The sequence below is a fragment of the Haematobia irritans genome, chromosome 1 (assembly GCF_050003625.1).
Source record: "Haematobia irritans isolate KBUSLIRL chromosome 1, ASM5000362v1, whole genome shotgun sequence".
Taxonomy (NCBI): domain Eukaryota; kingdom Metazoa; phylum Arthropoda; class Insecta; order Diptera; family Muscidae; genus Haematobia; species Haematobia irritans.
Window position 1 is genome coordinate 173302331 of NC_134397.1, and position 288358 is coordinate 173590688.

The following is a 288358-nucleotide window of genomic DNA, read 5'->3' on the forward strand; positions in this document are numbered from 1 at the left end:
GCGCCATTCGTAGCTGTACTCTATACGTATATAATTTAATGTAACTTTATATAGTAAATACAAGCACATAGGTTACAATTAATGTTATTGTAAGCAAGCCATGTTTGCTTATAACCAAACCACTTCTATACAGGAAGGAAAATGCAGTTGAGTTGCATGATATTTGTCGTGTTGACGTTGCTGCATGAGGAAAATATCAACGAATCTATATTAATATCGCATATGAAAATGGTGTCTGATACAGCAAGAAACCAGATTGAGGTTGAATACATTCTCATGTTATTTTTGTTTATTTGGTATCCTCCATTCGTTGTTCTCTGTTATTAAGGATCATTATTTTTTATAGCCCATAATTGGCCCAATATATTTCTTTGGCATTGTCGTTTTTAAACTTTGCGTTGCACAAAGAGGTTTGTTGGAAAGATGAAAATCATGATATTTTTTAAAAGCTTTTTCTGTGTTTCTGGTTATAGAGGTTTCTGTTTTTTAAGTTTTCTGAAACTATATGAATGCAAGTGGATGTGCATCGATATTAATTGACCTTAGGTCAGGTAAGGTTAGGTTAGTCTGTTTTTTTGGGAGTGAAATATATTGACGAAATTGTTAACCAAATTGTGAAATATATTGACCAAACTGTTAACCCTTTGACTACTCCAGAGGTCATTTAAAATCGATCGCATAACTTCCCAATGTTAATTTAAGAAGAGACTTGAACTACGCTGTATATATGTTGCATATGGGTGCCATGTACTAAGATTCATTCTTATAGATTTTTGCAATCAACAAAAAAAATGCTTGATTTTAAAACCGTTTTCTACTGTACGTCTTTTGTTGTAATAGACACCCAGCAAAAAATGGAAGTTCTTACAAATTCATAGCTTTTGATGTACTTCAAAAAATGCTCTTCTCTAGGGGGACTTAATTTTCATATAACAAGAAGTGCTTTTGGCTATATGTAAAAATCCGTTTGCAGTTCACAATAAATTAAAATTTTCAACGACAAATAAAACCATGCAAATTTAAAAAAAAAATATTTTAAAGGGTGATACGGTCAAAATTTGGTCAATATAAACTTGACGTATATCTTTCAATTTTGCATTTAAAAAACCTCAACACCCCTTATTTTGAAGGTGTGTGTGTGTAGAATGTTGCTCCTATTTGGATTTTGGAATTCACTCTTCAGTTGTCAAAATGCCGTCCAAGCAAGAAGAGCAGCGTATCAAAAATTTGCTCGCGCATCGCGAAAATCCGAGCTACTCGCACGCAAAGCTCGCAAAATCGCTAAAAGTTGCCAAACCAACCGTTACAAATGTAATTAAAGTGTTTGGGGAACCTTTGTCGACAGCCAGGAAGTCTGGATCGGGGGGAAATCGAAAACCGGAAGCCGCTGAGACGACAAAGAGAGTTGCCGGTAGTTTCAAGCGAAACCCTAACCTCTCTCTCCGAGATGCCGCAAATAAGCTGGGTGTATCGTCTACAACCGTGCATCGAGCCAAAAAACGAGCCGGACTATCGACTTACAATAAGGTAGTGACTCCAAATCGCGATGATAAACAAAATACGACGGCCAAAGCGCGATCCCGGAGGCTGTACACGACGATGCTGACGAACTTTGACTGCGTGGTAATGGACGACGAAACCTACGTCAAAGCCGACTACAAGCAGCTTCCGGAACAGGAGTTTTATACGGCAAAAGGAAGGAGAAAGGTAGCAGATATTTTCAAGCACATAAAAATGTCAAAGTTCGCAAAGAAATATCTGGTTTGGCAAGCCATCTGTACCTGTGGCTTGAAAAGCAGCATTTTCATAGCTTCCGGGAATGTCATCCAAGATATTTACGTGAAAGAGTGTTTGAATAAACGTCTGCTGCCTTTCCTGAAGAAACACGGTTGTTCCGTACTGTTTTGGCCGGATTTGGCATCTTGCCATTACGGTAAAAAGGCCATGGAGTGGTACGCCGCCAACAACCTACAGGTGGTTCCCAAGGACAAGAACCCTCCCAACACACCAGAGCTCCGCCCAATTGAGAAATACTGGGCTATTGTCAAGCGGAACCTAAAGAAGACCAAAAAAACTGCTAAGGACGAGCAGCAGTTCAAGGCAAACTGGCTTTCTGCGGCGAAGAAGGTGGACAAGGTGGCTGTACAAAACTGATGGCAGCGTGAGGCCCGGCAATTCGGATTTGGAAAAACGAAAGCCTAACTGAATATTTTTCCTGAATTTTATACTAATTGAACTTGAAAAAGAAATTTAATTTGATTTTTAAATAAACGATTTCACCGATTTGCACGCGTTTTCCCTTGACCAAATTTTGAACGTATCACCCTTTACGACAAGTTCCACTTCAGCCGTGAAATGAAACTTGTCGTAAAATATGTACTAGTAGATTTCGAAACGTTTTTACGTACACACAAAAAAAAAATTTCTGATTCAATCACGAAATTAATTGATCCAATTAATTTTTTAATTGAAATGTCTTCAATCACGAAAATGATAGTATCAATCACAGTTTTAATTAGTCATAGAAAAAATTCTTGATTAAAATATTAATTGATTTCATTAGCAAATTTCAATTATTTTTTTAATTGATTCAATTAAAAATTTAATTGATGTTGATTGCAAAACTCAATTAATTTTTTAATTAAGAAATGTAACTATTTTCAATTATTTTCTGAATTGGTTTTTATTTTGATTAACAATTGATTGTTTGAAATACATTTTTAATTAAAAATTAAAAAATATTCATCACTTTCTTTAACTGACTTAGTCTTCCGAATTTGACTAAAAAGTTAATAGTATCAATTAATGTTTTAATTAACAATTTTTAAATTTTCAATCATCGACTTAATTGACTTAATATTTCTATCTTGATTAAAAAGTTAATTGTATCAATTAATTTATTAATTGAAAATTTTTTCAACTTCAATTAACTTTTTAATTGGAAATATTTTGGTGCTATTTTTTTCTGTGTAGGAACGAAGAAGTAAAAACAATTTTTTATTTTTAAGTTTTTTCGTATGTTATTTAAATGAAATACAAAATACTAAAATAACATCTCATCTGAAAAATGAATGCGAAATCAATGCACAGAAAGGTTAAAAAGGTGTCTTCGGTCCTAGACCGCCCTAAAATAAAGAAATTCTAACTATAATTAAAAGACGGTTTCATAATCTATGGTTTAAATTGTTTCCATTAAAATTAGGACACTTATCTTTGAAATGTACAGCCCTCGAAAACGACGCCAAACTCTAGGTTATGTTAAAGTTGCAGCTCACTTAGACTCACTAAGACTATTCAGTCAATGGACCACATTAACTAAAAGTACCTATTATAAAGGACACTTCTAGTTTTAACCGCTGAATCTTCTCGATTATTTTCTTCTGTTGAACCAACCAGATTCTTCCAAAAACATTAGCAGACTGCTTACACTGAAAAAAAGCATGCCCGGTTCTAAAGATTTTGTCTTTATTTTAAAAATTTTGGTATTGATTCCGAGTCAGAGGAACGGACACAATTCTCTTTTAAATGTGGGCTTTGTGTACTTGCTTCTAGGAAGCAAGTTATAATCTTTCGCTTTTTCAGCTTTTTTCCTTCATATGCTAGCAAAGTCCTTTAAAAGCGAGTTAACGACAACTTTATTTTCCAAATTAAGACTCGACTTCCAGTAGAAATTATGCTATGTTTCAAGTAAAAAACGCCTTTAAAATAAAGTTTTGAAAAACATGTCCTACATTTTAACGATTTTTTGCTTTATAGTCAAGATGCAAAAAGTCAACAAATTTAAAGACAATTTCATTAAATTTAAAGAATTTTTCTGAATTATTAAATTCAAGTTGACCTTAACCCAACCATTTTTTCTTTCATGTTATATATACCCATTTTTAAGCGAAATCACTTAATTATAAGGACAATAAGACTTCATTGAAAAGTTTATCGACTTTTGGATAAGGAAAAAAACTTTATATTAGAGAAATGCGTCTTCTATGCTAAGCAAAATTTGCATACGTATTTTAAAGGCATGAAATCTTTGACCTTACGACAATATTTTTTCCAGTGTAAGTTAACGTTTTTCAGGTCCGCCAATAATCTAAAGCTATATGGCCCTAAAATTCGCTTATGCCTTACACAAAATGCAGGACACTCTTACAAGAGGCATTTAATTGATTCCTTTTCCTGCGCATTATGACAACTCAAGCAGTAGTCATTATACTTCACACCAATAGCTTTTGCAAAATCGCCTATAAGGCAGCTACACGTTATAGCAGATATCAGAAAAGATATTTGACGTCGTGAAAACTCTAGCATATCTACGAGTAGTGTGCGGTTTAAGTTTAAATGTGGCCATATTGGCTTGATGTCGTTACAACCTTGCAATTCTCCCACCGAACATTTGCCACCATAACAACCTTCTCACGCAGTAAGAGCTTACAGGTAGCCAGAGGCGCATACCAACAGATTCTAGTTCCCCGGGAATATGTATGGTAGTTCCTAGCCTTGCTAACTCATCCGCTTCGCAGATCCCCGATATGTTCTTATGGCCAGGCAACCATATTAGGTGAATATTGTACTGCATCTCGTTGAGAGATTTGCGGCAGTCGATGGCCCTTTTCGAGTTAAGGAACACAGAATCCAAGGATTTTATTGTAGGTTGACTGTCTGAGTATGCCAACATTTGTTGGAACATTACTTCTCAGCCAATTCGCCACCTCTGTTATTGCTAATATTTCAGCCTGAAAAACACTACAGGGATTAGGTAATCTTTTCGCTATTTTCCAGGTCTTTACACTAAAAAAAATATTGTCGTGAGGTCAAAGATTTCATGTCTTTAAAATACGAATGCAAATTTTGCTTAGCATAGAAGACACATATCTCTAATAGAAAGTTTTTTTCCTTGTCCAAAAGTCGACAAACTTTTCAATGAAGTCGTATTGTCCTTATAATTGAGTGATTTCACTTAAAAATGGATATCATAACATGAAAGAAAAAATGTTTGGGCTAAGGTTAATTTGACTTTAATAATTCAGAAAAATTCTTTAAATTTAATGAAATTGTCATTAAATTTGTTGCCTTTTTGCATCTTGACTACAAAGCAAAAAATCGTTCTTATATAGGACATATTTTTCAACACTTTATTTTAAAGACGTTTTTACTTGAAACATAGCATAATTTTTATTGGAAGTCGAGTCTTAATTTGGGAAATAAAGCTGTCGTTAACTAGCTTTTAAAAGACTTTGATAGCATATGAAGAAAAAAGGCTAAAAAAGCGAAAAATTAAAAATTTCTTCCTAGAAGCAAGTACGCAAAACCTAAATTTAAAAGAGAATTGTGTCTTAAAAGTATCCTTACTTGAATTCTCCGCTTCTTTGGCTCGGAATCAATACCAAAATTTTTTAAGTAAAGACAAAATCTTTGAAATGCTTTTTTTCAGTGTAGAATATACTCCGAAACCTACTTGTCCATCCAATTTGGAGCCATCAGTGTAGAAATCTATATGATGTTTATTCCCCGGGGTCTGTGCGCACCATGCCTCACTGTTGGGAATTAGAGTTTCGAACTTTTTATTGAAAAGTGGTTTCGCAGGAGTGTAATCCACTACGTTTGGCACATTCTTATTTTAAGGACCGAACTGTGACCGTACAATTTTCCTGACCACTGCGATAGCTCGCGCAATCGCACAGCCGTTGTTGCAGCTGACTGTTTGACCAAAATGTCTGACGGCAATAGATGCAGCATGACATTAAGGGAATCTGCTCCTGCCTTACTGCCTGAGATACAAAAGCACGCCATACGCTGAGCTTTATCTAAACTTGTCGGCTGCTGAAGTTTTTGTGCACGAGTACAAAGCTACTGTTGTTTTTTCGCCCTTTCTTCAATAACTAACTTACCATTTAGTTTTGATTTATTTCTCGATTTTCTTATTTTAAAGTAGATTTTCATATTGGACGACACTAAAATGCATTTTTATAAACTTCTTTAACATACAACGAAAAATATGCAGTCTTGAGACCACTTTCTTTACTGTATTTTTATACCCTGCACCACACTGTGGAACAGGGTATTATAAGTTAGTGCATATGTTGCAACACCCAGAAGGAGACGAGATAGACACATGGTGTCTTTGGCACAAAAGCTCGGGGTGGGCTCCTGAGTCGATATAGCCATGTCCGTCTGTCCGTGAACACATTTTTGTAATCAAAGTCTAGGTCGCAGTTTTAGTCCAATCGACTTCAAATTTGGCACAAGTATGTGTTTTGGCTCAGAATAGAACCCTATTGATTTTGGAAATCGGTTCAGATTTAGATATAGCTCCCATATATATATTTCGCCCGATATGGACTTATATGGCCCCAGAAGCCAGAGTTTTACCCTAATTTGTTTAAAATTTTGCACAAGAAGAACAATTAGTACTATAGTCAAGTGTGCCAAATTTTATTGAAATCGGTTCAGATTTAGATATAGCTCCCATATATATATTTCACCCGATATGGACTAATACGGTCCCAGAAGCCAGAGTTTTACCCCAATTTGGTTGAAATTTTGCACTAGGAGTACAATTAGTAGTGTAGTCAACTGTGCCAAATTTTATTGAAATCGGTTCAGATTTAGATATAGCTCCCATATATATCGTTCGCCCGATTTACATTCATATGACCACAGTGACCACTCTTTTACTCCGATTTCATTGAAAGTTTGCACAGGGAGTAGAATTAGCATTGTTGCTATGCGTGCCAAATTTGGTTGAAATCGGTTTAGATTTAGATATATCTCCCATATATAGCTTTCGCCCGATTTACACTCATACGACCACAGAGGCCAATTTTTTGCTCCAATTTAGTTGAAATTTTGCACAGGGAGTAGAATTAGCATTGTAGCTATGCGTGCCAAATTTGGTTAAAATCGGTTCAGGTTTAGATATTTGGTACACTTGACTATAGTACTAACTGTTCTTCTTGTGCAAAATTTTAAGCAAATTAGGGTAAAACTCTGGCTTCTGAGGCCATATAAGTCCATATCGGGCGAAAAATATATATGGGAGCTATATCTAAATCTGAATCGATTTCTTCCAAAATCAATAGGGATCTATTCTGAGCCAAAACACACACTTGTGCCAAATTTGAAGTCGATTCACACAAAAAAAAATTCTGATTCAATCACGAAATTAATTGATCCAATTAATTTTTAATTGAAATGTCTTCAATCACAGAAATGATAGTATCAATTAAAAAATTAATTGAAATTCAATTAAAAAGTTAATTGATCCAATTAAAAAATTAATTGATACTATTATTTTTGTGATTGATTTTTGTTTCAATTAAAAAATTAGTTGAATCAATTAAATTTTTAATTGAATATTTTTTTAAAACTCAATTAAAATTTTAATTGGAAAAATTTTCGTGAAATTTTTTTGTGTGTTGGACTAAAACTGCGACCTAGACTTTGATTACGTGTGTTCACGGACAGACGGACATCGCTATATCGACTCAAGAGCCCACCCTGAGCATTTTTGCCAAAGACACCATGTGTCTGTCTCGTCTCCTTCTGGGTGTTGCAAACATATGCACTAACTTACAATACCCTGTTCCACAGTGTGGCGCAGGGTATAAAAATACGAAGATCCAAATGAAATATTATTCAATTTTCCTGCTATAAACTTTTTCAAGAATTCAATGTTCATTGTTGTTGTTGTTTTATCGAAAATTATTTTTTCTTTCATTTAAAATGCGCTATTCAACAAAAATATCGTAAGTAATTAATTAATTTCATTAGGAAATTTTAATTAATTTTTTTAGCCCTTTCCTGTACTAGTGGGTCAAAATTACCCAAACCAACTTTATATGAGTATATTTTTTTGTATGATCATTAACATATTTCGACTCGAAACATCGTAACTTTTATTTTTTTATAAGAGTTTTATTCTAAATAACTAATTGAGTTTAAAGCTCTGTTTGGCTGAGCCCTACAAAAAGAGTTCCGATTTGACCCACTAATACAATATGCGGTATTGTCTTTATGTATAGTATAAGGGTTAATTGATTCAATTAAATTTTTAATTGATATTGATTGCAAACTTAAATTAATTCTTTAATTAAAAACAAAACTACTTTTAATATCTATGCTATATTTCAATCACTTTCTATATCTATTTGTATTTGTATTTGTATTTTTATTGTTATTACATCTCGCACAACAAGAACATAGAATTCTTATAATTACAGTACGAGGATATCTATTTGTAATCCTTTTTAGTTTGATTCAAAAATTGATTGTTAAAAAAAAATTATATTAAAAAAATATATCCATATTTTTTAAATTTTTTACTCGATTAATTTTTTTATTGAAAATTTAAAAAAATTCAATCGTTGTCTTAATTGACTTACGGCCATTTTCATGTTGCTCCGTTAGACTTTAACTCCCAGTTAACAGAAAATAACATGAAAATATCTTCTCTCCGGTTAACTTTAACTGAAAAATTTTTAGCAGTTAAGTTCCTAACTGGCATTTTGACTATATTAGCAAGATGGCAGATTTGTCCATAGTACGGTTTAAAAGTTCGTTAGCTAACGTAGCTCTATCGGAGCTTCATGAAAATGGGGGTTAATCTTTCTAGTTTGATTAAAATGTTAATTGTACCAATTATTTTTTTAATTGAAAAGGTTTTCACCTTCAATCAACTTTTTTTATTGATATTATTTCTGTGTGGGGAAATTTTCTTAATTGGAGAAAAACAAACAATTAAATTGTATACAATAACAATAAGTAAATTGTAGCAATAGTTCAACTATGGTCTTTTTTGTGTACGCGATATATAAGAAAACAAGATCCTGGCTTCACTATGAACCAATGTTTGAAATATCTTTGAATTAACCTCTATATCTAATGTAAATGCTCACATCCAAACACTGAAAGTTCGTCCTTTTCATCCAATAAAACATACAAATTATTGTCATTGTATACACATTGACCTCCAACCCCATTTAATATCTTTGCAATTGTGTCACTTTCACATGAAGATTTTGAATAATGATCTTCTCGTCCTTCCATTGAAATTTCAAAATACCTCCAAGGACAGATAATATATCACAGCATAATTTATTCAATTACTACATCCAGTGAGTCCTTTAACACTGAAATACCCCTTCAGGTTCGAAATCCTTAAGGAAATGTAGCATAAAATAGTTGGTGGTATGCCGTAAGTATGTTTATGGCGTTTATTTTAGTTACATTTTGGTCACTTGTTAATGTCCCTTTGTGGTTTGTGGGGTCAAGTTTGAGAAATGCCCAACAAAAAAAATATTCACCACATTCAAGAACACAAAAAGGCACATTTGAACCAAGAATGAATTCACCAAAGACTTCTGCTTTTGTATCCTTTTCACATTTCACAAAAGAAACTTACACCGAAAACTGTCAACCACACCAAATATAAAATGGAATAGGATTGTTGCAATTTTGTCCTTAAATAGTCGAGGCAATGAAAAAGGGGGAAAGATGTTAAGTAGAATAAAGTGTCCCGTATCGAAATATACTTGGTAAATAGTTTTAATACACTTTGATGTACTCTACATTGTAACAAACTTAACTTTGTAGCAGGAACTAAAATTGGGCTGACACCCAGAAAAAAGTGGTTTGCTTCTTTAAATAAAGTTTCTTTACATTGGCTTGTGTGTGCGCCACAAATATGGTTTATAAATATAATTGCTGGCTATAGCTATATTTGTGTGATGATAATAAGAAATACAAGAACCAGTTGTAACACTCCAAAATGGTGGCCTTAAAGCCAACTGATTTTTTAGATCATGAAGATTTGTTGATTTTAATGATGCCCAATGTGAGCAAATGTTCTTTATTTGCATAATTTTTTGCATACACAGAAAAAAATATTACCAAAATATTTCCAATTAAAAAGTTAATTGAAGTTGAATGTTTTTTCAATTAATAAATTAATTGATACAATTAACTTTTTAATCAAGATAAAAACATTAAGTTAATTAAGTCAATGATTGAAAATTTTAAAATTTTTAATTAAAAATTTAATTGATACAATTAACTTTTTAATCAAATTCGGAAGACTAAGTCAGTTAAAAAAAGTGATGAACATTTCTTAATCCAAATAAAAACTCTAAGCCAATTCAGAAAGTAATTGAAAATAGTTACCTTTTTAAATAAAAAATTAATTGGGGTTTGCATTCAAAATCAATTAAATTTTTAATTGAATCAATTAAAAAATTAATTGAAAATTGCTAATGACATCAATTAATTTTTTAATCAAGAATTTTTTCTTTGCCCAATTAAAACTGTGATTGATACTATCATTTTCGTGATTGAAGATATTTCAATTAAAAAATTAATTGGATCAATTAATTTCGTGATTGAATCAGAAAAAATTTTTTTTGTGTGTACTTTAATGACGTGGTCTAAAAATAAGAAAAATGTTGTATACACACAAGTACACAATTTTACTAAAAAATAAAATAGTTAATATTTTCCTAAAATGGGAAAAGTTCGCTTAAATTAAATTAATAAGTATCTCAAATGAGCAAATTTTACTGAAATTGAAACCTGTTCTGAACAATTTTAATTCAACCTTTTTCTTTCAACAAATGAAATTATCTTGAACAACAGTAAACAAAATATTATTTTTACAAATTTTCTTCAATTTGACAAAACGTATTAACTTATTTGTACCATGTCGCAATTATAAAATTTTTTATTTAAAATGTTCTTAAATAAACCTTCATGGTGGGCACACTTTTTTTTGGGTGTAGAAATAAACTTTTGCATGAATTTTCAATAGAAATAACATTATGTGAAAATATATACACAATTTTGAGAAAATTTTTTATAGAAATAAAAATTTGGGAAAGTTTCATAGAGGAAAAACATTTTGAAAAAATTTTCTATAGAAATAAATTTTGACAACATTTTCTAGACCAAAATTAAAAAAAAATGTTGTCTACGAGTAAAATGTTCTATACGAATTAAATTTATGAGAAAATTTTCTATAGAAATAAAGTTTTGAGAAAATTTTCTATAGAAATAAAATTTTGACAAAATTTTATAGAAAAAAAATTTGAGAAAATTTTCTATAGAAATAAAATTTTTAGTAAATTTTCCATAGAAATAAAATTTTGACAGAATTTTCTATAGAAATAAAATTTTGACAAAATTTTATAGGAAAAAAAAATTTGAGAAAATTTTCTATAGAAATAAAATTTGTAGTAAATTTTCCATAGAAATAAAATTTTGACAAAATTTTCGTGGAAATAAAATTTTGACAGAATTTTCTATAGAAATAAAATTTTGTCAAAATTTTCTATAGAAATAGTTTTGATAAAATTTTCTATAGAAATAAAATTTTCTTAAAATTTTCTATAGAAATAAAATTTTGAGAAATTTTTCTATAGAAATAAAATTTAGAGAAAGTTTTGTGTAGAAATAAAATTTTGACCAAATTTTCTATAGAAATAAGGTTTTGATAAAATTTTCTATAGAAATAAAATTTTGACAACATTTTCTATAGAAATAAAATTTTAAGAAAATTTTCTATAGAAATAAAATTTTTACAAAATTTTCTATATATATACAATTTTGAGAAAATTTTCTGTAGAAATAAAATTTTGAGAAAATTTTCTGTAGAAATAAAATTTTGAGAAAATTGTCTATAGAAATAAAATTTTGACAAAATTTTCTATAGAAATAAAATTTTGACAACATTTTCTAGACCAACAAAATTTTTGAAAAAATGGTTTACACGAGTAACATTTTGGGAAAATATAGAAATAAAATTTTAAGAAAATTTTTTGTAGAAATAAAATTTTGAGAAAATTTCTATAGAAATAAAAGTTGAGAAAATTTTCTATAGAAAGAAAGTTTTGACAAAATTTTCTATAGAAATAAAATTTTCTATAGAAACAAAATTTTAAGAAAATTTTCTATAGAAATAAAATTTTAAGAAAATTTTCTATAGAAATAAAATTTTGAGAAAATTTTCTATTTCTATAGAAATAAAATTTTGAGAAAATTTTTATAATTCAATATCTTTAAAATATTTAATTTTTGGGATAATCCACCGCTGAAAAACTTTTTGGTGTTCGGTCGAAGCAGGAATCCAACCCACTACCTTGTGTATGCAAGGCGGGCATGCTAACCATTGCACCACCACGGTGGCTCCCAGAATGAAAAATGATTTCACAAAAATAAGTAAATATTCTTCGACAAATCAAAGAAAACTTTTTAGACATAATTTTTTTTTGGGAGTTCAAAATTGCAAAAAAATCGACACATTTACAACTCAAGAAGAAAAAAAAACATTTTTTATACAAAGATTTAATCAAAAACTTCTAAATAAGATTTTTTGAGCTAGAAGTTTCTTCAAATTTTAGTAGAGAATTGTTAGCACGAGTGGCAACTTTTTTGGCACGAGTGGCAAGATATCTAGTTTGGCGTCGTAAACTATATATGTTCTAAATTTTCGAAGAATGCAATGTCAGCTTGTATGGCGTCAACAATTAAGAAAACTTGTACTATTTGCGTCCAACCAAACAAATTTGGATGAAATACAAATAGCAGATGCGCCATATGTATACCCATTGGCTGCTTGTGGAACATGATTCACAAAATAGAAATAAATATTATAATAAATATCCATTAAATTGTGTAACGAGGATGCACAATTTAATGGATATTTTCAATAGAGCCATTTTTTGCGCACAACTTGAAGCAAACCAAAGTGAAACTCTGGCCTCTGGCGCCAATTAAGTGCATATCGAGTGAAAAATATATTTGGGAGCTATATCTAAATCTGAACCAATTTCCACTAAATTTCACATGTGTAGGTTAGGTTAGGTTAGGTTATGTGGCAGCCCGATGTATCAGGCTCACTTAGACTATTCAGTCCATTGTGATACCACAGTGGTGAACTTCTCTCTTATCACTGAGTGCTGCCCGATTCCATGTTAAGCTCAATGACAAGGGACCTCCTTTTTATAGCCGAGTCCGAACGGCGTTCCACATTCCAGTGAAACCACTTAGAGAAGCTTCGAAACCCTCAGAAATGCCACCAGCATTACTGAGGTGGGATAATCCACCACTGAAAAACTTTTTGGTGTTCGGTCGTAGCAGGAATCGAACCCACGACCTTGTGTATGCAAGGCGGACATGCTACCCATTGCACCACGGTGGCTCCCTTCACATGTGTAGGTTAGGTTAGGTTAGGGGGCAGCCCGATGTATCAGGCTCACTTAGACTATTCAGTCCATTGTGATACCACATTGGTGAACATCTCTCTGAATGTAAATTCTGCTGCATGTGCAAAAGTTTGGAGTAAAATTGTGGCCTCTGTGGTAACATCTGTTTAAATCGGGCGAAGGATATATATGGGAGCTGTATCTAAATTTGAACCGATTTTAGCTAAAATTAGTACACTTTACTCTTTGTGCAAAATTTGAAGCAACCCAGGGTGAAATTAAATTAAATATTAGTGTACACACCAAAAAAATATCTGATTCAATCACGAAATTAATTGATCCTATTTTTTATTTAATTGAAATACCTTCAATCACGAAAATGATAGTATCAACCAGTATCAGTTTTAATTGGATCAAGAAATTATTTGATTTCATTATAAAATTTCAATTAATTTTTAAATTGAATCAACAATTTTTAAATTGAATTAACAATTTAATTAATGTCGATTTTTATTTTGATTAAAAATTTATTGTGTCACTTAATTTTTTAATTAAAAATTTAAAAAAAAATCAATAATTTATTGTTTTGATTAACAACCTAATTGATGTCGATTTTTATTTTTATTAAAAATTTATTGTGTCACTAAATTTTTTAATTAAAAATTAAAAAAAAAAATCAATAATTTATTGTTTTGATCTCAGCTTAAAACCATTGCGTTGACTAAACTAGAAGAGTAGCATAACCAACAGAGGAAAATAATGTTTGTCAAATTTATTTGGGTAAAGCCCTATGGACTGCAAGATGGTTGGTTGGACGCACGTTTCGGAATTACCATTGCAAATGGGCCATATCGGTCCATAATTATATATAGACCCCATATTAACCGATCCCCAGATTTGGATTGCGGATCCTCTAAGAGAAGCATATTTCATCCGATCGGGCTGAAATTTGGTACATGGTGTTAGTATATGGTATCTAACAACCATGCAAAAATTGGTCCATATCGGTCCATAATTATATATAGCCCCCTTATAAACCGATCCCCAGATTTGGCTTGCGGATCCTCGTAAGAGAAGCAAATTTCATCCGATCCGGCTGAAATTTGTAGGTGGTGTTAGTATAGGGTCTCTAACAATCAAGCAAAAATTGGTCCATATCGGTCTATAATTATATATAGCCTCATATAAACCGATCCCAGATTTGGTTTGCGGAGCCTCAAAGAGAAGCAAATTTCATCTGATCCGGGTGAAATTTGGTAGGTGGTGTTAGTATAGGGTCTCTAACAATCAAGCAAAAATTGGTCCATATCGGTTTATAATTATACATAGCCCCATATAAACCGATCCCAGATTTGACCTCCGAAGCCTCTTGGAGGAGCAAATTTCATCCGATCCGGTTGAAATTTGGTACGTAATATATGTATATAGCTTCTAATAATCATACACAAATTAGTTCATATCGGTCCATATTTATATATATCCCCATATAAAGCGGTCCCCAGATTTAACCTCCGGAGCCTTTTGGGGAAGCAAAATTCATCCGATCCGGTTCAAATTTGGAACTTTAGTATATGGCCGCTAACAACCATACCAAATTGGTCCATATCGGTCTATAGTTATATAGACGATCCCCAATTACACAAAAATTGGTCCATATCGGTTCATAATCATGGTTGCCACTCGAGCCAAAAATAATGTACCAAAATTTTATTTCTATAGAAAATTTTGCCACAATTTTATTTCTATAGAAAATGTTGTCAACATTTTATTTCTATAGAAGTTTTTGTTAAAATTTTATTTCTATAGAAAATTTTGTTAAAATTTCATTTCTATAGAAAATTTTCTCAAAATTTTATTTCTATAGAAAATTTTGTCAAAATTTTATTTCTATAAAAAATGTTGTTAAAATTTTATTTCTATAGAAAATTTTGTCAAAATTTTATTTCTATAGACAATTTTGTCAAACTGAATTATATACGTATTTAATCGGTCTTTTTAATTTAATATATACCACTTATGGACTTACTTACAATTTAGAAGACGATGTTAGGAGGTTTTAAGATACCATGCCATCGGCAAGCGTTACTGCAATTCAAGTAATTCGATTGTGGATGGCAGTGTTTAGAAGAAGTTTCTACGCAATCCATGGTGGAGGCTACATAAGCTTCGGCTTGGCCGAACTTTCGGCCGTATGTACTTGTTTTTGAATTAAAAATTTAAATTTTTTTAATTATTGTCTTAATTGTCTTAATGTTACTATTTTAATTAATTAATTAATTATAATAGTAGCAATTATTTTTTTTTAATTGCAAAAGTTTTCAGCTTCAATTAACATTTTAATTGAAAATATTTGGGTGATATTTTTTTCTGTGTAACGGGAACAACCTGAAAATGTATGCCGCGAAAAGAAAATTAGCTGAGGACTGAATTATTTTTGTTTTGCGTGTATGATTTTAATGAATATTATAGTTGCTTGTTGGGCAATTTCAATTACAAATGCCCACTGTAGCATACCCTTGAGTCAACTTGACAATTTCAAAAATTTTGTAAATGAAGTAAAGGAGCATACAACAGACGAAGCAAAGAAAAACATCCTAAAAAACAAATGTAACGAAAACATATGAAGAAGTTATTTGATTTATGGATATTTAACCACACACAAAACGATGACCAACCGACTTTTAAATGTCCTCGCCACTGATGTCCTTGCGGTTGTTGTTCTTGTTTCATTTGTGGACATCCAAAAGTGTGTGTGAGTATGGTGAACTGTGTGTTTAGCACTTCGATTATTGCCATTCTTAAAATATCAACTGCTAGGTTTTGTTGACACTCAAAGAGGTTGACTGGCTATGCTATAAGGATTTTTTTCCCTAACCTCAAAGGCATTTCTATAAAGGAATGTGTGACCAATATCCCTTATGGGGAAGAAATACTTGTCCCCAGGGTAATAACACATTGTACAGGGCCAGCAATCATTTCCACCCATTCATACTTCCTAACAGCATAGCATCAATTTGGAATGGGATACTTAGAAGTTGGGCTTAGTGGATTCTTTACATAGTCTAATGAGTATAGCGGAAGGAAGTTGTTTGAAATCATTACTAATACAACGAGTGCTCGATCCAAAATAGCGAAAGGGGTTGTCGCTTTGTCAAAGGACATTTATGCTTGTCTGAATGTATGTGTATGGGATAATATGTCATGCTTGCCATGGGGAGTTGATAGGCGGTTGATTCTTTGTACCATTCATATGTTTACTTAGTACCATCATTGACATTTGGGAACATGTGTTCTCTAGTGAATGAAGCTAACACAAATCTTTACACCCACTTACACAAGGATAAACACACAATCGCTGTAAATCCTGACCCATTTCTATTCGCACTCATCCTACGAATGTATATGTCGTCCTGGTTGTTGTTTGTTGGTTTTGCATGTGGAATGGGAGGAACTATTTGGAACATCCGTTGGATAATGAATATAGATGTGATTTTTGTTTGAAGGGTGTGGTTAATCGTTTACCAATCAGTTTCTCTTTTTTTTGTTGACCTAATCAAATAACAGAATCATTTTTTATTTGTTAACCTCATAGTAAATAAATATTTTATGGGTTTATGTTTGTTTGGATTATGCGAGAAAAAAGTTGAAAATATCTATGAGTTATGGAAATTTTATGTGGGATATTAACTCCTTCAAGCCTCATAAAATAGTAGTCGGTTTCCCCGACTACTGTCAGCTTACGTAACAGGTTGGCTGATAAGTCCCCGGTCTGACACATAGATGGCATCGCTAGTATTAAATGCATACTATTTTTATATAGTGCCAACCTTCAAATGATTCGTGTCAAAATTTGACGTCTGTAAGTCAATTAGTTTGTGAGATAGAGCTCTTTTGTGAAGCAACTTTTGTTATTGTGAAAAAAAAATGGAAAAAAAAGGAATTTCGTGTTTGATAAAATACTGTTTTCTGAAGGGAAAAAATACGGTGGAAGCAAAAACTTGGCTTCATAATGAGTTTCTGGACTCTGCCCCAGGGAAATCAACAATAACTGATTGGTATGCAAAATTCAAGCGTGGTGAAATGAGCACGGAGGACGGTGAACGCAGTGGACGCCCGAAAGAGGTGGTTACCGACGAAAACATCAAAAAAAAATCTACAAAATGATTTTGAATGACCGTAAAATGAAGTTGATCGAGATAGCAGAGGCCTTAAAAATATCAAAGGAACGTGTTGGTCATATCATTCATCAATATTTGGATATGCGGAAGCTCTGTGCAAAATGGGTGCCGCGAGAGCTCACATTTGCCCAAAAACAACAACAGCTCTTAAATCGTAATACACCCGAGTTTTTCCGTCGATATGTGACAATGGATGAAACATGGCTCCATCACTACACTACTGACTCCAATCGCCAGTCAGCTGAGTGGACAGCGACCGGTGAACCGTCTCCGAAGCGTGGAAAGACTCAAAAGTCCGCTGGCAAAGTAATGTCCTCTGTTTTTTGGGATGCGCATGGAATACTTTTTATCGATTAACTTGAGAAGGGAAAAACCATCAACAGTGACTATTATATGGCGTTATTCGAGCGTTTGAAGGTCGAAATCACGGCAAAACGGCCCCATATGAAGAAGAAAAAAGTGTTGCTCCACCAAGCCAAGGCACCGTGCCACAAGTCATTGAGAACTATGGCAAAAATTCATGAATTGGGCTTCGAATTGCTTCCCCACCCATCGTATTCTCCAGATCTGACCACTTTTTCTTGTTCTCAGACCTCAAAAGGATGCTCGCAGGGAAAAAAAATTGGCTGCAATGAAGAGGTGATCGCCGAAACTGAGGCCTATTTTGAGGCAAAACCGAAGGAGTACTACCAAAATGGTATCAAAAAATTGGAAGGTCGCTATAATCGTTGTATCGCTCTTGAAGGGAACTATGTTGAATAGTAAAAACGAATTTTGACAAAAAAATTTGTTTTTCTTTGTTAGACCGGGGACTTATCAGCCAACCTGTTATATCTCGATAGGGAACATTTGTTGTGAACGAGCCCTTCATGTTTTTGTTTTTTTTTTTTTGCTATGACATCTGTGAAAAATATTTAGTATTCATCAAGTAATTGAACAAACATCATCATATTTTTTTAAATGTCGAATTTTGTACCAGAATGTAATGATTTGCGGAAAGCATTAATTTTTGATTTTTCATTTGAAGAGAAGTGCTGCAGAGTCGCATCGAATGCTTGTCGAGGCATATGGTGATCATGCTCTATTAGAAGTAACATGCAAAAGATGTCTTTAACGGTTAGGAAATAATGATTTGACGTAAGCTTGAAGATGGCGAAGTGCAAACGATATTGGATGGAGATGACACTTATCAAAAGCAAATGACAGCAATGTTAACAGGTTGGCTGATATGTCCCCGGTCTAACAAAGAAAAACACATTTTTTTTGTCAAAATTCGTTTTTATTATTCAACATAGTTCCCTTCAAGAGCGATACAGCGATTACAACGACCTTCCAATTTTTTGATACCATTTTGATAGTACTCCTTCGGTTTTGCTTCAAAATAGGCCTCAGTTTCGGCGATCACTTCTTCATTGCAGCCAAATTTTTTCTTTGCGAGCATTCTTTTGAGGTCTGAGAACAAGAAAAAGTCGCTGGGGCCAGATCTGGAGAATACGGTGGGTGGGGAAGCAATTCGAAGGCCAATTGATGAATTTTTGCCATCGTTCTCAATGACTTGTGGCACGGTGCGTTGTCTTGCTGGAACAACACTTTTTTCTTCTTCATATGGGGCCGTTTTGCCGCGATTTCGACCTTCAAACGCTCCAATAACACCATATAATAGTCACTGTTGATGGGTTTTCCCTTCTCAAGATAATCGATAAAAATTATTCCATGCGCATCCCCAAAAACAGAGGCCATTACTTTGCCAGCGGACTTTTGAGTCTTTCCACGCTTCGGAGACGGTTCACCGGTCGCTGTCCACTAAAGGTCTGCACAAGCATATTTGAATTTTCAAATTTCAAAATGTTCTGCAACATGAATAGAACTTTCAAAACATAGCTATAAGCAAAACATTCAAACATCAAATAAAACAAATATCAGAACATAACCTACCCATATTTGGTTGCAAACGAACGATGTTTTGAAGGTTCTATTCGAAACCAAGCATCAAAGTTGCAAGCATTGTAGAACCTGTATGCATGTTCTGAAGTATTTGCAACATTTTGTTATGCTTGAAACATCTTCTAAAAGAGCTGAAAGCAAAAAATTAAATGCTGGGACAGTTGGTGCGTGCGTGTTGGTGAAGATTTAGCATTTTTGGTTTACATTATTTTTTTGGAATTAAGAAAACATCTTTACTTTGTAGTATACGCTATAATTTGAATTTTTAAACTGGCATTTATTTGTACGTGAAAAGCTTTATTAATCTACCGCGAAAATGAAATGAAAGATCTAAATCCTAATTTTAATTTTATTGATCCCAGATTTAAGGCCATATAGGTTTTTTTAAAGAAGTCGCATCTTTGGCTTGGAATCAATACCAAAATCCTTAAGGGAAGGTCAAAATCTTTGGATCCAAGTAAACTTTTTTTGAATGTAAAATCCATGTGATTATTTTATTTATTTATTTAGGATTATTTTCATTTTTAATCCTAAAAGTTCGACTCTAGAAATAAACAAAATTAAATCACACCAATGTGCTGTGCAGCTTGAGGTTCTGTAGAACATGCATAACCCACGCAAAACATTTATAACCCAAGTAGCAACATGTTCTATGCAACATGTATTTGATATTTGTTATGCTTGCTTTGGTTTCGATTGCCTTTTGTTGTGCTTGTGTTTTCAAGCCATGCTGCCGTCGAACGATGTATTTGTTCGGTTTGTTTTGCGAAGCGCTGATGTTTTGAATGTTCTATAAAAATTCAAGCCATTTGAAATCGCTTTCAAGCATACTTGTGCAGACCTTTACTGTCCACTCAGCCGACTGTCGATTGGACTCAGGAGTGTAGTGATGGAGCCATGTTTCATCCATTGTCACATATCGACGGAAAAACTCGGGTGTATTACGAGTTAACAGCTGCAAACACCGCTCAGAATCATCAACACGTTGTTGGTTTTGCTCACATGTGAGCTCGCGCGGCACCCATTTTGCACAGAGCTTCCGCATATCCAAATATTGATGAATGATATGGCCAACACGTTCCTTTGATATCTTTAAGGCCATCGGTAACCACCTCTTTTGGGCGTCCACTGCGTTCACCGTCCTCCGTGCTCATTTCACCACGCTAGAATTTTGCGTTGGTGAAATGAGCCAATCAATTATTGTTGATTTCCCTGGGGCAGAGTCCGGAAACTCATTATCAAGCCAAGTTTTTGCTTCCACCGTATTTTTTCCCTTCAGAAAACAGTATTTTATCAAAACACGAAATTCCTTTTTTTCCATTTTTTCACAATAACAAAAGTTGCTTCACAAAAGACGCTCTATCTCACAAACTAATTGGCTTACAGACGTCAAATTTTGATACGAATCATTTGAAGGTTGGTACTATATAAAAGTAATATGCATTTAATACTAGCAACGCCATCTATGTGTCAGACCGGGGACTTATCAGCCAACCTGTTAAATGTTGCATAACAAACAATTTGTGACCGTTTAAAACCTTTGGGAAAGATCCGAAAGTGTGGAAAATGGGTGTCACATGAAAAAACCATCATTTCACACTGTTATACCTGGCATATGAACTGGTTAATTGATGAGTTGAAAGAAACGGGTCAGTGGATTAGTTTGTAGGTATCTATTTAGGTGGTCAATTTACCCCTCCTATGACAGGGGGTAATTTCACCGGTTGTTTTACCAATAAAAGGTATGATCCTCACCGGTTCGTCGAACTTAAGGATACCTCAAAAAATCGGTTCAAATGATACGCTTCCCGAAGCTAGTTTAAAGTTTCTACACGCAGAGAAGAAACATGATTGTCACAATCATATTCGAAGAACAAAATAATATGATAGGAACTTTTTTTGCGGCGACCACGTAACGTTTTCACCTGAAACCATGTTGGCTAAGTGAATATGGTTCTAAGAAAAATAAAATTGTCCTCATCTAAAATGTTATTATATTGATAAAAAATAATTTTGTTTCCATTAAAAGACAATGGTCACAATCTAATTTGTTATGATATTCGTCAAAAATGTTTTTCTTCCAGTTAAAAGAACATCACAGCCTAAAATGTTTTGTTCTTTATGAAAAAACTTTTTTCGTCGTCGAAAAAGGGACGCCACTTGAGAAAACAAAACACAAAATTAACTTTATTTATTTGTTTCTATTTATTTATAAACTAATTCATTGTTTATTTGTATTTATAATGACGTGCAAGCAAACATCACATACACACTCAATTTTTTCCACATTTACTTCGTGTCCATCAAATGTACAAACGCAGACATCATGTAACTGCAAATAAAAACAAGTAAGGAAAGTCTAAAGTCGGGCGGGACCGACTATATTATACCCTGCACCACTTTGTAGATCTAAATTTTCGATACCATATCACATCCGTTGGGTGCTATATATAAAGGTTTGTCCCAAATACATACATTTAAATATCACTCGATCTGGACAGAATTTGATAGACTTCTACAAAATCTATAGCTTCAAAATTTAAGTCGGCTAATGCACTAGGTTGGAAAACAATGTTAGTAAAAAAAAAAATGGGAAACATTTAAATCTGAAGCAATTTTAAGGAAACTTCGCAAAAGTTTATTTATGATTTATCACTCGATATATATGTATTAGAAGTTTAGGAAAACTAGAGCCATTTTTACAACTTTTCGACTAAGGAGTGGCGATTTTACAAGGAAAATGTTGGTATTTTGGCCATTTTTGTCGAAATCAGAAAAACATATATATGGGAGCTATATCTAAATCTGCACCGATTTCAACCAAATTTGGCACGCATAGCAACAATGCTAATTCTACTCCCTGTGCAAAATGTTAACTAAATCGGAGTTAAAAATTGGCCTCTGTGGTCATACGAGTGTAAATCGGGCGAAAGCTATATATGGGATATATATCTAAATCTGAACCGATTTCAATCAAATTTTGGACACTTAACTGCACTACTAATTGTACTCCTAGTGCAAAATTTCAAACAAATTGGGCCAAAACTCTGGCTTCTAGGACCATATTAGTCCATATCGGGCGAAAGATATATATGGGAGCTATATCTAAATCTGAGCAAATCGGTATAAAACTCTGGCTGCTGGGTCCATATTAGTGCATATCGGGCGAAAGATATATATGGGAGCTATATCTAAATCTGAACCGATTTCAATAGGGTTCTATTCTGACCCAAATTAGGAACATGTGCCAAATTTGAAGGCGATTGGACTTAAATTGCGACCTAGACTTTGATCACAAAAATGTGTTCACAGACAGACGGACATGGTTATATCGACTCAGGGACCCACCCTGAGCATTATTGCCAAAGACACCATGTGTCTATCTCGTCTACTTCTGGGTGTTACAAACATCTGCACTAACTTATAATACCCTGTTCCACAGTGTGGCGCAGGGTATAAAAATTAATTGATACTATTAATTTTTGTTTCAATTAAAAAATTTGTTGAATCAATTAAATTTTTAATTGAATATCTTTTAACACTCAATTAAGACTTTAATTGGAAAAATGTTCATGAAAATTGTGGGAATTTTCAATTATCAGGTAATATTCAGTAACGCTGTCCTTTTGTGAAAAAAATTGTTTATGGTTTGTTTTTTGTTTTGGGGAGTATATAGCGACTCTTATTGGGGAGTCTTTGGAGACTTTTATTGGAGAATCCGTAGAAAGTCTTAGGAGACTCTTAGTGGGGTGTCCTTACAGACACTTCTTGGGGAGTCTTTAGAGTCTTTGGAGACTCTTATTGAGACACTTCTAAAGGAGTCTATATAGACACTTATTGGGGAATCTTTGGAGACTCTTATTGGAGAGGCATTAGAGACACTTCTTGGGGAGTCTTTAGAGAGTCTTTGGAGACTCTTATTGAGACACTTCTAAAGGAGTCTATATAGACACTTATTGGGGAATCTTTGGAGACTCTTATTGGAGAGGCATTAGAGACACTTCTTGGGGAGTCTTTGGAGACTCTTAGTGGGGGTCTTTAGAGACACTTCTCAAGGAGTCTTTAGAGACTCTTATTGGGGGGTCTTTAGAGACTCTTATTGGGGAGTCTTTAGAGATACTTTTATGGAGTCTTTAGAGACACTTTTTATGGAGTCTTTAGAGACTCTTATTGGGGAGTCTTTATAGACTCTTATTGGGGAGTCTTTATAGACTCATATTGGGGAGTCTTTATAGACTCTTATTGGGGAGTCGTTGAAGACTCTTATTTGAGAGTCTTTAGAAGCACTTCATGAGGATTCTTTGGAGACTCTTATTGGGGAGTCTTTAGAGACTCTTATTGGGGAGTCTTTGGAGGCACTTCTTAAGGAGTCTTTGGAGACTCTTATTGGGGAGTCTTTGGAGGCACTTCTTAAGGAGTCTTTGGAGACTCTTATTGGGGAGTCTTTGGAGACACTTCTTGGGGAGCCTTTAGAGACTCTTGTTGGGGAGCCTTTAGAGACTCTTACTGGGGAGTATTTAGCGACTCTTATTGGAGAGTCTTAGGAGACTCTTATTGGGGAGTCTTACAAGACTCTTATTGGGTAGTCCTTACAGACACTTCTTGGGGAGTCTTTAGAGAGTCTTTGGAGACTCTTATTGGGGAGACACTTCTAAAGGAGTCTATATAGACACTTATTGGGGAATCTTTGGAGACTCTTATTGGAGAGGCATTAGAGACACTTCTTGGGGAGTCTTTAGAGACTCTTATTGTTATTGGGGAGTCTTTGGAGACTCTTACTGGGGAGTATTTAGCGACTCTTATTGGAGAGTCTTATAGGGGAGTCTTTGGAGACTCTTATTGGGGAGTCTTTAGAGACTGTAGAAAGTCTTTGGAGACTCTTATTCCCCAATAAGACTTCTTAGTCTTTGGATAATCTTATTGGGGAGTATAAGGAGTCTTTAGAGACTCTTATTGGGGGGTCTTTAGAGACTCTTATTGGGGAGTCTTTAGAGATACTTTTATGGAGTCTTTAGAGACACTTTTTATGGAGTCTTTAGAGACTCTTATTGGGGAGTCTTTATAGACTCTTATTGGGGAGTCTTTATAGACTCTTATTTGAGAGTCTTTAGAAGCACTTCATGAGGATTCTTTGGAGACTCTTATTGGGGAGTCTTTAGAGACTCTTATTGGGGAGTCTTTGGAGGCACTTCTTAAGGAGTCTTTGGAGACTCTTATTGGGGAGTCTTTGGAGACACTTCTTGGGGAGCCTTTAGAGACTCTTGTTGGGGAGCCTTTAGAGACTCTTACTGGGGAGTATTTAGCGACTCTTATTGGAGAGTCTTAGGAGACTCTTATTGGGGAGTCTTACAAGACTCTTATTGGGGAGTCTTTGGAGACTCTTAGTGGGGAGTCCTTACAGACACTTCTTGGGGAGTCTTTAGAGAGTCTTTGGAGACTCTTATTGGGGAGACACTTCTAAAGGAGTCTATATAGACACTTATTGGGGAATCTTTGGAGACTCTTATTGGAGAGGCATTAGAGACACTTCTTGGGGAGTCTTTAGAGACTCTTATTGGGGGGGCTTTAGAGACTCTTATTGGGGAGTCTTTAGAGATACTTTTTATGGAGTCTTTAGAGACTCTTTTTGGGGAGTCTTTATAGACTCTTATTGGGGAGTCGTTGAAGACTCTTATTTGAGAGAGCACTTCGTGAGGAGTCTTTGGAGACTCTTCGGGGGGTCTTTAGAGACTCTTATTGGGGAGTCTGAAAAGGCACTTCTTAAGGAGTCTTTGGAGACTCTTATTGGGGAGTCTTTGGAGACACTTCTTGGGGAGTCTTTGGAGACTCTTAGGGGGGTCTTTAGAGACTCTTATTGGGGAGTCTTTAGAGGCACTTCTTAAGGAGTCTTTGGAGACTCTTATTGGGGAGTCTTTGGAGACTCTTACTGGGGAGTATTTAGCGACTCTTATTGGAGAGTCTTATAGGGGAGTCTTTGGAGACTCTTATTGGGGAGTCTTTAGAGACTGTAGAAAGTCTTTGGAGACTCTTATTCCCCAATAAGACTTCTTAGTCTTTGGATAATCTTATTGGGGAGTCTTTAGTCTTATATATATATATATATATATATATATATATATATATATATATATATGTGTGACCTATATCTAAATCTGAACCGATTTCAATAAAATTTTGCACTTTACTATACTACTAATTGTACTCCTAGTGCAAAATTTGAACCAAATTCGGCCAAAAATCTGGCTTCTGGGGCCATATAAGTCCATATCGGGCGAAAGATATATATGGGAGCTATATCTAATTCTAAACCGATTTCTATCAAATTTTGCACACTTGACTATACGACTAAGTGTTATGTTTGTACAAAATTTCAAGCAAATCGGTATAAAACTCTGGCTGCTGGGTCCATATTAGTGCATATCGGGCGAAAGATATATGGGAGCTATATCTAAATCTGAACCGATTTCTTCCAAAATCAATAGGGTTCTATTCTGACCCAAATTAGGAATATGTGCCAAATTTTAAGGCGATTGGACTTAAATTGCGACCTAGACTTTGATCACAAAAATGTGTTCACAGACAGACGGACGGACGGACGGACAGACGGACAGACGGACATGGTTATATCGACTCAGGAACCCACCCTGAGCATTCTTGCCAAAGACACCTAACTTATAACCTATGCACTAACTTATAATACCCTGTTCCACAGTGTGGCGCAGGGTATAATAAATTATACCACATAGCAAAATGCAGAACAAAAAACAGGTACATTTTTTTAAATACACTTCCCGTTTTTGTATTCACATAAAACCACGTGCCACTTCTGAATAAATAAATAATAATAATATAAATAATAAATTAACACAAATCACAGTAATTCCGTATTCTCCTTCCATTCCAAGTAACAATCAACACACGACTGACGCGCAAAATGAGAATCGTGTGTACCTGCTCAATGTTTTTATAAAATTCTTTTAGCTGCAAAAAAGTTAAAAAATTAAAGGGTCACGAAAAAATGTATGTGGTCTTTATGATCATGTAATGGATCTAGACATGTCTATACGTAACCTATAAATATACTTTTTTTCCCGCAAAAAAGTCGAAAAATTTAATGGTCAGGTACATGATTTTCCCGACCATGTAATGGTCTCAAATTCTATCATTTAAATAATAGAACATGTTTGCGACATTTGGGAACCATTTAAATGCTTATTGCCAGCATACATTTTTCTCTGCTCGAAAATGATTTTTACAAAGACAAAATACATGATTTTCGCGACAATTACATGCTCCAGATAAGCATTAAATGGATGCGGCAACTATGTCCAAACATAAGGAGACTACAAAAGATTCTGAATTTATCATGATTTGTTTGAAGAATGAAGAGTTAACGAAAACAAGTATATACGGCCGTATGTTCGGCCAGGCCGAAGCTTATGTACCATTGCGTAGAAACTTCTTCTAAACACTGCCATCCACAATCGAATTACTTAAGCTGCGGTAACGCTTGCCAATGGCAAGGTATCTTAAACCTCCTAACACCGTCTTCTAAATTGTACGTACCATACCATACGTGGTATATATTAAATAAAAAAAGATCTATTAAATACGTATATAATTCAGTTTGGCAACATTTTCTATAGAAATAAAATTTTGACAAAATTTTCTATAGACATAAAGTTTTGACAAAATTTTCTATAGAAATGAAATTTTAACAAAATTTTCTATAGAAATAAAATTTTAACAAAATTTTCTTCTATACAAATAAAATTCTATACAAATAAAATTTTGACAAAATTTTCTATACAAATAAAATTTTAACAAAATTTTCTATAGAAATGAAATTTTAACAAAATTTTCTATAGAACTTCTATATACTAACACCACGTTCCAAATTTGAACCGGATCGGATGAATTTTGCTCCTTCAAGAGGCTCCGGAGTTCAAATCTGGTGATCAGTTTATATTGGGGCTATATATAATTATGGACCGATGTGGACCAATTTCCGCAAAGTTGTTATAGACCATATAATAGGTTTTTCCCTGGGAGCATCCTTTTGAGGTCTGAGAACAGGAAAAAATCAATGGGGGCCAGATCTGGAGAATACGGTGGGTGGGGAAGCAATTCGAAGCCCAATTCATGAATTTTTGCCATCGTTCTCAATGACTTGTGGCACGGTGGGTTGTCTTGGTGGAACAACACTGTTTTCTTCTTCATATGGGGCCGTTTTGCCGCAATTTCGACCTTCAAACGTTCCAATACCGCCATATAATAGTCACTGTTGATGGCTTTTCCCTTCTCAAGATAATCGATAAAAATTATTCCATGCGCATCCCAAAAAACAGAGGCCATTACTTTGCCAGCGGACTTTTGAGTCTTTCCACGCTTCGGAGACGGTTCACCGGTCGCTGTCCACTCAGCCGACTGTCGATTGGACTCAGGAGTGTAGTGATGGAGCCATGTTTCATCCATTGTCACATATCGACGGAAAAACTCGGGTGTATTACGAGTTAACAGCTGCAAACACCGCTCAGAATCATCAACACGTTGTTGTTTTTGGTCAAATGTGAGCTCGCGCGGCACCCATTTTGTACAGAGCTTCCGCATATCCAAATATTGATGAATGATATGACCAACACGTTCCTTTGATATCTTTAAGGCTATCTCGATCAACTACATTTTACGGTCATTCAAAATCATTTTGTGGATTTTTTTGATGTTTTCGTCGGTAACCACGGGCGTCCACTGCGTTCACCGTCCTCCGTGCTCATTTCACCACGCTTGAATTTTGCATACCAACCAATTATTGTTGATTTCCCTGGGGCAGAGTGCGGAAACTAATTATCAAGCCAAGTTTTTGCTTCCACCGTATTTTTTCCCTTCAGAAAACAGTATTTTATCAAAATACGAAATTCCTTTTTTTCCATTTTTTCACAATAACAAAAGTTGCTTCACAAAAGATGCTCTATCTCACAAACTAAATGACAGACGTCAAATTTTGACACGAATCATTTGAAGGTTGGTACTATATAAAAATAATATTTAATACTAGCGACGCCATCTATGTGTCAGACCGGGAACTTATCAGCCAACCTGTTACTTATACCAAATTTCAACCGGATCGGATGAAATTTGCTTCTCTTAGAGGCTCCGCAAGCCAAATCGGGGGACCCGTTTATATGGGCGCTATATATAATTATTGACCGATGTGGACCAATTTTTGCATAGTTGTTAGCGACCATATACTTACACCATGTTCCAAATTTCAGCCGGATCGGATGAAATTTGCTTCTCTTAGAGGCTCCGCAAGCCAAATCTGGGGATCGGTTTATATGGGGGCTATATATAATTATAGACCGATGTGGACCAATTTTTGCATGGTCGTTTGAGACCTTATACTAACACCATGTACCAAATTTCAGAGGGATCGGATGAAATTTGCTTCTCTTAGAGGATCTGCAAGCTAAATTTGGGGGTCCGTTTGTATGGGGGCTATACGTAAAAGTGACCGATATGGCCCATTTGCAATACCATCCGACCTACATTAATAACAACTACTTGTGCCAAGTTTCAAGTCGATAGCTTGTTTCGTTCGGAAGTTAGCGTGATTTCAATAGACGGACGGACGGACATGCTCAGATCGACTCAGAATTTCACCACGACCCAGAATATATATACTTTATGGGGTCTTAGAGCAATATTTCGATGTGTTACAAACGGAATGACAAAGATAATATACCCTCATCCTTTGGTGGAGGGTATAAAAATGTTCTTTAAAATTAAATACATTTTATGTATACCCACTCCAGGTTCTCATCGAACATCAATGATCCAATATAGCGCTTAGAAATACCTATAGAAAATGTTACTAAACAATCATGTGGCTAACGCTACGAGTGATTTAACTACGTCCATACAAAAATCCCTCTTGAAATGTAATCATTTCGTAAAACTTCATCGAAAGAATGAAATTAAAAACAAATTGTGGTTGACAAAAATGTTCATTGGACAATTTTTTATTAATAATTTTCTAGTCATTATAATAAATTCCAACTGTGTTTGTTCAGTTCCATTGCTATCTTCTCGAGACTTCAATGTAATAACATTCATTCCCTTTAAGCTAGCCAATATATCCACCCACCCCCATTGAGGGAATGTACAATACAAAACCACCAAATGCTAAAGATATTTGCCATTTGGCCATTGCTTAAGACAATTTAAATGACTTTGGTTGTTAATTAAATTAAATATTCACGGTACTTCATTGGAGGACACAAAATACCAAGCAAGAACTAACTACAGGAACTGGATATCAGCTAAATCTTTTTCGTATACTATGTACTTTTAATTGTCTATCTTTTCGTTTGAGAATGTCTGCAGCAACGATGATGACAGAAAGAACAAAAAGTAGCCGCAAAATAATTCAATGTATACAACGAACCACAAGATTGTCATAGCACCATTGCTGGTTAAGTCAGACTCTAAAGGTATAATATCTTCGGGGAAGAAAATGTTGTCGCATCAACAAAAGAGACTTACTTATTAAAAAAACAACACAAACGTTTCATTGTGCGGAAAAAGTTTCAACTATGAAAAATTAAGATCTCAATAATAGTAAATATACACGGAAAGAAAATTGTTTCCTCTCAAACGAAATTTTAGCCAAACAAATATAGTTTACAATTTGCTTTTCGGTGTAAATCTGACCCGATCTGGACAAAATTTGAGTCGGCTAATGCCCTGGGGTGGAACACAACGTTAGTAAAAAACAAGTATATACAGAACTAAGTTCGGCCGGGCCGAATCTTAAATACCCACCACCATGAACCAAATATTAGGGTTTCCTTTGAAATTTCAGGAGGGCTTGAGGACTTGAGGACACTTCCCGAAGATAAATTTAAAGATTTTACCTATGAGGACTATATCAGATTCTGGATTTATAAGAACCATTTTTGCTTCGAGTTTTAGAGGAATCATTAACATCTCTTGTAAGTGTGCAAGAAAATTATAAAATAACGTCTCGATTTGAAATCTTAAATCTGTAGAAGTAAAATCTGGAAATTTTACATTGAGTTTCAAGCAATTTTCATGATCAGTGCGCCTTCTATACCCTCAAGAAGTGAAGTCGGTCTATATGGAGGCATTATCAAATGGACCGATTTTTTTTTTTGAGCCTAAAATACCAGAATATTTACAATTTCAGGTAAATCAGATAAAAAGTACGGTTTCTAGAAACCCAAGGAGTTAAATCGGGAGATCGTTCTTATGGGGGCTATACTCAGCGTTTTCGGCACACCTCTTTATGACCCGAAAATACCTCTAGATTTCCAATTTCAGGCAAATAGGATAAAAACTTCGGATTCTAGAAGCCCAAGAAGTAAAATCGTGAAATCGGTCTATATGGGGGCTATACCAAAATATGGACCTATACTCACCATTTTCGGCACACCTCTTTATGGTCCTAAAATACCTCTAGATTTCCAATTTCAGACAAATTGGATAAAAACTACGGTTTCTATAAGCCCAAGACCCCAAATCGGGAGGTCGTTTTATATGGGGACCATACCAAAACATGGACCGATACTCACAATTTTTGGCACACGTATTTGTGGTCCTAGAATACCTCTAGATTTCCAATTTCAGACAAATTGGATAAAAACTACGGTTTCTATAAGCCCAAGAAGTAAAATCGGGAGATCGGTCTATATGGGGGCTATACCAAAATATGGAGCGATACTCACAATTTTTGGCACACGTATTTGTGGTCCTAGAATACCTTTAGATTTCCAATTTCAGACAAATTGGATAAAAACTACGGTTTCTATAAGCCCAAGAAGTAAAATCGGGAGATCGGTCTATATGGGGGCTATACCAAAATATGGAGCGATACTCACAATTTTTGGCACACGTATTTGTGGTCCTACAATACCTCTAGATTTCCAATTTCAGGTAAATTGAATAAAAACTACGATTTCTATAAGTCCAAGACCCCAAATCGGGAGGTCGGTTTATATAGGGACTATATCAAAACCTGGACCGATATAGCCCAACTTGACCTGCCTTCAGACAAAAGACGAGTTTGTGCAAAATTTCAGCACGATTGCTTCATTATTGAAGACTGTAGCCTGATTACAACAGACAGACAGACAAACAGACGGACATCGTTATATCGTCTTAGAATTTCTTCCTGATCAAGAATATATACTTTATATAGTCGGAAATCGATATTTCGATGTGTTTCAAACGGAATGACAAACTTATGATACCCCCGTCACCATTCTATGGTGGTGGGTATAAATATGGGAAACATTTAAATCTGATGCAATTTTTAGGCAACTTCGCAAAAGTGTATTTACGATTTATCGGTCGATAGATATTTATTAGAAGTATAGGAAAATTGGAGTCATTTTTACAAGTTTTCGACTTAGCAGTGGCAATCTTATAGGGAAAATATGGATATTTTGGCAATTTTTGCCCAAAATTTGACATGCATAGTCACTATGTTAATTCTACTCCCGGTGTAATTCGGGCGAGAGATATATATGCGAGCTATATCTTAATATGAACCGATTTCAATCAAATTTGGCACACTTGATTATAGTACTAATTTCGAAATTTTCAAGCAAATTAGGGTAAAACTCTGGCTTCTGGGGTCATATAAGTGCATATCGGGCGCAAGATATATATGGGAGCTATATCTAAATCTGAACCGATTTCTTCCAAAAGCAATAGGGTTCTATTCTGACCCAAAACAGAAACTTGTGCCAAATTTGAAGCCGATCGGTCTAAAACTGCGACCTGGACTTTGATCACAAAAATGTGCTCACAGACAGACGGACATGGCTATATCGACTCAGGGACGCGCCGTGAGCCATATTGCCAAAGACACCATGTGTCTATCTCGTCTTCTTCTGGGTGTTGCAAACATATGTACTAACTTATAATACCCTGTTCCACAGTGTGGCGTAGGGCGTAATGATTGAACATTTTCGCGGTTTTTATTAAATAATTAAATGTTCCAATTTACAATTAAATTAAAACAATTAATCGATATCGATTGCAAACCTTAATTAATTCTTTAACTGATTTAATTACAAAATTTTAAGGAAATAATTAATTGAATCTAACAAAATTAATTGATTTTTGGAATCAACATCAATTAAACTTTTATTTGAATCAATCAAAAACTTAATTGAAATTTTCAAATGAAATCAATTAATTCCCAGCAAAAAACAAATGGAAGTTATTCCATAAACATTTCTTTTAAAGCCTATCCCAGAATCCCTCATCGATTTTTTTCAAGTCCTTTTGGACAAGTCCACAAACATTTCTTCTAAAGCGCATCTTGGGATCCCCAATGATTTTTTCCACTCCCGATCAGTCCTTTTGGACAAGTATTAGAAAATACGCAATCAGGCTATTCTAAGTGCAAATTTTGAACAATTAAATTTTACAAAAAAAAAATAGAAATTTAATAAAAAAATAGAAAATTAATAAAAAAAAAAAAATAATAAACAAAAAAAATAAATTTCATCCCCGCTGGGATTTGAACCTGTGCCGTTTGACTTTTTCGCTTCCATGGAAGTTCTTTTAAAGTTTTATAAATTACGAGAATTTTAAATTTTTTTGTTGATTTTTAATAGAAAACAAGTATATACGGCCAATCGAAATACTTGGGTTGTGGTATCTTAAAACTTCTTAACATCGTTTTCTAAATTGTGAGTTAGTCCATACGTGATATATATTAGACAAAAAAAAAAATTATGTATAGTTAAGTCTACAAATAATTACGAATCGATATGGACTTTTTGCACGGTACATAGAGAGCAAGAATTGAAATATGGGGGCTATATACAATTATGAACTTGATATGGACCAATTTTTGTGTGATTGGAAATCGATTTATCTGAGGGATATATATAACTATAGACCGATATGGACCTAGTGGTTGTTAACAGCCATATACTAGCAAATGTACCAAATTTCAACTCACTCGGATGAAATTTGCTCCTCTAAGAGGCTCCAAAACGAAATCTCGGGATCGGTTTATATGGGGCTATATATGATTATGGACTGATATGGACCACTTTTGGCATGGTTGTTAAATATCATATACGATCACCCCGTACCAAATTTCAAGCAGATCGGATACATTTTCCTTCTCCAAAAGGCACCGCAGGTCAAATCTGGGGATCGGTTTATATGGGAGCTATATATAATTAAGGGCTGATAGAAAGCAATTCCTGCATGGTTGTTGGATACCATATACTAACATCACGTACCAAATTTCAACCGAATGCGAAGAATTTTGCTCTTCCAAGGGGCTCTGGAGGTCAAAACTGGGGATCGGTTTATATGGGGCCTATATATAATTATGGACCGATTTCGACCAATTTTTGCATGGGAGTTTGAGGCCATATATTAACACCACGTACCAAATTTCAACTGAATCAGATGAATTTTTGTCTTCCAAGAGGCTCCGGAGGTCAAATCTGGTGATCGGTTTATATGGGGGCTATATATAATTATGAGCCGATGTGGACCAATTTTTGCATGGTTGTTAGAGACCATATACTAACATCACGTACCAAATTTCAGCCATATCGGATGAAATTTGCTTCTCTTAGAGGCCTCGCAAGCCAAATCGGGGGATCGGTTTATATGGGGGCTATATATAATTATGGACCGATGTGGGCCAATTTTTGCATGGTTGTTCGAGACCATATACTAACACCATGTACCAAATTTCAGCCGGATCGGATGAAATTTGCTTCTCTTAGAGGCCTGCAAGCCAAATCGGGGGATCGGTTTATATGGGGGCTATATATAATTATGGACCGATGTGGACCAATTTTTGCATGGTTGTTAGAGACCATATACTGACACCATGTACCAAATTTCAGCCGGATCGGATGAAATTTGCTTCTCTTAGGGGCCTCGCAAGCCAAATCGGGGGATCGGTTTATATGGGGGTTATATATAATTATGGACCGATGTGGACCAATTTTTGCATGGTTGTTATAGACCATATACTAACACCATGTACCAAATTTCAGCCGGATCGGATGAAATTTGCTTCTCTTAGGGGCCTCGGAAGCCAAATCGGGGGATCGGTTTATATGGGGGCTATATATAATTATGAACCGATGTGGACCAATTTTTGCATGGTTGTTAGAGACCATATACTAACACCATGTACCAAATTTCAGCCGGATCGGATGAAATTTGCTTCTCTTAGAGGCCTCGCAAGCCAAATTTTGGGGTCCGTTTATATGGGGGCTATACGTAAAAGTGGACCGATATGGCCCATTTGCAATACCATCCGACCTACATTAATAACAACTACTTGTGCCAAGTTTCAAGTCGATAGCTTGTTTCGTTCGGAAGTTAGCGTGATTTCAACAGACGGACGGACGGACGGACGGACATGCTCAGATCGACTCAGAATTTCACCACGACCCAGAATATATATACTTTATGGGGTCTTAGAGCAATATTTCGATGTGTTACAAACGGAATGACAAAGTTAATATACCCCCCATCCTATGGTGGTGGGTACAAAAATAGAAAATTAATAAAAAAGTAAAAAAAATAATAATAAACAAAAAAATAAATTTCATCCCCGCTGGGATTTGAACCTGTGCCGTTTGACTTTTTCGCTTCCATGGAAATTCTTTTAAGGTTTTGCAAATTACGAGAATTTTGAATTTTTTTGTTGATTTTTAATAGAAAACAAGTATATACGACCGTACGTTCGGCCAGGCCGAATCTTATGTACCCTCCACCATGGATTGCGTAGAAACTTCTACGAAATACTTGGGTTGTGGTATCTTAAACTTCTTAACATCGTTTTCTAAATTGTGAGTTAGTCCATACGTGGTATATATTAGACAAGAAAAAATTATGTATAGTTAAGTCTACAAATAATTACGAATCGATATGGACTTTTTGCACGGTACGTAGAGAGCAAGAATTGAAATATGGGGGCTATATACAATTATGAACTTGATATGGACCAATTTTTGTGTGATTGGAAATCGATTTATCTGAGGGATATATATAACTATAGACCGATATGGACCTAGTTAGGCATTGTTGTTAACGGCCATATACTTGCAAATGTACCAAATTTCAACTCACTCGGATGAAATTTGCTCCTCTAAGAGGCTCCAAAACGAAATCTCGGGATCGGTTTATATGGAGCTATATATGATTATGGACTGATATGGACCACTTTTGGCATGGTTGTTAAATATCATATACGATCACCCCGTACCAAATTTCAAGCAGATCGGATAAATTTTCCGTCTCCAAAAGGCACCGCAGGTCAAATCTGGGGATCGGTTTATATGGGAGCTATATATAATTATGGGCTGATAGGAACCAATTCCTGCATGGTTGTTGGATACCATATACTAACATCACGTACCAAATTTCAACCGAATGCGAAGAATTTTGCTCTTCCAAGGGGCTCTGGAGGTCAAATCTGGAGATCGGTTTATATGGGGCCTATATATAATTAAGGACCGATTTCGACCAATTTTTGCATGGGAGTTTGAGGCCATATATTAACACCACGTACCAAATTTCAACTGAATCAGATGAATTTTTGTCTTCCAAGAGGCTCCGGAGGTTAAATCTGGTGATCGGTTTATATGGGGGCTACATATATAATTATGGACCGATGTAGAACAATTTTTGCATGGTTGTTAGAGACCATATACTAACACCATGTACCAAATTTCAGCCGGATCGGATGAAATTTGCTTCTCTTAGAGGCCTCGCAAGCCATATCGGGGGATCGGTTTATATGGGGTCTATATCAGGGCTGTGGAGTCGAGCCAATTTTGCTCGACTCCGACTCCGACTCCGACTCCAGCATTTTTCATCAGCTCGACTCCGACTCCGACTCCGGAGTCGACTCCGGGTAATATAACTAAATCTCATTTTAGTACCACTAATTTGTAGTTCTATTGAGGGGATATATATGGGGTATATATATGGATCGATATAAAGTATCGTATTTATTTATGTGTGCAAGAAAGGTCTTAATTTCGCATTTATACCAATTAAACTCTTTATTTCAAATTTAGGGCAATGTTTAATAAATAAAATAATGATATAAATACCCATCATAATATGAGAAGATACCGACAGTATATGTATTTGTGGACGAAAATTATTATAAAGGGTTATATTCCCATATGCATGAATTTGAATCTGAATCGATTTAGACAAAATTGTATATACTTCTAGAAAATCTCTGTACCTAAAATTTAAATCTAACGTTATGAGACGTAACACAATTATAGCGAAAAATAAAAATGCAAAGAAAGTCTAAAGTCGGGCGGGCCGATTGTAACATACTCTGCACAACTTTGTATTTAGATCAACATTTTGATAAAATCTGAAATCAGACTTCTACAAAATCTCGTGCAATATTTGGGAAACATTCATAATTTTTTATATAGCAAAATTTGAGTCACTTTTACCATTTAGAAAATTTAGACTACATTTTCTATAAAAATAAAATGTTGACTAAATTTCCTATCGACATAAAATGTTGTATAAATTTTGTATAAAAAAAATCTATAGTAACAAAATTTTGGCACAATTTTCTATGGAAAAAAATTTGAAAAAATTATTAATAGAAATTTTGGAAAATTTTTTGTGTAAATAAAATTTTGCACAATTTTCTATAGAAGCAAAATTTTGGCTAAATTTTCTATAGAAATAAATTTTTGACAAAATTTTCTACATAAAAATATTTTTATACCCACCACCATAGAATGGTGGCAGGGGTATAATAAGTTTGTCATGTCGAAGATGAGCTAGATCGGTCCAGGTTTTGATATAGCTCCCATATCAACCGATCGCCCGATTTGGGGTCTTGGGCTTATAAAAACCGTAGTTTTTATCCAATTTGCCAGAAATTGGAAACCTAGAGGTATTCTAGGGCTATAAGGAGGAGTGCTGAAAATGGTGATTATCGGACCATGTTTTAATATAGCTCCCATATAGACAGAACTCCCGATTTTATTTCTTGAGCTTCTAGAATCCGTAGTTTTTACCCAATTTGTCTGAAGTTGGAAATCTAGAGGTATTATAGGACCATTACAAGGCGTGCCGCAGATGGTCACTATCGGACGAAGTTTTGATATAGCCCCCTTTTAGACCGATGTTACGAGTTTACTTCTTGGACTTCTACAATCCGTAGTTTTTATCCAATTTGCCTGAAATTTGAAATCTGGAGGTATTCTAGGACCATTAAGAGGTGTGCCGAATATATTGTGTATCCAGTTTTTGATATAGTCCCCTTATAAACCGGCCCTCCGTTTTGGGGTCTATATTCTAGAACTACAATAGATGTGCTGAATACTGTACGTATCCTTCCATGTTTTTGGCGTAGCCCCATTAGTCCGATTGACCAAAATAGACCCAAAAAATTATTGAAGTTGGTCCGATGGTCAGACCAAATGGAATTTTTCTGCAGAAATAACATTTGGACAAAATTTTCATAGAAATAAAATTTTAACAAAATTTTCATAGAAATAAAATTTTAACAAAATTTTGTATAGAAATAAGCTTCTTAAAAAATTTTGGGATACAATATTACGCAAAAATTTTGTACAAATTTCTGCTAAATATGTAATAGAAATAAACTTTTGGCTAAATTTTTTACAGAAATTAAATTTTGGCTAAATTTTCAATAGAATTAAACTTTGGCTACATTTTCTATAGAAATTAAATTTTGGCTAAAATGAAATCTATTGAAATAAAATTTGGACCAAATTTTCTATAGAAATAAAACATGGACAAAATTTTCGATAGAAATAGAATGAGGTCAACATTTTATATAGAAATAAAATTTTGAAAAAATTTTCTTTCGAAGAAAAATTTTAGAAAAAATGTAACTTTTAAATTATTTTAATTTAAATTAGAAAGCTGGTCACCTGGTACGAATTTTGGAAAAATTTGGTCCAAAATAAAAATTCGTTGTTGCAACGCTGGTAAGGCCTCCATATAGACCGATTTCAGATATTGAGGGTACATACCATAAATGTAAATTTGCCAGATATTACTTCTCGTAATCATAAAACAGTTGGTGTACTATAGATTTTAGATTTCAAATCAAGGTATTTTTTCTTAATTTTCTTGCACATTTACAGGATATGTTTATGATTCCTTTAAAACTCAAACAAAAATAGTTCTTATAAATCCGGAATCTGATAGGTAAAATCTTTGCATTTATTTTCGGGATGCGAACTGGTTAAACTGATCTGTCATCAAACCCCCATGAAATTTTCTAAGGAAATTAGTATATTTGATTCATGGTGGTGGGTATTTATGATTTGGCCCGAACGAACATACTGCTGTATATACTTGTTTTATTTTTTATTTTCTATAGAAATAAATGTTGACTTAATTTTCGATAGTAATAATATTTCGAATAATTTTTTTTATAGAAATTAAATTTTGACAAAACATTCCATATAAATACAATAGTGACAAAATTTTCTATAAAAAACAGCTTTGACAATTTTTTCTGTCATATGTGTGTAGGTATATAGCCTTAAAATAAAATTAAAAACAATAAATTCGAATTATTGTTCGAATTATTTCAAATAAATTGATATGGGGATTAAAATGGATCGATCCAGCCCATTTGCTAGTCTAACATTCTAGGAAACATAAAATGATAGCCGTAATTGGAAGTTGATTTTTATTTCCAATCGTGGTGTACATTGATCGAATGCATAACGCATTGGAAACCAATTTGCGTAAAAACTTGTTTAGTTACAAAAACGTGAAGTGTTTTAAAAAATTTGGTTTAGCCGGAGTCGGAGTCGAGCAAAATTTTTACGACTCCGACTCCGACTCCGACTCCAGCCAAATCTTCAGACTCCGACTCCAAGACTCCGACTCCGACTCCGACTCCACAGCCCTGGTCTATATATAATTATGGACCGATGTGGACCAATTTTTGCATGGTTGTTAGAGACCATATACTAACACCATGTACCATGATCAGCCGGATCGGATGAAATTTGCTTCTCTTAGACACCTCGCAAGCCAAATTTGCTTTAGAAGTTGTCTGTTGATCCGATCCGGGTGAAATTTGGTACGTAGTATTAGTATAGTGTACCTAACAACTATACAGAAATTGGACCATATTGGTCCATAACTATATATAGCCCCCATATAAACCGGTCCCCAGGTTTGACCTCCGTAGCCTCTTGGAGGAGCAAAATTCATATGATCCGGTTGAAATTTGGTACGTGATGTTAGTATATGGGCTCTACAGAATCATGCTAAAATTGTTCCATATCGATCCATAATTATATATAGCCCCCATATAAACCGATCCCCAGATTTGACCTCCAAGCCTCTTGGAGGAGCAAAATTCATCCGAGGTGTTAGTATATGGTACGAGGTGTTAGTATATGGTTTCTAACAACCATGCAAAAATTGTTCCATATCGGTCCATAATTACATATAGCCCCATAAAAAATCGATCCCCAGATTTGACCTCCGGAACCTCTTGGAGGAGCAAAATTCATACGATTCGGTTGAAATTTGGTACATTGCGCTAGTATATGACCGCTAACAGCCATGCAAAAATTGGTCCATATCGGTCTATAGTTATATATAGCCGATCGCCAATCACACAAAAATTGGTACATATCGCCAAAAATGATCTACCAAAATTGTATTTCTATAGAAAATTTTGTCAAAATTTTATTACTATCGAAAATTTTGTCAAAACTTTATTTCTATAGAAAATTTAGTCAAAATTGTATTTCTATAGAAAATTTAGTTTAAATTTTATTGCCATAAAAAAATTTTGTCAAAATTTTATTTCTATAGAAAATTGTGTCAAAATTTTATTTCTATAGAAAATTTCGTAAAAATTTTATTTCTATAGAAATTTTTGTCAGAATTTTATTTCTATAGAAGATTTTGTGAAAATTCTATTTCTATAGAAAATTTTGTCAAAATTTTATTTCTATAGAAGATTTTGTGAAAATTCTATTCTAATTCTAATTTTGTCAAAATTTTATTTCTATTTAATATATACACCGCATGGACTAACTTACAATTTAGAAGACGGTGTTAAGAAGTTTTAAGATACCTTGCCATCGGCAAGTGTTACCGCAACCCAGGTAATTCGATTGTGGATGACAGTCTTTAGTAGAAGTTTCTGCGCAATCCATGGTGGAGGATACATAAGATTCGGCCTGGCCGAACATACGGCCGTATATACTTGTTTTCAATAACTTAAAACCATTAATTCCCTTAATATTCTTGTCAAATAAGCTTGTATTATAATTGTAATGATATGTAAAGTAATTAATTTGCACAAGGAACCAGCCTTTATTACATATCAGCCTAACATAAAAATAATTAGGATTTTTTTTTTAATTTGAAGTATCGGTTATAATATGGAATTTTTAACTGATATTCATTGTACATTAATACCTTTGCTCATATATCATAAAAAGAGAACGAAAATTCGATAAATGAGATTGTATCCTCATTTTAAGCGGTATCTTTGGCTCGGAATCAATACAAAAATCCTTAATTAATGAATTTGAATTCAAGTAAACCTTATTTTTAGTGAAGATACCAACAAAACATATATTAAGTTATCAGAACTACACGCTCACAAAAAATCGCTTCTGTAACATATACTCCCAAACATATTTTGCTTCAAGCATATACATTTTTGGGTATTGCCCAAACATTTATATGTTTGATCTCTTCCAACATATAATATGTTTGAAAGCATATTGGTCTAAACAATATATGTTTGGGTAGTCTAAGTTCCAAACATTTTGTATTTTTGCATCCAAATTCAATAATGTTGTCTTCCAAAAAACAATATATATGTTTGGATGCATTTTGCACCCAAAATTATTATATGCTTAAAAAAAATTCTCAAAATTTTATTTATTTATTTATATATTTACAATCATAATGAATTATGAAAATAAACAGGTAATATAGGTGCTAACAACATAGGTTTTCGACCTGAATGCTCAAAATTTTGTTTCTGCCCAATTGTATATTCTCCCACATCTTTCTCACTTACACGAGCTTTTTTAGTTCTTAGCACCTTTTTCTGTAATACAAACATTGTAGAAGAAATTATTCAATTGTATGATTTTTTTATTTTAATTTTACCTTTTGCCGGACGGGGATTCGAACAGCGGACCACACAGTTTGTAAGGATCAAAGAAGTAGCTGATCAATTGCCCAAGGAAAAATAAAATGTTAATTTTGTAATAACAAGCAACAACCACCAACTTAATTCAATATCGCTCCCTGTTAAATAGCGCTCCAAGCTACTAAACACATATATGTTTATAGGCTATTTCTAAATTAATATATGTTTGCATCCAAGCATACTATATTTACAAACATTTTATGTCCCAAACATAATATGTTCTAACATATTAACATATATGTCCCAAACATGTTATGCTATTTTATGAACATTATATGCTTGCACTCAAAAATATTGTGTTTAAAAATTTGTGTTCCAAACATATAATGTTTATAGCCAAACATATGAGAAACAGTCTTTTTCATCCGTGTAGCAATTTGTCTAATCGTTCACTACACGGATGAAAAAGACTGTTTTTCATATGTTTGGCTATAAACATTATATGTTTGGAACACAAATTTTTAAACACAATATTTTTGAGTGCAAGCATATAATGTTCATAAACTAGCATAACATGTTTGGGACATATATGTTAATATGTTAGAACATATTATATTTGGGACATAAAATGTTTGTAAATATAATATGCTTGGATGCAAACATATATTAATTTAGAAATAGCCTATAAACTTATATGTGTTTAGTAGCTTGGAGCGCTATTTAACAGGGAGCGATATTGAATTAAGTTGGTGGTTGTTGCTTGTTATTACAAAATTAACATTTTATTTTTCCTTGGGCAATTGATCAGCTACTTCTTTGATCCTTACAAACTGTGTGGTCCGCTGTTCGAATCCCCGTCCGGCAAAAGGTAAAATTAAAATAAAAAAATCATAAAATTGAATAATTTCTTCTACAATGTTTGTATTACAGAAAAAGGTGCTAAGAACTAAAAAATCTCGTGGAAGTGAGAAAGATGTCGGGGAATATACAATTGGGCAGAAACAAAATTTTGAGCATTCAGGTCGAAAACCTATGTTGTTAGCACCTATATTACCTGTTTATTTTCATAATTCATTATGATTGTAAATATATAAATAAATAAATAAAATTTTGAGCACAATATTGTTTGGGAGAATTTTTTTTAAGCATATAATATTTTTGGGTGAAAATGCTTCCAAACATATTATATGTTCACATAATAACATATTGTTTTTTGGAAGACAACATTATTGAAATTGGATGCAAAAATACAAAATGTTTGGAACTTAGACTACCCAAACATATATTGTTTAGACCAATATGCTTTCAAACATATTATATATTGGAAGAGATCAAACATACAAATGTTTGGGCAATACCCAAAAATATATATGCTTGAAGCAAAATATGTTTGGGAGTATATGTTACAGAAGCGATTTTTTGTGAGCGTGTAAATACGCTTAGTTGAGAATTCCACAAATTAATGCCATCCTGCATATGTTTAAGCGTTAAAAAAACAGGAACATATTCCCTTAAACATACACATATACTTGCTAATCTTCCACAATGATTACACTCCTTTATAGTCATGGCAATATCCATTCCTTCAAGTTTCTAATTAGATTGAATCTATAATTTTTATGGCACTGGCTAATCTCCGTTTTGTATATTTTCAACTGGAGCATTGGCTACGTCCAACACAATTCTTTCTGATTCTGCTTGTGGTTACTCTTGCTGACTTCCTTGTGGGATCCATGTCGTCTTAGCAAATTTTCAATTACTTTTAGCAGTTGTACGGTGAAAATTACCAATGAAGAGGGAAGAAATGGGAGGATGGTAAAAATCTCACATAAGCATAGCAGGTGAATGAGATGGAGTTGATTGCATTGCGTTTATTGTGAAGTAAGTTAGAAATAGTGTTGAAATTTGAATATTAATGGATATTTAGTTATGTTAGAAGGGATGGAAAAGTCCTTGAAGATTTCGTTCAAGACAAGAGGAAAGATATAGTTTTAGAATATCGAATTTAAACCTAATATAACTTTAAATTTCAAGACAGTTGATGAAATGAACGAGGACACATAGTAAAAATTTATTTCAGTAACAATAAAATATGCTGAAAGTCATCATTGTGCACGAATAGGAGAGGTGGCTCAGGAGAAGAGTGACATTCCAGCACAAAACTTGCTGAATTGGCAGCAGCTTTGTGAGGGAAATCAAAGTCAATCAGCTCTTACCTCTACGAGGAATTCACTGATGAATTTAGAAGAAAATGTCCCACTTAAATGAGCTTCTTCTTTGTATGAAATTAAGAGCATTCAGAAGCAGTACATTTACATGAAGAAATCATTGCAACTTTAGTGCGCTTAAGAATGCACATAATAAAGTACTACCAGATAGTGGTAATATACTTTCTTTAAAAATTATTCAATGAACACACATTTTTAAGAGGCTTCCTTTTTTTATAATTATACTAGCTGGGCCCGGTCCGCGTTGCTGGACGAAAGAGTTATTGTTACCTTGAATTAAATTAATTAATAATTAACCATAACAAAACAAAAGAAGACAAAATTAATTGAATCGTCCGCAAAACACGTCTTCATCCTTCAAACACAATACATCAACCAATTTATTTGTAATAATATGTCTTCGCAAACAATCGTTCGTTCGTAAGTCCTGATAAAAAAAAACACAAAAGGCTCTTCCTTACAGAAGTGCTACTTGGTAAGCGAAGGAGGAAGCACCCGCTTACCCTAGTGCAACGAAATTGTGCTAATTTCAGCACTTCCATATTTTAACAAATTTTTTTCGGACGTTCAATAAAAAAATTTTTAAGAGCGTCTCCCGCTATAAACGAAGAACTTGCTTACACCTTTAGAAGAAGTAGCGCTGAATTCTGCACTTACAACTTTGCCTACAGTATGAACACTATAATTTAGGTGCTTCCAATTTTATAAAAATTTTTTGTTGGGATAGAGGGTCTGGAATTTTGGACTTATCGACGAAAGATTGTCCTATTTTTGAAATTGTACCAAAAATGAAAGTAAAATTCCCGCCATTGTTTTTGTAGAATTTACAAAATTAAAAATTTCAAAACAAAAAAAAAGGCGTCAAGGTAGTGGCGTACGCGAATGATATCGTAATATTGGTATCGGAAAAATTCTGGATACTATCTCAGATGTTTTGAGTGAGGCTTTACAGTATCTTGGGAATCACCGTGGTGCAATGGTTAGCATGCCCGCCTTGCATACACAAGGTCGTGGGTTCGATTCCTGCTACGACCGAACACCAAAAAGTTTTTCAGCGGTGGATAATCCCACCTCAGTAATGCTGGTGACATTTCTGAGGGTTTCAAAGCTTCTCTAAGTGGTTTCACTGGAATGTGGAACGTCGTTCGGACTCGGCTATAAAAAGGAGGTCCCTTGTCATTGAGCTTAACATGGAATCGGGCAGCACTCAGTGATAAGAGAGAAGTTCACCACTGTGGTATCACAATGGACTGAATAGTCTAAGTGAGCCTGATACATAGGGCTGCCTCATAACCTAACCTAACCTACAGTATCTTTCAGACTGCACCACAGGATGGCGATTCGATGTGAAGCATAGAAACACACAGCTGGTACTCTTCACTAGAAGAGGAAAGATCATTGAATACAAAGCTCCAGAATTTTAAGGCATGGAATTGAATCTCTCGAAATCAGCAAGATACTTGGATACGATCTCAGTTGTTTTGAGTGAGGCTTTACAGTATCTTTCAGACTGGACCAGAGGATGGCGATTCGATGTGAAGCATGGAAACACACAGCTGGTACTCTTCACTAGAAGAGGAAAGATCACTGAATACAAAGCTCCTGAATTTTAAGGGACGGAATTGAATCTCTCGAAATCAGCAAGATACTTGGGAGTTTTCTTGGACACTAATCTGAACTGAATGGAAAATAGCCCAGACCACATAAAGAAGGCATATGTGGCATTGTACTATTGACATAAATTTGTTGGGAAACGATGGGCAATGCGACCTTCCCTTTTTAATTGGCTTTATACTTAAATAGGATAAATAGTAGCAATTCCCTTAACTTGCATGTCCAATAAGCTCGAATAAATATTGAAATAATATGTAGTTTAAATGATTTGAACTTGAAACCAGCCTGCATTTATATCAAAGGCCTGCACAAGCCTATTCGAAGTAATCGATGTTCTAGTGAAGGCAATACACTCCACGAATACTTCGAATACTTCGATTAATGAATAAAACAAAACCACTGTAAAGCGATTACAGTGTCAAGCATTGCAGAGCCATAACATTCAAAAGGAATCGTTTTACAGTTCTTTTCAATATTTTGGTTTTGAAGTAATCGTCACGATACGAGTAAATCAAAACATTTTTAGTGAAGATAGAATACTTTGCATTAGCAACGACGAAACTTCGTATGAGACACGAAGTAACTATCAAACAAAAGCCAAACACAATCGTCGATCAGTTGATTGGCAGAAGTCAATGAATGCAGGCTGTGAGCGGGTCTGTGCTTTTTATTGTATTTGCCAACAATAAACAAAATAGGAATGGTGTGTATGTGTGTGTAGCATACTATTATAGTTGAGAAAACGAAATAACTTCATCTACACAGAAATGGAAATTATAAAACGAATGCATTTGGAATTCCGATTACATTCGAATACTTCAAAACATTGTTGGGTGCTTGCTTTACTGGGTTCTATTTGTTTTGGTTCACAATGTGCAAGGTTTCTATTTCACTCGTTTGAGAAATGGACACTGAAGTTACTACTCGAATTGTGTGGCGTGTGCTTGAAGTATTCGCTTGTGTATTCGTTGCAGAGGTTTGATTTATATCAGGCTAACATAAAAAAGAACGCCACTTATTTATGTAATAAGAGCTTTATGAGGACCACAACCACTACCGTTCTAGAGGTACTGATGGGAGTCTGCTCAATCGATTTGCACAGTGTAAAAAATCTTTCTTTCCGTTATAAACTAAAAGACGATCATTTCCGCTCACGGAAATGATATACAGGAAAACACTTTTGGCAGGAATACAGACCTTCTTGCCGAGCGTTATAGAGAGACGGAGTATATGGTGACTGAGCATGTTTATCACGAAAAGTTGAAATATTTTATACCAAGTATGCACTGAAAAAAAAGCATGCCCCGTTCCAAAGATTTTGTCTTTACTTTAATAATTTTGGTATTGATTCCGAGCCAAAGAAGCGGAGAATACATGTAAGGATAGTTTTAAGACACAATTCTCTTTTAAATGTGGGTTTTGTGTACTTGCTTCTAGGAAGCAAATTTTAACCTTTCCTTTTGTCAGCTTTTTATACCCTCCACCATAGGATGGGGGGGTATATTAACTTTGTCATTCCGTTTGTAACACATCGAAATATTGATCTAAGACCCCATAAAGTATATATATTTTGGGTCGTGGTGAAATTCTGAGTCGATCTGAGCATGTCCGTCCGCCCGTCCGTCCGTCTGTTGAAGTCACGCTAACTTCCGAACGTAATAAGCTATCGACTTGAAACTTGGCACAAGTAGTTGTTATTGATGTAGGTCGGATGGTATTGCAAATGGACCATATCGGTCCACTTTTACGTATAGCCCCTATATAAACGGACCCCCAAATTTGGCTTGCGAGGCCTCTAAGAGAAGCAAATTTCATCCGATCCGGCTGAAATTTGGTACGTGGTGTTTGTATATGGTCTCTAACAACCATGCAATCTAACAACAATCATCCGATCCGGCTGAAATTTGGTACATGATGTTAGTATATGGTCTCTAATGACCATGCAAAAATTGGTCCATATCGGTCCATAATTATATATAGCCCCCATATAAACCGATCACCAGATTTGACCTCCGGAGCAAAGATTCATCTGTTTCAGTTGAAATTTGGTACGTGGTACACCCATGCAAAAATTGGTCGATATCGTTCCATAATTATATATAGGCCCCATATAAACCGATCCCCAGATTTGACCTCCGGAGCACCTTGGAAGAGCAAAATTCTTCCCATTCGGTTGAAATTTGGTACGTGATGTTAGTATATGGTATCCAACAACCATGCAGGAATTGGTTCCTATCAGTCCATAATTATATATATAGCTCCCATATAAAATGATCGCCAGGTTTGACCTCCGGTGCCTTTTGGAGAAGCAAAATTCATCCGATCTGGTTGAAATTTGGTACGTTGTAGTAGTATATGATATTTAACAACCATGCCAAAAGTGGTCCATATCAGTCCATAACCATTTATAGCCCCCATATACACCGATCCCGAGATTTGGTTTTGGAGCCTCTTGGAGGAGCAAATTTCATCCGAGTGAGTTGAAATTTGTGGATGACAGTCTTTCGTAGAAGTTTCTACGCAATCCATGGTGGAGGGTACATAACATTCGGCTTGGCCCAACTTACGGTCGTGTATACTTGTTTTTCTTCATATCAAAGTCCTTTAAAAACGAGTTAACGGCAACTTTATTTTCCAAATTCAGACTCGACTTTCAGTAGAAATTATGCTATGTTTCAAGTAGAAAGCGTTCGTGTTTTAAGGACATAAAATCTTTGACCTCACGGCAATATTTTTTTCAGTGTGGAAGAGTGGGAGGAAAAAGGTATTCAAATGGATCTGAATTACACAAATGGACTTGCTTGCGGCATTTATTGCAGCGAACTAGGAATACAAGAGTCGTGCACGTTAGATATTTCAGGCAAAAAATTCTGCTAAGTCTCTGTTGATGAGACAGACCATTCGATATCAGCTTCTGTCGCGATCGTAGAAAGCTTAGGGTTCTCACTGAACAATATAATGTAACTATGTGCTGGGTACCTGGGACCTGTGGAATAATGGGCAATGAAGTAGCAGATGTGGTACCTATGGAGGGCGCTCGTAGGACGAATAATATCCTTGCATGCGATTCGCCTCCTCTGTCTTTATATCTTTACATGGTTCATGTCAAAAAGAATAGTAAGAATTGCGCATCAGCATTATCCTTAAGAAGAAGAATATACTGAGCTACTTTTCCTTTCAGGCTCACCGATCTGCGGGAGAGTAGCTTAAGAGACATACTCGCCTTCAACAGTGCCTCTGACCACCTCAGAAAAGAAATAGAGAAAATTGTCTCGAGGAATCACAATGGACCCTATAGTAGTCTAGGTGGACATCAATTCGATTCAAGAATTGTTGTCAACTTCTACTACCTAACCTAAAGGGTGATACGGTCAAAATTTGGTCAAGGGAAAACGCGTGTAAATCGGTGAAATCGTTTATTTAAAAAATCAAATGAAATTTCTTTTTCAAGTTCAATTAGTATAAAATTCAGGAAAAATATTCAGTTAGACTTTCGCTTTTCCAAATCCGAATTGCCGGGCCTCACGCTTGACACCTGCCATCAGATTTTGTACAGCCACCTTGTCCACCTTCTTCGCCGCAGAAAACCAGTTTGCCTTGAACTGCTGCTCGTCCATAGCAGTTTTTTTTGTCTTTTTTAGGTTCCGCTTGACAATAGCCCAGTATTTCTCAATTGGGCGGAGCTCTGCCGTGTTGGGAGGGTTCTTGTCCTTGGGAACCACCTGCACGTTGTTGGCGGCGTACCACTCCATGGCCTTTTTACCGTAATGGCAAGATGCCAAATCCGGCCAAAACAGTACGGAACAACCGTGTTTCTTCAGGAAAGGCAGCAGACGTTTATTCAAACACTCTTTCACGTAAATTTCTTGGTTGACAGTCCCGGAAGCTATGAAAATGCTGCTTTTCAAGCCACAGGTACAGATGGCTTGCCAATCCAGATATTTCTTTGCGAACTTTGACAGTTTTATGTGCTTGAAAATATCTGCTACCTTTCCCCTTCCTTTTGCCGTATAAAACTCCTGTCCCGGAAGCTGCTTGTAGTCGGCTTTGACGTAGGTTTCGTCGTCCATTACCACGCAGTCAAACTTCGTCAGCATCGTCGTGTACAGCCTCCGGGATCGCGCTTTGGCCGTCGTATTTTGTTTATCATCGTGATTTGGAGTCACTACCTTCTTGTAAGTCGATAGTCCGGCTCGTTTTTTGGCTCGATGCACGGTTGTAGACGATATATCCAGCTTATTTGCGGCATCTCGGAGAGAGAGGTTAGGGTTTCGCTTGAAACTACCGGCAACTCTCTTTGTCGTCTCAGCGGCTTCCGGTTTTCGATTTGCCCCCGATCCAGACTTCCTGGCTGTCGACAAACGTTCCCCAAACACTTTAATTACATTTGTAACGGATGATTTGGCAACTTTTAGCGATTTTGCCAGCTTTGCGTGCGAGTAGCTCGGATTTTCGGGATGCACGAGCACAATTTTGATACGCTGCTCTTCTTGCTTGGACGGCATTTTGACAACTGAAGAGTGAATTCCAAAATCAAAATAGGAGCAACATTCTACACAAACACACATTCAAAAAGAGGGGTGTTCAGGTTTTTTAAATGCAAAATTGAAAGAAATACGTCAAGTTTATATTGACCAAATTTTGACCGTATCACCCTTTAACCTAATGGAACGAGAAACAAACGATTTATTCACAATTAAATAAAATGAACTGCCACTGAAATAAATCTGTCAGCTCGCAGACTAACGGTTTAGAAATGATAACAACTTGAAATTGGTTGCAACACATATCAGCCAACCTGTAGTAGAAGCAAGCAAATATCTCCGTACAACACAAAAAAATATATCCAGCAAATATCTCTAGTAACAACAAAAACATGCTAGTAATAATAATCATAAATACAATAATTCAATTCAGTAATGAAACAAATGAAACAACTGTTTTAACTCTTTTGTGTTTTTTTCCTGCTCTTAAGGCATTTCAATTGTGTAAAAACCACCCTCATCTTTAGTAGAGACAAAACAAAAAAAAGAGTCAACATAAACATACCCCAACCAACATACTACAACATATCCACTACAAACTACAATGACGGATGTCTGCACATTCACACAAACTTGTATATGGTAGATGAAATAACAAGGACACTTCTATGGCGGTAATCAATCTTCTTCTATTCGTTATAAAATGACAGCTCAGTGGTGTAGAGTCAAATTGCGAACCCTCACTTCGCATACAGTGCACCTTCTCAATTGTATAGACGTGACAGGCGTTGTGCTATACATACACTCATACAGGCATACATATGAAATATCACTCGGGAGTAAAATAGGGGTTTAGAAATCAGTTAGAAAAGGCCTTTGGATCACGAATGCCACTCGAGCCAAAAACAATCTACCAAAATCTGAAGAAAATGTTACCAAAAAACTACCATATAAAAAAAACTTTTTTTTTGCAGAGTTTGATCAAACTGTTGTGGTTATTATGGAAAAACTGTTTCTTCAAAAAAAGTATTTTATTATTTTATTCCAATAATAGCGACAATTTATTTGAGTTTGTAAATATTGAGAAAAATATCCCCTTGAGAAAAAGGGTTGATAGTATGGCCTAAAACACTAATTAACATTTTTAAAGTTAACAAAAAGTTGAATATTTTACAAAATTTATATTTATAGAAAATTTATATATTTATGGAAAATTTAGTCAACATTTTTTTATATAGAAAGATTTGCTAAAATTTTATTTCTATAGAAAATTTTCTCAAATTTTTATTTCTGTAGAAAATTTTCTCAAAATTGTATTTTTATAGAAAATTTTTTCAAAACTTTATTTCTGTAGAAAATATTCTCAAAATATTATTTCTGTAGAAATTTTTCTCAAAAGTTTATTTTTATAGAAAATTTTGTCAAAATTTTATTTCTATAGAAAATTCAGTCAAAATTTTATTTCTATGGAAAATGTTGACAAAATTTTATTTCTATATAAAATTTTGTCAAAATTTTAATTCAATAGAAAATTTTGTCAAAATTTTATTTCTATAGAAATATTTCTCAAAATATTATTTTTATAGAAAATTTTGTCAAAATTTTATTTCTATAGAAAGTTTTGTCAAAATTTTATTTCTATGGAAAATTTTGTCAAAATTTTACTTCTGTAGAAAATGTTGTCAAAATTTTATTTCTATAGAAAAGTTTGTCAAAATTTTATTTCTATAGAAAAATTTGTCAAAATTTTAATTCTATAGAAAATTTTGTCAAAATATTATTTCTATGGAAAATTTTGTCAAAATTTTACTTCTATAGAAAATTTTGTCAAAATTTTATTTCTATAGAAAATTTTGTCAAAATTTTATCTCTATAGAAAAGATTGTCAAAATTTTGTTTTTATAGAAAATTTTGTCAAAATTTTATTTCTATAGAAAATTTTGTAAAAATTTTATTTCTATAGATAATTTTGTCAAAATTTTATTTCTATGGAAAATGTTGACAAAATTTTATTCCTATAGAAAATTTTGTGAAAATTTTATTTCTATAGAAAAGTTTGTCAAAATTTTAATTCAATAAAAAAATTTTGTCAACATCTTATTTCTATAGCAAAATTTCTCAAAATATTATTTCTATAGAAAATTTTGTAAAAATTTTATTTCTATAGAAAATTTTCTCAAAATTTTATTTCCATAGAAAATTTCTTAAAATTTTATTTCTATAGAAAATTTTGTCAAAATTTTAATTCTATAGAAAATTTTGTTAAAATTTTATTTCTATAGAAAATTTTGGCAAAATTTTACTTCTATGGAAAATTTTGTCAAAATTTTATTTCTATATAAAATTTTGTCAAAATTGTATTGCTATAGAAATTTTTCGTCAAAACTTTATTTCTATAGAAAATTTTGTCAAAATTTTATTTATATATAAAATTTTGTCAAAAGTTTATTTCTATAGAAAATTTTGTCAAAATTTTATTTCTATAGAAAATTTTGTCAAAATTTTATTTCTATAGAAAATTTTGTCAAAATTTTATTTCTATACAAAATTTTGTCAAAATTTTATTTCTATAGAAAATTTTGTCAAAATTTTATTTATATATAAAATTTTGTCAAAATTTTATTTCTATAGAAAATTTTGTCAAAATTTTATTTCTATAGAAATTTTTGTCAAAATTTTATTTTTATGGAAAATTTTGTCAAATTTTATTTCTATAGAAAATTGTGTGAAAATTTTATTTCTATAGAAAATTTTGTCAAAATTTTATTTCTATCGAAAATTTTGTCAAATTTTTATTTCTATCGAAAATTTTGTCAAAATTTTATTTCTAGCGTGTGTGGCTCACAAAGTCCATGGGATTGTGCTTAAACAGTGTCAAAAACTCAAAATTTTTAATATGATATGAGCCACGAGATTTGATGAAATGCCTACTATTTCTGCTATCTCACATTCGTGGATTTTTGTTCTTTATAGAAATTTTTTTTTTGTTGACGGAAACCATCAAATGAAGTATATACATAAAAATGCGCTAAAAACAAGAAGCATATCACCGATATTGGTATTAGTTTCCTTTGATGAGAAAATCTATTATTGGTTACTGGCAAAGAGGGCCCTATTTTATGTTTTCCTGCATAATGTTTCTACCACTGGACCACCTTTTGTCAGCTTACAATTTGTGATAAAGCTCATCTCGTATGGGGTAGACAGATATCAGAGGGTTCTCTTTTGCGTTTGGGGTTGCTCTATATCGGTATGCTTTTTCTTATATTTTCGTTTTACATAAGTGAAAGGTTAATCTTGTGAGTGTGCATTATGACATATATTCTATAGGAACGCCATGGTAAGACCATATGTTAGGTTAAAAGTGCAGTCTGTTTTATGGGACAAAGATTTTTGATCATTTTTTTCGTTTTGGGCTTGGGAGAGAGCCATAGACAACACCAAATTCCATTCTATTGAATTAGACAATATGTCCCCTAACATAGGATTGTGATGGGTGTGTAATAAGTTTGTCATTCAATTTGTAAACCATCACAATATCGATTTCCGACTATTTAAAATTATATGCCTTGGGCTCAAAAGTATAAGAGACTGAAATCCGAAGATTTTGGTGGCCATTGTGCGTTAGAAATGCGGCGTGGAACCTCCTCCGTCATTCGTTGTTGACTCGTGTTTAATGCGATGGTACTGAGTCCTATTGCAATGTCCATGGTCCACGGCCGAAAAATTTATCTAACCAAAGCTTCCATACTAAAAATTGGACTGCGGTATTCGGGTAATTTCAGGTGTTACCGTGTTTTTGTCCACTTTTTGAACGCGATGTAACAATGTCAGCTCACATGGTTCAAAATCACTTTTTTTGGAAATAAGTCTGCAATTTTTGAACGGATAAAAATATCAACTTAATTTTTTCTTTGTGTGAAAGCTGAAGTGTTTTCCTATAAGTTTGTGGGTCCATGGGCTGACCTGTAGGCGTTTAATGTTGATCACCTCGGGGATATGCAATTTTGTTTTAGGTGTCAAATCCGCAATTATGAACCGATTTCGATGATTTTTTTTTATTTTTTATTTCGATTTCGCACACGTGCGTGTGCGACTATATTTTATAATTTTCGAGATATGGGCCCCACAACTTATTTTTGTTTTTTTTTTTTTTTGCAAAATTTTAACAAAGTGGGGCCGGTATTTTGAACCTACAAGTTTTTGGCCCGATCCTTGTTTTCTTTTTGAACCGCAATCCCTACAAAATTCTACGAATTTAGAAAGAAAAAATTGTATACCTGAATTCTCAGGCCAAAAATTTTAAAATTTGATAATAGATGTATTCTCATCAGGGATAGAAAATGCAGTACTATAGTACGAACACTTTCTAGACAAGAAGTTATGGATCGCGTACTAAAATAATGCGAGCCATTACAGTCACGGTCGAAACTTGAGACAAAAATAATCTAACAACATTTGGAGAAAATTTTACCAAAAACTACCAAAAAATATTATTTTACAAAAATTTATTTCTTCAGAAAGGTTTGTCAAAATTTTATTTCTATAGAAAATTTTGTGAAAACTTTATTTCTATAGAAAATTTGGTCCAATTTTTTTTTCTATTGAAAATTTTGTCAAAATTTTATTTCTATAGAAAATGTTGTCAAAATTTTATTTCTATAAAAAACTTTGTCAAAAATTTATTTCTGATGAAATTTTAATCAAAATTATATTTCTGATGAAAATTTTGTCAAAAATTTCTATAGAAAATTTTGTCAAAATTTTATTTCTATAGAACATTTTGTCAAATTTTATTTCTATAGAAAATTTTGTCAAAATTTTATTTCTGATGAAAATTTAATCAAAATTTTATTTCTGATGAAAATTTTGACAAAAATTTCTATAGAAAATTTTGTCAAAATTATATTTCTATAGAAAATTTTGTCAAAATTTTATATCTATAGAAAATTTTATTTCTATAGAAAATTTTGTCAAAATTTAATTTATGTAGAAAATGTTGTCAAAATTTTATTTCTATAGAAAATTTTGTCAAAATTTTATTTCTATAGAACATTTTGTCAAAATTTTATTTCATTTCATTTCATTTGTTTTTATTTATTTAATCGAGCCCAGTAGCGCCATATATGATTAATATAGTAATACTACAACGCAATGAGCAGATAGAAAATTATAATAAAATAATATTTAATAATTCCATTTAAATATATATATAAATTTATGTTCTGATTATATATATAAATGGTATTTAATAATTATTTATATTAAATATATATAAATTTGTGTTACTGGGAATATATACTTGCCATGAATCCATCATAAATTGTTTATTCAAAGTGATCTAAATATAGATATTTTAATTTATGTTTGGAATGAGAAAAATTTCGCAACGTAAGTGGGAGACTATTCCAATATCTAGACACCCGTACCGAAAAAGACTTTTCAAAAACAGCTGATGATATTCTTAGTATAATAATAATAGGATTCCGAGTTGATCGTGAGAAACAAAACGACTGTGCAATTTCGAAGGGCTTTTGAGCGGTAACTATATCATGCAACATTAACAAATCTTTTATAACCAAAAAGCTTTCAAACCCGCAGTGAAGAAATTCTTTAGCACGATCTGACACATGGTCATGTGGCTTGATCCCAAAAATATATCTCAATATTCGATTGAATATAACACGCAGCTTTTTTATGTTTTGCAGGGTAGTGCCAGAATATACCTCCAAACAATAAAGAATATGTGTCATTAGAAGGGAATGTCCTAGATTTATCTTAACAGAAACAGGAAGATAACAATCTAAATTGTATAAGCAGCGTAATATGGAGCATACTTTAGAAGATATCTCAGAAATATGATATTCGAATTTTAATTGTTTATCAATTGTAACACCCAAGCATTTTAAAGCGTCAACAAACTCAACTGCAATCCCATCGAAGCGAATATCAAATTCAAAATGATCATTCCGCGAGCAAAAGTTTATCGCTTTAGTTTTATTCGTGTTGAACTTAAGATAGTTAGCCCTAGCCCAATTCGAAGCTCTAGATAAAACATAATTCATAGTGGCCTGATGAGAATCACTGAATTGCCTGTCACACGAGAAAACCAAATTGATGTCATCAGCAAAAAGATATACTGAACAGTTCGAAGTATCTATGAATTCAACAAAATGGTTTACATAAATCAGGAACAATAAGGGCCCAAGGACGGATCCTTGTGGTACCCCACTCGTGCACTTCTCAACCAAGGACTCTCTTTCGCCAACGCAAACAAATTGTTCACGGTTAATCAAATATGAATATATTAACCTACAAGAAGTGGAAGCAAAATTGAACGTATTTGATAGTTTCTATAGAAAATTTTGTCAAAATTATATTTCTATAGAAAATGTTGTCAAAATTATATTTCTATAAAAAATTTTGTCAAAATTATATTTCTATAGAAAATTTTGTCAAAATTTTATTTACGATGAAAATTTTGTCAAAATTATATTTCCCTTCGTTTTGTTTTGTTATTGTTGGTTTTGTTCTTTAAGCATTGTTGTTGTTTTTTTTTTCAGCTTAAAACCATACATTGACTAAACTACAAGTGTAGCTTAACCAACAGAGGAAAAGAATGTTTGTCAAATTTATTTGGGCAAAGCCCTATATTCCTCTATTGGTTAAGCTACACTTGTAGTTTAGTCAATGTATGGTTTTAAGCTGAAATAAAAAAACAACAACAAAATTATATTTCTATAGAAAATTTTGTCAAAATTATATTTCTATAGAAAATTTTGTAAAAATGTTATTCCTATAGATCATTTTGTGAAAATTTTATTTCTATAGAAAATTTTGTCAAAATGTTATTTCTGTTGAAATTTTTGTCAAAATTTTTTTTCTATAGAAAATTTTGTCAAAATTAATTTGTATAGAAATTTTATCAAAATTTTATTTCTATATATATTTTGTCAAAATTTTATTTTTATTTATCTACAGAAAATTTATAAAGTACCATGACTTCTACCAATCTACAAACTGTAGAATTCTACCAACTGTGGTTACAATACTACAGTAGACTTTATAAGCGGATATACAACTAAAAAAAAATATATATATTTAAAATTGAGGAGTTGACAAACCAAATTTTATTTTTTTTTTTAATTCAGTCTAAAGGAGCTCTTGCTTGACAATAATCTTCCAATGGATTTTTTGTTGAAATTTAGTAAAAAGTAATTTTTCGCTCAAAAATACCTTTTTTGTACTGTCTTAAAAATTGTATTTTCCATCCCTGATTCTCATAAAAACGAATCGAACTTTCAAAACTAGAGAAACCCCAATTCATTCGAATTCGAGTGACTGTCTTTCTTTCGAGTGGGTTTTCGTTCGATATACAGGAACAGGACATAAATAAAAACTTGGCACACTTAACGATACTATAAAATATACTCTTTGTGCAAAATTTGAAGCAAATCAGAGCAAAAATCTGACTTCTAAGCCATATAAGTGCATATCGGGCGTAAGATATATGTATGTTATATAAGAAACAAGCACCACATGTTGGGCTAGAAAACAACATTTTTTTAACAAAAATATTTCATGTTCACCGTCCAAAAATAGCATTTTTTTTCAGTTCAGTTTGAGACGCCGTAGTGCTTCGAAGATTGTTTATTTCTAGAAAAGGTTGACGAAATAAAAAAAATTTATAAATTAACTGGAATCGTTCGTGCTCATGTTTATAAGTAATATAAAATGTTATAAAATTATGCTATTTACTTGTTAGGCTTTAATGAGGTTTTTAATAAAAGTTTTCATACATTTTGACCAATTATGCAGACATTAAGAATTAGGGACAAAAATCCAAAAGAAAGAGAAGAGATACAATTAATGCATGAAATTTTTAGTATGGTATATATTATGTAAACGTACATATTTTTCATTGTCGGAAAATATGTATACTTCATTTATAACATTAAATAGTTTAGTAATATTATGTATACATATTTTTCAATGAAAACCAGTATTTTTAAATTTATGTTTTTTTCATACAATTTATTAATTCCGTGTTTGGAAATTTTTGTGAACACTATTCATAAAAGAAATATATTATTATTTTTTTTTTTTTCGTTAAATTCTTATAAAAAAATTAGAGGCACTTGTTGCAACGCTTTTCGTAAATGTATGTTTATTTTCTTTTAAATAAAATACTCGCATTGGGGAGAAAATTATTTTATTCTTTTTAACATCCATACAGTGTATCATCACAAAGCATGCAAAGTAGTATTTGACATCTGCTTAATATAAAGCACATATTGTGAACGAGATTATTGTAATTTTCGAACAACTTGCAACACAAATGTATCAATCTCAGTTTGTTAGCCAAGTGTTTGAATGAACCATAACATACACAACAATGTTAAACAGGCTGCTTGGTAAACCACTAGTCGATCGAACATATTTTAGCCACAATCATATTTGGCACACGTATTTAAGAGCCAAGTCGAAATTAAGCTTGAATTTCTTGTGTTGACAAAAATAATTTCAATCACTGTTCTTGTACCGTCAGTTGCATGAGACACATATGGAGCGAACCTTTTTGCGTCCATAACCATAACTTTTGATATAGAGTAATCAAACATAAGGTCTTAATATTGAGTAAGGCTTGAGTGTCACTGAAGATTGTAGCAATGACAAGAATAATTTTAACCGTGTTTGTTATAACCAGTTGTGTGAGGAAATAAATATTGTAATGTGTAGGACCCATAGGCGTAGGAAGGCCTCTGGGGAGGGGGCTTAGACCCCCCAGAAAAATTTTAGCCCCCCCCCCCCCCCCAGAATTTGAAAACCTATTTACGATTTTACATTTTTATAAAAATTAAACAAGTATATACTCGTACAACGCACAAAGTTCCACTAAAGACTTTCATGCACAATCGAATTACTTGGGTTGTGGTAAAAGCCTGATATTTATGCAATAAAGCTGTGGTTGAACTTATGATTTAGTTGAATAAAAAATAGTAATTGATATTAAACTATTCTTTCATAAAATAATATCTTAATAATGCTGCAAAAAAGTGTCCCCAAAAAAGAAGGGAAAATGTTCTTTTTGGGTCTGGAAGTGGTACAAAATTGGCGGAGAAATGATGAATGTAATATGAACTTGTCATAGAACGAACCGTTGCAATGAATTTGCATCACTTCTTAAGGTGTGATCCGAATTCAGTGTTTTGAATGTGAATTAAAAATTTTGTGATATTTTCCCAAATAAATAATTTTTATACTTTTTTATGATTTTTAATGCATTCTAACGCTTGTTTGAAACGTTTTTTTTTTCAAATATTATCGATTTTTCTATAATGGATTTAGCATTTTTGTGGCAAAATTTGAATAATTTGTACCATTTTATTTATTCTTACTCTTTTTTTTTAACGATTTGAAAAAAGAAAACAAAAAATTACGCATTAAAATATAAAAAAATGAAGTAAAAAAACTTCCTGTGTAGTTAAAATAGTTAACTTCTTTGTGAAGACATTTTTGGAAGTGCTTTTAAAGTTGTGCCTTTAGAACAACTCCCGATTTTTTGCTGGGAAAAGATTTTTTGCTGCAACTAACTGGAGCAATTTGCACCAATTTCCCATAGGGTACTTTTAGTTGCTTTATTATAAATTGATTGTCGAGTTATTTTGATGTCTATTTCTTTATTCAATTTTATGAAATAAAACATTAGTCGAACTTATAAGTTCAGTCTATAAAGTTTTAGCTAGGGGGGCTATAGCCCCCCCTAGGAAAATTGTCTAGCTACGCTAATGGTAGGACCATGTTCATAAGTATGGCACGTGGTAATCGTCAACCATGTTCCAATACATGAAAGGACATGGGTAGAAACAATCAACACTGAAGAGAAATTTTTTAACCGCATTGACTTTGGTTGTGGCTTTTGACTTTCATTAAAGGGCATTTCGTAAAAATCTAGACAGTTTTATTTGCAGATGGATGAGATAACGCCATGGATGTATATGTCTTTAACAATTTTAAAAATATTTAACTGTAAATAATGACAATAAGCATAATGACTAAATTTCATTTCATGTGAAATTTCTTGAAATAATTGCGTTAAGAAATCGCTTACTAACATCAAGGATAACATCATGAGATAACAAATAGCTATCTAAATAAGATAACTTTAATGGAAGCAAATACTTTGGACCTGAGTGATAGAATTTTCCGCGAATAAATTTGACAATAATTTCTTGTTAGAATTCTAACAAAAATGGTAATTTTTTTATTGTTTGTTAGATTGGTAGAATTGTTGATGTTTTAGTAGATTTTGCAAAAAAGTACCTCATAAATTTTGTACAGAAATGAAATTTTGATAAAATTTTCTATAGAAATAAAATTATTACAAAATATATGTTGACAAAATTTGAAATATATATCTATATCTATATATATATATATATATATATATATATATATATATATATATATATATATATATATATATATATATATATATATATATATATATATATATATATATATATATATATATATATATATATATATATATATATATATATATATATATATATATATATATATATATATATATATATATATATATATATATATATATATATATATATATATATATATATATATATATATATATATATATATATATATATAAAAAATTTTTTTTTCTATAGAAATAAAATTTTGACAAAATTTTCTAAAGAGATAAAATTTTGACAAAATTTTCAATAGAAATAAAATTTTGAAAAAGTTTCTAAAGAAATAAAATTTTCTATAGAAATAAAATGTTGACAAAATTTTCTATAGAAATAAAATTTTGATAAAATTTTCTATAGAAATAAAATTTTGACAAAATTTTCTATAGAAATAAAATTTTGACAAAATTTTCAATAGAAATAAAATAAGATAAGATAAGTCATTCTGGAGGATCAGTAGAAGTTTGCGTGGTAAAGGAAATATCACGATTCCCACTCTACTTCAAAACAACATTAAAATAATTTCTGATCGGGAGAAGGCTCAAGTGCTGGCGGATACATTTATAAGTGCAAATAATATTACTGCAGGTTATAGGCATTCTATTGAGGCTGAAGTGGAATCGTGTGTTAAAAGTCTATTTGAGGATGAAGTCAATCCTGATACTATTGATCGTATCACTTTTAATGAAATTGTGAGCATAATTTCTGGCCTTAAAGCGTCTAAATCTCCTGGATTTGATGGCATATCAAATGTATTGATAAAGCAGTTGCCTGAAAAAGCACTAAAACTTTTGGTATTGCTTTTCAACAGTTGTCTTTCGCTAAATTATTTTCCTGAGTGTTTTAAAAAAGCTAAGGTTATTGCCATTCATAAGCCAAATAAATCTAAAACTAACCCGAGAAATTATAGGCCCATCAGCTTACTGAGTAATCTTTCCAAAGTATACGAAAAAACTATCCATTCACGGCTTTTCAGTTTTGCGGAGGACAATTCGATATTATGTAATGAGCAGTTTGGGTTCAGAAGCGGTCATAGTTGTGTGCATCAAATCACTAGAATTGGAAATATTATTGGTAACAACAGACGCAATAAACAATCTACAGGACTTGTCCTCCTTGCTATAGAAAAAGCTTTTGACACTGTATGGCATAAGGGTCTTATTTATAAATTAATTCGAGGAAACGTGCCAAATTATCTCAGCAGAACTATCTCTGATTTTCTTGATGGGAGATCTTTTATCGTCGCTGTCAACAACATCAACTCGGACAGAAAAGTTCTTTCTACTGGTTTGCCACAAGGTTCCGTTCTCTCGCCTTTGCTTTACTCAATATACACATCGGATTTTTATCCTCCATCGTACATGCAAGTTGCTTATTATGCAGATGATACTGCGCTTATTACTACTAGTAAGGTAACTAAAGCGCTTTTGAAGAAAATGGAAAAAGGACTGGCGTCTTGCAAAAGGTATTTTTCGAAATGGAAGATTAAAATAAATCCCAGTAAAACGCAGGCGATTATTTTTCCTTATAATAAATCCCCTAAAAGGAAGCCGAATCGAAGGCTTAAGTTTGGAGATGAAACGATTGCGGTTGCTGATAGTGTCAAGTATCTGGGGGTCACGTTAGATAAAAAATTAACTTATGGGAAACACTTAGAAGAGATCCGTAACAAATCGTTAAAATCGTTAAGGGCGTTGTGGCCGCTTTTGTGTAGAAAGTCTCTGCTGAATCATAAAAATAAGAATCTTCTGTTCAAAGGTATCATAAGACCTATTTTAACATATGCATGTCCAATTTGGTACAAAGCTGCAAAGACACATTTGGAGAAGTTACAGATTGTACAAAATAAATGTTTAAAAATTATCAATGGAAAGAATTGGAGATACTCTACTTCATTACTTCATAATGAAACTGGATATGAGAAAATTTGTGATTTCATCAAAAGGCTAAATTTAAATTATTTTTCCAAAATTGAAACTTCCCCTTATTGTTTGATAAGGTCTTGTGTAGAGCAAGTATATTAAAATATTTCTTTTTTTACTATTAAATCATCAAATTGAAAATATATGTTTGTTTTAGGTTATTGAATTAGATAATCTTCTGCATGCATGTTAATTTTCAACAATATTTGACTTTTGTTAATTCATATAAAGGTCTTTAGCCTGTTATTGCCTTTAATAATATGTATCTTAAATGACATAGCTTATATTGCCAGCCAGAGTCTCATTTGTTGTAATATCTACTGTGATAAAATCTCATTAAATGAATTGTATTAAAAAATAAAATTAATAAGGAAGAATTTGAAAAATGAATGAATGAAATGAAAATGACAAAATTTTGATAAAATTTTTTTAGAAATAAAATTTCGATAAAATTTTGTATAGAAATAAAATTGTGACAAAATTTTCTGTAGAAATAAAATTTTTACAAAATTTTCTATAGATATAAAATTTTGACAACATTTTCTATAGAAATAAAATTTTGACAACATTTTCTATAGAAATAAAATTTTGACAAAATTTTCTATAGAAATAAAATTTTGACAAAATTTTCAATAGAAATAAAATTTTTACAAAATTTTCTATAAATATAAAATGTTGACAAAATTTTGTATAGAAATAAAATTTTGACAAAATTTTGTATAGAAATAAAATTTTGACAAAATTTTCTGTAGAAATAAAATTTTTACAAAATTTTCTATAGATATAAAATTTTGACAAAATTTTCTATAGAAATAAAATTTTTATTGTTGTTTTTGATCTCAGCTTAAAGCCATGCATTGACTAAACTACAAGTGTAGCTTAACCAACAGAGGAAAAGTATGCTTGTCAAATTTATTTGGGCAAAGCCCTATAGACTGCAAGATGGTTGGATGTACAGCTGTTTCGGAATTACCACATTCCTCATCAGCATCCTCTACTTGCAGCAAAACTATCAACCAATTATCAGAATAAATTCGGGTAATTCACTCAACCCAAAGTGTTGGTTAAGCTACACTTGTAGTTTAGTCAATGCATGGCTTTAAGCTGAGATCAAAAACAACAATAACGATTGAAGAGAAGCCACCAATAACAAACAAAACGATTGAAGATAGAGGAAGCACGCTCAAAAACAAACCCAGCCAAATACATTCAAATCGATGATTTGAGTTTGGCAAAGGAAAAGAGATATGCTGGCAAATTTGTTTAGGCAGTAGCCGACTATCAAACCCTTTTTCGGGAGGTTCAAGTGTAGTTCACTTTGGGTTGAGTGAATTACCCGAATTTATTCTGATAATTGGTTGATAATTTTGCTCAAGTAGAGGATGCTGATGAGGAATGTGGTAATTCCGAAACAGCTGTACATCCAAACATCTTGCAGTCTATAGGGCTTTGCCCAAATAAATTTGACAAGCATACTTTTCCTCTGTTGGTTAAGCTACACTTGTAGTTTAGTCAATGTATGGCTTTAAGCTGAGATCAAAAACAACAATAACGATTGAAGAGAAGCCACCAATAACAAACAAAACGAATGAAGATAGAGGAAGCACGCTCAAAAACAAACCCAGCCAAATACATTCAAATCGATGATTTGAGTTTGGCAAAGGAAAAGAGATATGCTGGCAAATTTGTTTAGGCAGTAGCCGACTATCAAACCCTTTTTCGGGAGGTTCAAGTGTAGTTCACTTTGGGTTGAGTGAATTACCCGAATTTATTCTGATAATTGGTTGATAGTTTTGCTGCAAGTAGAGGATGCTGATGAAAAAATGTGGTAATTCCGAAACAGCTGTACATCCAACCATCCATCCAAAATTATTACAAAATTTTCTATAGAAATAAAATTTTGACAAAATTTTCTATAGAAATAAAATTTTGACAAAATTTTCTATAGAAATAAAATTTTGACAAAATTTTCTATAGAAATAAAATTTTGACAAAATTTTCTATAGAAATAAAATTTTGACAAAATTTTCTATAGAAATAAAATTTTGACAAAATTTTCTATAGAAATAAAATTTTGACAAAATTTTCTATAGAAATAAAATTTTGACAAAATTTTCTATAGAAATAAAATTTTGACAAAATTTTCTATAGAAATAAAATTTTGACAAAATTTTCTATAGAAATAAAATTTTGACAAAATTTTCTATAGAAATAAAATTTTGACAAAATTTTCTGTAGAAATAAAATTTTGACAAAATTTTCTATAGAAATAAAATTTTGACAAAATTTTCTATAGAAATAAAATTTTCACAAAATGTTCTATAGGAATAAAATTTTTACAAAAATTTCTATAGGAATATTTTTACAAAAATTTCTATAGAAATGAAATTTTGACAAAATTTTCGATAGAAATAAAATTTTGACAAAATTTTCTATAGAAATAAAATGTTGATAAAATTTTGTATAGAAATAAAAACGAAAATGCGCAATTTCAATCTTAGCCTACATGCAGAAAAAAAACACTTTTCAAACTTTCAGAGTAAGAAAGATTTTCCCAAGCAGTACCTCATCATTCAATATAATGGAATCAGTTTTCAATTGTTTTTTAAGGTTGTTTATTCTTTGGGACCCTTCTTATTTGATCATAAAAAATCAATCACAATAATTCAATGCCTTGTTCGCCTTTAACAAATTTAACATTCAATACTTGTCTTTGTTTCACAGCTTTTCTATAAAAAGTTTTCTTTTGCACTTGCACAATATCCTGTGATATTATGTCGAAAATCATATGCCATTTCAAATAATATATTGACAGCAACTGTTACCAAATGCTTGCCGCTCATGTGGCTAATAGCGAATAGTGAATGAATGATGTATTCCGGAAAATTAATGCATTCATATATCCTTGCAAAAGTTATATTCATAAGGACATCGATAGTGTGTGATGTATTTGCCAAAGTGTGTGAATTTTATGCATAACAGGAATACGTAGATGTTATTGGATTTATGGTCACACATGTACACTTATATGGTGATAGTTTTTTTTTTATTTTAGTTCTTTCGAAGATTAATCGATATCAATAAAATATTGTTATGTCATTTCTTCATAAAATATTGAAAATCTTTTTCGCAAAATTTCATATCAGAAGCTAAAAAGAAAACGAAATACGAAAACTTTGTTTCATCCATTGCATAGTAAATGGAAGGAGCGACCTTATTTTTTATGCGTTAATCTGGAATATCATTATGACGGAGTGTACTGAGAAATGTTTCTTTATAGTAACTGTTGACATAAAAAATATTCTAATATTGAAACAAATAATATATTGAACACAAACCTATTTAAACAGAGAACACAAAAGATTTCACAAACGAACATTCGCTTCATAAATGGTAAATTAATGAAATTATAGGTTAAACTACCTCCACCGTTACGTCGCTAAGGTGGCTGATACCCTACTAACAGGATTCTAGAGGGCTTCCAAAGTTGACCATTACTTATCAATACCTTAGTTTCAGTTATATTTTATCGAGTGTTCCAACTACATGTTCAGGTATTCTTCTTTGACTTTCTTTTTGATCTCTAGGGCCAGTTCCTCTTCTGAGAGTTATGCTTATGTTTAAATGTTTAAAGAGATCTTCTAAGTTACATGAACCTGCGAGATGGTAGTAGCTCATGTAGCGGCGTTTGGGGTAATCTATGAGATCGTTCTAATTGGTTTTCTTTCCCCGGATGCCGTATAATTTGTCGGTTGAAATACTTGGTTGAAACATTCGCAATACTCACCACCATGTTGCGAAAAGTGAGTGATATCATACCTTTAACCCTTTGACAACGAAGTATTAACCACTCGATAAAAGTAAGTTTTTTTTGCAGATTCATATTCAAAATGCACCTATTTACTAAGTAAAGTGTCGCCAAAATATGCCAACACACTATCCACTGGGCTACGTAGCTGTTATTGTCATGGACAGACAATTATAGCTATAGCCAGCAACGCAAACAGTCAAACAGTTATATTTATATTGCATAGTTTTGGGCACCCACGACCCGATGCAAAGAAACATTATTTAACAGAAACATGCATTTAGTTGCGGTAATAATAGTAATGAGTATCCATATATTCCCCACATTGAATTGGTCAACCATTTTTCTTACCGGAGACAATGAATGGGACACATATGTCTCATTAGTGTCGCTGAGAAAAAGGATAGAAGAGGAGTTGATACACATTATATTAAAAATCAGCCACCTCAGACAACCAATACATGAAATACAAAAAGAATACTTAAAGTCATATATATTTTGCGTTTGCGTGCTTGAATGATAGACTGTGTTTTTGAATGTTTGTTTAGAAACGTGTTTGCTAGTAAGAGTTAACCCTTTATTCGAAGTGTACTGCAATAATATAAAGTAAAAATTAAAATGACAAAGTTATCGCAAGATGTGGAGGACAATATAGTTTCCTTAACTAATAATGGATCTTCATCGCGGAAAATAGCCGAGGAAATAAATATAAGTCAGTCTGTGGTCATTCGCGTCCAAAAAAGACGAAATACTACTTCCAAAGAGCAAACCAGAGGCCGCCGATAACTGTTGACCGAAGCGGACGCTCGCCTTATGATCATAAGCGTAGGAAGGCCTCTGGAGAGGGGGCTTAGACCCCCCCAGAAAAATTTTAGCCCCCCCAGAATTTGAAAACCTATTTACGACTTTGCATTGTGGTAGCAGTTGCCGATTTTATTTCTTAACATTGTCTTCTAAATTGAAAGTTGGTTTCTTTACTATAAGGTGAATTTTGTGATATTTTCCCGAATAAAAGTTTTTATGATTTTTAATGCATTATAAAGCTTGTTTATCGAATATTTTCAAAAAGTATTAAAATATTAAAATTTTCTAGAATGGATTAGTACCATTTTATAAACTTTTACTCTTTTTTAATCCATTACAAAAAAATTACCCATTAAAAACACAACACGTCGCAGAGTTCCTCGATCTGACCATAAGCTGAATACCAAAGCGTATAACATAAAAATGGATTGAATCACAATAAACTGTTACAACAACAACCCATTAAAAACAAAAAAAAAACAATACCCATTAAAGAAAAAATGAGTTATAAAAAATTGAATCAAAACAACTTCCTGCGTATTTAAAATAATTAACTTCTTTGTGAAGACATTTTTGGAAGTGCTTTTACAGTTGTGCCTTTAGAAACACAACACAAAAATTTTTTTGCTGGGAAAAAGTGTGGAAGTACTTTTAGTTACTTTTTTATAAATTAATTGTCGAGTTATATTGAAGTCTGATTTTTTATTAATTTTTATAAAATAAAACATGGATCGAACTGAAGTTCAGTCTATTAATTTTTTTCTAGGGGGGCTATAGCCCCCCCTAGGAAAATTGTCTAGCTACGCTAATGCTTATGATGGCAGAAATAAGACAGGAAAAGTCCGTAACGCCGAAAAATACTACTGTTGCCAAAAATAAGCAAGTTAGTGAATGGACAGCAAGACGAGCGCTCCACAACATTGATTATGTTTCAGCTGTAAAAAAAATAAACCTGCATTGTCCGAAAAGAATCAAAAGGCGCGAATGAAGTTTGCAAGAGAGCATAAAAATTGGACGACAGATGACTGGAAACGTGTTATCTGGTCAGATGAATCAAAATTTAACCGTTTCCAATCTGACGGTAAACAATATTGCTGGCGTCGTCCTGGTGATACCATTCAACGCCACCATATTAAACAAACTGTGAAGCATAGGGGTGGAAGCATCATGGTTTGGGGCTGCTTCACTCGGTGACACATTGGGCCATTGCAGAAAACTAATGGTATAATGAAGAAGGAAGACTACCTCGCCATATTGAAGACTCATCTTCCCGAGTTTGTTGACAAGAGTGCCTATCCTGAAGATGAAGTCGTATTTCAACACGATGGCGATCCGATGCATAGCGCAGAAATAGTGAAAAAATGGCTTAGTGAGCAAATATTTCAAATTGGCCAGCGCAAAGCCCCGACCTCAACCAGATTGAGAATTTATGGTCAATCGTGGGAAGACGGCTGGGATTGTACAAATCAGCTCCATCAAAATTAGAAGAACTGTGGGACGAGTACAGCTTGTATGGCAGAATATAACAGGTTGGCTGATAAGTCCCCGGTCTGACACATGGCGTCGCTAGTATTAAATGCATATTATTTTTATATAGTAAGTCAATTAGTTTGAGAGATAGAGCGTCTTTTGTGAAGCAACTTTTGTTATTATGAAAAAAATGGAAAAAAGGAATTTCGTGTTTTCATAACATACTGTTTTCTGAAGGGAAAAAATACGGTGGAAGCAAAAACTTGGCTTGATAATGAGTTTCCGGACTCTGTCCCAGGGAAATCAACAATAATGGATTGGTATGCAAAATTCAAGCGGGGTGAAATGAGCACATTGGACGCCCGAAAGAGGTGGTTACCGACGAAAACATAAAAAAAATGATTTTGAATGACCGTAAAATGAAGTTGATCGAGATAGCAGAAGCCTTAAAGATATCAAAGGAACGTGTTGGTCATATCATTCATCAATATTTGGATATGCGGAAGCTTTGTGCAAAATGGGTGCCGCGCGAGCTCACATTTGACCAAAAACAACAACGTGTTGATGATTCTGAGCGGTGTTTGCAGCTGTTAACTCGTAATACACCCAAGTTTTTCCGTCGATATGTGACAATGGATGAAACATGGCTCCATCACTACACTTCTGAGTCCAATCGACAGTCGGCTGAGTGGACAGCGACCGGTGAACCGTCTCCGAAGCGTGGAAAGACTCAAAAGTCCGCTGGCAAAGTAATGGCCTCTGTTTTTGGGATGCGCATGGAATAATTTTTATCGATTATCTTGAGAAGGGAAAAAACCATCAACAGTGACTATTATATAGCGTTATTGGAGCGTTTGAAGGTCGAAATCGCGGCAAAACGGCCCCATATGAAGAAGAAAAAAGTGTTGTTCCACCAAGACAACGCACCGTGCCACAAGTCATTGAGAACGATGGCCAAAATGCATGAATTGGGCTTCGAATTGCTTCCCCACCCACCGTATTCTCCAGATCTGGCCTCCAGCGACTTTTTCTTGTTCTCAGACCTCGCGTCCAAAAAAGACGAAATACTATTCCCAAAGAGCAAACCAGAGGTCGCCGAAAACTGTTGACCGAAGCGGACGCCTTATGATGGCAGAAATAAGACAGAACAAGTCCGTAACGCCGAAAAATACTACTGTTGCCAAAAATAAGCAAGTTAGTGAATGGACAGTAAGACGAGCGCTCCACAACATTGATTATGTTTCAGCTGTAAAAAAATAAAATTGTATTGTCCGAAAAGAATCAAAAAGCGCGAATGAAGTTTGCAAGAAAGCATAAAAATTGGACGACAGATGACTGGAAACGTGTTATCTGGTCAGATGAATCAAAATTTAACCGTTTCCAATTTGACGGTAAACAATATTGCTGGCGTCGTCCTGGTGATACCATTCAACGATACCATGGGGTGGCAGCATCATTGTTTGGGGCTGCTTCAGTTGGTGACACATTGGGCCATTGCAGAAAATTGATGGTATAATGAAGAAGGAAGACTAACCTCGCCATATTGCAGACTCATCTTCCCGAATTTGTTGACAGGATGGTGATACGAAGCATAGCGCAAAAATAGTGAAAAAATGGCTTAGTGAGCAAAAATTTCAAATTGGCCAGCGCAAAGCCCCGACCTCAACCAGATTGAGAATTTATGGTCAATCGTGGGAAGACGGCTAGGATTGTACAAATCAGCTCCATCAAAATTAGAAGACCTGTGGGAACGAGTACAGCTTGAAAGGCAGACTATAACAGATGAAATTATACAGGAATTGGTTGAAATTATGCCAAAACGTATAAATATGTTATTAAAAACTAAAGGGATATGGACCAAGTACTAGAAAATGTTCCAACTGACACCGGTAGAGAAAAGTGCTAAATTGAGTACATGCGAGTTTTTTTGTTATGTTTATTTATCTCTCTTAATTCTTTACTTTTTGTTTTGAGTTTTTTGTTGTTTTATTTAGAATTGAAGAAGGAATAAAGGAAAACTAAAATTATTTTGAGTTTCTTCTTGCCGTTTTTTTATTCGTTTAGAATTAAAAAAAAAAAATAATAATGTACTCTTTTCTGCACGCCACTGTATATTTAATGTGTTTAAATTATTGTAGATTTTCTGCAGCAGAAAATCAGTTTATCACGAGCTCTATGCGTGATTGGCATGTCTCAACATCGACGGAAAGGTCGAATATCCATGGAAAGAAGCATATGCTGAGTATTTAGTGGATTCAGTTGGGTGTAGTGTACTATGAGCTGTTGCAACCGAGTGAAACAAATACAGGAGCTTTGGATCGAATTCAAATGATGCGTTTAAGCCCAGCATTGCGTTATATATATGACCACAATATTTGGATAGGCACGACAAGGTTATTTTGCAGCAGAGCCTATTTAATTATTTTTTGATTTGTCATAAAAACTTGTCAAAAATTTTATTGGGGATTTTTGTGGGGAATTTTAATTTAACTTGGGGATTTTTTGGGGACGAAAGCGCACCAGTTTGGGGACAAGGGCCAAAAAATACTGGCAACACTGGCTATATTCTGCGTCGATAGAAGAATCTAATTTTGAAAATTGGTTGATAAATGTTACAGCGGAAATACAAAATGGGACATATATATGCCATTCGTCGTCACAGGGTAAAATGTTTTGCGTACTGTCCTGGCTCCACAAGATTGGAATATTTATGTGATGCACGCGTGCCAATTTCGTGTCACTAGCTAATGAGGTTTCAAAAGTTCTTCTCAGCAACAAAAACTTGAGCGATGATTGGTGTACTCTTCGATGCCCGTCAAATTATCCATTAAACTACCACCTCCTTCGGACTACACACCGCCACCTGGACCACGAAACTGCTCAATACTTAAGCCAAGGCTACATTGCCTGAGGTGTTGTAACTACATATATTATTCAGAAATTTATAGTGGACCACAACTTGCTGTAGAGGCTCACATTATCGTTCGTATGCTCGGATATTTTGGCAGGGAAAAACATGTCGTCGGAGATCACAATGTTCGAAAATTCACTACGTTCTGGCAAGAGCAGCAAGTGCTTTGCTCCTTCAAGCAGCGATGCCAGAGACATTTTTCGGTTTACCCTACAAGGACAAAAAAAGTTCCTTACTTTCCCCCACGTTCCCAAAAAATTTTCCCTACAATACTTTTCGTTCTATAAAATAAAATTTTGACAAAATTTTCTATAGACAAAAATTTTTTGAGAAAATTTTCTATAAAACTAATATTTTGACAAAATTTTCAATAGAAATAAAATTTTGACAAAATTTTCTATAGAAATAAAATTTTGACAAAATTTTCTATAGAAATAAAATTTTGACAAAATTTTCTCTAGAAATAAAATTTTGACAAAATTTTCTCTAGAAATAAAATTTTGACAAAATTTTTTATAGAAATAAAATTTTGACAAAATTTTCTAAAGAAATAAAATGTTTACTAAATTTTCTATGGAAATAAAATTTTGATAAAATTTACTAAAGAAATAAAATTTTGAGAAAATTTTCTATAGAAATAAAATTTTGACAAAATTTTCTATAGAAATAAAATTTTGACAAAATTGTCTATAGAAATACAATTTTGACAAAATTTTCTATAGAAATAAAATTTTTAGAAAATTTTCTATTGAAATACAATTTTGACAAAAATTTCTAAAGAAATAAAATGTTGACAAAATTTTCTATAGAAATAAAATTTTGACAAAATTTTCTATAGAAATAAAATTTTGACAAAATTTTCTATAGAAATAAAATTTTGACAAAATCATCTATAGAAATAAAATTTTGACAAAATTTTCTATAGAAATAATATTTTGACAAAATTTTCTATAGAAATAAAATTTTGACAAAATTTTCTATAGAAATAAAATTTTGACAAAATTTTCTATAGAAATAAAATTTTGACAAAATTTTCTATAGAAATAAAATTTTGACAAAATTTTCTATAGAAATAAAATTTTGACAAAATTGCCTATAGAAATAAAATGTTGACAAAATTTTCTATAGAAATACAATTTTGACAAAATTTTCTGTGGAAATAAAATGTTGCCAAAATTTTCAATAGAAATAAAATTTTGACAAAATTTTCTATAGAAATAAAATGTTGACAAAATTTTGTATAGAAATAAAATGTTGACAAAATTTTGTATAGAAATAAAATTTTGACAAAATTGTCTATAGAAATAAAATTTTGACAAAATTTTCTAAAGAAATAAAATGTTTACTAAATTTTCTATGGAAATAAAATTTTGATAAAATTTACTAAAGAAATAAAATTTTGAGAAAATTTTCTATAGAAATAAAATTTTGACAAAATTTTCTATAGAAATAAAATTTTGACAAAATTGTCTATAGAAATAAAATTTTGACAAAATTTTCTATAGAAATAAAATTTTTAGAAAATTTTCTATTGAAATACAATTTTGACAAAAATTTCTAAAGAAATAAAATGTTGACAAAATTTTCTATAGAAATAAAATTTTGACAAAATTTTCTATAGAAATAAAATTTTGACAAAATCATCTATAGAAATAAAATTTTGACAAAATTTTCTATAGAAATAATATTTTGACAAAATTTTCTATAGAAATAAAATTTTGACAAAATTTTCTATAGAAATAAAATTTTGACAAAATTTTCTATAGAAATAAAATTTTGACAAAATTTTCTATAGAAATAAAATTTTGACAAAATTTTCTATAGAAATAAAATTTTGACAAAATTTTCTATAGAAATAAAATTTTGACAAAATTGTCTATAGAAATAAAATGTTGACAAAATTTTCTATAGAAATACAATTTTGACAAAATTTTCTGTGGAAATAAAATTTTGACAAAATTTTCTATAGAAATAAAATTTTGACAAAATTTTCTATAGAAATAAAATTTTGACAAATTTTCTCTAGAAATAAAATTTTAACAAAATTTTCTATAGAAATAAAATTTTGACAAAATTTTTTATAGAAATAAAATTTTGACAAAATTTTCTAAAGAAATAAAATGTTTACGAAATTTTCTATGGAAATAAAATTTTGATAAAATTTACTAAAGAAATAAAATTTTGACAAAATTTTCTATAGAAATAAAATTTTGTCTATAGAAATAAAATTTTGACAAAATTGTCTATAGAAATAAAATTTTGACATAATTTTCTATAGAAATAAAATTTTGAGAAAATTTTCTATTGAAATACAATTTTGACAAAAATTTCTAAAGAAATAAAATTTTGACAAAATTTTCTATAGAAATAAAATTTTGACAAAATTTTCTATAGAAATAAAATTTTGACAAAATTTTCTATAGAAATAAAATTTTGACAAAATCATCTATAGAAATAAAATTTTGACAAAATTTTCTATAGAAATAATATTTTGACAAAATTTTCTATAGAAATAAAATTTTGACAAAATTTTCTATAGAAATAAAATTTTGACAAAATTTTCTATAGAAATAAAATTTTGACAAAATTTTCTATAGAAATAAAAATTTGACAAAATTTTCTATAGAAATAAAATTTTGACAAAATTTTCTATAGAAATAAAATTTTGACAAAATTGTCTATAGAAATAAAATGTTGACAAAATTTTCTATAGAAATACAATTTTGACAAAATTTTCTGTGGAAATAAAATGTTGCCAAAATTTTCAATAGAAATAAAATTTTGACAAAATTTTCTATAGAAATAAAATGTTGACAAAATTTTGTATAGAAATAAAATTTTGACAACGGTTTGGTAACGTTTTGGAACCAAAAAGTTTACTTTAATTTTTTACCGCTAGACAATAAAGTACAAAAATATGAGCGTACTTTTTCAACATTGGAATTGATTGCCTCTACAATCCGTATCATGTAGCTGTCAGTGTGTGTCAGCTACCCTGTAGATAGAGTTTACAGCCTGTTTCTGTATGTCGAACGAACACTATCGATCGACTTATATGGAGACAAGCAACTGAATTTAAAATCAAAAATCAGCTGTTTCTTAGCATTTCAGTCTATCGATAGAACTCGTTCGACATACAGAAAGAGACTGTTGACCGCGATCAATAAAAAAATGATCAATATTCCGATACACTCCAAAAGGAATAAAACACTGCCATCCTATAATGCAAGTTATAAAAATTTAAATAAAACACATGATTTTCTTTGTTAAACACTGGGGTAGCTCGGAGAATTTTTAAATATATATATTTAATTTCTTTTTTTTTTTTTTTGGTTTTAAAAACATATTACTTGTTCATTACTCTGTATTGTATATATATAAAAAAGAACTACAATAATTTATGCTTACATTTTGTGTAAAAAAAGACTTTGTTAAACTATTATTGAATTTCAGACCAAATTTGTTTTGCGTATGCTCATTAATGTTTGTTTGGAAGTTAAATACTTTTTTAATTAATTTTCAATAAACAATATGTATGTGTTATTTCTTTGTTTTGATTAACAATTTCTAAAGATTTTCAATAATTTTTCTTCAAACTAAAAGGACAAACATAAGTTTTGTAATAACGGGACATACATATTTTATAGGTAAAAAAAAAGCATACAAAAAAACAATATATGAATTAAAGAGTAGGGGACACATTTTTGGTGATATAGCGAATAGACTTTTTAACATTTTATAAAAATCAAAATATGAATTTTTTTAAATGAACTAAAATATACACACAGAAAAATATTTCACTTATGAATCCAATTAATTTTTAATTTAAATTGATTTAATTACGAAAACCTATGCCGACTCCAATAAAAAATTAATTAATGCAATTAAAAATTATTTCGATTCAAATAATTTAAGCTTTCCGAAAAATTATTGAGTGCTCAAATTAGTAATGCGAGATTGACAAGCAGATCGCGCAGTTGGGAACAGACAATACTGGAATTATACGCAGAGAAGGAATATAATCATTTTAAACATGCTATTCTTGGATTGGTAACATGGAATATTTTTGACGCAAAAATATTGTTTTCGCGCCAAACATAATCCGAAATCAAATATATAATTTCTGAGAAAATAACATGGTTGCGACAAACATGTTACATGCCCCTCATTAAAAAAAAATATTTTGCTCTTAAAAAATGTTTGTGATGATTATATTGGTGGATATTTATGTCATAACCTTATAGATTTCATTTTTTGGTTCTAAATTTGTCATGTTTCAAAACAGAATTTGTGGGAAGCTTTCGAACAGCTGCTCCAAAGGCAACAAAAGTGGTGGAACGATCACTGGAGCTTTACATCGAATTCAATTGATGCGTTTGAATCGGGTATTGTGTGATTACTGCTCGACCAAAGCGAGTTTTTTGGTTGAAGTCTAAGCCGATGTACGGCAAAAACAAAAATCGGCCGAAGCCGAATATATTCCTAAAATTTCTAATTAAAGAGGATTGGGGAGTTTTACTTCAATATTTGTATAATTTATTGAACAAAGGCAAAAAACCTACAATAAAAGGTATTCAGTCCATGTCCATGTTTCTTTTGGAAAATGAAAGAGGATTTTTGGTACATTTTCTTTATGCAACCTTGATCTAAAATATGCCGGAAAAAAGGTGTCCTTCTGCACTGAAGAATTGTTCGCTAGCCCCGCTTGTCGGCGGAGTACTTAAATATTTTATTGCCGCTGCTCTTAAATGTTGAAAAGGGGAACTATTCCAACATTCAAATATCTTACCACAACGTAGCATAATAGGCTCCGTAATATATGAATCTATTTAATTTTCCCATATGGAGGACTTTGAAAATTTTGTTTTTTTTTCGTATTTGGTTTTTTTATTTGGGTGTTTTGACTGGAACAGTGGGTATGAAATAAATTATTGAAAAAACTTCGGCTTCTTCGGTTTATCGATTTTTGGCCGAATGCCGAAGACGATTCTTCGGTCGAGCTCTATGCCTGATAATAGCCATGATTTTGAAGCACGATAATGCATGGCCTCGGGTTGCAAAACCCGTGAAGACTTATTGATTAACACTCAAATTGGAAGTCCTACCTCACCCGCGGTATAGCCCAGAAATTGCTCCTCCTTATTACCATTTGTTCCGATCAATGACGCATCCTGTTACAAAGGCAACAAAGGAAAGGTTTTTGCTAGAATTGGTGATGTGTAAGTGGATGTACTACGACAACCCCAAGCAGTGTTGCCAGTATTGGGGATTTGTTCCCAAATTGGGAAAATTTGTTCGTGTAGTATTTAGAAGTAAATTTTTATTTCATGGTGACAAAACTGCAATTTGAAATTTGAAATGATCTTGTTGCAGCTCGCAAGCTGGTATAACAAAAATTGTATATTCTTTTAAATTTTCAAACTTTTTAAATTATTTTCTACAGAAGATCCCATTTTTTGTTTTAGAAAAACTGATCAAAAATTTATTGGGGATTTTTATGAGGAATTTTAATTTATATTTGGGATTTTTGGGGACGAAAGCCAGAAAAATTGTGGCAACACTGATCCCAAGCGAAAAAAAACAAAAAAACATATACAAACCCCGTGCATCGGCGGAAACACCGAATATCCATGGAAAGAAGGTTATGTTGTATATTTAGTGGGACCAGTAGAAGCTTTGGATCCAACTAAATTAATGCGTTTGAGCCCAGCATTGCGTGATAAATGGCCACAATGGTTAGGTTAGGTTAGGTGGCAGCCCGATGTATCAAGCTCACTTAGACTATTCAGTCAATTGTGATATCACATTGGTGAACTTCTCTCTTATCACTGAGTGCTGCCCGATTCCATGTTAAGTTCAATGACAAGAGACCTCCTTTTTATAGCCAATATTTGAATATGCATGACAAAGGATAATTTGAAGCACTATAATGCTTGACCGCATGTTCCAAACCCCTTAAAAATTTATTTGGAGACACTAAAGAAAGAGAATTCCTACCCAACCGGGATACAGTCCAAATATTGATCCTTCTGATTCTCACTTGTTTCGATCAATGACGCCAGACCCGGTTCATCTGGCATCTTCGTTCTTATGAGGAAGCCAAAACTTGGGCCGATTTCCGGATTGAGTTTTTCGACGAGTCGATGAAAACATCGCGCTATCCGTATGTTGCCTGAAAGATGGGACAAAATATTGGCTACCGATGGACAATAATTCGATTGAGTAGTCTTTTACAATTTTATTCGGAATAAATTCTCAAACATTGGGAAAAATCCCGATGGACGATAATAGGATTGATCAGTCTGTTACATTTTTTTTCCGGAATAAATTCTCAAATATTTGAAAAAATCCCGTATTTTTAATTTGCGCTCCCAAAATTTAAATCAATTAGATGTTAAATAATTTTTTTTTTAAATAAAAATTTTTCAAATTTTTGGTGATATATTTTCTGTGCACGTACTCGAATTCATTTAAATCCATATATTACACACTTCTTTAGTCCAACATTTGGGGAAAAACTTTTCACTTTAAGCACACAGTAATATTAGCACAACATGTATAGGTAAATTGGTATGTTAGCAAGTTAAAAAAAGAAAAAAAAAAACAAAAACAAACAAAAAAATGTAATTTAATTTCTATTTAATATATGTATTTGAAAAAAATATATATTAGTTTGATCAAAATAAAGTAAAACCATGACACGTTTGGTTGATTGTTCGAATATAGGCTTTGATTTTTTTTCTTCAAACAACAAAAACACCTCTACAAATAATATGCACTGTTTTTTGGCAATTATTACAAAACTTTTGTGAATATATGTATGTATTATACTAAAATAATCTTTGTGATTAAACTAAACAAAAATAAAGTAGGAAAAAACAATATTGAAAACAATATTGTTGTGCTAAGTATATAAAAAAATGGAAATAATTTGCAGATAGAATAGGATGTAATGTTATAAGCGGAAATGTAGAAAAAACGAAGGAATTTATAAATGAACTTTAAGAGATTCCATACGAGCAGTAATACGGCGACGTAATTCAGCATATCTGAAAAAAATGATAAGAACAGAAATATAAAACATCAATATTATAAAAATGTTATAAATAGTTTATACCTAAATTTTAATTTATTCCAACACCAATTGATTCTTGATGGATCTTGAGCCTTACGAAAATGTCTTAAATAGTAAATAGCCTTCTTTGCAATTTTGTTTTGATAACCGAATATTCCACCAATGGACAAATTTTAGCTTCAAACTTTGTAGTTATGCTTTGAGATTGAGTCCCTTAAGAATTTCTTTGGTCCTGTTTTGAATTTTGTTTTGATTTTCGTATATGGACTATTTTAGCTTCAAATGTTTTCTCATATATCGTCATATCTTATTTTTTATATATTCTTTATTTCCGCGAGGTTTCAAATGACCAGCTGTAGTATTTGAAGTTTGGCCCTCTAGTATTTGAAATTTACTTAAACTTTCTTATAAATAAAAATTTTGTTTCGCTGGTTGACAAATTCACTATATATTCTTGATTTCCATGCAGTTTCAAATATCCATCTGTATTTTCATATCCCTCTTCATATTATATCCCTTTGAGATTTACTTGCATATTCTTATAAAATTCGCTATACTTTTGAAAAACTTTCTGATATATTCCGATGCAATATCTAAATTTCCATGGGAGTCACAATCAGTTGCCACAATTAGTAGAACTCTGCCAAAATGGTAGATTTTTTCTGTTTGGTAGATGGTAGAATTCTTGATGCTTTTGTAGATTTTGCAGAATATTCATCTCCAACTAAGAGATACTTCACAAAAAAAAATTTTGACAAAATGTTCTATAGAAATAAAAATTTGCCAAATTTTTTATAGAAATAAAATTTTGCAAAAAATTTCTATAGAAATAAAATTTTGCAACAAATTTCTATAGAAATAAAATTTTGCAAGCATTTTCTATAGAAATAAAATTGTGCAAAAATTCTCTATAGAAATAAAATTTTACAAAAATTTTCTATAGAATTAAAATTTTGCAGAAATTTTCTATAGAAATAAAATTTTGCAAAAATTTTCTATAGAAATAAAATTTTGCAACAATTTTTTATAGAAATAAAATTTTCGCAAAATTTTCTATAGAAATAAAATTTTCGCAAAATTTTCTATAGAAATAAAATTTTGACAAAATTTTCTATAGAAATAAAATTTTGCAAAAATTTTCTATAGAAATAAAATTTTGACAAAAATTTCTATAGAAATAAAATTTTGCAAAAATGTTCTATAGAAATAAAATTTTGCAAAAATTTTCTATACAAATAAAATTTTGACAAAATTTTCTATACAAATAAAATTTTGCTAAAATTTTCTATTGAAATAAAATTTTGCAAAAATTTTCTATAGAAATAAAATTTTGCAAAAATGTTCTATAGAAATAAAATTTTGCAAAAATTTTTTATAGAAATAAAATTTTGCTAAAATTTTCTATTGAAATAAAATTTTGCAAAAATTTTCTATTGAAATAAAATTTTATTCTGATTATTAACAAATCAGAATAATGACAAAATTTTCTATAGAAATAAAATTTTGCAAAAAATTTCTATAGAAATAAAATTTTGACAAAAATTTCTATAGAAAAAAAATTTTGCAAAAATGTTCTATAGAAATAAAATTTTGCAAAAATTTTCTATACAAATAAAATTTTGACAAAATTTCCAAAAAAAACAAAGTTTTCTATATAGACAAAATTTTCCATAGAAATAAAATTTTGACAAAATTTTCCATAGAAATAAAATTTTGACAAAATTTTCTATAGAAATAAAATTTTGACAAAATTTTCCATAGATATAAAATTTTGACAAAATTTTCTATAGAAATAAAATTTTGCAAAAATTTTCTAGAGAAATAAAATTTTGCAAAAATTTTCTGTAGAAATATAATTTTGACAAAATTTTCTATAGAAATAAAATTTTGCAAAAATGTTCTATAGAAATAAAATTTTGCAAAAATTCTCTATAGAAATAAAATTTTGACAAAATTTTCTATAAAAATAAAATTTTGACAAATGTTCTAAAGAAATAAAATTTTGCAAAAATTTTTTATAGAAATAAAATTTTGCTAAAATTTTCTATAGAAATAAAATTTTGCAAAAATTTTCTATAGAAATAAAATTTTGACAAAATTTTCCATAGAAATAAAATTTTGCAAAAATTTTCTATAGAAATAAAATTTTGCAAAAATTTTCTATACAAAAAAAAAATTTGACAAAACTTTCTATAGAAATAAAATTTTGACAAAATTTTATATAGAAATAAAATTTTGAGAAAATTTGGTATAGAAATAAAATTTTGGAAAATGAGATTTTTTTGTTTGTGTAATTTTTTAGTAAAATTTTCTCCAAATTTTGGTAGATTTTTTTTTTTGCCTCGAGTGACAACCGTGGTGACAATGCAATAACATTTCATAAAGCCTTCAAGTGAACTGAACTTCAGAGAAAAACTTTCCTTCATAAAATTGCTCATGAGATCTTATATTGAAGATGAACATCAGTCAATTAATATAGTCTTACAATTTTATAGATGATTCTTGGTTAAACGATATCTGGATTTGGCTTATTCTCTCTTCATGATGGAACAAACAAATGTATTATCTTGATATCTTAAATTTCTTGATTGTGTATTAAACAGACGTACGATGTGACTCAAATTCTATATTTACATTGACTGATAATCCTTGGATTCATGTGGACTTGATAGATGGTTCCTGGTTAAATAGTATCTTGATTTATGTTCTTGATTCAGCTAATAAGAAATTTATTATTTGGCTTCAATTCGATAGTCTTACTGCAATATGTCATGAAACCTCCACTTAAGCTGTTTTTCAGAGTAGACTTTTTCATGATGGACATACAATTTGATAAATTATTCCGTATTAAATGATTTCTTGATTGAATTTCTATATCCAGTACACAATAATTTTAATTTTTTTACTGAACTCCGACATTTACATTGGTTTATAATGCTTAAATTAGGTCTTGAATGTGAAGGATTCATGTGGACTTGATAAGTGATTCTTGATTAAAGTAAAAGCGGATTTGTCTCACTGCAATATGATTTGAATTAAACGATACGTGGATTTGTCTTCTTGATCCTGTAAACAATAAATCTACGAATTCTCAGATATACGACATTTTATCGGTTTATTATACGAGACCACAACCATTTGGATTGAATTTTGTAGGCAAAATTGCTTTTACTATTTTCCTCCAACATTTTTTTCACAGATCTAATTTACTTAGTTTTCCGCTTTAAACAACACATTAAACTTTGATAAAATAGGAAGACCACAAATTTGTTTTATGATAAACTCTTCATAATTTTAAAATTTTAAATAGTGTGTCATGACATTAAATTTCAACTTTTTAATCCAATAATAAATAAATAATACTAAGTAGGAATGCTACGCAGCAAAAACTCGAATTACCCCGTAATCTTGTAGGTAATCCTAATCAATAAGAAATAACCACTTATAAATAGGAATCGCTCCAGATTAAATTTACATACGAATGTCCTAGAAGGAAAATACTTCTCCCCAGGCATACCTCCGGCCATGAAATAGGAAGTGAAATCGTATACCAAAGTTTGTAAAATAACCCCTTATTGTGTCAATAATAATGACTTTTCTCAACGATTACAATAAATCAAAATATGGCTAGTAATGCTCTAAGATAAACACTATTTGAGTAGGAACCACGGTTGTCACAGTTGGTAGAATTCTAACATTTTTTTACTATTGGGTAGATTGGTAGAATTCCTGATGATTTTGTAAATTTTGCAAAATAAAAAAAAGGTTAACACACTGCACTGAATATCACTGGATTTCTGGCCAAACAAGATAAAAAACATATCCCTCCTTTGTGAAGGACCTTTTACAAATTGTTTATATTATTTTTCCAAAGAAATAAAATGTTGACAAAATTTTCTATAGAAGTAAAATTTGGACAAAAATTTCTATAGGAATAAAATTTGGACAAAAATTTCTATAGGAATAAAATTTGGACAAAATTTCCAATAAAAATAAAATTTTGCAAAAATTTTCTATAGAAATAAAATTTTAAAAATGCATTGATCAGCTATGACGCGCGCATTCGAGACTTGAATGAAAATGCCTCCGTCTTCGTCGAGGTTGATGAATACACTCAATTTATTTTAAATTTTTCATTCTTACATGCTATCTTACAAAATATTTCTTAACCTATCGTCACAACAACTTATCCCCTAACTCATATACAAATGGAAACCCATTATAGATAACATTGATCTCTTCTCAAGTGACTTTGTCTTTGTGGGTGTCATAAAATTCATATGTTTATCTCTACTCTGAAAATCCCATGCATTAAACTCAAAATAAGTAACACACTAATAACAGAGTATACCACACAAACAGAAACATCTAAATACAATTGATAGGTTATCAACAATGTTCATTTAATATCCACGATTCTACCCAGCTATGGACATATCTGATTTTCCTTCGAGAGCAACATGTGTTTACTTACGATAAATGATGTTTGAGAAATTCAAACATTCTGCGCGGCCCCACAGTGGAATGTACATCGTCCTCTAAGAACCGTTTAGGGTAAGTGGTGTGAAAGATGTGTCATCTATAAAAGGATCGTATTCTTCTTTGAGTTCAGTGTTGCTGAATCACTTCTTCCTTATATTCAGGACTCGTGTCCTTGCCCGTTGATTTGAGCCTTCCCATTTAATATGGTTCTTGAATATACGTCTTACAAAGTGCTGGTCATTCGTTTTAGTTGATGAGTAGTTCTCCACACAAACGTTGTCCCTTACCACGTTTTCGTTTTCTGTAATACCTTCAAATTTTTTATCTCTTTTTATCGTAGTGGTGGCTACAAATTTTTCATCACTCCTATCGTTTGCTGAAATGGATCCAGATAATATCCATCCTAGCTTTGTTTCCTGCGCCAGCAGTTTATCTGTTTTGAGAATACCTTGTTGAACAATTTCATGATAGACGTCACTCCCAATCAACACATCTATTCTGTCTGATGACGCAAAGTCTGGATCTGCAAGAGTAATGTTATCCCAATTATCAATATCGTACTCACACGTGGGATCTTGTTGTAGGGAAGCCAGTTTCGGAAACACCATTGCTTCTATGTTCAAAACATAGTCACTCATGAACCGTGGTTTGACATCAATATTGACTTTAGATTTCGCTTTGCCGACTATTACACCCCCAAGTCCCTGTAGAGTTACATCGGTTTTTAGTTTTGGGAGTTGCAGAATGTTTACGGCTTCCTCACTGATTAATGAGGTTTGCGCGCAGGGATCGATCAACGCTCTCAAAGTTATGAATCTGTTCTGATTCGATTTTACACGGATCTGTGCGGTTGCTATTAAAACGTGATGTGCTTCATTCAATGTTGTCAAAGTCGTTTCGCTGCTATCTTCAAAAGCCTCGGATTTATTAATATGTAGACTTGTGTGGTGTAGCCCTTTGCATGTATAGCAACTTATTTTGCTCCTACATCTTCTTGTGGCTTTGTGAACCAAGCAATTACGGCATATCTCGTTCTTATTTACCCATTCTATTCTCTCCTGAACCCTTAAAGTGGCATATTCTCTGCATTGGAACGTTTTATGTCCTGCCTTCCTACAATAACCGCACTTCAATTTGTTATCGTACTCAGTAGCTGTCGCTGGTTTAAACCTGAATTGCTTCAGTGGTTTTCTTCTCTCATCTGTTGTCCATACTGATTTTAATATTTGGTATCGTTGCTGCAGGAATTTTAGAATGTCACCGATGTCCTGAATTTCCGTAGATTTTTGTATTGTCTGCTCGTATTGCAGACGTGTTTCCACATCCAATTTTCGTAATATAATATGCGCAAGAATCGGATACGCATCTTCTAATTTCAAATTCATCGCTTTGATGCCTTCAATGCACTCAATCGATACATCCAGTAGTTGCGTAATACTGGCAGTTGATGACGAACTTATGTTCGGTTGATCGATAAGCTTGTCCAAATAATGGTTGAAAAGGTTCCTTTTGTTGTCGTACCTTTGTTGCAAAGTTTCTAACGCTGTTTTGTATCCGGTACTAGACAACGGCATGTTTCGGATCAGTTGCCATGCGTCTCCTTTCAATGCAGTTTTTAACCGAAACATCTTCTCCTGATCAGATGAATTCTCATCTTCGTGTATCAGAGTCCGAAATAGCCCATAGAATGTATTCCAGTCTTCCAGGCGTCCACTAAACTCCGGAATTCTTATTTTTTCCAACTTGATGGTCTTCTTGTCCGTTGATTCTAAAGCCATGGATGTTTCCATTATTTTCTCCTGTTCCTCATTCAAATCAGAGACTGCTTGCTCCCATTGGTCTTCCGTAAAATCGTTGACCTCTCCTTCTTTCACCATTTCCGTATAAATGTCACGGAGCCTCCTCATCTGATCTTCCAACCTCTCGTACTTTTTTTGTAAGTAGTATTTATCTCTTACGTTCTGTCCCTGTTTCATCATAGAATTCAATGCGGCCAGATTTACATTAAACGCATTTTCGAGCGACCTCATTTTCCTGCTTGCCATGTCTTTTAATACTTTATTCAACATAATTAAATTCGATGCTCATTCCTCGCGGTATGCCTCTACTCTTAAATCTGTTTTCGCAAGTACTTCTTGTCGTCGTGTTTTTTTTTTCGCTCGTCTTTTCGATCTATTTCTTCTGGTTTGCTCTTCTCGTCCTATGCTTTATTCGCTTAGTTTCATTCTCAATTTCGTTGAAAATTTGTTCCTTTTATCCCACGTAGTTTGGGTTTTCGCTTCGTCGTAATCTCGTTCTCATCCGTTGTTTTCTTCGGCTTGTTAGATCATCTCCTTTTCGTTACTCTCGTCTTCGTCTTTTTCCTCGTTCGTTCTTCCAACGTTTTCTTCGTAGCAGGATTTCTTTGTCTACTTAATTCTACTCTTTGATGTAGAACACCTTTCGCTGGTTCATTCTTTCTTAAGAAAGGTTCGAAGGACCAAAAATGAATGAAAATGCCTCCGTCTTCGTCGAGGTTGATGAATACACTCAATTTATTTTAAATTTTTCATTCTTACATGCTATCTTACAAAATATTTCTTAACCTATCGTCACAACAACTTATCCCCTAACTCATATACAAATGGAAACCCATTATAGATAACATTGATCTCTTCTCAAGTGACTTTGTCTTTGTGGGTGTCATAAAATTCATATGTTTATCTCTACTCTGAAAATCCCATGCATTAAACTCAAAATAAGTAACACACTAATAACAGAGTATACCACACAAACAGAAACATCTAAATACAATTGATAGGTTATCAACAATGTTCATTTAATATCCACGATTCTACCCAGCTATGGACATATCTGATTTTCCTTCGAGAGCAACATGTGTTTACTTACGATAAATGATGTTTGAGAAATTCAAACAAGACTGTTGTTGTACGAAGTACATTATTGTACTCTAGTACATGTAATGATATTATGGCTCATATACATGAGCCTATCATTACTCATTTTTTTATGATGTTATGGAAGAGCAAAAATGTGGTCCAAAATGGTTGGGAATACAGCTGTTTCGGATTTCCACATCCTCATCAGTTCCCTTTATTGGACGATCTACTCATTTCAATTATTAGACAATATTGGTAAAGCTTTCTTATATTGCAAAGAATGAGCTTCTACAAATCCAAAATGTCAAAAAAGGAAAAATAGTAGAAACAACATTTTTGCTCTTCCATAACATCATAAAAAAATGAGTAATGATAGGCTCATATATATGAGCCATAATATCATTACATGTACTAGACTACTATAATGTACTTCGTACAACAACAGTCTCGAATGTGCGCATCATAGCTGATCAATGCATTTTGAAACAAACAGACTGCTTAAAAACAAAACAAAAACAAGTAAGGAAAGTCTAAAGTCGGGCGGGGCCGACTATATTATACCCTGCACCACTTTGTAGATCTAAATTTTCGATACCATATCACATCCGTCAAATGTGTTGGGTGCTATATATAAAGGTTTGTCCCAAATACATACGTTTAAATATCACTCGATTTGGACAGAATGTGATAGACTTTTACAAAATCTATAGACTCAAAATTTAAGTTGGCTAATGCACTAGGGTGGAACACAATTTTAGGACAAAAAAAATATGGGAAACATTTAAATCTGAAGCAATTTTAAGGAAACTTCGCAAAAGTTTATTTATGATTTATCGCTCGATATATATGTATTAGAAGTTTAGGAAAATTAGAGTCATTTTTACAACTTTTCTACTAAGCAGTGGCGATTTACCAAGGAAAATGTTGGTATTTTGGCCATTTTTGTCGAAATCAGAAAAACATATATATGGGAGCTATATCTAAATCTGAACCGATTCCAATTAAATTTGCACACATGACTATACTACCAATTGTACTCCTTGTACAAAATTTCAACCAAATTGGGCCGAAACTATATGGAAGCTATATCTAAATCTGAACCGATTTCAATCAAATTTGGCACACATGACTATACTACCAATTGTACTCCTTGTACAAAATTTCAAGCTAATCTGGATAAAACTCTGGCTTCTGGGTCCATATAAGTGCATATCGGGCGAAACATATATATGGGAGCTATATCTAAATCTGAATCGATTTGGCACGCATAACTACAATGCTAAATCTACTCCCTGTGCAAAATTTCAACCAAATTGGGCCAATACTCTGGCTTTTAGGACCATATTAGTCCATATCGGGCGAAGGATATATATATATGGGAGCTATATCTAAATCTGAACCGATTTCAATTAAATTTTGCACACTTGACTATACTACTAATTGTACTCCTAGTGCAAGATTTCAACCAAATTCGGCAAAAAATCTGGCTTCTGGGGCCATATAAGTCCATATCGGGCGAAAGGTATATTCGATTTCAATCAAATTTTGCACACTTGACTATACGACTAAGTGTTGTTTGTACAAAGTTTCAACCAAATCGGTATAAAACTCTGGTTGCTGGGTCCATATTAGTGCATATCGGGCCAAAGATATATATGGGAGCTATATCTATATCTGAACCGATTTCTTCCTAAATCAATAGGGTTCTATTCTGACCCAAATTAGGAACATGTGCCAAATTTGAGGGCGATTGGGCTTAAATTGCGACCTAGACTTTGATCAGAAAAATGTGTTCACAGACAGACGGACAGACGGACATGTTTATATCGACTCAGGGACCCACCCTGAGCATTATTGCCAAAGACACCATGTGTCTATCTCGTCTCCTTCTGGGTGTTACAAACATATGTACTAACTTATAATACTCTGTTCCACAGTGTGGCGCAGGGTATAACAATGAAATAAAATTTTCTATAGAAATAAAATTATGCAAAAATTTGCTATAGAAATAAACTATAGAAAAAAAAATTTCCATAGAAATGAAATTCTACAAATAGTTTCTATAGAAATAAAATTTAGACAAAATTTGCTATAGAAATAAAATTTTGACAAAATTTTCTATAGAAATAAAATGTTAAAAAAATTTTTCTAGAGAAATAAAATTTTGCAAAATTTTTCTATAGAAATAAAATTTTGCAAACCAAGACTTTTTGGTTTGGTAGTTTTTTGATTCAAAATTTTGTAGATTATTTTTGGCTCGAGTGGTAACTGTGGTAAGAACGCATATTTTAGAAATAAAAATAATAAGATTAAACGTAAATTAATTTCACGCTTAAAATAGAAATAAATGTGGGTTGTTTAAGAGAGTTCGTGAAAAACGTTAGAAGTAGTAAAGCATTTATTTAATATATAATATGGTAAGGTCATTTATTTAAAACACAATTATTATGAAATATTTGTGAAGAATACTCCTAAAAGAAAAAATCTTCAGAACTACTGTTACATTACATATTCCTTTTTAGCAAATGTAAATTGTAATTGTGATGTGGTTAAATCTACTTGTTGTTTGGATAAACTGTCAATAAATTATTTTGTATATGGGGATAAATATTCAGCAGTTATGTTCCTGAGATGGAAGAAGTTTTAGTTTGTTAACCAACCTTGCTCTAATAAAGCTTAAAAAAAATGGGTAAAAACCCCAATTCTCCATGACTTTGTATTTTTGCTTTAAAAAATCCTTGTCTTTTTCCTACAATTCTATATTTAAACATATATATTTTTTCATACTGTCAAACATCTTTAATATATAATCTTAACAACCATGTAGCTCAGGGATATAAAAGTAAAAAACCTCTTCTCGACTAATGGACGTTTTCAATCTTTAAATTCCACCAGTCAAATTTTGATATTTTTTTAATTCGAATTTGAATTGATGGGGAACGTGATGGTACTCTTTTTGTACTAACAAGGTAGTATAAAACATAGTACTTACTTTTCTTTAACTTTGGTAACTTCTCTATCCAATTCTTGATCGTAACGTTCTAGAATTGCACGACATTCTGGTAATGATAAATTCAAAAACTGGGCAACTTCATTACTGTAATAAAACAATCCGAAGCAAGATATTAGGATTCACATAATCCATAAAAAATAGTCATAGTTACTACCTTATTTCATCGGTTTTCTTGGCATCAACTAAAAATAGCTTTGCTACATCCTCATGTGGTCCTAACATGATACGTGTAATCAATGGATATTCGTTTTCTTTGAGACGTTTTTGTTCACCATTATCACGTATTATAAACAATGAAAAATTCTCTGCGGCACTATCAACTTTATATTTTTCCAATAGTAAATTTATAACTTCTTGGGTGGTTACCAATGATGTCACCCAAACAGACATTTGTGATCCATAAGGTGGGGTAAAGAATGATGTTTCCCGATTATAAAAGTGTCCATTGATAGAACAACGACGTTTAAGTTTTGTGCGGGATCTATAAAATTGAATCATGCATGTGAGGGAGTTCAGCTATACAACTATAATTTTCCTTACCTTCTATTGCCACTACGTCTTTTGATGGCCGCAGCTCCAGTACGAGGTGGTCTCCTTAGAACAACACCATCTTCTGTGATATGTAAAGGCTGTTCTTCATCATCATCTTGACATCGACTTTTGTTATTTGTGTAAGTCTCCCCTAGATTGGCGGTGAACATTTCATCTGACTGGGTCAATTCATCGCCACCCGCTGCCCCACTTTGACTTTGTGATGTGGTTAATTGTAAATGACTTGAATCACAGTCACTTGCCCCCTCTTTTTTGGGATAGCAATTCATATTGATTTGTATGAAATGTGGTGGTATATCACTTTTGCGCACAGTGGCAGAAATATGATCACCAGGTCCAGCACCAGCATCAATTTTTTTCTGAGGTTTCAATGTGGAATCATCAGCATCATCATCACTGGAAGAGTAGACCACACATGAAGGTCCAGATCTGGAGCGATTAATTCCCTTCTCAAAACGACCATTAGTTATTAGTTGCGCCTGCGCAGAACCACTTTTTTGCAAAATATATGGAGAACGTTTTTGGGGCGACCCACCTCCAGCACTAGCCCTGGCCAGAGTGTCATTAATATATGTGGCATCTATAGAGCGTAGGGCATGTTCACAATTAAAACTTTTACTCATTGGATTATCGCTTGAGGTATTGTAAAGCTTTAGGGAATCATGTATGCGGGAGGGATCAATGGGTTGATTACGTTTCAGCGTATCATCATTGTGTTCTTGAAATGAATTGGCACCATTAACATAGTCCTGGTGGACACTGCGTTTAAATTCCTCAAAATCCATGGGTTTTAAGGTGGCATCATCCGATGTCTCGTAATTATCCACAGTTGTTGTAGATGTACTGGCATTATTGGTGGTTGTTACATCGGACGTGGTGGTAGTCATCATAGAGGCAGTGGCCGTTAGAAAATTATCTGATGATGTTGTGTTATGCGATGTGGTGGCGGATGAGGGTGAGGAAGCCGATGAAGTTGACGAGGACGGGGTAGAATTCTTGGACGATGACATGTCTTCCACATTAGTGGTATCCGTACTTATTTGATGAGAAACCGTCTTTGAGCTATCCGATGTAGGAGTCGATGAAGATGAGTTCTGTGGTGATGTTGATGGTAAACGCACTGGCATTGTTTCATAGATTTTATCTTTTTCACTGACACGCCTTTCCACCTGCAACAGATCATCTATTTCGTCCCATTCTAATTTGACCAATTTATCCAATTTCGAAGGCAACGTTGAGCTAACGCCATTTGTTCCTGTAGTTGTATTGGTAGTCGTCGCCGATGTTAGAGAAGAACACTGATCATCGCATAGTGTAGCCGTTGTGGATGATGTATCCTCTTCAGCAGCATCCATGCCATTTCTTAAAGTTTGTGTACCTGTTGTATTGGCGGAAGCGTCCTCGGGAGTTGTTGGTAAATCGGGAAACTCATTTAAACTACACGAATCGAATGACATACTTTCGGTAAGTGATGTATCTGTGGATATGGCATCCACTTGGTCACTGGTTGTTGTTCCTAATGATTCACTTCCTTCATTGTTTTCTTTATCGGAAGAATCCTATAAAAGGTTAAGATTTTAATTTAAGCCTCAAGAGAAATTTATACATTTTGCTACATTTACTCACATGATCTGCCTTAGACATTCGGCATGAATTTCTTTTACGTACAACAAATGTACGCTGATCATCATCTTCCTTTAAATGAATTACACCTTGTACTCCCCAATAGACACGTAAAGCACCTTCCAATATCAAACGATTATTGACTTCTCTGCTACGCACTTCCATGCTTTTATTGTCATAAAATTGATTATACACCTAAAGAAATTAAGTATGAGAACTATGAAAGCTATGCTTTCCAATGGAGCTACGTAATAAATCTAACGAACATTTTGAAAAATTTGGTAAAAGTAAATTTAACTACACCTAAAAATTGGCTATAAAATAACAAAAAATGTATGTTAAACAATAGATCAAAAAGCTAAAAATATTGGCCATGTGAACATGGACTCACATCTTCCGTTCATATCTAACTCGTTTTATAAGCTTTTCTATTAGATCTCAAAACTACGACATTCTTTCGTCTTTTAGGACTGGAGAAAAGGGAATATTTTGGGAAAAGGCCTATAAATAGATTTTTAAAATAAGAATGACAATTCAGCTATCGACTTTAAGTTTTTAAAAGATACGTGCTTATTAGTCTGTATGCTGGTCAAGTCGAAAGTCTACAATATCAGTCAACGTTTTAATATAGCTCCGTAGAATTCGATATTCTGATTTGATTTCATAATTTTAGGTGATAAAAAACAGAATTTTTGTTTTAAAATTCGGTTTGATTAATGGCGTTTTCTTTTCTTGTAAAAAATGCACACTTTTTTTGCATTTTGCCCGGAAAAAACAGGCAAAAGTGCGAAAAGGCTTCGAATTCTGTTGTGAAAATAGCACCACGCATAGAGGCAAATTACGGGCATTTTCAGCACTGCCAACAAACGAGAGTGCTGCGATTGCCCTGTTTCCTTCTTTGAATTCTTTTCTGCCCGCTGAAATGATAGAATTTTTTTAGGTTTCTTGTAACATTTTAAAAATGCGCATTCTGTACAGACAAAATGAAGGCAAAGCACTTTTTTCAGAAAAGAAAACACCATAAATTCAGAATTAAACAAGTATATATGGCCGTATGTTCGGCCAGGACGAATCTTATGTACCCTCCACCATGGATTGCATAAAAAATTGTACTAAAGACTGTCATCCACAATCGAATTACTTGGGTTGCGGTAGCACTTGCAAGGTATCTTAAAACTTCTTAACACCGTCAATTGTAAGTTAGTCCATTCGGGGTATATATAAAACAAAAAAGGCCGATTAAATACATAAATAATTCAGTTTGACAAAATTTTCTATAGAAATAAAATTTTGACAAAATTTTCTATAGAAATAAAATTTTGACAAAATTTTCTATAGAAATAAAATTTTGACAAAATTTTCTATAGACATAAAATTTTGCCAAATTTTCTATAGAAATAAAATTTTGACAACATTTTCTATAGAAATAAAACTTTGACAAATTTTCTATCGAAATAAAATTTTGACAAAATTTTCCATAGAAATAAAATTTTGACAAAATTTTCTATAGAAATAAAATTTTGACAAAATTTTCTATAGAAATAAAATTTTGACAAAATTTTCTATAGAAATAAAATTTTGACAAAATTTTCTATAGAAATAAAATTTTGACAAAATTTTCTATAGAAATAAAATTTTGACAAAATTTTCTATAGAAATAAAATTTTGACAAAATTTTCTATAGAAATAAAATTTTGACAACATTTTCTATAGAAATAAAACTTTGACAAAATTTTCTATCGAAATAAAATTTTGACAAAATTTTCTATCGAAATAAAATTTTGACAAAATTTTCTATAGAAATAAAATTTTGACAAAATTTTCTATAGAAATAAAATTTTGACAAAATTTTCTATAGAAATAAAATTTTGACAAAATTTTCTATAGAAATAAAATTTTGACAAAATTTTCTATAGAAATAAAATTTTGACAAAATTTTCTATAGAAATAAAATTTTGACAAAATTTTCTATAGAAATAAAATTTTGACAAAATTTTCTATAAAAATAAAATTTTGACAAAATTTTCTATAAAAATAAAATTTTCTATAGAAATAAAATTTTGACAAATTTTTCTATAGAAATAAAATTTTGACAAAATTTTCTATAGAAATAAAATTTTGACAAAATTTTCTATAGAAATGAAATTTTGACAAAATTTTCTATAGAAATGAAATTTTGACAAAATTTTCTATAGAAATACAATTTTGACAAAATTTTCTATAGAAATAAAATTTTGACAAAATTTTCTATAGAAATAAAATTTTGACAAAATTTTCTATAGAAATAACATTTTGACAAAATTTTCTATAGAAATAAAATTTTGACAAAATTTTCTATAGAAATAAAATTTTGACAAAATTTTCTATAGAAATAAAATTTTCACAAAATTTTCTATAGAAATAAAACTTTCACAAAATTATCTATAGAAATAAAATTTTCACAAAATGTTCTATAGAAATAAAATTTTCACAAAATTTTCTATAGAAATAAAATTTTGACAAAATTTTCTATAGAAATAAAATTTTGACAAAATTTTCTATAGAAATAAAATTTTGACAAAATTTTCTATAGAAATAAAATTTTGACAAAATTTTCTATAGAAATAAAATTTTGACAAAATTTTCTATAGAAATAAAATTTTGACAAAATTTTCTATAGAAATAAAATTTTGACAAAATTTTCTATAGAAATAAAATTTTGACAAAATTTTCTATAGAAATAAAATTTTGACAAAATTTTCTATAGAAATAAAATTTTGACAAAATTTTCTATAGAAATAAAATTTTGACAAAATTTTCTTTAGAAATAAAATTTTGACAAAATTTTCTATAGAAATAAAATTTTGACAAAATTTTCTATAGAAATAAAATTTTGACAAAATTTTCTATAGAAATAAAATTTTGACAAAATTTTCTATAGAAATAAAATTTTGACAAAATTTTCTATAGAAATAAAATTTTCACAAAATTTTCTATAGAAATAAAATTTTGACAAAATTTTCTATAGAAATAAAATTTTCACAAAATTTTCTATAGAAATAAAATTTTCACAAAATTTTCTATAGAAATAAAATTTTGACAAAATTTTCTATAGAAATAAAATTTTGACAAAATTTTCTATAGAAATAAAATTTTGACAAAATTTTCTATGGAAATGAAATTTTGACAAAATTTTCTATAGAAATAATATTTTGACAAAATTTTCTATAGAAATAAAATTTTGACAAAATTTTCTATAGAAATAAAATTTTGACAAAATTTTCTATAGAAATAAAATTTTGACAAAATTTTCTATAGAAATAAAATTTTGACAAAATTGTCTATAGAAATAAAATTTTGACAAAATTTTCTTAGAAATAAAATTTTGACAAAATTTTCTATAGAAATAAAATTCTTACAAAATTTTCTATAGAAATAAAATTTTGACAAAATTTTCTATAGAAATAAAATTTTGACAAAATTTTCTATAGATATAAAATTTTGACAAAATTTTCTATAGAAATAAAACTTTGACAAAATGTTCTATATGAATAAAATTTTGACAAAATGTTCTATATGAATAAAATTTTGACAAAATTTTCTATATGAATAAAATTTTGACAAAATTTTCTATAGAAATAAAATTTTGACAAAATTTTCTATAGAAATGAAATTTTGACAAAATTTTCTATAAAAATAAAATTTTCTATAGAAATAAAATTTTGACAAAATTTTCTATAGAGATAAAATTGTGACAAAATTTTCTATAGAAATAAAATTTTGACAAAATTTTCTATAGAAATAAAATTTTGACAAAATTTTCTATAGAAATAAAATTTTTTTATGTTTTGTTATTGTTGGTTTTGTTTAATCATTGTTATTGTTTTTTTTATTTCAGCTTAAAACTATGACTAAACTACAAGTGTAGCTTAACCAACAGACCTTTTTTCGGAAGGTTCAAGTGTGGTTCATTGTTGGGTTTAATGAACTGCCTGAATTTATTCTGATAATTGGTTGATAGTTTTGCTGCAAGTAGAGAATGCTGATGAGGAATGTGGTAATTCCGAAACGTGCGTCCACCCAACCATCTTGCAGTCTATAGGACTTTGCCCAAATAAATTTGACAAACATTATTTTCCTCTGTTGATTAAGCTACACTTGTAGTTTAGTCAATGCATGGTTTTAAGCTGGAATCAAAAAAACAACAACAATGATTAAAGAACAAAACCAACAATAACAAAACAAAACGAATGAAAGAAGATGAAGCACGCTCAAAATAAACCCAGCCAACTGCACTCAAATCGATGATTTGACGGTGGCAAAGGAAAAGAGTTATGTTTGTACGAATTTATTTCGGCATAAGCCGGCTATCATGTAAAACCTATCATGTAAAACCTTTTTTCTGAATTTATTCTGATAATTGGTTGATAGTTTTGCTGCAAGTAGAGGATGCTGATGAGGAATGTGGTAATTCCGAAACATGCGTCCTTGGTTGGATGGACGCACGTTTGGGCTTTGCCCAAATAAATTTGACAAACATTCTTTTCCTCTGTTGGTTAAGGTACACTTGAAATAAAATTTTGACAAAATTTTCTATAGAAATAAAATTTTGACAAAATTTTCTATAGAAATAAAATTTTGACAAAATTTTCTGTATGAATAAAATTTTGACAAAATTTTCTGTATGAATAAAATTTTGACAAAATTTTCTATAGAAATAAAATTTTGACAAAATTTTGTATAGGAATAAAATATTGACAAAATTTTCTATAGAAATAAAATTTTGGCAAATTTGTCTATAGTAATAAAATCTATCACATTTTTTCAGAGTTTAGAAGGAATTCGAAAACGACAGCAAACTCTATTTCCCCTCTTTTCTTTGATATATTTCTTGACGTTATTTTAAGGTAAAGGCTTTAATATAAATAAGATATAAATATTTCACACATTGTTGAGCGCTATAATGCATTTTTATTAACTTATTTAATAATAAACGAAAAATACGAAATTTTGAAACTATTTTGCTACTGTACTCGTATGTCTCTATTAAATGGACATCCATCCAAGAACTATAGCCGATATTTTTTGAGATTTTTTTATACTTTTTTTCTCACACTTCGATAGATATAACAGGCGAAATAGTGTTTATTTTCATAAGGCAATTTGATTACAGTTATCAGAACACGCTCTTGATTGAGATAGGTTCTCAAAATTACCATTTTTTTCTACATAAATAGTAGTACAAAAAAGAAAAATTAAAGTTTTTAAAATTAGGTTTATTTCTGTAGTGAAAGGGCTAATTTGACACATTTGGTAGCACTTATGTGTGTAAATAATTCATTGTGTTATAAAAACCTTTAAATTGCGTTCCAAAAGATATTCCATTGTAGTAAGTATATTCCACATATATAATGTACACTGATTAAGGAAACCCGATTATAATTATTTCAAAATCATTAGATCGAAGTTCTATGCATATATGAATACAAAAACATCCGATTTTATTTTTTTTTATACAATACTGATATATGTACTTCCGATACTATATTACGAGCTTTATTATTAGATGCATGCTATTAGGAACCACAACGGCATGCTATTAGAAACCACAACGGATATTTTCAAAGACGTTGATAAATGGAGAATTATTTTGTGAATGTGGTAAAATTTATTCGATGCGGTCAACAAAGACGAATTCGTATATCGGTGAAATTTTCGATATTAGTAAACAAATTATAAACTCGAGCATGAATGCAAAAAAATCGGTAAGGCAAACCGTGGAAATCGGTTCGTGCGTTCCGGAGATGCATCCGAGATGGCGCTGTATATAAAAAAAAGATTTTCACGCTGTCCCGTTGAATCTTTTCTTGAATTTAAATAAGCATTACGGAGCTCGAGACCTTTCCAACGAATGCAAAACCATGGAAATAGGTTCGTGCGTTCTGGAGTTATTGCATCAGGAAGGAAAACCCCACTTATTTTTATATAGTAGATGTCCGTCTTACACACAAAGGTCCTGGGATCAATCCCAGTTTATACCGAACACCAAAACGATTTTAAGCTTTGGTTTATCCCCTCTCAGATGACATTTCTGAACGTTTCAAACCTCAAAATGGTTTCACCGTAATGTGAAACACCGTTCGGACTCGGCTATAAAACGGAAGACTCTTTTCATTGAGCTAAACATGTAATATGGCAATCTCTGTGAGAAGTTCAACCTAACCGAACCTAAAGTATATGTCATAGTTTTAAGCACAATTTTATTTACACTATCACAGACCAAAAATAACCCATGAAAATTTTTTAATTCGCATACTCCAAAAGTCACTTGCAACTGGGCAAGAACTACGTCGATATTAATGCATTTTTTTATTCAAAGGTACATCGCATATTTTCCGTCTTACGTAGTGATAGCATACAATTAGAGCTCGACCGAAGCGGGTTTTTGGCCGAAGCCGATGTTCGGCGAAAAAAGCTATAATCGGCCGAAACCGATTAATTTCCTCAAATTTGTAATTAAAGAAATTTGGTGTGTTTTAGTTCAATATTAGAATATTTTTAAACAAAGGCATAAAAACAACAATGTCTTCAGGGTTGGCCTGTCACAAACTGTGACTTTTGCGACATACATTTGCGATGGTATCCCGCTTGTTCGGCAAATAGCTATTGTCGCTTTTATCCTGCTTATATAAGCACTCCACACGTGCAGGCGGTTATCTTGGTATAGAATAATGAATTCAAAAAGTACTAAAGACTCCATTTCTAAATGCATATAATGCACCATTTCATTTCACCCAATTCAGCACCATAAAGTAATCTATTAAATGTCCAATAGACTATATTGGGCATTACCAGTTGTGTATGAAATCGATAGGAAAGACGTTGTCTCTCTCGCACAAAAAAAAGTTGAGAGAGAAATTGAAAAAATAAATCAAGTGATAATTTGATTTTGGTATCTAGAAGTAATGTACAAAATAGTGTCCCTAGCAAAATTAAGCAAAACAAAACCACACAATTATGTTCTTAATTTGGTTTCAGTGCTTACGCGTAATGTATAAAGAGATATGATATAATCTTAAGATGTTTTTAAAGAACACAAATAAACAAAGTCCCGCTAGACGTTATAACATTTGTTCAGTTGTTCTCTTGGTTTCAAATCGGTTGGTCGCATACGGATTCATTCACGTGATTCAAAACAAATGTAATTTAAAAATGTAAGTAAACAAATTAGTTATAATTTTATTACAGATCAATTATATTTATTTCATATATACTTTTTAATTTCAGAATCGGTGTCTTAACTTCCTAGCAGCAATGGACCTCCAGAACCACAAATACGCTTGGAAATGCACCGACAAAGGAAGAGTAAATGCGTCTTACAACGAATATTAATATTATCTCTGTTTGTTTATATAATCATGACTTAATTATTTTATTTACAATTAAATAGTTTAGAACTTATGTAGACAGAGTCAAAATATAAATTAGCCTTAATTAAAATCAATAAAAATCGTTCCAGATTATCGATTTGAAGTGCTTATTTACCTAGAATATTTGCACCACCCTTTTCTGTGGGTAGCGCTTTGCGGAGAAATTATGTGCTAATTTCCAGCTACCAAATGGGCGGTTACCGATAATGCAGAGAATAGTCTATTGGTTATTTTGAGCGACATGTCCTCGTTAAATTCTCCGCTCAAATACAAGGGCGGTAGTCAGGATTATAAGTAGGGGTGTTTACGAATAGGTAGCTATATAAGTAGGCTTTCACTACTTACCCGAACAAGCGGGATAATACGTATGTCGCAAAAGTCGTAAACCTACTGTAGAAAACCAAATTTTGAATAGAAGAAATCCTGAACATTTTTTAATTTAGTTTGACAGCATTCGCTGTGAGTTTCTGCAGAAATTTGTGAAAGTTTTCCCATGGTCAAGCCTATTTTCTTAGGTGGTATCGAAATTCCCATTGGTGAGTGTGCAAAATACCTTGGGGTTATATTAGACAGGAGACTGAACTTGAAAGCTAAGAAAGGACGAGAAAATCCACGGTTACCCTGTACTCGTGCAAAAGGCAATAGGGAAAATGTGGGGACTAAAACCGAAAATTGTGAATATTCCTAAGAATTGAAACTTCTTGGCACATACCATCGTCTTGAATATCATCGCATTCGCTGCCTAGCTGACGCGACTAAAGTATTTTCAGTTTGCGACTTTTTTTACTTTTTCTACATTTACGACGCGTATGTGACGTTTACGACGTTTACAACTTTACGACAGTCGCAAACCTAAAAAAGTTTGATACAGACCATCTCTGAATGTCTTATAATATTCTTTTAGAACTAAGTATTCTAAATTCAGTAGTTTGATATCATAATGACAAAAAAGGAGTTTTTCTAAAATTATTTGCATTTTATTTGTACTGGGTGTTTTGACAAATTCAACACTGGGACAATTCAATATGAAATAAATTATTGAAAAGGCTTCGGCTTCGGTTAATCGGCCTCTGGACGCCGAAGGCCGATTCGTGGCCGATTATCGATTTTTGGCCAAATACCGAAGCCGATGCTTCGGTCAAGCTCTGGCATACACCCCATAATCCTGACCATGGATGGTGTAGGCTGAGAGTTGAAACCAGATACAGGGAACTAAACTCGTCAATCGATCGTAAAGATAAATATGTTAACTATGTAGAAGGCCTAATAATTATTCCGATCATATATATGCCAATAACAATATACGAACAATCCTTTCTGGTTCGAGTTTTTCGTTTACGAAACCGACTGCCTTCTAATTTTAAATTTTTCTCGATTTCTTGTAATACATATCGAAGAAAAACATACTGATTATTTAAATAATACGAGTACTGTAAATTCAAACATTGCTCTCTGGTACTTATGGGACTTATTTTTCGAATTAATTATGAAAGAGTAATATCACAATGGACTGAATAGTCTAAGTGAGCCTGAAATTTAATCGGGCTGCCACTTTAACCTATGAGAGAGTCATGTGACTATTGAGCCATAAAATCTTGTTAAAATAATTTTTTGAAAATTTCTAGGCATTTAAAATTAGGTTTTAAAATATCTACACATAGTTTAAGGCCTTTGGTGGCACCCTTTGTCATTAATAGGCTTAATAACATGAAATAATGAAAAAAAAATAAGGTAGTGCAAGGACACCCTGAAAAACGGACCAACCTAAAAAGTGGACACACATTAAAGTTAACAACTCATAAGTGGACACATCTCAAATTTGGGAAAAAATTTAGCCGGCAGTGGTTGTCTACTTCTGGGAGACTTTACTTTATATACCGCGACTATGTGGGAATATAATAAAATCCTACTTTTGTAGTAGTGCCAGAAACGTTCCATTAGATTCCGGTGAATTAAATTGTTTACAGTCCCTTTAACGATTTTGCTCATTATTATACTCAAACTTCCTTAATTATTAATTATCGTAGATACCATCATTGTCGTAATGAGTTTAACTTTCTTAATAAGTTTTTGTATAAACAGTATATATGTTATATTGAAAGTAAAATTAAACCCAATTCTAATATATTTTGGAAATTCATACAGTCAAAGAGGAAATCATTGGATATACCATCTGTTATGTGTTATGGGAATGAGGCGTCTGATAATCCGGATGATATTGTAGAATTTTTTGCTTCGTATTTTAGGTCAAATTTTGAATTGGGTGAGACTTCAACAGGTTGTAACTTTCATTCAGAAGGGGATCACACAGCTCAGTTGACACTCTCAGATGATGATATACGTCATGGAATTGAGAATATGGTATCTTCGGAATCGATTGACGCAGATGGCATTTCAGCTTGTTTATTGAAGAATTGTGCAATGTCTATTATTACTCCTATTGATTTTCAATAAATCTTTAAATGATGGAGTATTTGTAGACCGTTGGAAATTTATGTTTATTGACCCTATTTAAAAGAAGGGTCGGAAGGAGTGTGTAGAATCTTATCGATCGATTTCGAAGTTGACTGTGATTTCGAAGGTTTTTGAGAGAATAGTCTGTGAGAAATTATCCTTTGCAATTAAATCTCTTATGATTCCAGAACAGCATGGGTTTCATAAAGGTAGGTCAACAGTTTCTAATTTAGTGGAATTTACGGATTATTGTTTACATTCTTTTGCATCAGGCTATCAAGTTGAAACCGTGTATTTGGACTTTCCACGTGCGTTTGATAAAATTTCGCATGCTATACTTTTAAAAAAGATGAAGTTATTAGGTTTTCATTCGAATTTTTATTCCTGGATTAGGTCTTATTTAACAGATAGAAAGTGTATTGTAAAATTAGGCTTTGCTAGATCACTGCCATGTATTCAATCTTCTGGGGTCCCTCAGGGGAGTATATTGGGTCCGTTATTCTTTAATATCTTCATAAATGATATTAAAAGTTGTTTCGTAAATGCACGGTTCCTACTCTACGCTGATGATTTGAAAATTTTTACGAGATTGAAACATGTAACGCATTGCTATGGATTTCAAGATGACTTAACTAGGTTAGGTTTCTGGTGTGAATTGAATGCGTTACAGCTTAATATTAATAAATGTGCACATTTGTCATACTATCGTAGGCATAATCCATTGCAAGTTAGTTTTACTTTAAGTAATGAACCTTTAACAAAGTGGACGAGATAATGGATTTGGGAGTTCTGTTTGATTTTAAACTTAATTTTACTCCACATTTGGATAACTTAATTCCTAAGGTATATTCCATTCTAGCATTTATAAAAAGAAATTGTGGCGAATTCAGTGATCCCTACACTTTAAAACTTATATAATTCTTATGTTAGGTCCAAGTTGGAATATTGATCCATTGTTTTGGAGTCCGTACACTACAACTAATGTGAATCGAAAGAATACAGAGAAGATTCATGAAATTTGCACTTAGTTCACTGAATTTTACACAGCCATTACCTAGTTACGAATCAAGGTGTTTGTTAATTGTTTTAGATACTTTGGAATGGAGACGTAAGGCTCAAGCTATGGTGTTTATTTTTGATGTAGTGAATGGTATTGTTGATTGTCCAGACATACTATTTCAATTACAGTTTATTGTTCTTAGCCGAAATTTGAGAGGTGCTAATGTATTTAATGTTGAACGTTTCAGGCAAAATTATATAATTAATAGCCCGCTTATAGCATCGCTAATAAATTTCAATTTTTTGAATCGGGTCAGTATGGTAGAATTTGCTGTTTCAAAACAACATATTAAAGAATTTTTGAAGTTGTTTATGAAATAATTAGAAATTTGTCGTACTAGCACAAATCAACCATATTCTTAAATATTACTATATCTACAGTTATTATAGTATACAATGGAATGGTTATATTTTTTGTAGTCTGTAAGGAACATTGTTCTATAGACTTAAATAAATAAATAAATAATATTCTGTAATAGTAATAAAACATGATCTTTTATATTTCCTTATATACCTTAACTTTTGATTCCAAATGATCTCTGGGCAATGAAGGACCATTTTGTTGTCCCGGTCTTTGCAATGATTTATTGCCAAAGCTTTTGTGAGATTCCACACGAGTACCATGACCAAAAAGTTGTGGCCCAAAAAGAGCTCCATAGCATGGCACATGACAGTAAGGCACACCTTTATGCTGGTAAAATAAAAATAGAGAGAAAACAACAACGTCTGGTCATTTCATTGTCTGTCACACAACCAAATATCCATTCAAACTGAATCATGCAACTGTACACACCCACCTCGGCATGTTGTCCCGGATTTAATCGCTTGCCGCACTCTTCACATCGCAAACATTCAGGATGCCAATCATATCCAAGTGATTGCTTACGTTCCGCTACAATGGAAAGGGGAACATGGAGGCAGAGTTGAATTGAATTCATCATAACTAATATCTCAAATTGAGGTTAACTTACCAAAATATACGGGTTTGCCGCATTTGTGACACTTCCACATAATGGTGTGGCCGTTGATGCCGCCGCTGGTATGTGCAAATTATAGAAATGCTCCACTTTTAAATTCGTGTTTTACGCAAAACCAATATACAAAAAACCATGCAAAATGTAATTTTTTTTCTCCTCTTCTTCTTGAAATGAGAAGGAAAAGGTAATTGAACTTAAATGGCCTAAAAACGTAGTAAGCAAACGAGGAAACAAAGAACTATGTGATGTTTTATGGCAATTCACTGAGTGGTTAATTGAGCAATTTAAACAAATCGATCTGCAGGAAATCCTTAGGTTTTCTTATAATTTCCATTATTTTCAATATTTCTTTCACATAAAATTCCACCAGAAACCTTCTAGAGTTTTCGTGCCAACACTTGTCTGGGTTGTACGTGTTTTGTTTATTAAAAATAAAAGTATCCAGCCTATTAAAAATTTATAATTTATGCATCTTTAACATTGAGAATACTTTTTTGTGTGTCGAGTAGCACGGTAGTAACACATACGCCTCCTTCTTTCAAATTATTAATATTGCTGCTTGTTGTTGACCAGTCTGTGTGTTCTGCTACGCGCTCTCTGCCCGCCGTTGACTTGCAGCCTTGTGTCTATCTGTCTATTCAACTACACCAACACTTGCACCTGTTTCTTCTTATATCTTTTGTTTATTTAACAATTTGTTTATATTAAATGCTTTCATAATTACGTATAAATTGAGGGGAAAATTTTGCTAATTTTACAACTAGTAGAGATTATGTTATCAGTTTTATTTTGCGCTTCCACTTTTTTAGTTCTGGTCTAAGCCAAACTTTCGTGACTTGTATGGAGATGACAGCAGAAAAATTGCAATTACATATTGCATCTTCATGTGTGTGAGTGTGTATGTAATAGAACTACATTTATTTTTATGTTTTGTTTTTGTAGTAGGGGGATGACAATTTGCACAAATACGAGTTAGTACAAATCGTAATGTGCCGCGATTCAATCAGCTGGTAATAGTTAGTCCATTTTGTTGTAAAGCGCAGCTATGATTTTCGGCATGCCAAAGGTTTTTCAAATAATAAAATTATAAATAATCCCTCCGCTATAGGATGGGGGTCTACATAATCGGACACTGTAACACAGGGGAAATTTTTATTTCGATTCATCTCCGACAAAAAGGGCAATATGACCATGGACCAATGAATTTACCATTGATGATCTGCCGGACCTCTCGGAAACATGGTCATGTGTTCACCGAAGCGGCGATTGGTGTAATCTCTAAAGTAGCTTTCTTTAGATTAATATATGTCTGGTGTACAAGGGTTATGAAATCGCCCAATAAACACAAACGTTTGAAAAATGCAAAATTTCAACAATTTTTCAAACATTTTTTCAAAGGATTAGGGTAATATTCAAGTTGAGAAATTGTTGAGAAAATCGCGTTCTCAACAAAAAACAGACATTACCCTCAACAGTGAAATTCAACACATTAGCAATAATATCTCAAGTGTTATCCTCAAATTGAAATGCATCGCTACTCAATAATTTGTCAATCAATTTTCGATGCGAGTCAAATTCAAAATTAACATCGTTGCAAATACTTTTAAACCTAAATTTGTATGAATGATATCCCCACTTCAAATTGAAAGTCAATGCCAAAATTCTATGAATTTTGTATAATTTATTCATTTTCATCAAAATAAAATATATAATAATACACTACACTACATAATACACTACAATACCAATTGATTATTAAACATATCAACAAATAAGAAAAAAAAATACAAACAATAAAACTTTAAATATCTTAAACATTATAAGTAAACACTTTTGCATTGATAATTCGATTTCCTTCCTTTTGGTGTCATAAAACAGCATTAAAATTTATTAACATGCGGCCAATTTGAAATTAGGAACGCACTGGACCGCGTGTTAGAATTAATTTCCAGCAGAAGGAATTCGTAAAATATCCATTTTAAACTGATAATAGCATATGAATTAAACTGACGATGTGATGCACATTTTCATCCAGAAGTTGTTGATTTCAACAATTTGTTGTTTTTACCAATTTTAATTGGTTGCACTTGTAATGTTTCTGGAAACGTTTTCTTGTCGATAAGCCACTCATTTTTCATTGGTCAGCTTCTTGCAAGAATGTAGCATCCACAGATTTTAGTTTTCTGCAAAGAGATTTAAATTTAGTGACTTCTCTAAAGTGTTGATTTAATTTTTCATATTGACGTACCAATTATTATAAACTATTTGAAGCAGTTCCAGTTAACTGTCCACCATTTTTTCATCGGTCAGCTTTTTAATGTTTTCAAGAACGTAGAATCCATAATTTTAGTTTTCTGCAAAGAGATATGCATTTAGTGACTTCCTTAAAGTTTTATTTTATTTTTTATTATCACTTACCTATTTTTATAAACTATTTGGTTATTTGTCTAAAATTTTCCATTTTTTTATATTTCTTGCAATTGACCACGAACTTCGTTGCACAAATAAGTATTGAAAACCACATGGTTTTTTCGTGCATTTTAGGGTAGTGTTTTGTCAAACTTTTCTCATATTATCTTCAACACCTTTTCAAAGATTTCGTCAACATTTTGGCAAATTGGAAGTAATTCACAAACAATTTGAAGATGTATTGAAGATAAGTCAAGTTGAATTTATGTTGAAAATTATATTTATCATTAAACTGAAAAGTTGTTGCATTTGAAAAACGCTCATCCTGTGTTTATTGGGCGGTACTCATCGAAATTACGGGTTGTCAAATTAATTCATTTAGTAGATTATGATCTGATCCAGAATACATTTATAAAATATATCAGTAAAATAAATTAAAATTTCTCTTGCATTCAAAATAGGGGGCGCTAATATCAATTTAACTTTAATATATTTTATGAAGATTAATTGATTTTAACTAAATTTGGTCCAATGTGAGCCATTGTTCCTCATTTCAATAATTTTCTAATAACTTTAATGACGTGAACTAAAAATAACAAAAAAAAAAGTTGTAGTATGTTGGACTAAATTTGCATTGGTTGTCGCAATCTCATATTAATTGTTTGGTTTGTTGGTGCAACCACACTCGATGTTACTTATTATTACTGTAACCAATTGTTAGATATACTTACCAGTTTCCAATATTAACCCTTTCACTACCGATGTCCACTTAGAAGGACATTCGAAAACGACACCAAACTCTATTTCCCCACTTTGTTTTGATTTATTTCTCGATGTTATTTTAAAGTAGATTTTAATCTAAATAAGCTATAAATATTTTCCATATTGGTAAGCACTTAAATGCATTTTTATAAACTTCTTTAACAATAAACAAAAAATACGAAATTTATAGTCCATTTTTCTACTGTATGTCTCTAGTAAATGGACATTCATGCAAAAACTATAGTTGATATTTTTTCGGGCTCTTTTTTTCTATTTTTTCTCACACTTTCAAAGATAATTTAGACCAAACAGCGCTTATTTTCGTCAGGCCATTTAGTCACAATTCAAGAATGAAGTTTTCAGAACAATCTCATATAGCTCTTGAAGTAATTGAGGTAGGTCATCAAAATGACAATTTTTCTTCTACACAAGTAAACCAAGAAGAAAAATTAAAGTGCTAAAAGCATTAGGTTTATTTCGGTAGTGAAAGGGTTAAATGAAAAGCACAGATTATATTGAGATTTTATTTATTTATTACAAGATTTACAATCATAATAAATTATGAAAATAAATATAAAAAATGATTAGGTGCTAACAACAAAGGTTTTTGGCCTATATGTGAGATCAATTTACAGATGGATGAAATAATGCTCGTCTATTTTTATAGGGGTATTTTTGTACACCAATGGCAGATGGTTATTATGTAGTCAAATTACAAAACCTAATTCAACATTCCAGAGATTTCCTCCCTAAGCCTCTAGATATAAATACAGATCGACTTAGAACCGCCATGGACTCGTTCTAGAATTTTATGTGCTTAATACAATAAAAAAGCCCGCTTGCGATAAAAAGTATTTGTGTTTGATTGTGTATGAAGCCTGCAAATTTTATGGAAATTTTTATAAAATTGTGTTTTTACTAAATCGGCACGATACTTACCTTAAGCCAAATTTTAGTCTAGACTTGTTAATGCGAGTAATTTTATTCAATATATTGCGGACTATTACCCTGCCAGCATTTCAAAGTTCCATTTCAACCTCATCGTTACCACAGACTCGTAAATGTCACTTCAACCATCATGAAACGGTACATCAAAAAGTACATGCAAGTAATTTGCCATCCCTACTGTTAAAAAAACCATTTTTTTTGTGAAACGCCAAGCGCAACCAGCTTGTTATATTTTAATTAAATAAAAACGGAAATAAAGTTCTGAAAACATAGATTATACGCTTAAAATTGTGAAAGGTATATTGGTGAACAATTTGGTGATTTTCCAAATGGAATAAAGTGATTGTTTTTCAGATATTTTACAGACACGCTGCCTCCATCGAATAAAAACACTGGTTGATAGACGCAGCAACATGTAACTCGCTACTTGTAACTCAACATCATCATTAATGCCAAAAATTATGTTAAATGTAATGTGATAGTGGTATAAATGTTATATTTTTAAGAATTTGTAAATGTTTAATCAAATTAATAAATATCTAAACAAACGTGTTTTACTCGACCACAATGATTCTTTTACAACTATCTTAAAATGCACTTTTTCTGATTGTTTGGAGGGTCCCTTATTGGCGTCGTTCTAAATTGATCTATAAAGGCACCTAATAATTGCACTCATGCGAAACATTTTTGTAGTAACTTGGCGTGGTACAACTTCTCAATAGTGACGGCGCTTTTCCGACGAGTTTTTGATATCGTATATGATTGTTTTCGACGTAGTGGGGATTCTCAAAAGAGTCCCCAAATTCAAAAAATGTTGGCAGGGTAATAAGTAAATGTAGTGACGCTGTTCCCCGTTTTGCAAATTTTGTAGCATCATACCATCTAAATGGTCAATATTGACACTACTATTAATTTGTTGCAACAACTACGTGCGTCCCATGATTGAACTAAAATTCGTTTAGTATACTCAACTTTTGGTTATACTAACCATTTGTTGATTCCCATGCTGTAGGCCTCGATATGCTGGTGTTTAGCTCCACAATTTTATGAAACATAAAACTAAATTGATCGGTATTGGTTATTGTAACCAATTGAATGGTTGTGGGAATTCCTATTTGATCTTGTGAACTTTTTTACAGCTGTGTTAAACCCTGCCAGCATTTCAAAGTTCCATTTCATCTTCATCGCTACCACAGACTCGTAAATGTCACTACAACCATCCTACTGTGATGGGGGGCAGCATATCATAAAGTACAAAATGTACTTCATACATGTATTTTGCCATCACTACTTTTACAAAAGCCATTTTATTTTTTGTGAAACGCCAAGCGCAACCAGCTTGTTATATTTTATTTAAATAAAAACGAAAATAAAGTTCTATGAACAATCATGTAATAGTACTCACCTTAACGCGTAGTTTCCCTGCCAGCATTTCAAAGTTCCATTTCAACCTCATCGTTACCACAGACTCGTAAATGTCACTTCAACCATCATGAAAAGGTACATCAAAAAGTACATGCAAGTAATTTGCCATCCCTACTGTTAAAAAAGCCATTTTTTTTTTGTGAAACGCCAAGCGCAACCAGCTTGTTATATTTTAATTAAATAAAAACGAAAATAAAGTTCTGAAAACATAGATTATACGCTTAAAATTGTGAAAGGTATATTGGTGAACAATTTTTGATTTTCCAAATGGAATAAAGTGATTGTTTTTCAAATATTTTACAGACACGCTGCCTCCATCGAATAAAAACACTGGCTGATAGACGCTGCAACATGTAACTCGCTACTTGTAACTCAACATCATCATTAATGCCAAATTATGTTAAATGTAATGTGATAGTGGTATAAATGTTATATTTTTAAGAATTTGTAAATGTTTAATCAAATTAATAAATATCTAAACAAACGTGTTTTACTCGACCACAATGATTCTTTTACAACTATCTTAAAATGCACTTTTTCTGATTGTTTGGAGGGTCCCTTATTGGCGTCGTTCTAAATTGATCTATAAAGGCACCTAATAATTGCACTCATGCGAAACATGCGTGGTACAACTTCTCAATAGTGACGGCGCTTTTCCGACGAGTTTTTGATGTCGTATATGATTGTTTTCGACGTAGTGGGGATTCTCAAAAGAGTCCCAAATTCAAAAAATGTTGGCAGGGTTAGTACTTAAAATGGATATTAATAAAAGTATATAAAAAACGATGAAGTGATGACAGATTGAAACCAATATAACAAATAGGGATTCAAAGGCAGATGTAAAAGACACTACACTGTCATTATCTCCTTATTGTAATGATCGATTGCAACCAACCATTTCTCTGGATGTAGTAAACAGTTTCGGTTTCGAACAGGTCTTTTGTCGCTCACTTCTTATTGCACGACTTGTTCCTCAGTTTGGTACGTCACGATACGTTACGAGATGTTCCGACATCTTTCAAAAACAATAGTGGCCAGAGATGAGAAATTTTTCGGGATTATCAAGTTAGTAATCGGATATCACTGTAATCGTTATCGTAATCGAATTTTATAGTTTTTACTTTTGCAAAAATCAATCTGAAGAAATCGTCGTGTAACTTTCAGACGAAGCAAATAGTACGGAAGAAATGTGAGAAAAATACAACGTTTAAAACATAATATTTTTTTTATGAAATTAAATAGATTATGTGAGATTAAAAACTCCCATCAATTCGGAATCGAAAGTTTGCACCGCGAAAGTACAAAGAGGAGTTGAAATAAAATACGTGTCCCCTCACTATCAACGATTGCCAGTGTGGAAGTTTTATTTGAAGTGATTCAGTGAATTGCAGTCGATTGGAAAACACGTAGATAATAGTGGGAAAAAAGGATTAAAAAAATAGAATCTAACATCTTTATAATAGCCTTCTTGAGCCAACGAAAGGGCGTGTTCGAGCGAATGTGTTCTTAGTGCTTAAAATTATTAATATTGTACATATAAAAGTGGCTAAATATGAGATCTACAATAGAGTTTGAGGAATGTCTCAAGGATTCCCCGAAGTTTAGGTAAGTTTTCGTCCAGAGATACATCAAAAACAACTTAAACGTTTCCAGATAAGGAAACGAATATTAACAAAAAAATACTACAAAAAGCCCAAGCGCACAATTATGACATTGCGGTCACTTTGGATAAGAAAAAAATATCTTCTATACAAACTGATGGAACGTCATGACAATCCATCAGATGAACTTAAAGCAACGCCCCTATAAAAATGTGGTCAGATTAAAAGTGCAGAGTACGACAAAAACAATGGTAGACAAGGTAAAAGCATTTCATCAGCTGATTGTTCAAACCTGTTGAAGATGAAGAGTCATAACTATTGTTTGTATGTTGTTCACAAAATTCCTCAACTTGGTTATAGTTAAGACTTGTGCTTGCTATTTCGTTGAAATGTGGTATACACTTGCCAAGTTACAGCCATATTCGAATACGGGATCTATGATTGGCGTTAAAGCTTATAAATTATACATACATATTAGAAATATAAACGGATTTCATTTCATAATTAATCTTTTACATACAGAATGGCTGACATGTTTTGGAACAAAGTAAAACGCTAGATTTATGCACCCACCATCATAGAATGGTGATGGGGGTATAATAAGTTTGTCATTCCGCTTGTAACACATCGAAATATCGATTTCCGACTATATAAAGTATATATATTCTTGATCAGGGAGAAATTCTAAGACGATATAACCCTGTCTGTCTGTCTGCCTGTAACGCTACAATCTTCAATAATGAAGCAATCGTTCTGAAAATTTGCACAAACTCGTCTTTTGTCTTGCAGGCAGTTCAGTTCGAAGATGGGAATACGTTCCAAGTTTTTTATTGTCTTGCTAAAAATTAAAATTTCAAACTTTGTATAGTATTTTTAATGATTCAAAATTTACAAAGCATGTACACTACATGCGATAAAGAATAATATTGGGAGAGCGTAAACATTTCTTTAAACTTTGATTATTCATCGCAATCGTCGCCAACTTACTGTATCGTTAAATTGATAATTAACAATAACACATATTCCATTAAACAATGAATGTTTTGTGGAACTAATGATGTATATTCAAGATAATATGTAACATCTATACTATGTATACCATAGTAGACTAAGTCGACAATAATAGTTTTCAGTAAGGTTGTTGTGGTATGCGATGAAAAAAGTTGAATTTTCATTTCCCTGCTAGCATTTCAAATACAAATAATAATTAAATTTTATTACAAGAAAATCACTTATATATATATATTTTTTTGTAAATGTTCTCTTAAATACAAAACGACAGGGAAATTAATGTCGTATTACAAAAAAACTTTGTCCATTTTGTTTTTAATCTAATTTTATTAAAAATGAAATGTTTTTTTTTTAATTTAATATTTTTGTTATTAAATATTAAGTATATTAATTAAAATAATTATAAAATACATATTAATAATATTAAGTATTTATACTAATAAAAACCAAGTATTATTATTTAAAGGGAAAGGGTTCAGAAAACCGATTCAAAAATGCACTTAGAAGAGTCATTTGCGATTAGAAATATGACTATTAAATGACTCATAAATAGAGTAATATGTGACTCACTAAAGACTCGTAAGGGATTATAATTATAATTGAAAAACGACTCGAAAAAGAATCGCAGATGAGGTGTATTAAGACTAAAACTGATCAAAAAACGATTCAAATAAGCCTTTAATCCTACTAGAAAATGATTCGAAAAAGTCTCTAAAATAATATAGAAGAAGACTCATAAATCATTTATAAAGAAGAGTCGCGGGTAGTCACGTTTTTCTCCCGACAAAAGAGTATTTTTATATTCATAAAATGAGCTCATATTCTGCCGTGTTAATCGCCAAGAAGACTCGAAAAAGACTCGAAAAATGCTAGCTTGGTTTCTACACATCTTTGTTTAATAATTTTATTAAAAATATGTAAAACTAATACGGCAACGTGAAAGAGTAATACGACTGTCGCAATTCTGTTTTGTGTCAAATATGTGACAGGAAAATCGTTGCGGCGAGGAGTAAATCCTCTCCTCTCACCACTAAATAGGTACGTTTGGCATTATTTCTCCTCGAGATTTTCGTAAAAATGTTTCCATGTTGCTATCATCAACAAGTGTTTAATAAACGGGCTTAAATCTACTTTAGTACAAGTGGTCCGATTCGTCCAATTTTTGGCCAGCGTGTAGTCTACACGATTCTAAACACAACAAACTTTGGACCCTGTCTATAGGAGAAAATCTCAAACCCCGGCCGAAGGCCGGCTACCTATCCTCTTTGGGTTCGCGTTAGCCCGCTTTGGACCCTGTCCATAGGAGAAAGTCTCAAATCCCGGCCGAAGTCCGGCCACCTATACCCAATTTTTAATGGTCGGTATCTCGAAAACTATGCTCTTCCGACAAAATTTTTACTTAATATTTTCTGCTTAAAAAGTAGTATTTTTATCAAATACGCAAAAAAACGGAATTTTATTCATTTCATGAAAAATTTCTGTCAGAATTAAGAAAAATTGAAGGAAAATACCCATTTTCAGATGCCGATATCTCGCCAAATTTTTACTTTACATTTTCGATTTGAAATCCCTTCTCCTACACTCAAAAAAAATTGTTTATTTTTAACAACTTGTGCTAAAGTATATTTGTTCCAATAAGCGTCACAACAACGGTATTAGACATCCAAATCACAATCATGTGGATTTACAACAATCACCAAACAAAAAATCAGTGTTAATCATCATTATATAGAGCCCGAGATCAAGCATTACGAAAGACAGCTTGTAGATCAGGCAGCATTCCAAAGAGGCCCAAGCAGGAACAGGTGAACAACCACAAAATTAATTATGTTCTCTTTATGTATATTTCTAAATAGATTTTCTGAAATGTTTTCGGATTTTACGTCGATTTGAAACCTAACTTTCATCCATTACAATAGGTAACGGATACAAGGATTCAGAAAAAACACATCTTTTTATGCTTATATGCGTTTTCACGCACATAAAAAATGCTTCATTACAAAATTGATTTCATTAGCAAATTTCAATTAATTTTTTAATTGTTTCAGTTGATTGCAAAACTGAATTATTTTTTTAAATTAAAAACGTATCTATTTTCAATTACTTTCTTAGCTGAATTATTATTTTTAGTTTGATTACCCTGCGCCACAATGGGGAAGAGGATATTATAAGTTAGTGCATATGTTTGCAACACCTAGAAGGAGACGAGAATGACATGTGGTGTCTTTGGCAATATTGTTCATGACCGGTCCCTGAGTCGATCTAGCCATGTCCGTCTTTCCGTACGTCCGTCTGTCTGTGAACACATTTTTGAAATCAAATTCTAATTCGCAATTTTACTTCAATTGACTTCAAATTTGGTACAAGTATGGTCAGAATAGAACCCTATTGATTGTGGCAGAAATCGTTTCAGATTTAGATCCATATAAATTTTTGCCCCAAAAGCAAATCAAGACAAAACAAGTGTTAAATAAACGGGCTTAAATCTACTTTAGTACAAGTGGTCCGATTCGTCCAATTTTTGGCCAGCGTGTAGTCTACACGATTCTAAACACAACAAACTTTGGACCCTGTCTATAGGAGAAAATCTCAAACCCCGGCCGAAGGCCGGCTACCTATCCTCTTTGGGTTCGCGTTAGCCCGCTTTGGACCCTGTCCATAGGAGAAAGTCTCAAATCCCGGCCGAAGTCCGGCCACCTATACCTTGACCTTCGGGATATGCATGCCAAATATTGGTTGAAATCGGTTTATATTTAGATATAGTTCCCATATATATCCTTCGCCCGATTTACACTCATATAGCCACAGAGGCCAAAGTTTTACTCAGATTTACGTGAAACTTTGCATAGGGACTATAATTAACGTTCTCGATATACATGCCAATATTGGTGAAATCGGTTCAGATTTAGATATAGCTCACATATATATTTTTAGTCCGATTTACACTTATATGACTACAGGGAGTAGAATTAACGTTGTAGCTATGCAAGCCACATTAGGTTGAAATCGGTTCAGATTTAGATATAGCTCCCATATAAATGTTTTTCTGATTTCGGCAAAAAAGACCAATATACCAAAATTTTCTTGTAAAATCGCACCTGCTAAGTCGAAAACTTACAAGAATGACTTATATTTTCCTATACTTCTAATACAAATCTATCGACAGATAAATCATAAATACACTTTTGCCAAGTTACCTAAAAATAGCTTCAGATTTAAATGTTTTTCATATTTTTTGCCCATTGTGTTGTGCTAAACGTTCTTATATATTATAGTTATATTCAAGTTAATTATTGGGACAAGGTAGTGGATTTTCGACACTCAAGACAGTCCTGATGAATTTTCATAAGCGAGACTGAACAACGGATCACATATTGTTAGGGACCACATCTAGCAAACATTTTATAATTGTTAACTTTTTCTGATCTTTTATTTGAATGCTTCTAAGCTTCATTAACAGGTTTTCGACACTCAAGACAGTCTTGATGAATTTTCATAAGCGAGACTGAACAACGGATCACATATTGTTAGGGGCCACATCTAGCAAACATTTTAGAATTGTTAACTTTTTCTGATCTTAAGTCTTTTATTTGAATGCTTCTAAGCTTCATTAACAGGTTCCACAAATAGTTTAAACCACCGTTTCATAATCTTAATCTGTCTTGTAACAACAGCCAACTATTTTACCGAACCTATCCTACAATTCACGAAATTCAAACATGTTTTCAAATCAAAGTTAAGCCTTCAAGTTCACTTAGCACCTAAGGGAATTAACGTTCATCTGCACATTTGTTGATATTATCAACAACAACTTCACACATCTGGGAGTTTTCCAAAGTTTTGTTATTCCTGTTGTTCATGTCTGGTTATAATATAAACATGAGATTCAAAAGCAAAGATGCTCATACAACTTTATAGAAAGAAAGCCTGATGGAGTGATATGTGTATAAAGTATATGTGAATATAATTTTCGTATTTGTAAAATGATTACATATTTACATTGTCGTAGTGGTACTATGATTCATTCATTTGTTTACATTCAATACAATTACGTATGAATATTAGACTGGTTGGTAATTACAGTGAAGGATTAGCAAAATAGGCGCGTAGTAAGACTTAAAATTTAATTTAGCTTATTTTATTTAGTCATTGTTTTATTCCATCTTATACGAGATAACAAATATTGAAATGTCCATCGCATAATCAGTTTAATTTAGCTTATTTATATATTTTTATATGGATATATCAACGCTTTGAATTCCCGTTTTACTGATTTTTGAAAATAAACTGGATAACACAATAATGTAAAAATTTTTAAAAATATTTAATTAATTTATCCCGTCAAATACCAAAATCTAAGTTTAGCAATTGATTAATTTTTCTCAAAATCGAAGGTTTATTTTCCAAAAAAGTGTCCATTATTTCATTCATTCAGCGGAGATAAAAGTCAGACTTTCTTATATAACATATAATCAGTTTATAACCAGTTTAGATCACTCTAATACTGCCCGTAAAAGAAGCTACGGTATTGAAACTAGGCACAAGTGGTTGTTATTAATGTAGGACGGATGGTATGCAAACACAGGTAGTATTTTTAATGTTTGGTAGACTGGAAAAATTCTTGATGTTTAGGTAGATTTTGCAAAATATTTCTCTCCACACCCTCACAAAAAATCGCTTCTGTAACATATACTCCCAAACATATTTTGCTTCAAGCATATACATTTTTGGGTATTGCCCAAACATTTATATGTTTGATCTCTTCCAATATATAATATGTTTGAAAGCATATTGGTCTAAACAATATATGTTTGGGTAGTCTAAGTTCCAAACATTTTGTATTTTTGCATCCAATTTCAATAATGTTGTCTACCAAAAAACAATATGTTATTATGTGAACATATAATATGTTTGGAAGAATTTTGCACCCAAAAATATTATATGCTTAAAAAAAATTCTCCCAAACAATATTGTGCTCAAAATTTTATTTATTTATTTATATATTTACAATCATAATGAATTATGAAAATACACAGGTAATATAGGTGCTAACAACATAGGTTTTCGACCTGAATGCTCAAAATTTTGTTTCTGCCCAATTGTATATACCCCCATGGAAAAATAAAATGTTAATTTTGTAATAACAAGCAACAACCACCAACTTAATTCAATATCGCTCCCTGTTAAATAGCGCTCCAAGCTACTAAACACATATATGTTTATAGGCTATTTCTAAATTAATATATGTTTGCATCCAAGCATATTATATTTACAAACATTTTATGTCCCAAACATAATATGTTCTAACATATTAACATATATGTCCCAAACAAGTTATGCTAGTTTATGAACATTATATGCTTGCACTCAAAAATATTGTGTTTAAAAATTTGTGTTCCAAACATATAATGTTTATAGCCAAACATATGGAAAACAGTCTTTTTCATCCGTGCACCTAAGAGGCACTTGAAAAATGTTCTATCGAAATTAAATGTTGACAAAATTTTTTATTGATATTAAATTTTGACAAAATTTTTTATCAAAAAAACTTTTGCCATTTTTTATCGAAATAAAATTTTGAGAAAAAATACTATAGAAATAAAATTTTGACAAAATTTGCTATAAGAATACAATTTTGACAAAAATTTCTCTATAGTAGTAAAATTTTGACTAAATTTTCCATAAAAATAAAATGTTGACAAAATTTTCTATAAGAGTAAAATTTTGAAAAAAATTTTCTATAGGAATAAAATTTTGACAAAATTTTCTATAGAAATAAAATTTTGACACATTTTTCTATAGAAATAAAATTTCAACAAAATTTTCTGTAGAAATAAAATTTTGGCAGAATTTTCTATAGAAATAAAATTTTGAGAAAATTTTCTATAGAAATAAACTTTTGACAAAGTTTTTGCAAAATTGTCTATAAGAAACTTTCGACAAAATTTTCTAACGGAATAAAATGTTGACAAAATTTTTGTAGGAATAAAATGTTGACAAAATTTTCTATAGGAATAAAATTTTAACAAAATTTTCTATTGGAATAAAGTTTTGACAATTATTTCTATATTGACAAAATTTTCTGTAGAAATAAAATTTTGACAAAATTTTCTATAGGAATAAAATTTTGACAAAATTTTCTATAGAAATAAAATTTTGACAACATTTTCTATAGAAATAAAATTTTTGGCAGAATTTTCAATAGAAACAAAATTTTGACAAAATTTTCTATAGGAATAATATTTTGACAAAACTTTCTATAGGAATAAAATTTTGACAAAATTTTCTATATAAATAAAATTTTGACAAAATTTTCTATAGAAATAAAATTTTGACGAAATTCTCTATAGGAATAAAATTTTGAGAAAATTTTCTATAGAAATAAAATTTTGAGAAAATTTTCTATAGAAATAAACTTTTGACAAAATTTGCTATAAGAATAAAATTTTGACTAAATTTTTTATAAAAATAAAATGTTGACATGATTTTCTATAGAAATAAAATTTTAACAAAATTTTCTGTAGAAATAAAATTTTGACAAAATTTTCTATAAGAGTAAAATGTTGGCTAAATTTTCTATAGGAATAAAATTTTAACAAAATTTTCTATAGGAATAAAATTTTGACCAAATTTTCTATAGGAATAAAGTTTTGGCAAAATTGTCCATACGAATAAAATTTCGACAAAATTTTCTAACGAAATAAAATTTTGACAATATTGTTTATAGAAATAAAATTTTAACAAAATTTTCTGTAGAAATAAAATTTTGGCAGAATTTTCTATAGAAATAAAATTTTGACAAAAATTCTTTTGAAATAAAATTTTGAAAAAATTTTCTATTGAAATAAAATTTTGACAAAATTTTATATAGAAATAAAATTTTGACAAAATTTTGTATAGAAATAAAATTTTGACAAAATTTTCTAACGAAATAAAATTTTGACAATATTGTTTATAGAAATAAAATTTTAACAAAATTTTCTGTAGAAATAAAATTTGGCAGAATTTTCTATAGAAATAAAATTTTGACAAAAATTCTTTTGAAATAAAATTTTGAAAAAATTTTCTATTGAAATAAAATTTTGACAAAATTTTATATAGAAATAAAATTTTGACAAAATTTTGTATAGAAATAAAATTTTGACAAAATTTTCTATAGAAATAAAATTTTGACAAAATTTTCTATAGAAATAACATTTTGACAAAATTTTCTGTAGAAATAAAATTTTGACAGAATTTTCTATAGAAATAAAATTTTGACAAAATTTTCTGTAGAAATAAAATTTTGACAACATTTTCTATAGGAATAAAATTTTGACAACATTTTCTATAGAAATAAAATTTTGACAACATTTTCTATAGAAATAAAATTTTGAGAAAATTTTCTATAGAAATAAAATTTTGAGAAAATTTTCTATAGAAATAAAATTTTGACAAAATTTTCTATAGGAATAAAATTTTAACAAAATTTTCTATAGAAATAAAATTTTGACAAAATTTTCTATAGAAATAAAATTTTGACGAAATTCTCTATAGGAATAAAATTTTTAGAAAATTTTCTATAGAAATAAAATTTTGAGAAAATTTTCTATAGAAATAAACTTTTGACAAAATTTGCTATAAGAATAAAATTTTGACTAAATTTTTTATAAAAATAAAATGTTGACATGATTTTCTATAGAAATAAAATTTTGACAAATTTTTCTATAGAAATAAAATTTTGACATATTTTTCTATAGAAATAAAATTTTAACAAAATTTTCTTTAGAAATAAAATTTTGGCAGAATTTTCTATAGAAATAAAATTTTGACAAAATTTTCTATAAGAGTAAAATGTTGACTAAATTTTCTATAGGAATAAAATTTTAACAAAATTTTCTATAGGAATAAAATGTTGACCAAATTTTCTATAGGAATAAAGTTTTGGTAAAATTGTCCATACGAATAAAATTTCGACAAAATTTTCTAAGAAATAAAATTTTGACAAAATTGTTTATAGAAATAAAATTTTAACAAAATTTTCTGTAGAAATAAAATTTTGGCAGAATTTTCTATAGAAATAAAATTTTGACAAAAATTCTTTTGAAATAAAATTTTGAAAAAATTTTCTATTGAAATAAAATTTTGAAAAATTTTTCTATTGAAATAAAATTTTGACAAAATTTTATATAGAAATAAAATTTTGACAAAATTTTGTATAGAAATAAAATTTTGACAAAATTTTCTATAGGAATAAAATTTTGACAAAATTTTCTATAGAAATAAAATTTTGACAAAATTTTCTGTAGAAATAAAATTTTGACAGAATTTTCTATAGAAATAAAATTTTGACAAAATTTTCTATAGGAATAAAATTTTGACAACATTTTCTATAGAAATAAAATTGTTACAAAATTCTCTAAAATAATAAAATTTTGAGAAAATTTTCTATAGAAATAAAATTTTGAGAAAATTTTCTATAGAAATAAAATTTTGAGAAAATTTTCTAGAGGAATAAAATTTGACAAAATTTTCTATAGGAATCAAATTTTGACAAAATTTTCTATAAGAAAAAAAATGGACAAAAAAACTGTAGAGATACAATTTTGACAAAAATTTCCATAGAAAGAAAATTTTGACAAAATTTTCTATAGAAATAAAATTTTGACAAAATTTTCTATAGAAATAAAATTTTGACAAAATTTTCTATAGAAATAAAATTTTGACAAAATTTTCTATAGAAATAAAATTTTACCAAAATTTTCTGTAGAAATAAAATTTTGACAAAATCTTCTATAGAAATAAAAATTTGACAAAATTTTCTATAGGAATAAAATTTTGACAAAAATTTTTTTAGATAAAATTTTGTCAAAAATTTTTTTAGATAAAATTTTGACAAAAATTTCTATAGAAATAAAATTTTGACAAAATTTTCTATAGGAATAAAGTTTTGACAAATTTTTCTATACTGACAAAAAAATTTTTTTTGAAATAAAATTTTAATTTTGACAAAATTTTCTATAGAAATAAAGTTTTGACAAATTTTTCTATATTGGCAAAATTTTCTATAGAAATAAAATTTTGACAAAATTTTCTATAGAAATAAAATTTTGACAAAATTTTCTATAAAAATAAAATTTTGACAAAATTTTCTATAGAAATAAGATTTTGACAAGATATTCTACAGAAATAAAATTTTGACAAAATTTTCTATAAAAATAAAATTTTGAAATTTTCTATAGAAATAAGATTTTGACAAAATATTCTATAGAACCCAAATTTCGACAAAATTTTCTATAGAAATAAAATTTTGACAAAATTTTCTATACAAATAAAAATTTTACAAAATATTCTATAGAACTCAAATTTTGACAAAATTTTTTATAGAAGTAAAATTCTGACAAAATTTGCTATAGAAATAAAATTTAGACAAAATTTTCATAGGAATAAAATTTTGACAAAATTTCCTATGGGAATAAAATTTTGACAAAAATTTCCTATAGGAATAAAATTTTGACAAATTTCTTTTATAAGAATACATTTTTGACAAAATTTTCTATGGGAATAAAATTTATGTTGAATACTTTTAAGATATCTTTGCATTGGCAACTGTTATCACATTTTAAGTAATTCGATTCTTGATGGTAGTCTATAGTAAAACATTGTACGCAATCAATTGTGGATGTTTTTACTTCTTTTCACATATTCTCAGTTGATTGCTCGAAAGTGAACTATGGTCTAAAAGACACTATAAAATGGATTAAATTTTAGCATAAAATAAATTTATTAATGACGCTGCCGATTTTATTTTATATTTTATTTTTATTATTTTCACTCTATTATGAAACGTATAAATGATTTGCCCCACAGCATCACCGCTCGTATAATTAATGAAGCAACAAGCAAATGAATATATAAAATATTTCCCTGAAAAAAACTTTGTGTATCTCCATCATTCAGCATTTGAGAAATATGCATGTTTTTAACTAATAGCAAAACAATTTTCGATCAATGTCGCTATCAAGACGTTGTGGCATAGATTAACATATACTTAAATCCACAATTATCTGTTGTCGTTCACAAAATAATAAAAAAAACAACATCGTGCACTATCTCAATCTATTAAGTATATACGATATGACACATAAGCACACACTTGAAGTGACAAAAAGGGAAAATACTAACCCAGAACTCTTCCAAATACCATATGGAAGTGAGTATTAAAAAGAAAACAATAATCTATAAAGCGAAGCGAATGGAATGGAATATTGTTTGTTTTTGTTATTAAAACGTTCGTTTTGGCAAAACCGAATAAAATATTTCAAGTAAGCAATTGTGCCCATCGTTTATTGTTATTTATTTATAAGCAATTCAATTGTTATAGATGGTTTATTTTTGTAGCACACATTTTTTTCATATTCTCTTTAATTATACTCTATTCTAGGCAATTTATCACAAAAGAGGAATCAGACATTGAACATTTGGAACAGAAATTGGAGAAAATCATTAAGCTTTGTAATATTGCTGTTGATTCCGGCAAAGAATATGTCAAAAATCAAAGGTAATACAAATAAATTATAAAATTTTTGTTATTTGATCACTATTTTTTTTTAAATTAAATTCTAATAAATTTTGATTATGTTATTTATAATAATTAAAAATAAAAACTTTTAAATTAAATATGTTGTTTTACAAAAATATATATTTTTTCTATTCTTATTTTAGTGCATTTGCTATGTCCCTTTGGGATTTGCAACAGCATTTTTCCGATAATAAAAGTGCCCATAATGCATTGGGCAAGCTGATCCATTGTTTTCAGGTATGTAGCATTTGATGCTTATGATAGTTAAATAGTGCAAAGTAAACACGCCAGAAAGTTTGAGTCTTGTATATCTTCCAAAAGTGTTGTTGATCGGAATTGGATCCTATATTATTTGTTGGAGTCGTACTACTCTCGTAAAGCCAAAAAATAAATTTGTCACCACTTAGCTGAAAATGTGTGCGAAGATCAATATTTAAAATGAAATACAGTAGCGTGCAAAACCGAGCACATGTTTTACACTTTTAAATTGATGTGCCTATAAAACTATTGCCAACCAAACTCAAATTTTCTTTTTGCACGAAATCCGATGAAAATTATTAAAGAATGGCTATATAAGCAATATTCCCTAGTCGGCAAAGTTCCCATATCTCAATCCCATCGAAAATTCGGGATTGATTTTGAAAAGACGGGTATGAAAATACCCACCAAAATCTTATTAGAAATATGCCCAAAAGTATTAAAAGTGCCCAAAGAAAAACATTGAGTTTTGTTGTGTGGTTATATTTTTATAGGTATTTCAATTCAAAAGTGCAGATCATTTGCTCGGTTTTGCACGCTACTTTATGTATTGTTCATTCAACATTCTCAGGTTGTATACATTTTTTTATTTATCATTTGACAAATTGCTAAACGAAAAAATATATATCGCCCAAATATTTCCAATTGCACATTTTGATTGAAAACGTATTTTTTTATTAAAACAATTAACCTTTTAATGAAATTAAAAAATAAATCAAATTAAAAAAAAAAAAATTGAATAAAATTTTAATTGGATTAAAAAATATGTTCACATAAAAACACATGTAATTGTCCGGAAATAATTAGCTTTTATATGCATATTAGAATCAATTTATTTAAACCTAAGAAAAATCATAAAAAATATAAAAAAAAAAAACAAAAATAAAAGTTGTATGAAATAATTAGTAATATATAGATAAATAATCACTTGAATCTAATTCAATTCAATTGTTTCGTAGTTGAATTAAAAATATTTTTCTGTGGTTAAATAAGAATAAAAATAGAAAACATGGGTTTATAAATATCGAGGAGAATGAAATACTTAACATAGCCAAATCAACGACCACTATGGACTTTTCTTGCTTATGCAGGACATGTGTGAAGGCGGAGAAAATCTTAAAATTTTCCCACGAGACAATCAGACTAAAAATACCTTGTACTATAATTGAAGAAATTTTAACTAATAAAAAAATACCACAGTTGTGAACTTATCTCTTATCACTGAGTGCCGATTCAATGTTAAGATCAATGTCAAGGGACCTCTTTTTATAGCTGAGTCCTAACGGCGTTTTACATTGCAGTGAAACCACTTAGAGAGGCTTTGTCATACTCTGAAATGTCACCAGCATTACTGAGGTGGGATAATCCACCACTGAAAAACTTTGGTGTTTGGTCGAAACTGGGTTTGAATCCACAACCCTGTGTATGCACGGCGGGCATGCTAACCATTGCACCACGGTGGCTCCCAAACCCAATTGTAAATACTCATTTCGGATCGACAAAATCCATCTTATTTCGATATTATTCCAGAGTCAATTTCATATGCTCTACTCAATACTTGCATCTGGTTCTAAAGTATACATCTCTTTCACAATATACGCTCATTCATTATTATTATTCTCTCCTTTTTTCTTGTACTTATAGGAAATGAATAAATTTCACACCATTTTATTGGATCAAGCTAGCCGTACTGTATTGAAAAATTTAGCCGTATTTGTTAAGGACGATATTAATCAAGTGAAAGACTATAAAGGACATTTTCTAAAAGTGTCTGAGGGTTATGACAACGCATTAATTAAAAATGCCCAAGTAAGTTGATTGTTTTTGCTATGCATATGCGTACATAAATATGTACGTGCCACACATGTTTACTACACGTACACTTTCCACATGGATGATTTGTTTATTGCGTCTTTTTATTGAGGTGGTGTATGCATACTTATAATCCTTTTGTTTTCATATTCTTCTTAACAGGCGAGTAAAAATCGTACACAAGAAGTACAGGAAGCAGCTAATATATTATCAGCATCAAAATCATGTTTTCATCACACGGCATTAGACTATGTCAACTACATCACCTTAGTTCAGTCTCGTAAAGTACCTTCCATTTTATCAACGGTAAGTTCATATTATTTAAAAAAAATATATAGTTTATGATTTTATAATTTTTCAATGGCTTTATACTAGAGGGGTGTGCACGTGACACGAAGTACGGGGTGAGTCACGCGTGACAATGGTGTGCCTAAAATAATCTACCGAAATTTGAATAAAATTATACCAAATTAAAAAAATGTAAATATCCCTTGAATTATAAATGTGTCAAATTTTAAAGAATTTAGCGTGCACAAACAAGGGAAGTTACTACTTCTACAAAAAGGGAGAACTTACACACAATGGACTTTGATAGCAATTTTAATTTTTTCAAAATTGTATTTCTATAGCAAAATTTTGTCGAAATTTTAATTCTATAGATAATTTTGTCGAAATTTTAGTTCTATAGAAAATTTTATCAAAATTTTATTTCTATAGAAATTTTGCCAAAATTTTTATTTCTATGGAAAATTTTGCCAAAATTATATTTCTATAAAAATTTTTGTCAAAATTTTATTTCTATAAAAAATTTTGTCAAAAATTTATTTCTATAAAAAATTTTGTCAAAATTTTATTTCTATAAAAATTTTTGTCATAATTTTATTTCTATAAAAAAATTTTGTCAAAATTTTATTTCTATAAAAAAATTTTGTCAAAATTTTATTTCTGTAGAAAATTTTGTCTTTTTTTTAGAAATTTTGGTTCTAAAGAAAGTTTTATCAAAATTTTATTTCTATAGAAAATTTTGTCAGAACTACTTTTCTATAGAAAATTTTATCAAATTTTTATTTCTATAGAAAATTTTGTAAAAATCTTATTTCTATAGAATATTTTGTCAAAACTTTATTTCTATAGAAAATTTTGTCAAAACTTTATTTCTATAGAATATTTTGTCAAAATTTTATTTCTATAGAAAATTTTGTCAAAACTACATTTCTATAAAAAATGTTGGCGAAATTCTATTTCTATAGAAAATTTTTCAACATTTTATTTCTATAGAAAATTTTATCAAAATTTTATTTCTATAGAAAATTTTGCCAAAATTTTATTTCTATAGAAAATTTTGCCAAAATTTTTATTTCTATGGAAAATTTTGCCAAAATTATATTTCTATAAAAATTTTTGTCAAAATTTTATTTCATTCTTTTTTGTTTTGTTATGGTTGGTTTTGGTCTTTAAGCATTGTTGTTGTTTTTTATTGCAGCTTAAAACCATACATTGACTAAACTGCAATTGTAGCTTAACTAACAAAGGAAAAGAATGTTTGTCAAATTTATTTGGGCAAAGCCCTATAGACTGCAAGATGGTTGGATGGACGCACGTTTCGGAATTGCCACATTCCTCATCAGCATCCTCTACTTGCAGCAAAACTATCAACCAATTATCAGAATAAATTCAGGCAGTTCATTAAACCCAACAATAAACCACACTTGAACCCTCCGAAAAAAGGCTTTTGTCAAATTTACATTTCTAAAAAAACAAATTTCTCGAAATCTTATTTCTATAGAAATTTTGTCAAAATTTTATTTCTATAAAAATGTTTGTCAAAACTTTATTTCTATAGTAAATTTTGTCAAAATTTTATTTCTATAGAAAATTTTGTCAAAATTTTATTTCTATAGAAAATTTTGTCAAAATTTTATTTCTATAGAAAATTTTGTCAAAATTTTATTTCTATAGAAAATTTTGTCAAAATTTTATTTCTATAGAAAATTTTGTCAAAATTTTATTTCCATAGAAAATTTTGTCTAAATTAAAGGGTGATACGGTCAAAATTTGGTCAAGGGAAAACGCGTGTAAATCGGCGAAATCGTTTATTTGAAAAATCAAATTAAATTTCTTTTTCAAGTTCAATTAGTATAAAATTCAGGAAAAAAATTCAGTTAGGCCTTCGCTTTTCCAAATCCGAATTGCCGGGCCTCACGCTTGACACCTGCCATCAGATTTTGTACAGCTACCTTATCCACCTTCTTCGCCGCAGAAAGCCAGTTTGCCTTGAACTGCTGCTCGTCCTTAGCAGTTTTTTTGGTCTTCTTTAGGTTCCGCTTGACAATAGCCAAGTATTTCTCAATTGGGCGGAGCTCTGGCGTGTTGGGAGGGTTCTTGTCCTTGGGAACCACCTGCACGTTGTTGGCGGCGTACCACTCCATGTCCTTTTTACCGTAATGGCAAGATGCCAAATCCGGCCAAAGCAGTACGGAACAACCGTGCTTCTTCAGGAAAGGCAGCAGACGTTTATTCAAACACTCTTTCACGTAATTTTCTTGGTTGACAGTCCCGGAAGCTATGAAAATGCTGCTTTTCAAGCCACAGGTACAGATGGCTTGCCAAACCAGATATTTCTTTGCGAACTTTGACAGTTTTATGTGCTTGAAAATATATGCTACCTTTCCCCTTCCTTTTGCCGTATAAAACTCCTGTCCCGGAAGCTGCTTGTAGTCGGCTTTGACGTAGGTTTCGTCGTCCATTACCACGCATTCAAACTTCGTCAGCATTGTCGTGTACAGCCTCCGGGATCGCGCTTTGGCCGTCGTATTTTGTTTATCATCGCGATTTGGAGTCACTACCTTCTTGTAAGTCGATAGTCCGGCTCGTTTTTTGGCTCGATGCACGGTTGTAGACGATACACCCAGCTTATTTGCGGCATCTCGGAGAGAGAGGTTAGGGTTTCGCTTGAAACTACCGGCAACTCTCTTTGTCGTCTCAGCGGCCTCCGGTTTTCGATTTCCCCCCGATCCAGACTTCCTGGCTGTCGACAAACGTTCCCCAAACACTTTAATTACGTTTGTAACGGTTGATTTGGCAACTTTTAGCGATTTTGCCAGCTTTGCGTGCGAGTAGCTCGGATTTTCGCGAGCTACTCGCATTTTATTTCTATAGAACATTTTATTTCTATAGAAATTTTATTCCTATAGTATTTTATTCCTATAGTATATTTTTTAAAAAATTTATTTCTATAGAAAATTTTTATCCAAATTTTATTTGAATTTTTGGTAGAATTTTAACAACTGTGGCAACCGTGTGTGAGAGTAATTGACCAGCAAAATGTGTTGTGAGTCAACAAATAATTTCTTCGTGTGTGTGCGTGAGTAATCAATTTCGGAAAAATACACTCACGTGAATAATCGCGCTCACGAACACAACTACGCTTACGAGTTGAATTCGATTACAAAATCAGTGACACCTTAATGTTGTGCACGTTTTCATTCGGGCCCCAGGTAAATTTGTCACAAAATTCTAGGAATATGACTATACCTAATAACGTCTGTCACATTCGTCGACTGTCTCGTCGACGAATGTTCTGTTATTCACACTTACGCACTCTCAAAAGTAAACTACAAACGTCAATAAAATGTTCTTGAATGAGGTGATTTCTCGATTGAATAAGTCACGAGATTTTTGGTAAGTCACGACATTTGTGATCGTGAGTGTAAGCCTTTAAAAGTTTTTTTTTTTTTTCGCACGTGAGAATATGTGGTCCTACCAAAAATATCGTGCGTGAGTAAAATTATTCCGTGTGTGAACCTGAGTGATATACGAGTATTAATCACGTGCACACGTCTACTATACGCAGGTCAGGAGAAGTGTGTAATGTGGGTTTTTACAACAATTATTACTGTTACTACTGTTTATTGATGAAAAGAAGTGCCTTCAAGTACGTAAATTATTGTTTCCAATGCCGCCCGGAATCGAACACTGCACCTTCTTCATACAAAACTAATGCACTTCCGTTGTGCTTAATTGTTGTTTCTAGGTCGGAAAAACCAACTATAAGTGTGTGTTGAATAATGTGGGGAATAAATTTTTAATAAATTTAATCGTTTTCTTTTCCCCCTATCTATAACAATGATTTGAATGAAAAGAAAATTACTGGTTTTTAGTACCTGACTCATCACTTTCACATACAATCGTACATATATACATTGTTTATAAAGCTGAACAATTCTTTCACAATATTAGCATATAAACTGATTAAAAATTTATGTAACTTCCAGCGGAGGAGACTTGTGCCAGTCATATTACCAATGCCTATATTTTGCTTACAGTTCATATTCTTATTGATATTGATTGCCATACAAAAAAAACAAATACCAGGACAATATAGTGCTATAATTGGAAGTTACCGTAGTTTATTGCAATGTTTACAAAATAAAATATGCAAAGGCATGTAGATATAAGGCTTTAGGCTATTATTTTTTGAACTCATTTTGTTTAAACGATTAGTTATGAAAAATTACGTGGTATACAAAAAAGGTATTTTTAGCACTATTTAACTTTTTTTATCCATGCAGGGTAGCTGACACGAAGTGTTACTAAGTTCACACTGGTATATACACAGTCTTACACAGTCTTACACAAGTTTACATACGATTTAAGAATTTGTGTTTTCTTTGAATAATAAAATATGCATATATATGTTTTAGTTTTAGTCAATTATTTTGAAAAGCAAAGTATTTGTTAATTTTCTAGAAGATTTTTTTAGTCTGGTTTATAAACAACAACAAGAAACATGGTCACAGAAAAAAAATTTCACCAAAATATTACCAATTAAAAAGTTGATTGAAGTTGAAATTTTTCCAATTAATAAATTAATTGATACTATTAACTCAAGATAGAAGCATTGAATTAATTAAGTCAAAAAATAATAAAAATAAAAAATAATTAATTGATACAATTTTTAACCAAACTCAGAAGACTAAGTCACTTAAAAAAACATCGACGGCGGAAGTATGTAGGCAGTTGTATGTTAGAGTCGATGGCGAAATAATTCCGACAGTAAACTACCCCAAGATACTCGGGGAACATTCGACAGCCTGTTTAAGTCGTCTGCCCTTGCCACTGCAGTTTGTAACAAGCTCCGCGGTAGAAACAAGGTCCTCAAGTCGCTTGCCGGCAGCACTTGGGGTGCGGACAAAGAAATCTTGTTGACTACTTATAAGGCAATTGGCCGGTCAGTGGTAAACTATGCAGCGCCAGTGTGGACACCTCAAACAAGCGATACGCAGTGGAATAACATTCAAACTTACCAGAACGCTGCCCTTACAACTGCCATAGGATGTCTCCGCAGTACACCCTTGGATCACCTTTATGCGGAGACCAAGATCATCCCGGTGCGTCGACACAATTACATGTTTGCAAAGCAGTACCTCTTGGGTTGCTATCGAAGTTGTCATCCAAATCACCATCTTGTGGATAGGCAACCTCCTGCCAGGAATGTAAGGATTGATCTTCACCTTCTAGAGCGCGAGCTCCAGCATTACAAAAGTGAGCCTCTAGATCAGGCAGCATATCAGACAGGTCTGAACAGGATTCATGAGGATACTGTAGCTGAAGCGGTGAGAAGCTACAAGGTTAATCCTGTTCTCGGAGTCCGACCACCGCCCATAGCACCGGAAGAAAGAGACCTCCGACGGCAGACAAGGGTGGTTTTAGCACAATTAAGATCAGGCAAGTGCAGCCGCCTCAATTCCTACTTATCAGTGATTTATAGCAGCGTAGCTGACGTATGTCCCATCAGACACTCGTCACCTTTTCGCTTGCCCAGCTAAACCTACCCGACTCACCACCAGATCACTCTGGACACACCCCATCCTTGTCGCAGAGTTCCTTGATCTGGCTACCAGCTGAACTGCACAAGCATAGAACAAAATGGATGAAACTACATTAAAAACTGTTACAACAACAACAACCAGCAGTTGGCATCAGGGATGGAAAATACAATTTTTATGAAAGTACAAAAGAGAGAAAGTACTCTACCCTTGTCGCAGAGTTCCTAGATGTGGGCACGAGTTGAAGTACCAAAGCATAGAACAAAATGGATAAAATTGCATTAAAAACTGTTACAACAACAACAACAACTTAAAAAAGTGATGGAAATTGTTTTAAATAATTTTTTAAATAAAAAATTATTTAAAACAATTTTTTAATCAAACTACCAACACAAAGTCAGATAACACAGTTAAATAGTCACGTTTTTAATTCAAGAAATTAATTGAGTTTTGCAATCAACATCAATTGATTTTTTAATTGAATCAATTGAAATTTTCAAATCAAATCAATTAATTTTTAATCAAATATTTGTTTATGCCCAATTAAAACTGTGATTGATACCATCATTTTCGTGATTGAAGACATTTCAAATAAAAAATTAATTGGATCAATTAATTTCGTGGTTGAATCAGATCTGTTTTTGCGTGTTTAGTTAAACTGTAAAAAACTTATGGGTATGTAAACTTGTGTAAAACTGTCTATATGTCAAACTAAAAATAAGAGTTACATGTTAATTTTTTTTAATATTTTATTTAATAATAAGGAAGCATAATTGACTTTCAATTAATTTTTTAATTTATACCATCATTTCTGTGAACATTTCAATTAAAAAATCAATTGGATCAATCAATTTCGTGATTGAATGGGAAAAAATGTTGTGTGCAAAAGTAGGCTTTGCAACTTTCTTAACAATAGGAGGTTCTTAGACTTTATTAAAATTTTAAAAGGACAACTTTAAATTTTTCGACTTCTTAAAAAATTAAAAAAAAAATTTAAGTTTTTTGAACTTTAAAAAATAGATTTTTTTGATCAAAACTGTTGTAGTCGAGTCGATTTTCCAGTTTTGTATCCCTATCGGTGTTGCCAGTTTGGCATTTTTCCAGCTAGATCTGTTTTTTTTTAACTTTTAGTGGGTAAAATTCATTTCATGACCCTTTTACCAGTTTTAGCTCTTTTTTCTATTGAAACTTGGACAATACTGCGTGTTTATCTAACCCTTACTGGTCCCTTGCCTCCGACATTTTACATTGCGGTGGAACTGCTTAGAGAAGCTTTGAAATACACAGAACTACGAGGGCTCTTCGGAAAATTTTTAGCCTAGCACAAAAAGCGCGGTATTAACATAATAAAGTTAAGTGTTTTGGAAACTTCTATCTCTGTTATGAACACATGTTAAATTTTGTTTCGATCTCGCAACTCCTTCATATAGAAACAGGTGTTCAAAAGGACGCATCCGCAAATTTTTACAATGGAAAAATTGGAAATGCGTGCTGTCATTAAATATTTACATAAAAAAGGTTTATCGGGACAAGAAATTCATAATGATATGGTGAATGTGTTAGGTGAAAGTGCTCCTTCATATGCAACAGTAAAAACTTGGGTTGCTGAATTTAATCGTGGTCGTACAAGCATTGAAGATGAACCACGTAGTGGACGTCCAAAAACAGCAACAACAACAGAAATTGTAACCGAAGTGCATGATATGGTATTAAATGATCGACGAATAAAAGTGCGTGAAATTGCTAATATCATGGACATCTCAAATGATCGAGTCCATTTAATTTTGCATGAAGAACTATCGATGAAAAAGCTTTCTGCAAGATGGGTGCCGCATTTGTTAACAGTCGATCAAAAACGCATAAGAATGAACATTTCTCAAGGTTGTTTGGATCGTTTTAAATAAAAAATAAAATAAATAAAATGAATTTTAAGCGTCGTTTCATAACTGTTGATGAGACATGGATCCACCACTATACTCCAGAGACAAAAGAACAATCCAAACAATGGACTGAAGCTGGAGGAAATGCCCCAAAGAAGGCAAAAACAATTCAATCGGCTGGTAAGGTTATGGCAACGGTTTTTTGGGACTTCTAAGGTATTTTATTGATTGACTACCTGCAAAAGGGTAAAACAATAAATTCAGAGTTCTATTGCAACCTTTTGGATCAATTAAATGTACAAATTCGAGAAAAACGTCCTGGCTTACAACACAAAAAAATAATTTTTTATCAAGACAACGAACCAGCGCACAAGAGTGTTTTAACAATGGCTAAAATCAACGAATTAAAGTACGAGTTGCTTGACCACCCACCTTATTCGCCTGATTTAGCTACCAGTGACTTTTATTTGTTACCAAATCTAAAAAAAATCCTTGCTGGCAAGCGTTTTACCTCAAATGAAGATGCAATTACAGTTGTAAACCACTATTTTGAACACCTTGGGTAAAACTATTTTAATCAAGGGATGGAATTGCTAGAAAAGCGTTGAAAGTTTCAGGAGATTATATTGAAAAATAAAAATATTTTTGAAAAACTAACTATTCTCTTTCATTGATAGGTTAAGAAGTTTCCAAACCGCTCTCGTATCAGCCCCCAAAATGATCGTGGTTGCTTAAACAAGAGGATGTACAAGGATAGGCACTAAAAGTTAATACTCCTTTAGTATAATCGAAATTCTGCTAGTTCTTCTGATACGATTTGATTTTATTTTATGATTTTTTCAAAATCGAAAGTTAATTTATACAAAATTTTAAAAAGTCGAAAAGTCGTATTTTTAGATTCGGAAGTTAACTTTAGCAAAATTAAAAAAAAGAACGTCAATATGTTTTGGATTCTACTTTCCCAAAAAGAGTAGGTTTTTTGACACCCATTACAATTCCGAGTTGCTTCACTCAAAATGCATCTTATTTCGAGAGACTTTTCCAAATACCAGTTCTATTAGGTTTTATAAAACATATAATACTTTTTCTATACAAAAAGTTATATTTTATTTATTTATCGATATAAACTTGTAATTACTTCTATACGTGCAACTTTATTCTTCGACTATTCTAATTCTTTGTTATACTTTCATTTCAGCTACTTGATTATTATCAAGCTTGTGTCACATACTATCATCAAGGTTTCGATTTATGCAACGATTTTGATATATTTTTCAAAAGTATCACAGATGATTTGAATGCACTACGTGGTGAATACCAAAAATTAGAGAAAGTAATGCAAAATCGTCACTTAAGTGTGAATAGTTTTAGCGATACGAATACAAATAGTACTTCCAATAAAATTGAAGGCTACCTCTTCAAAAAGAAGTCCAAAGGATTTAAAACATGGTGTCGCCGATGGTTCTATCTGAGTGATAATCAATTGGTTTACAGGTGCGTTGCTGAAGAAAAACAAAAAATAAAATAAATAAAAGAAGAAGAAAACAAAAACTTAACAATATTCAAGTGTAGAGTAATATCCAAATACTGGGATATGTAGCATGTCCGATAATATCTACAGCTACACGTAGGCCAAACTTTGTTGAAATAATATTTTCTTAATTTGTTATTTTTGATTTGATAATTATTTAATGTTAATTTTTCTCTTTCTTTCGTACATGTATTGATTGTCTTTCTGTCATAATTGTTTAACAAAAACCAAAATTGGCAAACTTTTACTTTTTATTATTTGCTTGATTTCTTGTTTACTTGTCTTTTGTTTTCCCTTCATAAAACAAACCGTCTTTTAATCCTCTTAAAATTATTTTATTTTTGCTAAAATCTATTTATACTTTTTATGTTTTTTGTGTTGTTGTGTTGTGTTGAATTGAATTGAAATTGTCTTGTGTTGTTGTTGTTGTGTAACGCTGAAGTGATTTGGATTCGAATTGCAGAAAACGTAGCAACGAGGATTCATTTTCTGTGATGGAAGAAGACTTACGCATCTGCACTGTACGCCCCGTCAACGATGGCGATCGTCGTTTTTGCTTCGAAGTCATATCACCGACAAAGTAAGTGTGCTTTTCCAACCCAAACAAAAAAAAACCAAAAAACTAACAATTCCTTTTGCTGCTAATGCATGAAGAAGAAATTGCTTTTGTTTCGAGATTTAATATTGGTAACCACCTCATTAACTAACTAATTTTCGTATAATGTATGTTTTGCCTGCGTCTTGTTTTCTTCCTTCTTGTTTCGATCTTCATTATCGTTAGGTCTCACATATTACAAGCTGACTCAGCTGATATGTTGACAATGTGGATTTCAGCATTGCAAAAAAGTATTGGAGCCGCCATCCAGCATGATTCACAACATTCCAGACCTCAGTCATCAATGAATACCAATCCATTGAAAAATGCAAAGAGGAAAATGTAAGTAGTTGATAAAAAGTAGATTGATCAAAACTTACAATATTATCACAATTATGATATACTTTTTTTTTAATATTCTGGCTTACAAATTCGCGAAAGTTTGATACAGATTCATTCTCTAAACACATTCGCACTTGATACTATTTATATACTATAGTGGTGACCTTTTCTCATATCTGGCTGGCTGAATCTATCTATAGCATTTTGAAATCATATGAAACTTTACATTTCAAATAATTTTTTTTTTTTTTTTTCAAATATATCCTCTTTCAAATCAAAAGAAACCTTTTTCAAATCAATTGAAACGTTTTCCAATTATAATGAAACATTTCAATTCAAATGAACCCGTGTATAATATTAGTAATGCGTGATTTTTCCGAATTTGGAAAAGAAATATCGATTTCCGACCACGGTTGTCACTCGGGCCAAAAATAAACTACCAAAATTTTAAGAAAATATTACCAAAAATGTACGAAATTTAAACATCTTAATTTGAAGCTTTGCATCAAATTTTTGTAGAAAATGTTTTTCCATAGAAAATTTGTCAACATTTTATTTCTATAGAAAATTTTGCCAAAATTGTATTTCCATAGCATTTTTTTCCATAGAAAATTTTGTCAACATTTTAATTGTATGGAAAATTTTGTCAAAATTTTAATTCTATAGAAAATTTTGTCAAATTTTTAATTCTATAGGAAATTTTGGCACAATTTTAATTCTATAGAAAATTTTGACAAAATTTTAATTCAATAGAAAATTTTTGCAAAATTTTAACAAAATTTTATTTCTATAGAAAATGTTGACAAAATTTTATTTCTATAAAAAATGTTGAAAAATTTTTAATTCTATAAAAATTTTAACAAAATTTTATTTCTTATATTATGGATGTTTTTATTATATTCGACCTGTATATAGATTTTCCAATTGATAATTGTTGATAAAAACGAGCTCGAGGTCTGGATGATTAATTTTAATTTTGTTCTTTTCGTGAGTGTTTTTTAATGTAACATGTAATTTGTATTGTGTATATATTTTCTTTTCTATTTGTATACGCAGAAAAATTTTCCCGATGAAGCCTTTCAATGAAAAGACGAAATATTGAATAAATTAAAATTAATCATCCAGATCTCGAGCTCGTTTTTATCAACAATTATCAATTGAAAATGTTGACTAAATTTTAATTCTATAGAAAATTTTAGCAAATTTTTATATCTATAGAGAATTTTAACAAAATTTTATTTCTATAGAAAATGTTGCCAAAATTTTAACTCCATAGAAAATTTTAATTCTATAGAAAATTTTTGCAAAATTTTATTTCTATAGAAAATTTTTGCAAAATTTTTATTCTATAAAAAATTTTGTCAAAAATTTTATTCTATAGAAAATTTTGTCAAAATTTTAACTATAGAAAATTTAGACCAAATATTAATTCTTTAAATTTAAAAATCATAATTTGAAGCTTTGCACCAAATTTTTGTAGAAAATGTTTTTCCATAGAAATTTTGTCAAAATTTTAATTCTATAGAAAATTTTGTCAAAATTTTAGTTTTATAGAAAATTTTGACAAAATTGTAGTTCTATAGAAAATGTTGACAAAATTTTAATTCTATAGAACATTTTGACAAATTTTTAATTCTATAGAAAATTTTAACAAAATTCTATTTCTGAAGAAAATGTTGCCAAAATTTTAATTGCATAGAAAATTTTAATTCTATAGAAAAATTTTGCAAAAATTTTTTTTTTAGAAAATTTTTGAAAAATTTTATTTTTATAGAAAATTTTTGCAAAATTTATATTCTATAAAAAATTTTATAAAAATTTTTATTCTATAGAAAATTTTGTCAAAATTTTAATTCTATAGAAAATTTGGACCAAATTTTAATTCTATAGAAAATTTTGACAACATTTTAATTCTATGGAAAATTTTGTCAAAATTTTAATTCTATAGAAAATTTTGTCAAAATTGTAGTTCCATAGAGATTTTTTTCTATAAAAATTTTAGAAAATTTTGTCAAAATTTTAATTCTATAGAAAATTTTGACCAAATTTGAATTGTATAGAAAATGTTGCCAACATTTTAATTCCATAGAAAATTTTGATAAAATTTTAATTCTATAGAAAATTTTTGCAAAATTTTAATTCTATAAAAAATTTTGTCAAAATTTTATTTCTATAGAAAATTTTGTGAAAATGTTATTTCTATAGAAAATTTTGTCAAACTTTTAATTCTATAGAAAATTTTGACAGTATTTTAATTCTAAGAAAATTTTGTCAAAAATTTTTTCTATAGAAAATTTTGTCAAAATTTTATTTCTATAGAAAATGTTGACAAAATTTTAATTCTATAGAAAATTTTGACAAATTTTTAATTCTATAGAAAATTTTAACAAAATTTTAATTCAAAAGAAATTTTTTGCAAAATTTTATTTCTATAGAAAATTTTGTAAAAATTTTATTTCTATAGAAAAGTTTTTCAAAATTTTATTTCTATAGAAAATTTTGTCAAAATGTTATTTCTATATTTCTATAAAAAATTTTTGACTAAATTTTAATTCTATAGAAAATTTTGACGATATTTTAATTCTACAGAAAATTTTCTCAAAATTTTATTTCTTTTTTAACAGTTTTTTTTTTTCAAAATTGTTTCTATTGGAAATTTGATTTTTATTTTTATAAAAAAGTGAAGTACCTCTTAATTGGAGTGGAATATTTTGTAAAACCTACCAAAACATTAAGAATTCTACCAATCTTCCAAACAGTAAAAAATCTACCTTTTTTGGTAGAATTGTACCATCTGTGGCAAACGGGTTTCCGACTATTTGATGTACATATATTCCTGATCAGATAATCTAAGACTATATATAACTATATCCATCCGTCTGTCTGTTGTAATTGCGTGCTGAAATTTTGCACAACAAGCATGTCATGTTCGAAGATGAACTATACCGGTCCAGGTTTTGATATAGCCTCCCTACAAACCGAGCGTCTAGACACCGCAATTCTTATCCAATTTGCCTGAAATTGGAAATCTAAACGAGTTTGACGGAGATGGTGTGTATCGGTCTATGTTTTGGTATAGCCCCCATATAGATCGATCTCCCTATTTGGTTGAAATTGGAAATCTAGAGGTATTTGGGTCCGACACATAAGGTATACCGGTATGAAATGCGCGTTTTTTAATGGGAAAGTAAAAATATTCAAAGTATTGGCTATAGTTTTCTACACATTTTGGCCACCTTGCTGGCAATTTGTGAATATCACGCCAATAAAATTGTTCGTCTTTTAAAGCAAACCAATCAGACACCCAATTTTCGACCTCCCCGATGGAATCAGAGTGCTGCTCAACCAATGCGTTTCCCATCGGCGTGTCTCTCAAATGTAATATCATAACATTTGTGTTTTTCATAAATTTCTGAATAAAAACCCACAAAAGCAATTACGATTGTAGAAAATTAAAATAAAACGTATGTGTATTTTAAAGCGAATATTCATTATGGTTTTATGTGAATATTGCCGTCTTAAATTTATTCCTGGGCAGAGCTGCTTTGGAAAAAATTGACTAATAAAACAATTTTTTTCTCAAAGCTCTCTACACCTTGACATTTGTTTTCTCTTTATAAGAGCACAATGCTTAATCTTATTATACTCAATTATCTTTGGTGAGACATAGAACATATCAAGTTTTTCAGAGTTGCCATATCGATTTTTCCCATTCTGCCGTAATTGCAGACTTCAGTTTTTTTAGGGTGTTGTATATTGCTTGGACTTCCCAAATACCTTAGCGGATAATATGCCCCAGATATCTTCTATACGATTTAGATCGGGACTTAGCGCTGGCCAGTCTAATAAAGGCATATCAGGAGACTTAAGAGTTTTTTGTGAGGCATGCAACATGGATGGGAGCATTATCTTGTTGAAAAGTCCAAACTTCACCATATAACTCATCTGCAAAATCTATTAAATTGTTCTCCAATAAATCGACATATATTTCTGCGTTCATTTTAGTGGGGACAAAACATATTTTAGATTTTCCTCGTGCCCCTAAAGCTGCCCATACCATAAGAGATCCACCCCCGTGGAAGCGTTTATAGCAAGTTTGACGAGGGTACCGAGAATGTCGCCAATATTTGTGATGGCCATCAGGACAATCCAAATTAAATTTCTTTTCGTCGCTAAATATAACCGTTTCGAACTCTTCGCCCAAAACTTGTATCTTTCAAGAAAAGAAATACGAGCATTTTTATGGTGTTACGTTAACCGCGTTTTAATAATTTTATTTTCGTACTTTAGTACTATATCGTGAAATGCTGAATTCGTTGCCTAGTCACATTCAGACGCAATTCTACTTTTATTTCTCTTGCAGCTCATATTTTCATTGGCAGCAAGTTGGCGAATATGTCGCTTTGTCCTGTGGTCAACGGTTGGAATACGCCCATTATGTTGCTAATCGTATTGCGGTGTCGATTTGTCGCCGATGCAATTTCTCCAATTTTTTGCCAGCTAGGTCCAATCCGATAATTTTTCCGCGTTCTTCCTTTGAAAGTTCACTTCCTGGAGGAATTTTTCACTATAGATTAAAAATTTGCACTAAATTTCTTCTGAATACATAAAAAGAAAATAAATGTAACTCACCTACAATCTATATTTATTATTCACAACGAAACTGTAATGATCCTGTGCACTCTTCAGCGAAAAAAAAATGCAAATGATGTACAATGTACATATAACTATTATCTATTGAACTTCGAACTTTCATTACAAATTTCATATAACGGTACATCGAATTGGTGTTTAGCGACAAAATCGTTAGTGATAATCATAGCATAGAGTCACCTAAACATCGCACCCTCAAAAAAAATCGCTTCTTTAACATATGTTCCATATTTTGCAGGAAGCACATATATTATTGGATACTGCCGAAACATTAATATGTTTGTTTTATGTGAACATATTATATGTTTGGAAGCATTTTGAGCCCAAAAATGTTATATGCTTGGAAGAATTTTTCCCAAAGACGATTGTGCTCATTGCCTAACATACTCGTAATTTTCACATCCACGAAATATTTTAGTCCTTGGCACCTTTTTCTGTAATACAAATAATGTTGAAGAAATTATTCACTTTTATACATTTTTTTAAATTTTACCTTTCGCCTGGTATCACAATGGACTGAATAGTCTAAGTGAGCCTGATACATCGGTCTGCCACATAACCTAACCTAACCTTCGCCTGCACGGAGAATCGAACTGAGCACCATACAGTTTGTAAGCCAACACACTATCCACTGGATTACGTAGCTGTTATAGTCACCAGGAGATAATTATCGTTATAAATTACATTTATATAGCATAGTTTGCAGCGCCCCCGAGCCCATGCAAACATAACATTATTTAACAGAAACATACATTTGTTTGCCACGTGGAGCAGAGGTTAGCATGTCTGCCTTGCATGCAAAGGGTCGTGGGTTCAATCCCTGCTCCGACCGAACACTTTTTATTTTTAATTTACACATTTATATTTATACTATATTAAATTTTTATAATGAAACTTCGAAATGTGGATTATTAAAGATTTATAGTCAGTAACAGTGCTTGATATAAACAAAATTGACTGATTTTTGGATAAAATATTATTTTTTTTTATTGCAAAAATAACAATTTTGTAACAAAAAACTCTAACAAAAGAAGAACGTGGAGTCGAGTATAAACATACATAAATAATTTTATAATATAAACATAAATTTAGTTAGGCGTGAACAGTTTTTTACTAGCATTTAACACCGTCGCTCTAAAATGCCTTTTATTTTTCTTTAATAATTCATTTTAAAGAAAATAAACTTTTTAAATTGTTTTAGCTGCAAAACTCGAATTTAATGCCCGCTTTTATATTTGAAGGTGTCCGTCGTGGACTACACAGAAAAAAATTTCACGAAAATTTTTCCAATTAAAATCTTAATTGAGTTTTAAAAAATATTCAATTAAAAATTTAATTGATTCAACAAATTTTTTAATTGAAATAAAAATCAATCACACAAATTAATAGTATCAATTAAATATTTAATTGGATCAATTAATTTTTTAATTGACTGTCAATTAATTTTTTAATTGATACTATCAATTCTGTGATTGAAGACATTTCAATTAAAAAATTAATTGGATCAATTAATTTCGTGATTGAATCAGAAAAAAAATTGTTTGTGTGTACTTATTAATAAAGAGGAACAAAACTTTGTTTTTTTACATTTTACTGTGTAATTTTTCACTATTTCCTCCTTATTTCATTTTACTGTCCCAACTCTAAAAAGAGTATAGTGCCCTTTCGTTATTTTTATGAAGACCCCTGATTTCTTTTAATGAACCAAGAAAAAAAATTGTGCCCATAATGCCAAAATGATAAACAAAACACATGTCCACACATACATAAAATGGTGCTCTCAAGGCGAAAACATATGCTGTTTGTTTTTCAAATGTCTATTCTTTTGGTTCCGAATGTCTATTCTCTTTATTCAAATTAAATAATATTTAGACTTAAGCATATCAAATTTTTGGCCTTATCATAAAACAATTTTCCGAAACAACATACAAGCGGTTTCACAGAAATTGTTCTCGTTTGATTCTTTCGCTGTTATGTTGATATATTTCGTCAACTCTCCCGGTTTCCATCTCTATTTCTTTCTCTATACTCTCTCTGTCGCTTTGAATAAAATATCACAACATATGTATGTTTAGTCGAAATTTGTAAATTTATATATGTTTGCATTCACACATATGATTTTTATGAAACATTCATGCCACAAACATAATATATTCTAACATATTAACATAGATGTCCCAAACATTTAGTGTTAGTTTAGGAACATTACATGTTTGCATTTAAATATATTGTGTTTTAAAATTGTGCCCGAAACACATTTTGTTTATATCGGAACATATGAAAAACATATTTTTCTAACAGTGCGTTAAAAAGAAAAATTTTAAGTACCGTTATTTTCGTCCAAAAGAGAAATGAAACAATTTTTATTATTTATATTTATTTATTTTACAGAGGTATTGTGGCCGGTTATCAGGCCACTGCCTTGGCTTAAACGCATCATATGAGTTCGATACAAAACTCGTTTCACTCGGTTTAAGTTCATAGTACACAACACCCAGCTGGTCCTTCCAAATACACAGCATTAGCTCTATGGATTTGCGGCTTTGCCTTTTGACGTTCACCAAAATCGATCACTCTTTCTTTACTGTACATTACTCATAAAAGTTGTAAAGTCACGTAAGCCAAAAGTAGACTTTTCGATAATATAAATAGTCGAAAGTGGATTATTCCAAATTTTGAAAATGTTGACCTTTGCAAAACGGAAAAAGTCCAATGTCGACTTTATCAAAATTTGAAGTCGGCTTTGCGATTCTAATTACAATTCCTATCACCGCGTTTCAGCCATCATGGATTTCATTTTACTATACCAAATAGATCACATTAAAGCCAAAATTAGCTCATCAGCAATATATTACGTGGCAAAATATTGTTACTTTCACAAAAGAAATGGTGTTTGGTTGCAATTAATAATTTAATTGAATCAATTGAGATTCACTGATTTTTGTATTCATTTTTTTATAAATAATTTTAAGATTTTAATTGAAAAATATCTGTGACATTTTTTCTATATTATTATTATTACGTAAAATTGAGTGTAATATCCTTTTTCCTTTATTTCCAGACATTGGGAGCAATTCCTCAAAATTCCGGGCAATTCGATATGCTGCGATTGTCGTGGCACAGATCCACGATGGGCTTCCATTAATTTAGGCATAACATTGTGTATTGAATGTTCTGGAGTTCACCGTAGTCTAGGAGTACACTACAGCAAAGTGCGATCGTTGACGCTCGATGCATGGGAAACAGAAAATGTAAAAGTAATGATGGAGCTGGGGAATGCTGTGGTCAATCGTATATATGAGGCACGCATAGGTGAAAACTCCGAATTGAAACCAGCCACCGAAAATTGTGAAATAGCAGTTCGTGAAGCTTGGATAAAGGCAAAATATGTTGAGAAACGATTTGTTTGTGGTATGCCCAAGCCATCGGAATATCTCTCAAGTGAGACAGCGGAGGTATTGTCTATTGATAGTGGTGGCAATGACATTGGCAAAAGAGCAACATTATCTCTTGGGGGTACACGTAAATGGGCGGTTAAAAAGTTTCGCCGACGTCGCCATCGTCAACGCAAACGTCAACGTTCAAGTTCCAAATCATCCGATGATCCTGTTATTGATGACGAGGATGATGACGATGACGATGAATCCATAAATATACCATCAATGTCTTTAAGCATATCGCGTGAAGATCTTCTAATAGTTGGTGAAGATTTAGGTTTGGAAACCTATGAAACGCCAGGTATACTGGGATCAGATCAAGAATCGACTGAAGGTGAAAATGAACCAGAGGTGATATATGAAGTGCCCTTTTCAAAGCTGGATGCGAATCTCATGTTATATCAGGCATCTGCTGTACACAATTTACCAGTAATGTGTATGGCATTTGCATTAGGTGCTGATAAAAATTGGCGTAATTCGGAAGATCACAATCGGACGTTTTTACACCAAGCAGTATTGTCGGTGGGTATTTATTTTATTTATTTATTTATTTATTCAAAAATTCTGTAATACAAAGCCAATAGAGGCCTATAAAAATATATTACATCATAACAAAAATACTGAGCCATCGATATAATGTAAACAAGTTAATATCTTAAACTAAGAAGAAACTAATTTAAGATGATAAAATGGTGGTTATGTAGGACCAATTGGGCATTTCTATTTTTAATAATTGTTCTTATGTTACAGGGATCTGTTATGGCTTGTGAATATTTATTACTAAATGGTGTCCCCATAGATGTTGTAGACGATAATGGATATAGTGCTTTACACATATCCACAGAGAAAGGATTTATAGCCCAAGTATATTTGTTACTTAAACATAAAGCCAAATATGATTTAGAAGCCCATGATGGTAAAAAGCCTTTGGATATAGCGGTGGAACAACGTAATGCTGATATTGTTACACTGTAAGTATTGTGTTTCATTGCAGTTGTCAAAGGAAGACGCTAAGTGTGGAGATATACATTTTAATCTTCATCTGCATAAATTGTAGGGTTTTCCCCCGTATGATCATGGAATGAGATCTTTAACAATGTGGACATTTTTATTTTCTTCTTGCCTGTCAGACTATAACTTATTATCCATAATACTCTCCTTAATGTTTCCAAAGAGTGAGCAATGAATAATTGTGCCGAAAGCCTATATTGTCTACAGTGGTTATATTCCTATGTGTCAGATTTTCTAAGATTGCCTCCAAAATTTTTAATACATGATTCAAACCATTTATCGGCCGGTATGAACCATATAGTGTTGCCAGTATTTTTCAGGCTCTTGTCCCCAAATTACGGAAGCCACCGTGGTGCAATGGTTAGCATGCCCGCCTTGCATACACAAGGTCGTGGGTTCGATTCCTGCTACGACCGAACAGCAAAAAGTTTTTCAGCGGTGGATTATCCCACCTCAGTAATGCTGGTGACATTTCTGAGGGTTTCAAAGCTTCTCTAAGTGGTTTCACTGGAGTGTGGAACGCCGTTCGGACTCGGCTATAATAAGGAGGTCCCTTGTCATTGAGCTTAACATGGAATCGGGCAGCACTCAGTGATAAGAGAAAGAAGTTCACCACTGTGGTATCACAATGGACTGAATAGTCTAAGTGAGCCTGATACATCGGGCTGCCACATAACCTAACCTAACCTAACCCCAAATTATCATATTTTGACCCCAAAAATCCCCAATACATTTTTGACCATTTTTTTAATAAAGCAAACAGCTCTGCTGTAGAAAATCAGAAGTAATAATCCAGCAAGCTGCAATAACAGGTTGGCTGATAAGTCCCCGGTCTAACAAAGAAAAACACATTTTTTTGTCAAAATTCGTTTTTTATTAACAGGTTGGCTGATAAGTCCCCGGTCTGACACATAGATGGCGCTAGTATTAAATGCATATTATTTTTATATAGTACCAACCTTCAAATGATTCGTGTCAAAATTTGACGTCTGTAAGTCAATTAGTTTGTGAGATAGAGCGTCTTTTGTGAAGCAACTTTTGTTATTGTGAAAAAAAATGGAAAAAAGGAATTTCGTATTTTGATAAAATACTGTTTTCTGAAGGGAAAAAATACGGTGGAAGCAAAAACTTGGCTTGATAATGAGTTTCCGGACTCTGCCCCAGGGAAATCAGCAATAATTGATTGGTATGCAAAATTCAAGGGTGGTGAAATGAGCACGGAGGACGGTGAACGCAGTGGACGCCCGAAAGAGGACGAAAACATAAAAAATCCACCAAATGATTTTGAATGACCGTAAAAAGTAGTTGATCGAGATATGTGACAATGGATGAAACATGGCTCCATCACTACACTCCTGAGTCCAATCGACAGTCGGCTGAGTGGACAGCGACCGGTGAACCGTCTCCGAAGCGTGGAAAGACTCAAAAGTCCGCTGGCAAAGTAATGGCCTCTGTTTTTTGGGATGCGCATGGAATAATTTTTATCGATTATCTTGAGAAGGGAAAAACCATCAACAGTGACTATTATATGGCTTTATTGGAGCGTTTGAAGGTCGAAATCGCGGCAAAACGGCCCCATATGAAGAAGAAAAAAGTGTTGTTCCACCAAGACAACGCACCATGCCACAAGTCATTGAGAACGATGGCAAAAAATTCATGAATTGGGCTTCGAATTGCTTCCTCTCCCACCGTATTCTCCAGATCTGGCCCCCAGCGACTTTTTCTTGTTCTCAGACCTCAAAAGGCTGCTCGCATGGAAAAACTTTGGCTGCAATGAAGAGGTGATCGCCGAAACTGAGGCCTATTTTGAGGCAAAACCGAAGGAGTACTACCAAAATGGTATCAAAAAATTGGAAGGTCGTTATAATTGTTGTATCGCTCTTGAAGGGAACTATGTTGAATATAAGATCAAGATTTCGACCACCAAGAGACTGGTGATTGTCTTCCAAATGCTGGAGATTTGAAAATGGGAGTTCGGAGTTCCTTGTATTTATGAATGAATATAGAAAAAAATGTTGAGAAAATAATCTATATAGAAAAAAATTGACCAAATTTTCTATATAGAAATAAAATTTTGACAAATTCTCTGTATAGAAATAAAATGTTCTATAGAAATAAAATTTTGACAAATTCTCTGTATAGAAATAAAATGTTCTATAGAAATAAAATTTTGACAAAATTTTCCATAGAAATAAAATTTTGACAAAATTTTCTATAGAAATAAAATTTTGACAAAATTTTCTATAGAAATAAAATTTTGACAAAATTTTCTATAGAAATAAAATTTTGACAAAATTTTCTATAGAAATAAAATTTTGACAAAATTTTATATAGAAATAAAATTTTGACACAATTTTCTATAGAAATAAAGTTTTGACAAAATTTTCTATAGAAATAAAATTTTGTCAAAATTTTCTATAGAAATAAAAAGAAATAAAATTTTTACAAAATTTTCTATGAAATAAAATTTTGACAAAATGTTCTATAGAAATAAAATTTTTTCGTTTTGTTTTGTTATTGTTGGTTTTGTTCTTTAATCATTGTTGTTGTTTTTGATTTCAGCTTAAAACCATGCATTGACTAAACTACAAGTGTAGCTTAACCAACAGAGGAAAAGTATGCTTGTCAAATTTATTTGGGCAAAGCCCTATAGACTGCAAGATGGTTGGATGGACGCACGTTTCGGAATTACCACATTCCTCATCAGCATCCTCTACTTGCAGCAAAACTATCAACAAATTATTATTTTGACAAAATTTTCTATAGAAATAAAATTTTGACAAAATTTTCTATAGAAATAAAATTTTGACAAAATTTTCTATAGAAATAAAATTTTGACGAAATTTTCTATAGAAATAAAATTTTGACAAAATTTTCTATAGGAAAAAAAAATGTTGACAAAACTTTATATAGAAATAAAATTTTGGCCAAATGGTCTAAAGAAATAGAATTTATGCCAAATTTCCTTTAGAAATAACATTTTGTTAAAAACGATTAAACCAATTTCTCGAAAAAATCGCCATATTTATGGAAATTCCCCGCCTAATCCCCAATAATTTCGTCCACATTTACGAAAAAATATCCCCAATTATTCCTAGCACTGATTCCTATTTTTCAAATGTTATAAATTGTCTACTTTAGACCATTTACTGCTGGCTTTGGCGGCCTTTATTGGGTGGGATAGTTTAGCTTGACTGTCTCTGAAGGCATGGCAGAATTATTTTAGCCTTCTGCTTGCACTTTACATGTTGTTTCAACAAGTCCTATAGGTTATAAAATAAGAAGACTTGGCAAACCCTCCCGTTTCCATCCGCTGTTAAAAATATTCGTCCATCTGTTTGCTTTTCAACAATAAGCGTATACGAGAAAGTAGTACACGATAGTAAAGTTGAGGTAAATACATATGAGACCACCCACGTAGATTGTTCGCCAATGTACGGGAGTCTAGTTCTCCGCTAGTACCTGAGGCGTTCTTTCCTCTAATGTCGTTCCTCTTATCTGTTAAGTTTGAGCACCATAAAAAATTCCAATGAATGCGAAAGATCCATCCCCACAGATGAAATCTTGTGCACGCCCTTCTGAAATTGATTTCACAAATTTCTATATGTCAACGCAGACTTTTCAGCAAACAAATGTTTTCGGAAGTGATGTTATCTGTTACTAAATATGAGTTCTGTCTTTGTCAAAATGTTGTCTGTACAACTAGGCCAGAGTTGATTACAGACAAAGCTTAGAGAAATGACCTCTAAAAGGTCTGCGACCTTCTCTTATTGACTCTGTCTTGATAGTAGTATGGCTCCGATCTGCACTGCCATGGGGTGTATTCTTTTGCAAGGGGATACTTCCTGTTCGCTTTCTCCATTAGATGTTAGCATAAATGGATCAAATTGAGTCATCTCCCCAGCGAAATATATATTGAAAACTATGGAAAAGTCCATTCGCCCGGACGGAGATTTGGCATCTGACATTTTCTTCAATGACTCTATTCATCAAGTTATTAAATAAATACAATTTTTATATCGATGCTCTCATTTCAGGTTACTCTAAGTCGACTTAGTATGTTTTGATGGAGTTCGCTGTTTTTTTATTCGGATTGATATGAATTGCATCCTGTCAAAAGTTCGAATTTATTGGACATTTCTAGAAAAAGTTATGGTTAATATTGCACTTAGCCTGTATCTAAAGTTTTAAAAAAATGTCCAATCCAAAAAGGGCAAAAAGCTTTGTTCGGTCTAAAGTGGTCTAAGCCATTTCTAGGCATATTCTATTATCACTATTTTGAGTTCGTACATACTAAAAAAAAAATTATAAAAAATATGATTTTAAGACCGAAAATAAGGAGATTTCTATCTTATACGGGTTTTGAGAAATTTTAAAATACAAAAATTGTTTCTTGTTTCCTGTAAAATTCACTTTTTAGACTTAGCGCACTTTGGAATATAGACATCGATATGAGGGCTATGTGTCGATATTTTACCGCTGGTTTTTCCTAATATGACTTTTTTCCAGAACTTAAGACGGCGTTAAATTTGGTGTGGTCTTCAAGGTTCTTAAAATGCGTCTTTTTTTCCTTATTTGGAAATAGCGATTTTTTACGTCTTTAAAGTTTCGAAAAAGTCGATTTTCAAATTTTAAGATTATTGAAAAGTTGACTTGTGGCGTCACGACGTTAGGAAGTGTTTATTGTCTGTAGTCAAATCTATACATTATACGCTTTCCATTCAGATCACATTCGAATTTCTACTTTTTTCGATTCCATAGTCGATTTGGGTCGCTATCATCTAATGTCGATTTTGACCAACATCAAAGTCCCATTAGTCCAATGTTGATTTCAATTTTGTCCATTTAAAGATTGCAAAAGTCGACTTTATTTTCACAAAAAATCTAGAACTTGAATATTGTCTTCTTTTTTTGACAAAAAGTAGATTAGTTGAAAAATCGATTTTTTACTTCTATATCTCTACTTGGTACAGATAACTTAGAAATGTGTGGAGATCCTAGCTTCATATATCTTGTTGGAATGGATTATTTTCGAGGAACCCAACAAATGTCTGTCTACTAAGCCATCGCTAAGTAATTCACAGAGTTTTTTTTTATAATTCATTAATTTTTTTTATTGAAATGTCTTCAATCACAAAAATGCAAATTTCGATTAATTTTTAATTGATTCAATTAAAATTTTAATTGATGTTGATTGCAAAACTCGAATTTTCAATTGCTTCAATTTTTTTTTTTATTTAAAAATAAAAATCTCATTTTTATACCCTGTGCCACACTGTGACAAAATTTTCTATAGAAATAAAATTTTGACAAAATTTTCTATAGAAATAAAATTTTGACAAAATTTTCTATAGAAATAAAATTTTGACAAAATTTTATATAGAAATAAAATTTTGACACAATTTTCTATAGAAATAAAGTTTTGACAAAATTTTCTATAGAAATAAAAAGAAATAAAATTTTTACAAAATTTTCTATGAAATAAAATTTTGACAAAATGTTCTATAGAAATAAATTTTTTTCGTTTTGTTTTGTTATTGTTGGTTTTGTTCTTTAATCATTGTTGTTGTTTTTGATTTCAGCTTAAAACCATGCATTGACTAAACTACAAGTGTAGCTTAACCAACAGAGGAAAAGTATGCTTGTCAAATTTATTTGGGCAAAGCCCTATAGACTGCAAGATGGTTGGATGGACGCACGTTTCGGAATTACCACATTCCTCATCAGCATCCTCTACTTGCAGCAAAACTATCAACAAATTATTATTTTGACAAAATTTTCTATAGAAATAAAATTTTGACAAAATTTTCTATAGAAATAAAATTTTGACAAAATTTTCTATAGAAATAAAATTTTGACGAAATTTTCTATAGAAATAAAATTTTGACAAAATTTTCTATAGGAAAAAAAAATGTTGACAAAACTTTATATAGAAATAAAATTTTGGCCAAATGGTCTAAAGAAATAGAATTTATGCCAAATTTCCTTTAGAAATAACATTTTGTTAAAAACGATTAAACCAATTTCTCGAAAAAATCGCCATATTTATGGAAATTCCCCGCCTAATCCCCAATAATTTCGTCCACATTTACGAAAAAATATCCCCAATTATTCCTAGCACTGATTCCTATTTTTCAAATGTTATAAATTGTCTACTTTAGACCATTTACTGCTGGCTTTGGCGGCCTTTATTGGGTGGGATAGTTTAGCTTGACTGTCTCTGAAGGCATGGCAGAATTATTTTAGCCTTCTGCTTGCACTTTACATGTTGTTTCAACAAGTCCTATAGGTTATAAAATAAGAAGACTTGGCAAACCCTCCCGTTTCCATCCGCTGTTAAAAATATTCGTCCATCTGTTTGCTTTTCAACAATAAGCGTATACGAGAAAGTAGTACACGATAGTAAAGTTGAGGTAAATACATATGAGACCACCCACGTAGATTGTTCGCCAATGTACGGGAGTCTAGTTCTCCGCTAGTACCTGAGGCGTTCTTTCCTCTAATGTCGTTCCTCTTATCTGTTAAGTTTGAGCACCATAAAAAATTCCAATGAATGCGAAAGATCCATCCCCACAGATGAAATCTTGTGCACGCCCTTCTGAAATTGATTTCACAAATTTCTATATGTCAACGCAGACTTTTCAGCAAACAAATGTTTTCGGAAGTGATGTTATCTGTTACTAAATATGAGTTCTGTCTTTGTCAAAATGTTGTCTGTACAACTAGGCCAGAGTTGATTACAGACAAAGCTTAGAGAAATGACCTCTAAAAGGTCTGCGACCTTCTCTTATTGACTCTGTCTTGATAGTAGTATGGCTCCGATCTGCACTGCCATGGGGTGTATTCTTTTGCAAGGGGATACTTCCTGTTCGCTTTCTCCATTAGATGTTAGCATAAATGGATCAAATTGAGTCATCTCCCCAGCGAAATATATATTGAAAACTATGGAAAAGTCCATTCGCCCGGACGGAGATTTGGCATCTGACATTTTCTTCAATGACTCTATTCATCAAGTTATTAAATAAATACAATTTTTATATCGATGCTCTCATTTCAGGTTACTCTAAGTCGACTTAGTATGTTTTGATGGAGTTCGCTGTTTTTTTATTCGGATTGATATGAATTGCATCCTGTCAAAAGTTCGAATTTATTGGACATTTCTATAAAAAGTTATGGTTAATATTGCACTTAGCCTGTATCTAAAGTTTTAAAAAAATGTCCAATCCAAAAAGGGCAAAAAGCTTTGTTCGGTCTAAAGTGGTCTAAGCCATTTCTAGGCATATTCTATTATCACTATTTTGAGTTCGTACATACTAAAAAAAAAATTATAAAAATATGATTTTAAGACCGAAAATAAGGAGATTTCTATCTTATACGGGTTTTGAGAAATTTTAAAATACAAAAATTGTTTCTTGTTTCCTGTAAAATTCACTTTTTAGACTTAGCGCACTTTGGAATATAGACATCGATATGAGGGCTATGTGTCGATATTTTACCGCTGGTTTTTCCTAATATGACTTTTTTCCAGAACTTAAGACGGCGTTAAATTTGGTGTGGTCTTCAAGGTTCTTAAAATGCGTCTTTTTTTCCTTATTTGGAAATAGCGATTTTTTACGTCTTTAAAGTTTCGAAAAAGTCGATTTTCAAATTTTAAGATTATTGAAAAGTTGACTTGTGGCGTCACGACGTTAGGAAGTGTTTATTGTCTGTAGTCAAATCTATACATTATACGCTTTCCATTCAGATCACATTCGAATTTCTACTTTTTTCGATTCCATAGTCGATTTGGGTCGCTATCATCTAATGTCGATTTTGACCAACATCAAAGTCCCATTAGTCCAATGTTGATTTCAATTTTGTCCATTTAAAGATTGCAAAAGTCGACTTTATTTTCACAAAAAATCTAGAACTTGAATATTGTCTTCTTTTTTTGACAAAAAGTAGATTAGTTGAAAAATCGATTTTTTACTTCTATATCTCTACTTGGTACAGATAACTTAGAAATGTGTGGAGATCCTAGCTTCATATATCTTGTTGGAATGGATTATTTTCGAGGAACCCAACAAATGTCTGTCTACTAAGCCATCGCTAAGTAATTCACAGAGTTTTTTTTTATAATTCATTAATTTTTTTTATTGAAATGTCTTCAATCACAAAAATGCAAATTTCGATTAATTTTTAATTGATTCAATTAAAATTTTAATTGATGTTGATTGCAAAACTCGAATTTTCAATTGCTTCAATTTTTTTTTTTATTTAAAAATAAAAATCTCATTTTTATACCCTGTGCCACACTGTGGAACAGGGTATTATAAAAAAGTTAGTGCATGTGTTTGCAACACCCAGAAGGAGGCGATATAGACATATGGTGCCTTTGGCAATATTGCTCAGGGCCGGCCCCTAAGTCGATCTAGCCATGTCCATCGATTTCAAATTTGGCGCAAGTATGAGTTTTGGTTCACAATAGAATCCTATTGATTTAGGAAGAAATCCGTTCAGTTTTAGATATAGCTTCCATATAAATCTTTCGCCCGATATCTACTAATATGGCCCTAAAAGCCAGCCTGATTTGGTTGAAATTCCGTTCCGATTTTGATATAGCTTTTATATATTTCATACGGATTTCATATGGTATCGAAAATGTGGGTCTACAAAGTGGTGCGGGATATAATATAATCAGCCCCGCCCGACTTTAGACTTTCCTTACTTGTTTTAACTGACTTAGTCTTTCGAGTTTGTATGTCCTCCTTAATCATAGATCAATGTTAAAATGATAATTGACTCTAATTGAACAACTTATATTTTTCGTTTATCCACATAACAAAACTGTAACATATTTAAAAATATATATTATCATTGTGTTTTATTTTTTTTTTGTTTTGTATTTTTAGGTTACGATTAACTCGACTAAATGATGAAATTGGACTGAATGACGAAGGCAATGGTGAAGATGAAACTTATAAAGATGTTATGAAGGATTTCTCTAACTTCACCTCAAGTCAACCACGTATGTTGCGTAATCGTAACGATTCAAACACTCTGGAATCTCAGCGTTCTTCCATGACTAATTCCGATTGATGTCACAAAACGTCACTTTTATCTTAAAGAAATTAACGAATGTTATTAAAAGTAAAAAAAAAAACAAAATGTTTTCATTTTTTTTCTTATTATTTTAATTGTATTTATACATTGTACGTGTTATTTATATATTTGTTAATTGTATTTATATATAAAAATAAATAAAATAAGAGAAAATGAAACATTATAATGAAATGATATCTCCGAAGTCATTCTGTTAAAAATATTTACATTTACAATATACATACATTCTATACACAAAAAGAAAAATATACATGAAAAAAAAACTAAATGCATGCATACATATTTATAAAATATATCTCATTCATAATTACGAAGATATGAGGTGCTTTTATTAAGAGCTATTGTCATTATCAATGTTAAATATTGTGAATTATTTTTTTTACCTATAACTATTATTATGATTATTACTATATATTATGTATTAAGATTCTAATTATTATCTAATTGCATATTTTATTTATTAAATCAGAACCATATCGATTAAGTAATGAGTATTATAGTATTTGTTTATCGTTTTTTTTTTTCTTTTTCTCAGTTGCTCAGTATAATTTGATGGGAAAAACAAACATCGTATTGAAAATGAATTAGTTTTAAAATTATATTATTTGTTGTTATAACATTTTGTTGAGGTATTTATATTGACGCAAACATGAAAATTTCTGTATGCAATTAAAGAATTCATTTTAACAAAATATAATGGTTTTGTTATGCCAACAATAAATGTATTGTTTTGCGATTTATTTCTATAAAAGAGAAAAATAATACGAAGGTTGCCTTTTATTTGGCGGGATTGGACATTTTAGAGGCTACACGTACTCAGAACAGCAACTTAAAAGATTAATTTAGATTTTTGAGGGGTGGTCACGAATTAAATTCCTTTTCGCTCTAACACGCATATTTAAGGAGATATTTTCATAAACATTTTGATTTCTGGGGGGTGGTCACGAATTAACTTCCTTTTCGCTCTAGGTCGCGAATTTCTCAATTTATCGAAGATTTCTATCAAAATTTTGATTTTTGGTGGGTGGTCACGAATTAAAGTCCTTTTCGCTCTAGGACGCATATTTAAGGAGATATGGTCAAAATAAATTTTTCATATAAAAATTAAAATTTTTCGAGGATTTCCATCCAAATTTTGATTTCTGGGGGGTGGTCACGAATTAAAGTGATTTTCGCTCTAGGACGCATATTTAAGGAAATAAGTTCTTCATATAAAAATTTCAATTTTTCAAGGATTTCCATCAAAATTTTGATTTTTGGGGAGTAGTCACTAATTAAAGTCCTTTTCGCTCTAGGACGCATATTTAAGGAGATATGGGCAAAATAAATTTTTCATATAAAAATTTCAATTTTTTAAGGATTTTCTTAAAATTTTGATTTCTGAGGTGTGTGGAGTGGTCACGAATTAAAGTCCTTTTCGCTCTAGGACGCATATTTAAGGAGATATGGCCAAAATAAATTTTTCATATAAAAATTTCAATTTTTCAAGGATTTCCATCAAAATTTTGATTTCTTGGGGACGCATATTAAAGGAGATATGGCCAAAATAATTGTTTCATAAAAAAATTTGATTTTTTCGAGTATTTCCATGAAAATTTTGATTTCTGGGGTGTGGTCACGAATTAAAGTCCTTTTCGCTCTAGCACGCATATTTAAGGAGATATGGCCAAAATAAGTTTTTCATATAAAAATTTCAATTTTTCAAGGATTTCCATCAAAATTTTGATTTCTGGGGTGTGGTCACTAATTAAAGTCCTTTTCGCTCTAGGGCCCATATTTAAGAAGATATGGCCAAAATAAGTTTCTCATATAAAAATTTGATTTTTTCAGGGATTTTCATAAAATTTTGATTTTTGGTGTGTGGTCACGAATTAAAGTCCTTTTCACGCTAGGGCGCATATTTAAGAAGATAAGGCCAAAATAAGTTTTTCATATAAAAATTTCAATTTTTCGAGCATTTTCTTAAAACTTTGATTTCTGGGGTGTGGGGAGTGGTCACGAATTAAAATCCTTTTCGCTCTAGGACGCATATTTAAGGAGATATGGCCAAAATAAGTTTTCATATAAAAATTTCAATTTTTCGAGCATTTTCTTAAAATTTTGATTTTTGGGGTGTGGTCACGAATTAAAGTCCTTTTCGCTCTAGGACGCATATTTAAGGAGATATGGCCAAAATAAGTTTTTCATATAAAAATTTCAATTTTTCGAGGATTTTCTTAAAATTTTAATTTCTGGGGTGTGGGGAGTGGTCACGAATTAAAGTCCTTTTCGCTCTAGGACGCATATTTAAGGAGATATGGCCAAAATAAGTTTTTCATATAAAAATTTGATTTTTCGAATATTTTCTTAAAATTTTGATTTTTGGGGGGTGGTCACGAATTAAAGTCCTTTTCGCTCTAGGACGCATATTTAAGGAGATATGGCCAAAATAAGTTTTTCATATAAAAATTTCAATTTTTCAAGGATTCTCATAAAAATTTTGATTTTTGGGAGTGGTCACCAATTAAAGTCATTTTCGCTCTAGGACGCATATTTAAGGAGATATGGCCAAAATAAGTTTTTATAAAATATAAAAATATAAAATATAAATATAAAAAATTCAATTTTTCGAAGATTTCCATCAAAATTTTGATTTCTGGGGTGTGGTCACGAATTAAAGTCCTTTTCGCTCTAGGACGCAAATTTAGGGAGATATGGCCAAAATAAGTTTTTCATATAAAAATTTAAATTTTTCGAGGATTTCAATCAACATTTGGATTTTGGGGAGTGGTCACGAATAAAAGTCATTTTCGCTCTAAAACGCATATTTAAGGAGATATGGCCAAAATAAGTTTTTCATAGAAAAAATTGATTTTTCGAGTATTTTCTTAAAATTTTGATTTTTGGGTGGTGGTCACGAATTAAAGTCCTTTTCGCTCTAGGACGCATATTTAAGGAGATATGGGCAAAATAAATTTTTCATATAAAAATTTAAATTTTTCAAGGATTTCCATCAAAATTTTAATTTTTTGGGGGTGGTCACAAATTAAAGTCCTTTTCGCTCTAGGACGCATATTTAAGGAGATATGGCCAAAATAAGTTTTCCATATAAAAATTTAAATTTTTCGAAGATTTCCATCAAAATTTTGATTTCTGGGGTGTGGTCACGAATTAAAGTTCTTTTCGCTCTAACACGCATATTTATGGAGGTATGGTCAAAATAAGTTTTTCATAGAAAACATTGATTTTTCGAGTATTTTCTTAAAATTTTGATTTTTGATGGGTGGTCACGAATTAAAGTCCTTCTCGCTCTAGTACAAATGGTACAAGACGAAAAAAAGAAAAACAACAAAATTTCGATTTTTAAAGACTTTTATTTAAATATTTCATAAACATTACATTTTTTAAGATAAGTGGATATTTTACAGTACACCAGATGAATGCAAGTGGGAATTGATAAAAATACTTGGACTTGAAATGATAAGCTTCCAGATTGGTGGATTTTCAGAAAATATTTTAATATTTCTCTTTAAACCAAAAGAGGTTTCAAAATTAAAATTAAAACTAAAATTTTAAATTTAGCATAGGATAAAATTAATGGGCAATCTCTTAATAAAACCAATGAAATGAAAACATGAAAAATTTTAGCACTTTCTAAACATTTTCTAAAGCTTTTACGAAATTTCCCACACCATGTTTGTTAACGATATGCCTCTTTATTGACGACCTGTCGCCAAACGTTCTTTCACATTCTGTACATTGGAATGCCACTCCATTGTGTGCAGCCAAATGTCTACTAAGGCCGGAGGCATGGTTAAATCGTTTCGGGCACAAATGACAGGAGTATTGTTTGCGCGGTCCGTTTGAATGAGTGCGATTTATGTGCTGTTTCAAATTAATGCGTTGGGCAAAAGCTCGACCGCAATGTTCGCAACTGAAAGGTTTTATTCCAGTGTGTGTTTGCATATGACGTTTTAATATTTCTCTTTGGACAAAAGCTTTGCCACATTCTTCGCAAACGAATGGCTTTTCTTCCCGATGAACAAACATGTGACGCCGCAAAGCACTAGCACATGAGACTACTATGTGACATTCGGGACATTGAAATGAAACTCCAGACGCTTCACCCTTGCGATGTGTGCGTAGATGTCGCTCAAATGATGCCTGTGTTGAAAATACCATGGGACAGCTTGTACATTTGAATGTTTTTGGTGTATCGGATATTCTTTGCTTCACGGTATTAAACGTTTTGACAGCTGTAGTACTTTGCACCTTAGAAGGTGATGTTGTTGTGTTTATAATCTTACGTGTTTTTGGAGATTTTTTAAGTTCTGATGAACGCAGACGCCTTGCCGGCTGCTCTTTGAGAGAATCTGGTTTCTGTATAAAAAATAAAAAAACAAAATCATGGGAATTCTTTAGATAATTGTATATTCTGCATTACATTTTTTCCTGTGCCATTAAATGTGGTTATAAAAGATTGCCATATAAAAAGTTTATTTTTGCTCATAACAAAATTATAAGAGGATCTAACGATGTCTTTTTGTGTGCTGCCAACTCGCCAAGGGTTGGGAAAGTCATCTGCTGTAATTTTTTTCACCTCGTGGAAGAGAGTGTTCGCGAAGTTTTCTTGCAGGGAGACTTGTTTTGGATTTCTTGGTTTATTTAAATACCGACAAAGACTTTTATGATCCGATTTACAGACATAATATAGATCCAATCTGGGACTTTAATCTGCGCATAGGATTCCCGATTCTAAGAGGTAACTCTCTTCTAGACCCCATAATGTATACTCTATATACCTCCTAAGTCTATCTAGCACTAGTTGTCCATCTATTTGTTTTTCCTAATTCTTAACTCATTTTCAAGAAGTTTTGGCGAACTTAACCCTAAATGTTAACCATTATTAACCAGTATTTTTAAGAACCAACAAATGATTTTTGTATATTTATGTCCTATAATATTTTTATGAGCTTCTAAATGCGATCAGCAAACATTTTGTTTGTTATTACGCCTTAATATGAGAAATATTCAGGGGTTTTTCGGAATCTCGTTCACGGGAATTCGCTATTTTTTCGCTTCCGCTTTCCCGGGAATTAGGTGCAGGAATTCCCGGGAAGTTTTCTTTGCAGTATTATATAAAATAGAGGGATAATTATTACAAAACATTATTTTAAGTACCAATGGGTAAATCTCATTAAACTTCAAAAATCTACATTAATAAGTTTGTCATTCCGTTTGTAACACATCGACATATCGATTTTCGACTACATAAAGTATATATATTCTTGATCAGGGAGAAATTCTAAGACGATATAACGATGTCCGTCTGTCTGTTGTAATCACGCTACAGTCTTCAACAATGAAGCAATTGTGCTGAAATTTTGCACAAACTCGTCTTTTGTCTGCAGGCAGGTCAAGTGCGAAGATGGGCTATATCGGTCCAAGTTTTGGTATAGCCCCAATATAGACCGATCTCCCGATTTTACTTTTTGGGCTTATAGAAACCACAGTTTTTATTCAATTTTCCTGAAATTGGAAATTTTGAGGTATTTTAGGACCACAAATACGTGTGCCAAAAATTGTGAGTATCGGTCCATATTTTGGTATAGCCCCAATATAGACCGATCTCCCGATTTTACTTCTTGGGCTTATAGAAACCACAGTTTTTATTCAATTTTCCTGAAATTGGAAATCTAGAGGTATTGTAGGACCACAAATACGTGTGCCAAAAAAATTGTGAGTATCGGTGCATGTTTTGGTATGGTCCCCATATAAAACGACCTCCCGATTTGGGGTCTTGGGCTTATAGAAACCGTAGTTTTTATCCAATTTGTCTGAAATTGAAAATCTAGAGGTATTTTAGGACCATAAAGAGGTGTGCCGAAAATGGTGAGTATCGGTCCATATATTGGTATAGCCCCCATATAGACCGATTTCCCGATTTTACTTCTTGGGCTTCTAGAATCCGAAGTTTTTATCCTATTTCCTGAAATTGGAAATCTAGAGGTATTTTTGCGTCATAAAGAGGTGTGCCGAAAACGGTGAGTATCGGTCCATATTTTAGTATAGCCCCCATAAGAACGATCTCCCGATTTAACTCCTTGGGTTTCTAGAAACCGCAGTTTTTATCTGATTTGCCTGAAATTGTAAATATTGTGGTATTTTAGCCTCACAAAAACGTGTATCGGATTAAGTTTTTATCGATCCATTTGGTAATGCCTCCATATAGACCTACAGATTTAAGATTTCAAATCAAGACGTTATTTTATAATTTTCTTGCACACTTACAACATATGTTAATGATTCCTCTAAAACTCAAACAAAAATGGTTCTTATAAATCCAGAATCTGATATAGTTCTCATAGGTGAAATCTTTAAATTTATCTTCGGGAAGCCCTCAAGCCCTTCTAAAATTTCAAAGGAAACCCTAATATTTGGTTCATGGTGGTGGCTATTTAAGATTCGGCCCGGCCGAACTTAGTGCTGTATATACTTGTTTTCTTTGTAAATAAGGGACTTCAAATCCATTTTGAGTCTCAAGTGAATGGAGTATAATTTAGCCTAAGTAGAGAAGAATATATAATATACTAGTGTAACACGGCCCGCTTCGCTGGACCTTCCGAAGCATACTTTTCGGAACATTTTGCGTTAACTTAGTCACCCATATCCTTCGAGCTAAAAACAAATTCGAAAAGATTTGAATTCTATATAAATTCCAAATAAATCGACAATGTTTATTTCACTATTCCCTTTCCCCTTCCCCAGATATCGAAAAATAATGTACCCTGTATTAATTTAATCCCCAAATTTCAAATAAAATTAAATTTTGCCCTATATTTTTAAAGGTATCCCACTTTTCCCTATAAAATATCGACAAACGCAGAAGTGGATGGCACTCATAACCTTCCCTGAAATTTCAAAGAAAATCTAGAAACTTTCCTTCAAGTGTGGGGCAAGGAGAAGGTTCCCTCCCCGTCCAAATAACGAAACAAAAGGTACACCATATTTCATAACCTTCCCCCACGACCTTTGTAAATTTCAGGAAAACTTGAGAATTTTAGTTTTTTTCAGTTTTAAAGGAGGTTCCCCCACCCCCCACCAAATTTCAAAAAGTGATGTAGCGTATCTTATGTAGAGGTCCCAGAAAATGTCATGCATATATATAACCTATTTTCAAAAAGAAAGGCAAAGGGAGGCCTCTCTTCCCGTCCAATTATCACAAAATCGGGTATCCAATATTAATTTCATAACCTCTCCCCACGCCCTATGTAAATTTCAAGTAAATTGGAAAAGTTTAATTGTTTAATTGTCTGTATGTACCTAAGGAAAAGCGGATGTCTCTATTTCCTTTTATTTTTCCCTGACCCAGTTTTTCCGTAAAATTTCATTCGAAGAATTTTAGTTTTACTTTTACTGTACTTTAAAAAAAAGTCGGGCGAAGGTGTGGTCCCCCTCCCCACCAAAATATCGAAGAATACAGTAGCCGTTCTTTGTCTAGAAGCCCCCTTCATCCTTCCCTGAAAATTTCAAGCCAATTTGAACCTCACCGCATGCTCTTTGTAAATCTCAAGTAAATCAGAAAATTTTAGAATTTTGCCCGCCATATATAGAGTCGTGGGTTCTAGCCCATTGGACCCATTGTTTTATAAATAAAGCTTTATAAAACAATGGGTCCAATGGCCTTATACATAAAACCACTTTTGCAATTGCATATTTTCAAAATATTTCTTCTGGGAATATTGACCGAACATGTCCATATAGTGAACTACTATAGTTGTTGTTGTAACAGTTTATTGTGATTTCGTCCATTTTATGTTATACACTCGGTACTTCAGCTTGTTGCCAGATCGAGGAACTTTGCGACTAAGGTGGGGTGCGTCCGGAGTGATCTGGTGGTAAGTCGGGTTGGTTTATCAGGGCAAGAGAAAATATGACGCGTGTCGTGTGGCCCTTGGTTGCAAATTGGACAGCTACGCTGCTATCAATCACTGATAAGTAGGAATTGAGGCGGTTGCACTTGCCTGATCTTAGTTGGGTCAAAACTACTCTGGTCTGTCGTGGGAGGTCTCTCTCCTCCGGTGCTATGGGCGGTCACCCAGTCGCAGTTCTAAGGGCAGCGTTCTGGCAGATATGTATGTTATTCCACTGCGTGTCACTGGTCTGCGGTGTCCACACTGCATAGTTTACCACTGACCGGCCAATTGCCTTATAAGTAGTTAACAAGGTTTCTTTGTCCGCACCCCAAGTACTGCCGGCAAGTGACTTGAGGACCTTGTTTCTACCCGGATCTTATTACATATTGCAGTGGTATGGGCAGATGACCTGAAAAGGCTGTCGAATGTTACCCCGAGTATCTTGGGGTAGTTTACTGTCGGAATTATTTCGCCATCGAATCTACCATTCAACTACCTACGCACTTCCGCCGTCCATGTAGTAAACAGTGTGGCTGATGATTTAGTGGCAGATATCTTCAGATTTCTAGCAGTGAAATAACTGGTAAGTAGACGTTTAAACGATCGCATATGTCATCAACAATGGGCCCGGATGCCATGATTGTACAGTCGTCCGCATATGGTACAATCTCGACGCCGTCAGGAGGGGGTGGAATCGAGGACAGGTAGAGGTTAAATAGTGCCGGAGATATCATCCCGCCCTGGGGAACTCCCTGTTTAACTCTACGGGGTTTTGACTTTTTGTCCCTGAATTCCACGTACGACTGGCGTCCACACACATAATTGGGCTTATTAAGTCCCCTATTGATATGTGTCGAAATGGCATGTAAGGCTGTCGTCGTACTGTGTACCTTATGGAATCCATGTTGATGGTGGGCAGCTGGAAAATTCTCCACAAGGCTGGGGAGGAGTAGTGCTTCAAGTGTCTTGGCTACTGGCGAGAGAAGGGATGTCGGTCTGTACGATTCACTTTTACTCGAATCTTTGCCTGGCTTCAGTAGTGGAATCACCCATCCCATCTTCCAGACATCGGGTATAATGAGTGATTCCAAGGACAAATTGAGGAGTCTGGTCAGGTGCTGAACTGCCAGATCGCCACATCGAAGAAAGTTTCCCTCTGACCGGGAAATTCGAAAAGATTTCGCGCTTTCCCAAGAATGGAAAAATTCCGGAAAAAACCCTACTTCTAGTTTACTTATTAGTTTCAGTTAAAGAAATAGCAGACAATATTTGCTGTTTCGTTTTTGATGTTTCAAAAAATTTTTCTATTGTGTCTACAATCTTTACAAATTTCTTGGGGTCTCTCAATTTTTACCAATTTACTTTAATTAATTTATTAAATACGACTCTTGTGTTTGTATGGTTGATCATCTAAATCATATATTTAGATCTTTTATAACTTTTACACTTTTTCTCAAATGAATGGGTGTTAAACTATTTCCATTATTAACTTTGAACCGGCCGAAGTGACAATCGTTTCTCTTTGTTTCACATGGCAATATTGTCTTTGAGGGGAGTACAAGCTATACTTACAATTTCTTTATTTAAATAATCATCATCATACTCTTGTGATAATTCCAAGTGATCTTCGCCATCCAAATCTCCTTGATAATTCAATATCATAACATTTGGATCATTGTGTCTATTGTCAACTCCATGTTCAATTAATGGATCTGTATTGTTATCTCCGGACTTTTGCAAAAATGTTATTTCGCCACTTTCCGTATCTTCAACTGCAATAGATATAGAGAATAGTTGTATATAAGATAGTGGTCCCATTTATGTAATCTTTTACTATGCAATATTAAAAAAAATTATCAGGTAAACATAAAATACAATACCCTAAGTATATTACACACTAATGTTTTATCCCATTAATTTTTTAATTGAAATGTCTTCAATCGCGGTAACGATAGTATCAATCACATTGGACATAAAAGATACTTGATCAAAACTTTAATTGATTTCATAAGTAAATTTCAATTGAAAAACTCAATACATTTTTTAATTAAAATCGTAACTATTTCAATCACTATCTTCACTGACTAGGTCCCTTTTGATATAGCTCGGATAGGCTGACATCTTTTCAGCAGATAAGTTCGTAACAGGCATATGACCAGAAAAGAAAGCCGACACCCATTTTTGTAGGCGGTGGTTGCCACAAAGTATTCGCCTCCGGAGGCTTGACGGCAAAATAACTTTTTCTGTATGGTATCGGGAAATTATCCATTATAAAACCAATTTGATGTTATACGAAGATTTTGAGATTAGTTGTACAACCAATCTTACAATCAAATTTACATTTAATTCAAAATGTCTCATCTAAATTTATGCAAAGTAATTATAGCAGCTTGATATTGATTGATTGTGGGTGCAACACACAAACATTTTTTTTTCAGATTCAATCACGAAATTGATCTAATTAGGTTTTTAATTGAAATGTCTTTAATCACAGAAATGATAGTATCAATTAAAAAATTAATTGAAAGTCAATTAAAGAATTAATTGATACTATTAATTTTTGTGATTGATTTTTGTTTCAATTCAAAAATTTGTTGAATCAATTAAATTTTTATTGAATATTTTTTTAAAACTCAATTAAGATTTTAATTGGAAAAAAATTGTCAAAATTTTTTCTCAATTAATTTATTTCAGCTCCAATCAACTTTTTAATTGGAAATATCTAAAAATTTAATTTATTCAACAAACGTTGTAAATGAAATAAAAAACAAAAATATCGTGTGCAGCTTGAAGCTATATTTCTATTAGAGGTGTGCACGTGATACGAAATTGTCGTGACGCACGAAAATTTTCGTGACTCACACGTGAGTCGTGAGTCACGTTCATGGCAATGGCGTGAGTGTGCGTGATTAACAAACCAAAATGTCGTGCGTGAGCGTGAGTCACGAAAATAATATCTTCGTGAGTGTGCGTGAGTAACGAACTACGCTCACGAAAAAATCCGGTCCACGCACATAAAACGCTTATGAGATGAATTCATTTACAATTTTAGTAACACCTACGATGTTAAGAGTTTAATAACGCTCTCTATTTTAATCGTGCCAATGATTTCAGACACGTCCCTCAGGCAAATTACACATTAACTTATTCGTGAGTCACGACATTTTTCGTGAGTCACGGTATTTTTCGTGAGTCACGACTTTTCGTGCGTGAGTGTGCGTGAATACGAATTTTATTTTCGTGAGTGTGCGTGAGCGTGAGACCTACCAAACAAAATCGTGCGTGAGTAAGATTTTTCCGTCGTGAGTGTGTGTGAGTAAAATATTACTCACGTACACACCTCTAATTTCTATACCCTGACCAGAACTCAACACGTTTGTAAGCTATTTTGAAATGCGATCTATACATTCATCAATCTGTAACTTACTTCTATACGATGTTGTCCTTTTCGTCCCATCAGATGCAACAGTATTTCCATCCTCTCCACTATCGTAGTGCTGATCTGACTCAATAATCACTGCTTCCTCTTCAGTATTATTAGTTGATCGATCAGATTTCTTTTGCAATTCGAATCCTTGATCTGTGTCATATATAAGAAAATTATCACTATCTTCATCTTCGTCGTAATCATCAACGGCTTTGTTATGCTTAAGCTCATTTGTATCATCGCTAAGAATGTATTCGGCCTTTGGTTCATTTAGCTTCTCATGAGCATAATTCAACATTGTCGGTTCGGTTGTATCAATTTGTACAACCTGAATTTGATCATAATCTGCGGGATATTTTATCTTTTTTGCCATTGGACTTTTAGCAGCATTTCTCCTTGTAGATGAACCATTTCTTTGAGATTTTAAGGGGACATTAGTTTCCTTGGGACGATCCCTTTTCAAAATATTAACTTTCCTAACATTGGGTGATATGTTGTTATGTGGGTTAGGTGCTGTGTTGTTCTCCTTGTCTATTCGTAATTTTTGTTTTTCCTTTAGAAAATCTTGTAGATCATTCATTAGCGCCGCTAGCTCTGATTGACGACATTCGCTTTTGACTTCTTCTCGCAGTTGTTCTTTGGTCTCTTTTATACAATTCTCCTTCATTTTGGGCAATATGATTTCATCGAACTCCTTTTGCATATCTTTTTTGACCTCAGATCTTACTTGTTCGTGAATTTCTTTTATAGTATTCTTCATGTCACTTAACTCTTTCTCTTTTTTATTTTCCATTTCTTCCTTGAACCTCTCAAATTTAAAATTTTCTTCCTCTTTCATTTTCTCTTCTACCTCCTTGATGAAATCAATGGAGTCCTGAAATTCCAAATCGTCATCTTCGTCTTCATCTTTAATGAAAACTTTACTAGGTTTCCCCAGGCTAACTAGGCGCGTATGTTTCCTTAGCTTTGCATCAGCAGCCTGACTCTGTTTGCGGAATAGATAACTTTTTTCCAATTGATATCGACAATCTGAACAAATTTTTGATGGTAAACCATCATGCAGGTTTATGTCTAGTGTAGCACAAGACATAATTCTCATAGGTATAGACATGTTTGTTTGTTTCTCAGAATTTTCTGGAAAGATGCTAACTGTGCCGCTATCCTCCTTCAAACACATGCGGCAAATCGTATCCATATTTGGATACACGCTATCAGCCATCTTTATTCCTTGGTATCAGATTGCTTTACTATTGAATAATAATATATTTGCTTTCCAAGTCGTCCAAAGGATATAGATTCTGAAAAGGGAATAATAGATTTTTCGTAAGTGATAGAAATAGCTCATTTTCGGCGGAAAGCAATTGTTTATTGCGCTGATGAATGAATTTTCGATTCCAATACGGGGATAAATTTGGAAATGAACAAATGCAGTATTTCTAATAATAATAATTACTTTGGAGAATAATAAATGAAATGAATGAATAATAGGGTTTTGGTATTTCCAAATAAAAATTTTTAAACATGCAGTGGAATTCCTTCAATTTTTCCAAATTTCTTCTGCGAACAATGAACATGATTATTGCATATATTTCATCTATAACTTTTCACTATTATTCAAATATATTGCATTTAAGCAAATGGGAAGGAACATTTAGGAGGAATACTCCTTTTTGGAACAAATTTGATGAATTTGTTCCTTTCGAAGTTCTTCCCTTAGTTCGCACATTACCTTATCGCTTCATCAATTGCATGTTGATAAAAAATAATTAACTTTTCAGGGAAAGTAAATTATCCTGAATAATAGCTATGATGAAAGTATTTTTTTAATTTTTAAATGCAAGATCTCATTCTTACCAAATAATTACCCACCGCAAGCAGCTTACTATCAACAAAAAAACATTTGTTTTTACCGTGAATGCATCTATGGCCCATTGTGAATTATCGAAGCAAGCACAGAGTTGTATCTTCAACCCTAGAAACAACATGATACAAAAATAGGTAGACAATTGTCATAACCCATTAGCAGTGTACCCTGCCAACATTTTTTGAATTTGGGGGCGCTTCTGAGAATCCCCAGTACGTCGAAAACAATCATATACGATATCAAAAACTCGTCGGAAAAGCGCCGTCACTATTGAGAAGTTGTACCACGCCAAGTTACTACAAAAAGGTTTCGCATGAGTGCAATTATTAGGTGCCTTTATAGATCAATTTAGAACGACGCCAATAAGAGACCCTCCAAACAATCAGAAAAAGCACATTTTAAGATAGTGGTAAAAGAATCATTGTGGTCGAGTAAAACACGTTTGTTTAGATATTTATTAATTTGATTAATAATTTACAAATTCTTAAAAATATAACATTTATACCACTATCACATCACATTTAACATAATTTTTTGCATTAATTATGATGTAGAGTTACAAGTAGCGAGTTACATGTTGCAGCGTCTATCAGCCAGTGTTTTTATTCGATGGAGGCAGCGTGTCTGTAAAATATTTGAAAAACAATCACTTTATTCCATTTGGAAAATCAAAAATTGTTCACCAATATACCTTTCACAATTTTAAGCGTAAAATCTATGTTTTCAGAACTTTATTTTCGTTTTTATTTAAATAAAATATAACAAGCTGGTTGCGCTTGGCGTTTCACAAAAAATAAAATGGCTTTTGTAAAAGTAGTGATGGCAAACTACATGTATGAAGAACATTTTGTACTTTATGATATGCTGCCCCCTATCACAGTAGGATGGTTGTAGTGACATTTACGAGTCTGTGGTAGCGATGAAGATGAAATGGAACTTTGAAATGCTGGCAGGGGTACTAGCACTGCCAACATTTTTTGAATTTGCACTAATCAAAATCCCCACCACATCGAAAATAGTCGTATACTTTTCTTCACGCCATAGCAGTGTTCCAGCCCTGCCAACATATTTTGAATTTGCACTAATCAAAATCCCCACCACGTCGAAAATAGTTGTGTACTTTTCTTCACGCCAAAAGGCCGGTACTCTGTTCGGTTTTCGCGTTGAAACTCCATACAAACCCAAAAAATGCGAAAAAATTGCGAAATTTTTTCCATATGTGGTACTTTGTTTTTTTTCGAGTTGAAAAACTGACGTTTATAGCATGGCGCCATTTGCAATGTGAATTAAGAAATAATTTATTTATTAACACTATTTGTGTGGGTTTATAATGTAAACACGGATCATATTATTGGTCCGAAAATATACAAAAGATCTAAGGAGTAGCAGATCAATTCCCCAAGAAAAATAAAACGTTAATTTTGTAATAGCAATCGGCAACCACCAACTTAATTCCATATTGCTCCACCGCTTTCTTTCGGGGAACCCTGTGGGATGAAGCCATCCCTATTCCACTGACTTTTTACAGTGGTCATAAGACCAGTAGTCACCTATGGCTGTCACGTCCATTACGAGACATCGGAACCATATACAGAAATTCAGCAGGATAAACAAAACAGCTCTCATTAACATGACTGATGCGATGAGGACAACGGTCACTACAGCTCCAGAGGTTTTAATGGGAATTTGCCCGCTTGATCTGAACATCAGGAAGACAGCCGAAGTGATACTCATGAGACTGAAGAGCTTGGACTTACTCGGGAGCACGGCCTGCAGGCACACAGGAGGAAAATCGTATACTTTTTGGAGCTCTGCACATTTAAGGTTGAGTTACATACTATGCGTTAATGCGTCCGTTGATTGAAGAGTTGAATCTTCTCTTTGAAAGCAATATTTTTGTTAGAGTGCTTCAAACTGAAAAATATCAACCCTTCCATCAACGCACGGATTGACGCATGGTGTGTGATTCAACCTTTATACAGACGGATCGAAAATGGTTTAAGGCACGGACAGTGGTATCTACTGCGAGGAGCTAGGAATCAGGGAGTCATATGGAATGGACAACGCATGCAGCTTCTTTTAGGTGGAGCTCCTGTTGATGAGGCCGATATTCAGAAGCGGTATCTGTTTTTTCATCGACAGTCAGGCAGCAATGAAGACCTTAGATAATACGAACATAACGTCGAAGGTAGAGAACTCAGAGATCTCGCTGAACAGCATAATATAACTCTGTGCTGGGTACTTCGACATTATGGAATAAGGGACAATGATGAGGCAGATGTGCTGACCAAAGAAGGTGCACGCGGCACTGATAACATCGCCATGGACGTTTTCCCCCCGTTATCTTTATATACTTACAGGGTCAATGATAAATATAATGATCTGTGGAATGAACGATGGACTTCCTCTGTGGGTTGCGAGCAGACCAAACTGATATAAAACGACAAGAGTAGTATAAACTCAGGATTTCCAATGGCGACGAATAGAGAGGATTTGAGGCCGTTAATAGGCATCATAATAAGACACAACACACTTGGGAAGCATATGGTAAGGATTGGCTTAATAACCGATGATATTTCTAGATGGTGCCTTGACCCGGATGCTACAGAAGACTGTTATCACTTTCTGTGCCAGTATCCGGCATTATCTTTTTTATTCAGGATATTACTGAGGAACGGGACTGTAATTTAAAGGATATACTCGCCTTTATCAAGGCTTCTGGACGGAAGACCTAGAGAAATGTATTCTTTTCAAGAACGCAAAGGAGATGTGACAGACCCTGGCAGAGGAAGATAGATGTCCAAGAGGAAAGAAACAACCATGAGAAATCACAATGGACCAACATGGTCTAAGCCCTGCCAACACTTTTTGAATTTGACGGCGCTTCTGGGAATCCCCACCACCGAAAACAATCGTATACGAAATAACTACGTTTGCAGCACTTCATTATCGTTTTTATTTCAATAAATTATAAGAAGCTAGATGCGCTTGGTGTTTCACAATATATAAAATGGCTCTTGTAACAATAGTGATGGTAAAATACTTTCATGTACATTTCATACTTTTTCATACGCTTCCCCCATCACAGTTGGCGATTGTTGCAGTGTCACTTACGTGTCTGTGGTAGCGATGAGGATGAAATGGAACTTTGAAATGCTGGCAGGGAGTGGACACCATTTTTCCTCTCTACGAATTTGGTGTCATCTTCTATAACCTAACCTAACAATTTTATCGACAAAACTTGAATAATTAGTTCCATTTTATTAATTTTTACTCTGTTTTTAATATATTAAAAAAAATCAAAATTACCCATTCAAAATATGAAAAAAGCGACTTATATAAAATTGAATTAAAATAACTTCCTGTGTAATTAAAATAAAGATCATCTTTGGACATTTTTGGAAGTGCTTTTAAAGTTGTTCCATTAGAAGAACTTCCAAAATTTTTTTTTGCTGGGTAGTTTTTAGTTTTGTTTTATTATTGGTGGCCCTGCCAGCATTTCAAAGTTCCATTTCATCCTCATCGCTACCACAGACTCGTAAATGTCACCGCAACCATCGCGAACTGTGATGGGGGAAGCATATCAAAAAGTACAAAATGTACATGAAAGTATTTTGCCATCACTACTGTTAGAAGAGCCATTTTATTTTTTGTGAAATGCCAAGCGCAACCAGCTTGTTATATTTTATTTAAATAAAAACGAAAATAAAGTTCTGAAAACATAGATATTACGCTTAAAATTGTGAAAGGTATATGGTGAACAATTTTTGACTTTCCAAATGGAATAAAGTGATAGTTTTTCAAATATTTTTCCAGACACGCTGCCTCCATTGGGAATAAAAGTATTGGCTGATAGACGCTACAACATTTAACTTACAACTTGTAACTCAAAATCAATCTCTTATTAATGCATAAAAATGTGTTAAATGTGATGAGGTAGTCGTATAAATGTTATATTTATGAGAATTTATAAATGTTTCATAAAATTAATAAACATCTAAACAATCGTGTTTTACTTGACCACAATGATTCTTTTACAACTATCTTAAAATGCACTTGGTCTGATTGTTTGAAGGGGCTCTTATTGGCGTCCTTCTAAATGTATCCATAAGGGCTCCTAATAATTGCACTCATGCGATACTTTTTTGTAGTAACTTGGCGTGGTACAACTTCTCAATAGTGACGGCGCTTTTCCGAGGAGTTTTGGATATCGTATACGACTGTTTTCGACGTAGTGGGGATTCTCAGAAGCGCCCCCAAATTCAAAAAATGTTGGCAGGGTGGTTCATAAAATATCAAAATGATTTTTCTAACAATAGTGAAATTGGTTTCTTACAACCTATAGGCCGGTACTATGTTCATTCTTGCGAAAAATTTTTATGGAAACCATTATTTCGCACATAGAAAGCGGCGTTTTTTTAGGTAGCTTGGAGCGCTATTTTACAGGGAGCGATATTGGATTAAGTTGGTGGTTGTTGCTTGTTTTTACAAAATAACATTTTATTTATCCTTGGGCAATTGATCTGCTATTCCTTTGATCCTTTGTATAGTTTCGGAACAAAAATATGGTCCGTGATTGATTTATAAACCCGCACAAATAGTTTTTAATAAATAAATTATTTCTTAATTCACATTGAAAATGGCGCCGTGCTATAAACGTCAGTTTTTCAATACGAAAAACAAAGTATCACAAATGGAAAAAATTTCGCAAATTTTTCGCATTTTTTGGTTTTGTATGGAGTTTCAACGCGAAAACCGAACAGAATACCGGCCTTATGGTAATGATGGGGATAAAATCGAACTTAGAAAAATCCCAGGAATCAAAATAAAAAAATCAACGGATTCCGCATTAATTCTGTAGCGAAAATCCCGGTATTGCTGGATATCCCGAATGACATCCCTAATCTCGGCGCATAATTTTAGAATATAAACTAAGACGTTGGCAACCATGTTAGTGATTACGAAGCGTACTACAAATAACGTGGGATAAATGTCTGAGAAAACAAACAAAGATAAAAGACCGGCAGCAGCAGAATAATAACACCAATTTTATTATTATTTTTCAGTCGTTAAGATAATTTGTAATCTCGGCAAAGTTCAATAGTGCGGCGCCCAAAAGACTTCTTCAGTTGTTCAGGTGAGAAGGTGAATATACTATTGGTAAACGCGCTATAATCCAAAAATAAATACGCCAACATTAAGAAACACACAACTTGTGCAAAAAATGAGTCCATTCTTGGAGACAGGTAGACAACGAACAATGTATGTTGCTTCGACACCACCCCCAGGGTCCTACGGTTTGAGCCAATATCTTTGGCATTTTTCCATTGAACGTCACAGTAAAATTCTACGTATGTTTGCCTAATGAAAAACAAACACACACGTCCATTCCTATTCGGAGTAAAATTAATTTGTAAGTGCCCATTGTTTGTAGTGCAAAGTTGTCATAATTATTTCAGACTTTATCTTTGTTTTATTTTGCGTGGCACTTTCAACCACCGGTTGATTCTTGATCGCTTGAATAACGACCAACTAATTTGCTTTTTGTGGAATATGATTGTGCGGATACATATTTACATACATTTTTCTCGTCACCGTCATCAACGTAGTGTTAATGCATTACATATTACGATTATTATTTTTAATGTATTAATATCCTCATGTTGGACATCAATAATTTTTTGGCGCTGCCATTAATTAATGTCGATTTATCTAATTTTGCCACCACACAAGCAAGCATAAGCAATTTGGCTGTAGATGTCTATATTCGGTTTATTGCGACACATGGTAAAGGAATACAATCATATATAGATTATATCTCTAATTTAAACAAAATTGTAATCGAAATTGATGTTTATTATATGCTCCAAATTTAAATAGGCGATTTACTAATGAATGAACGTTTGGCATCTTTCAGGCCAGAAAGTTTGTGGACAGGGAATTTCAAAAATAAGTTATTCTATTACCCCGAGTAAAAATTGAGAAATCTAATTTGATACAATTAAATATGAGTAGATCCGAAAAATGGTAAGATCCAATTACTATGGAATTAGATCTGATCAGATCTCAATATTGGCCTGATCTAATGTCTTCGATATGATTATATCTATCCCTATATATAGTTGGATCTGATTGTAAGATCTCGTCATATGTGGACTTATATCTAATTCTGTATAATCATATCTAGGTAAATCTGCTTAGATCTAATGTGGTCAATTTTGAGATCTAGTCATATCTGATCTATTTAGAGATGACTAGATCTTAGAACCAGTTTTTACACGTAACATATTACGCCTTCTGCCTCAAATCTCAACGAGATTACCGAGCAGTGGCTTCGACTATGCAGTCCATTGTGGTACCACAAGTGGTGTACATATCTCCGAACGGCGCACATTGGGGTTTTTGATACCAAAAATGGGAATTAATTGAAAAATGAAATTTAGGAGAACCGAAAAAATTTTTATAGTCGGTAAAAGTACACAAAATTCCACATCACTAGCGCAAAAATTGTGTCTTTGACAAGTACCGTTGTGTCACTATATATGTTTGAAGTTGGAGTTATTTTACGTTTTCCTTGCGTGCGATATAAATGTAAATTATTGGTGTCTTAAAAATTAGTTTTGAGTGTTTTCTAAAGCGATAATTAAAAAAATAATAATGGAACCTTCATCCTCAGGTTAATAAGATTATTTTTGTGTCTTTTATTTTTATATTTGACTTGTGTTATTATATGCAATTTAGTTTCGCTCGTAAGTCTTTAAATTAGAGGATTTCGAGAAATATGTCGACAAATAGTTGTGAATAAAGCCAAATTAAGTAAAAAAGTTTTTTTTTTCTAAAACAATAAACTCTTTTGAAAGCATAGATGAAAAAGTTGTCTGCACTTTTTTGCACATTTCGAAATTAAATGGAATACATTTTTCAACCCCTGGTACTATATGTCCCCAACTGTTCACAAATATTTATTACTTGGAGCAGAAATAATTAACCACGCTTTACTTCCAATTGGACATTTGTCGGAAGAAGCGCAAGAAGCTAGAAACAAAGATTTTAAAAATTTTAGAGAGCATTTTTTGCGAAAATGTTCTATGGAAAAGTCAAATGAAGAGATATTTAAAAGACTGTTAATTAACATACTTCGGATCCAATTATATCAGAAATGAGAAATTAAAAGAGAAGAAACCCCACAATTTGCCTATGGAAGCAATTCAAATGTTGATATTTGAGTCAAATCTTGATGGTGATCAAAATGCCAGTGTTGATGATAATGATACATATAGTAATTTTCTGACGATGATGATAATAATTGTTAAGAATCAGATCAAAAAGCAGATATTCATTCTCTTTTTTTTGTTGCAAATTAACTAATGGAACACAAATAAAATGTGGACTAAAAAATATTTAAAATTTGAATGGTTTTATGTCTTTTAGTGAATTTGGCCGAAAAAAGTTAAAACTATAAACAGGGAAAGCTACTTCGAATTAATTCCCACTTTTGACATCAAAAACCCCACTGTGCGGCGCTTCAAATTGCGGTGAACTACTTAGAGAAGGTTTGCAACTATTTTGGTTTGTGGTCGAAGCTGGAATTGCACCCAAGTTCATCTGACAAATTGCACACGGTGTGTCCAAATATGGGTACCCCCCGTAGAAAGAAAGCTGATACGATAGTGAATGTCCCATTTGCGGACGACCAAGCAAATATGGCCCATTTAAACGAACACTAGATATGTTAGAGTTTTCATGACGTCAGACATTACTCCTGATATCCGTACCATTGGTTCGCAGCCTGATAATTAAATTTGGAATAAATTTGCCCTGAATTATAATGATTACTGCATGATATCCTGCATTTAGATTACTGGCGCACCTATAATATGTTAACTTAAGTTGTCTGCTCATGCCTCAGCAAAAATCAATTTGGTTCAACAGAAAAAATAATCTGGTGTCTTTAACGGTAACCCACCAACAAATGCGTTGCCAAAAAAGTAGTGAAACTGTTCCTTTTTCATCCAGAAGTGGTGCAAAATTGGCGTAGAAGCAATGCATTTAACATGGGCTTGTCATAGGACCGATGTGCATCATTTCAACAGCCGTTGTACTGAATTTGCATCACTTCTTAAAGTGTGATCTGAATTCCGTATTTTGGATGTGAATTAAAAAGTTTGTAATATTTTTCAAATAAATAAATTTTGTAATATTTTATGACTTTTTACGCACTCTAAAAGTGGAGTTATTCCTCCTTAACGCTTGTATGTAGTTTGATAAAGAATATTTTTAAAATTCTCAATTTTTCTAGAATGGATTTAGCATTCTTTTCGACAAAAATTAAATAATTTGTACCATTTTATTAATTCTTACTCTGTTTTTAAACTAATTGAAACAAAAAAAGTTAAAAATTTCCCATTAAAAATATGAAAAAGCGATTTATAAAAAAATTGAATTAAAAGAACTTTCTGCGTAGTTAAAATAAAGGACATCTTTGGGAGGACATTTTCGGGAGTGCTTTTAAAGTTATGCCTTTAGAACAACTTCCAATTATTCTTGCTGGGAAATATTATAAGGTCAACTTCCATTTTTTTTTTCTCGGAAATATTAGAAGTGCCTGTATATAATAGAAATGCTGTAACCAGCTACAGAGAAAGACTCATCAGATGGATATATGTGTTATACACAATCGATCACATCCTAGTTAAGGTTAGGCGTAGGTATACACATAGACTATGTGATTCCACCTGTCCGATTCTATTTTAAGAGACCGACTTCTTATAGCCGTGTCTAAACGGCGCGCCGCGGCGTTCCACATTATCATGAAACCACTTAGAGAAACGTTAATACACTCGGAAATGTCAATACACTCAGCATTGCTAAGAAGGAATAAACCACCGCTGAAAATTTTTTCGATGTTCGTTCTAAACTTTCCACGAAGGGCATATTAACGAAGTAAACCATCACCATTATGGTCCAGCATCAAAATATCCAAAATGTCCAAATGAATCAAAGGAATTTCTTAGGTGCAGTGTTGACGATTGTATTTCACTTCGAAAATTTAATTTCTACAAGGCTTTGTAAAAATTAATGCCTTCTTATCTAACGGGATTTGTTTTTGTCACATTTGGTACTGAACCCATAAATTCCTATACCTTCTATTTATTGTTCCATATTCGAGAAATTATTTGTGGTGTTCATAGCTAGGATAATTGAAGAAAATACTTACTCCAGAAGCCTTGATGAACTCATTTGGAGCTCATTGGGTACTCGTTTAGAAACACGAATATGATTGATGAAGAGAAGAGAAAACTATGAGGAATCACAATGTCGCTCGGAAGGGCGGCGAAACTTCTAGGGAGTGATCAAAACAAGAAAAAATGGATAACTACTTTAAGAAAAGAGGATAACGAAGAGAAACATCGTACGAATCATTACCGGGCACCTAGAGGTGGGAACACATCTGTGCCGAGTAAGAGCAGCGGAACCTTGGAGCTCTGTTGAGAGGTGATTCGGTTTGATGGAACAAATGAGGTAGAACGTATCACAAGCTGAAAACTGATTTTTGTATATGTCAGCCTATTTGATACACGGAAATCCGGACACTCTTTTTACCCAGGTTAGGTATCGTGGCGACCCATAACTTCATGTTCGCATAGACTTTTCAGTCAATTATGATATCACAGTGGTGAACTTCTGTTTATCACTGAGTGCAGTTCGATTCCATATTAAGCTCTATAGCCGAGTTTTACGTCTTGTGTGCCTTCTACGAACTCGATTTATATCAAACTCCATCAACATCAAAATATTCGTCTTTATATTCATATTCGTCGATAAATTTCCTAGTAGTAGCAAAAATGGTTTGAATGCATGATATTGCACATATGCAATTATATGGCATATATGCAATGACAGTTCATATCGGCTAAAACGCATGAAATTGCAGATATGATATCATTCATCGTAGAGCATTTGTAAATATAACTTGTATTACAAAACTATATACGTAGCGTTTAGAATAGGCTAAACTTTTCATTTTATAATTGCGTTTTAAAAAATGTTATGAAAGTTTCATAATATTAAAACAAATAAATTAAATTTTTCGAGGTACTCAAAATACTTATTTTAATTTCGCTTTATTTAAATGAAATTGTTACGATGCTGGATAAAACCCTTATCAAATATAATCTACGGCTTCCAAAATATGAATAAGAAAGAAAATTATGGTAAAATATATAAAAGAATAGGAGCTAGACAGATAAGAATCTAACATTGCATATATGCAATGCCATGCAACGAAGGGTTAATTGTTTTCTCCTCGGAATATGAAAACGGTACTCAAAAGTCTCGCCACCATTGCACCATGGCATTAAAAATAGAGAAATATTTTTCACAAAATATGAATGGTCTCCAATGCCTGCCACAATATACAAAATATTAGTACATTTATCACAAAGAAACAAGGTTTCAGTAGTAACTGTAGATTTCCGTGCAGAAATTAATCTGAGACTCGAAACAAGTGTTGAAAAAAAGATCGAGCAGGTACCGCTCGTAAGGATTCAAGTGTGCACAATATACTTCACATGCATCTCTGAGCTATGGATAGCTCTGGCTCATATATTTCTTTTTTACAAGAACCTACACATACCATAATTAAAAAAAAAACTTAAATTTACGCGGAAAGTCACTAAACGTTGTAAAAGGCTTGGATTACAAAAAACCAACTAAAATTGCAAACAATTTTGTTAAGGAGTAATCGTATGGAAAATTTTGTGAACTAGAAAGTTGTTCATAAATATATAGGCTACATTTCTTACCTTGATTGTTTGGTAAAATTTTCAATAGTTTATGAGCTATAGTAGGAAAACCGAAATATCGGTGAAAAAATTGTAATTTTTGGGACATTTTTTGCGTTTTGAGCATGAAGATGATTTTTTTTCGGCTTAATATATTCAGCATTTTTGTTTGCCTAGTCAAGATCTACAACTTGGCAAAATGCAAAAAGAAATAACACCATTTTACGAGGTATTTATAGTCATTACTCTAAAAAGGGGGCGTGACCCGCGCATTTTTTCTAAAATCCATTTTTTTATAACTACAAATCTACTCACCAAATTTTGTGAAGCTAAATTGGTGGGAAGTATTTTTTGCCGCTAAAAATATGATTTAGCCCATAGTGCATAGCTAGGATGCTGAATGAATTGCCGATATTGCTCAAAAATTTCCTCTTCTTTGTTGTTCAGTTCAGGAATAAATTGTTGCTTAAATTCCAGTTGTCGTTTGAAGCTTTAGCCATAGTAATATTAAAATCAATGGAATATAAGAATTTAGTTCTTTTCTTGGTTAATGTAAATCTGAATTTAGTTTCCTACTAATATTCTGTATATAACAGTTTGGCTGATAAGTCCCCGGTCTGACACATAGATGGCGTCGCTAGTATTAAATGCATATTATTTTTATATAGTACCAACCTGTGGAAACTAATTCCTTTTCTACGAATTGGCGTCATCCTCTATAACTTAACCTAACCGTAGCTAGGATGCTGTATGAATTGCACAGAAAAAAAAAAATCACAAAAATTTTTCCAATTAAAATCTTAATTGATTTTTAAAGAATATTCAAGTAAAAATTTAATTTATTCAATTTTTTTTAAATTGAAACAAAAATCAATCACACAAATTATATTTCATTTTTTAATTGATGTTGTTGTTGTTGTTGTTGTTGTTGTTGTAACAGTTTATTGTGATCTCATCCATTTCATGTTATACGCTTGGTACATCAGCTTGTTGGCAGATCAAGGAACTCTGCGACTAAGGTGGGGTGTGTCCAGAGTGATCTGGTGGTAAGTCGGGTTGGTTTGACTGGGCAAGAGAAAAGATGACGCGTGTCGTGTGGCCCTTGGTTGCAAATTGGACAAACGTCAGCTACGCTGCTATCAATCACCGATAAGTAGGAATTGAGGCGGCTGCACTTGCCTGATCTTAATTGGGCCAAAACTACCCTAGTCTGCCGTGGGAGGTCTCTTTCCTCCGGTGCTATGGGCGGTGGTCGGACTCCAAGAACAGGATTAACCTTGTAGCTTCTCACCGCTTCAGCTACAGTATGAACAGTATGAATCCTGTTCAAACATGCCTGGTACGCTGCTTGATCTAGAGGCTCTCTTTTATAGCGCTGGATCTCGCGCTTTAGATTATGTATATCAACCCTTACGTTCCTGGGTGGTGGTTGTGTATCCATAAGATGGTGGTTTGGATGATTACTGCGATAACAACCCAGGAGATAATGCTTTGACAACATGTAGTTGTGTCTTCGCACAGGGATGATCTTTGTCTCCACATAAAGGTGATCCAGGGGTGTGCTGCGGAGACACCCAGTCGCAGTTCTAAGAGCAGCGTTCTGGCAGGTTTGTATGTTATTCCACTGCGTATCACTGGTCTGCGGTCGACGTGTTGTCTCGTGTTTAATTGATCATTTCTGTGATTGAAGACATTTCAATTAAAAAATTAATTAAATCAATTAATTGATGAATCGTGATTGAATCAGAAAAAAAATGTGTGTATCGATATTGCTCAGAAATTTCAACTTCATTTCAGGAATAAATTGTTGCTTAAATTCCAGTTGTCGTTTGAATCTTTAGCCATAGTAATATTAATATCAATGGAATATAAGAATTTGGCATTTTTCTTGGTTAACATGAAATCTGAATTTTGTTTCCTACTAATATTCTCTATGTATTTAAAAGGCAGTACACTATTATTGGCTTATTGCATAATTTGAAATTGAGTCAAATAGACACATCTGTTGGCAATCGCTTGGTTAGAGAATATAATTTTAGGATTTATTGTTGCTTCGCATTCGTAGTCAACCGACTAAACTATTCATGTTTAGTCGGTTGACTCCGAAAGAAGTTTGACCTTGGAAATATCAGCAATAAATAAGAAGTACCTCCTAATGCCTTGACTTCTATTTAATCAAAAAATTTTTTTCAAATATTGAGCTAACTCAACACATTATTGATATTTTATTATTTTGTTTTAAAATTAAAATCCCATTTCGAATAGGCGTCTGTACCCCAAAAAACCAAATACTTTAATTGTTGTTAAGTGTTTTATGAAATCGTACATACGAAAGTGTTCAATTATTTATTATTTACACATACACACTATTTATATTTATTTATTTTTTGTTTGTTTGTTTAAAGATAAGATCTTGGCTTTATAGTACATTAAAATTTTGCGCCATCATCATCAGTGCCCCACGAGTACATATCAAGCTATACTCTCCACTGCGATTGAGAGTATTCTTGTACAATACGACATTCAGTAGACGTTCGGTATTGAAGTGCAAACAATCATACATACGCTACAATATCAATAAAATATATTACACAAATATTTTTCATTTAAATATGTTGACACTATAACAGATTAATGGTTCATTTTGTTATTGGCCGATAGCCTTTTAGTTCGTTCGTCAGTTTACTCGTTTCTTCGTTGTCCGTCTTTTTCTACTTGATTGTGGGATATGCTCTTTAAACATTTCTAAGAGATTTTTATATTTGCCCGCAAAGGAATTGACAAACGCAAATAGCTACTTAGTAAGCTTATCTCTTTTATGTGGACAATTCAGTAAAATCTTTGGAAACATCATTATTACCATATTTATTTGAATTAGGGATGTCATTTACAAATATAGGCGAAAATCATTCTAACTATAGTTTATTTTTGTAATCATTATTTTATTGAAATATGCTCTTAACTGTTTGCTCCCCGTCAGAATTATCTTGTATCATATCATAGATATAAACTCTATCAGCAGTTGCCGAAGTTCCAGTAGTCCCAGAACCAACCTTTGTAAGAGCCGAAGTTGGCTTTTTCAAAGCCAACAATTCGACCTTTTCAAGTTTTGAAAAAGTGCTCTTTTTGATTCTGTTAACAATGGCCACACTGAAAAAAATATTGTCGTGAGGTCAAAGATTTCATTTCTTTAAAATACGAATGCAAATTTTGCTTGGTATAGAAGACGCATTTCTCTAATATAAAGTTTTTTCCTTGTCCAAAAGTCGATACACTTTTCAGTCATATTGTCCTTATGATTAAGTGATTTGAATTAAAAATGGGTATCATAACATAAAAGAAAGAATGTTTGGGCTAAGGTCAACTTGACTTTAATAATTCAGAAAAAAATCTTTAAATTTAATGAAATTGTCTTTAAATTAGTTGTCCTTTTGCATCTTGCTTCTATTCTCCGCTTCTTTGGTTTGCAATCAATACCAAAATTTTTAATGTAAAGACAAAATCTTTGGAACCGGGCTTTTTTTCAGTGTATGTAGTTAACATAAAGAAGTTCTTTGGGATGACATTTTTGCTTTTTTGACATTTTGCTTTTTTTGTGCCTTTAGAAGAACTTCCAAATTTTTTGCTGGGCTGTTTCATAGTGTGGCTCGGCTCGGCTCGCTTCTTTGGCTCGGAATCAGCTCGGCATGCTTTTTATACCCTCCACCATAGGATGGGGGTATATTAACTTTGTCATTCCGTTTGTAACACATCGAAATATTGCTCTAAGACCCCATAAAGTATATATATTCTGGGTCGTGGTGAAATTCTGAGTCGATCTGAGCATGTCCGTCCGTCCGTCCGTCTGTCCGTCTGTTGAAATCACGCTATCTTCCGAACGAAACAAGCTATCGACTTGAAACTTGGCATAAGTAGTTGTTATTGATGTAGGTCGGATGGTGTTGCAAATGGGCCATATCGGTCCACTTTTACGTATAGCCCTCATATAAACGGACCCCCAAATTTGGCTTGCGATTGCTCTAAGAGAAGCAAATTTCATCCGATCCGGCTGAAATTTGGTACATGGTGTTAGTATATGGTCTCTAACAACCATGCAAAAATTGGTCCATATCGGTCCACTTTTACGTATAGCCCCCATATAAACGGACCCCCAAATATGGCTTGCGATTGCTCTAAGAGAAGCAAATTTCATCCGATCCGGCTGAAATTTGGTACATGGTGTTAGTATATGGTATCTAACAACCATGCAGAAATTGGTCCATATCGGTCCATAATTACATATAGCCCCCATATAAACCGATCCCCCGATTCCCCGATTTCATCCGATCCGGCTGAAATTTGGTACATGGTGTTGGTATATGTTCTCTAATGACCATGAAAAATTGGTCCACATCGGCCCATAATTATATATAGCCCCCCATATAAACCGATCCCAGATTTGACCTCCAGAGAGTATATGGTCTCTAACAACCATGCAACAATTGGTCCACATCGGTCCATAATTATGTATAACCTCCATATTAACCGATCCGCCGATTTGGCTTGCGGAGCCTCTAAGAGAAGCAAATTTCATCCGATCCGATTGAAATTTGGTACGTGGTGTTAGTATATTGTCTCTAACAACCATGCCAAAATTGGTCCATATCGATCCATAATTATATATAGCCCCCATATAAATCGATCCCCAGATTTGGCTTGCGGAGCCTCTAAGAGATGCAAATTTCATCCGATCCGGTTGAAATTTGGTACGTGGTGTCAGCATATGATATCGGTTCATAATCATGGTTGCCACTCGAGCCAAAAATAATTTACCAAAATTTTATTTCTATAGAAAATTTTGTTAAAATTTTATTTCTATAGAAATCTTTTTGTTAAAATTTTATTTCTATAGAAAATCTTGTCAAAATTTTATTTCTATAGAAAATTTTTTCCAAATTTTATTTCTATAGATTTTTTTACTTCTATAGAAAATGTTGTCAAAATTTTGTTTCTATGGAAAATTTTTGTTAAAATTTTATTTCTATAGAAAATCTTGTCAAAATTTTATTTCTATAGAAAATTTTGTCAAAATTTTATTTCTATAAAAAATTTTGTTAAAATTTTATGTCTATAGAAAAGTTTGTTAAAATTTTATTTCTGTAGAAAATTTTATCAAAATTTTCTTTCTATAGAAAATTTTGTGAAAATTTTGTTTCTATAGAAAATTTTGTTAAATTTTTTTTTATGTCTATAGAAAATTTTGTCAAACTGAATTATATACGTATTTGATCGATCTTTTTTGATTTAATATAACCACGTATGGACTTACATACAATTTAGAAGACGGTGTTAGGAGGCTTTAAGATACCTTGCCATCGGCAAGCGTTACCGCAACTTAAGTAATTCGATTGTGGATGGCAGTGTTTAGAAGAAGTTCCTACGCAATCCATGGTGGAGGGTACATAAGCTTCGGCCTGGCCGTACATACTTGTTTTTCAGTGCACCCTTGTGACCCTATGATGTGAATAGTTTGTGTTCATGATATCCTCAAGAAATGAAATCGGTCTATATGGAGGCTTTACCGTTTGCATTCCTATGCTATTTCACTCATAATCCTTTGGATATCCGTAAATATATTCACCCTCTTCGGCCTCGTGTTCGTGCTGAGCATTCCATACAAATGTCGACTTTTGATTTTTTCCAAAATGGGGTAATCGAATATTAAGGACTAAAACCCATTTTCATGAAACTCCATTAGTACTTTGTTAGCTAACGAGAACACTGTTCGCCATTAAGTTGAAAACACTCTAAAAAGTGTCTCCATTGTTACTAAGGTCAAATTACTAACTTAAAGGGTTGTTAGAGTATCATTAATATGATTCGGTTTGGAACAACAGAATATAAGATTTCGTAAAAATGTTAATTTTAAATATTTGTTCTATTCACAATTTATAAAAAAAAAAACAAGTATATGCAGCAGTAAGATCGGCCCACCACCATGAATCCAATATCATAACCTAACCTTCCTTTGAAAACTCTTCGTCGGAGCGGATTACTTGATAATATATAGAATTTCAGGGGGTTTGATGACAGATATTCTCCCAAGCAGATCAGTTCAACCAGTACGCTTCCTGAAGATACATTTCAATATTCTACCTATGAAGACTAGATCAGATTCTGGATTTTAAAGAACCAATATTGTTTGAGTTTTAGAGGAATCATAAACATCTCATACGAGGGCAGTTCGGAAAATTTTTAGCCTAGCACAAAAAGCGCGGTATAAACAGAAACAAGTTAAGTGTTTTGGAAACTTCCATCTCTGTTATGAACACATGTTAAATTTTGTTTCGATCTGGCAACTCCTTCATATAGAAACAGTTGTTCAAAAGGACGCATCCTCAATTTTTTTTTTACAATGGAAAATTTGAAAATGCGTGCTGTTATTAAATATTTACATAAAAAAGGTTTATCGGGACAAGAAATTCATAATGATATGGTGAATGTGTTAGTGCTCCTTCATATGCAACAGTAAAAAATTGGGTTGCTGCATTTAAACGTGGTCGTACAAGCATTGAAGATGAGCCACGTAGTGGACGTCCAAAAACAGCAACAACAACAGAAATTATAGCCAAAGTGCATGCTATGGTATTAAATGATCGACGAATAAAAGTGCGTGAAATTGCTAATATCATGCACGCAAAAAAAATGTTTTCCTCCCAAACGAAATTTTAGACAAGCAAAGTTCGTTTCTCATTTGCTTTTCGCTGTAAGGAAGTGTATTTGGAAGTGTTTATTCTTTTCCAGGATGTAAAAACAATTTCATAAAGACAAACTCAAACAAAAAAACATTGTTTTCTTGCTAATTGCATTTTCCCTCACATCTTTCTCACATCCACGAGGGTTTTTCCTGTAATACCAACAATGTAGACGAAATTATACGATTTTATAAATTTTAAATTTTTTTTACCTTTCGCCTGGACGGAGAATCGAACCGCGGACCATGCACTTTGTAAGCCAACACACTAACCTCTGAGCTATGTACCTGTTATGGTCATCAATAGATAAATATCCATATAAGTTATATTTATATAGCATAGCTTGCGGCGCCCACGAACCGAATAAACAAAGTTTGTTTAACAGAAACAAAAAATTAGTTTGGCACCGTGGAGCAGTGGTTGCTACGTCCGACTTGCATACCAAGGGTCGTGGGTTCGATCCCTGCTTCGACCAGTTTTTTTTTACATATATTCCAGATATGTTCGGAAGATTCCGAAAAAATGTTCAACATTACATTGTAGTATATTAAATTTTGAACTGTAAAATATGTCTTATTAAAGACCTAAAGTCAGAAAAGAATAGTATTTGATATAAACGAAATGGACTATGTTGTTGTTTCAAAAATAACTTTTTTTTTGAAAAAATAAAAATTTTGTAACAAACGAATTTTTTTGGTGATAAAAGTTTAGAATTTTCGAAGCAATTCAAAAAACTCTAACAAAAGAAAAACGTTTTCGGTACACGTTTTCCAAACGTTTTTTTTTCTTTGCGTGTGGGCATCTCAAATGATCGAGTTCATTTAATTTTGCAGAAAAAGCTTTCTGCAAGATGGGTGCCGCATTTGTTAACAGTCGATCAAAAACACATAAGAATGAACATTTCTCAAGCTTGTTTGGAAAACGTCCTGGCTTACAACACAAAAAAAACGTCCTGGCTTACAACACAAAAAAATAATTTTTCATCAAGACAACGCATCAGCGCACAAGAGTGTTTTAACAATGGCTAAAATCAACGAATTAGAGTACGAGTTGCTTGACCACCCACCTTATTCTCCTGATTTAGCTCCCAGTAACTTTTACTTTTTCCCAAATCTAAAAAAAACCTTGCTGACAAGCGTTTTACCTATAATGAAGATGCAATTACAGTTGTAACCACTATTTTGAAGACCTTGAGGAACGCTATTTTAAGCAAGGGATAGAATTGCTAGAAAAGCGTTGGACTGAGTGTATTGAAGTTTCAGAGGATTATATTGAAAAATAAAAATATTTTTCAAAAACTAACTATTCTCTTTCATTGATAGGCTAAGAAGTTTCCGAACCGCCCTCGTATAAGTGTGCAGGAAAATGAGGAAATAACTTGTTGATTAAAAAAAAAATCTGTGGGTTTTTACTGTCGATATTTAAATGATTACGAGAAGTAAAATCTGGAAATTTTACTTTTAGTTTCAAGCAATTTTCATGATCAGTGTGACTGTTGTACCCTCAAGAAGTGAAATTGGTTTATATGGAGGCCTTACCAAATGGACCGATAAATAGTAGGAGTTTGAGGGTCCCAAATTTTCTCAGCAAATTGGATAAAAACAACAGTTTCTACACACAACAAATTAATTGATCCAATTAATTTTTTAATTGAAATGTCTTCAATAACAGAAATTATAGTATCAATTAAAAAATTAATTGAAAGTCAATTAAAAAATTAATTGATCCAATTAGAAAGTTAATTGATACAATTAATTTTTGTGACTGATTTTTGTTTCAATTAAAAAATTTGTTAAATCATTTAAATTTTTAATTGAATATTTTTTAAAACTCAATTAAGAATTTAATTGGAAAAATTTTCGTGAAATTTTTTTCTGTCTAGAAGCCCAAGCAGTAAAGAAGCCCAAGCAAAAAGTAAAATCGGGAGATCGGTCCATATGGGGACTATACCAAAACTTGCACCGATACCCATCATTTTCTGCACACCTATTTGCGGTCCTAAAATATATCTAGATTTCCAATTTTAGGCAAATTGGATAAAAACTACGGATTCTAGTAGCCCAAAAAAATAAAATCGGGAGATCGGTCTATATGGGGGCTATACCACATACAATGAACCGATACTCACCATTTTGGGCACACCTCTTTATGGTTCTAAAATACCTCTAAATTTCCAATTTCAGGCAAATTGCATAAAAAATACGATTTATATAAGCCCAAGACCCCAAATCGGTAAGTCGGTTTATATGGGGGCTATATCAAAACCTGGACCGAATGACCTGCCCGCAAACAAAAAACGAACTGTGCCAAATTTCAGAACGATAGCTCCGAAATCGATATTTCGATGTGTTACAAACGGAATTACAAACTTATTATACCCCCATCACTATTTTATGGTGGTGCACCCACCAAAAATGCCATAGGAGATTTAGAACTTCCTTACAACGATACAAAATTCAAAATAGTTTTCCTAGTGAGAGAAGGCCATTGGGCAACTCTAGTATTCAAACGAGGTCGTAGTTCGAAGACGAATTTCGTAAAGGTCGTCCAAAATGTTTGTTCAGGAAAGCATTAGGTTAGGTTAGGTTAGGTTTAGACGTATGAGTCAGAAAGTAAACAGCAGAGGACTATTCGACACCTGAAGAAGCAGTGGAATACATGTTTTGGAAATACCTCATATTCACCTATAGCTTAATAGATATGAGCAAAAGAAGTCTTTCATATAAAAATTTCGATTTGTTCAGGATTTCGATGGAATTTTCGATTTTATGGGGGTGATCAATTTTCGTTTTAGGACGCATAGTTTAGAAGATATAAGCCAATTAAAATTTTCATATAAAAATTTCGATTTGTTCAGGATTTCGATGGAATTTTCGATTTTATGGGGTTGGTCTCGAATTAAGTTTCTTTTCGCATATCTAAAGTCGACTTTTGCAAAATATTAAAGGGTCAAGAAATTGTATTCCCCAAAAAAGTCTTTGATTCTAATTACATGCTTGTATTGTGTGGCTTAAAATTCAACTTTATATTTCATTGAGTTTAAAGTTTCCTCACATTTATATAGAAACATACAAACTAGTGAGAACTCTATTTACATGAAATAATTGCAGCATTTGTAAATAGCAAAATAAACATTAACTTGAAGAAAAAGAAACGACATCCTGACCGAGAATGATGAATAGATGCTAATTTTTATTAGAAAGAATTCAAATACAAATTGAGCACTCAAAGAAAATCGAAATTGAAAAGTCTGTGGCAACGACAACGGTGACGACAACGTTGACGGCGGCGATAGTAGTAATGACGATGATGATAATGATGTTGGCGATGGTGTGAGAAGATACGCTCACTGCAAAAAGAAATCTATGACTGGCAGACTGGGATGCTGCGACTAATGATGATTGTGGTGCCCTGTCCTAAGTTGCTTCAAGATGACAATTCGAGAGAACATTGCTTTTTAGTTGTATTTAAGACACTTAACGGTAAAAGTCGCGCATATTTCACCTCGTTATTGAAAACTTGTGCAGTTCGTGTGAATCGAATCGGTACGATCAATTTTTTATTCCTTTGCTTTTTTTTCTCTATATAAACAAAATATTGACAACTAAATTATTGAATTTATGAGGATTTTAACGCCCTCGTCATTTGCAATTGTGACGCTTGAAACGTTTTTGAGCATTTTTGAATATATTGTGATTATTGAACATCGGTTGTGGGGTTATTTTGGCTATGATGTTAAATTTTTGTCTTAGTGTTTTTGCAAAAAGTGTTCTATTCATATAACCGTAACATTTTTGGTTTTTTTTGCCGAGCCGTGAAAATGCTCTTAATTATCAATAAAATATCAATGAGACTTCGTTAAGTGTCTGTCCGTTCATCCGGCTGACGCGTTGCCCTCCTAACTCTTCTACGTAGGAGGGGGGTTTTAAGATGAAGAAGAAAAAATTAGTTAGTGTGAAAGTGTTTTCCGATACATTTTTTCTGATTTACAATTTTTATTACTTGGCATGATATCTGTGTGTATTGTTTTGTTATTTGAATTTTTGTTACATTTTTTGGTCTTCATTAGCAAATTGCTTGGCGCTACGCATTTTTGGCTTCTTATTTACAGTATTGAGAGATATTCAACGATTACATCAATAGGCTTTTCGTTATTTTAAAAATGTGGAAAAATCGAAAAAATTGGCTTTTTAAAAGTTTGGAAAAGTCGTCATTTGAAGTACGGAACTTTTCGATGATATTCACCATAAGCATGATCCAAGTTTTTATTATACATTCATACAAAATATTTTAATAAATTATTTATATATTTTGTGATTTACATTGCCAATGGTCATGTTATGCAGCGAACTAATCTAACTAATGGAGGGACTAAACACGCTCTAATTTTGAACTATAAGACGGAAACATGTCGAATATCGTACCAATGACTAACAAATGCCGGTAAACTCACGCCAAATCAAGTCAAAAATAATGTGTTACAAACGCGGTTGCCACACGAGCGAAAAATAATCTACCAACATTTCAAGAAAATTTTTATTTTTTATTTCTTATTTTTTGATTACTTCTAATAGCGACAATTTATTTGAGTAAATATCCCTTCAGAAAAAGGGAGACTTTGATAGTATGGCCTGAAACAAAAAATAAAATTTTTAAAGTTATTTATAGAAAATATATATAATTATAGAAAATTTTATTTCTATTTTATATATTTTATGACAAAATTTCCTTGTCAAAATTTTATTTCTATAGAAAATTTTGTCAAAATTTTATTTCTATAAAAAAATTTTGTAAAAATTTTATTTCTATAGACAATTTTATCAACATTTTATTTCTATAGAAAATTTTGTCAAAATTTTATTTATATAGAAAATTTTGTCATAATTTTATTTATATAGACAATTTTGTCAAAATTTTATTTCTATAGAAAATTTTGTCAAAATTTTATTTCTTTAGGAAATTTTGTCAAAATTTTATTTCTTTAGGAAATTTTGTCAAAATTTTATTTCTTTACGAAATTTTGTCAAAATTTTATTTCTATAGAAATTTTTGTCAAAATTTTATTTCTATAGAACGTTGTGTCAAAATTTGAAAATGTTGTAAATTTTTGTCAACATTTTATTTCTATAGAAAATTTTGTGAAAATTATATTTCTATAAAAGATTTTGTCAAAATTTTATTTCTATAGAAAATTTTTTCAAAATTTTATTTCTATAAGAAATTTTGTCAAAATTTTATTTCTATAGAACATTTTGTCAAAATTTTATTTCTATAGAAAATTTTGTCAAAATTTTATTCATATAGAAAATTTTGTCAATTTTTTTTTCCAGAGAAAATTTTTTCAAAATTTTATTTCTATAGGAAATTTGGTTAAAGTTTTATTTCTATAAAAAATTTTATTTCTATGGAAAATTTTATATCTATAGAAAATTTTGTCAAAATTTTATATCTATAGAAAATTTTGTCAAAATTTTATTTCTATAGAAAATTTTGTCAAAATTTTATTTCTATAGAAAATTTTGTCAAAATTTTATTTCTATAGAAAATTTTGTCAAAATTTTATTTCTATAGAAAATTTTGTCAAAATTTAATTTCTTTAGAAAATTTGTCAAAATTGTATTTCTATAAAAAATTTTGTCAAAATTTAATTTCTATAGAAAATGTTGTCAAAATTTTATTTCTATAAGAAATTTTGTCAAAATTTTATTTCTATAGAACATTTTGTCAAAATTTTATTTCTATAGAAAATTTTGTCAAAATTTTATTCATATAGAAAATTTTGTCAATTTTTTTTTCCAGAGAAAATTTTTTCAAAATTTTATTTCTATAGGAAATTTGGTTAAAGTTTTATTTCTATAAAAAATTTTATTTCTATGGAAAATTTTATATCTATAGAAAATTTTGTCAAAATTTTATATCTATAGAAAATTTTGTCAAAATTTTATTTCTATAGAAAATTTTGTCAAAATTTTATTTCTATAGAAAATTTTGTCAAAATTTTATTTCTATAGAAAATTTTGTCAAAATTTTATTTCTATAGAAAATTTTGTCAAAATTTAATTTCTTTAGAAAATTTGTCAAAATTGTATTTCTATAAAAAATTTTGTCATAATTTAATTTCTATAGAAAATGTTGTCAAAATTTTATTTCTATAAAAAATGTTGTCAACATTTTATTTCTATAGACAATTTTATCACAATTTTATTTCTATAGAAAATTTTGTCAAAATTTAATTTCTTTAGAAAATTTGTCAAAATTCAATTTCTTTTGAAAATTTTGTCAAAATTTTATTTCTATAGAAAATTTTGTCAAAATTTTATTTCTATAGAAAACTTTGTCAAAATTTATTTTTATAGAAAATTTTATTTCTATAGAAAACTTTGTCAAAATTTATTTTTATAGAAAATTTTGTAAAAATTTTATTTCTATATATATAATTATAGAAAATTTTATTTCTATTTTATATATTTTATGACAAAATTTCCTTGTCAAAATTTTATTTCTATAGAAAATTTTGTCAAAATTTTATTTCTATAAAAAAATTTTGTAAAAATTTTATTTCTATAGACAATTTTATCAACATTTTATTTCTATAGAAAATTTTGTCAAAATTTTATTTATATAGAAAATTTTGTCATAATTTTATTTATATAGAAAATTTTGTCAAAATTTTATTTCTATAGAAAATTTTGTCAAAATTTTATTTCTTTAGGAAATTTTGTCAAAATTTTATTTCTTTAGGAAATTTTGTCAAAATTTTATTTCTTTACGAAATTTTGTCAAAATTTTATTTCTTTAGGAAATTTTGTCAAAATTTTATTTCTATAGAACGTTGTGTCAAAATTTGAAAATGTTGTCAATTTTTGTCAAAATTTTATTTCTATAGAAAATTTTGTGAAAATTATATTTCTATAAAAGATTTTGTCAAAATTTTATTTCTATAGAAAATTTTTTCAAAATTTTATTTCTATAAGAAATTTTGTCAAAATTTTATTTCTATAGAACATTTTGTCAAAATTTTATTTCTATAGAAAATTTTGTCAAAATTTTATTTATATAGAAAATTTTGTCAATTTTTTTTTCCAGAGAAAATTTTTTCAAAATTTTATTTCTATAGGAAATTTGGTTAAAGTTTTATTTCTATAAAAAATTTTATTTCTATGGAAAATTTTATATCTATAGAAAATTTTGTCAAAATTTTATATCTATAGAAAATTTTGTCAAAATTTTATTTCTATAGAAAATTTTGTCAAAATTTTATTTCTATAGAAAATTTTGTCAAAATTTTATTTCTATAGAAAATTTTGTCAAAATTTTATTTCTATAGAAAATTTTGTCAAAATTTAATTTCTTTAGAAAATTTGTCAAAATTGTATTTCTATAAAAAATTTTGTCAAAATTTAATTTCTATAGAAAATGTTGTCAAAATTTTATTTCTATAAGAAATTTTGTCAAAATTTTATTTCTATAGAACATTTTGTCAAAATTTTATTTCTATAGAAAATTTTGTCAAAATTTTATTCATATAGAAAATTTTGTCAATTTTTTTTCCAGAGAAAATTTTTTCAAAATTTTATTTCTATAGGAAATTTGGTTAAAGTTTTATTTCTATAAAAAATTTTATTTCTATGGAAAATTTTATATCTATAGAAAATTTTGTCAAAATTTTATATCTATAGAAAATTTTGTCAAAATTTTATTTCTATAGAAAATTTTGTCAAAATTTTATTTCTATAGAAAATTTTGTCAAAATTTTATTTCTATAGAAAATTTTGTCAAAATTTTATTTCTATAGAAAATTTTGTCAAAATTTAATTTCTTTAGAAAATTTGTCAAAATTGTATTTCTATAAAAAATTTTGTCAAAATTTAATTTCTATAGAAAATGTTGTCAAAATTTTATTTCTATAAAAAATGTTGTCAAAATTTTATTTCTATAGACAATTTTATCACAATTTTATTTCTATAGAAAATTTTGTCAAAATTTAATTTCTTTAGAAAATTTGTCAAAATTCAATTTCTTTTGAAAATTTTGTCAAAATTTTATTTCTATAGAAAATTTTGTCAAAATTTTATTTCTATAGAAAACTTTGTCAAAATTTATTTTTATAGAAAATTTTGTAAAAATTTTATTTCTATAGAAAATATTGTCAAAATTGTATTTTGTATAAAAAATTTTGTCAAAATTTTATTTCTATAGAAAATTTCGCAAAATTTTATTTCTATAGACAATTTTGTCAAAATTTTATTTCTATAGAATATTTTGTCAAAATTTAATTTCTTTAGAAAATTTGTCAAAATTCAATTTCTTTTGAAAATTTTGTCAAAATTTTATTTCTATAGAAAATTTTGTCAAAATTTTATTTCTATAGAAAATTTTGTCAAAATTTTATTCCTATCGAAAATTTTTTCAAAATTTTATTTCTAGAGGAAATTTGTGAAGTACATCTTAGATGGGGAGGAATATATTGAAAAATCTACCAAAAACATAAAGAATTCTTCCAAACAGTAAAAAATCTGTGAAGTACATCTTAGATGGGGAGGAATATTTTGAAAAATCTACCAAAAACAAAGAATTCTTCCAAAGAGTAAAAAATCTACAATTTTTGGTAGAATTCTACGTACTGTGACAACCGTGGTTACAAATGGAACTTTTATATTTCGCGATTAGAGAAAAAAAAAACAAATATTATCAAAAATTGTTGGTTTTCAAAATATTCCCCATTAAGATCGAAGCACTTTTGCTACTCGGATTGAGGTATCTCCAAAACATGCATTCTGAACGGTTCTTCAGGTGTCGAGAAAAGTTGACCTCTCTTTTTATTTTTCACGTACGGGAATAAAATGAAGTCATTCGGTGCTAAGACAGGTCTACACGGCCGTTGACCGATCAATGCGATGTTTTGAGAGCACAAGAATTGCTGTTGGCATTGTAGTGGTGAAGAGTGATCCGTTTTCGGCGGTTTGTTTTCCTTGTATCTTGGAAGACAACTGGTAAACAAATGGTTGTGTACTGTTCTGCGTTGTTCTATCATTTGCTTGGAAGTGATTCGTGCGCGAGCAACTTTTGTTGGATTTGGCTCATCATGAAACATCCATACAGTCGGTAGCTTTTTACTTTCAGATTCATACGCGTTAATCCACGATTCATCACCTGTCACGATGTCATAGACATGTTGGGAATCACCACGATCGTATTTTTGGAATATTTTTGGGGTCCAATACAATGTTAATGCAATATTGTATGCTGGTCCCACTAATGCCTAGGGTTGTCTCAATCCCACGATAGGTCACGTGACGATCATGCAATATCAGTTGGCGAACAGTAACTATGGATTCCGTAACAACAACTGATTTTGGACGACCTTCACGAAATTAGTCTTGAATATATTATGTTATATACCTTTGGCGTTAGACATTGGTGCGTATGAATAATATTACAATCATATTTACCATTAATAATGCGATCCAATGTCCAATCTATATCAATGGAAATTGCAATTACAGTTGCTACCGTTGATAGAATTCTAACAAAAATGGTAGATTTTTCACTGTTTGGTAGATTGGTAGAATGAAATTTTGATAGATCTACAATATAGAAATACAATTTTGAGAATTTTTTTTTTAAAGAAATAAAATTTTGGGAACATTTTCTATTGAAATAAAAATTGTGAGAAAAATTTCTATAGAAATAAAATTCTGAGAAAATTTTCTATTAAAATATTTTCTTTAGATTTTTTGTAAAGAAATAAAATTTTGGGAACATTTTCTGTGGATATAAAATTTTGAGAACATTTTTTATAGAAATAAATTTGTACAAAATTTTCTATAGAAATAAAATTTTTACAAAATTTTTTGAAAAATAAAATTTTGACACAATTTTCTATAAAAATAAAATTTTTACTAATTTTTTTGGAGAAATAAAATTTTGAAAAAAATTTTTGGAGAAATAAAATTTTAACAAAATTTTCTGGAGAAGTAAAAATTTTGGCGAAAACGACAAAATTTTCTCTAGGAATTAAATGTTGTAATTTTTTCACTTTGGAATTGTTCAAAATTTGGAAACTCAACTTATTGTCTTATTAATTAATGTTAAAACATATAATATAGAATTTTATACATGTTATTGTTGTAAAATAGAAAAACACTTAATAGAAAACATTTCTGTCAATTAATTAAAGATTTTAATATACTACAATATGATAAAATTGTGATATATTACACCCAAAATCTTTGTCCGTGTAAGATAACACATTTTTTTTGGTTTTATTTTCCTTCAGTGCATACAATCATTAGATTGTAAAGAGCAGTGGTAGCGGCATAAGCAGCATTTGCAGCGACGTCAGCATCACAAATATTTTAAATATGTCTTTACAATCGATTAAATATTCGACGGGAAAATTGGAAATTTTGGATCAACTACTACTTCCTGTGCAATCAAAATATTTGGCTGTAAAAGGTGTAGAGGATGGCTGGAAGGTTATAAATAAAATGCAGGTAAGTCTATAAAATGACAAAAAAAACTTCCCCATTGCCAATTTACTGTAATGATTTTGAGCCTAATCCAAATCCAAATTAACCTAATGGAGTTCACTTCTAATATAAGAGATGGCTCTTACTTGATTGGTAGAACACAAAATGTACTCTCTCGAGACATTTCTTCATACACGAAAAAAAAAATTCATACTCAATCACGAAATTAATTAATCCATTTAATGTTTTAATTGAAATGTCTTCAATCACAGAAACGATAGTATCAATTAAAAAATTAATTGATCCAATTAAAAAATTAATTGATCCAATTAAAAAATTAATTGATGCTATTAATTTTTCTTTCAATTAAAAAATTTGTTGAATCAATTAAACCCAGCAAAAAAATTTGGAAGTTCTTCCAAAGGCACAACTTTAAATGCGCTTCCAGAAGATGCACTCCCAATGATGTTCTTTATTGTAAATACCCAGGAAGTTCTTTTAATTCAATTTTTTATAACTTGGTTTTTTCATACTTTTAATGGGTAATTTTAACTTTTTTGTTTCAAATAGGTTAAAAACAGAGTAAGAATTCATAAAATGGTAAAAATCATTTAAATTTTGTCGAAAAACATGCTGAATCCAATCTGAAAAAATTGTGCATTTTTGAAAATATTTCAGGTCAAACGTTTCCGACAAGCGTTAGAATCCATTAAAAATTATAAAAAATTATAAAAATTATTTATTTGACAAAATATCACAGAATTTTTTAATTTACATCCAAAACATTGAATTCGGATCACACCTAAAGAAGTGATGCAAATTCATTGCAACGGCTGTTGCAATGGAGGACTTCCGTCCTATGACAAGCCAATGTTAAATTCATCGCTTCTGCGTCAATTTTGCACCACTTCCGAATCCAAAAAGAATATTTTCATTACTTTTTTGGCGACGCTTTTTTTTGCTGGGAAGTTTTAATCGAATATTTTTAAAAACTCAATTAAAATTTTAATTGGAAAAATTTTCGTGAATTTTTTTCTGTGTATTCGGGATTGCCTCAGTCACAGTTTTCCTGTTCTATTCATTTAGATTTTGATACCCACCATAGAATGGTGATGGGGAATAATAAGTTTGTCATTCCGTTTGTACCAAATCGAAATATCGATTTCCTACTACAAACACAATTTTTTTTCTGATTCAATCACGAAATTAATTGATCCAATTATGTTTTTAATTGAAATGTCTTCAATCACAGAAATGATAGTATCAATTAAAAAATTAATTAAAGGTCAGTTAAAAAATGAATTGATGCTATTAATTTTTGTGATTGATTTTTGTTTGAATTAAACAAATTAGTGAATCAATTAAATTTTTAATTTAGTATTTTTTAAAAATCAATTAAGATTTTAATTGGAAATTTTTTTGTGAATTTTTTTTCTGTGTATATAAAGTAGGGTGAGTGCAGCAAATGTGGTATACCCATTTGTTTTTCGATAGCCAAATTTGCATAATAAATTGAAAATATACCTTCACACAAAACGAAATGATTAAGAACCACAAAAAACAAAACATTCGAGCACGGGCAAATGTGAATTCTTTCAACTGACACAAAGAGTTGCAAAAATAAAACTGATCTTTGATTGCTTCATTCTCTGACAGCCACAATCTATTCAGCATGGTTTAGTTATTCGTATGTTGTTAGATAGAAAAAAAAGCTACTATACCACATTACCAGCCTGTACCATATTTGCTGCACTCACCCTATATATATTCTTGATCAGGAAGACATTGTAAGACGATATAAGCATGTCCGTCTGTCTGTCTGACGTAATCACGCTACAGTATTCAATAATGGCGCTATCGTCCTAAAATCAGGCACAGATTCGTCTTTTGTATGCACGCAGGCCAAGTTCGAAGATGGGCTATATCGGTCCAGGTTTTCATATAGCTCCCATAAAAACCGATCCGACATTGTAAGATATGAGCATGTCCGCTTGGCCGTCTGTCTGTAGTAATCACACTACAGTCTTCAATAATGGCGCTATCATCCTGAAATATGACACAGATTCGTCTTTTCTTTTCTGTGCATGCATGCCAAATTCAAAGATGGGCTATATCGGTCCAGGTTTTGATATAACTCCCATATAAACCGATCTCCCGATTCAGGGTCTTGCGCTTCTAATAATGTTTTGGTATAACCCCCATATATGTTACATATTTATGTAGATCGACCTCCACATGTTTCTTCTTGGCCTCCTAGAAACCGTAATTTTTATCGATTTTGTCTGAAATTGGAAATCTGGAGGTATTTTAGGACCACAAATAGGTGTGTCGAAAATGGTGTATATCGGTCCATTTTTTGGTATAGCCCCCATATAGCCCGATTTCCTGATTTGACTTCTTGGCCTCCTAGACATCGCAATTTTTATCCGATTTACATGAAATTTGACATCTACGCATAAGTATGCCGAATATGTATCGGTATCGGTTCACCTTTTGATATAGACTCCATATATGTTAGCAGGATCTCCCGACTTGACTTCTTGAGCGTCTAGATATCCGTAGTTTTATCCGATTTGCCTGAAATTCAAAATCTATAGGTATTTTTGGTTCATAAACAAATGTGCGGAAGAAGGAGTATATGGGTCCATGTTTCTGTATAGCCCCCATATAACCCGATCTTCTGATTTGATTTCTTGGGCTTCTAGAAACGCCAATTTTTCTCCGATTTGCCTGAAATTGGAAATCTAGTAGTATTTTAAGCCCACAAATAATTCTGCCAGGGATAGTGCGCAGCGGTTCATGTTTTGGTATTTACCTCATACAGACTAGAGGTGTGCACGTGAGTAATATTTTACTCACGCTTACGCACACTAACGACGGAAAAATCTTACTCACGCACACTCTCGCACGATATCGTTTGGTAGGATTCACGCACACTCACGAAAAGAAAATTTTGTACTCACGCACGAAATGTCGTGACTCACGAAAAATATTGTGACTCACGAAAAATATTGTGACTCACGAAAAACTGTATGACTAATTTACCTTAGAGACGTGTTTGAAAACATGAGCATGATTAAAATCGAGAGTGTTATTAAACTCTTTACATCCCAGTTGTCACTAAAATTGTAAATGAATTCATATCGTAAGCGTTTTATATCCGTGGGCGGGATTTTTTTCGTGAGTGTATTTTTCCGAATTTCGTTACTCACGCACACTCACGAAGAAATTATTTTCGTGACTCACGCACACTCACGCCGTTGCCATCAGCGTGACTCACGAAATTTTTCATGATTCACGACAATTTCGTGTCACATGCACACCTCTAATACAGACCAATCTCCAGATTTGACTTCTTTAGTGTGTACACATCTCAATTTTTATCCGATTTGCCTGAAATTCAAAATTGTAGAGGTATTTTCGGTCCGTAAATAGGTGTAGCGAATATGATGTGGACCGGTCCATGTTTTGGTATAGCTCTCATATGTTAAGTCTCCCGATTTCCATGTTAGTATATATGTTTGTTTGGCAGAGTATTTGTAATCACCTGAAATTCTATTTGTATTTTCAAGTAACCTGACGAAGAGTTTTCTATATTTTTCCTCCAAAAAATATAGAACAGTTTTAGTTACCAATCGATTTAGTTACCAATCTATATTTTTCTTCAGTGTATTGTTTGTTCTGCTTTGTGATTTAAATCGTCAATTAATATGTTCTAACCTAGCCATTTAGGCAATTAATTATTTATTATCATAAGTATGATGGCTATAATAATTGTATTTCATTCAAATATGCAAAATTTTCGAATGCATTGTATATGAGGCGTTTAATGCCAAAGTGGATAATTTGTATTTGTTTCAAGCCATCGTGGTGCAATGGTTAGCATGCCCGCCTTGCATATACAAGGTCGTGGGTTAGATTCCTGCTTTGACCGAACACCAAAAAGTTTTTCAACGGTGGATTATCCCACCTCAGTAATGCTGGTGACATTTCTGAGGGTTTCAAAGCTTTTCTAAGTGGTTTCACTGCAATGTTGAACGCAGTTCGGACTCGGCTATAAAAATGAGGTCCCCTGTGATTGAGCTTAACATGGAATCGGGCAGCACTCAGTGATAAGAGAGAAGTTCACTAATGTGGTATCACAATGGACTGAATAGTCTAAGTGAGCCTGATACATCGGGCTGGCACCTAACCTAACCTAAGCTTATATATCGGCATTCTCCGGAAGGGATCAAAATAGCGACAGCTTTTATTAGTGCAGCATGAAATTAATTTTTTATCGGCTCAAAAAAATATTTAAGGAAAATGGGCAAAAGTGAGAGTATTCTGAAATTTAGGAATACTTCCAAACAATCTTATTTTCCAGAAATTGTTTGTCTGGAAAATAAGATCTGCACACCAAAAAAAAGCTTTTAAATTAGTAACACTTCCTGTCCGCTACTTTCTACTTTATGAAACATAACTACAAGCATTACTTTGAGATTTATATATTTTCATGCCTTTTGTGTGTTTTCAATTCAACTTTGCATAGAAAAGAAATTTCACGAAAAATTTTCCAGTTAAAATTTTAATTGAGTTTTAAAAAATATTCAATTAAAAATTTATTTGATTCATCAAATTTTTTAATTGAAGTAAAAATCAATCACAAAAATTAATAGTATCAAATAATTTTTTAATTGGATCAATTAAATTTTTAATATACTTTCAATTAATTTTTTAATTGATACTATCATTTCTGTGATTGAAGACATTTCAATTAAAAAATTATTTGGATCAATTAATTTCGTGATTATTTTCGTATGGTGGTTATCAGTTTTTTGTATTGTGTATTTATGACAAAGTTCACAATTTCGTAAATAAGATTGAAATATATCGTTTCTAGTCAATTTGGAATATCCCACTTTGTAATTTAACGTCTGTTATAGTACTTGGGAGGCATTTCGTATTTCGTATGCTTACATGTGCCTTTATACCATATGTATTTGCATAGACATATACATCGCAGATCTGTTTTATTGTTTTGAGATAAAATAAGAAATTTTGTTTTGTAATTATTTCGAATAGGCTAAAAATAAGTCATTTGAGAAACCTTTTTACCTATAATTTTAAAATTTGTCGTTCGAATTTGTTTTACTTGGCGCATTTTCTAAATTCTTTGAAATGAAATAGCGCCAACGAACTACAAAAACTTATACATTAAATATTAATCATCAAAATATCACTATGCTTGTCATGCATTGTGATTACAGTGCATTTGAGGATTGACATTAATGAGTGGTTTTTAGTTAAGGTTGGTCCCCTAGTCTATAACTTACTTTAAATTAATTAAACATTAAATCCATTGTGATACGATATGATCTAAAAATACCAATTGAAAATTCTCAGCGAATTATATCCGTCTGTTATACCAATCACGGTTTCCACTCAAGTCAAAAATAATCTACCAAAATTTGGAGAAATTTTACAAAAAAATATATTTTGCAAAATTTTTTTCTATAGAAAATTTTGTCAAATTTTTTTCTATAGAAAATTTTGTCAAAATGTTATATCTATAGAAAATTATGTCAAAATGTTATTTCTATAGAAAATTTTGTCAAAATTTTATTTCTATAGAAAATGTTGTCAAACATTTATTTCTATAGAAAATTTTGTCAAAATTTTATTTCTATAGAAAATTTTATCAATTTTTTTTTTTCAATAGAAGATTTTGTCAAAATTTTAGTTCTATAGAAATTTTTGTCAAAGTTTTATTTCTATAGAAATTTTTGCCAAATTTTTATTTCTATAGAAATTTTTGTCAAAATTTTATTTCTATAGAAATTTTTGTCAAAATTTTATTTCTACAGACTTTTTTGTTAAAATTTTATTTCTATAGAAATTTTTGTCAAAATTTTATTTCTAAAAAATTTTGTCAATATTTAATTTTTATAGAAAATTTTGTCAAACATTTATTTCTATAGAAAATTTTGTCAAAATTTTATTTCTATAGAAAATTTTGTCAAAATTTTATTTCTATAGAACATTTTGTCAAGATTTTATTTCTATAGAACATTTTGTCAAAATTTTATTTCTATAGAAAATTTTGTCAAAATTTTATTTCTATAGGAATTTTTGTCAAAATTTTATTTCTATAGAAATTTTTGTCAAAATTTTATTTCTATAGAAAATTTCTATAGAAATGTTTGTCAAAAATTTATTTCTATAGAACATTTTGTCAAAATTTTATTTATAGAAAATTTTGTCAATATTTTATTTCTATAGAAAATTTTGTCAAAATTTTATTTCTATAGAAAATTTTGTCAACATTTTATTTCTATAGAAAATTTTGTCAAAATTTTATTTCTATAGAAAATTTTGTCAAAATTTTATTTCTATAGATTTTGACAAAATTTTATTTCCATAGAAATTTTTGTCAAAATTTTATTTCTATAGAAATTTTTGTAAAAATTTTATTTCTATAGAAATTTTGTTAAAATTTTATTTCTATAGAAATGTTTGTCAAATTTTTATTTCTATAGAAATTTTTGTCAAAATTTTATTTCTATAGAAATTTTTGTAAAAAATTTATTTCTATAGAAATTTTTGTCAAAATTTTATTTCTATAGAACATTTTGTCGAAATTTTATTTCTATAGAACATTTTTTCAAAATTTTATTTCCATAGAAATTTTTGTCAACATTTTAGTTCTCTAGATAATTTTGGCAAAATTTTATTTCAATAGAAAATTTTATCAATTTTTTTTTCAATAGAAGATTTTGTCAACATTTTATTTCTATTGGAAATTTTGTCAAAATTTTAGTTCTATAGAAAATTTTGTCAAAATTTTATTTCTATAGAAATTTTTGTCAAAATTTTATTTCTGTAGAAATTTGTGTAAAAATTTTATTTCTATAGAAATTTTTGTCAAAATTTTATTTCTATAGAAATTTTTGTCAAAATTTCATTTCTATAGAACATTTTGTCAAAATTTTATTTCTTTAGAACATTTTGTCAACATTTTATTTCTAGAGAAAATTTTGTCAAAATTTTATTTCTAGAAAATTTTGTCAAAATTTTGTCAAAATTTTATTTCTAGAAAATTTTGTCAAAATTTTATTTCTAGAAAATTTTGTCAATACTTTATTTCTATAGAAAATTATGTCAAAATTTTATTTCTAGAGAAAATTTTGTCAAAACTTTATTTCTTATTTATTTTGTCAAAAGTTTATTTCCATAGAAAATGTTGTCAAAAATTTATTTCAATAGAAATTTTGTTAAAATTTTATTTCTATAGAAAATTTTGTTAAAATATTATTGCAAACAGTTAACTTTGTAAAGACAGTTAACGGGTTACTTTAATAGAAAAATTTCAGCAGTTAAGTTTCTAACTGGCATATGAATATGATATGTCCCTAAATAAAATTACAAGAAAATTAATTCTTTTAAAAATTGAGTTTTTCGAACAAAATTTAACATTAAAGCAATTAAAAAATTAAGTGAAAGTGCTGAATAAATCAATTATTTTTTAATCAAGAATATTTTTTATTTCCAATTAAGTCTTTTCGTGATTGAAGAAATTTGAAAAAATTAATTGGATCAATTTATTTTGTAATTAAATCAGATATTTTTTTCTGTACGGGTGTTAGTAGGTTAGGTTAGGTGGCAGCCCGATGTATCAGGATCACTTAGACTATTCAGTCCATTGTGATACCACAGTGGTGAACTTCTCTCTTATCACTGAGTGCTGCCCGATTCTATGTTAAGCTCAATGACAAGGGACCTCCTGTTTATAGCCGATTCCGAACGGTGTTCCACCACTTAGAGAAGCTTTGAAACCCTCAGAAATGTCACCAGCATTACTGAGGTGAGATAATCCACCGCTGAAAAACATTTTTGTGTTTAGTCGAAACTGGGTTTGAACCCACGACCCTGTGTATGCAAGGCGGACATGCTAACCATTACACCACGGTGGGTGTTGTTGTCCTGTCCTCCATGAACCTCAAAATATGTAAATGAAAGACTACACAGAAAAAAATTTCACGAAAATTTTTCCAATTAAAGCTTTAATTGAGTTTTAAAAAATATTCAATCAAAAATTTAATTGATTCAACAAATTTTTTAATTGAAACAAAAATCAATCACAAAAATTAATAGTATCAATTAATTTTTTAATTGACCTTCAATTAATTTTTTAATTGATACTATAATTTCTGTGATTGAAGACATTTCAATTAAAAAATTAATTGGATCAATTAATTTCGTGATTGAACCAGAAACAATTTTTTTGTGTGTATGTAACACAATATTAAGGACAGTTGAGATATCATTATTTCGTTCAGTTTTTGCCTCCTTTCAAAAGCTTATTGGTGTAGGTTCTTTTCTAGGTATTTTTAACCTATATGGTTGGAGAATGAATACTTGTCCGAGAAGTTCTATTTCTGTAACTCCTTCATTCATTCACCATGTATTAAGCTTTCCGATATTCAACATCTAAGCTATATACTTTATTAAAAGATCCACTGTATCAAATACCCTATAAGAAAACATACATATTTCTAATATTTGTGAACAATTTTAAATAATCAATTCATTTCTTAATTACTCGACTATGTGCAATTTAAGTCATACGTTATAATGTCACATCTGTTGTAGCGAAAGCAAACAAAAAATAAAAAAGCTTTCACAATAGCCAACAGTCTGTCCATATGTTGCCAAGTTGTAGTCTGTTTGGTATTATTTATCTGTCAGTCTTATGGTTGTACAGAATTCGGTTTGGCATTATACATCATAATCAGCATCAAAATGTAAGTGTTGACATTAATATAGAAAAATGACACTAATAACAGAAATGTTATTAGGGAATGAAAGCAATTTACATACCTTTTACGCAAAAATGTGGAAACTGGATATTTACATATAAATTCTTTACTAGCATGGGGCTCGCTCCTCCATAAATATTAATATAAAAGAGAAACACAAATATGATCTGTTTGGCAAAGATACAGATTTATAACAAGGACTAAAGATATAGGAAGCTGTGAGTTGGATTTTGTTAGGGTTAATATTAGAAACCAGAGATTAGTACCTTATTCAGTGTTGCTAATATTTTTCTAGGTCTTGCCCCCTAATCAAGGCGTGTCCCCAAAGATCTCCTCTTTCATCCGAAATTCCCCAATAAACATCCCCGGCAATTTTTTTTTCTTTTATGAAAAAACAAAATATAAACGAAAGTTAAAATGGGCATTTTTTAAAGCTTGTTCTACGTAATAGAAGAACGCTTGACTAATACAGTCTAATAATTTAAATAAGTAGATCGTCCAATAAAGGGAACTGATGAGAATGCAGTATTCCCAACCATTTTATACAACATTTTTACGTTTTCATACACCAAAAACTAGTAATGATATAATGGCTTATTTATTAGCTTATAAATAAGCCATTATATCATTACATGTACTACGGTACACTATGAGTCTCGAATGAGTATCACATATGATAAAAGCATTTTGAAACAAAAACATTGAAAATAAAAACAATTTAAAAATCTTCAGAATTTCGTCACGACTATGGAGGTATATCAAGCACGGTCGCCTCTGTTGGTAGAATTATACCAAAAATGGTAGCTCTTTTACTGTTTGGTAGATGTTTTGGTAGATTTTCGAAAATATTCCTCTCCAACCAAGAGGTACTTTAATTTTTTATCGAAATTATTTTGTTTTTATTTTGGCAAAGGCTGGCTGTCATAAACCTTTTTTCGGAAGGTTCAAGTGTGGTTCACTTTGGATTTAGTGAAATGCCTGAATTTATTCTGATAATTGGTTGATAGTTTTGCTGCAAGTAGAGGATGCTGATGAGGAATGTGGTAATTCCGAAACGTGCGTCCATCCAACCATCTTGCAGTCTATAGGGCTTTGCCCAAATAAATTTGACAAACATTATTTTCCTCTGTTGGGTAAGCTACACTTGTAGTTTAGTCAATGAAAAATTTTGGCAAAATTTTCTATAGAAATAAAATTTTGACAAAATTTTTCATTTTCATTTATTTGCTCAATTTTGTAATTTAAAGCCGTAAGGCCGATGCAAGATAAATTACAATAGAACTACTAATACAATACAAACATTCCATAAACAATATAATGATGATAAATTAAGGTAAATAATAAAAATATTGACGAATAAAATTACAATACATTTTTTTGACTTAAAATTAAAAGTTAAATAGTTAAATAATAAAAATATTGATCAAAATTACAATAATATATATATATATATATATATATAATATATATATATATATATATATATATATATATATATATATATATATATATATTATATATATATATATATATATATATATATATATATATATATATATATATATATATATATATATATATATATATATATATATATAATATATATATATATATATATTATATATATATATATATATATATATATATATATATATATATATATATATATATATATATATATATATATATATATATATATATATATATATATACATATATATATATATATATATATATATATATATATATATATATATATATATATATATATATATATATATATATATATATATATATATATATATATATATATATATTTTTTTTTTTTTTTATAATAAATAATTTTTAGCTAATTACATTATTATATAACAATCAGTATCAGCATTGAAACAGGTAAAAGATACTACTGGAACATGAAAAAAACATAATTTTATCATTGGTTATTAGCAAAATGTTGAAGAAGGTTTTTCCGATATGTATAGCAGGAAACTTCGAAAGTTCTTAGAGGTGGGGGAAGAGCGTTAAATAGTCTCACTACTCTAACAACGAAAGACCCATTCATGAAGGCCTGAACCCTTGGGATTACTAGTTCGTTAGCTCGCACAGAGCGGCAAACACAAAAGAATTAACGATAAAAGTCGGAATACGACTGCGGAATATCTTGTAAAATAATATTATAAGCCGAAAATCTATAAAGTCAGAAAAATTACAGTTGAGAAAACGTTTTACATCTGGACTTACATGATCAAATAATCTGCGAGAATATACATACCTAACTACTCTATTAATTGCAAGGTGTATCCTCTCCAAATTCCTTCTGGAGGTACCCGAATAAATCTCAAGGCAATATAAAATATTTGGCATGATAAGGGCATGTGCTAAGCGTCAGAGAATGAAGCCGCCGAGTCGCGCCGCCGATTTCAGTCGCCGCCGGCCATCTTTTGCCAGTCGACGCCGCCGCCGAATATGTCGGCTCATCTCGACTCAAATTTAGCCGCAATTAATCAAAAATATTGGTTTAAATCAAAAAACTTTATTAATAATTGTAGTAATTTTAGTCAAAATTTTGAGCCTTTCACCCCCAATCAATCTATTTCAAAGTGTTATCATAATTTTGCAAAAATTTACCTCAGAAAATTTGAATGAAATGTAAATTTGATTGTACGATTGGTTGTACAACTAATCTCATTACCATTCGAATAACTTCAAATTGATTTTATAATGGATAATTGTCCGCCGCCGAAGAGACTTATTTATATCGGCTTAGCCGTCAAGCCGCCGCCGCCGGATGCAAAAATTTAATGTCAGCCGCCGCCGACAAAAATGGGTCGGCTTCATTCTCTGCTAAGCGTTCCCTAACATAACATGGCAGTACCAAATCCGTGTTGTACAATTGCCGCAAACCAACCGTAGTGCGTGAGACTACACTATCAACATGGGGGTCAAAAGATAGCTTGTCCAATATCACTCCCAAACATTTAAGACTAATCACAAATTGAATGTCGATTCCATTATAATAAACCCGTAGGTTCGTCACATCACCTCTAGAAAAAAGCAAAGCTTTCGTCTTAGAAGCATTAATACTAAATTTATTTAAGGACATCCATGTACCAAGAGATCGCAAAGCCAAATCAATCTTACTCTGTAGAACATTAATAAATCGGTTAGCTCCTTTAAATATTAACTGTACGTCATCTGCATAAGCAAACGGGGTACACCAGGTACTTAAATTCTGAAAAAGATCATTAATAAAAAGAATAAATAGAAGAGGTCCCAATACTGAACCCTGTGGAACACCACTTCTAACAGACATGGTAATAGACGAAACTCCTCGAACATGAACAAATTGATCCCTATCAATCAGATAAGAATAAATCAACCTACAAGCACTTCTACTAAAACCAAATTTACTAGATAGCTTATTAATTAACCCGAAATAATCAACCCTATCAACGCCTTCTCCAAATCAAGAGAAACCAAGACACCAATATTGCCCTCAGATATACATTTGCGAACTGAATCCGTTAGCCCCGCAAGTAACATAGCAGTACTCCTACCATTTCGAAAACCGCATTGACAATCATGCACCAAGGAGCTATTCTCCAAATATGAGATCATCTGTTGTTTCAACACATGCTCAACCGTCTTCGAAAGAACTGGGAGGAGTGCTATCGGACGGAAATCAGAGCTGTCCTTTTTCTTAATAGGATTAATTTTCGCAGTCTTCCAGACTATTGGGAATGTGGATGTCGTAATTATCTGATTAACAATGTGCAATAGGAAAGGTGATACCATATCGAAAACTGTTCTCAAAAATTTCATAGAGAAACCATCACTACCGGCTGCATTAGACTTAACTGAATAAAACCCAGTGTAAAGCTCTGAAAGTGTAATATTACTAAAAGAGAATCCATACTCATTTCCAAAAGAATGTAAAAAATCTTCCACACTACCTGTGGTATCGGACTGACTGTTAACAACCGAGGAATTCATATCATTCAGATATGCGGACGAAACACTTAAGTAATTGATTTCATTGCGCAGGCCCAGACCATTATCCCTGACTACCTTCCATAAATCCCTCGGACTACTACCCTTTTCTATAGAAATGAAATTTTGGCAAATATTCTATAGAAATAAAGTTTTGGCAAAATTTTCTATAGAAATAAAACGTTGACAAAATTTTCTATAGAAATGAAATTTTGGCAAAATTTTCTATAGAAATAAAATTTTGGCAAAATTTTCTATAGCAATAAATTTTGACAAAATTTTCTATAGAAATAAAATTTCGACAAATTTTTATAGAAATGAAATTTTGGCAAAATTTTCTATAGATATAAAATTTTGGCAAAATTGTCAATAGAAATAAAATTTTGGCAAAATTTTCTATACCAATAAATTTTGACAACATTTTCTATAGAAATAACATTTTGACAAAATTTTCTATAGAAATAAAATTTTCTATAGAAATAAAATTTTAACAAAATTTTCTATAGAAATAAAATTTTGACAAAATTTTCTATAGAAATGAAATTTTGGCAAAAATTTCTATAGCAATAAATTTTAACAAAATTTTCTATAGCAATAAATTTTGACAAAATTTTCTATAGCAATAAATTTTGACAAAATTTTCTATAGAAATAAAATTTTGGCAAAATTTTCTATAAAAATAAAATTTTGACAAAAATTTTCTATAGAAATAATATTTTGATAAAATTTTCTATAGAAATAATATTTTGACAAAATTTTCTATAGAAATAAAATTTTGAGAAAATTTTCTATAGAAATAAAATTTTGAGAAAATTTTCTATAGAAATAAAATTTTGACAAAATTTTCTATAGCAATAAATTTTGACAAAATTTTCTATAGAAATAACATTTTGACAAAATTTTCTATAGAAATAAAATTTTCTATAGAAATGAAATTTTGGCAAAATTTTCTATAGAAATAAAATTTTGGCAAAAATTTCTATAGCAATAAATTTTAACCAAATTTTCTATAGCAATAAATTTTGACAAAATTTTCTATAGCAATAAATTTTGACAAAATTTTCTATAGAAATAAAATTTTGGCAAAATTTTCTATAAAAATAAAATTTTGACAATAATTTTCTATAGAAATAATATTTTGATAAAATTTTCTATAGAAATAATATTTTGACAAAATTTTCTATAGAAATAAAATTTATAGAAATTTTTCTATAGAAATAAAATTTTGACATAGGATATTTTGCCAAAATTTTATTTCTACAGAAAATTTTATCAACATTTTATTTCAATAGAAAATTTTATCAAAATTTTCTTTCTATAGGAAATTTCATCAAAATTTAATTTCTATAGGGATTTTTAACAAAATTTTATTTCTATAGAAAATTTTGTCAACATTTTATTTGTGTCAAAATTTTATTTCTATAGAAAATTTTGTCAAAATTTTATTTATACAGAAAATTTTGTAAATTTTTTTAGAAAATATTGTCAACATTTTACTTTTATAGGAAATGTTGTCAAAATTTTATTTCTATAGAAAATTATGTCAAAATTTCTATAGAAAGTTTTTGAAGTATCACTTAGTTGGAGAGGAATATTTTGCAAAATCTACCAAAACATCAAGAATTCTGTCAATGTACCAAATAGTAAAAAAAATCTACCATTTTTGGTAGATTTCTTACCAACTACGGCAACCGTGTTCCCTATGTCAAAACGATACTTATCGATACCTCGTGCACCTTCAGTTGACTATTTTTAAATACTAGATGATGGATTTTTGGAAATGAAAGCCACTTTCAGAACACCTAAACATTTACTATTCCAAAAACAATAATCAAATCGTTAACCTATGTATATTGCGGTTTCATCTAGATCATCATGAATTTTCATACGAAAAGCATTCATCTGGCGATGGGGCTTAATATATAAAGTCTGTAGTAGTAAATGTAGAATATATTAAATTTAGTTTGGGATCTTAAAGCCATACCGAGATACGGTTTATATTGCTTCACACACAGCCCCTATATAGACCTATCTTCCGATCAATGAATGGTACATATAATAATGATATCAGAAAATATATTGTAGCAAAGTTCATGATAATATGACGCCAAGTTTAGACTTATAATATATTGTGTTTCGAATTTTTTTAACTCATTTGCTTATCACGTGAGTTCTTGAAAACACAACTCGTTAAAAATACAAAAGCGTGTGACCATCATCATTATCATCATCATAGTTGTCTGATTGATATGATTACGTTTACTTTTGTTTGACTTACTTTGTCTCCTTGTGGCATTTCTATAATGCTCGCTCTTATCTTGATTTCAGTTCAGCGATGTATTTGAGAAATTCATACATTTCTAGGCCTTATTGATATTGTGCCAAAACTTTTTGGAATGTATATGAAAAAAAGTGGGTACTATGTTCGTGCTTCAAATGGGCCAAATTAGATTCACTTCACACATTCTTTTCTATAATTATTATAAAAAGTAACTGGACCGCTAATAGACATAGAAAAAGCCTACACACCAAAATTTTTTTTTTCTGATTCAATCACGAAATTTATTGATCCAATTAATTTTTTAATTGAAATGTCTTCAATCACAGAAATGTTGGCATTAATTAAAAAATTTATTGATACTACTAATTTGTGTGATTGATTTTTATTTCAATTAAAAAAATAGTTGAATCAATTACATTTTTAATTGAATATTTTTTAAAATTCAATTAAGATTTTAATTGGAAAAATTTTCGTGACATTTTTTTCTGTGTAGCGAATTCCTGAGATATAACTGATCACTTATCTTGCTAGCGCTCAATATTTAAAATTCAAATTTACATTCCGAATAATTTGTATACCCACCACCATAGAATGGTGATGGGGGTGGGTTAGGGTACGGGTAGGTCCGATGTATCAGGCTCACTTAGACTATTCAGTCCATTGCGATACCACAGTGGTGAACTACTCTCTTATCACTGAGTGCTACCCGATTCCATGTTAAGCTCAATGACAAGGGGGTATAATAAGTTTGTCAATCGGTTTGTTACCACGGTAGATTGGTAGAATTCTTGATGTTTTGGTATACTTTACAAAATATTTATCTTCAACTTCAACTACCGAAAATTTTGACAACATTTTCTCTAGAAATAAAACTTTGTCAAAATTTTATTTCTATAGAAAATTTGATCAAAATTTTATTTCTTTAGAGATTTTGGTCAACATTTTATTTCTATAGAAAATTTTGTCAAAATTTTAATTCTATAGAAAATTTGGTCAAAATTTTTATTTCTATAAAAAAAAAATTGTCAAAATATTATTTTTTTTTAGAAAATTTGTGAAGTATCTCTAGTTGAAGATAAATATTTTGTAAAGTATAAAAATACAATTTTGACAAAATTTTTAATAGAAATAATTTTTTAATAAGATTTTTTTGTTTGGTAGGTTTTTTCGTAAATTTTTCCCCAAATTTTGGTAGATTTTTGGTTCGAGAGGCAACGGTGTTTATAGCACGTCGAAATATCGATTTCCGGCTACATAAAGTATATATATTCTTGATCAGGGAGAAATTCTAAGACGACGTTGTCCGTCTCCCTGTCTGTCTGTGGTAATCACGCTAGAGTCTTTAAAAATGAAGTTCAAAGATGGGCTAAATTGATTTGGGGTCTGAACGTCTAGACATCCCAATTTTGATTCCGATTTGCCTGAATTTCCAAATCTAGAGATATTTTGGGTCCATAAATAAGTGTACCGAATATGGTGCGATTTAGTCCATATTTTGATATAGCCACGATATAAACCGATCTCTTAATTTGACTTCTTGGGCTTCTAGACACCGCAATTTTTATCCCATTTGCCTGAAATTCAAAATCTGGAGTAATTTTGGGTCCACACATAAGTACGCCGAATATTGTGCGTATCGGCCAATGTTTCGGTATAGCCCTCATAAAGACCCATCTCCCGATTTGACTTCTTGGGCTTCTAGACACCTCAATTTTTATCCGATTTGCCTAAAATTAGAAATCTTAAGATATTTTAGGTCCACACATAAGTGTATCGAGGATGGTGTGTATCGGTCCATATTTTGGTATTTCCCTCATATAGACCGATCTCCCAATTTGACCTCTTGAGTGTCTAGGCATCCCAATTTTTATCCAATTTGCCTGATATTCAAAATCTAGAGCTATTTTGGGTCAGCACATAAGGTCTATAAATATATACAGCTAATATGGTGTGGATAGGTACATGTTATGGTATAGAGCCCTCTCCCGATTTCCATGTGTTTATATATATGTTTGCAAAATTCCTGACGCACTATGGTACGCCTTTCTTGGTTGACCGTTATATGAATACATGTTTTCAGATTTCCGCCACATATTGATGCGGCGGACAATAATTTATAAAGTTATAAATGAATTTCAATCCGCCGACTAGTTTTTGCCAGTCGAAGCCGCCACCGAATTTGTCGACTCATCTCGACTCAAAATTAGCCGCCAATTAATAAAAAATATTGATTTAAATCGGAAAAAATTATTAATCATTGTTTTTTTTTCAAAATGCTTAACTTTCCCAAAATCAGTCAGTATCAAGTTTCAAATTTATATTTCATTCAAATTTTCTGATGATGCTGATTGATTTTGGGTAGAAGGTTAAATATTTTTTGTCAAAAACAAAAAATGCAACAATATTTAATAATTTTTTCTGATTTAAATCAATATTTTTTATTAACTGGCAGCTAAATTTGGGTCGAAACTAGGCGACCGACTCGTCATATTCATTCTCTGATCCTTATATCAGATAAAAGTGGCTCCATGAAATAAGTCCCCATGAAATAACTCCCCAAAATGAAAAATGAAATATGTCCCCAATTTCCTCTACAGAGAACAAAAACAACGATTTTTGGGGGGTTATTTCATATTTTGGGGAGCTATTTCTTTTTCAATGTTGGGGAGTTATTTCAAATGAAATAACACCCAAATGAAATAATTCCCCTATATGGATTTTGGGGGGTTATTTTCCTTTCTTAAATAATACATAAAAGTAGTGGCATTTTCATAATAAAATAATTCCGTTATGTTTATGAATTTTTGTGTAATTGTAACCAGATGGATTGTAATCAAAAGATATTTTATTTTCTTATCCGTTTATTTCTTAATAAGGTTTCATTTTTGGCAGGCTGTAAGGCGTAATATGACAAAGAGCAGGCATCTTTTGCAGTACGTACGTACTTCTAAAAATGGCGTCATACAATAAAATATTATTGTTATGATTCCAGACGTATTCACTCAGAATGCATCATCCGATAATGAAGAGACCAACGAAGTGGACGTGTATACAAACTCGGTTAATGAATGTGTAGTGTGTAGGGATAATACTCCTAATCTCGTAATTAGGCCTTGTATATATTTATAAATTTATAGCGAATGTCTAATGAGACTCCTGGCTGATTGCCGTACTTTAGTTAAAAATAGGTTACAAATATATACCCAAATAAATATACCACTACATCTGTTAGAAGTTGAAATTGTTATGAACTATAATTAAGAAGTAATGTATTTTTTATTCATAAATTTGTTATTATTATTTTTACGAAATAAGTCCCCAAAGTATTAGGGATGTATTTCATTTTGCGTTTTAGGGATTTATTTAATTTTTGGGGTATAATACCATAAAATATTTTGGGGGTTTATTTCATAATTAAATAAGCCTCCAATTTTGGGAACTTATTTCATTTTTCATTTTGGGGACTTATTTCATGGAGCCGACAAAAGTGACTTCTATGCTACGAAAAACACGCATTAATATTTAAAGGAAACAAAATCTCTGTGCTCACCTCAACATTTTTTTTTCGAATGTCTAATGAGACTCCTGGCTGATTGCCGTACTTTAGTTAAAAATCGGTTACAAATATATACCCAAATAAATATACCACTACATCTGTTAGAAGTTGAAATTGTTATGAACTATAATTAAGAAATAATGTATTTTTTATTCATAAATTTGTTATTATTATTTTTACGAAATAAGTCCCCAAAATATTAGGGATGTATTTCATTTTGTGTTTTAGGGATTTATTTAATTTGGGGTATAATACCATAAAATATTTTGGGGGTTTATTTCATAATGAAATAAGTCCCCAATTTTGGGAACTTATTTCATTTTTCATTTTGGGGAGTTATTTCATGGAGCCGACAAAAGTGACTTCTATGCTACGAAAAATACGCATTAATATTTAAAGAAAACAAAATCTCTATGCTCACCTCAACATTTTTTTCAGTGTGACAATTTTTTTACTTTATGAACGCATAGTTTAAGTTTACTATTATTGAAATGCTCAAATATTTACAAAATTCTACACAATCGGAAATGATACGTCTAGACTTTGTTTGTTGTTGTTTTGCAGTCTATTGTCCATCATTTGTATGATTTTTAAATGTAAATTATCTCTGCCTTTTCAGGTTCGTGGTGCGCCGGCCATTGCGATTGTGGGATGCTTATCATTGGCTGTTGAAATATTCCCGGAAGCATATGAGTCAAAAAAGACATTGCGACAAGAAATTGAGGGTAAACTGAATTATCTTGTCTCAGCTAGACCAACAGCAGTCAATATGAAAATAGCTGCTGATGAATTGATTTCACTGGCCAATGAACTGACAAAAGATGAAACCGTTACGGTGGATGACATGAAACAGAAGTAAGTTTTATTGTTGTATTGTAAACAAAATATTCTACGTGTTTTAAAACTTTTGCGCGAAGTTTTAAATTTTATTTGAATTTTTGTCCTATGTACTTTTTGATTTACATCAAGGTTGGTAGTCAGTAGCTCATTTACCTTTCCAATTAAATTTCAATTATCATCATTTCAAAACAATGTTCTTTATATATTGATCATCTTCGATGTGCAAGACTAATGTATTACTACTGTGATATTCACTCTTATCGGTTTTCTAATGATAATATGAGTGATCAGATCGTCTATAACAGGTTGGCTGATAAGTCCCCGGTCTAACAAAGAAAAACACATTTTTTGTCAAAATTCGTTTTTATTATTCAACATAGTTCCCTTCAAGAGCGATACAACGATTTTAACGACCTTCCAATTTTTTGATACCATTTTTGATACCTTCGGTTTTGCCTTAAAATAGGCCTCAGTTTCGGCGATCACCTCTTCATTGCAGCCAAATTTGTTTCCCTGCCAGCATCCTTTTGAGGTCTGCGAACAAGAAAAAATCGCTGGGGGCCAAATCTGGAGAATACGGTGGTTGGGGAAGCAATTCGAAGCCCAATTCATGAATATTTGCCATCGTTCTCAATGACTTGTGGCACGGTGCTTTGTCTTGGTGGAACAACACTTTTTTCTTCTTCATAACAGGTTGGCTGATAAGTCCCCGGTCTGACATATAGATGGCGTCGCTAGTATTAAATGCATATTAGTTTTATATAGTACCAATCTTCAAATGATTCGTGTCAAAATTTGACGTCTGTAAGTCAATTAGTTTGGGAGATAGAGCGTATTTTGTGAAGCAACTTTTGTTATTGTGAAAAAAAATGGAAAAAAAGGAATTTCGTGTTTTGATAAAATACTGTTTTCTGATGGGAAAAAATACGGTGGAAGCAAAAACTTGGCTTGATAATGAGTTTCCGGACTCTGCCCCAGGGAAATCAACAATAATTGATTGGTATGCAAAATTCAAGCGTGGTGAAATGAGCACGGAGGACGGTGAACGCAGTGGACGCCCGAAAGAGGTGGTTACCGACGAAAACATCAAAAAATCCACAAAATGATTTTGAATGACCGTAAAACGAAGTTTATCGAGATAGCAGAGGCCTTAAAGATATCAAAGGAACGTGTTGGCCATATCATTCATCAATATTTGGATATGCGGAAGCTCTGTGCAAAATGGGTGCCGCGCGAGCTCACATTTGACCAAAAACAACAACGTGTTGATGATTCTGAGCGGTGTTTGCAGCTGTTAACTCGTAATACAACCGAGTTTTTCCGTCGATATGTGACAATGGATGAAACATGGCTCCATCACTACACTCCTGAGTCCAATCGACAGTCGGCTGAGTGGACAGCGACCGGTGAACCGTCTCCGAAGCGTGGAAAGACTCAAAAGTCCGCTGGAAAAGTAATGGCCTCTGTTTTTTGGGATGCGTATGGAATAATTTTTATCGATTATCTTGAGAAGGGAAAACCATTAGCAGTGACTATTATATAGCGTTATTGGAGCGTTTGAAGGTCGAAATCGCGGCAAAACGGCCCCATAACATATAGTAGTTATGGTCATCACATTCTCATCATAGAAAAGAAAACTGCACAATTAAAGTAAACGTGTTGATTTTCAATTCCATTTATTTTTTAATGTATTTTATTTAGCACAAAACTTGGATAATGTCATAATCATTTCCCGAGTCAAATTTATCATTTAGTTTGATTTTCCAAGTCAAAATTGGATTACAAACAAACAGCATTTTAAACGCAAATAATTAAAATTCAGTTTTGCACATCAGCTGATTGTTTACTTTCACGATGATCCTTGTGCCATTCGTCTCACCGTCGTCGGCATTTTTATAGTTTTGGAAGCTTTTACTGTCCTCGAATATATATCCTCATTTTTCCCGCGTCAAATTATATATTTTTTTCTTGCTTTTCCGACATAATTGAAAACATCAGCTGATTGTTTTCTAGTGATATCGGCCTTTTATTACCGAGTATTGTAATTGGTACAAAAAGTAATCGTCGTCGCCACTTTACAGGAATACCAAATGAATGATGAGACGACTTAAAAGCGACAGATGACAATAAGCGACGGCGAGAGCGAGGGCGACTTCAAGAATAAGGGTGAATAATTCACAAAGAAATGATGGTGTATCAGTAAAATGTTGAAGAAGTTTTTTCCGATATGTTTAGCAGGAAACATTGAAAGTTCTTAGAATTGGGAGAAGAGCGTTAAATAGTCGCGCTACTCTAACAAAGAAAGACCCATTCATGGTTTGAACCCTTGGTATTACTAATTGGTTAGCTCGAACTGAGCGGAAAAACACAAAAGAATTTACGAGAAAAGTCGGAATACGACTGCAGAATATCTTGTAAAATAATATCAGAATCCAAAAATCTATAAGGTCAGAAAAATGACAATTGAGAAAACGTTGAACATCTGGACTTACACGATCAAATAAACTGCGAGAATATACGCACCTATCTACTCTATTTTTTAGTAAATTGGGAAGAGATAGAAAAGACAAATTTTAACCAAAGATACACTGAAAGTATAGTTTTAGATTAGTATAAAAACCTTTTGCCAAAATCTTCCAAATCGCAGTATTGGAAGAGAGAAATGTGACCACCGTCGTCAAAGGGGAAAAAGATGGGGTTCCAGATATAAGAATTTATTTTCCTTACATCTTAAGTTAACAATTACTTTATGCAAATTATTCTTTTGTTTTTCACTTTTCAGATTTCTAGACGTAACAGAAGCAATGCTGCAAAAAGATATTTCTGACAATAAAGCCATAGGAACAAATGGGGCTAAGGCTGTCTTAGGTAGTTCCGGTAAAGATGGACCAGTGCGTGTTTTAACGCACTGTAATACAGGATCTTTGGCAACAGCTGGTTATGGCACAGCTCTTGGGGTTGTTAGAAAATTACATGAACTAAAGAAATTAGGTAAATTGGTAAACAGGGATAACAAAATTAAATTAATTGAAGTAATACGATGTGATTTTTTTTTCTAGAACATGTTTATTGTACTGAAACAAGGCCTTACAATCAGGGAGCTCGTTTAACCGCTTATGAATTGGTACATGATAAATTACCAGCAACTTTGGTTCTGGACAGTATGGTGGCTGCTCTTTTACGTGCCAAAAATGTTGCCGCAGTTGTTGTGGGTGCCGATAGAGTAAGTAGTAAAATTTTTACCCAAAAGTAATTGAATTTCAATAAAGACGATATTTAATTATACAATTTCTGATTTCTAGGTAGCTGCTAATGGTGATACTGCAAATAAAATTGGCACCTATCAAATAGCTGTAGTGGCCAAACATCATGGGGTGCCATTTTATGTGGCGGCACCCTTAACATCCATTGACTTGCAAATACCCAGTGGGGATCATATCATAATCGAGGAGAGACCAGATCGAGAAATGACTCATGTGGGCGAGCATAGAATAGCTGCGCCCGGTATTAATTGTTGGAATCCTGCCTTTGATGTAACGCCCGCTTCCCTCATTACTGGGATAATAACAGAGCGTGGTGTTTTCTGTCCACACAAACTAAAAGATGAAATTAGTGCTTTATTAGATTTGTAAATGTTTTGTCCATTGTTTTTTGCCTACTATTAAGCCCTACAAACCAAACCACTTTCCCCAAAACTAAAATAATTCATGAGAAGAAATCAAAACCGGAAGATATAATACTTGGAAATAATCCAAGTTTTTTGTAAGCATTCATACATTTCGTTTTGTTTCCACATTAGTTGTGATATTGTTAACTAACGTTTATTTTGCTAAACACACACATTTTTATGCTCAAAGAATTTATAGTGAATCAGAGACCAGCATAATTGTTTTTTGTACGAAATCATAACGATGTAGTTTACATACATACATATTTATAAAAAAAAAACATAAATACCTATTTTTTTTTTGTATAAAGTACAGAATAGATTCCAATTCTGCGCTTTTAGAATGTTAATTAAATTTTAAGACTACAGCTTTCTATGTTATCATTATCAATAAACCAATATTGAGAATACAAAGTGAAAGAATGCATATACGAGGTGTAATCAAAAAACAACCGTTATTTTTTTTTTTCAAAAATATTTTTTTATTTACAAAAACTATCGTGTTCCCATCAAAGTATTCCCCTCAGATATATTAAAGTTACATCACCGATTTTTCAATTATTGAAATACAAATTTTGGTATAGCCAACAGCTTCTGTTTTCTTTTATCCGCTCAATCGTACCAAACTACTTTTTTTATATCGAGTCTTCACTTATGGGAAGCGGAAAAAGTCAGCGGGGCCCAAGTCCGGTATATATGGTGGTTGTGACGTGATAACGCACAAGCATCGATGTGTGAGCTGGTGCCACACACGTGTAGGTTTCTGACGAATTGTTTCGCTCAACCGGCACATAATTTCAAGGAAGTATTCCTTCATCCCTGTTCGGAAATCAATTCCATTTCCATTATTATCGACAAATCCACGAACGTGAAAATTTGGTGTCCTTAATTCCATAGTATTTTAGACTTTTTTTTTAGACTTTTCTATAATTAGCTAGGTTGCACAAATCACCAAAAAAGTCAATAGGGTGGAAATATAAAATGAATGAAATTGAGAGCCTTTTTTTAAATAAAAATTAAATACTTTATAAAATATAAGTAAAATTCTATTATAAATACCAAACCAAACCATAAAGACATCCGCGAACATAATTCAACTATCACCACGACATATGCTAGTGAATTAATTTCACTAAAATTCCATTGAATATGGAGAGTAGATACAAGGTTGTGGAATTGATTCACAATCACCTCGTAGTTGATATGCGAACTTGGACAGTTATTGAGATTTATTATTGACTAGTCGAATCCGGCCCGCTCGCTACGCCTTCATGATTTTTCAAAACTGAGAGACTATTTGGTAAAAAATATCTCATTTTTTTAGGAAGAACCATATCCTTCACAAAATATTTCGAAGGATAGATAAGCCCACGTACATTACATGGTTCCTGGTGGGCACAACATATTTCTTTCATCTCTGATTTATTTTTCTTGAATTGGCGTTACCCATAGCATTTTTAGTCGTTCAGCAGAATTGAAGCTTATTTTTACGAGAGATTTCACTCATGGAAGTGTTTGACGTATAATGTATTTAAAGTTTTGCGAATAATAATATAATCAAATCAATAATCAAAATTTCATCAAGTTATCAACCAAAAAATAAACCGGAGAACTCTTTTAAAGAGTAGGACCTACGATGTTCCTTTACTGGCACAACAATTGAAGTACACCTTTTTCTTCCTCCTGTGTGGAATCCATGGAGGAAGATAAAAATACTCTATGTTTCCTGTCAATTAATTAAGAGAAAGTAAATATTTAAAAGTTCTAAAAATTATAATCATAAAATTTTTTAAAGTGTGGGTTACAGGGACAATGCCTTTCGGAATATTTACCGGGAAATGAAGCACCATCGATGTTGTCTGTCAATAAACGGAGCGTCCCATCCCGGGCAAATATCAAAAAAATTAATAATTATTTTCCATAAAGGACCATCCTCTACCTTCCCAGCACATTTCAAGAAAATCTGAAAACTTTAAATTTTCCAAGAAAATAGAACAAAGAGGAGGTGTACATTCTCCACCAGATATCGAAAAATCAGGTACCCCATATCATCTACCACCTTCTCCCAAGTTCCCTGTAAATTTCAAATAAAAGAAAGTATTTTGGATTTTGCTCTATTATTAAAAAAAAAGGACATCCCCTTCCCCGATCAAATATTGAAAAAAGTCAGAGAGTTCCTCAATCTTCCCTGAAATTTCAACAATAAAAAATCTGAGAACTTTTCTTTAGGTTTTAAAATGTCGAAAAAAAGAAGAGGATATTTGTTAAGACGCCACCATAAACATTCCTGAAAATTACAAGCAACTCGCAGAACTTTGGATCGATTTTCAAAATGTAGGTCAAGGAGGAGGTCTTCCTCCCCATCCACTCCCCAACCAGATACCAAAAATGGGGTACTCTATTTTTTACAGCATGGTCACTTTCTACGTTCTCTGAAAATTTCAACTAAATGGCTTTATCCGTTTTCGAGCTCAAGTTAATCGGATAACTTAAGTCATTGGGGGCTTCAAAAGTCGAGCAAGGGCAGGCTTCCCTCCACGTCCAAATGTCAGAATGTAATATACCCATATTAATTCCATAACCTCCCCCTCGTCCTCTGTAAGTTTCAAGTAAATCGGAGAAGTTTTGTTTTTTCACTGCACTTATAAAATAAGTCGGACAAAGGGCAGGTCCCCTCCTTGACCAAATATCTAAAAATAAAGTAGCGGATCTTTGCCCAGAGGCCACGTCCAGAGGGGCGGATATAGACCACATTTGGATGATAGTCAGAGGGCACATTCTGATATTGTGTGAGATGGTTGCAAACTATGTATATGGCTGGCAGACAGTCTCATGTGGATTTTAGAAAAAAAACCTCTTCGCCCACTTTTCGCCTACTTTTTACGTGGCAGGAGCTCCTCGTGCACCATCAGATATCCACCTAATAACCTATGCGGAGGACTGTTCCATCAGGCAAAGACATCAAGGAGTTTGAGGTGAAGATTAATCACTACCTCCCTGCACTTAGGGATTTCATTGTAAGCAAGAATCTTTCTGCTCCTACATCGTCGGCAACCATTTTCACATTGTGAGCGAAAAAAGTGATCCTGAATCATTCACACATGCAAAAACCCCTATGTTCTTTTTGTGACGTTTGATAGTTTGCTCCTTTTCGGAAAACATGCGGAAATGGTTGCTAAAACCGTAGGGGATAGAGACATGATTCTGAAGGCATTGGCTCGCTATTAGCGATACCCAATGGATAAATCTTTAAACGGTGCAAAATACTGCGTAGCGGATTGACACGAAATGTCAGTCCAAGACACCAGAACAGTATCTGCAGCATAAGTACAAGCGCTGTGACCTCCTCACCCACCAGCACCTGATCAAGTGCAGAGGGGTTAACCAACAAAACCGGCATGGTTATATCCAGGAGGGCACCATCTGAATGAGCGGTTCAATTTCAGGAAAAATTTACATGCTATTGACCACTTGATCGGCGATGAAGGAATAAGGGCGACATTGAATGACGCCCACATGGCAGCCGTTCAGAAAGCAATATCTTCATACCAGTGCTGCGTTGTGCAGGGTGGAAGATCACCACCTGTTAGCGATGATGAGCGACGGCTGCCTAGAAAGACCAGGTTGGTGCTATTCCAGCTAAGATCTGACATCTTCGTGTATTTGAACTGTTACCCCTCCCTTCTAAACTCATTCATGACGTCTGACAAAATTGTTGGCATTCGCCTCACATTACGAGGCATCTCTTCGCGTGTCCTGCAAAACCAACATATCTGACACCTACTTCACTCTGGACTCATTCAGTAGAAGCAGCTCACTTCCTCGAACTGGATGTATGTATCGAAATCTATCGTCCGGATTAACTTAAACTATGAACGACGCATAAGAATTTTTGTTTTGACAAACAATCCAGTAGATCAGCTTGCTTCCTCGAACTGGATGTAGAAGTTTAACATCGAGGACAAAGTCCAATATCCATAGCAAAAAATTTATGCTGTGTATTTAGTGGTACCATCTGGGTGTGGTGTACTGTGAAACGAATGCAATAGAGTGAAATGATCACAGGAGCTAAGCACCGAACTCAATTGATGCGTTTGAGCCCCATAAATCCACAATATTTGAAAAGGCACGACAAGGTGATTTTGTAGCACCATAACGTTCTGGCACATGTTTCGAAACCCATAAAAACTTATTTGGAAACACTCAAATGGGAAGTCAGTCCCGCCAGCCCAGACATGGTAGTCCTACCGCACACGCCCAGACAATGCTCCTTCTGTGTACCACTTGTTCCGATGGATAACGCATGATCTGACTAATCAGTATTTTCGTTCTTATGAGGAAACCAAAAATTGGGTCGATTCGCGGATTGAGTTAAAAGAAGATTGGGTTTTTTCGTCGCGGATATTCAAGAATTATAGCCAGAAAGATTGCAAAAATCTGAAGAAGAATACTTCGATTGATTAGTCTATTACAATTTTTTTTAGGAATAAATCCTCCCAATACTATCTCGTTGGAATTACCAAGATTTTCCCACATGAGCATTAAGATCTGTTTCGTATCACCGACCAACATTTTCTTTGTACCAAATTCCGACCATACATTGCATTTTCACTTCTTTGATAAAGAAAATGGGAGTTATATCTCCCATTCTTCGGTGGTTTAAAAAAAAAACATGAATTTCTACTTAATTGTTAAGCCCACAATACACACATCAAGCAATTGTATCATCTTCAATCTTGTGCTGTGGAAGAACTAACTCATAAAGGGTGATTTGTTAAGAGCTTGATAACTTTTTTTAAAAAAAAAACGCATAAAATTTGCAAAATCTCATCGGTTCTTTATTTGAAACGTTAGATTGGTCCATGACATTTACTTTTTGAAGATAATTTCATTTAAATGTTGACCGCGGCTGCGTCTTAGGTGGTCCATTCGGAAAGTCCAATTTTGGGCAACTTTTTCGAGCATTTCGGCCGGAATAGCCCGAATTTCTTCGGAAATTTTGTCTTCCAAAGCTGGAATAGTTGCTGGCTTATTTCTGTAGACTTTAGACTTGACGTAGCCCCACAAAAAATAGTCTAAAGGCGTCAAATCGCATGATCTTGGTGGCCAACTTACCGGTCCATTTCTTGAGATGAATTGTTCTCCGAAGTTTTCCCTCAAAATGGCCATAGAATCGCGAGCTGTGTGGCATGTAGCGCCATCTTGTTGAAACCACATGTCAACCAAGTTCAGTTCTTCCATTTTTGGCAACAAAAAGTTTGTTAGCATCGAACGATAGCGATCGCCATTCACCGTAACGTTGCGTCCAACAGCATCTTTGAAAAAATACGGTCCAATGATTCCACCAGCGTACAAACCACACCAAACAGTGCATTTTTCGGGATGCATGGGCAGTTCTTGAACGGCTTCTGGTTGCTCTTCACTCCAAATGCGGCAATTTTGCTTATTTACGTAGCCATTCAACCAGAAATGAGCCTCATCGCTGAACAAAATTTGTCGATAAAAAAGCGGATTTTCTGCCAACTTTTCTAGGGCCCATTCACTGAAAATTCGACGTTGTGGCAGATCGTAAGTCTATTCATGATGAAATGTCAAAGCATACTGAGCATCTTTCTCTTTGACACCATGTCTGAAATCCCACGTGATCTGTCAAATACTAATGCATGAAAATCCTAACCTCAAAAGAATCACCCTTTACATGTGACATAATTCCGAGAATATTATCAATACCACTCACAATGCTGAAAAATTAATTGTGTATGGCCATCATAAAATACAACGCACCTTTGAGAACCTGTAAACAGTCATTCATCGAAAACAGATGGTGAAATACAACTGATCGACAAATCACTGACCCAGAAATCAATGAAACAAAAGGTGCAGGTTGTTGATTGAATTCGAATAAATATCCAGGTTTTCCATCATTTAGTCAAATCTGTTTTAGAGTTAACTCGGCTAAAATGTTGGTGCCGCTTATATTCCTTCTTTTAAATGAATTTTCCCATATGGGCGGTGAGATGAGACCTCCATGAGAGTGTGTTCTAAATTTCAATTGTTTTGCTTTCTTATTTTACAGCAACAATGCGTCAACCACAAATACTTTCCTCCAATTTCCGCAATATGGTGGTACGCCTCAATAATGTTGGACCCAAACAATCACCTATGGCAAATGTACGCGAAGGACGAGTTGAAATCAGCACCGATTTTGGTAGGACTTGGGGAACAATATGTTCCACACATTGGAGTTTTCGAGAGGCCAATGTGGTATGCCGCCAACTGAAAATGGGCTTTGCCGGGGCTACCAATCAATCGACCCATTTCGGTAATAGCCTTAATCATCCATGGGGTATTGTGGGAACTTTGTGCCGGGGCAATGAGAAAAATCTTAGGGATTGTTTTCGTGAGTCCACATATCCTACGGCTTGTAATTCGGCCAATAAAAATGTAGCCGTGGTGAAGTGTATCGATAAAATTCCCGATTTGAAATTGGGCTTAGAGGATATCCAGAGAACGGTGACTCTGGATATGCAACCGCTGTCACGATTGAAATGTGCTCTGGAAGAGAAATGTCTTTCGAATGATGCCTATGAACTGGCACGTACCCATCCCCATTCTCAGAGGAAGCTATTGAGATTTAATACCAAGGCCGAGAATGTTGGTCAAGCAGATTTTAGTCCTTATTCCAATTTTGACCAATGGCAATGGCATCAGTGTCATTTGCATTATCACAGCATGGAAGAGTTTGCCAGTTTTGATATTTTTGATATGCAATATCGTAAAGTGGCCCAAGGACACAAGGCTTCATTCTGTCTCATGGATACTGTATGCAGAGCAGGTATAACTCCAAGACATACTTGTGGAAATAGACAACAAGGTAAGGTTTTCCTTTAAGTTTTTTTTTCTTTCAATTTACACTTTTTTATTTTTCTTTATGTTTATTTTGCCAAAAAGGAATTTCGGTTGGTTGTGCCGATATCTATACTGCTCAATTGGATTGTCAATGGGTGGATGTTACCAATTTACCACCCAATCGAACATATATTCTAAGAGTTGTAATTAATCCCAACTATACGATAGGAGAAGAATCCTTTGAAAATAATGGTGTTGAATGTCTATTAGACTATACGGGACTAACGAATACCACAAGAGTTAGAAATTGTAGTGGTACAGCATTATGGTATTCCCAATAGAAATAGAATATTATTTTTTACTATCATAATATATATTTGCACATAAACATATTATATTTGGATGTAATTATAACGAGTGATTTATGGCATGTTGTTGTCACCAGATTGAACAATTCTGTGACTAGAATGGGGAGTCGTTGATTACCAATCTTCCCCCTAAGAACACCATATAGGGTCGTATAAATCCGACGACACAATGCGTTGCAGCGACAAATCGCGTGTATCTAAATAATAATTTTCATCAGCACACAAAAAAATTTCACGAAAATTTTTACAATTAAAATTTTAATTGAGTTTTAAAAAATATTCAATTAAAAATTTAATTGATTCAACAAATTTTTTAATTGAAACAAAAATCAATCACAAAAATAATAGTATCAATTAATTTTTTAATTGGATCAATTAACTTTTTAATTGACCTTCAATTAATTTTTTAATTCATACTATCATTTCTGTGATTGAAGACATTTCAATTAAAAATTAATTGGATCAATTAATTTCGCGATTGAATCAGAAAATTTTTTTTTGTGTGAGACGTTTGCTAAATTTGCACATAAAAAATAACCTCTAATAAGTGGACAACTCCCAAATTTGGACAAATTTATGGCAGGTGACCATCACTCTTCCCTTGTCATTGAGCTGAACATGGAATCGGGCAGCACTCAGTGATAAGAGAGAAGTTCACCAATGTGGTATCATAATGGACTGAATAGTCTAAGTGAGCCTGATACATCGGGCTGCCACATAACCTAACCTAACCTATGACTGTTCACTTCTGAGATGTTTCACTCTAACTTAGATTTTTCCAGTTTGGGCCACACACATTTTTAGGTGTAAGGACGGAAGTACTCCATTTTTGGATTCTTTGCATTGCTTTAGAAGTTATGCCTTGGAAGTTCATTTGGATGAAGAAATTGAAAAAAAAGTATATATGGCCGTAAGTTCGGCCAGGCCGAATCTTATGTACCCTCCACCATGGAAAGCGTAGAAACTTCTACGAAAGACGGTCATCCACAATCGAATTACTTGGGTTGTGGTATCTTAAATCGTTTTCTAAATTGTGAGTTAGTCCATACGTGGTATATATTAGACAAAAAAGGTATGTGTAGGTAAGTCTACAAATAATTACGAATCGATATGGACTTTTGCACGGTACGTAGGGAGCCAGAATTGAAATATGGGGGTCGCTTATATGGGGGCTATATACAATTATGATATGGACCAATTTTTGTGTGATTGGGGATCGATATAACTATAGACCGATATGGACCTAGTTAGGCATGGTTGTTAACGGCCATATACTAGCAAAATGTACCAAATTTCAACTGACTCGGATGAAATTTGCTCCTCCAAGAGGCTCCAAAACCAAATCTCGGGATCGGTTTATATGGGGGCTATATATGATTATGGACTGATATGGAGCACTTTTGGCCTGGTTGTTAAACATCATATACTACCACTACGTACCAAATTTCAACCAGAATGGATGAATTTTGCTTCTCCAAAAGGCACCGGAGGTCAAATCTGGTGATCGGTTTATATGGGGGCGATATATAATTATGGACCGATGTGGACCAATTTTTGTATGGTCATTAGAGGCCATATACTAACACCATGTACCAAATTTCAGCCGGATCGGGTGAAATTTGCTTCTCTTAGAGGCTCCGTAAGCCAAATCGGGGGATCAGTTTATATGGGGGCGATATATAATTATTGACCGATTTCGACCAATTTTTGCATAGTTTTTTGAGACCATATACATACACCATGTACCAAATTTCAGACGGATCGGATGAAATTTGCTTCTCTTAGAGGCTCCGCAAGCCAAATCGGGGGATCGGTTTATATGGGGGCTATATATAATTATTGACCGATGTGGACCAATTTTTGCATAGTTGTTTGAAACCATATACTTACACCATGTACCAAATTTCAGCCGGATCGGTTGAAATTTGCTTCTCTTAGAGGCTCCGCGAGCCAAATCGGTTTATATGGGGGCTATATATAATTATTAAACGATGTGGACCAATTTTTGCATAGTTGTTAGAGATCACATGCTGACACCATGTACCGGATGAAATTTGCTTCTCTTAGAGGCTCCGCAAGCCAAATCGGGGGATCGGTTTATATGGGGGCTATATATAATTATGGACCGATGTGGACCAATTTTTGCATGGTTGTTAGATATCATATGCTGACACCATGTACCAAAATTTAGCTGGATCGGATGAAATTTGCTTCTCTTAGAGTCCCCGCAAGGCAAATTTGGTGGTCCGTTTATATGGGGGCTATACGTAAAAGTGGACCGATATGGTATAACGATAATTATCTATTGATGATAATAACAGCTACGTAGCCCAGTGGATAGTTGTTGGCTTACAAACTTTATTATCCTCGGTTCGATTCTCCGTCCAAGCGAAAGGTAAAATTTAACAAAAATATAAAATTGAATAATTTCTTCAGCATTGTTTGTATTACAGAAAAAGTTGCTAAGAACTAAAAAAATCTCGTGGAAGTGAGAAAGATGTGAGGGAATATGCAATTAGGCAGAAATAATTTATTTTGAACACAATCTTCTTTGGGAGAAAATTCTTCCAAGCATATAATATTTTTGGGCTCAAAATGCTTCCAAACATATAATATGTTCAAATAAAACAAACATAATAATATTTCGGCAATATCCAATAATATATGTGCTTCCTGCAAAATATGTTTGGAACATATGTTAGAGAAGCGATATTTTTTAGGGTGTAGGGACCCACAAATTTGCTAACTAAAATACCTCATCTTTCACTCAAAAAACAAGTAAGGAAAGTCTAAAGTCGGGCGGGGCCGATTATAAAGGGTGATTCTTTTGAGGTTAGGATTTTCATGCATTAGTATTTGACAGATCACGTGGGATTTCAGACATGGTGTCAAAGAGAAAGATGCTCAGTATGCTTTGACATTTCATCATGAATAGACTTACTAACGAGCCACAACGTCGAATTTTCAGTGAATGGGCTCTAGAAAAGTTGGCAGAAAATCCGCTTTTTTATCGACAAATTTTGTTCAGCGATGAGGCTCATTTCTGGTTGAATGGCTACGTAAATAAGCAAAATTGCCGCATTTGGAGTGAAGAGCAACCAGAAGCCGTTCAAGAACTGCCCATGCATCCCGAAAAATGCACTGTTTGGTGTGGTTTGTACGCTGGTGGAATCATTGGACCGTATTTTTTCAAAGATGCTGTTGGACGCAACGTTACGGTGAATGGCGATCGCTATCGTTCGATGCTAACAAACTTTTTGTTGCCAAAAATGGAAGAACTGAACTTGGTTGACATGTGGTTTCAACAAGATGGCGCTACATGCCACACAGCTCGCGATTCTATGGCCATTTTGAGGGAAAACTTCGGAGAACAATTCATCTCAAGAAATGGACCGGTAAGTTGGCCACCAAGATCATGCGATTTGACGCCTTTAGACTATTTTTTGTGGGGCTACGTCAAGTCTAAAGTCTACAGAAATAAGCCAGCAACTATTCCAGCTTTGGAAGACAACATTTCCGAAGAAATTCGGGCTATTCCGGCCGAAATGCTCGAAAAAGTTGCCCAAAATTGGACTTTCCGAATGGACCACCTAAGACGCAGCCGCGGTCAACATTTAAATGAAATTATCTTCAAAAAGTAAATGTCATGGACCAATCTAACGTTTCAAATAAAGAACCGATGAGATTTTGCAAATTTTATGCGTTTTTTTTAAAAAAAAAGTTATCAAGCTCTTAACAAATCACCCTTTATTATACCCTGCACCATTTTGTAGATCTAAATTTTCGATACCATATCACATCCGTCAAATGTGTTGGGGACTATATATAAAGGTTTGTCCCAAATACATACATTTAAATATCACTCGATCTGGACAGAATTTGATACACTTCTACAAAATCTATAGCTTAAAAATTTAAGTCGGCTAATGCACTAGGTTGGAACACAATGTTAGTAAAAAAAATGGGAAACATTTAAATCTGAAGCAATTTTAAGGAAACTTCGCAAAAGTTTATTTATAATTTATCACTCGATATATATGTATTAGAAGTTTAGGAAAACTAGAGCCATTTTTACAACTTTTCGACTGAGCAGTGGCGATTTTACAAGGAAAATGTTGGTATTTTGGCCATTTTTGTCGAAATCAGAAAAACATATATATGGGAGCTATATCTAAATCTGAACCGATTTCAACCAAATTTGGCACGCATAGCAACAATGCTAATTCTACTCCCTGTGCAAAATGTTAACTAAATCGGAGTTAAAAATTGGCCTCTGTGGTCATACGAGTGTAAATCGGGCGAAAGCTATATATGGGATATATATTTAAATCTGAACCGATTTCAACCAAATTTGGCACGCGTAACAACAATGTTAATTCTACTCCCTGTGCAAAATTTCAACTAAATCGGAGCAAAAAATTGGCCTCTGTGGTCATATGAGTGTAAATCGGGCGAAAGCTATATATGGGAGCTATATCTAAATCTGAACCGATTTCAATCAAATTTTGGACACTTAACTGCACTACTAATTGTACTCCTAGTGCAAAATTTCAAACAAATTGGGCCAAAACTCTGGCTTCTAGGACCATATTAGTCCATATCGGGCGAAAGATATATATGGGAGCTATATCTAAATTTGAAACGATTTCAACCAAATTTGGCACGCATAGCTACAATGCTAAATCTACTCCCTGTGCAAAATTTTAACCAAATTGGGCCAAAACTCTGGCTTTTAGGGCCATATTAGTCCATATCGGGCGAAAGATATATATGGGAGCTATATCTAAATCTGAGCAAATCGGTATAAAACTCTGGCTGCTGGGTCCATATTAGTGCATATCGGGCGAAAGATATATATGGGAGCTATATCTAAATCTGAACCGATTTCTTCCAAAATCAATAGGGTTCTATTCTGACCCAAATTAGGAACATGTGCCAAATTTGAAGGCGATTGGACTTAAATTGGTTTTCTATAAAAATAAAATTTTTACAAAGTTTGCTATAAGTTTTTTCAAAGTATTTTGTTCCAAATGAGTACATTTTATTTAAATTGTGTCCGTCTAGAACGTCATATAGTGCTAAAGATATTTTATTCCAATTTTCTTCCGAAATATGAAATTTTATTAAAGAACAGAAATATTATTTTAATGTTTTCTTTTTCAATTTAACAAAAATTAGTAACTTATTTGTATCATGTTACAATTACACTTAACTGCACTACTAATTGTACTGCTAGTGCAAAATTTCAAACAAATTGGGCCAAAACTCCTGCTTTTAGGACCATATTAGTCCATATCGGGCGAAAGATATATATATATGGGACCTATATCTAAGTCCGAACCGATTTCAATCAAATTTTGCACACTTGACTATACTTCTAATTGTACTCCTAGTGCAAAATTTGAACCAAATTCGGCCAAAAATCTGGCTTCTGGGGCCATATAAGTCCATATCTGGCGAAAGATATATATGGGAGCTATATCTAAATCTGAACCGATTTCAATAAAATTTTGCACACTTGACTATACGACTAAGTGTTATGTTTGTACAAAATTTCAAGCAAATCGGTATAAAACTCTGGCTGCTGGGTCCATATTAGTGCATATCGGGCGAAAGATATATGGGAGCTATATCTAAATCTGATCCGATTTCTTCCAAAATCAATAGGGTTCTATTCTGACCCAAATTAGGAACATGTGCCAAATTTGAAGGCGATTGGACTTAAATTGCGACCTAGACTTTGATCACAAAAATGTGTTCACAGACAAACGGACAGCCGGACATGGTTATATCGACTCAGAGACCCACCCTGAGCATTATTGCCAAAGACACCATGTGTCTATCTCGTCTACTTCTGGGTGTTACAAACATCTGCACTAACTTATAATACCCTGTTCCACAGTGTGGCGCAGGGTATAAAAATTAATTGATACTATTAATTTTTGTTTCAATTAAAAAATTTGTTGAATCAATTAAATTTTTAATTGAATATCGTTTAAAACTCAATTAAGACTTTAATTGGAAAAATTTTCATGAAAATTGTGCGAATTTTCAATTATCAGGTAATATTCGGTAACGCTGTCCTTTTGTGAAAAAAATTGTTTATGATTTTTTTTTTGTTTTGGGGAGTATTTAGCGACTCTTATTGGAGAGTCTTATTGGCGAGTCTTTGGAGAATTTTATTGGAGAGTCCGTAGAAAGTCTTTGGAGACTCTTATTGGGGAGTCTTTCGAGACACTTATTAAGAAGTCTTTGGAGACACTAATTGGGTAGTCTTTGAGACTCTTCGTGGGGTGTCTTTAGAGACTCCTATTGGAGAGTCTTAGGAGACTCTTATTGGGGAGTCTTAAAAGACTCTTATTGGGGAGACTTAGGAGACTCTTAGTGGGGAGTCCTTACAGACACTTCTTGGGGAGTCTTTAGAGAGTCTTTGGAGACTCTTATTGGGGAGACACTTCTTAGGAGTCTATATAGACACTTATTGGGGAGTCTTTGGAGACTCTTATTGGAGAGGCATTAGAGACACTTCTTGGGGAGTCTTTGGAGACTCTTAATGGGGGTCTTTAGAGACACTTCTTAAGATGTCTACAGAGACACTTCTCAAGGAGTCTTTAGAGACTCTTATTGGGGAGCCTTTGGAGACTCTTATTGGGGAGTCTTTAGAGACACTTTTTATGGAGTCTTTAGAGACGCTTCTCAAGGAGTCTTTAGAGTCTCTTATTGGGGAGTCTTTAGAGACTCTTATTGGGGAGTCTTTAGAGACACTTTTTATGGGGTCTTTAGAGACACTTTTATGGAGTCTTTATAGACTCTTATTGGGGAGTCTTTAGAGACACTTTTTATGGAGTCTTTAGAGACACTTTTTATGGAGTCTTTATAGACTCTTATTGGGGAGTCGTTGAAGACTCTTCTTTGAGAGTCTTTAGGGGCACTTCTTAAGGAGTCTTTAGAGGTACATCGTGAGGAGTCTTTGGAGACTCTTATTGTGGAGTCTTTGGAGACACTTCTTGGGGAGCCTTTAGAGACTCTTGTTGGGGAGCCTTTAGAGACTCTTACTGGGCAGTATTTAGCGACGCTTATTGGAGAGTCTTATAGGGGAGTCTTTGGAGACTCTTATTGGGGAGTCTTTAGAGACTTTTATTGGAGAGTCTGCAGAAAGTCTTTGGAGACTCTTATTAAGAAGTCTTTGGAGACTCTTATTCCCCAATAAGACTTCTTAGTCTTTGGAGAATCTTATTGGGGAGTCTTTAGAGACTCTTATTGGAGTGTCTTTAGAGATACTTGTTGGGGAGTCTTTGGAGACTATTGTTGGGGTGTCTTTAAAGACCCATATTGGAAAGTCATTGGAGACTCTTATGGGGGAGTCTTTGTAGACTCTTAGTGGGGGTCTTTAAAGACACTTCTTAAGGTGTCTACAGAGACACTTCTTGGAAAGTCCCCCTTTTGGGGGGACTACAAAGGCTCCCCTTTTGGGGAGCCTTTGTAGACTCTTATTGGGGAGTCTTTAGAGACATTTCTTGCGGAGTCTTTATAGACTCTTATTGGAGAGTCTTTAGAGGCACTTCGTGAGGAGTCTTTGGAACTTTTATTGGGGAGTCTAAGAGATACTTCTTAGGGAGTCTTCAGAGACTCTTTTTGGGGAGTCTTCAGAGACTCTTTTTTGGGGAGTCTGTTTAAATAAAATGTAGAAATAAAATTTGGTTTTCTATAAAAATAAAATTTTTACAAAGTTTGCTATAAGTTTTTTCAAAGTATTTTGTTCCAAATGAGTACATTTTATTTAAATTGTGTCCGTCTAGAACGTCATATAGTGCTAAAGATATTTTATTCCAATTTTCTTCCGAAATATGAAATTTTATTAAAGAACAGAAATATTATTTTAATGTTTTCTTTTTCAATTTAACAAAAATTAGTAACTTATTTGTATCATGTTACAATTACACTTAACTGCACTACTAATTGTACTGCTAGTGCAAAATTTCAAACAAATTGGGCCAAAACTCCTGCTTTTAGGACCATATTAGTCCATATCGGGCGAAAGATATATATATGGGACCTATATCTAAGTCCGAACCGATTTCAATCAAATTTTGCACACTTGACTATACTTCTAATTGTACTCCTAGTGCAAAATTTGAACCAAATTCGGCCAAAAATCTGGCTTCTGGGGCCATATAAGTCCATATCTGGCGAAAGATATATATGGGAGCTATATCTAAATCTGAACCGATTTCAATAAAATTTTGCACACTTGACTATACGACTAAGTGTTATGTTTGTACAAAATTTCAAGCAAATCGGTATAAAACTCTGGCTGCTGGGTCCATATTAGTGCATATCGGGCGAAAGAAATATGGGAGCTATATCTAAATCTGATCCGATTTCTTCCAAAATCAATAGGGTTCTATTCTGACCCAAATTAGGAACATGTGCCAAATTTGAAGGCGATTTGACTTAAATTGCGACCTAGACTTTGATCACAAAAATGTGTTCACAGACAGACGGACACGGTTATATCGACTCAGGGACCCACCCTGAGCATTATTGCCAAAGACACCATGTGTCTATCTCGTCTCCTTCTAGGTGTTACAAACATATGCACTAACTTATAATACCCTGTTCCACAGTGTGGCGCAGGGTATAAATATGGGAAACATTTAAATCTGAAGCAATTTTAAGGAAACTTCGCAAAAGTTTATTTATGATTTATCGCTCGATATATATGTATTAGAAGTTTAGGAAAATTAGAGACATTTTTACAACTTTTCGACTAAGTAGTGGCGATTTTACAAGGAAAATGTTGGTATTTTGGCCATTTTTGTCGAAATCAGAAAAACATATATATGGGAGCCATATCTAAATCTGAACCGATTTCAACCAAATTTGGCACGCATAGCTACAACACTCAAAAAAAAAAGTTTACTTGGATCCAAAGATTTTGACCTTCCCTTAAGGATTTTGGTATTGTTTCCGAGCCAAAGATGTGGCTTCTTTAAAATATTAGCGACCTATCTGGCTTTAAATCTAGGACCAATAAAATTAAAATTAAGATACAGATCTCATTTATAAATTTTTCATTCCCTTTTCGCAGAGTTATTAATAAAGGTACTCACGTACAAACAAATGCCAGTTTAAAAATCCAAATTATAACGGATACTTCAAACTAAAAAATGTTTTCTTAATTCCAAAAAAACTTTAAACCAAAGACGCTAAATCCTTAAAATAAGTCTTAGCCTATATTTGACACGTTTTTCTCTTAAATCTAAAGTTTCAATATTTCAGTTAATTTAAGGACAAATTCTTTAAATCGAAAATGTGTTTCTTTAGCCTTCGTTCAAAGACATGCGAGTTTAACGGAGGGACGCAAATTCACAAAATTTGTTTCCTAAATTTAATGAAAAAAAATTTAAAGCAAAGATTATAAACTTTAATTTAATTAAATTGTCATTATTTTAAAGAAATTTGTCCTTAATATTTTGTAAATTTCGCATCCTACAATTTAAGTTGCATAATCTTTAATATCACGTAAATATTCGTTTCAGTGAATGCTAATTCTACTCCCTGTGCAAAATTTCAAATAAATCAGAGCAAGTTGGCCTCTGTGGACATATGTTATGAGTGTAAATCGGGCGAAAGCTATATATGGGAGCTATATCTAAATCTGAACCGATTTCAACCAAATATGGTACAGACAGTTCGAATGTTAATTCTACTTCCTGTGCAAAATTTCAAGTAAATCGGAGTAAAAGATTGGCCACTGTGGTCATATGTGTGTAAAGCGGGCGAACGATATATATGGGAGCTATATCTAAATCTGAACCGATCTCAATAAAATTTGGCACACATGACTACACTACTAATTGTACTCCTAGTGCAAAATTTCAACCAAATTGGGGTAAAACTCTGGCTTCTGGGACCATATTAGTCCATATCAGGCGAAAGATATATATGGGAGCTATATCTAAATCTGAACCGATTTCCACAAAATTTGGCACACTTCACTACAATACTAATTGTTCATCTTGTGCAAAGTTTTAAGCAAATTAGGGTAAAACTCTGGCTTCTGGGGCCATATAAGTCCAAAGATATATATGGGAGCTATATCTAAATCTGAACCGATTTCTTCCAAAATCAATAGGGTTCTATTCTGAGCCAAAACACATAGTTACTTGTGCGAAATTTTAAGTCGATTGGACTAAAACTGCGACGTAGACATTGATCACAAAAATGTGTTCGCAGACAGGCGGACAGACGGAAATGGCTATATCGACTCAGGAGCACACCCTGAGCATTTTTGCCAAAGACACCCTGTGTCTATCTCGTCTCCTTCTGGGTGTTGCAAACATATGCACTAACTTATAATACCCTGTTCCACAGGGTATAAAAATTATGTTGATACTTTTGTCCATTCAAAAGTTGCAGAATTATTCCCAAAAAAAAAAAAAAAACGATGTTGAACCACTGTGCGTCTGTTGAAATCGCGATAACTTCCCAACGAAATGAGCAATCGACCTGGAACTTGGTACAAGTAGTTGTTATTGATGTAGGTCAGATGGTGTTACAAATGGGCTATATCCGATCACTTTTAGGTGTAGACTAGATAGGGTCGCGAAAAAAAGTTCATGCAGTCACCCCCCAGTTTTGTAGCATAGTTGAAGACAATTTCAGAACACTAAAAGTTTTTTTTTTCCGTGCACCCTACGACCCCCCGAAATGCAATTTACTGTACTGTGACGTCATTTGAAGTCCGATCGAAAAGAAACGCATATCGTTGTTCATGGTTGATCAGGGGCTATATTTCGTGCATTGGTCATTTTTGACTCCGACGTCAAATTTGAATTTTAATTTTTTTATTTCGCTTCGTATACCCCTATGATGCCCATTTCTTATAACCATTATAAAGATCTTATCAAAATATGAAACTTTTGCTTTGGAAGTATTTAATTATATTCATAAACAAAAAAGTTACAGAGATTTTAAAAAGTCAATAGGTCACCCTACACCATCAAATAGCTTTTGCTGTGTTGTCATGATATCCGATCGAAACCACATGCACATCGTTATTCACATCTACGAAATTAATTTGAAAGGTATTTAATATACACAAACTGTTTATCTGTAAATTTCTAACCGTATCATTGTATACATACTCGTTGTGTGCTCTACGGCATTTTCTGCGTTATGCAAAGTTCTTGTGTTTTTGCTTGAACAACTTGAGAGCCTACTGTTTTAAAATCTAACAATCAATCTAACAATAAAAGTAAGTGGTAACGGAATTGTGGAAAATTACGAAGATCGTTATGCTGCTTACACATTGGTTAAATTTCTGCCTTTCAACATCTGACTACGCCGTATTTTTTTTTTGCGTTTTCTTGTCATTTTCACAATGGTGAGCAATGTTGTCACATGAGTAAATACTTTAAACAAGAAAATATTAGATTAGATTTGAATTTGATTTGAGTACATTTCATGTTTATTAATTGTACAATTTTATTATGCGGCTAACAACTTTTTAGAATTAATTTATAACAAATCCTGTCTAGAATCAAGTTTACTATGTTGTTGGCGACTTTTAATTTTGGATATTATATAACCCAATCGTTTATCGTCTGTAACATGACTAGTAGATTCATTTTTAACACTTGCGGTGCCTGCTTTCTTTAAATATAAAAGGAATTCAATAACTTGATGATTTGTTGTTGCATAACGCAGAAAATGCCGTAGTGCACACAACGAGTATGTATACAATGATACGGTTAGAAATTTACAGATAAACAGTTTGTGTGTATTAAATACCTTTCAAATTAATTTCGTAGATGTGAATAACGATGTGCATGTGGTTTCGATCGGATATCATGACAACACAGCAAAAGCTATTTGATGGTGTAGGGTGACCTATTGACTTTTTAAAATCTCTGTAACTTTTTTGTTTATGAATATAATTAAATACTTCCAAAGCAAAAGTTTCATATTTTGATAAGATCTTTATAATGGTTATAAGAAATGGGCATCATAGGGGTATACGAAGCGAAATAAAAAAATTAAAAATCAAATTTGACGTCGGAGTCAAAAATGACCAATGCACGAAATATAGCCCCTGATCAACCATGAACAACGATATGCGTTTCTTTTCGATCGGACTTCAAATGACGACACAGCACAGTAAATTGTATTTCGGGGGGTCGTAGGGTGCACGGAAAAAAAAAGTTTTCGTGTTCTGAAATTGTCTTCAAATATGCTACAAAACTGGGGGGTGACTGCATCAACTTTTTTTTTTGCCTTAGGCCGTGACCCTACCTAGTGTAGCCCCATATAAACCGACTCCCAGATTTGATTTCCGGAGCCTCTCGAAAGTGCAAATTTCTTCTGATCCGGTTAAAATTTAGTACGACTTGGTCCATATCGGGTCATAATTACATCAAATGTAATTCAAAACTTGTTATAAATTACGCCCTACATTCGTTTCTGTGTACACTGAAAAAAATATTGTCGTGAGGTCAAAGATTTCATGTCTTTAAAATACGAATGCAAATTTTGCTTAGCATAGAAGACAATTTCTCTAATATAATGTTTTTTTCCTTGTCCAAAAGTCGATAACCTTTTCAATGAAGTTGTATTGTCCTTATAACTAAGTGATTTACCTTAAAAATGGGTATCATAACATGAAAGAAAAAATGTTTGGGCTAAGGTCAACTTGACTTTAATAATTCAGAAAAATTCTTTAAATTTAATGAAATTGTCTTTAAATTTGTTGTAATTTTGCGTCTTTACTACAAAGTAAAAATCGTTCAAATATAGGACATGTTTTTCAACACTTTATTTTAAAGACGTATTTTACTTGAAACATAACATAATTTCTACTGGAAGTCGAGTCTTAACTTGGAAAATAAAGTTATGGTTAACTTGTTTTTAAAGGACTCTGATAGCATATGAAGAAAAAAAGCTGAAAACTTAAAATTTGCTTCCTAGAAGCAAGTACACAAAACCCAAATTTAAAAGAGAATTGTGTCTTAAAAGTATCCTTATTTGTATTCTCAGCTTCTTTGGCTGTGAATCAATACCAAATTTTTTAAAGTAAAGACAAAATCTTTGGAACCGGTCATGCTTGTTTTCAGTGTAGTAGCTCGAACCTCGTGTCTTGTTGTGGCACAATATTCATTTACCTATTGAACCCATTTTATTATAAATACCACCTTTTGAAATAAGCTGCTTTTGTTCATTCCGCCGTTTTCAAGGAAACCTTACAATAAAAATAAATTAAACACAACCTCTTTCAATAAGTATTTTAATATTTCTTTTATTGTAATTTTAATTACCATTACAATTACTATTGTTTGTTTTTTTATGTCGGCATTAATTTCTGATTTATTTTTTTTTGTATTCAATATTCTTATTTTCTGCTTTATCCATCTATAGTATTTTAAAAAATACATAAATTATTCTGCGTTATAATTTGTTTTTTGTTTTACGTGTTTAATTTGATATTACTATATATGTTTTATTTTTATTTTATAAATCGTGTACTTTGTAAATTTAATCCATAAGAAAAAATGTTTGACAAAAATATTTTCTTCCAAAAATGATTAACCCTAATATTTAGAGAAAGAAAACAATATAATTAAATATTAAAATTTTTTAAAACATAAAAATACAGATTCAAAATTTTTTATTTATTATATTTCCACACAAGTTGGTTTGCTCGATTTTAGGGCCAATTCTGACGGCTTTGAGTCATCATGTAACCGTAACATGTTCCCAATTTGATGTTCATATGCAATATAAGGAAGCATCGGCTGAGGAGCACGGTTGCCACATTTGGTAGAATTCTACCAAAACTAGTAGATTTTCTACTGGTTGGTAGATTGGTAGAATTCTTGGTGTTTTGGCAGATTTTGCAAAATATTCCTCTCCAACTAAGAGGTAATCCACAAATTTTCTATAAAAATAAAATTTTGAGAAAATTTTCAATAGAAATAAAGATTGGACAATTTTTTCTATAGAAGTAAAGTTTTGACATAATTTACTTTATAAATAAAATTTTGTATAGAAATACAATTTTGACAAAATAAGATTTTTTGTTTGGTAGTTTTTTTGGTAAAATTTTCTCCAAATTTTGGTAGATTATTTTTGGCTCGAGTGGCAACCGTGCTGAGGAGTCCTTTTCTTTGTATAAGGCTTTGACCTAAAAAAAAAATAGATTTCGTTTTTGGAACCCAAATTTTAGTCTAACAAAGCTTTCTTTTGTTGTTAAAGTGGTTTCTTTGAGATCATAAAAAATGTTCCTTGGGGGCAACGTGACTAGTACCTTACGTTAGGTTAAAGTGGCAGCCCGATTAAGATTCAGGCTCACTTAGACTATTCAGTCCATGACTAGTACCTTAAACGAAGATTTATTTGCCTTTAAACAGACGACTTTATCAATAAAAGAAAACTTTGTTGGTCTAAATTTGTCTTTCAAAATTGTATATGGGAACATCAAATACATAAAACGCCAATAATATTCTTTACATGATATTAATAAATTATATTTACAAAACAAATAAAAAATAATACCTATAATCGAGAAATGCCTTTTGTTTAAATGCTTAATTTGACAATGGTTTGATTTTCATCAAATTTTACTTTTCAACTTAAACCTCTTGCTTCGAATATATTTACTATTAATTTTAAGATTTTTAATCTTCATATTTATTTTTATTTGGCTGCATCATTTATTATTCTTTTTTTTTGGGAGAGGAGAGAATTATGTGAATAATTTATCTCATATTTTTTTTCTTAAATATTATTTTATTTTTAATATTTTTTGAAAACATTTAGTACAAACATTGTTTTTTTACTATAATAATAATAATGATTAATTAAATTCTATGTTTTTGTATTTTACCAAAAAAATATGGAAATTCTATAAATTTTGTTATAAAATACATTTTTTGTTTATACTATGAAAATACGAATCATAAGTTTGTGTCATTAATCAAATGTATTTTGCTTTTTTTACATTTTGGTTTCATTGAATCCAATTTTTTGTGCTAATTTCTATATATCTTTCAAGGATATACATATCCTGTGCATGGAGCACAATATAGTAGTAAATAGGAAAAAATTAATTAATTAAAAATTAATTATGTAATTTTAGGAATTTTATGTAAACGTATGGCCACGCTGGCTTGAAACAATTGGAATAATTAGAAGTTATATCAGCGTTTCCATGTGTTTTATATAAAAATTCCCCAAAAGTCGTCCAAATAAAAGTATAGTATGAGCGGCGTATTAAACTTCCTCTGTGAAAATGGTGGAAATATTATTTTCTATATATGTATTATTATTGTTTGTGTTTTATTTTGAGAAATTAATTAGTTATAAAATTGAAATAAAATGCTTGGTCTATTAAGACCAGGGCTGTGAAGTCGGGCCAATTTTGTTTGGTAGATTAATATAATTCTTGATGTTTTCGTATATTTTCATTTTTTATAACATAGAAATAAAATTTTCACAAAATTTTCTATAGAAATAAAATTTTGACAAAATTATCTATAGAAATAAAATTTAGACAAAATTTATATATATATAGAAATAAAATTTGGCAAAAAATTTCAATAGAAATAAAATTTTGTAAAAATTTTCTATAGAAATAAAATGTAGACAAATTTTTCTATAAAAATAAAATTGTGACAAAATTTTCTATAGAAATAAAATGTAGACAAAATTTTTTATAACAATAGAATTTTGACAACATTTTTTATAACAATAAAATTTTGCAAAAATTTTTTATAGAAATACAATTTTGACAAAATTTTCTATAGAAATAAAATTTTTACAAAACTTTTTATAGAAATAAAATGTTGACAAAATTTTCTATATAAAATTGTTGACAAAATTTTTTATAAAAATAAAATTTTCTAAAGAAATAAAATTTTGCAAAAATTTTCTATAGAAATAAAATTTTGCAAACAATTTTTTATAGAAATACAATTTTGACAACGTTTTCTATAGAAATATAAGTTTGACAAAATTTTCTTTAGAAAAAAATTTTGCAAAAATTGTCTTTAGAAATAAAACTTTGACAAAATTTTCTATAGAAATAAAATTTTGACAAAATTTGCTTTAGAAATAAAATTTTGCAAAAATTTTCTATAGAAATACAATTTTGCAAAAATGTTTTTATAGAAATACAATTTTGCAAAATTTTCTAGAGAAATAAATTTTTGCAAAGTTTTCTATAGAAATAAAATTTTGACAAAATTTTCTAAAGAAATAAAATTTTGAAAAAAATTTCTATAGAAATAAAATTTTGCAAACATGTTCTATAGAAATAAAATTTTGCAAAATTTTCTATAGAAATAAAATTTTGAAAAAATTTTCTAAAGAAATAAAATTTTGAAAAAATGTTCTATAGAAATAAAATTTTGACAAAATTTTCTATAGAAATAAAATTTTGACAAAGTTTTCTATAGAAATATAATTTTGATAAAGTTTTCTAAAGAAATTAAATTTTGGAAAAATTGTCTATAAAAATCAAATTTTTTATAGAAATAAAATTTTGTAAATTGCCTATAGAAATAAAATTTTGCAAAGATTTTCTTTAGAATAACATTTTGACAAAATTTTCTATAGAAATAAAATTTTGACAAAATTTTCTATAGAAATAAAATGTGGACAAAAGTTTCTATAAAAATAAAATTTGGACAAAGTTTTCTATAGAAATAAAATTTTGCAAAAGTTGTCTATAGAAATAAAATTTTTTATTGAAATAAAATTTTGACAAAATTTTCTATAGAAATAAAATTTTGCAAAACTTTTCTGTAGAAATTAAATTTTGTAAATTTTCTATAGAAATAAAATTTTGCAAAAATTTTCTATAGAAATAAAATTTTGACAAAATTTTCCATAGAAATACAATTTTAACAAAATTTTCTATAGAAATAAAATTTTGCAAAAATTTTCTATACAAATAAAATGTTGACAAAATTTTCTAAAGAAATAAAATTTTTTATAGAAATAAAATTTTGTAAATTTCCTATAGAAATAAAATGTTGACAAAATTGTCTAGAGAAATAAAATTTTGACAAAATTGTCGAGAAAAATAAAATTTTGACAAAGTTTTCTATAGAAATAAATTTGGACAAAATTATCTAAAGAAATACAAATTTGGACAAAATTATCTAAATAAATAAAATTTGGACAAAGTTTTCTATAGAAATAAAATTTTGACAAAATTTTCTTTAGAAATAAAATTTTGCAAAAATGTTTTTATAGAAATAAAATTTTGCACAAATTTTCTATAGAAACATGTTTTGCAAAAATAAAACAATACAAATAATAAATAAAAAAAAAAAAAATTTACAAAAAATTCCGCTTAGTACATCCTTGAGATCGTTAACCGTTCTCAAGGTAATCGACATGGATTACTCCTAGTGAATTCTATAAAACAGTGGCCTGTCCGGCTTTTGCGGCTATTATGGCCGAGTGCATTTCACTGTTTCATACTTCCCGGTTTGTGTGACTCGGCTTGTTCTTATGCAGATCCAACTTCTGGTGCGTATTAAACACATACGGGTGTAAGATATATATGGGAGCTGAATCCAAAAAATCCGACAAAACGGATTTTAGACAATTTTGGTTCATTTTCATAAATTTGGGCAAATTTGTCTATTTTTCTAGTATTTAAATTTTTATGACATAGTCAATAGTATCTATGGGATTAGATGACAATTCAATTACCGAATAAGGGTTCAAGAAAATCGAATGAATATTTTGCGTCTTGATTTTGGGTTAGCTTCTATACCTTTTTGGACAATTTTAACCTATACCGGAATGTGAGCCAGAAGTGGAATGGTAGGACTGAGCTATATGAGATCTACATAAGAATATGGCCCAATATCGACCACAGAAAATCGCAGAAAAATATGGGCGCAAAGCAACAGTACAGCAAATTGGATGAAAATTCCGAAATCTATTTTATTATTTCAAGAGGTAAAATCGGAGATCGGTCTCCGTGGGGCTCTACCAATGTAAACCAAATACGTGTCTGTTCTTGTCTTAACCCCCTAATACCCAATCCCGCCTTTAGGCGGGCTTCATTACATAATGAAGCTTTTAGTAAAACACACCATAAGACAACAAAAATGGGTCAAATTAAAAGAAAACTTAGTTGAAACTGTTCAAGAGGCTTTGCAACATATACTGAATTTTACCGTATAAAATTTTCTTGTTTAGTTTTCTTGCTTTGGTGTCGTTAACATTGAATATCATAATCAGCTGGCAAAAAATTGGGGCACTATAGGGTTAAACTACCTCTAAGTCAAAAGTTCAAGTCAACTTTTTGTAATATTAAATTTCGACTTTTAATGTTAACCAAAAATGACTTAAAAACAAGTAAGGAAAGTCTAAAGTCGGGCGGGGCCGACTATATTATACCCTGCACCACTTTGTAGATCTAAATTTTCGTCCCGTCAAATGAGTTGGGTGTTATATAACATATAAAGGTTTGTCCCAAATACATTCATTTAAATATCACTCGATCTGGACAGAATTTGATAGACTTCTACAAAATCTATAGACTCAAAATTTAAGTCGGCTAATGCACTAGGTTGGAACACAATGTTAGTAAAAAACAAGTAAGTAAAATCTAAAGTCGGGCGGGGCCGACTATATTATACCCTTCACCACTATGTAGACCAACATTTGTGTTACCATCTCAACTACTTCAAATTTGCTGGGAGCTACATAAAGGTTTGCATTTCCAGATACAAATACTTATAATGGAGACAATTTTTTGTACTTCTACAAAATCTCTAGAATTAAAATTGAAATCGGCTAACGCCCTGGAATGAAACACAATATTAATAAAAAAAATATGGGAAATATGAAGCGAGAGAAATTTTGAGGCAATTGTACAAAAGAGCATTTGCGATTTATCAGGCGATACTTATGTATTCGAGATGTAGGACAATTTGAGTAACATTTACAATTTGCTACTCAGCAGTGACGATTTTACAAGGATATTGGTTAGATCTTGCCAAGATATGTGGTCAAGTGTGGGTTGTGATATATTATTTGGTCAAGTCGGGCGACTTGGAGCCTTATTTAAAACTCAACCGTTCTGTGGAAAGTCTGGCATTACAGTGTGTAGATCAAACTTGACACACTTAAATATCATATTAAATATATTCTCCGTGGAAACTATGCAATCAATTGGAGGAAAATTCCATTGAAAATGGGTCTAAAATATGAAATAGTCTACCATATTTTCCCAACTCTGTGGTACATATAATGGGAGCTATATATAATCTGAACCGATTTCGACTTAATTTGACATGCATAGTTAGAATAATAATTCTGTTATCGCTGCACAATTTCACGTAAATGGGAGTTTAACTTTGGCCCCCGTAGTCATTTGAGTATAAATCGGGCGAAAGATATATATAGGAGCTATATCTAAATCTGAACCGATTTCAACCAAATTTGGCACACTTACCGATACTGTTAAACGTACTCCTTGTGCAAAATTTGAACTAAATCACGGCAAAACTCTGGCTTTTGAGGCCATATAAGTGCAAATCGGACGAAAGATATATATGGGAGCTATATCAAAATCTGAACCGATTTCAATCAAATTTACCAAGCATTGGTAGAATGTCAATTCTACTCTTTATGCAAAATTTCACGAAAATCGGTAGTAACCTTTGGCCTCTGTTGTCATATGAGTCTAAATCGGACGAAAGATATATATGGGAGCTATATCTAAATCTGAACCGATTTAGCTGATATTTTGCAAGTTTTTCGACACTCATAAAATATTCGGATGTACTGAATTTGAAGAACATCGGTTGATAAACACGCCAATTATGACCAGATCGGGGATAAATATATATGGCAGCTATATCTAAATCTGAACCGATTTTTTCCAAAATCAATAGCGATTGTCTTTGTCCCAAAAAACGCCCCTATGCCAAATTTGAGGACGATCGGACTTAAACTGCGACCTGTACTTTGCGCACAAAAATACATGAACAGACAGACAGACAGACAGACAGACGGACGGACGGACAGACAGCCAGACAGACAGACGGACATCGCTAAATCGACTCAGAATTTAATTCTAAGACGATCGGTATACAAAACGATGGGTCTCAGACTTTTCCTTCTTGGCGTTACATTCAAATGCACAAACTTATTATACCCTGTACCACAGTAGTGGTGAAGGGTATAAATATGGGAAACACTTAAATCTGAAGCAATTTTAAGGAAACTTCGCAAAAGTTTATTTATGATTTATCGCTCGATATATATGTATTAGAAGTTTAGGAAAATTAGAGTCATTTTTACAACTTTTCGACTAAGCAGTGGCGATTTTACAAGGAAAATGTTGGTATTTTGGCCATTTTTGTCGAAATCAGAAAAACATATATATGGGAGCTATATCTAAATCTGAACCGATGTCAACCAAATTTTAGCTGCAATGCTAATTCTACTCCCTGTGCAAAATTTCAACTAAATCGGAGTTAAAAATTGGCCTGTGTGGTCATATGAGTGTAAATCGGGCGAAAGTTATATATGGGAGATATATCCAAATCTGAACTGATTTCAACCAAATTTGGCACGCATAGTTACAACGCTAATTCTACTCCCTATGCAAAATTTCAACTAAATCGGAGCAAAAAATTAGCCTCTGTGGGCAAATGAGTGTAAATCGGGCGAAAGCTATATATGGGAGCTATATCTAAATTTGAACCGATTTGGCTGATATTTTGCAAGTTTTTCGAGACTCATAAAATATTCGGATGTACGGAATTTGAAGAAGATCGGTTGATATACACGCCAATTACGACCAGATCGGTGAAAAATATATATGGCAGCTATATCTAAATCTGAACCGATTTTTTCCAAAATCAATAGGGATCGTATTTGAGCCGAAACAGAACCCTGTAAAAAATTTTAGGACAATCGGACTATAACTGCGAGCTGTACTTTGCACACAAAAATACTTCAACAGACAGACAGACAGACGGACATCGGTAAATCGACTCAGAATTTAATTCTAAGCCGATCCGTATACTAAAAGGTTGGTCTATGACTACTCCTTCTTGGCGTTACATACAAATGCACAAACTTATTATACCCTGTACCACAGTAGTGGCGAAGGGTATAAAAAACGCTTTTCAAAATTTTAAAAAAGTTGACGTTTCGATTCAATCGCTTAAAAAAGTTGACGATTAAAAAAGTTGACGTTTCGATTCAATTGCTAAATCATAGCACTCATTTCTGGTTTGCTTCATCTTTTAATAAAAGCTCAAAGTATAATAATAAATTACTTTTTAAGACGTTTTTCTTCGAAATTGGAAATTTGGTCCGCTGGAAGGAATTTTGGTCCGATTTTGGAAAAAAATTTGGTACAAAATAAAATTTCGTTGTGGCAATGCTGATAACGATCATCGTTAAACGATGCTCAACAATAAAACCAAAAATGGTCCAGGAACTAGAAATGTATCAGGTTAACATGAAAAGTAATAAGCAAACCCTTCGTAAGTAGAAAAAAAAACACTACTAATTTACTTGTTAGAATTGTTGTTGTCTCAATAATTTATTACAACAATTACTTGTGATTATATATTGAAACTGCTTTTAAGGAAACAACAACGTACACTCGTAGTGTACGAGCACTAATACGAGTAACGAGTAATATTTTTCCCATTGTACAACCGAATGTTCGTTGCTTATTACTTTTCATGTTTGCCTGTTATCGAATCAAATAATTAACATTCAAATTCATTACGATTTGATTCATTTTTGTGTTTATACCCTGCTCCACACTGTGGAACAGGGTATTATAAGTTAGTGCATATGTTTGCAACACCCAGAAGGAGACGAGATAGACACATGGTGTCTTTGGCAAAAATGCTCAGGGTGGGTTCCTGAGTCGATATAGCGATGTCCGTCTGTCCGTCTGTCCGTGAACACATTTTTGTAATCAAAGTCTAGGTCGCAGTTTTAGTCCAATCGACTTCAAATTTGGCACAAGTATGTGTTTTGGCTCAGAATAGATCCCTATTGATTTTGGAAGAAATCGGTTCAGATTTAGATATAGCTCCCATATATATATTTCGCCTGATATGGACTTATATGGCCCCAGAAGCCAGAGTTTTACCCTAATTTGCTTAAAATTTTGCACACGAAGAACAATTAGTACTATAGTCAAGTGTGCCAAATTTTATTGAAATCGGTTCAGATTTAGATATAGCTCCCATATATATCTTTCGCCCGATATGCACTAATATCGACCCAGCAGCCAGAGTTTTATACGGATTTGCTTGAAATTTTGTATTAGCATAACACTTAGTCGTATAGTCAAGTGTGCAAAATTTGATTGAAATCGGTTCAGATTTAGATATAGCTCCCATATATATCTTTCGCCCGATATGGACTTATATGGCCCCAGAAGCCAGATATTTGGCCGAATTTGGTTGAAATTTTGCACTAGGAGTACAATTAGTAGTATAGTCAAGTGTGCAAAATTTGATTGAAATCGGTTCAGATTTAGATATAGCTCCCATATATATCTTTCGCCCGATATGGACTAATATGGTCCTAAAAGCTAGAGTTTTGACCCAATGTGGTTGAAATTTTGCACAGGGAGTAGATTTAGCATTCTAGCTATGCGTGCCAAATTCGATTGAAATCGGTTCAGATTTATATATAGCTCCCATATATAGCTTTCGCCCGATTTAAACTCATATGACCACCGAGGCAAATTTTTTGCTCCGATTTAGTTGAAATTTTGCACAGGGAGTAGAATTAGCATTGTAGCTATGCGTGTTAAATTTGGTTGAAATCGGATCAGATTTAGATATAGCTTCCATATATATTTTTCGCCCGATATGGACTTATATGGCCCCAGAAGCCCGAGTTTTGGCCCAATTTGGTTGAAATTTTGCACAGGGAGTAGATTTAGCATTCTAGCTATGCGTGTCAAATTTGATTGAAATCGGTTCAGATTTATATATAGCTCCCATATATAGCTTTCGCCCGATTTACACTCATATGACCACAGAGGCCAATTTTTTGCTCCGATTTAGTTGAAATTTTGCACATGGAGTAGAATTAACATTGTAGCTATGCCTGCCAAATTTGGTTGAAATCGGTTAAGATTTAGATATAGCTCCCATATATATGTTTTTCTGATTTCGACAAAAATGGTCAAAATACCAACATTTTCCTTGTAAAATCGCCACTGCTTAGTCGAAAAGTTGTAAAACTGACTCTAATTTTCCTAAACTTCTAACACATATATATCGAGCGATAAATCATAAATGAACTTTTGCGAAGTTTCCTTAAAATTGCTTCAGATTTAAATGTTTCCCATATTTTTTTACTAAAATTGTGTTCCACCCTGATGCATTAGCCAACATAAAATTTTGAGTCTATAGATTTTGTAAAAGTCTATCAAATTCTGTCCAAATCGAGTGATATTTAAATGTATATATTTGGGACAAACCTTTATATATAGCACCCAACACATTTGACGGATGTGATATGGTATCGAAAATTTAGATCTACAAAGTGGTGCAGGGTATAATATAGTCGGCCCCGCCCGACTTTAGACTTTCCTTACTTGTTTTTTACTAAAATTGTGTTCCACCCTGATGCATTAGCCAACATAAAATTTTGAGTCTATAGATTTTGTAAAAGTCTATCAAATTCTGTCCAAATCGAGTGATATTTAAATGTATATATTTGGGACAAACCTTTATATATAGCACCCAACACATTTGACGGATGTGATATGGTATCGAAAATTTAGATCTACAAAGTGGTGCAGGGTATAATATAGTCGGCCCCGCCCGACTTTAGACTTTCCTTACTTGTTATTTTCTAGTTTTATAGATAATGAAGGTTAAGAAGGATCTTTGTGAGTGAATTGTCTGATTTATTGGAAAGAAAACGCCCTGCATTTTTTGATTCGATATCAGGCTAGCAGGAAAACTAATAAGCAACGTACTCGTTAGAATTGTTGTTGCCTCCTTAAAACTAGTTTACAAAAAATTATCACAAATTGTAGTTATTGCTTACTTAATAGCTTTATTGTTATTTATTTATTTATTTATTTATTTAAGTCTATGGATATACAAAAATCCTTACAGACTAGCTCGTAAACTAAAAGTAGTAAGATTCTAGTAAGATTAGCCAACAACAACAATTTGTGATAATTTTTTGAAACTTGTTTTAAGGAGACAACAACAATTCTAAAGAATACGTTGCTTATTACGTTTCATGCTAGCCTGATATCGAATCAAAAAATCCATGACGTTTTCTTTTCAATGGAACACGCTCCTTAACATTCTTCTTGGTCCATAAAAAATTAATCAAAAATCATGAATTGGGATGTTAATCACTTTATTCGCTAACAGGCTAACATAAAAAATAATAGGCAACGAAGAGTCTGTCGTAGAATAGAAAAAATAGAAAAAAAAAACACTTCTAATGTACTCGTTAGAATTGTGTTGTTGTCTCCTTAAAACCAATCTCATTATGTTATTACAAATTGTTGTTGTTGCCCAATAGGATTTATGTTAGCCAACAACAACAATTTGTAATAATTTTTTGAAACTGGTTTTAAGGAGACAAAAACAAAATGCTAACGAGTACGTTGCTTGTTAGTTTTCCTGCTAGCCTGATATCGAATCAAAAAATGCGGGGCATTTTCTCTTGCTATGAATCAGTCAATTCACTCGCCAAGATCCTTCTCAATAACCTTCATTGTCTATAAAATTCGAAAATAATTAAATTTATAAATAAAATCATGCATTTCGACGTTAATCACTTGATTCGATATCAGGCTACCATGAAAAGCAAATAAGCAACAACGACAAACCGAGTTTCAATATTTTATTATTGAAACTCGGTTTTAAGGAGACAACAACAATTCTAACCAGTTACATTGGTAGTGTTTTACCTATTTTACGACAGGCTCTTCATTGCTTATCACTTTTTATGTTTGCCTGATATCGAGTCAAGTGATCAATGTCGAAATGCATGGCGTTTTCTTTTCAATAGATCAAGCTCCTCAATCTTCTTCTTTTCTATCCATAAACAAGTAAGGAAAGTCTAAAGTCGGGCGGGGCCGACTATATTATACCCTGCACCACTTTGTAGATCTAAATTTTCGATACCATATCACATCCGTCAAATGTGTTGGGTGCTATATATAAAGGTTTGTCCCAAATATATACATTTAAATATCACTCGATTTGGACAGAATTTGATAGACTTTTACAAAATCTATAGACTCAAAATTTTATGTTGGCTAATGCATCAGGGTGGAACACAATTTTAGTAAAAAACAAGTAAGGAAAGTCTAAAGTCGGGCGGGGCCGACTATATTATACCCTGCACCACTTTGTAGATCTAAATTTTCGATACCATATCACATCCGTCAAATGTGTTGGGTGCTATATATAAAGGTTTGTCCCAAGTATATACATTTAAATATCACTCGATTTGGACAGAATTTGATAGACTTTTACAAAATCTATAGACTCAAAATTTTATGTTGGCTAATGCATCAGGGTGGAACACAATTTTAGTAAAAAAATATGGGAAACATTTAAATCTGAAGCAATTTTAAGGAAACTTCGCAAAAGTTCATTTATGATTTATCGCTCGATATATATGTGTTAGAAGTTTAGGAAAATTAGAGTCAGTTTTACAACTTTTCGACTAAGCAGTGGCGATTTTACAAGGAAAATGTTGGTATTTTGACCATTTTTGTCGAAATCAGAAAAACATATATATGGGAGCTATATCTAAATCTTAACCGATTTCAACCAAATTTGGCAGGCATAGCTACAATGTTAATTCTACTCCATGTGCAAAATTTCAACTAAATCGGAGCAAAAAATTGGCCTCTGTGGTCATATGAGTGTAAATCGGGCGAAAGCTATATATGGGAGCTATATATAAATCTGAACCGATTTCAATCAAATTTGACACGCATAGCTAGAATGCTAAATCTACTCCCTGTGCAAAATTTCAACCAAATTGGGCCAAAACTCGGGCTTCTGGGGCCATATAAGTCCATATCGGGCGAAAAATATATATGGAAGCTATATCTAAATCTGAACCGATTTCAACCAAATTTAACACGCATAGCTACAATGCTAATTCTACTCCCTGTGCAAAATTTCAACTAAATCGGAGCAAAAAATTTGCCTCGGTGGTCATATGAGTTTAAATCGGGCGAAAGCTATATATGGGAGCTATATATAAATCTGAACCGATTTCAATCGAATTTGGCACGCATAGCTAGAATGCTAAATCTACTCCCTGTGCAAAATTTCAACCACATTGGGTCAAAACTCTAGCTTTTAGGACCATATTAGTCCATATCGGGCGAAAGATATATATGGGAGCTATATCTAAATCTGAACCGATTTCAATCAAATTTTGCACACTTGACTATACTACTAATTGTACTCCTAGTGCAAAATTTCAACCAAATTCGGCCAAATATCTGGCTTCTGGGGCCATATAAGTCCATATCGGGCGAAAGATATATATGGGAGCTATATCTAAATCTGAACCGATTTCAATCAAATTTTGCACACTTGACTATACGACTAAGTGTTATGCTAATACAAAATTTCAAGCAAATCCGTATAAAACTCTGGCTGCTGGGTCGATATTAGTGCATATCGGGCGAAAGATATATATGGGAGCTATATCTAAATCTGAACCGATTTCAATAAAATTTGGCACACTTGACTATAGTACTAATTGTTCTTCGTGTGCAAAATTTTAAGCAAATTAGGGTAAAACTCTGGCTTCTGGGGCCATATAAGTCCATATCAGGCGAAATATATATATGGGAGCTATATCTAAATCTGAACCGATTTCTTCCAAAATCAATAGGGATCTATTCTGAGCCAAAACACATACTTGTGCCAAATTTGAAGTCGATTGGACTAAAACTGCGACCTAGACTTTGATTACAAAAATGTGTTCACGGACAGACGGACAGACGGACAGACGGACATCGCTATATCGACTCAGGAACCCACCCTGAGCATTTTTGCCAAAGACACCATGTGTCTATCTCGTCTCCTTCTGGGTGTTGCAAACATATGCACTAACTTATAATACCCTGTTCCACAGTGTGGAGCAGGGTATAATTAAATTTATAAAAAAATCATGCATTTCGACGTTAACCACTTGATTCGATATCAGGCTACCATGAAAAGCAAATAAGCAACGAAGAGCCTGTCGTAAAATAGGAAAAACACTCGTTAGAATTGTGTTGTTGTCTCCTCAAAAACCATTCTCATCAAGTTATCACAAATTGTTGTTGTTGTTCCTTAATAGGTTTCATGTTAGCCAACAACAACAATTTGTGATAATTTTTTGAAACTGGTTTTAAGGAGACAACAACAATTCTAAAGATTACGTTGCTTATTACGTTTCATGCTAGCCTGATATCGAATCAACAAATGCATGACGTTTTCCCTTCAATGGATCAAGCTTCTTAACCTTCTTCTTGGTCCATAAAAAATGAATCAAAAATCATGAATTGCGATGTTAATCACTTTATTCGATAACAGGCTAACATAAAAAGTAATAAGCAACGAAGAGCCTGTCGTAAAATAGGAAAAACACTTGTAATAAAACTTCGTTGCTTATTACTTTTCATGTTTGCCTGATATCGAAACAAGCGATTACAAGCTGTTTTTGTGATCGCTTGAATGTAGAAATAAAATTTTCGTGATAGGAATTCAAGCGTGATGATAGTGTGATTGCTTTATATTTGGCTGAAAACCTATAAGTGTACTGAAAAACAATATGTACGTGATATTAAAGCTTACGCAACGTAAATTTTAGGATGCGCAATTTAGAAAATATTATTTATTGGAAATTTTTGTGTCCCTCCGTTAAAGTCCTATGTCTTTAAACTAGGGAAAATTTTCCTTAAAGTAAAGAAACATATTTTTTTTTTGATTTAATAAAATCGTCCTTAAATTGACTGAAATATTGAATCTTTAGATTTTAGATAAAAACGTTTCACAGATAGGCTAAGACATATTTTGAGGATTTACCATTTTTAGTTTAAATTAATTTTTTTTTTGAATTAAGAAAACATTTTTTATTTTGAAGTATTGGTTATAATTTGGATTTTTAAACTGGCATTTGTTTGTACGTCAGTAACTTTATTAATACATCTCGAAAAGACAATGAAAATTTTGATAAACGAGATCCGTATCCCAATTTTAATTTTATTGATCCTAGATTTAAAGCCAGATAGGTTGCTAAAAAATTTCTTTATTTAAAGAAGTCGCATCTTTGGCTCGACTGAAATCTATCAGGAAAGGTCAAAATCTTTGGATCCATGTAAACTTCTTTTTCGAGTTTGGTTATCGCTACAGCGGAATTAATCTTTTATTTCTCGTGCCATTGCTCGTTACTGTGATACACTCATAGAGGTACACCCAGAGAAGGAATACGATAACCTCCTAGAGCAAAATGTTATTAAAAGGTGAACATGTAATATCCCTACGGGAAATTGGTGCAAATTGCCACTGACGGACATATCACAGGACTGGTAACTGTCCCGTTTGTCGCAAATTTTAAGCTCAATGACAAGGGACCTCCTTTTTATAGCCGAGTCCGAATGGCGTTCCACATTGCAGTGAAACCACTTAAAGAAGCTTTGAAACCCTCTGAAATGTCACCAGCATTACTGAGGTGGGATAATCCACCGCTGAAAAACTTTTTGGTGTTCGGTCGAATCAGGAATCGAACCCACGACCTTGTGTATGCAAGGCGGGCATGCTAACCATTGCACCACGGTGGCTCGGATCACACCTAAAGAAGTGATGTATATTCAGTGCAACGGCTGTTGAAATGGAGAACTTCCGTCCGATGACAAGCCCATGTTAAATTCATCGCTTCTGCGTCGATTTTGCACCACTTCCGTATCCAAAAAGAACATTTTCATTACTTTTTTGGCGACGCTTTTTTGTGGGACGTTTTAAAGACTGTATTGAAGCCCTGGGCATAAAAAAATTGGACTCAGCACCAACGCCATCAGCATCGCACTGGGTTGACGCATAGCCCTGAATGGTTCAAGGAGGTCCATACACTGAAAAATTCAAAATTCATGTCCTTAAAATACGACTGCAAATTTAGCTTATCAAAGAAGACACATTTCACTGATCTAAAGTTTTTTTCCTTGTTCAAAAGTCGATAAGCGTTTCAATGAAGTCATTTCGTCCTTAAAATTAAGTTATTTGACTTAAAAATGGGTATAATAACATGAAAGGTAATTTTGTTGGGGTAAGGTCAACTTGACTTTAATAATTCAGAAAAATTGTTTAAAATTAATGAAATTGTCTTTAAATTTGTTTTCTTTTTGTATATTGACTACAAAGCAAAAAATCATTCAAAAATAGGACATATTTTCAACACTTTATTTTAAAGACGTTTTTTATCTCAAGATGGTGCTCCGCTGGGAATGGACCATAATACCGCAGATCCATTTGATGTATGGTTTTGTCGTTTGAAGGCCATGACAAATAGTCAACATAAATGCCAAATATTATCGGAAAAATATCCTACATTACAGTATTGAAGCCTTGGGTAGACAAACATCTCGGTCGTAGACTATGGACATTCCAATAGGACTCAGGACCATCGTACTCAGTAACCAAGAATCGCTTAAAGAGGTTATTCCTGGCTTCATTTCTACCGTACAATGGCCACCAAAAACTTCGGACTTCAATTCAATTGACTTTTGCCTTTAGGACATTGTGGACAGTAAGGTTGGCACTAAGAAGGCGCTTTGCCGGGAATGGCCCAAAATACCTTAGAACCACTTTCGTGCAGCGTGTGATGGATTTGTCGCCCGTTTGTAGACCACAATTGTTTGTAAAATTTTGAATACTGCGACCGCAGACCCTGGACATTTGAATAGGACTCAGCTTCATCGCACTCAGCATGTGGTAACCAAGAATGACTTAAAAAGGGAATTCCTCGCTTAATTTCTACCGTATAATGGCCATCAAAATCTCCGAATCTTAATCTGTTGGACTTTTACGTCTGTGTCAACTAGGAAAGTAAGCTTGGCATTAAAAAAATATAAAAGTGTCGATCATCTCAAGACTGCACTTCGCTGGAAATGGGCCAAATTACCGCAGAATCACTTTCGTGCAGAGTGTGATGGCTTTGTCGGCCGTTTGCAGGTCATGATTTGTGTCATAGATAGCCAATTAGAACAAATCTAAACTCATTATAAAATTTGATGTTATTTTCGACATTTTTTGCTTTTGAACAATACAATTAAAACCAAAATTAAAAAAAAAGTTGTACTTTCTTGTATTACAATTCAGTCATTCAATACATCCAAAGAAGAAATACTTTCCTCCGAAACGAAATTGTAGACAAAAAAAATGTTTTCCCTTTGCTATAAAGTATTTTCTTTAACCCTCTAATGCCTAAGCTCGCCTTTAGGCGGTCTTCATTTAATAAGGAAGGTAAAACACACCTTAAGAGAACAAAAATGGGTAAAATAACAAGAAAACTTATGGCGATTTCGATTGGGAAAAAAGGTGCAACATTCTCGAAAGTGATTGCTATATACGAAGGACACTGTCATATATTTTGGATCCCGTATCCCTCACAATACTATGAATTAACAATAACTTTGGAATGGTACTATCATTTAGGCGAAAATACAATGAGGGAAAAAGTAGTGTAACCCCAATGCAACATATTTTTTGCGAATCGAAAACGCCCTTAGTTAAAACTGTTCAAGAGGCTTTGCAGCATATACTGAATTTTACCGTATAAATTTTTCTTGTTTAGTTTTCTTGCTTTCGTGTCGTTAACATTGACAATTTAATCAGCTGGCAAAAAAAATTGGGGCATTAGAGGGTTAAGAGCAAATAAATTTGAATTTATTAAAAGCGTTTCAACAACTGTGTTTGGTCTTTTTTATTTACTTTCAAAGTAAATTTTATAAAGTGAAATCATAATTTCGTTTGTCTAAAATTTAGTTCCTCGGAAATGAAAAACTCTTCTTTCAGTGTAAAGATGTGGGACTTTACATCAAAATTGCATCTTAAAAGTCTCCACTTCTCTTTGTGTGGAAATCAAACAGAATTCCAAAATAAATGACGAAAACTCTTTAAATCTGTGATGAATTTTTAATTTTTTTGTTTAATAATTAAAACTATTGCGCTTAAAAACAAATAAATTAAAACAATAAAATATCTTTAAATCAAAACGTATATATTTATTATGCATCTAAATATTCTTAATGTTTTGGTTTTATAAAATCTGTATAAATTATGCGTTTCTGGTTTATTTTTTTTTTTGTTGTTACACATTTTATAAATATGCAATAAGAAATTTAATAATATTTTATGGGTGTTTTTGTTTTTGTTTTTAGATTTATTAGTGTTTAAGTTCAAATTCGTAAGGTCAAAATTTATTCGTTAGATGGGGACTTAAAATCTTGTAAAATGACAATTTCCCCCTCGTTAGAAAATGTACCCTAAGCTCTGGATGCAGCTCTGTGCTTTCAGCACAATTCGTTACATTTTTCTAACGAGTCGCGCCATCACTGTCTTGCGGCATCTAAGCTTTTGTTATTATTCGTGACTGGATTACGTCCGTCCAACGATTGTTTTGTAAAAGGTAAATTAATCTCCCAAAAAATTCAATAAAATTACGTTTTATTGAAACATTATTGAAAAGAAAAACTAAATCCTTGTGTTTTTATTTATTTTATTTCTCGGTGCTACGCATTCATTGGTCCAATCGAGCCGGATACTTGCTTACAGCAATTAATAAAGGATTTTGTTTTGTCTTTTTTTCAAAGGAAAGTGCTGATATTGTGAAGCAACAACAAAAAGCAGCCACTTTGCAGCCATATTTGTGAAGGATTTATATTGAAAATTTATTTAAATAATTATTTATCAACACACAGGTGCGTATGTCAGTGTTTTATTAAAATAATTGAGCAAATCGCGAGTGTTTTAAATTTAAACCGCGGTCGTTTTACAACATTGATTCAATTATTTCGTTTTGCCGACGGCAAATTGCATTTCAAAAAACACACATTCGTTGCTACATACGTACGTACATTTCTTTCGTTTGTTTAATTTCGTTTTGTTAAATGATATTCAAGTGAAAGAATAATCAAAATAAAAAGTGAAAAATCTATTGTATATATTGGTGTTGTGTGGTGAATTTAAACGTTGACAGTGCTTATTTACTTCAAAACATTATTTGCAATTACGTTGCCTTTAACTTGAAGTAAATAAAACAATAACAAAATACACGCAGACTCCAAAGGCTCTGTTGGTCGTATTACTATTGTAAACAAACATCAATCGTCACTGCAGTCAACGTTTGAATTACATACCTACGTATGATCAGTGATACACACACGTATATACATACATATTTTTTTTGAGCTGTGTTTCTTTGGTTTATTTGTTAACCCTCACGGGGCCGCGAGTTGTAAATATTTTGAAGAAAATTATAAAAATTTTTGAAATTGAGTTTTTTGGGTTATCGTGTTGTATGACCCATTAGCGTTACGCGCATTAGTAAAAATTATCGTTTTGGTCACTGTGCACCCTACAGGGGTCCGGTACGATCGTATAATTTTTATTTTATCGTATATATTACGTATATATATTTTTATTTCTATATTTTTTATTATTTGTGATTTTGAATTTTTTTTGGGGAGATTATCTGGCGTGGAAGTGTAGAGGTGTATTTTACAGTCCGTGCACCCTACATTTGGTCTTACAGACATTTTTTTATAATTTCTTATAATTTGTTGAATTTTTTGATCATCTGGATTTCGTGTGTGAAGTTTTGATACAGCGGCAGTATTCTTCGATACACTGAGCGTAATTTTCGTAAATTCATTCATACACTGAGAGAATTAGTTCGAAGATTTTAGTAGAATTTTGAGATTTTTTGAATTCAACTTGAATAATTTGCCTATTTTTGGTACAAGGGGAAAATATGTTGTGATTCGGTACACTGAACGAAAATTAATTGTTTCTACACTGAGAGAAAAATAGTCCAATAGTTTACAAATTGTTTGAAATTTTTGATTTTAAGTTTTGAAGTGGTTGTTTTACGAACAATTGTTTACACTTCAAGAAATTTTGTGGTAATTTCGGTGCAGTGTGAGAATTTGATACACTGAAAGAAAAATTTTGTAAATTTTTGTTTTTGCATTTTTGGGCATTTTGTGCAAATTTATTGATTTTTCGGCCAGTTTTCGCTGTCGATAAGTGCGTGTTCACATACTTTACGAGTTTTTGTGAATTTTTGTGACGCTAAATTATTTTCAATATGCCAGTTAATACATTCGCGCGATTCATTAGAGCCGCTGATGCGGTTGTGAAGTTTGGGACACGGGTTAGCTCTTTGAAGGAGGAGAATTTAGATGTTTATTCTCTAAGGGCTCAGGTCGAAGAGGCGAAATCACTCTGGGAGAGAGTGAAAGAGAGGTATGAGGAGTGTTTAGACGATCTTCAGGAGGATTCAGATAAGGGAAAGGTAGAATCTGCTGACGGCAAGTATGAGGCAACTTATGATGCCTATATTCGTATTGTTTCCTCTATCGAAAGGAAGATAGACGGTCTAAAAGCCGTTCCTAGGGCGTCAACTCCTATACAGCAGGCCGATGTGGCGGATATTTCTGCTCGTTCTGGTAATGTGGATGTATCGGGAAATTCTCTTTTGTTAGGTGTTGACCATGGTGCGGTCCATAGTTTGGCTTTACCACCATGCGATATTGAGGTTTTCGATGGTGACTTTCAGTCTTGGCCAACATTTAGGGATTTGTTTACTGCTGTTTATGTAAAAAATTCCCGTCTGAGTGATATTGAGCGCTTGTGTCATTTGCTCAAAAAGACTAGTGGCGACGCCCGTGAAGTTGTAAGAAGATTTCCTCTCACTGATAGGAGTTTCGAGTTAGCTTGGAGGACGTTAAAGGAAACTTATGACAACTTGAGAATTTTAGTCAGCAATCAGTTGAAACTACTTTTTGACCTTCCGGTCTTAGACACTGAGACAAGTTCTGGGTTGAAGAACTTGCAGCGTGGTATAAACGCATGTATTTCGGCGATGGCTGTGAATAACGTTCCTACGAACGATTGGGATCCGATTTTGATATATTTGTGTGTGCAACGTCTACCGAAGATTAGTGTTACTTTGTGGGAACAGGGTATAAGTGATAAGTCTGCGTTGTCGTCTTGGGTGGACATGGATCGTTTTCTTACGGAAAGGATTCAGACACTCACGTGTCTCCGCGATTTGAAGGGTATCGATGCTTCGAAGAAAACTGATGGCAGGAAACTGCGAACGCATTTTACGAATGCAGCTCCGAAATCTTCGCCATCTAGGTCGCGTAATTCGCAATGCACTTCTCATTCTTCTAGAGATTCCGTCGATAAGATGTGTGTTCTTTGTCCACGACAAAGCCATCATCTTCGTGTTTGTCCGAAATTTAGGAATCTTTCTGTGAATGATCGGTTGACTGCTGTGAAACGGTACCGCTGTTGTTTCAATTGTCTATCTCGTAGACATGACGTTAACAACTGTGCTACATCTCGCAGTTGTGAGAAGTGTCAAGGAAGGCATCATACTTTGCTTCATCGAGATTCTTGCCATTCTACGAATGTGGCGACTACGTCCTCGACAGTTTCGGCCGCTCGTCCTACGGATTCTAGCGGTTTGATTGACCCGCAGCCTTCCACTTCGTCTGGAATCGTGTCTGGTACTTCGGCCAGGCAAGTGTTTCATGTTTCCCAGAACAGGTCGGTACTATTAGGGACGGCTATGGTGAACATCGTTCATCAGGGTATGACGTACCCAGCTCGGGCTCTTATTGACCCAGCATCGGAAGCCTCCTTTATTACCGAAAATATGCAAAAGTTGCTTAGAATTTCGACAACGAGTGCGGTGTCTTCAATATCAGGCGTGAATCAATCGGTTTCGATAACTTCTCGCGGTATTTGCCCTCTGAGTATAGGGTCACCAATAGATGAATCGGTCTTGGTAGAGGCGACTGCGTTGGTCCTGCCTAAGATTTCTGGGAATTTACCGTCTTTCCAAGTGAGTCGGAATTATATGTCACGTTTGCCAAATTTGCGTTTGGCTGATCCTAATCTGTTCGATAGCCGTCCGGTTGATTTATTGTTGGGGGCAGACGTGTATCCCAGAATTATATTACTGGGGGTTCGGTCTGGTATTTTAGGATCGTTGATTGCTCAACAGACAGTCTTCGGTTGGCTCATTACTGGTTCAATTCCCACTTCTAATGTGACGGTTTTTTCAACGACTGTTGAATTTATGGAAGAAGATGGTCTTGACAAGACTCTTCTTCGGTTTTGGGAATTAGAGGACTTACCAAGACGGGCAATTTGTTCTCCCGCAGATAAATTTTGTGAAGAAAATTTTAAGAATACCACATATAGGGATTCCTATGGAAGATACGTAGTGACTCTTCCGATAAAACCCGAATTAAAGGGACAAGTCTTGCTTGGACATTCGCGGACAAGTTGTTTGAAGCAGTTTATTTGTGGTGAGGCTTCGCTTTTACGAAAGCCTGAAACAAAATTAATGTACGACGGGGTGATTAAAGAATATTTGGACTTGCAACATATGAGACCAGTGTCGTCGACTTCTCCTGCAGATCAAACTGTGTGTTATTTGCCACACTACCCGGTAATCAATCCGGACAAATTGACGTCCAAACTTCGAGTTGTCTTTAATGCTTCGCATAAGACCTCAAATGGTAAAAGTCTGAACGACATTCTTTATGTGGGACCCACATTACAATTGGAATTGGTTCATTTGATTTTGAGGTGGAGATTTTTCAAATATGTTTTTAATTGCGACATCACACAGATGTACCGCCAAATTAGGGTAAATTCGGCCCATACTTCTCTGCAGCGAATTGTCTTTAGAGACTCCCCACAAAAAGATGTACAAGACTATGAGCTGCAGACCGTGACATTTGGAGTGAATTGTGCTCCCTATTTAGCCATACGGACGTTATTGCAATTGGCCGATGACTCCGAAGATGACTATCCCCACGCGGCACATATTCTACGAAGGTGCATGTACGTGGATGATGTTTTGACAGGGTACCATGACGTGGATACTGCTGTTGAATCTAGGGATCAATTGATTAGGGTATTATCATCGGCAAAGTTCGAACTGAGGAAGTGGACTTCTAATGAGCTAGCCATTTTGGAATCGCTTCCGGCTGACCATTTGGTTGACGCCAAATTACTGGCATTTGTTGAGGCCAGTAGTTCGAAACCGTTGGGCATTAGGTGGAATGCGCAGTTAGACTTGTTTTATTTTGAGATGAAACCGATTGAGCGAAAATCTCGGTTTACGAAGAGAGAGGTTTTATCGGCTATAGCTAGGCTATTTGACCCTGTTGGCTGGCTGGGGCCAGTTATTATAGTGGCGACGATAATTATGCAACAGGTTTGGTTGGATAAGATAGGATGGGACGAGTCTCTTCCGTTACAAACTGAGCGACAATGGCGAAAGTTTGTCGAGACCTATCAGGATGTGAATCACGTTCGTATTCCTCGATGGGTCAATTACTCCACAGACTGTGAGGTAGAATTACATGTTTTTTCCGACGCCTCGGAAAAAGCATACGCGGGGGTAGTATATGTTCGTGTGGTTACGCCGCAGGGACATATCTTCACCCATTTGCTATCTTGTAAGACTAAGGTAGCCCCCATCAAATCTATATCTTTGCCACGTTTGGAGCTTTGTGGGGCAGTTTTGGCCTCAGAACTTTACAAGTCTATAGCCAGGGAGTTAGATATTGAATTTCGACGTGTTTATTGTTGGACGGATTCTACGATCGTCCGCTCTTGGCTTCGAAAGACGCCATCTACGTGGTCTACTTTCGTTGCGAATCGCGTATGTAGGATTCAGGAGAATACTGGGGGACAGAATTGGTACCATGTTCGCTCTGAGGACAATCCGGCCGACTTGGGAAGTCGCGGAGTGTCGCCTGCAGAGTTGGCGGTTTCGTCGCTTTGGTGGCATGGACCAGAGTGGCTCTGCTCAGATAGTTCTCAGTGGGATATAAATGATTTCACCCCTCTTGAGACTGACGTTGAGGTACGGGCGGTCAGGACTCACGCATCATTTTTTACGAACTACGAGGACATTTTAGAGAGGTTTTCTTCGTTAGATAGGGCTCTACGAGTCATCGCATATATATTTAGGTTTTATCACAGGACCCATTATTCACATGCTAGTCGAAATGTGTATCACGGCACGACGTTGACGGCAACCGAATTAAAGGCAGTGAGATTACGTCTAGCTGTTCTTTCTCAAAGGGCTCATTATCCAGATGAGTACTATTGTTTGAGGGAAAAGAAACCGTTAGGTTCCAGGAGCTCGTTGTTGTCATTGAATCCATTCCTGGATGAGGAGGGGGTTATGAGGTTGAATGGTCGTTTGAGTAGGTGTCCTACCCTGTCGTATAGTGAGCGACATCCAATTATAGTGCCGTATAATAGTAGATTCGCTAGGTTACTAGTGAAATATGTTCACGACATATCTATTCACGGAGGGAACCAGTTGGTTCTACGTCTTATTCGGATTGAGTATTGGATTCCTCGTTTAACATCTTTGATTAGATCGACTATTAACCGGTGTAAACGGTGTCTGTTGGATAGGAAGAAGTCTTGTACGCAGATCATGGCGGCTCTCCCACCGGAGAGAACTGTACTTACCAGACCGTTTACTACGACTGGCGTTGATTTTGCGGGGCCTTTCGAAATTAAGTCATTTATAGGGCGCGCATGTAAGATAACAAAGGGTTATGTTTGCGTTTTTGTATGCTTTTCGACGAAGGCCATACACTTGGAAGCCACATCAGACTTGTCTACGACAACGTTTCTGGCCGCTTTTCACAGATTTATATCTCGACGCGGTTGTCCCAAGACCATTTTTTCGGATAATGGTACAAATTTTGTAGGCGCTTCACGCGAAATGGAAAAGGATTTGAGATGTGTTTTTAAAGAAGGACGTGATAAGGTGTGTTCCGCATACCAGTTTCAGCAGCTTTCCTGGCAGTTTATCCCTGCCGGGGCGCCACATATGGGTGGTCTCTGGGAAGCTGCTGTCAAAAGCTTCAAGACGCATTTTAGGAAACATGCATCAGGATTCAAATTTACATTTGAAGAGTTTTCGACTGTTCTTTCGAGAATTGAGGCTTGTTTAAATTCTAGGCCGTTGTGCCCAATGAGTGAAAGTTCTCAAGAATTGGTAGCACTTACGCCTGGCCATTTTTTGGTAGGATCTCCGATCTTGGCGCCTCCTGAACAGTTAGAGGAGGAATCACCACTTCATTTGGTGCATCGATTTAGGAAAATGAAGGCGCTGTCGCAACAGTTCTGCTTACGGTGGAAAGATGAATATTTGAAAGGCTTACAGAAAAGGTATAAATGGAAATTTCCGCAGCGTGATATCGAAGTAGGGGACTTGGTAGTAATTCGTGATGAGCAATTGCCTCCTACATCGTGGAAATTAGGTCGTGTGGATGACGTCCACCCAGGATCTGACGGTCGCGTTAGAGTTGCAGACGTGAGAACGGCAAACGGTGTTGTAAGACGACCGGTGGTAAAATTGGTCATACTGACCGAATAGTTTTCGATCGTTCATATAGTAAGCGTCATCTTTCTTTTCGCAGTACAATGGAAAATATGAGGGAAATTGTTAAGACTCTCCCTGACTACGAGGATGACGTCCCGATGTCCGATGAGGAAAAAGAGATTTTAGAAAATAATGTTGCACCGGTTCTCCGCGAGCCGTTACCAGCCATCGAGCAGGTCCCTGACGTCGGGATGACCCCAGTCGTCGCCTCTTCACAAGGGGTAGTACCGACGCAGAAAGTTGTCCCTCCGTCGGGGGCTGATACGGCTCCTGCTGACGTATCCGCAACCAACGTAGCCAAACCATCGTCATCCCCTACGGGGACTGCCCAAAAGAATTCAGGTGTGAATAAAAGAGGGCACTCGAATGTCTGTGTGTTGTGTATGCGAAGTCACAATCTACGGTCGTGTCGCAAATTTTTGAACATGCGTTTGGAGCAACGATTGCGCACTGTAGTGTTGCATCGGGTATGTTCAAACTGTCTGGGCAGGTCTCACATGCGATCGACCTGCAATAGTCGCGAGAGGTGCCGCGAATGTGGAGATAGCCACCATACGCTGCTACATTCATTTGACCAGCAACAACGTCCTTCCGCTCAAACCTTGTCGAAGAGAAAGTCCAAGTCAAGTTCGTCCGTTAACTCGTCCGCGTACTGTATCACGAATACCGCTCCCCTATCTGATCCGATGTTGGTTCTACAACCAATCGTCACGCTTGGTCCCACTATAGTCCTCTTGCTTGTCTTGTCCGATCGTCGAATTCCTGTCCGAGCTGTCCTCGACCCGTGTGCGGGGTACAGTATGATTTGTAGCAGTTTAGCTCTCAGCCTACGGCTTGTCTCAGCGATGACGTCGCAAGACGCATTTTGTCCGCTTGTTGCTGTCTCCCGACACAATGCAGAAAGTAAATTGGTTTTTTCTGCCCGGGTAACAGACCTGACCCGTGTTGTCACCCCATCGTCGTCGGCTCCAGATACGATACGGGAACATTTCGAGTGTCTCCAGCTGGCCGACCCAAGGTTTTACCGTCCTTCCGGGGTGGGGTTGGTTCTAGGGCCCGATGTCTACGCACGGGTTCTAAAGACACAAATATTTTCGAGTCCTGGATTCCCATTGGCGCAGCTAACGATGTTTGGCTGGATAGTGTCAGGTCAATGCCAACCATAAGTGTCGTAGGTCATCCTGGCCAATAACCCAGACACTGCAGACCCTCCGGGTCAACGGCTCTACGAGCATTTAGTTAAGAATTCATGAAGTTTGAAAAAAATTTAAAGAACTAATAAAAAAAAATTGCTCAATTTGAAAATGAAACTGACATCGCATTTTATATTTATTTTGATATTAAAATATTGTATGTAATGTCTATGTATTAATGAATTTCAATTACAACATAGCTGGATGTTGCAAGGCGGGCGGAATGTTTAAGTTCAAATTCGTAAGGTCAAAATTTATTCGTTAGATGGGGACTTAAAATCTTGTAAAATGACAATTTCCCCCTCGTTAGAAAATGTACCCTAAGCTCTGGATGCAGCTCTGTGCTTTCAGCACAATTCGTTACATTTTTCTAACGAGTCGCGCCATCACTGTCTTGCGGCATCTAAGCTTTTGTTATTATTCGTGACTGGATTACGTCCGTCCAACGATTGTTTTGTAAAAGGTAAATTAATCTCCCAAAAAATTCAATAAAATTACGTTTTATTGAAACATTATTGAAAAGAAAAACTAAATCCTTGTGTTTTTATTTATTTTATTTCTCGGTGCTACGCATTCAATTAGATTTGCTCTCTTCTTTATAAAAGTCTTTTAAATTTCGTAAATAATATTTAAAATACACAACTTATTTTGTAGAACAAAAAAATAAAATAAAAGAAAAAATTAAAAATAAAATAAATGTTACAATTATAATAATAATAATAATAATTATAGAAAATATACAAACAAATATAGCATTATAATTAGTTATACATACATACATAATATATATATATGACAAAAAAAAATGATTATAAAATCCTAGTACTTATTACACACAAATTATAAGAAAATTATGTTAGGGGAAAACAAAAGTCAAAAGAAAATCCAAAGACAACAGCAAGACTATTTTTTTAAGGGATCTTCTTAGCACGCTACATGTAAATCTAGTTTATAGTGTAATTATGGGGGAATCTAGGGAATTATATAGTGATAGAGATATTTTATATATCCTTATATCAGATATCCTTTTCATGCCTACTACATATAGACATCCTCTGAAAATCAAAGGGACTTATACACATGAGTACATGTTTTAAAATTTCCATATTTTTGTTTTTATTGTATCAAGACGAAGAATTCAATTTCCAGTGTTTTTTTTTGTTTGTTTGTTTCATTAAACAACTATTATTTTACTTTATAGTTTTATGTAAATTTGTGCATGTTTACTTTTTGTGTGTGTATGTGTATCTGTATGTGCGCGCGTGTGTGTGTGTAAATTTACTTGTACAGTGGCCAAAGACAAAATATTTGTAGTAGGTATAGATGGAAGGTCTGGATTTCGAAAAATTTCCTTTTTTGGGCGCTTAATGCTTGCATTTGTTTAATGTCTATATTTTATTGATTAAAGTAATTGTTTGTTTTTGTTTTTTTTTTTCACTTTTCTTATTTAGTATTTTTATTATTATTTATTTATTTTTGGTTATTTACGCAGCAATGTAAAGTTTTCATAGTTATTTGTTGTTGATGTTGTTGTAGTGGCATTAGTAGAAGTTATAGTTGTAGTTAAATTTGTTTTTGTTTTTGTTTTTGTTGTTGTTGTTCTATTTATATTCTATCAGCTTTCAACAGTTGTTGAACTAACACTGTGACTAGTGGTTAATAAATGTTCAGGAATGGGTATAGGTTGCGTTCTAGCTGGTTGCTTCTTCTGTAACAAAAAAAAAAGAGAATAAAAAGGTGATTATTTTATGTGTAAGCTGAAAGAATTTTAAAATTTAATTTGAATTATTAAAATACAAAAATTTAAAAAAAAAAAAACAAGTATATACGTTGGAAGTTCGGCCAGGCCGAATCTTAAATACCCACCACCATGAATCAAATATATTAGGGTTTCCTTTGAAATTTCAGGGGGGTTTGAGGACAAATCAAGCAGAGCAGTTCAACCCAGGGCTGTGGAGCCGGAGTCGGAGTCTGAAGATTTTGCTGGAGTCGGAGTCGTACAAATTTTGCTCGACTCCGACTCCGGCTAAACCAAATTTTTTAAAACACTTCACACTTTTGTAACTAAGCAAGTTTTTACGCAAATTAGTTTCCATTGCGTTATTCATTCGATCAATGTACAGCATGATTGTAAATGAAAATCAACTTCCAATTACGGCTATCTTTTTATGTTTCCTAGAATGTTAGACTAGCAGATGGGCTGGATCGATCCATTTTAATGCCCATATCAATTTATTTAAAATATTTCGAACAATCGAAATTATTTTTTTTAATTTTATTTTAAGGCCATATACATATGTGGAATATTGACAGAAAATTTTTTCAAAGTTGTTTTTTATAGAAAATTTTGTCAAAATGTTATTTCTTTAAAAAAGTTTTGTCAAAATTTTATTTCTATAGCAAACTTTGTCGAACTTTTATTTCTATAAAAAATTTATTCAAAATTTTATTACTATAGAAATATTTTTTTCTACAGAATATTAAGTCAAAATTTTATTTCTATAGAAAATTGAGTCAAAATGTTGTTTCTATAGAATATTTTGCAAAATTTTATTTCTATTGATAATTTTATTTCTATAAAAATTTAAGTCAAAATTTTATTTCTATAGAAAAGTTTACCAAAATTTTTGATAATTTTATTTCTATAAAAATTTAAGTCAAAATTTTATTTCTATAGAAAAGTTTGCCAAAATTTTGTAGTAATAGATTAGAAAATTTGGTCAACATTTTGTAGTAATAGATTTTTTAATAGAAAATTTGGTCAAAATGATATTTCTAAAAAAAATTTTGTCAAATTTTATTTCCATAGAAAATTTAGTAAATTTTTTTTTCTGTTGAATATTTTGCAGAATTTTATTTACTACACAAAAAAATGTTTAAAATTGTAGTTTTATTGATAATTTTTTCAAAATTTTATTTCTATAAGAAAAAATTGTCAAATTTTAATTCTGTAGCCAATTTTCTCAAAATTTTTCACTGATACTCACTGCTATAAAAAATGTATTCAAAATGTTATTACTATAGAAATATTTTTTTCTATATAAAATTTAGTAAAAATTTTATTTCTATAGAAAATTTAGTCAAAATTTTGTTTCTATAGAACATTTTGCAAAATTTTATTTCTATAGAAAATTTTGCAAAATTTTGTTTGCTACGCAATTTTTTTTAAATTGTATTTCTATTGATAATTTTTTCAAACTTTTATTTCTATAAAAAAAATTTGCCAAATTTTATTTCTATAAACATTTTATACAAAATTTTATTTCTACATATTTGCTCAAAATTTGATTTCTTTAGAAAATGTTGCCAAAATTTTATTTCTATAGAAAATTTAGTCAAAATTTTGTTTCTGTAGAAAATTTTGCAAAATTTTCTTTCTATATCAAATTTTGCAATATTTTTCCAAAATTTTATGCTCACTGATACTCACTGCTAAGTCGAAAACTTGTAGAAATGACTAACATTTTCAAAATTTTCAATGAATGAATCATAAATGCATTTTTGCGAAATTGTCTTAACAATTACAAATATTTCCCAAATATTGCCCGAGATTTTGTAAAAGTCTGATTTGAGATTTTATCAAAATGTCGATCTAAATACAAAGTTGTGCAGAGTATATTATAATCGGCCCGCCCGACTTTAGACCTTCGTTGCATTTTTATTTTTTGTTAAAGTTGTGTTACGTCCCATAACGTTAGATTTAAATTTTAGGTACATAGATTTTGTAGAAGTATATACAATTTTATCTAAATCGATTCAGATTCAAATTCATGCATATGGGAATATAAACCTTTATATAGCTATCAATAATTTTGGTCCACAAATACATATACTGTTGGTATCTTCTCATATTATGATGGGTATTTATATCATTATTTTTTTTTTATTAAACATTGCCCTAAATTTTAAATATAGAGTTCAATTGGCATCTAATGTGAAATTAAGACCTTTTTTTTGCACACATAAATAAATACGATACTTTATATCGATCCACTTACGGTACCCCCACAATAGAACTACAAATTATTGGTATTAAAACGAGATTTAGTTATATTACCCGGAGTCGACTCCGGAGTCGGAGTCGAGCTGATGAAAAATGCTGGAGTCGGAGTCGGAGTCGAGCAAAATTGGCTCGACTCCACAGTCCTGGTTCAACCAATACACTTCCCGGAGATAAATTTAAAGATTTTACCTATGAAGACTATATCATATATTCTGGATTTGTAAGAATCATTTTTGTTTTAGAGGAATCATTAATATCTCTTGTAAGTGTGCAAGAAAATTATGAAATAACGTCTTGATTTGAAATCTAAAATCTGTAGATGTTCACCCGGGAAGTTAAATCTGGAAATTTTATATTGAGTTTCAAGCAATTTTCATGATCGGTACGCCTTCTATACCCTCAAGAAGTGAAATTTCAGGCAAATTGGATAAAACCTACGGTTTCTAGAAACCCAAGGAGTTAAATCGGGAAATCATTCTTATGGGGGTTATACTAAAACACTGACCGATACTCCCCATTTGCGCCGTATCTCTTTATGATCCAATAAATAAATACAAATTGGATAAAAACTACGGTTTTGACCGATACTCACCATTTGCGCCGTATCTCTTTATGATCCAATAAATAAATACAAATTGGATAAAAACTACGGTTTTTATAATTCCAAGAAATAAAATCCGGAGATCGGTCATTATTGGGGATATACCAAAACATGAACCAATACACGCCCTTTTCGGCACACCACTTTATTGTCATAAAATACTTCTAGATTTCCAATTTCAGGCAAATTGAATAAAAACTACAGTTTCTATAAGTCCAAGAAGTAAAATCGGGAGATTGGTCTATATGGGAGATATAACAAAACATGGACCGATACTCACCATTTTCGGCACACCTCTTTATGATCTAAAAATACCTCCAGATTTCCAATTTCAGGCAAATTGGATAAAAACTTCGGATTCTAGAAGACCAAGAAGTAAAATCGGGAAATCGGTCTATATGGGGGCTATACCAAAACATGGACCGATACTCACCATTTTCGGCACGCCTATTTATGGTCCTAAAATACCTCTAGATTTAAATTTCAGGCAAATTGGATAAAAACTACAATTTCTATAAGCCCAAGACCCCAAATCGGGAGGTCGGTTTATATGGGGACCATATCAAAACATTGACCGATGCTCACCATTTTTTGCACACCTCTTTATGGTTCTAAAATACCTCTAGATTTCCAATTTCTGGTAAAGGACAGACGGACATCGTTATATCGTCTTAGAATTTCTCCCTGATCAAGAATATATATACTTTTGTCTAAACTGGTGTTTAGACAACATTATTTTTATTATTTTTTATAATTTTTATCATTTAATTATTAAAAATTAATTTCCAAATTTGAATTTCAAAAATTTTCAACCGTTACAAATTGAAATATTTTCTGTATAACAGTTTAGAATTAATTTGTATCTTTTAATTGTGAATTATATATCGATAAAAATGAATGTGTAAAAACGCATACCGATACATTCTCTGAAGTGCAAACCCAAGAATTACTTCACTTGCACTTTGACTACCAACTGGTGAGCCACCTATATTTAATAAAGGATTAATTGCCACTTGAAAAATCTTGTGTTTCTTATTCTTTTACCCGCGTATAATATCTCTAATACGGAGATTTTATACTACATAGGAATTCAAGTCGCTTTCCCCGCAACTTCAATTGGATATTGGTGGGTCATTTCACTCCTGCTGTGATTACAACAACTCCGCAATACAGTCCACAATTTTATTTCCACTCGTGTTGGTCAGCACACAAGCAGCAAGTGGCTGATAGTGACAAGATCCAAGCATTGTACTCCTGGGTTCCAATTGCTCTTTAATCCCACTCTTTCTCAACTTCCACTCCATTGGTTTTTGGTTCAGCTGTCATCCAATTGTTCAACTTTATATAGTCGGAAATCGATATTTCGATGTGTTACAAACGGAATGACAAACTTATTATACCCCCGTCACCATTCTATGGTGGTGGGTATAAAAAGATTTTGTAGAATATTGTAAGAAGTTGTCTTTTTGTTTTATAAGGTTGGCCCGATAAGTTCATAGACTACAAAACCGAAAAAAGACAAGGTTGTAATAATAGCCAACTGATAGTTGTTTCAGCAGTTTTTACAACCTACGCCACACTATGAAACAGCCCAGCAAAAAATTTGGAAGTTCTTCTAAAAGCACAACTTTAAAGCACTTCTAAAAATGTCCTTCCAAAGATTTTCGTTATTTTAACTACATACACTGAACAAAAAAAAACATGCCCGGTTCCAAAGATTTTGTCTTTACTTTAAAAATTTTGGTATTGATTGCCAGTCAAAGAAGCGGAGAATACAAGTAAGGATTCTTTTAAGACACAATTCTCTTTTAAGTTTGGGTTTTGTGTACTTGCTTCTAGGAAGCAAATTTTAATCTTGCGCTTTTTCAGCTTTTTTCCTTCATATGCTAGCAAAGTCCTTTAAAAACGAATTAACGACAACTTTATTTTCCAAATTAAGACTCGACTTCCAGTAGAAATTATGCTATGTTTCAAGTAAAAAACGTCTTTAAAATAAAGTGTTAAAAAACATGTCCTATATTACAACGATTTTTTGCTTTGTAGTCAGATGCAAAAAGACAACAAATTTAAAGACAAGTTCGTTAAATTTAAAGAATTTTTCTGAATTATTAAAGTCAAGTTGACCATAGCCCAAACATTTTTTCTTTCATGTTATCATACCCATTTTTAAGTGAAATCACTTAATTATAAGGATAATACGACTTCATTGAAAAGTTTAATGACTTTTGGACAAGGAAACAAACTATATTAGAGAAATGAGTCTTCTATGCTAAGCAAAATTTGCATTCGTATTTTAAGGACATGGCAATATTTTCAGTGCATTTAGGAAGTTCTTTTAATTCCATTTTTTATAACTCGCTTTTTTCATATTTTAAAAGGGATTTTTTTTGCTTCAAATAGGTTAAAAACAGATAAAAACAGAGAGATGCTACATCGATTCTAGGAAAATTGCGAATTTTTTAAAATATTTGAGGTCAAACGTTTCAGACAAACGTAAGAATGCATTAACAAGTATATACAGCACTAAGTTCGGCCGGGCCGAATCTTAAATACCCACCACCATGAACCAAATATTAGGGTATCCTTTGAAATTTCAGGAGGGCTTGAGGACACTTCCCGAAGATTCTGGATTTATAAGAACCATTTTTGTTTGAGTTTTAGAGGAATCATTAACATCTCTTGTAAGTGTGCAAGAAAATTATAAAATAACGTCTTGATTTGAAATCTTAAATTTGTAGAAGTAAAATCTGGAAATTTTACATTGAGTTTCAAGCAATTTTCATGATCAGTGCGCCTTCTACACCCTCAAGAAGTGAAGTCGGTCTATATGGAGGCATTACTAAATGGACCGATAAAAACTTAATCCGATACACGTTTTTGTGAGCCTAAAATACCAGAATATTTACAATTTCAGGCAAATCAGATAAAAACTACGGTTTCTTGAAACCCAAGGAGTTAAATCGGGTGATCGTTCTTATGGGGGCTATACTAAAATATGGACCGATACTCACAATTTTTGACACACGTATTTGTGGTCCTACAATACCTCTAGATTTCCAATTTTAGGTAAATTGAATAAAAACTGCGGTTTCTATAAGCTCAAGAATTAAAATCGGGAGATCGGTCTATATGGGGGCTATACCAAAGCATGGACCGATACTCACCATTTTTGGCACACCTCTTTATGGTCATAAAATACCTCTAGATTTCCAATTTCAGACTAATTGGATAAAAACTACGGTTTCTATAAGCCCAAGACCCCAAATCGGGAGGTCGTTTTATATGGGGACCATACCAAAATATGGACCGATACTCACAATTTTTGGTACACGTATTTGTGGTCCTATAATACCTCTAGATTTCCAATTTCAGGTAAATTGAATAAAAACTGCGGTTTCTATAAGCCCAAGAAGTAAAATCGGGAGATCGGTCTATATGGGGACTATACCAAAATATGGACCGATACTCACAATTTTCGGCACACGTATTTGTGGTCCTACAGTGCCTCTAGATTTCCAATTTCAGGTAAATTGAATAAAAACTGCGGTTTCTATAAGCCCAAGAAGTAAAATCGGGAGTTCGGTCTATATGGGGGCTATATCAAAACATGGACCGATACTCACCATTTTTGGCACACCTCTTTATGGTCATAAAATACCTCTAGATTTCAAATTTCAGGCAAATTGGATAAAAACTACGAAATCTAAAAGCCCAAGACCCCAAATCGGGAGGTCGGTTTATATGGGGACTATATCACAACCTGGACCGATATAGCCCATCTTCGAACTTGACCTGTCTGCAGACAAAAGACGAGTTTGTGCAAAATTTCAGCACGAGTGCTTCATTATTGAAGACTGTAGCGTGATTACAACAGACAGACAGACAGACGGACAGACGGACATCGATATATCGTCTTAGAATTTCTCCCTGATCAAGAATATATATACTTTATATAGTCGGAAATCGATATTTCGATGTGTTACAAACGGAATGACAAACTTATTATACCCCCGTCACCATTCTATGGTGGTGGGTATAAAAATCATAAAAAAAATAAAAAATTGTTTAATTGACAAAATATCACAAAATTTTTCAATTCACATCCAAACACTGAATTTGGATCACACCTTAAGAAGTGATGCAAAAACAGTGCAACGTCTGTTGAAATGGTAGGCATCCGTCCTATGACAAGCCCATGTTAAATTCACTGCTTCTGCGTCAATTCACTACTTTTGAAACGCTTTTTTTTTGCTGGGGGAGTAAATCGAAGTGGTTGGTGTTTTGAAAGGAATTTCGTGTTTTGATAAAATACTGTTTTCTGAAGGGAAAAATACGGTGGAAGCAAAAACTTGATAATGGGTTTCCGGACTCTGCTCCAGGGAAATCAACAATAATTGATTGGTATGCAAAATTCAAGCGTGGTGAAATGAGCACGGAGGACGGTGAACGCAGTGGACGCCCGAAAGAGATGGTTACCGATGAAAACATCAAAAAAAAAATCCACAAAATGATTTGAATGACCGCAAAATGAAGTTGATCGACATAGCAGGGGCCTTAAAGATACCACCAATGTGGTATCACAATGGACCGAATAGTCTAAGTAAGCCTGATACATCGGGCTGCCACCTAACCTAACCTAAAGATATCAAAGGAACGTGTTGGTCATATCATTCATCAATATTTGGATATGCGGAAGCTCTGCGCAAAATGGGTGCCGCGCAAGCTCACATTTGACCAAAAACAACAACGTGTTGATAATTCTGAGCGGTATTTGCAGCTGTTAACTCGTAATACACCCGAGTTTTTCCGTCGAAATGTGACAATGGATGAAACATGGCTCCATTACTACACTCCTGAGTCCAATCGACAGTCGGCTGAGTGGACAGCGACCGGTGAACCGTCTCCGAAGCGTGGAAAGACTCAAAAGTCCGCTGGCAAAGTAATGGCCTCTGTTTTTTGGGATGCCCATGGAATAATTTTTATCGATTATCTTGAGAAGGGAAAAACCATCAACAGTATATATGACATTATTGGAGCGTTTGAAGGTCTAAATCGCGGCAAAACAGCTCCATATGAAGAAGAAAAAAGTGTTGTTCCACCAAGACAACGCACCATGCCCCAAGTCATTGAGAACGATGGCAAAAATTCATGAATTGGGCTTCGAATTGCTTCCCCACCCACCGTTTTCTCCAGATCTGGCCCCCAGCGATTTTTTCTTGCTACCAGACCTCAAAAGGAGGCTCGCAGGGAAAAAATTTGGCTGCAATGAAGAGGTGATCGCCGAAACTGAGGCCTATTTTGAGGCAAAACCGAAGGAGTACTACCAAAATGGTATCAAAAAATTGGAAGGTCGTTATAATCGTTGTATCGCTCTTGAAGGGAACTATGTTGAATAATAAAAACGAATAATAAAAACGAATTTTGACAAAAAAAAAAAATGTGTTTTTCTTTGTTAGACCGGGGGCTTATCAGCCAACCTGTCATTAAACCTATACTAGCACACAATCTTTTAATAAAAATTAAGTATTATATACATAAGATTGGTACAGCAAGAAAATCGATTATCAGTACGATGGTCCTAGACAGATCATTCTATGTCTGAGAAATATAAAAGTAATTTGCGCTTGAATAACGAAGGATTAATTGAAAAATTTTTCAGGTGAAAAGCACCAAATTTCCTTTTTAGAGCCTTTTCAAAAAAAGCTTTCTTCAATTGAACAGTGTATCAATTGTATCAATTAAACAATTAATTGAATTTTGCGGCCAAAAACAATTAAATTTTTAATTGAATTAATTAAAAAAATTAAGTGAAAGTTTCCAAGAAATCAAGAAAATTTTTAATCAAGTATAATTTTCATGTCCCATTAATTTAGTGATTGATTCTCTCATTTTCGTGATTAAAGCAATTTGAATTAACAAATTAATATGATCAATTAATTTCGTGATTGAATCAGAAAAAAAATTTTTGTATGTATACAGATTTTCTTGATATCATATTGCCTTTAGATATATTTGCAATTTACTTTTATCTTTTAACAAAAAATTTTAAACTCTTAAAATAATCTTACCTTTCTCCTAAAGGGAAAACATCCGGTTGTATCTGGTTGAGGTATGGCATTTATTAGCAAATCTGGTGTTGGATTATCATCTGGACCAAATACATTTAACTCTCGAAAACATTCAGTTTCCATCATCTCATTTTGCCATGATATCGATACGGAACCGGTATTGAATTTCGTATAGAAATTTGAATCCGAATCGTCTATATTTACACCTTTTACGGTTGAGAATTGTTCAATATCCAAGACATCTTTGGCATAAACTGCATGAGGCTAAAATTGTCGAAAGAAAAGATAAACAAATTATTAAATACAGAGACATAGTGGTACAAGGATTTGCATGTCCGCCTTGTGAGTAGGGTATTATGGGATTAATATTAGATTTTCGCGAAAAACTCAGACTTTGAAAAATATTCGCAAAATGCTCATTGAGATGAAAACAAATAGAAAAAATTGGAGAAAGTGGAAGCCATTTAGAAGATATAAGTTATGAGATAGTCACCAATACCATATTTGTTAGGAAGTGGATGGACTAATTACTCTTTATGTGAATGCTAAGCCTTCTACATTGTGGCCTTTCATCATATATTTTTTTTTTGAAATGTGGATATGTGGATCTAATTGCATGCAACTTACATCTGGCACAAATGGTGGATCAACCATTCCAGCCTCCAAACGCTTCCAATTGATACAATTAAAGAACGGATGCAGTTTAACTTCTCGAGCACCAAAGCGACCATTACGGCAACCTAGACGTAATTTTACAGATTTGGCGAGTAATTGTTGGCATAGCGATCGAGCCTCATCGCTAAATTTACTAGAATACTTTTCAGGATCCTCCTGCAAAAAAAAAAAAGGAAAACAAAAATAAAAAAAAAATTGACCCAAGTATGGTGATATATAAACTGCATTCACATACCTTAACTCTTCGGTCAACCTCTTCACGTTTGACTTTCTCTTTGCGAGCCCGGAATGGTGCTTGGCCCTCGATCATTTCATACAGCAGACAACCAAAACTAAACCAATCCGGTGAAAATGAGTATTTTTCATTATCAATAACTTCGGGTGACATATAACCTACAGAAATCGATTACTTGGTTATTATAATTTTTCTATACAATTTTGCAAGAGAAACTTACCAACTGTTCCCACACGTCCTCGTACCATTTCACCATCTATTTCCACAGCTAAACCCAAATCGGAGATACGCACATGTCCATGATCATCGAGTAGAATATTTTCTGGCTTACAATCTCTATAGACAATACCCTGTTGATGTAAATGCTCTAGTCCGCAGACCACTTCGGCAGCATAAAATCTTGCTCGTAGCATTTCGAAACCGGGATCACCACCCATATTGTAAATATGGAATTTTAGATCACCACCTGTAAGGAGAGAGAGATGGTGTATATTAGAGAATTTTATCATTCTTTGTTTATACGAAGGAGTAATAGTATGCAATCTTCAAACAGGCTATGATATATGTTTATTTGGTGGTGGAAAAATAAAACTCTGTCAGCAAAAACTATCGAAAATGTTTGACAAAATTTTCTATAGAATAAAAATTGACAAAATTTTCTATAGAAATAAAGTTTTGACAAAATTTTCTATAGAAATAAAATTTTGAGAAAAATTTCTATAGAAATAAAAAATTGACAAAATTTTCTATAGAAATAAAGTTTTGACAAAATTTTCTATAGAAATAAAATTTTGACAAAAATTTCTATAGAAATGAAATTTGGACAAAATTTTCTATAGAAATAAAATTTGGACAAAATTTTCTATAGAAATAAACATTTGACAAAATTTTCTATAGAAATAAAAAATTGGACAAAATAAAATTTTGAGAAAAATTTCTATAGAAATACAAATTTGGACAAAATTTTCTATAGAAATAAAATTGTGACAAAATTTTCTATAGAAATAAAATTTGAACAGAATTTTCTATAGAAATAAAATTTTTACAAAATTTTCTATAGAGATAAAATTTTGAGAAAAAATTCTATAGAGATAAAATTTTGAGAAAAAATTCTATAGAAATAAAATTTTGAGAAAATTTTCTATAGAAATAAAATTTTGACAAAATTTTCTATAGAAATAAAATTTTGACAAAAATTTCTATAGAAATGAAATTTGGACAAAATTTTCTACAGAAATAAAATTTGGACAAAATTTTCTATAGAAATAAAACATTTGACAAAATTTTCTATAGAAATAAAAAATTGGACAAAATAAAATTTTGAGAAAAATTTCTATAGAAATAAAAATTTGACAAAATTTTCTATAGAAATGAAATTTTAACAAAATTTTTATAGAAATAAATTTTGTCAAAATTTTCAATAGAAAAATAAAATTTTGACAAAAAATTCTATAGAAATAAAATCTTGACAAAAAATTCTATAGAAATAAAATGTTGACAAAAAAATTCTATAAAAATAAAATTTTGACAAAAAATTCTATAGAAATAAAATTTTGAGAAAGTTTTTTATAGAAATAAAATTTTGACAAAGTTTTCTATAGAAATAAAATTTTGACAAAATTTTCTATAGAAATAAAATTTTGACAAAACTTTCTATAGAAATAAAATTTTGACAAAATTTTCTATAGAAATAAAATTTTGACAAAATTTTTTATAGAAATAAAATTTTGTCAAAATTTTCAATAGGAAAATAAAATCTTGACAAAAAATTCTATAGAAATAAAATCTTGACAAAAAATTCTATAGAAATAAAATTTTGACAAAAAATTCTATAAAAATAAAATTTTGACAAAAAATTCTATAGAAATAAAATTTTGCCAAAAATTTCTATAGAAATAAAATTTTGAGAAAATTTTCTATAGAAATAAAATTTAGACAAAATTTTCTATAGAAATAAAATTTTGACAAAATTGTCTATAGAAATAAAATTTTGACAACATTTTCAGTAGAGATAAAATTTTGACAAAAAATTCTATAGAAATAAAATGTTGGCAAAATTTTCTATAGAAATAAAATTTTGACAACATTTTCTATAGAAATACAATTTTGACAAAATTTTTTATGGAAATAAAATTTTGACAAAGTTTTCTATAGAAATAAAATCTTGACAAAAATTCTTTAAAAACAAAATTTTGACAAAATTTTCTATAGAAATAAAATTTTGACAAAATTTTCTATAGAAAAATAAAATTGTCTAAAGAAATAAAATTTTGAGAAAATTTTCTATTCAAATAAAATTTTGACCAAATTTTTATAGAAATAAAATTTTGACAAGATTTTCTATAGAAATAAAATTTTGACAAGATTTCCTATAGAAATAAAATTTTGAGAAAATTTTCTATAGAAATAAAATTTTGAGAAAGTTTTTTATAGAAATAATATTTTGACAAAATATTCTATAGAAATAAAATTTTGACAAAATTTTCTATAGAAATAAAATTTTGACAAAATTTTCTATAGAAATAAAATTTTGACAAAATTTTCTACAGAAATAAAATTTCGACAAAATTTTCTATAGAAATAAAATTTTGACAAAATTTTCTATAGAAATAAAATTTTGAACAAAAAATTCAATAGAAATAAAATTGTGACAAAAAATTCAATAGAAATAAAATATTGACAAAAAACTCTATAGAAATAAAATTTTGACAAAATTTTCTATGGAAATAAAATTTTGACACAATTTTCTATAGAAATAAAATTTTGACAAAATTTTCTATAGAAATAAAATTTTGAGAACATTTTCTATGTTCTCAAAATTTTCTCAACACGCCCGGTCGTGGGTTCAAACCCAGCTTCGACCGAACACCAAAATTTTTTTCAGTGATGGATTATCCCGTCTCTGTAGTGCTGGTAATATTTCTGAGTATTTCAAAGCTTCTCTAAGTGGTTTCACGCCAATATGGACTGCCTTTCGGACTCTGCTATAAAAAGGAGGTCCCTTGTCATTGTGCTAAACATGGAATCGATCAACACTCTGTGATAAGAGAAAAGTTCACCACAGTGCCTGAAATATCGGGCTGCCACTATGTGGATCGGCCCATGTTTTGGTATAGCCTCCATATAAAGGGTGATTTGTTAAGAGCTTGATAACTTTTTAAAAAAAAAAAACGCATAAAATTTGCAAAATCTCATCGGTTCTTTATTTGAAACGTTAGATTGGCCCATGACATTTACTTTTTGAAGATAATTTCATTTAAATGTTGACCGCGGCTGCGTCTTAGGTGGTCCATTCGGAAAGTCCAATTTTGGGCAACTTTTTCGAGCATTTCGGCCGGAATAGCCCGAATTTCTTCGGAAATGTTGTCTTCCAAAGCTGGAATAGTTGCTGGCTTATTTCTGTAGACTTTAGACTTGACGTAGCCCCACAAAAAATAGTCTAAAGGCGTCAAATCGCATGATCTTGGTGGCCAACTTACCGGTCCATTTCTTGAGATGAATTGTTCTCCGAAGTTTTCCCTCAAAATGGCCATAGAATCGCGAGCTGTGTGGCATGTAGCGCCATCTTGTTGAAACCACATGTCAACCAAGTTCAGTTCTTCCATTTTTGGCAACAAAAAGTTTGTTAGCATCGAACGATAGCGATCGCCATTCACCGTAACGTTGCGTCCAACAGCATCTTTGAAAAAATACGGTCCAATGATTCCACCAGCGTACAAACCACACCAAACAGTGCATTTTTCGGGATGCATGGGCAGTTCTTGAACGGCTTCTGGTTGCTCTTCACTCCAAATGCGGCAATTTTGCTTATTTACGTAGCCATTCAACCAGAAATGAGCCTCATCGCTGAACAAAATTTGTCGATAAAAAAGCGGATTTTCTGCCAACTTTTCTAGGGTCCATTCACTGAAAATTCGACGTTGTGGCTCGTTAGTAAGTCTATTCATGATGAAATGTCAAAGCATACTGAGCATCTTTCTCTTTGACACCATGTCTGAAATCCCACGTGATCTGTCAAATACTAATGCATGAAAATCCTAACCTCAAAAGAATCACCCTTTAGATCGATAGCCCGATTTGACGATCCACGATTTGGTATATAAGTGTGCTTAGCAGAGTATCTATCACCATTTCCACCTGAAATTCTATATATTTTCAAGTAACCCGCTACGACTAAGTGTTTTCAAAGGAAACATTAATATTTGATTCATGCTGGTGAGTGTGCAAGATTCTGTCCGGACGGACTTAAGTCCGTAAGTACTTGTTCTATATAACATAGACTCCATATGGACTAAAGAAATAAAACTATACCTTTCTATCGGCAACTATTTCCACAACCCAAGAGATTCGATTGCGATTGGCAGTCTTTAGCAGAACTCTGTACACGCAAAGAAAAAAATAATTATTTCCTCCCAAACGAAATTTTAGACAAACAAAGATCGTTTCTCATTTGCTTTTCACTGTAAGGATGTTTATTTGGAAGAAAAGTATATTCTTTTTGTGATAAACGTTTATTCGTTTCCAAGATGTAAAAACAATTTCATATAGACTAACTCAAAAAACAATCTTTTCTGGCTAATTACATTTTCCCTCACATCTTTCTCACTTCCACGAGGTTTTTTAGTTTTTATCACCTTTTTCTGTAATACAATGTAAAAGAAATTATTCGATTTTATAAATTTTTTTAAATTTTACCTTTCGTCTGGACGGAGAATCGAACCGCGGACCATGCAATTTGTAAGCCAACACACTATCCACTGAGCTATGTAGTTGTTATTGTCATCAATAGACAATTATCCATATAAGTTATATTTATATAGCATAGCTTGCGGCGCACACGAGCCGATTAAACAAACTTTATTTAACAGAAGCATACATTTACTTGGGAAACGTGGAGCAGTGGTTGCTACATCCGCCTTGCATGCCAAGGGTCGTGGGTTCGATCCCTGCTTCGACCGAGCACCAAAAAGTTTTTTTTTGCATATATTCCAGATATGTTCGGAAGATTCCGAAAAGATGTTCAACATTACATACTATTATATTAAATGTTTACTATGAATTTAAAATATGTCTTATTAAAGACTTAAAGTCAGAAAAGAACAGTGCATGATATAAACGAAATGGACCGTGTTGTTGGTTTTTATTGAAAAAATAAAAATTTTGTAACTAACGAATTTTTTTGGTGATAAAAGTTTAAAATTTTCGAAGCATTTCAAAACTCAAACAAAAGAAAAACGTTTTCGGTACACGTCTTCCAAACGTTTTTTTTTTCTTTGTGTGTACGCAATCCATGGTGGAGGGTATATAAGATTTGGCCTTATCAAACTTTCTGCAGTACTTTTTTGTCGTATTATTAGTAGTCTAACAGAAGTTTTCTATAAGCGGCGTTTAATATTGTGTGCTACGTCATCAATATTGGCCTAAAATTGAATGAAAAGCCTGACCTATAATAAGGAATCGAGCTTCACTCACTTTGTTATTGTTCCAAATGACACCCCGCACATATTCATTCCACAATAATATTTTCTTTTGAAAAATGTCCTATTGCAATTGCATTAGAAAAACTCATTACAATATTCTCTCTTTTCAGAAATATTAAAAATGAAGCAAATATTCAATAATGCCGACATATTATTGGTATTGGACTTTTATTGCCTCCTTGATATGGATTTGTATGGCCACCAAAGTGGCTTTGTTGCCATTGATAAGGAAATAATTCAATTATTTTCTCATACTCATAGGATGGGCAAGGAGCAGCACAAAAAAAATTAAACGAAAATTGAAATTATTCAATCTACTTTCTCCCTCGTTCGCCTTTAGCTCACGGGCTCTATATATATGATGGGAAATCACTGTTTGTGTCCCATAAATGTTGAATCACAATTTCTGATTACTTTGAAAACACATTTATGATTTCTCTGGTTAATAAATTGAAAAGAATTTAATTAAAATCTTCAATCATCAGCCATTGCCAGGGAACAACAATAACGAACGTTCTATAGGAATAGAAAGCAAAATTGATTCGAAGAATACAGAAAATAAAGAAAATGAAAATTCAATAATCAAAATACAATGGACCTCAAGATAAAGTTAATTTGAAAAAAAAAAAACAACAACAACAACCACAACTTAAAAACAATTTTGGATTGTGATCAATGAAAATCCTAATGAATAGCAAGAAATTTAATTTTACGAAATTAAAATTGTAAAGAAAATCTATGGATGTGGTTACCATGTGGTTTAAGGATTTGGTCTCTTTGACTATTTTTAAATTTTATGAAAAGGTTGAAAAAAGTCGAAAATCAATCGATTTTTTTTGTCATAAAAAAGTCGAATAATTAAAGTTTAAGTGGGGCTAATCGACTTTTTTTGGTGACCAAAACCGATTAGTGGAACTTAAAAAAATCGAATTTCAATTTAATTAATCAATTAATGTCGAAAGTCACGACGTTAAAATTCGGCTTTCCAATAATTGCAAAAGTCGGAAGACGACTTTTTCAATATTTAAAAAAGAAAAGTCGAAAATTTGATTTTTCCAAAATTTTAAATATAATCGAATAGTCGACTTTTGACCTCTTTACAATCCCTATTTGATGTTGGTTCAGCGTTGCCACAATGATTTTTTATTTGGACCAAGATTTTTCCAAAATTGAACCAAATTCTTACGAGCAGACAATTTTCCAAATTAAAGTAATATCATTCAAAAGTTAAAAATTTTCCAAAACTTTACTTCGATAGAAAATTTTGTCTAATTTTTATTTCTATAGAAAATTTTGTCAAATATTTATTTCTATAGAACATTTTCTCTAAATTTTATTTCATTAGACAATTTTCTAAAAATTTTATTTCTATAGAAAATTTTCCAATAAAGTTATTTCTATACAAAATTTTCTAGAAATTCTATTTCTTTAGAAAAATTTGTCAAAATTTTATTTTTATAGAAAATTTTGTCAAGATTTCATTTTTATAGAAAATTTAGCCAAATTTTATTTCTATTATTCTATATATTTTATTTCTATATAATTTTTTTAAAAATTTTCCTTTCTATACAAAATTTTTGCATAATTTTGTATCTATAGAATTTTCTTTAAGTTTATTTCTGTAAAAAATTTTGGAAACATTTTTACTTCTATAGAAAATTTTGTCAAAATTTTATTTCTAAACCATTATTTTAAAACCATTGTGTTGACTAAACTACAAGAGTAGCTTAACCAACAAAGGAAAAGAATGTTTGTCAAATTTATTTGGGCAAAGCCCTATAGACTGCAAGATGGTTGGATGGACGCACGTTTCGGAATAACCACATTCCTCATCAGCATCCTCTATTTGCAGCAAAACTATCAACCAATTATCAGAATAAATTCAGGCTGTTCACTAAACCCAAAGTGAACCACACTTGAACCCTCCGAAAAAAGGTTTATGATTTATTTCTATAGAATTTTTTGTCAAGATTTTATTTCTATTGAATTTTTTGTCAAACTTTTATTTCTATAGAAAATTTTGTCAAAACTTTATTTCTACAGAAAATTTTATTTCTATAGAAAAATTTTAAAAATTTTATTTCTATACAACATTTTCTTAAACTTTTATTTCTATAGAAGGTTTTATAAAAATTTTATTTCTATAGAAAATTTTATCAAAACTATTTCTATAGAAAATTTTATCAAAACTATTTCTATAGAAAATTTTGTCAAAATTTTATTTCTATAGAAAATTTTGTCAAAATTTTATTTCTATAGAAAATTTTGTCAAAATTTTATTTCTATAGAAAATTTTGTCAAAATTTGTGTTCTATAGAAACATTTTGTAAAAATTTTTATTCTATAGAAAAATTTTGTAAAAATTTTTGTTCTATAGAAAATTTTGTCAAAATTTATTTTTTAGAACATTGTGTCAAAATTTTATTTCTATAGAAAATTTTGTCAAAATTTTATTTCTATAGAAAATTTTGTCAAAATTTTATTTCTATAGAAAATTTTGGCAAAATTTTATTTCTATAGAAAATTTTGTCAAAAGTTTTGTTCTATAGAAAATTTTGTCAAAATTTTATTTCTATAGAAAATTTTGTCAAATTTTATTTCTTAGACAATTGTGTCAACATGTTATTTCTTAGAAAATTGTGGCAAAATTTTATTTATACAGAAAATTTTGTCAATGTGTTATTAATTTCTATGGAAAATATTGTAAAAATGTTATTTCTATAGAAATTTTTGTCTAAATTTTATTTCTAGAGAAATTTTTGTCAAAATTTTATTTCTAGAGAAAATTTTGAAAAAATACAGATTTCACGAAAATGGAAAAAATTCCATTAGGACCAAATTTCCAAACATCCAAAGATCCCGGGATGTGCATTAAAAGAAATTTTTGTGGACTTGTCCAAAAGAACTGCATCGGAAGTGGAAAAAAATTGACGGGGGATTTCGGGATGCGCTTTAAAAGAAATGTTTGTGGAACAACTTCAAAATTTTTTCCTGGTATACTTTAAATTAAAAATGTCTTTATTCAATTTTTTTTACCTTAACCTTTTTCAAAATAATTCGTAGCGTATTTTCGAAGCGTTTTTATCTTAAATCTAAAGATTCAATGTGTCAGTTAATTTAAAGATGATTTCTTTAAAACAAGTCTTTTTTCTTTAATTTTTCCTTATTTAGTCCAAAGACATGCGACTCTAACGGAGGTACGGAAATTTCAAAGATTCGTGACCTATATTTAATTTAAACAATGTTTGAAGTACCCAGTAAAAAAAAGCGTCGTCAAAAAAGTAATGAAAATGTTTTTTTGGATCCTGAAGTGATGCAAAATTGACGCAGAATTTAACATGGGCTTGTCATAGGACGGGTGGACAAACATTTCGGCCGCATACCATGGACATTTTAACAGTACTCAGCACCATCGTACTCAACACGCGTCAACCAAGAATGGCTTAGAAGAAGCTTCTTCGCTTCATTTCTACTGCACAATGGCCACCAAAATCATCGGATCTCAATTCGTTGGACTTTTGGAAATGGAAGGTCACAATTCGTTCCAATTCGATCAAATCTAACTAGATTCTAAAATTTAATGCTATTGCTGATATTTGTGGCATTTGAACAATAAATATCGGTTCAGATTTAGATATAGCTTCCACATAAATCTTCCGTCCGACTCATATGAACACCGGAGACTAAATTATCTCTCCGAGACTTAGAGAGGAAAACCCCTGAGCTTTCACACAATGAAAAAATTATGCTGATATCTTTATTCGTTCAAAAGTTACAGAATTATTTCCAAAAAAGCTATTTGGCACCACTGTCAGGTGTTCTTTTATGATGCCAACATATTCAGGTTCAATCTCCGGTCAGAACGAGAGGATTGCAAAAAAAGTACTTTGACAAGCCCAAAATAGCACTAATTCCAAATCTCATGTTGGGCATCAAAATCACGCTTTTCTTTTGCACCCAAAGAAATTTTCTCCTCCGGTACGAAATTCATATAATATAGTAAATTATTTTTTTTTTTTGGTAGTAGAGTAAAGGGTGTTGAGGAAGAGATGATGTGCTTTGCAACGAGATAATTCCCATGTGTTTTCTCTATTAAGAGTTAACATATAGGACCGAACTAACTATCCCAACCAGATCTATACTAAAAACCATGGAAAAGTTAATTCGACCGCATAGAAAAAAATTTGACCAAAATATTTCCAATTAAATTTTATATTGAATTTTCAAAAAATATTCAATTAAAAATTTAATTGATTCAGCAAAATTTTTAATTAAAACAATTATTTTTGGACCAATTATTTTTTTAATTTACTATCATTTCTGTGATGGAAGATTTTTCAATTATTAATTATTTGGATCAATTAATTTCGAGATTGAATCCAAAAATTATTTTTTTTTATGTGCGAATGGAAACATGTATTGTCACGAGTGTTACGATCCACTAACTGTTGCTATTTTATTAATTCTTTCTATTTACTCTCCACATTCATTATCCATTATTTATAGTTTTCCATTTTTATATTAACTTTGTCATTCCGTTTGTAACACATCGAAATATTGTTCTAAGACCCCATAAAGTATATATATATTCGGTCGTGGTGAAACTCTGAGTCGAAAAAAACAACCGACGCGCAAATATATCGATTACACCCACGCGCAAACACATCGATTACGATGACAGGTATCGATTACAGGTAGACAATAGAAATTTAGGAAAATTTCCTATATTCTAACAAGTGTGTTTCCTTAAGTTTTGAAAGGATTGCATACTTCTTAGTACGAATGAACTAAAATATTTTTCTATGCCAAGTGTTGTTCGTATGTATGAAAAACTTTCTATTATAAAGGAAGTCGCAATTATCATTTTATAAGAAATTTTACTAATTTTGAGGAAACTTGGTTTTAGTTCGGTTTTTGTTTATTTTTACGAATGCTTTGTTATCGGTGAATAAAATTTTCTTTTTCAGTAGTAAATTCTTATACCCAGCGAAGAAAATAGTATGAGTAGAATTCCATGCCTTATTCTAGTTAATGAACTATTCCTAACTGCTTACAGTTTAGGATTTTTTTACTGAAACGAGTAAATTTTATTATTTTTCACAAAAATTTACCTTAATGGAAATAAAATGGATAAACTATATTGATGAAAAATTTTTCCTTTAGTTTCGAAGGCACTTTTTTCTGGGTGTAAGAGAAGCAAATTTCATCCGATCCGACTGAAATTTGGTACATGGTGTTAGTATATGGTCTCTAACAAGCATGCAAAAATTGGTCCACATCGGTCTATAAATATATATAGCCCCCCCCCCCCCCCCCCCCCATATAAACCAATCCTCCCATTTGGCTTGCGGAGCCTCTAAGAGAAGCAAATTTCATCCGATCCGGCTGAAATTTGGTACATGGTGTTAGTATATGGTCTCTAACAACCATGCAAAAATTGGTCCACATCGGTCCATAATTATATATAGCCCGCATATAAACCGATCCCCAGATTTGACCTCCGGAGCCTCATGGATGAACAAAATTCAACCGATTCGGTTAAAATTTGGTACGTTGTGTTAGTATATGGTCTCTAACAACCATGCAGGAATTGGTCCATAATTATATGTAGCCCCATATAAACTGATCCCCAGATTTGACCTCCGGAGCCTCATGGATGAGCAAAATTCATCCGATTCGGTTGAAATTTGGTACGTGGTGTTAGTATATGTTCTCTAACAACCATGTAAAAATTGATCCATACCGGTCCTTAATTATATATAACCTCCATTTAAACCGATCCCTAAATTTACCCTTTGGAGCTCTTGGAGGAGCAAAATTCATCCGATCCGGTTGAATTTTGGTACGTGGTGAAATTTGGTACATTGCGCTAGTATATGGCCGCTAACAACCATGCCAAAATTGGTGCATATCGGTCTATAGTTATATATAAACGATCCCCAAAAATAATCTACCAACATTTTATTACTATACAAAATTTTGTCAAGGTTTTTATGTCTATAGAAAATTTTGTCAAAATTTTATTTCTATAGAAAATTTTGTCGAAATTTTATTACTATACAAAATTTTGTCAAAATTTTATTGCTATAGAAAATTTTGTCAAAATTTTATTTCTATAGAAAATTTTGTCGAAATGTTATTATTATACAAAATTTTATCAAAATTTTATTGCTATAGAAAATTTTGTCAAAATTTTATTTCTATAGATTTTTTTTTCAAAAATTTTTTTTCTATAGAAAATTTTGTTAAAATTTGACTTGTATAGAAAAATTTGTTAAAATTTTATTTCTAAAGAAAATTTTGTTAACATTTTATTTTGTCAAACTGAATTATATACGTATTTAATCGGCCTTTTTTTGTTTAATATATACCCCGTATGGACTAACTTACAATTGAGAAGACGGTGGTAAGAAGTTTTAAGATACCTTGCCATTGGCAAGTGTTACCACCGCAACCCAAGTAATTCGATTGTGGATGACAGACTTTAGTACAAGTTACTATGCAATCCATGGTGGAGGGTACATAAGATTTGGCCTGGCCGAACTTACGGCCGTATATACTTGTTATCCTTTATCTATGTTATAATATTTATCTATGTTAATCACTCTCAGATGTAGATATAGCTCCTATTTATGTATCGCCCGATTTTGAAAAATTTGCCCCTAATAACCTTATGTTTGACCATAGAGGCCTCAGTTCTTAACTGATCTTACTCAAATTTTGCACAAAGTAACCTTTTGTGGTATTCATCAAACCGGCAAAATATTATGCAAATTGGTTCAGATTTACATATAGCTTCCATATAACATATATGCATCGCTACACCCTCAAAAAATCGCTTCTTTAACATATGTTCCAAACACATTTTTCAGGATGCACATATATTATTGGATACTGCCGAAACATTAATATGTTTGTTTTATGTGAACATATTATATGTTTGGAAGCATTTTGAGCCCAAAAATATCATATGCTTGGAAGAATTTTTCCCAAAGACGATTGTGCTCATTGCCTAACATACTCGTAATTTTCACTTCCACGAAATATTTTAGTTCTTGGCACCTTTTTCTGTAATACAAATAATGTTGAAGAAATTATTCACTTTTATAATTTTTTTTAATTTTACCTTTCGCCTGCACGGAGAATCGAACCGAGGACCATTTTTTATATTTGAAGGTGTCCGTCAACTCCTCGTGGACTACTTATTAATAAAGAGGAACTAAAACTCCCAACTCTAAAAAGAGTATAGTGCCCTTTCGTTATTTTTATGAAGACCCCTGATTTCTTTTAAGGAACCAAGAAAAAAATTGTGCCCATAATGCCAAAATGATAAACAAAACACATGTCCACACATACATAAAATGCTGCTCTCAAGGCGAAAACATATGCTGTTTGTTTTTCAAATATCTATTCTCTTGGTTCCGAATGTCTATTCTCTTTATTCAAATTAAATAATATTTAGACTTAAGCATATGAAATTTTTGGCCTTATCATAAAATAGTTTTCCAAAACAACATACAAGCGGTTTCACAGAAATTGTTCTCTTTTGATTCTTTCGCTGTGTTATGTTGAAATCTTTCGTCAACTCTCCAGGTTTCCATCTCTATTTCTTTCTCTATACCCTCTCTGTCGCTTTGAATAAAATATCACAACATATGTATGTTTAGTGGAAATTTGTAAATTTATAAATGTTTGCATTCACACATATGATTTTTATGAAACATTCATGCCCCAAACATAATATATTCTAACATATTAACAAACATTTAGTGTTAGTGTAGGAACATTACATGTTTGCACTTAAATATATTGTGTTTAAAAATTGTGCCCGAAACACATTTTGTTTATATCGGAACATATGAAAAACATATTTTTCTAACAGTGTAGACTTTCACAAATTTGGCCATAATACTCTTATTTATTAACCAATGTTACTCAAATTTCAAATTTTGATGTACTAGCC

The 288358-nt window shown here is 32.2% G+C and overlaps 8 protein-coding genes and 4 long non-coding RNA genes across 21 annotated transcripts in view; 6 read left to right on the forward strand and 6 right to left on the reverse strand.

Annotated features, from left to right (window-relative positions):
* Positions 1 to 77841: 77841 nt before the first annotated feature.
* Positions 77842 to 103622, reverse strand: Rassf (Ras association family member). Its single transcript, XM_075292154.1, has 8 exons — positions 102732 to 103622; positions 102558 to 102652; positions 102275 to 102451; positions 90842 to 91033; positions 89204 to 90774; positions 88818 to 89144; positions 88643 to 88747; positions 77842 to 78263 (listed from the first exon to the last, which is right to left on the reverse strand). The coding sequence occupies exons 1-8, from the start codon at positions 102769 to 102771 to the stop codon at positions 78203 to 78205; spliced, it is 2568 nt and encodes an 855-aa protein (XP_075148269.1). The 5' UTR covers positions 102772 to 103622; the 3' UTR covers positions 77842 to 78202.
* Positions 103623 to 104379: 757 nt separating this feature from the next.
* LOC142242910 (uncharacterized) lies at positions 104380 to 105479 on the reverse strand. Its single transcript, XR_012724245.1, has 3 exons — positions 105156 to 105479; positions 104986 to 105091; positions 104380 to 104920 (listed from the first exon to the last, which is right to left on the reverse strand). It is a non-coding gene; the product is annotated as an uncharacterized LOC142242910 (long non-coding RNA).
* Positions 105480 to 107056: 1577 nt separating this feature from the next.
* On the forward strand, positions 107057 to 107404 carry LOC142242911 (uncharacterized). Its single transcript, XR_012724246.1, has 2 exons — positions 107057 to 107153; positions 107211 to 107404. It is a non-coding gene; the product is annotated as an uncharacterized LOC142242911 (long non-coding RNA).
* A 2004-nt stretch (positions 107405 to 109408) lies between these two features.
* Positions 109409 to 152061, forward strand: CenB1A (Centaurin beta 1A). 2 transcript variants are annotated; one of them, XM_075292143.1, is made up of 11 exons: positions 109409 to 109886; positions 121317 to 121433; positions 121598 to 121691; positions 123357 to 123521; positions 123687 to 123830; positions 132431 to 132726; positions 133206 to 133343; positions 133545 to 133700; positions 141415 to 142312; positions 142541 to 142761; positions 151693 to 152061. In XM_075292143.1, the coding sequence occupies exons 1-11, from the start codon at positions 109834 to 109836 to the stop codon at positions 151877 to 151879; spliced, it is 2469 nt and encodes an 822-aa protein (XP_075148258.1). In that variant the 5' UTR covers positions 109409 to 109833; the 3' UTR covers positions 151880 to 152061. The 2 variants fall into 2 exon arrangements, with proteins under 2 accessions (XP_075148258.1, XP_075148260.1); XM_075292145.1 differs by having other exon boundaries at positions 133227 to 133343.
* Positions 152062 to 155236: 3175 nt separating this feature from the next.
* LOC142222157 (uncharacterized) lies at positions 155237 to 165147 on the reverse strand. 2 transcript variants are annotated; one of them, XM_075292146.1, is made up of 4 exons: positions 165080 to 165147; positions 163226 to 164523; positions 161371 to 161570; positions 155237 to 156262 (listed from the first exon to the last, which is right to left on the reverse strand). In XM_075292146.1, the coding sequence occupies exons 2-4, from the start codon at positions 164442 to 164444 to the stop codon at positions 155537 to 155539; spliced, it is 2145 nt and encodes a 714-aa protein (XP_075148261.1). In that variant the 5' UTR covers positions 164445 to 164523; positions 165080 to 165147; the 3' UTR covers positions 155237 to 155536. The 2 variants fall into 2 exon arrangements, with proteins under 2 accessions (XP_075148261.1, XP_075148262.1); XM_075292147.1 differs by having other exon boundaries at positions 164955 to 165086.
* A 363-nt stretch (positions 165148 to 165510) lies between these two features.
* On the reverse strand, positions 165511 to 166031 carry LOC142242912 (uncharacterized). The gene is made up of 2 exons (XR_012724247.1): positions 165781 to 166031; positions 165511 to 165713 (listed from the first exon to the last, which is right to left on the reverse strand). It is a non-coding gene; the product is annotated as an uncharacterized LOC142242912 (long non-coding RNA).
* A 2565-nt stretch (positions 166032 to 168596) lies between these two features.
* Positions 168597 to 169094, forward strand: LOC142242913 (uncharacterized). Its single transcript, XR_012724248.1, has 2 exons — positions 168597 to 168838; positions 168906 to 169094. It is a non-coding gene; the product is annotated as an uncharacterized LOC142242913 (long non-coding RNA).
* A 985-nt stretch (positions 169095 to 170079) lies between these two features.
* Positions 170080 to 216638, forward strand: LOC142222158 (methylthioribose-1-phosphate isomerase). 3 transcript variants are annotated; one of them, XM_075292149.1, is made up of 6 exons: positions 170080 to 170226; positions 192887 to 193103; positions 212324 to 212559; positions 215327 to 215535; positions 215604 to 215767; positions 215847 to 216638. In XM_075292149.1, exons 2-6 carry the CDS (start codon positions 192972 to 192974, stop codon positions 216174 to 216176), a joined length of 1071 nt encoding a protein of 356 aa, XP_075148264.1. In that variant the 5' UTR covers positions 170080 to 170226; positions 192887 to 192971; the 3' UTR covers positions 216177 to 216638. The 3 variants fall into 3 exon arrangements, with proteins under 3 accessions (XP_075148264.1, XP_075148265.1, XP_075148263.1); XM_075292150.1 differs by having other exon boundaries at positions 170100 to 170234; XM_075292148.1 differs by lacking the exon at positions 170080 to 170226 and adding an exon at positions 186004 to 186152.
* LOC142222159 (uncharacterized) lies at positions 176657 to 178588 on the reverse strand. Of its 2 annotated transcripts, none has more exons than XM_075292152.1 (2): positions 178237 to 178588; positions 176657 to 177551 (listed from the first exon to the last, which is right to left on the reverse strand). In XM_075292152.1, the coding sequence occupies exon 2, from the start codon at positions 177372 to 177374 to the stop codon at positions 176856 to 176858; it is 519 nt and encodes a 172-aa protein (XP_075148267.1). In that variant the 5' UTR covers positions 177375 to 177551; positions 178237 to 178588; the 3' UTR covers positions 176657 to 176855. The 2 variants fall into 2 exon arrangements, with proteins under 2 accessions (XP_075148267.1, XP_075148266.1); XM_075292151.1 differs by lacking the exon at positions 178237 to 178588 and adding an exon at positions 178023 to 178154.
* Positions 216639 to 221922: 5284 nt separating the features above from the next.
* Loxl1 (Lysyl oxidase-like 1) lies at positions 221923 to 223452 on the forward strand. Of its 2 annotated transcripts, none has more exons than XM_075314397.1 (3): positions 221923 to 222088; positions 222288 to 223085; positions 223163 to 223452. In XM_075314397.1, the coding sequence occupies exons 2-3, from the start codon at positions 222293 to 222295 to the stop codon at positions 223399 to 223401; spliced, it is 1032 nt and encodes a 343-aa protein (XP_075170512.1). In that variant the 5' UTR covers positions 221923 to 222088; positions 222288 to 222292; the 3' UTR covers positions 223402 to 223452. The 2 variants fall into 2 exon arrangements, with proteins under 2 accessions (XP_075170512.1, XP_075170511.1); XM_075314396.1 differs by having other exon boundaries at positions 222088 to 222223.
* Positions 223453 to 254879: 31427 nt separating this feature from the next.
* LOC142222162 (uncharacterized) lies at positions 254880 to 263866 on the forward strand. Its single transcript, XM_075292159.1, has 2 exons — positions 254880 to 255403; positions 262178 to 263866. Exon 2 carries the CDS (start codon positions 262182 to 262184, stop codon positions 263304 to 263306), a length of 1125 nt encoding a protein of 374 aa, XP_075148274.1. The 5' UTR covers positions 254880 to 255403; positions 262178 to 262181; the 3' UTR covers positions 263307 to 263866.
* A 44-nt stretch (positions 263867 to 263910) lies between these two features.
* Gprk2 (G protein-coupled receptor kinase 2) overlaps positions 263911 to 288358 on the reverse strand; it is a 647504-nt gene continuing 623056 nt past the window's right edge. For all 4 annotated transcript variants that reach the window (XM_075292157.1, XM_075292156.1, XM_075292158.1 and 1 more), the window contains exons 10-14: positions 275136 to 275381; positions 274916 to 275073; positions 274633 to 274836; positions 274006 to 274269; positions 263911 to 265041 (exon numbers count right to left, since the gene is read on the reverse strand). In XM_075292157.1, the coding sequence (XP_075148272.1) occupies positions 264949 to 265041; positions 274006 to 274269; positions 274633 to 274836; positions 274916 to 275073; positions 275136 to 275381 (965 nt within the window). In that variant the 3' untranslated portion in view covers positions 263911 to 264948. The remainder of the gene's footprint in view (positions 265042 to 274005; positions 274270 to 274632; positions 274837 to 274915; positions 275074 to 275135; positions 275382 to 288358) is intronic.

What these genes read in the sequence shown, in the direction of transcription:
- Loxl1 (XM_075314396.1), top strand. Translation starts at nt 222,172, where the DNA reads ATGTTGGTGCCGCTTATATTCCTTCTTTTAAATGAATTTTCCCATATG. An exon ending in TGAATTTTCCCATATGGGCG is followed by an intron (nt 222,224 to 222,287) that starts GTGAGATGAGAC and finishes CTTATTTTACAG; the next exon opens with CAACAATGCGTCAACCACAA. An exon ending in TTGTGGAAATAGACAACAAG is followed by an intron (nt 223,086 to 223,162) that starts GTAAGGTTTTCC and finishes TTTGCCAAAAAG; the next exon opens with GAATTTCGGTTGGTTGTGCC.
- LOC142222159 (XM_075292152.1), bottom strand. Translation starts at nt 177,374, where the DNA reads ATGTTGTCAAAGCATTATCTCCTGGGTTGTTATCGCAGTAATCATCCA.
- LOC142222158 (XM_075292149.1), top strand. Translation starts at nt 192,972, where the DNA reads ATGTCTTTACAATCGATTAAATATTCGACGGGAAAATTGGAAATTTTG. An exon ending in GTGGATGACATGAAACAGAA is followed by an intron (nt 212,560 to 215,326) that starts GTAAGTTTTATT and finishes TTCACTTTTCAG; the next exon opens with ATTTCTAGACGTAACAGAAG. An exon ending in ACATGAACTAAAGAAATTAG is followed by an intron (nt 215,536 to 215,603) that starts GTAAATTGGTAA and finishes TTTTTTTTCTAG; the next exon opens with AACATGTTTATTGTACTGAA.
- LOC142222157 (XM_075292146.1), bottom strand. Translation starts at nt 164,444, where the DNA reads ATGGCTGATAGCGTGTATCCAAATATGGATACGATTTGCCGCATGTGT. An exon ending in AAGGACAACATCGTATAGAA is followed by an intron (nt 161,571 to 163,225) that starts GTAAGTTACAGA and finishes TATCTATTGCAG; the next exon opens with TTGAAGATACGGAAAGTGGC. An exon ending in ATTATTTAAATAAAGAAATT is followed by an intron (nt 156,263 to 161,370) that starts GTAAGTATAGCT and finishes TTTTTTATACAG; the next exon opens with AAACCAGATTCTCTCAAAGA.
- Rassf (XM_075292154.1), bottom strand. Translation starts at nt 102,771, where the DNA reads ATGTGGAAGTGTCACAAATGCGGCAAACCCGTATATTTTG. An exon ending in CGGCAAACCCGTATATTTTG is followed by an intron (nt 102,653 to 102,731) that starts GTAAGTTAACCT and finishes TTTCCATTGTAG; the next exon opens with CGGAACGTAAGCAATCACTT. An exon ending in AGACGTAGTGGCAATAGAAG is followed by an intron (nt 89,145 to 89,203) that starts GTAAGGAAAATT and finishes TCAATTTTATAG; the next exon opens with ATCCCGCACAAAACTTAAAC.
- LOC142222162 (XM_075292159.1), top strand. Translation starts at nt 262,182, where the DNA reads ATGGAAAATATGAGGGAAATTGTTAAGACTCTCCCTGACTACGAGGAT.
- CenB1A (XM_075292143.1), top strand. Translation starts at nt 109,834, where the DNA reads ATGAGATCTACAATAGAGTTTGAGGAATGTCTCAAGGATTCCCCGAAG. An exon ending in AAGGATTCCCCGAAGTTTAG is followed by an intron (nt 109,887 to 121,316) that starts GTAAGTTTTCGT and finishes ACTCTATTCTAG; the next exon opens with GCAATTTATCACAAAAGAGG. An exon ending in GATAATCAATTGGTTTACAG is followed by an intron (nt 132,727 to 133,205) that starts GTGCGTTGCTGA and finishes GTAACGCTGAAG; the next exon opens with TGATTTGGATTCGAATTGCA.